Source organism: Trachurus japonicus, chromosome 8 (genome assembly GCF_045865225.1).
Source record: "Trachurus japonicus isolate A0001 chromosome 8, Traja_1.0".
NCBI lineage: Eukaryota > Metazoa > Chordata > Actinopteri > Carangiformes > Carangidae > Trachurus > Trachurus japonicus.
This window is the reverse complement of record NC_140914.1, coordinates 18,503,158-18,747,759: the sequence shown is the minus strand read 5'-3', so window position 1 is coordinate 18,747,759 and position 244,602 is coordinate 18,503,158. Positions and strand designations below refer to the sequence as shown.

The 244,602-nt window shown below is 41.5% G+C and overlaps 15 protein-coding genes across 20 annotated transcripts; 8 read left to right on the top strand and 7 right to left on the bottom strand.

Moving 5' to 3' along the window:
• Positions 1-30,670: 30,670 nt before the first annotated feature.
• Positions 30,671-106,920, bottom strand: LOC146983051 (neuronal-specific septin-3-like). Of its 6 annotated transcripts, XM_085784399.1 has the most exons (12): positions 106,572-106,920; positions 95,723-95,785; positions 75,673-76,434; positions 41,021-41,230; positions 38,482-38,610; positions 38,014-38,095; positions 37,567-37,704; positions 35,770-35,887; positions 35,196-35,291; positions 34,977-35,073; positions 33,798-33,849; positions 30,671-32,202 (listed from the first exon to the last, which is right to left on the bottom strand). In XM_085784399.1, the coding sequence occupies exons 1-12, from the start codon at positions 106,591-106,593 to the stop codon at positions 32,061-32,063; spliced, it is 1,911 nt and encodes a 636-aa protein (XP_085640525.1). In that variant the 5' UTR covers positions 106,594-106,920; the 3' UTR covers positions 30,671-32,060. The 6 variants fall into 6 exon arrangements, with proteins under 6 accessions (XP_085640525.1, XP_085640529.1, XP_085640531.1 ...); XM_085784403.1 differs by lacking the exons at positions 95,723-95,785; positions 106,572-106,920 and adding an exon at positions 91,769-92,172; XM_085784405.1 differs by lacking the exons at positions 95,723-95,785; positions 106,572-106,920 and adding an exon at positions 91,648-91,764.
• LOC146983056 (uncharacterized) lies at positions 53,803-55,341 on the top strand. Its single transcript, XM_085784407.1, has 2 exons — positions 53,803-54,049; positions 54,226-55,341. The coding sequence occupies exon 2, from the start codon at positions 54,227-54,229 to the stop codon at positions 55,118-55,120; it is 894 nt and encodes a 297-aa protein (XP_085640533.1). The 5' UTR covers positions 53,803-54,049; position 54,226; the 3' UTR covers positions 55,121-55,341.
• On the top strand, positions 56,462-59,335 carry LOC146983055 (uncharacterized). Its single transcript, XM_085785536.1, has 3 exons — positions 56,462-56,540; positions 57,247-58,300; positions 59,330-59,335. The coding sequence occupies exons 2-3, from the start codon at positions 57,251-57,253 to the stop codon at positions 59,333-59,335; spliced, it is 1,056 nt and encodes a 351-aa protein (XP_085641662.1). The 5' UTR covers positions 56,462-56,540; positions 57,247-57,250.
• LOC146983053 (uncharacterized) lies at positions 60,101-66,042 on the top strand. Its single transcript, XM_085785535.1, has 3 exons — positions 60,101-60,212; positions 64,261-64,981; positions 66,031-66,042. The coding sequence occupies exons 2-3, from the start codon at positions 64,265-64,267 to the stop codon at positions 66,040-66,042; spliced, it is 729 nt and encodes a 242-aa protein (XP_085641661.1). The 5' UTR covers positions 60,101-60,212; positions 64,261-64,264.
• Positions 60,119-62,607, top strand: LOC146983054 (uncharacterized). The gene is made up of 2 exons (XM_085784408.1): positions 60,119-60,212; positions 60,775-62,607. The coding sequence occupies exon 2, from the start codon at positions 60,779-60,781 to the stop codon at positions 61,655-61,657; it is 879 nt and encodes a 292-aa protein (XP_085640534.1). The 5' UTR covers positions 60,119-60,212; positions 60,775-60,778; the 3' UTR covers positions 61,658-62,607.
• Positions 66,813-70,285, top strand: LOC146983052 (uncharacterized). Its single transcript, XM_085784406.1, has 2 exons — positions 66,813-67,070; positions 68,344-70,285. The coding sequence occupies exon 2, from the start codon at positions 68,345-68,347 to the stop codon at positions 69,839-69,841; it is 1,497 nt and encodes a 498-aa protein (XP_085640532.1). The 5' UTR covers positions 66,813-67,070; position 68,344; the 3' UTR covers positions 69,842-70,285.
• Positions 106,921-114,175: 7,255 nt separating the features above from the next.
• Positions 114,176-116,461, bottom strand: LOC146983050 (uncharacterized). Its single transcript, XM_085784398.1, has 4 exons — positions 116,365-116,461; positions 115,886-116,221; positions 115,269-115,408; positions 114,176-114,797 (listed from the first exon to the last, which is right to left on the bottom strand). Exons 1-4 carry the CDS (start codon positions 116,426-116,428, stop codon positions 114,714-114,716), a joined length of 624 nt encoding a protein of 207 aa, XP_085640524.1. The 5' UTR covers positions 116,429-116,461; the 3' UTR covers positions 114,176-114,713.
• A 4,910-nt stretch (positions 116,462-121,371) lies between these two features.
• Positions 121,372-132,277, bottom strand: LOC146983049 (uncharacterized). The gene is made up of 5 exons (XM_085784397.1): positions 132,082-132,277; positions 129,376-129,518; positions 125,730-125,878; positions 123,701-123,728; positions 121,372-121,948 (listed from the first exon to the last, which is right to left on the bottom strand). The coding sequence occupies exons 1-5, from the start codon at positions 132,135-132,137 to the stop codon at positions 121,803-121,805; spliced, it is 522 nt and encodes a 173-aa protein (XP_085640523.1). The 5' UTR covers positions 132,138-132,277; the 3' UTR covers positions 121,372-121,802.
• Positions 132,278-132,981: 704 nt separating this feature from the next.
• Positions 132,982-138,625, bottom strand: LOC146983048 (small ubiquitin-related modifier 2-like). Its single transcript, XM_085784375.1, has 4 exons — positions 138,561-138,625; positions 137,244-137,375; positions 134,548-134,619; positions 132,982-133,741 (listed from the first exon to the last, which is right to left on the bottom strand). The coding sequence occupies exons 1-4, from the start codon at positions 138,579-138,581 to the stop codon at positions 133,679-133,681; spliced, it is 288 nt and encodes a 95-aa protein (XP_085640501.1). The 5' UTR covers positions 138,582-138,625; the 3' UTR covers positions 132,982-133,678.
• A 797-nt stretch (positions 138,626-139,422) lies between these two features.
• Positions 139,423-147,805, top strand: nup85 (nucleoporin 85). The gene is made up of 19 exons (XM_085784372.1): positions 139,423-139,578; positions 140,046-140,136; positions 140,245-140,401; positions 140,506-140,576; positions 140,697-140,740; positions 141,085-141,154; positions 141,289-141,410; positions 141,622-141,756; positions 142,706-142,828; positions 142,976-143,107; positions 143,234-143,340; positions 143,615-143,698; positions 143,804-143,869; positions 144,020-144,171; positions 144,272-144,389; positions 145,692-145,792; positions 146,326-146,477; positions 147,237-147,338; positions 147,596-147,805. Exons 1-19 carry the CDS (start codon positions 139,546-139,548, stop codon positions 147,692-147,694), a joined length of 1,959 nt encoding a protein of 652 aa, XP_085640498.1. The 5' UTR covers positions 139,423-139,545; the 3' UTR covers positions 147,695-147,805.
• A 52-nt stretch (positions 147,806-147,857) lies between these two features.
• On the bottom strand, positions 147,858-158,280 carry LOC146983046 (ADP-ribosylation factor-binding protein GGA3-like). The gene is made up of 17 exons (XM_085784370.1): positions 158,196-158,280; positions 155,529-155,613; positions 155,360-155,435; positions 155,180-155,278; positions 154,953-155,076; positions 154,760-154,863; positions 154,496-154,576; positions 154,177-154,314; positions 153,301-153,382; positions 153,083-153,208; positions 152,750-152,998; positions 151,673-151,755; positions 151,449-151,588; positions 150,889-151,178; positions 150,150-150,319; positions 149,413-149,523; positions 147,858-149,299 (listed from the first exon to the last, which is right to left on the bottom strand). The coding sequence occupies exons 1-17, from the start codon at positions 158,248-158,250 to the stop codon at positions 149,189-149,191; spliced, it is 2,124 nt and encodes a 707-aa protein (XP_085640496.1). The 5' UTR covers positions 158,251-158,280; the 3' UTR covers positions 147,858-149,188.
• A 209-nt stretch (positions 158,281-158,489) lies between these two features.
• On the top strand, positions 158,490-162,111 carry mrps7 (mitochondrial ribosomal protein S7). Its single transcript, XM_085784373.1, has 5 exons — positions 158,490-158,544; positions 159,634-159,825; positions 159,924-159,987; positions 160,083-160,250; positions 161,634-162,111. The coding sequence occupies exons 1-5, from the start codon at positions 158,501-158,503 to the stop codon at positions 161,853-161,855; spliced, it is 690 nt and encodes a 229-aa protein (XP_085640499.1). The 5' UTR covers positions 158,490-158,500; the 3' UTR covers positions 161,856-162,111.
• On the bottom strand, positions 162,112-167,358 carry LOC146983044 (MIF4G domain-containing protein B-like). The gene is made up of 6 exons (XM_085784374.1): positions 167,224-167,358; positions 166,423-166,534; positions 166,228-166,337; positions 165,722-165,877; positions 164,890-164,982; positions 162,112-163,986 (listed from the first exon to the last, which is right to left on the bottom strand). Exons 2-6 carry the CDS (start codon positions 166,499-166,501, stop codon positions 163,759-163,761), a joined length of 666 nt encoding a protein of 221 aa, XP_085640500.1. The 5' UTR covers positions 166,502-166,534; positions 167,224-167,358; the 3' UTR covers positions 162,112-163,758.
• Positions 167,359-168,022: 664 nt separating this feature from the next.
• slc25a19 (solute carrier family 25 member 19) lies at positions 168,023-173,375 on the top strand. Its single transcript, XM_085784369.1, has 7 exons — positions 168,023-168,168; positions 169,066-169,226; positions 170,057-170,212; positions 170,322-170,492; positions 171,760-171,940; positions 172,921-173,051; positions 173,145-173,375. The coding sequence occupies exons 2-7, from the start codon at positions 169,095-169,097 to the stop codon at positions 173,358-173,360; spliced, it is 987 nt and encodes a 328-aa protein (XP_085640495.1). The 5' UTR covers positions 168,023-168,168; positions 169,066-169,094; the 3' UTR covers positions 173,361-173,375.
• A 3,870-nt stretch (positions 173,376-177,245) lies between these two features.
• pitpnc1a (phosphatidylinositol transfer protein cytoplasmic 1a) lies at positions 177,246-226,396 on the bottom strand. The gene is made up of 10 exons (XM_085784396.1): positions 226,267-226,396; positions 223,485-223,608; positions 194,465-194,613; positions 189,593-189,681; positions 187,715-187,722; positions 184,173-184,244; positions 181,869-181,964; positions 179,902-180,057; positions 179,313-179,376; positions 177,246-177,874 (listed from the first exon to the last, which is right to left on the bottom strand). Exons 2-10 carry the CDS (start codon positions 223,530-223,532, stop codon positions 177,564-177,566), a joined length of 993 nt encoding a protein of 330 aa, XP_085640522.1. The 5' UTR covers positions 223,533-223,608; positions 226,267-226,396; the 3' UTR covers positions 177,246-177,563.
• Between the last annotated feature and the right edge of the window lie 18,206 nt (positions 226,397-244,602).

Genomic DNA, 244,602 nt, shown 5'->3' with positions numbered 1-244,602 from the left:
TATTAAAAAGGTCTTTAAAGTCTCAGATTGTACTTGTTGAATCAGTAGAAAACACCTCCACACGCTGCTTGACTGAAAAAAATTACACGTTGTACATTAATAATACTAATACTGGTATGGAGTCACAGCGCTAGGGAGGACTTTTCCTTTTTTAATGCTACATTTAGTCGACTTTTAATTGTAATGAAACTATTTTTACATCATCATATTGAGGTTAAAGAAAGGGATCCTTCAGCTCATTTCCTTCCCTTTTCTTATATTTTTATTCACTTTCTTTTCTTCTCTTTTCATGTCACCCCGTGCTACTGACACAGCTTAAAGGCCTCTGTAACATCATTCAGACCATTCATTCCCATAAACCACTTTCCCCTTTTACGGTCATGGTTGGCTGGTTTCTATCCTAAACACCTTTGACATGTCAACAGAGCGTCACAGGGCTTAGGCACAATTTAGAGTCTCTATCTGAACTGTACTACATCTTTGTGATGTGAGGAGGAGCTGAGAAGATGGGCCATGCTGTGTTCGGTGGCACCTGGGAGTTTTCACATCTTCTACATTTACATTAGTATATTTGCCTATTATTGTTGCTATTGGTCACATTTTCTCCATTTTGGTTTCCTGACAAAACAGTTTGCGATTTGACACGAGAACAAACTCCACTTGGTTTGTTTCTGCCACCTGCGCGACAGACATGCTAATCCCTCTAAAGCCTCAAGGTAAATTGTAATTTCATGGCGCTGGTGGGTTGAAGTACAAAAATAAAACTGACTTGACAGTTTTGCAGACAAGAAAAGTAATTGAGAGCAATGAGATTTTTTTCCAAATTTATGTGTAAGATAAGCAGCGTGCTACTGGTTTTTTAATAATCTTTATTACAGTTGTCACATTTAAGATAGATGACACCTACTGTGATAAACACTTGCACACCAGTGGTTTTGCAACAGTTTCTAATGAATTTCAGTTGTAATACAAATAAAAAAAATTTGACCACAGACTTCCACATCCACGTGTGTAAAACTTGATCTGATGCATCAACAACATCAGTTACATTTTCAACACAGGCGATACTCATGAGAAATCCCCTCAGTGAAAACCTTATCTCCACAAGCGAATCAAGGAGAAACAGATATGATTTGAGTGCCCATCAGGCCGATATGTCACCACCCAATGAGCCTCATCCGCAGCTGAAATAAATACCCTCGTCTGTATCATCACGAGCCATTGAGGTCCACTCTAAATGAGACTTCAGTGGCATCTGATGAAGGAAATGAATCCTGAAACATCAAATGGTCACCGCCCACAAGAAATCTGATTACAAAACAACGCAATTACGGAACCATCTGTACCGTGTGTGGCGGGCATATGGATTACAGTGTCAACCACATCTGGATAGTCATGGATGGAGATATGCATCACACTGAGGGTGGCAAAACACAATTATTCAGTCTACAAGATGATGGAGTGCAAGTGGAGAAGAGTGTGGAGAGGAGAGGAGGGGAGACACTAATCACGCACCATGGTGATGAATCTTCTGTGTGCCATGGCAGTAGATATAAATAATCTATTGCCCGAGTCCTTCTCAACCTTTATGTGTTTTGTGCGTGTGTATCCTACATGTGTGATATTTCTACAGTGTAACTCTGAGCATATTTTTCACCAGCTGCCACAAGTCATATCACAAAAGCTTATTATATTCATTCTATTACAAAATCTCTTCAGTGACTGTGAGCTGTAATTAGATTATTTTATTTTATTTATTTTTTTGCCTGTCTGTAAATTCAACTTTGTGTGTGATTCAATATACTTTATATTATATTGATGTTGTCTCCGTGCAAAATGCTGTCGCTGATGCTGCCAGTAGTGAAAACAAATTTTGCTGGCCCTGGTTGTGTGCTCATTAAAGCAAAGTATGTCACTGTGTTTAAGTGAGTTAATATGTGGAGTAGTGCAATTTTGGCTGAACAGGTAGATTTAGGTCAACTAGATCCGAGAAAGATGATGATTATCATTAATGTGGAGCTCTCAGTGGCAGGAGTGCACAGTGCTAGACTGTTGCAGCATGGGAAATGATGGTAAGTAAAGTTCAAATTAAAAGTGCTACTGTGACCACTGCATTTTGTCGTATCCTTTCATCCTGCACATATTACTGTAAATAGAGACCTGAGGGGTAGGGAGGAAGGGGTCGCCATGGAGCTTTTTGTGTAGCGCTTTTTTTCTCTTTGTTGTGTAATAAAGGAAATATAAAAAAGGATCACTACAAGAGAAAGCTGACTACCAGTATGTGCAAGTTTATATACAATAGTCCACTCAAAGGTGAATTTATACAGGTTTACTGTACCAGGTTAACTGAAAGAAAGCAAAAAACTGTCAGTGTGTTTGCTGTTATTGCTCCCATCCTTTTTTCCATTTCATATAGCTTCATAAATGCTATGGTGGATAGTTTAATATGTCCCATAACCTCTTCTGTAACCTTCTGATATTGTTTCAGTACATTAAAGCTGTAGCGATGCTATAATGCTAGAGATGTGTCTGTGTGTTTGACTCACACATGATGGAGTACCGGCCCCTGGTATGTCAGTGAGTGAGGATATTAAGGTCCGTTAGATATACTTATATTTAGGCGTGTTCATGTTGGACTGTCAATCATAGCTGATTGATAGTTCAGAAGAAAAAAAAAGAAGAAAGCATAAAAAAACTTCTCTAAACCTTTGTTTCCTGCTCCTTATAATGTAATAATCAGCTGAGTCACATAAAACATCCAAAATGAGTATGTGCAGGACAGTGTGTGGGATCCAGACAAGAAACTCTGACCATGCTGTCTCCACCGTGAACGTGAGCCGCATTGATTAGTGCGCCAAGCCAGTCGATGAGTATCTGAGAAATTCAATTATGACCGTGGCCAGCTGACCTGTCTGGCTGAGGGTAAAGTTCAAAGGTCAAATTGTTACCGTACCAACCAAGCCCTGTGGGAAATGCAGGGGGTCAATCAAAGTGTCATTTCAGACCAAGGAGGAGGAAGGTCTAGTGGAGCTCCCGGGAGCAGAGAGACATTTGTGTTGATTCAGTTAAAGGTCGGAAACACAATTCAGCCACACACACACACACACACACACAGGTACACACACTGTTTTAATAGGCTCATGCTTGTTGAAAACTCTTTATGTGTATTTGCACAATACACACACATTACACACACGCACATTTCACTGTCTAAATAAAAATGATATGCTAAATATTACAAGTGGTAAAAGATTAAATCATTATGTTTTTTTTATAGATAACCATTTACAAAACAGGATGAGTTTATGAAATAAGATTCACTGTTATAAAACAACCCATATCTCCTATACTCCCACGCATATTACAGCAAAATACTGCTTGAATATTACATGCATCAATTAAAATGGTTCAATAATTAGTCATTTAATATATTAGATAGTTGTGATAACATTTACATTAAGTTCATTTTGCTATCAATTAAAAATGAGTTTGTTTATATTGTGTCCGTGAAGGTTCTCAGTCATCCAGGTCATCTTATTCTTGTGGAGTTTTAGTAAAAAGCAACTGGACTTCTTCTCTTGTTTGAAGACGTTTCACCCCTCATCCAAGAGGCTTCTTCAGTTCTGAGACTAATGCAAGAAACCCAGGTATTTAAACCCAGAGTGGGTTTGGTTTCAGGTCAGGTTTGTCTGGTTTGTTGCATTGTTGAAATTTTACCTCAACAAAGGATGTGAACACTTACTCCAGAAATAACTGTATGACAAGGAGAGCTCGCTTATGTGATGTGACTGATGCTCCTTTAACAATAGTCCTGAGATCCAAACAAGTGTTTATTTGTATACGGATGAAAGTTACATCTATAGCATATGTAGCATATTTAGTACCAGCCACCCCAACCCCCACTCCCTGTTTGCATGCACTGATGCATTATTCCTGCATTACAGCGGTCAGCTGAAAACCACTGGAGGCTGCATGATTTCAAGATGAATCTTGTGTTTGACGTGCAGAGAGACAGCAGGTGACAGTATAATCGCCCGGAGCATGTCCATTAGAGCGGGTAAATGATGACACTGCTTGTGCCGGTGTCAGCGTTCTGCAAACTGGAGGGAGGGAGTCTATGGGGGCCATCAGCATGGATCTGATGTGATGCAGGACCAGTTTGTCAAAGATCTGTTCTCTGCAGGGAGCAATTTCAATGTTAAGCACCTGTATTTGTGCTTGACTTGACATCCCATCTTGTCTCCCTAAAGTTTCTAAAAAAGAATCATGTTCAACTCAGTCATTTTTGTCCTTGTCGAGCTGACAAAACATCTTCCGTGGGTTTATCACTTTTTATATTTTTACACTGTTTTTCTTTTATAGGCTACTAACTTCACTTCCATACCCTGGCACAGCAGATTTTGCTCCCCGTCGTCCAGGGAAGGTGCACGAGGGAACAAACTGCAACTGAATTCTTGAAAGTTATTTTTCTCAGTAAGAAAATCTTAGATCTTAGTGTTAGGGAAGGGGAGTGAAGCTGCGATGATCCATGACTCTGAAAAACAGAACGTTGCAAGTGTGAAAAAAATTCAGACAGGCACGACAAATTGGGCCATTGTCAGTCTGAAGGTCTCTCTTTCAGCGTTGGCTGTTATTTTAAGCTTCTGTCACTAATGTTTGCTTTCCAAATAGACTGCGCAATTAGTCTGAGTGATACATCATCATACTTCATTTCATATATTGTGCGGTAATAGAGAGAGAGATATGTGATGGTGCTTTGCAACTAATCAGACGTGTGCTGTGTGGGTGGGCATTAGCCCCCTATTCAGCAGACTGTGTTACGTTTGCTGCGCGACACTCTGCACTAATCAGATTTATGGCATGCATAAACATAATTGTGTGTCTTTATGGTTTCAAATGATTCAACTGAACAATTAAGCTCCAACTAACATTAATCTACCTCCTCAATACATTTTCTACCCTCTTTACCTCTTTTTTACTCTCTAATTCTCTGTGTCCTCTCCTCAGATCTTTTGTCATTCTCTGCCTGTGTGGGGCGTCTGTCTACCCGTCCTCTTATCATCAGAACAACATCTTCTTGAACACACTCAGTTAAGCACAAATGTGGAGCACAGCATCTCTCCCACAGAGAGGAGACAGAGGGAGGAAGAGATGGCGCAGTGACATAATATGAAAAGCTTGTCTGTTCGTCATCCTTCAGAGTCAGTGCGTCCCATCACCGACTGCACCTGCCAAGGTCTCTGCAGTTTTGGGGGGTGGGGGTGGAGAGCAGCAGCGGGCATGCTACGGTGCTAAAAGCGCTGCACCACCAACAGCCATGATTGTTTCTATTTTCATTTGAGATGAGATTAAAGTCCTTGGGGGCAGAGATATCAATCTGTTGGAACATAATGAGTCTTTTCTAGTGAGCAAATAGACACTTGGGCCGACAATGGCCATGGTCGATATTTATCTGCCACTCACAATTATATTCACAGAAAGCAGGAAAGGAGCAGAGTGACAGAGACAGAGAAAGAGAGAGAGCTTCTAGGGAAGATTAGTCTTTCACTAGAAACAAAGGATGTGTTTGTGTAAAACCATCATATCAGCAACTAATTTCAATTAACAACAACATCATCAAAATCTCTGTAAGCGCTCTGTAAACTGAATACAGTGGAGGAAACAATGATATATATCTCTATATCTCCAGCTGGTGCTTTGGGTGGAATAATACTAGTAGTGCACACAGGCGTGCACACATACATGCATGCACACACCCCATCGTCTCCCCACAGCATCCATGTGTCAGGGTGATGAATGTCTCCTTCCTGTGAGTGACCCACAAGGTCAGCGGTAGTGGGGCAAATGCAGCTTAGCTGCCTCATTTCCCCCAGCAGCTACAGCAAGGTAACAGCTCAGGCATAATTCACCATCCCTTGGCCACAGCTCTAATCGCAAATGTAATCAAACTGGCTGGGGTGCTACAGGCTCCGCAGCGCCGGGCTGGAGTACAACAGGGTGGCATGAGGACGAGGAGGGCTTCAGTGTTTTGGAGTTAAAGCATGAAGTCTGTTTACACAAGCGTCTGATACAACACATTCTCTTTAATTTGCATTAATTTGCCCTGGGACATCTCACATACATAAACACACATTCCTACACAACGGCTTTGCACTTGATTACAGTGCATCATGGCACTGAGCATTGCACTTACATTAATGTCAAGTCTACCATCAGTCTATGTGACAGACCACACACTAGCAGGCTGCATAAGAAAACATGCTGTACATACACCATGGCATGCCTGGCTACACTCACCCAGTCACACACAGAGAGAGAGAGAGAGAGAGAGAGAGAGAGAGCTATAAAATAAAAATGCAACAGAAATAAACTGAATGAGGAATCAAGCGGTCACAACCTATGGGAGCACACTGTGGTATTATAAAGCAAAACTCCATATGCCTCGTGCCAAAAAACACATTTGTTCCATTCTCCCACATATGCCACCTCTGCCTTGGGATGTGCCTGTAAATTATACATAAGTATGTCATTACGCACAGAAGCCAATGACAGTGGCCTAATGAATATGGGCAGCGTCGCAGTCAGCGGCATCCCCTCACTGGAGAGATCCTATCTAGGCCACAGCATCAATCTTCCTGTCAGCACTACAGCACAACCACTATCTATGCCCCACCATCATAAACAGATATATTATTCATGAATTAGCATTATTGTCCACTTAATTATTCAGCAGGTCTTAATTATCTGGCAGATAATCTATTCCAGGTCGTGGGAAATTAGATAAGGAACAACAACGTTGTTTCGAGAGGTTTCGCCGTCTTGGTGAGAGTGTGGAGTGTTTTCTGCTCAAGTGGTTATGAATTTATGAGCGGTTATGAGTGCATGGTTGAGGTGTTTTGACAGAATCATATCTATTATTGGCAAAAATGTCAAGAAAGGAGGGATAAAGTCCACGAGACAAAGAACTAAACAAACTTCAGATAAGTTTCAGATTAATGTGACAAGAAGAGGTGAGTTTTACAAGGATGATGAATTACAATGAGCACCCCAAGGACGGTGTACAAAGTGGTAATGAGAACATTAATATCAGAAATCTCCTGTCAATTAAGGTAAAGACTGCCCCTAAGGCAAAAACACAACAAATGTAATAATACAATGACCATTGCATTTTGCATCCCCAGTCCAGCAGACACCAGGGTTTTTCTGCCAAAAAAAAAAAAAAAAGCTCAAAGAAAATGTGTTTTTTGTGTTTTTTGTTTAATCCCAAACCTCTTAATATCTCTCTGAGTCTCTGCTGCTGTAGTACTCCAGCTCTGGCTACGTTCTCTCTCCTGTCACCTCATCTCCCCTTCCTGCAACTATCTACCTTACCCTCTCTATCATGTCCTCCTTGTTTTCTAGTCCGAGCACATACACACCACCCAGGGCAATGAATCATTCATAGCAGCACATAATGCCCTCAGCCCTCTCCCCAGAGAAGGAGAGAGAGAGAGACAGACAGTGAGACTAACAGAGGCAGATAGAGAAAGACGAGGGACGTGATCGAGAAGCAAGACATGAAATGGGTTAATATGCAAGACAATGCTGTGTGAAATAGATGAAATAGATGGGAAGCATTTTATTGGGAAAGTGGTTAAGATAGCTGAAAATTTAATAAGGTCCAATTTGCTGATATGGACAATTTTTCATATGGCACATAAGAATGACGTGATTTTATTCGATTCATAATGCTGCAAGTCAAAGCGCTTTTCTTTCTTTGTTGAACAATGTGTCTGTTGGTGTAGAAATTGTATGAATATAGATATAGTTTTGCAAGACAACATTATTTTAACACTGAAGTGGAGCTTTTAGTTAAAGCCGAGACAATATGTAACATCTTCATCAACACCAAGTCTTTGATGGGTGCATTTGCATTTGATGTTATATAGTGCTGTAATCTTTTCATTTAGTAATTGATATTAATAATAATCTTTATTATGGACTCCAAAAAGTGGTCCACTCTAATCATCTATTAAAGGTTGGTATTGTTGACATACAGTATGAACAGTTCTCCTGCCATGATACTCATGAAATCTGCTGAATTGGCAACAAATTAAATGAAAGATGAAACGATTTAGTCCAAATAACACTGTAACATTACAACACTGGGTCTGGATCCACTGAGAGACCACAGAAATCCGCCCTGGCATGCTGCAGCCCTGTGTGTACACTATAGCATCTGCTAAGTGCAGTCTAATGATATCTATTCCTCTAACTCTGGTCAGCAGGCCTCTAAATCACACAGCTATAATACACTTATCGTCCCCTGAGACTGCCCCATGTGGTGCAGCACGGGGAGCGAAACAACATGCGCACAAAGACCCACACACACAGGGGTCTCGATTCCTTTTGTGAGATTTGTCCTGGTGTCAGTGATATGATCATGAGGGGAGAGCGGGAGCTGGGGTGCTAAGAGGTGAAAGCATGTTAAAATATCATTTTTCCTTTACTGTATTGGCTCTGTATGGATTTTCCCTTCACTCTGCATTAAACTCCCTCTGTGCTCCTTTCCTTCCCCATGTTCTCCACCTTTTCCTCTCTTATCTGAGTCAAAAGAGTAAAAATAAAAACTGCCTGTTTGGCTTGCTCGGTTCAGTCCAGCTCATTTCCCCCGAGTGAGATTAATCAGAGAAATCAGCTGCTGCAGTGTTTGGTTGAAATGAAAAGATGAACACTCTTGTGCCGTGATGGGACGCTGTTAAAAAACCACTGAAGATCCATTAAGAGCGCGCAAAATGCTCCGAACTGGCATAATTAAAAGAAGGTCTTAAGATATGCTCTGGCAGCGGCCCAGCAGTTCATACAGCTCTCACAGCCCTGAAGACTTCGCTCACGTGCATGTGAGACAATGGACGATTGAGCTGTTTGTCATACAAGCCACTATATCTGCCAAATAAGGATGAGAAGAACCTCAGCAGACTGGTTCTTTTGAACACGGCATGTAACCAAACCATTTCATCTGGAGGGAAACCATGAAGCAGCTTGTATGACAGGCAAGGTCAGACGAGCGCTGGAAAGTACCAGAGAGTTTCAAGGAAAAAGCAAATATTTTCCTTATTAGCGACGTTCATGACAATGACGAGTTGTTGTTGTCTGTCTGTGCACGCAAAGATGAGCACGTAAGTACTTGTCTGTTTTTGCTGTGTGTTCACCACAGAGAAGTGGGTGTATAAGATTCAGTGATGACAGCCTGTGTATGTAACGCACAGCAATCACACATTTAAACTTGTAATTAATTCTTTCACGGTCCCTTTATATGTCAAAAAGCCCACATCATTGATTAAACAACTTGTTTTTTTTTGCAGCTTGTGACACAGACTAAAAGCTCACACACACAGAGAGGCGTCTTGGTGTATTGCATCCTGCTGTGAGAATGACAGAAAAGTGAACGCCAGCCTGACAAATGCAGCCATTACGCCACAAAAGGCCACAACATGACGAGCCGTGCATATACAAGAAAAGAAACAAGTGCTGTTAAGTCCTCCACTCTCTGCAACCTACAAAAGCTTATTTTTCCATCTCAAGGACCTTGAGTGTTTTCCTTTTAATGCATCCACTCACCAAGGCCTCACCCCTTCCTCTCCTGCCTTCAGCTCTCTCACATACAAATGCCTTTGATGTCTTCGTTGGCAGCCTCTCTCTCTCTCTCTCTGTCCTCTGTAGGTGTCTATGTGTCTGTTGGTCCCACTGTTATCTTGACAAGCTCTCCAGCTCCTAATTGCTGCACTATAAGTGAAAGCTTCTGGGACCGGCCCTCTAAACTCTCACCCTGTTTTCGCTCTTTTCAGTGGAGGTGGGAAAGAGGGAGCAGAATAGAGGGGAAGACAGTGACAGAAAGAGAGAGATAAAAAAAAAGAGGCAATGAGGAGAAGGATTGAGAGAGACAGTAACAAGAATCTGGGAGGCAAATAACAAAAATATGAAGGGACTGAAACGAAATGACAGCTTGATAGTGTTGATGCACACACATACAAATCTTATATAAAGTGAAATACCCGATATATCGTGCTCTTATATTAATTCTTTCCATTTGAGACTCAGAGAAAACTCAAATTTCACTTCATTATGCTATGAACAGAGAAGTCATTATCACCTGGAGGATCCACAAACATTTTCTGCAGATCTTCTGTAGCCTATACTGTATATCGAATGAAAACGGAAGAGGATAATAATCATCAAGACAAATCTCCGCAATGTGAACGCGTAGATTAGAGGGGTGCACCTCGTGGAATTCCTCATTTATGGAGTTAAGGGTATTTGTCAGATTAGCACTTCTACTGAAGAGGATATAAAAAAGAAATAATTGAATTAACCCCCCACCGAGGTGGATGCATCCAGGTGTGACAGCTACTGTTAAATAAAATATGCATTTTCTCCACAAAACATCTCACTAGCTCATAATTAGGAGCCTAAATAGAATTAGGTATTATTAGAGTGACTATTTGCCTTATTAAATGGGCAGTAAGAAAATCCCCTGAGCTTTCATGTCAGCTTTTAGGAGCAAGCAGCTGGCTAGACGCCTCGGCCCCAGGGGCGCAGCTAACTCACTCAGTTCAGGCCCCCACCGCCGGTTGCCATAGAAATAACGGGGGGGAAGGATGCATGGAACCCGCAAAATGGAAAATGTCAATTACTGTAGATATGTAGATGTAAGCAGGGAGCGTGGGGTATCCAGGTGGGGAGGGGGAGGCGGGGCGGAGCAGATGCTGCCGTGTCCACCTTCATTTAAAGATCATTCCTCTCCACGTGGCAGACGTCCGTCTGTCATTGAATTCACATCTGTCCTTCTCTTCTCTCTCTCTCTCTCTCAGTGGTGATCAGGTGCTGAGTGTAAATGTGAGAGGTGTCACAGAGCTGGGGGAGGGAGGGGGGTTTGTGGGGCAGCACTGAGGACTTAACTCCCCCCTATAATCCACGTATTGATCCCTCCATACTCGGCCCGAGCCACGATCGATACAGGCAATAAAACCAAACCAGGCAGCCTCTCTAGGGAACTGTGACAGACCCTGAGGCGAGGCCTGCGTGCATGTACACATACATCTCCCTGTGTGTCAGCAGCAGCACACTGTGTGACATGATAGTGCATACAGTGTGTGTATGTGTGTATGTGTGTGTGTCTGTGTGTCGTAACACAAATCAGTCAACTGGACAGACCTTGGTAGCTGTCATGGCTGCTTTCCTCTCGGGGCACTCAGAACATTCAACATGACAAAACAGTCGGTGTGCTGCATAAACGATCAGACAGCTACTGAGGCTCCAACCAGAGAGTTGTGGTGCAGCATATGCTACCAGCACTCATGCTTACACACACACACACACACACACACACACACACACACACACACACACACACACACACACACACACACACACACACACACTGTGCATGAATGTGTGCAGCTGTGTATACACCAAACATCATATCAATTCATTATATGTATTTGCATCTGTGTGTGTGTGTGTTTGTGTGTTTGTGTAAGCACACATGCTGACACACTGCCACCTGCAGGTGAGTAATACACTGACCACTGATAACATCTACAGTATCATCCCTCTGATAATGCGTCACAAATCTGGCATTTTATATTCCACATTCAACCTGTACTCCCAGAAAGTGTTAACACTCTAATACAATAATATTAGACGGAGACATGCAGGTATTAAGTGGACAAGCAAACACACAGGGGTCATGTGCATTCACCCACAAACAATAAATAGATGAAGTCATGCATGAAGCAATATAAAAAAAAAACCCCTAGTAAACATAACATCCCCTCGGTGTACATTAGGCTTATTTGCATTCACATAAACACACACACACACAAACGTTTCACATTGCTCTGAACGCAAAGAGCCAATTTTCCTAACCCCGAATAAAAACCTGAATTAACTATGAGATTACAACGGGGAGGATGTTTATAATTTACTATACATCACAGGGTCTGTTATTGTTGCCACCCCCATCGCCTCGGTAATCATCATTATTTTTTATTGTGGGCTGTTAGTGTGGCATCATTAGCATACTGTATTGCAGCGGGTAAAGCGAGGCTGGGAGCTGAGGTGGATTGCATTGCTCACAATATCGTCCTCGTGGGCTAAAACTATTCTTACGCAGGCAACACAATTACACTATTTTGCATCTTTTAATATCTGTTGGAAATTACACTGTTCCAGCTTCAATCACATTCATGAGGTGTGTGAGGTGCTTTGGCAGGGTAGCTTATATTTATGGAAATCAGCCCATGAAAATTACATGTGATTAGACATCTCCCTGAGCATAGTTAATATTCTTCGCTGCAAATATTATGCATCATTTGCATGTGGAACCCCCATACAGTGGGTTTTTATCTGAGGATATTTTTTTTTTGCAATGAACAAACTCAGAGGGAGGAAAAAGACTGAAGCTGATCCATGTAAACAGAGAATTAAATTTTGACCTGATGATGGGATCCTGGCAGTCCACAGTGATCCTTAGGAGAAGCAGCTGCAACAGAGAGAGGGAGAGAAAAGCATATACGACATATACAAACAAATGTGGACAAAACCGAGTTAAAATTCAGATAGATGCAGGCGGACAGTTTGAGACACAGAGAAGCTGGAATATCAAAGAGTAGCGTGTAGAGCGTTGAGCCGGGCAGACGAACCAAGCCCGCGATAACTTGACAAATCCCAGAGCGTGTGCTCTTGAGAGGATTGTGCTTCATTAACAGATAAAGAGTGGAGGAGACGGAGAGGAAGAAAGAGAGAGGGGCGAGGGGGAGACGGGTTCGCTCTTTGTTCCTCAGTCTTTACTCATTTCACTGTTATCTGCTTCAGGGGAGCTTCATTTGATGACATGACCTTTAAGTTGCAAGAACATGAATTGACAATGAGCACAAGTTTCCGACGGTAGGCAGATTTGTGCTTCATCTCCCACTAGGAAAGACGCCCTCCTGTCACATCCCGCCACCTACAGTGGCAGGGATAAATCAAGGTGCATGAAGGAGCGTGCACGTGTGTGTATGTGTGAAGGAGGAGGAAAGAGACTTTAAATGGCTGTATTTAAGCTACTGTAAACACACAGTCAGCTGCTAACAGGCAAAGTCAAACAAACATCTCTTTTAAGTAATGAAATACATTTGATGATGTTCGTTTAACATTTCTGAAAATACAATTGTTGTCATATCTGTCTCTAAATATAAAGCTACTGTACCACAGTTTAGCAGAGGCTAAAAGTAATATTTGGATGCCGGCAACAACCTGTGTCATCTCTGTCTTGTTCAGGAGAAAATGTAAGGTGTAAAAAACAATTCACTCTTTAGCCAAGAAATAGCCCTGCACATAAAGCACTGCATCAATCTTCTCAGCTAACTCTACTCACGTAGGTGCGCACGAGTCGTTGCCCCGTCAGTCCCAGACTCCATTGGGAGTCCCTGCAGAGGTCAGAGGTCAGAGGTCAGGGCCTCAGACAGACCAGCCCAGACACAAACCCTGACATTATAACCTGCAAATGAGCTGATCAATAGTCTTCTCCTGGTCAGGCTGGAGAGTGGGGGTGGACTGTGATAAAAAATTGACGTTCAGCCATCAGCTTAGATTAAAGCATGAGACATAAGAGGAGTAGGTGGCTCTGCTTTCTTTACTTCATTAGCTTTCATTGCTGTTTTGTTGACTATACTTGAACAACACCTGGATATGTTTTATAGTAGCAAAGAAATAAAATATACACAGATCACACTAGCCTGAGGTGTTGCTGACAGTGTGCGTGAAATTGTGGCACATGGGGAAAATCTTAGATATTATTGCACTTGCTCAACACACTGCAACTTAAGAAAACACATCCAAAGAGACTTACTTACTAATTAATATGCAGATTTACTATAAATAACAAGTGCATCCATTTCAGCTTCATCACTTTGTTCTATTTAAATTTATTTTTTTGTCTTAATTTTAATAGTTACAGAGATATGGATACTTATTGTTTTTTTTGTTTTTTTAATGTCTGTCAGTTAGTCCTTGTTACAAACTGATCTGTCTGCACAACATTTAATGCTTACTGTAGCTGTGCTACTTTGTTACTGTTTTATGTGCTAATTGTTAAATATTAGCATGCTACTAAACATAGGCTGTAATGATGGTGAACCCTGTCTGCTAAATGTCATAATGTCTCTGTGCAGCCTGGTTGTAGATCATATTGACATTTCACAACAGCAGAGAACTGAAGGTCTGTTCATTGACTGGGATAATTTACTTCCAGAGGTGACGTCTTTTGTCTTCAGGGTGTGAGGAGTTGCCCCTGAGGCCGTCTTGTATCTGCCACCATCAACAAATCCTATTTACTAAGCATATGTTTCACCACTCAGCCTCCAATCAGTCCTGCCATGATCCTGTGTGAGCTCTACCTAACCCCTGATGCACCGAGGCCCGGCGGACGCTGAGTTAATTGGAATTTCCTTTGGCACAGCCGTTGTGGTGACTGCTGCTTGCTAAATAGAGACGTTTCCCCGGTAACCCACATCAAACACTATAGTTTAACTCAGGAGTTTCTGAGAGATTTCTGTTGGCTGATGGCGTTAGCTGGGTGAAATGTCACATGTGGGATGTCAGCTTCTCCGGTGAGCTCTGAAATGTCTGGAAAACACCTAACAGTCGCAGCTCTGACACGTGACATCGCCTGACGAAGGAGTTGTGGTCACAGCTCTGCTCTGCTCTGCTCTGCTCTGCTCTGTCTGTATGTACCCACAGTGAGTTATTCTCCATCTCCCACTCTCTCTCATTCTCTCTCTGATCAAACATTAACTCCACAGGGAGTGATAGACACACACTGAGCCCACCTGTTCTCCTCAACACACACTCACAGCAGCATATGTGTGTGTCCTTCTGAGCATTTTGATCCCACACAAACACACATAAACACACACACAAGTGTAAACAAAAGCACAAAAGGGAGGAGAGTCCATTGTCCAATTAAAAAGGATAAATTAACAATCGCTGTCCACTGACATCTAGGTGGGAGTGAATCCATGTCCGGCTGAATGCAGACAGCACGGACCGAGGATGGAGAGAGGATTACAGCTGATTGGTCTATTCTTCTGTCTACAGCGGTGCGGCCAGACGGTCTGCTGGGCCGGCTGAGATGAGCTCTTCACCATTCCTATCTCGTAGCTGCAGCCCTGCAGGCTCATCCATCTCCATTTCCAGCTCGCTGTCGTTGTTTCTCCAGCACCAGCTCGGCCTTAATCAATTTAATTACCAACCGCAGAATAGGCCCCAGACCTATCTACCTGTCCGCTAAGCCTCCCAGACTCTCTCCAAGCCTTTGCTGTCAACACGCCGCTGCCGCCTGGTTTACAGTGATAAATAGAGGAAATGTGGTCAATAACAGTAAGATTTATTTTAAACTGTAGCAATAATCATCTGGGTTTTTACTTTTAGAAATATCGGCACATTTTTGCAAAGGAAATTACAGCAATACAAAATTACCTAAAAATCAATCAAATCGTTTTACTAAATTATGATACATTGTTCTGTGCTGATAATAGCTTTTCCTGTTGATACATTGGTTTATTAGCATTACGTCATTCTTAATCCCAACCTTAATTTGCCATCCATAAAAATTTCTTAAAATATGATAATTAATGAGTTATTATTATATTATTTTATTCTAGTATTTAGTATATCATTTGTTAGCTTGCAGTTTAAGTGCTTCTTGCATACACAAAATCTGCTGTAAAGAGTCAATATATACCGTGTATAGGTTTTCTGCACAAGTTTTTTTTAAATCAAACGTTTGAAATCAAAATAAACTATTACTCCAGTGAGTATTTTATGAAACAATTGACAAGTATTAACATGAATTTACGCCACACAGTTCTTGTTAAATACTCAGTGAGAGAATGTAAATGAAGTTGCACGTTCACTCCTACAACCTACTCATCGTCACAAAGGAATCGAATCACATTCCTACCAGGCCTCTTCAATATAAAGCGTGACCAAGCGAAGAGAGAAAATTAGTCTGTGATTTCTCTCCCTCTCTGACAATGGCATGCTAATTAAAATCCTGGCATTTCATATTCATGACTAATTAGCTAAACGAGATGGCAGCTCCAAAGTGGGCTGCACTTAATTAAGCCAGAGAATTTGAGTTACACCTTGGTGTGGAGGGGTAGGGGTGTGGGTGTTCATCTTGTCCGTGTTTATGTACATGCGTGTGTGCGTGTGCGTGTGTGTGTCTATGTACAGTATGTGCAAGCATGTAGGCGATATTCATCTTGCCGGGTGCCCTGGCATTTTCCAGGAAGCTGACCCCCGTCTCAGTGGAGGCAGAGGGTAAAGGTCATTTAACGCTGCCTGGATACAGTGCACACCATCCATAGTGTTTCTCCACTCGATCTGCAGCTCTATTTTATGTCTGTGTAATTATCAAGATGTGTTTTTTTTTTTTAACACAACAGCTTGGGTGATGTGGGAAACTTTTAACCCTATGAGCCCTTAGAGAAAAATTAAAACACAAATTTTGGTATCTGAGGATAGTGTTGGCAGCTAAAACCTGGGTTTTTAAGTGATTACTGATTTAAAGCTGTGCCTGTTATTCTTGCCTGTATCATAATATTGTAGATAATAGATGGTTAATGAGTGTATATTTATACACTATTGGTGATGCTGTAAATGACTAAATACACTATTCTCTATGCAAAACTGAAACCCAAATACAGTAGAAACCAAAACAGAAAGAAAACAAATACTGAGGGAGAATTAGCTGATGTAAACATCCGATTTGTAAATGATTCACTAATCAAATATCTGTGCTGCCAATTTGTCTGGGAAATCTTTGTTGTCAGACGTTACTGTGATTGATCCAGGACTGACTTGTGAAAAGGAGCGACACAGATGTTTGTGCCATTAGACATCAACATTGCTGAGGTGAAGACAAAGACAGTGAGTCAGGAAAAAGAAACAAGATGTGCACGTTTGCTTTTTGGTTGAGAGTTAGATATGAAGCTCGATACTACTCTCATATCCAAGGCTGGAAGTGACTTGTTAAGAATACAAATTACTCAATACTGAAAGACGCTGAATTACAGTAATGCAAGAGAGAAATATGGACCGATTAACTAAAGCTACTTAGTAGTAGAAGTTCAAACAATATAGAAAACATAGAAAATGAAATTCAAAACAGTACAGTACAAAGATTAGTCACAAGCCACTCAGTTGAATTCACAAGTGCCTCGTTAAAATATAAACCAAAAAACTGAAACAGCTTTTCATGGGAAAGTGCAACAAATGTCAGCTTTAGTTTTGTAATTGCTTACCCATTGTTACCGTGGTGACTCAGGCTAAAATTCGGGAGGTTTAACCATGATGACGTTGTAGCTGTGTAACCACAGAGCCAACGCCTGCACTCGGCTGTTGCACATGCTCTACACCAGCCTTTCTCAAAGTGGGTGCCGCGGCACCCTGGGGTGCCGTCTGACTGCGTCAGGGGTGCCGTGAAAAAAACTTCTGACATTTCATAGAATACATTCTTTTTACATATAGGCCTATGCAAAGGGGCCGTGTCCACCGGACGCCCTTTTAACCCGCCCTCGGCGGAAAAAAAAGCTCTCGGGTCGGGGCTTCTCTTTTTTTGTCGCGGCGCTCAGAGCGCTCAGAGTTGAAATAATCAACTTTTGGAACAGCGCCGCACTTATCAAGCGGCTCGGACGTGAGGCGGCTCGTTTCAGCAGCGTTCAGAGAGAGAGAGGGAAAGGGAGGGAGAGAGAGAGAGAGACCGCTCCGTGGACACAGCCGTTGGTCACGGGCGCTCAGAGCAGTAGGGGCCGTGTCCACCGGACACAGGACGCTATGAAAAAAATGCGTCGTACAGACAGGCACACATCACGAGTCACCCCCCCTCCTCTCTCCAGTGGATCTGTGTCCGCTCTGTTCCGACTCCGGTGCGTTTGATGTATAAAAACACTCTGCAGTGACACGGTAGAAACTCTCTGATTGAGAGAGTCAGAACGGAGCGGAGACGCCGGTGGATTCATTTGAGCGCGTGACTGCGCGCTGCGCGCATGTAGACCTTTCTCTCTTCCTCTCACATTGCGGATTACGTGCGTGTGCGTGTGTGTGCATATGTAGGCTACAGAGGCACCTATACACCCTGCATTTACAGTTTGTATTATGCTCTGTTAAATAATACTGTCTCATCTAAATAAACAGGACATTTACATTTAGGCTATGCAGTGTTATTTTGAATTACATTTTACACAGGGGTGCCCTGAGATTTTATTCACTTTTGAAAGGTGCCCTGACTGAAAAAAGTTTGAGAAACGCTGCTCTACACAACAGAGGTCAAGTGTTTGGTGTGGATGGCCTGACAAGCGCAACTGGAGGGTGGGGTTTCAATCACAGTAGCCTAGAGAAAATGTGTTTCTAGTTTTAGAAGTTGACTAAATGTCCAAAGAAACTAACTACTCACTGATGTAGCTGAGCTTCCAGCAAGCTGCTGCAGCACTTAGCACTGGTTTAATGACATGTAGGTTCATGACTCCTTGACAGTGCTCATATGTTGTGCTAATTACTGTATGAAGCTGCAGTGGACCTGTGAGTTACTGTAGCTTAGCTTAGCAAAGAGACAGAAGAGAAAGAGAGGTCTCTAATTAACTGGTTACAGCTACTATGCATCATCTGAGTATCAACAACAATTTGCCATTTTCCGCTGGTTATGTAAATTCCCTCGTTGCAACAAACAGCCGTGCACATAACGTCGTATTCTCATTTGCCTCTTTGTTTCTGTAGTTTCTTGAAGTTGATGTTTGAGCAGTTGCTTTAAACTTAGTTGTGAGGCCGCTACCTACTGTACTGACCTCAACATGGGGTAATTAAAGTAAACACAAAGTGGCTCTGTCAGTCTGTCTCCTCTAAGTCTTGTGTGCCGGTGTGAGTGTATTAATTTGGCGTATTAGGGTTTATATGTGTGTATCCCTGCGGCAGAGTCCAGCACGGCCATTAAATCTGAAAAGAGAGCTTCTGTTTTGTCAGCTCCTCAGCAGATTAAACATCTCCCTCAGGCCTCAGTGTGTTCCCCGTGCAGCACAGCTTAGACACACTGCTCAACCACCAGCTCCCATTTAGTCATAGTGCATCATCCAGGTTAACACTCACTCACATACACACTGTGGCGAGATCCACAGCTTTATTTACTGCACTGTTCAGCCGACAGAGAGTCTCAACACTGGATCAAATGTGATTTCCAAAACAAGCTTTTATCAACTTACATTGACTCATTTTGAGAGCGTGACAAAAGCTCTCCTTTGTGTGATCTTTGTAAGAAGCAGAGCTCTAAAGAAGCGAAGCGAGAAAAAGAGAAAAGTGAATAGAGGAGAAGAAGAGAAGGGACAGGTACGTATAACTTTTCTGTCTTTCTCTTGATTCGAGTAATCTCCGCAAGAAAATCCTCTTTCATTCTTTACAAGATTCCCAAATCCTTGGTAAATCCACAGCAAGACATTAGCGCACTGCAAACCCCTCTCTGCCTTTAAAGAGATTTGTATCCTTCAAAGATCTCGGGGCCTGACTGCTTTCACACTCTACAGCTGAACAGATGCTGAACCGCACAGTAAAACAAACCAGCCTATAAATTAATATCTGAGCTACAATGAAATAACTAAGGTACGAAGAACCATGGGGTGATTTTTTATGGGATGATTGACAGTATCAGTGTAGAAAAGAAATAGAAAAAAAACTTATAAGGAGTTTCCACCACTTATATCCGTACTCTTGAATGTGGCCACATTTGCATTTTTACATAAACATTATGGTGTATAAGGAAAGAGCAAAGTGCATGATGTTATTGTGTGAAGTATCTAATTTAAAAGAAAAATATGCTTCATTTATATGCTTATTATAACAAACTTATATGGCATATCAATGTAAAAGTATATAAAATGTAATGCTTTGTATATGTTTTTTCCCCATAAGATTCTGATATATCGTCTAATTAAATGAAATGTCACCAGAGAAGTATAACAAATAAGTATACATTCATTTATATAGGACTTTTTCTTTCTTTCTTTCTTTCTTTCTTTCTTTCTTTCTTTCTTTCTTTCTTTTTTATTTTAATTTGACAGGTTTGGTCAGAAATATATAAATCTCATATTAAAGTTGTCCCAATCTGTTGAGCTGGATGTCAGTGTTTCCTGGATGGAAAAACTTCGCACAGATCTATTTTCTTATGATAAATGTTTGAAAATTTGCAAGTTTTGAGCGTTATTTGCAATAACAAAAAGAGACTTGGAAGTCAAATAAACTCACACATAGAGTTTTCATTTGTACCCACTTGAATTAACTGATTACTGGAAATGCACTGAACATATGAATTGTCTCTGCCTGGTGATCTTTTTGACACTGACAACTCCTCAGTACAACATTTTGCACGTGGGTGTTGTATTTAAAGAAGAAACAAAAGATCTAAGTAGTGAGCATCATGCTGTTAGCCATAGGGGCATAGGATGTAGATTAAAGGACACTGAGAATCACAGTATCTGCATCAACTCCAACAGTCTTTACAGTATAATGCAACCTCCTCTGTAGTGTCTTTGAACCCAGGCATCCTACTTAATGACTGAAACCTTCCAGGGGTCCTCTGTAATGAATGGAAGCTGAGTGGGAGAGCGCCAAGGAGTCAAAATTATAAAACCACATACTTCCTTCATAAAGCTGTCTTATTTGGATCTTTACGGGGATTACAGGGACAGTGTTTCCCCTTCTCCCTGTTTTTTATGTCATTAGCGTGGCAGTAAAAAGACTTTTTGAGAAGCGAAAAGAGAAAACGGGATTTTCAACTGTGGAGTAAGTGATGGGTGTTTTCGTCGTCTCAATGACGGAAAAACTCTGAAAAATATATATATTTAGGTGCCTGTGGAAAATGCTAATCTGATTTCACGTGGAGAAATACTCTATGATGTTATTACAGCACAAAATTGTACTAGTTGTGTGGCGGTATGAATGTATACGCCTATACAGTACATGTGCCTCTGTGTGTGTGTGTGTGTGTGGTTGAATTTGAATGAAAGGAATTATCCATCAAATGGCTCCCGAGGGTGGCGGGCTCCAATCCACTTGTTTCTGCAGTGTGTAGATTAGCAGCAGGTTAATGGATAGGCTGCCAATGTGGTGCGCGCACACACACACACACACACACACCAAATTTCACAGACTGTTTTGCTATAAGACAATCAAGGTCCAATAAAGGATGTTTTCATACAAAGGCACACCTTCAACATCCTGAAGGAAGCAAACAAACACGACGATGACAACAGTGAAATCAGTGGCTGAAGATAAAATATGAAAAAGAGGAGAGAGAGAGCGAGAGAGCGAGAGCTGAAGTCACAGAGTCTTGTCAAATGCATGGCGCTTAATCTCCAGAGGGCTCCATGCAGGTGGGATGAGCATGTGTGCGTGTGTGTGTGTGTGTAGATAGATTCACCCACTTCATGTGCATTACAAACTGAACAGGACATTTTATTTCATCACATCACAGCACAGATTTAAATTCAGGATCTGATTACACCATCTCCCTCTTTCAGTCCTCATCAAAGAGCCGCTCCGTCTCGTTACCAGTCACACAGAGGAGGGAGGAGGATTATACCATGTGTGATTTTAATGGACGGCACAAACAGCTTGTTCCATTGCTGTAGTTTGTATTTTCTTTCAGCCATGTGTTGTGTAGCTCTATATAAGATAGGAAACTTGCAGCTTCTACGGTGGCCCAGATAAGTCAATGTACTGCAACTTAAGAAAATACCTGCAAATACACAGGGGACGCAAACAAGGGATTGACCTGGTTTAAGGCTAATGCTAAGTTAACGTATTTGCAATAATATCTGAATCACGTGATGTTGACATTATAAAAAAACAAACAAACTCACCTTATGTTCAAACACCACCAATAGCTACTGTAGCCATCTTCAAAACTTAACAAGTCAAGAAATATTGAATAAAAGTGTTTCCCACAGTCCAACACTTTCTTGTGTCCCTTGAAACATTTACAGTTATCTTGTGTTGTGAGTTTCTGTGTTTTTGTCTCTGCATGATTTTTATAAGCATGTTTTTTATAAATTAGAGCCGTTTGAGCCTGCAGGGCAGTTTTTACAACATTCTTGATTAAAAAGAGTTTGTTTCAGACATTAAGGTGTCTAAGGTGCAAAAACAAACTGCGCTGAGCTGCTTTTATAAAGACTACTTATACAATTAATTTTGTGATTTTTTTTCTTTTATCGTGATTCTGATTGTTTTTTAAATTGGAGTGTTTGTGGTGTTTCTGCCAAATGTGCAGGCACAGCCTTGTTGAGGCTACTGCCTGCAGAATATTCTGTGTCTAAATATATCGCTCTTGATTTCAGTTATGGATCAATAACTCTCAAAAACTCTGCACCATCCTCTCACAGAGGAATGCAGTCAACACAAACACACAAATTGTTGTCATCTGCAGTGGGTGGAAACGGCTCAAACCTCACAGGCTCAGATGGAAACTAACAAAAGATAAATAAATAAAATCCCATGTCATACAGCAGGTCTACCAATATTGAGTTTGGAGACAAGAGACAGCAACAAAGTGGAGACTGAGGTGCTGTGCAGAGGGAGTGGAGGTGGAGGATCAGTGGAGCAGCGCTGAGTGAATTTACAGAGGGAACATCGCTCCTCTAATAAAGAACGAGTCTCTCCCTCCACCTCTCACTGCAGGCTTAGAGAAGCCGACTTTATTGGTTCATATCTGACTGACTGACTGACTGCTGCAGCCACAGGGGGAATCTTGATGTGTGTGTGTACGCGTTTCTACGTATGTGAAACAGGTGATCAGCACTCACATGATATTAAACCGTCACAATATCAAACTTTTCACACAAAGAGGAGAGAAAACCAGAGGCAGGTTGACGGGAGAGGGAGCAGATGTGCACACGACAGTAAAGGAGTTCACTGTTTCACCTCGTATCTCACATCTTTGACATAACAAAAAGGTAAAAGCAGCTTAGTTTTAAGGTCCGGGCTTAAAGAACATCTCCCTTAATATCCCAAGTGACATCCTGGTTTACGCTTTTTGTTTAATTAGGCAGGCATCTGAGGCTCTGTGAGGCTTTTATCCTGCCAGTCAACTTGGCTGTTATGACGGCCGACTGATGGGGAAACAAAGGGAAACATATGCACGCAGGCTCCTACCTGCGCCGGCCTGTTTGAGGTGCGCTCGTCCTCAGTGTCTCTGTAGATGCCTGATGGCAGCTCCATAACCTGGATGATAGAAAGATGGACAGATTTTTTTTTGGGTGGGATGGGGTTTTTATTTTGTAAAACACTTTGCGTTGCATTTTTTAGTTGTATAAAAAGTGCTATACTAGACTTAAAGTCTGATTGATTAAAACTTGCCAACAATAAATGCAGGTGCCTCACCGCTCAAAGGCTCACTCTCTATGTCCTCTCCTCCAGGGGTGCTTCTAGACACTCTGGAGGCCCCATGCAGGCAAGAGGCACCCCACCACCACCCACCCCAAGGCCACAAACATTTACCGTTAATTAATTCAAAACCATTGATTATTCAATTTTGCAGTAATGATGCTTCATGTTAATTTGTACCAGAAAGTTCAAGGAGATATACAATATCTTCCTCTTCAGCAAACAAATCAGTAACAGTTTGGACAGGACAAGCTGACCTACCGACAGCAGATTTGATGTTGGTATCAATGTTAGTATTTGACAACAAATGCATTATTCTACTGCTTATGGGAGAAATTAACATTGGCGTTGGCTGCACTCAATTATCGTATGCTCTACAATAACATTGTGCATACTATGTGTGTACATCCACAGCCAGTCTGGGTTTCCTGTCCTGTTCTAACGCCCCTGCTCTCCTCTTCTTTCCTGCTGTGCTTGATTATTCACTTCTTCCGTTTTCTTCCTATCACACTTTCCACTCCTGTTTTCTTCTTTTTACATGCTCATCTTACTATTTCCAATTATCAGCACCAGAGTGGAGGAGGGGTTTGTTCAACTGTACTTGAAGTTTTCCTGTGTGTGTGTGTGTTGCTGTGTACGTATATGTGCGTCCATTCAAGCATCCTCACCTCCCTCGTCTGAAATGCCACTGAAACCAATGTGCAACCATGGGGAAAATTAATTTCTTAATACGTGACCCTCCTCTCCAACCTGCCCGTGCCTCTGTCTCTGCCGCATGTTCATACAAAAAAAACACTTCTCTTCCCTCTTCCATTTATCACCCTCCTTTCCGCTCAGGCTTGAATCCTATCCTTACTCTCCATTACTATTCACCTGCAGTCTCACCTGGCTGCATACAGTACATCAAACTGGCTTTCTTTCCCAGAGAGCCGGCTGCCTTTATTTGCTCTGCCTCTGATAGAATTTCCAGGCTGTCGGGAGACTTGAGCAGGAAAGTCAAACACCAGTCTGCCAAACGTGTCCTTTATACAGGAGCACATTTAGGATTTTCCCCTGGCACATAGACACTGATTGGATCTGTCGGTGTGTGGTAAGTCGTGCATGCAAATGACACACACACACACACACACACACTGGAGGGCTAAACTAAAAGACAAACCAGGCTTTTACTTTCTGAATGAGTCCTTGAAATTCCTCAGCCTCCAGAGCTTCCCTTCTTTAGCTATCACCTCTCTCATTCAAACCAAACATGACATAAATAAAATCACTGTCTTTTCACCGTGAGCCATTCATCACAGTTTTGTAAGATTGATTGCTTAAACTTGAGTACAACTGCAAGTTTGCTTCCAGGGTGATTTTTTTTTTTACTACAATAACAAAGTCAGCCACCTTAAATACATCATGAAGTCAGAGCTGAACAGACTCATGTGTGGCATTTGAAACTTGATGTTTATGTGACAGTTTTGAACGTCTTGTGTACAAGTGCAGGTGAATGCTGGAGGAGGTTGCAGAGACTCAGTGAAAGATTTTTTTTCTTTCCCCATTATTTAGCAGAAACCTTTCACGGACGAGTCGACAATGTGTAACTGAACACATGATAGTATAATGGATATTGTGTTTGTTCAGGCAGAGAGCTACCATTCTGTATAGTGGAGAAAGAAAACAAATGGAAAGGAAAAAAAAGGAAAACATAAAAAAAAAGGGCAGGACACAAGCGGCTATCGATCTGGAAGAGCACTGACACAATTATGGTTAGTATTGAGCTTCTCACTTCATTACAGAGGCTTTATCTTCCTCTGTTAACAGAGTATCTCTACCTCCATCAGTCTTTTTAGCTGATAACCCTTTCCTCCATTCCCTCACTCCTTTCTTCTTGTACTGCATCCATTATTCTGTCTCTCTCCTGATTGGTTCTCCCCTCACATTTACTTTCACTCTTTTGTTCCATTCATCCCAAACATATTCCCATCCATCAGCTCTGTTGTTGTCCTTGTCAGTGTGTCATTAACAAGCAGTGAGCAGATCTAACCCAGGTTTCCTCCACTTTCACCTATCTTCGCCTCTATCTCAGTAGTAAAAGTTGTAGAAATCGTCCTCTCTGTCCTCAGCCTGAATAAACTTCTGAAGATCACCAAGTCACTCAGCAATGTCCTTGGGGCAAGTAATTGAAACCCTGATGGCTGTTCCATCAGGGTATGGGTGTGACGTATGAATGTGAGTGAATGGGTGAATATGACTAGAAAAGTGCTAAGTAAGTACAAGTCCATTAACATAAAAACATAAAACTAACACAAACTATGCATCCTCTCTATCTCCTCTCCTCTTACACATTTTTGAACTGTCATTATCTGTTGTACTTTGTAGTCCTGCCTTCCACTGGCCTGCTCTCCCTCTGCTCTTGTTAACTGACCGATTCCTTTTCCATGTTTTTCCATATTCCATGTTGTAAACCATTTTCTTGTCTGCACACAACATCTATTGCACGTCTGCCCGTCCTGGGTGAGGGAATCCCTCCTCTGTTGCTCACTCTGAGGTTTCTCCTGCTTTTTCCCTGTTAAGAGTTTTCTTTGGAGTCTTTCCTCAGTCGATGTGAGGGTCTAAGGGCAGAAGATGTTGTTATGATGCTGTGAAAAGCCCCTTGAGACAAACTGTGTGTAAAAATGGGCTATAGATATAAACTTGCCTTGCATTAAAACTAAAAAAAGGTGACACAAGTAAACAATGGGAACCCAACAAGTTTAGCAACGACAGCAAAAGAGGACGATCCTCACTAGATGTCAGGAGTTAGACCCTGGGGGCCCGAGGGTGGGGGGTGGGGGTTCTACTTTAGCTGACCACCTTCCCATGTTGGTCAGGACCAACCATCAAGATCCACGACAGTAGCATTGGTGTGACACAGTATTAATATGTCATTGTGACAGTTACTCCTCTGCAAATTGCTTTCAATTAAAACACAATTAGCTCCGGTCCTCTCGGTGTAGTTTAGTGAGTTGACCAGGACACTATGAGCATCAATTAGCTGCTTGAAATGGGTCAGCTCTGTTAACCTGTTAACCTGGTTTAAAGTGTCCGCCAATAAGTCAAAGCCAGAAGACGAGATGAAAACCCACAAGAAGTCCACAAAGCCTCCACGTCCCGCACAGACTAACATCATCACCTTTACAACGCATAAGCATGCACAGTGACAGATAAAGACACACACAGTAACCGCAGTCACAACGGCGTCTTCGCATTCATGTCCATTACAGCACTGATCGCTGACACACATCTGCGACTACTTTAATTACTCACAGTAATTAGCCAGAGGCAGGAGCTACCAACGAGGATGTTCTCTCTCTCTCTCTCTGTCTCTCTCTCTCTGTCTCACGCCTCTCCTTCTCTGTCTGGATCATTCGCTCTCTGTGTCTCAAATGCTTTCCAGCAGTGTGTATGTCAACCAGCTCACCACTGTTGCATATTTACTGTAGAGCCGCACACTCCATCACGTTCTTATATTACCAGGGAGCGGTGTGGTTTACGACAGCTTGACGAGTTTGTTCCCATGATAAAATGACAGTTTCATCCTCGTATCCAACACATTTTAAAAATCCCTCCCCGAAAAACCCCCTCTGCCACGATTTCTTTGTTTTTCAAAAAACCACCTTCAGACTGTTTGGGAAATGTTTTGTCTTTCAAAGCCGCATTGCCTCAGCGTGAGCAAAACGCGCTTCTTCCTCGTCTGTTCAGTCAGCTAATTGAATTTGCAGCTGACTTTTAATTAACAGCGGGTCTGATTTGCATAAAGTCAGATCATTTGCATGTGGTCGGCAGCCCCTCCCCCCCCTTTCCCCCAGCTACATGTCTGAGTGCCTGGCACGGAGCCGAGAGCAAGGGGTGGAAAACTGACATTGGAGAGACTGGGATACGCAAGGAGGGAGAAAGGATTGGGCGGAGGAGGAGAAGGTGAGGTGTCTGCCAACAAAGGAGAGGAGAAACAGCAGATGGAGGAAGGAGGAGACAAATGGGGGCAAACAACAACTCGTGCCACGAGGTAAACGAGGAAGACATGAACACACGCAGCACGCACAACATGATCACCCACGCAGTGTCACACTGATGATGATAATACATACATTTTGTTTCAAAGACACATTTTGTTTCAAAGACACCTTACAGTAAAGAGATAAAATGCAAGTTGAACACAAAATAGAATAGAATAAATAAAAATAGTTAAACGGAGTAGCTTTGTTAATGGAGGAGGGACGTGGGATTTGGAAACAGGAAGAGGATCAGTCTTGTACGGATGTCTTGTGGAAGTGAATTCCTGAGCACGAATACACAAGTATCTCCACAGATTTTGCAATCAAGTTGGCTAATTACAAAATCAAAAAGGGGGAAAGCGGCGCAGTGCATGCTAAATAGTTATACTTGTCTTACAAACAGGTGTTAATTGGTGGCACGTCGGCTCTATGCAGATGAGCCTGGTGGAGTTGATAACAAGATGAAGCGATGAGGTGAAATTCATCGCGTTACCAACAACGATTTGCTACAGAGGGACTTAAATGTGGAGCACATGCACGGATATATAAAGTTATAGTTAAAGATTCTACATTAGATGACAACTCACTTTGAGGCAACCACCTTCCTTCAATCGCACCGATACCGCACTGTAACCACCTCTTGCATATTCATGCGGCGACAGGATGAGCATTCGTCAAAATGCCTCCTGTCCACGAGCTCGCTGCGCTCTGATAGGCCCCATCCATCACTCTGTGCCAAAGAGCATGCCCGTATCTATTAATGGCCATCCCATAATGCCTAGTGGATTGGTGTCTCAGTTTACAGTGCACACACTCATGGCAAAGTTGTTAAGACGCATTAAAACAGATGGCGCAGTGCAAACTTGGAGCGTGTGCACGGGTTTATGTGTCACGACATCATCAGCACATCACACACTTAGAGAACAGAACTACAGCTCTACATGCACACAGACACAGGTTCTCCTTCCTTCCCTCTCTCTCTCTCTCTCTCTGTCGCCAGACTTCATTAGTATCCAGAAAGAGCACAACTCATTACTGAATGTCATTAAGGCGGGCGGTGAAGTGCTGGGTGGCTGCCAACAGGACGACTGCTGGGTGGTGGTGCGCACGGAGTGGACGAGCAACGGCCAGCTCGAGTAGAGATGCAGCTGCTTCTCTCTCCACTGCTCCCGGGGGAGAAGAAGGGAGCTGGAGAGAGGGACTGTGAGGGAGCATGTGTGTGTGTGTGTGTGTTTGGGGGGGGTCTCAAGTCTTAAGAGTTGAGGCGACGGGTGCGCTAAAGGGTCATGGCCACGGGTGTTACAGGCGTGTGCCTTCTGAATACTGTGGAAGATTGGGCACGGCAGGCGCCATTTTGAGGAGCGATGCGACGAGACGCCATTTTGAGGAGCTCTGCATGGAGATAACGGAGAATTATTAAGAAAACTGAACCAAGCCCTCTCACGTTACACAAAAATCTGAGCCGTGGTCAAAGTTTTGACACTTGGAAAGCTGATTGATGACTCACGAGGTCACATGACACCATCAGCTTTACTGTGAGAATGTGACCTCAGATCATCAGTATTCTTCAACATGCACAAACCAGCATTTAGCTTTTATCGCCCACTTTGTTGTTTCACAGACAGTCGGTAGTTTGTGTTTCCACTATGAAACACAGACTGAATTTAAAGGGGAACTATGAAAGTCTAGTCGCTCTTCAGCTGTTTTGCTAACCCTCCTCAACCCTCCATGTGCATTTGTTTTCAGCCAAGAGAAAGTAATCAGTGGAGTGGTGGATAACATTATTTATCATATACAATGTGAATATCTGTGTAGTCTTATCTGTCATAAACAAGAGATTAGGGGTTACGGGGCGCGTTTGTGTTGCGGTGCCGCCAAGACGAGAGCTGGGACACCGGGGCGCTGATCGTGCCGGTAGGTTGGCTGAGAGACACGACATGGAAGGCAGAGCCTCCATTCTCCCTCGTAACAAGTTACAGGTCATTGTGATAACCATCACAATTACTCTGAAGATGTTTATTTAAAGCAGAAGTAAGCGATCCGGTTGTTTTGGCTAACTTCTTGTCAGCCGATGGAGTTAGCAGCCCCCGCCCTCGTCATGGATCTATTGGTCCTCGTCCCTACGTCACCACATTCACGCGCATCCCTTGGCTGCACACACAGAGAGGACCGCCCCTTTATGCCGTTCTCTCTCCTCATTGGATAAAGGTTGTAGGATACAAGGAAGTATACAAGAAGTTTTCTCCTCGGCTTACAGCAGAGCAGAGTGACTGACAGACCCGTATTTCGGACCAAACACTCTATGTAAGTGATTGTGTTAATATAAGTCTTAAATAGTTATATCTTCCGACAGCAAACATTCCGCTTACTTCTGCTTTAAGGTGAAAATGTTACAAAGTTCCTCTTTAACAAAGACATTTAAAACACAAAAACTATCTTTCTGTTTTAGCCTTTAGGTCAACAGGCAGAAACATTTCATCTTGTTGCTACGCACAAGTCCAGTGACTGTTTTGAGATTTTTAATCTGTGTACTATCACTGATTCCACATTGTTCACCTTTACTGGCAGATTGCTGTCAAAAGTGATTAGATGTGTTTTGTTATAGAAAGATTTGATCAACTAAAATGTAAATGTCCAATGAACTAAGAAAAAACATTTGCAGCTTTAGATTTCTTTAAAATCCCCATTTGACTCTGTCACATATGACGTACTTTGAACCACAGGAGGAAAATGAAGTGGTAGGTATCTGCCCACATACCTCTGGACGTTGATGTCTGCCTCTCACTGATCCGAGGCCCTGACTGGAGCTCAGGACTCGTCCTCTCTCGCTTCTCTTACTGAGGAAGAAAACATGCACTCGTGCATTCAAGTGATTAGTGCTAATCAGCCATTCACCGACCTAGCAGGCAGCCATATTGATTTAGGAGGCTAATCAAGGAAAAGCTTAATGACACGGCAATTAAAGTGCTTCACTATGTGAATTACACCTGTGATTAAAAGCTATGGGGATCCAGTGTAGTATAAATGCTCTCAAGCGCATTTACAGCCAGAACATACAAGCTGATAAATTTAAGCTGTTGTTGTTTCTCTGCAGACTCGATCTGTGAAATGTGCTGATGAAGAAAAAAACGTTCACACACTAGTTTTAGAGGAAAATGTTCAACATTACAGAAAAAGGAATTAAGATAGATCAAAGAAAATTAATATTTACAACTTTAATCTTTATTTCTTTAAAATAAGATAAAGGAAATTTAGTTATTATCAATAATACAAGTACAAAAAATGTATCAGAACACAGAGGAATATACAGGACAGAGCATGACAGTGACAACTTAGGAAATTATATATGGTTCAAACAGACAAAGACCTGGGTATATTATGGAAAATAGGAAAAAAAAAAGTGGGTCAGTCATTGGAAGAATAGATTTTTTCCCCGGATAAACAAGGGAAAAGGACAGAAAAATGTCCACGGTAAATGTGGTTAAATTGGCACCAGCAAACCTGTTCTCTTTCCAGTTTCAGCCAACACGCGAGCAAACCTTCTCCAATAAATAAGGCACTGTGACGGGCCCAAAAGCAGGGTAAGTATGTGAGTGCTTATATGAATAATCTGAATAAGTGGACCACATCTGATGGTATATGTTCACATTTTATCTCGTGCATAAATACTTATTCATCTTAAATCACTCTTCAGATATTTCTATTAATAAACAATGACATTTATTACTGGGAATTTAAAAAGATGCCAAGGCCCTGACATCCATCTTTAACATGACATAGAACAAACAGTTAAAGCAAAACACAGCTTGTGACAAAAAAGATAAACTCAAACATACAATGTGCTATTTGATAACCTTTTTTTTTGTTTGTGTTTGGTTAGCTACTACCGGGCGACGGCAGCTGAATGATTGTATGTGGGTCGCATGTTGTCAAAGAGCTGCCCGGCTCCTCTCCAACATGCCGTCACTGACAGACGATGTCGTGATCAAGTGCAATAATGAATATCATAATTTGGCACACGCGTCGCTACAGTACAGCGGTGTGCAAAAAGACAGAAACTGCACTTCTGTTACGGCATGAATCCTTAAAATAAACTGCTAAAAAATATCAAATCTTGGAGAAAAGTAAAAGTGAATCAAGATTAACATGATACTGTTTAAGGCAGTTCTGACTGAAACAAGTTGGTATCAGCTTGTTCTGTTTGGCCGTTGCAGAAACTTTGGCACCACGAGTTAAAAAAACCACCAAGGTTAACTGTAAGATCTGGAAGCAGGTAAAAAAAAAAAAAAATCAAGCTGCAGCACATTACGAAGAAGCAAACGTCTCTTCACTCTCTTTGTCAGCATTAGTGAGAGGATAGTGTTTGTTTGATAACAAGGCCAAAAAACTGACATGAACTGTCCGTCAAGCCGCCAAAAAATATTGAAAACAGAGTCTCTGGCAGGCTTTTTAAGTTTCTATCCCACCTGTGAGATGGTGGGGGGCTGGAGTGGAGCGCTGGAGTGGTGGGAAGGTTGTCAATGAAGGTCAAAGTCTCATAGCAAATGAATGACGCCCAGCTGAGGTCAACCGCGACAGGGCAGGTGGCGTCTACATCTCGTGGGCGGCAAGATGATGTTCTGGGATACCGTTGGCATGAGCCACCACTGTGTTGTTCTCATTGAGGCGCCTCACGCGGTACATTTCATAGTGGATGCTGCTGGTGATGTCCTTAATGTTCTGCATATGGGTCCTGTAAGAATCACACACACACAAAGCTGCATAAGGAACCAATACAAGTGTGAGAAACTTTCAGTTTTTACAATAATATTTAATCCGTCCCTTCACTCAAAAATGCGGTTGTTATTGTTTCTTCAGTTGGACGTTTGAGCTTCACCGTGAGGAATGATGTATGAGCAGAGCTTGACATGGGAAGGCTGTTTTCACCTTTGTCTGTTTAAGGAGGAACTCTTTAAATCATGTTGAGGACCAGAGGTATGAGCTGCAGGATTATGCAACTTACACAAGTGTGATGTGGAAAGCTGGAAACTACCAGAGCTTTCAGATTCACTGAGGATGAACTTTACAGTGAGGTAGGAAAGGTCTTGTGTCCTGCAGTGATTTCTGAGGTCATAATGTGACATTATGTCATAAACCATGTCTATAGGGCATCTTTACACAGACGGACACCGCAACAGGCAGCTGTTTAAGGGTCATGCACACTAATAAAACAATTATTAGGAATAATTTGTTAATGCAAATAATGGGTTTGCCCTGTTTACATGCCTTTTTCTGAAAAACCCTTGTTTACATGATTCTCTTAGTTATCAGAAATGTTTCCTCGAGGTCTTCTGTTGTTTTCAACTCCAGTGGTGGAAGAAAAACGTGAAAAGCATTCATACGTCGCGTGGGAGAGAGTTGTGTTGACGATGTTCTGTGATACTGAATGGCTCGACAACTTCAGGATGTTGCGGCGATCATTAGTAAGGCTGTGTGAAGTAATGAGGGTGGTCGTGAGCCCGTTGCCCCAGAGGAGAGGACAGTGTGTGTTCCCCAGTGCCTCTACGAATGCGAGAGGCTGTAGCATTGTACACGGAGCCACACTCTGTCACGATGTAGCTGTATAGTACATGCACTGGAAAACGGATTATTGTCCAAAAACCTACATTGGTCAAACTGTTTTCTCATAAACCGATAACTGTCTTAATCCGATAACAGTTATCCGTTTATGCTGTTTACATGACCACTTAAAGCAGAAGTAAGTGGTCCGGTCGTTTTCGCTAATGCTGCGTTCCAGGCAGGCTTTTGAAATCGTAAATTACAGCTTCAAGTCACAACTTACGACTTTGTAGCGTTTCAGGCAACCCACTCGTGTTTTTCCGACCTGTTTTACCGGTGAAAGTCACTATAACGGCCACTCATAACTTCCGACCAGTGAACTCGTACCAGATCGAACTGGTACCACTTCACGGTCGGAAAAATACGAGTTTCCTTGAACGCACCATAACAGTCCTCGTCCCTACGTCGCCACATTCACGGCGTTCCTTGGCTGCACACACAGCCCTGCATGCCGTTCTCTCTCCTCATTGGATAAAAACTGTAGGATACGATAAATGTTTTCTCCTCGGCTCAGAGCAGAGCAGAGGGACTGACAGACCCGTGTTTCAGTCCAAACACTCTATGTAAGTGATTGCTGTCGGAAGATATAACTATTTAAGACTTATATTAACACAAATATATCACTTACTTCTGCTTTAAATGATCTGAAAACTACAGTTTTCCAATTATAATCAGTTTGTTAGCGTGCATGTAAACGCACTCACTGATATGCAGAGAAATTTCACTCACCTGATGAGGAGATCCCTTAAATAGGCAAACTCACAGTGGGCTATGTTCTCAACTAAAAGGGAGAGATGGAGAGAAAGAATATCACAAGTTACTAGAAATAATCAAAAATGAGTCAGGAACAAGAGGAAAAAAGAGGTTCAACAGGCCAAAAATAACAACATGATGACAGCTGTGAGTTGTGTGTGTGGTTGTTGTTGAGTTTCCTGAACAGTCCACTAGGTGTAGTCAGTGATCTCAGTGTGTCGTCCCCACAGACGCACAGAGGCTGCACGTCGTGTCAACACTCAGATGCCATCGCCTGCTGCATTTTTCTATTACTGCTGACTTCACCCACTTAGAGCCTCTCTGGGGAGATAAGGCTGACTACTCAAAAAATTCCCGCCAGACGTGTGTTTTGTGTGTCTGCACAGCGCACACTGCAGGAAATGAAACTTCCTTTATGAGACACTTGATAAGAGGGGTGGTGCCGCCCGTCTAGAGTGGATAACATAATTAAATATGGAAAGACGAATCCTGCAGTAAAAATGGATGTTAACAAAGCAAAAAACCACTGGCCGACAGATAAACTGAGTGAGCAATTCTTTATGAAGACCAGACAGAAAAGAACAAAGCTGACAAACACATTTTAATCTCGCAGTGCTGATAATGTGCAACTAGTTTGGAAAAAGTCAAAAGGCCCACAATCAAGTTTCTCCTGTACAACATATTTCATTTTCTACATGAGAGTCGTGTGAAACGTGGCTCTGGATACATTAGGGAGCCAAAGAAACAACAGCTGTGTGTGCTGGAGGCCCGAACCAGCCGAAAGGCACATGACACTAGTCTGACCACTGAATGAAGCATTGTTTTATTGACTGTCTGACTTAGTGAGGTCTTCATCAATCTGTCGTCTACTCAACACACCACTTCCTGTTGTGTTCTTCTTACAACCAAGACACCAGAGACGCGAGGTGCATGTTTAACTGAACTTGACTGACAAACTGACCACAAACCAACGACTGTCATCCTCATGCATTTGGCAGTGTTGTGTTATCTTGACACCTCCAGCTGTGATACTGTATGTACGTGCTGACAGAGTCTCTGTCCTGAAACTGTCTCTCAGAACAAATTCAAGCAGAAGAACAAAGCAGAGGAAACGGGGCTGAAATGGGAGGAAAGACGGAGAGAGAGAGCTGTTACCTTCAATAGTTCCCCACTTGGTCTTTCTACCCAGCAGCCTCCTGCCGTTGACCTGGTACTCCTGGTCGCTGCCCACCACAGCAAACGGGATCATCTCCTGCTCCATTGTTAAAGATCAGAACAGACACTGGAGTCAGATATCAGTCCAATTAAGTGTATATAAAAAAATGGGACTGAATGGATTTAGGCTGTGCTGTAGCCAGGCACCGATCTCCTCACCCTAATCTTCTCGTTTATCATCCTGTCCTCTGCATCCTCGTCAAATTCCTTCTGTGGGTACACGTCAATCCCGTTGGCTCGCAGCTCTTCCCTGATCTGGTGAGAGCATGTTCAAACACACACAGAGAAATGAGTCTTTGACCCAACAACAGTTTTAAAAGGATACAAACAAAGACCTTTAATTGCTGGAGTAATTAGACAGCCGTGCTTGATGCAGTCTTAAGAGAAATCAAACACGAATGTGGCCTAAGACGGCACAATGTACAGATTAAGGTGGTATTAACACTAAACTGCCTACTAATCAGCGCCAAAAGTTTGGGCTTAGTCGTTAATCGCAGCCTGTATACAAACAGAGCAGAAAAACCTCAAGAGACTGATGCCCGTTCATTAACAACAAACACACACACACACACACACACACAAAGAAGATGATGATGATGCCAGTAAAACATACAAATCAAAGGCTGGATATACATGTGGATTTAATGGGGTAAAGGGGAGCATTAACACAAAACAGAAACATATTAAGTAACTATAAACTGAAATTAAAAAACAAAGGATAGACATGTGTTACCTTCTTTTTGAAGAAGTCCCTCTCCTCCAGGGTGAGTGTATCCGCCTTGGCAATTACTGGAACGATGTTGACCACTTTACTGAGACGTCTCATGAATTCTACATCAAGAGGCCGCAGACTGGGAGAGATTGAGGGAGCAGACATTAGAGGCAGAAACATGGATGTAATGCACAGCTCTTCCACCAGAGGGCAGATGTCTCCAACAGTTGCCCCAGATGGAAGAACTACTGTAACATGTTCGCAGTTCCAACTGTGACCTAATCATCTGATGAAGTGTGTGAGCAGCTCCTTGGTGAGTGTGAAAAGACTTGTGATCGGTTTGAGGGGCTCAGAACTTCTCTACAGTTTACTGAAAGCATCTGCATGCGGTTAGAGCAGCAGATCCTGGCCTTGCTCGCTACAACACTTCGACAAAGACTGGCCATTGTCAACAGCGAGCCCTGCGCACTCGAAAAGACAAAAGTGCAAAATTGATTGCATGCACCCAGACACCCACACAGACTCTCTGTCTCTCTCGTCCTTCCTGTCTCTGTCCCATTAGGCCTTTTAAAGGCAAACCCTGAGCAGCTGCTGGACACACCATGTGACATCTGCAGTGTTGGATCAACATGAAACGTTGCTGATGGGGCACAGAGACAGGGGGCCATTTTCACACCAGGCCCCCTGACTGAGTAAAGACAGGCCTTGACACAAAAATTAATAAAGGTGCAGCCCTTGAACGGTGCTCTGTGTTCATGTGTGTGTGTGTGTCTGCGCACTTGAACAAGGCTGACGATCCACAGCTGCTTTCAACGTTTTCCCAAGACCTGCTGCTGCACTCGACTAGAGTTACACAAATGTAAAAGCTATAAAACGCACGGTGAATCCATCACTTGACAGACACACAAGACTGTGTGTACCCTCCCCCTTATTTCTTCTGCTAGTACACCCCAACCCCCTGAGCTCCGAACAGTGAGGGGCTGCACCAGCGGAGAGTGAAGAGGGAGGGCAGTTTATGCAGTTCAATCAGAGACAGATGTGTGTGTCTGTAAGAGATCCAGGGAGAGAAACTTGGGACACTTTGCTGCTTCGGGGCCTGGCGAGAGCAGCCCATCTTTCCAGTGTGTTTGTGTGTGTGAGTGTGTTTGTGTGTACTGGTGGTCTGGGATATGTTGAATCTAGCTGAGCAGAGAAGTGCAGGGACGTCCGACGGTCCGTGTGTTCAGTACGAGGGATTAGAAAGCAGAGCGACACAGTGAAAAGCTTCAGATGATAAACTAAGGAAATGTCTATCAATGAATGATCTGTTTGAACATACAAAACACACTGTTGGGCTGAAGATTGAGTTAATATAATTCTGTTTTGCTCGCATGCAAATAAAAGTAAGATCAAGTTAACCCTATTAATTTAGTTCATTGACTGACAGTCTCTGAAAGTTTCATTAAATGAAAAGATGGATACCACCCACAGGGCCTGTACACTAAACATGAGGCTAAATAGAAAGCATTGGTTTCTGTGCAAATGAAACCAACCTTTAACCTTTTGAGTTCCAGTTGTGGCTCTTCTCATGTAACTCTCAGAAAGAACGCAAAGAGGTTTTACAAAGAAGAGCATCTTTTGTTCTTTCACATTCAAGATCAACAGAGGGCAGCACTGACACCCTCTCTGTGTTGTTGTGTTGGGGGCTGACAAATGAGAAGGTGGAATTAACATTCAGGCTGTCTTATCTGTGTGTGTTTGTGTGTTTTCTTCTTTCAACTTAAGTGCACTTGTTTGTGTCTTGTGTCTATATTTAACCATGTTTGTACGTGTCCTTACCAGTGTCCGGTCGGGGGGATGAAGTATATGCAGCAGTGAACTCTGGAGTCTGGGATCCTTTTCTTCCTGTTGATATTGATCTCCTCCTGCAGGTACGCCTCGTACTGGTCATTAATGAACTTCATGATGGGCTGCCAGCTAGACCACAGCAGGGATTGATTGAAGGAATAAGGAAGATGGGAAGAGATGGAGATGAAAGAGGAAAGGCAGTAGCAGCATTTGGGTAGAAAAGGGAGACAAGGGGTGGATGGGTAAGAGGAGGAAGAGGGAGGGGCACAGAGAGCAAGACAAACAGAGAGGAGGGAGATAAAGATATAAAACCACAGAGCAGGAACAGGAAAAGTGGGACAACAGGAAAAGTAAGGAGAAAGGCAGAGGCTTCTGGTTAGACAATTCAAGTCTCACAGTTCATATAGTTCATGCAGTGACAGTGGGACTGTAACTCACCAGTTCTCATTGTTGATTTGGTCTCCAAAGCCTGGTGTGTCAATGACTGTCAGCTTCATTCTCACTCCCTTCTCCTCAATGTCTGCACACAAACAGAAACCCAAGCTTTAAAAATACTTCTACACTTATAAAACAACCAGAGCAGCAGGTGCTGTAGAGACATAATTTGTGATGGATGGAAAAAAGAGAGGTCAACTTTAGAACTGTTTGTTTTGTAAGTTTAAGAACACATTAGAAAAAGAGCACTACAGTAATAGCTGTCTGCAATTAAAGAAAATTATATTTAAAGAAGGGGAAGAGGAAAAGCAGAGTGAAAGAAAAATAAGATAAAGGTTTGGAATGACTAGACGAGCACTGCTGACAGATGATACAGTCTGTGACAGAGGCAGGGTGTATTTTGGCTCACAGACCTACAGCCAAAAAGAGGGGACAGAGAGAGAAGAACTGAGGGGATTGAGAGGGCCATACCATGACTGATCGACTTGATTTCAATCGTTTTGGGGATCTTCTCCTGTGCTGTAGCCAGCACCGACTTACGGCTGACTTTAGACTTGAACAGTGTGTTCATCAGAGTAGACTTTCCTAGGCCACTCTGTCCTGTAAGCAAAAAACAAAGACAAAAACATAAATCTAAACAAGATTCTGTGTTTAAAACTCGTCTATTGTTGGACTGAGGCTGTGACACGCTGCAGGCGTCTGTCTACACACAAACACTGCCTGCAAATCCATCAATATGCATGAGCACAACCCAAACACACCATCAAATAGACAAAATGGATCCAAGGTAAACCGTTCTCATGTGCAATGAGTGACCAGACATTTAGTAAGTCTTCCACTTTGTGATGCAATTCAATGTCCTGTATCAATGCTACCTACAAGACGCCAGGAATTCATTTAAATACTGGGTCACAGATAACATGGTAATGATCATAATAATATCTTTGCTTATGCAGCTCTTTTCTTAACAATTCTTAACTGCTAACCAGTGAAACACAATACTGAACCATAATGCTGCAATGAATAAATGAAAGAGTTAAAAAATATAACATTGAATACAGTAGTAAAAAACAATGATGAACACAAAAATAAAGCCAGGATAAACACATTAAGTACTATGAAATCTAAAAGAATGTATGTTAAACAGGTGATTATACATTATATTTTATTTAGTATCCATAAAAGGAGGTTTACTTTCTCCCTCTAATTATATAATTTGCCATTTGCATATATTTTTAACAAGATGATCACACAAACGGTTGCTGTTGCTCTGCTGGATAAGACAGCCTGGGGGCATCTTTATGATAGGAGCTTGCTGCCTAAATGAACTGTATGAGTATAGGTCAAACGTGTTTTTAAAAAAACCCCAACAGGAACCACAGGTTAATGAAGATGAGCTTGGAGGGGCCTAGTGGCCAACGAAACTTCACAGTTCAGCCTCAGGTTAAGTCAACATTTACATGCAGTCAGCAGTGAGTTCATGCAACCATGGATCTACTGTATGCAAGAGACAACAGCTGCAGATTTTATTGGCTGGAGAGTTAATCATCACATGCCAAATTTGCATTGGGTCTACTATGAAGCCTCTATCAGCCCTCTACTGCATCCATCCACCCTCTCTGTAACAGATGTATTTCCCAAAGTGTCTTGGTCCAACATTCTTTCACCGACTACCATCGCAAGAGTGACATGATGCCAAAATCCCACGCTTGCCTCCTGTACAGTATGTGACCAAAGTGCTGCAGATTTCGTTTAAAACTGTGTCAGGAAAGAAAAACTGTGACAAAATATCTCGAAAACAAAACGGATTGAAAAAAACAATTTGAAAGTCATAATTAGAAGAGAGACTGTGTCAAATTTAATACATATTTTGTGAAGCCACAGCCTTCTAATCAGTTCATTCCTCAGTGAAGAAGTGAAATTTCATTCAAATTAAACTGTGGGCCTGGCTGCTCTGAGACATAATACAAAAGTGACTCCTCCGCCACACAAATATCTAAAACAAAGACGATAACCCAAACACCTCGTTTCAAAAAGCCTAATTCCTTGCTGCACTGCTCTCCTTTCTTTTGGCGATGGAATATAATTTCGCTTGAATGCAAAAACCACATGGAGACTGACTGTGTTCAGTTCTGTTTATCACTGCCTCCACAACTTTGCATGACTCGGTTTCAACCCTGAGGCTGCTTCTTAAATCAAGCAAGCTTTTTTTTTTTTTTTTTTTTAATGGCTGAAACACAGACCAACCGGCGCGACATCACCCAGAGGAGACATACAGTAGGTAGGTGGTGTGAGTTTTACGGCAGCCCGTTAACTGTGTGTGTGTAATTAGCTCCCTTTTCAAAAGGTGTCTGATCACAGTGATGAGGGCCCAATGAGTCCTACTGTGTTTGGCTGCTAATTAAAAAAGATTTGAGGTCTCAGTTTTTTCTACCCAAACTTAATTAGAGAGAAATGGCATCACACCTGAATGATGGGACACGTTATGACAGTTGGCTGCGCTCGTTTTGGGATAAACATGCAAGATAACAGGTGGATACTGCAGGAAAAATGTAGCCTACTCTTGATAACAAGGCTCAGAGAATGAGAAAGTTGAACGATAAAAAAAAAAATCCACTTTACAGAGTACAGTAAATTATTACATCTGCAGCCAAGTAATGTCAGGGCTTGAGTGCATCCCTGAAACATAGGCATATTTTAATAGTCGTCATGGAGACATTCATCCTCACTATTTGAGAAATCCTAGACATTTAGGAGCGGTCGGCATCCACAACACGGCAATCAAGGGCCAAGTCAAGGAATATAATACAGGAATATTTCCGATGCCTGCATGTCTTGTGGTGTCTGTGTGGAGTGAGATATTTTCTCTAAAGTGCTTGTCATGCAAATGTAAAACCCACTTAGAAACTTAGATTTGTGGCAAATAAATTAGTAATCTCCAATAAAGCAATCAAAGTCTTTTCATCAAACGTAACCCAGTTACATTAGTGTGTCTGCACGCTCTACTTACCCACAACCATGATGTTGAGCTCAAATCCCTGCTTCATGGCCTTCCTCCTCATCTGCTCCAAAATGGCATCAATGCCCACATAACTGAAGTCCACCGCGGGGCCGCCGGCCTTTTCCCCGTACAGGCCCCCCACTGCTGGGGGCATCACAGCCTCGGGCACCACTGCCTCAGACATGGCACTGCCGCTGTAGCTGGAGATCACCTCTGACCCTGATTGGACAGAGAAAGAGAAAATGTCAGAGGACAGTTGCTGAGGTTATTACCGTGGAGGGATCAAATGGCGCTGGAGAGTAGTGAGTGACAGATAAATATTTGATAGCAATGCCAAGAATGTGAAAAACAAATACTTTAAGTAAGATGAGGGAGCAGATGAGAGAGTTTGTAGCTGGGTACGGTATTGGAAAACAGTCACGCTACAAGAACTCAAAGAATCCAAGTCTCTGAGTAATCACTACTCAAACAAGGCACCACCTACCTACTGTACTGTAAAATGTCAAGCTAATCAAACACAATCAAGTATGTCATCATGAGCCATGAAAATCACCTTGTACACAAAAAAAACACCTCTCTATGCTTTGGATGTACCTGCTTGAGGAGGACGGGTACTGTTAAATGGATTTACTGTAGTTGGTGTAGCCTGTTTTCTAATCAAACACCGCTGGACTCTCAAGCGGGCGGGATGGCTGGTCTCATGCCAACAGAGACTCTTGGCTCGACAGAAAACTCTAGAAAATATACGCTCTAGTCTGTAGTATTACAGCACTTTGCACTTGGCAGGAGGTTATCCCTGCAGTTTGTTTTGCTAATGATTAGCTTAATGTCCTTCTGTGGAATGCCTGCAGATGTGTGTCCAATCATAAGCTAAATATTCAACTTTTAATATGCTCACTAAGGTCTGTACATTGTACGTACATGTAAAACTGCCGCAACAATGTGTTTAGTCAGTGTATGTGAAGAATTTACAGTGTTTATGTCTCGGTCTGTATGTCCAGTAGTTTGAGTGGCTGCCGCCCCTCACAAGGCCTCCCGTCCCCTCGCTCTACACAGCGCAGTGGTACTGTCCTGTTAATGCGAGTGGAAAAGAGAGAGAGGGCTGATTCTGAAACCCGATACACTCGCCCTGCTAGCCTGGCGTTCACACTCACGCACTCAGTACATGCTTGAGTATGTCGATTTAAATGCAGAGGTCGACATGGCCTCGTATGCGCTCGCTCTTGTCTTTCTTCTACTGTATGTGACCACACAGATGACCTGTACTGTAGGTACACGCCAACGTGAACATACACACACACACACAGGCTGCCAAGAGTTTAACAGCAATTGGATTCCAGCTCTGCCACAAATCTTACCCCGCAACACTTGTCCTGCCACATGGAAAAAAACAAAAGTCCAGACTTAGCCAGTTCCCTTATATCACTAGGGGAACAAATCAACAGGGAACGGCACCGCTGCTAGTGGGAGCTCCACGCACGTCAAACTGGCACTGCATTGATTAATGGATGAGATTCAGGGAAGAAAAACACTCCTGTGGAAATCCAACACTAGTTCATATTCAGCACCGAGTCTTACTTTTATAATGTGCTCCATTGTGTGTGTGTGAGTGTATGTGTCATAGAGACCCACCTATGGAAGCAGCTCTCCTGGCCTCCTTCACCACTTCCCCATCCTGTTCCAGCAGTCAGTCAGCAACTTACTGCCCTCCACCTCTCCTCTGCACCTCCCGCATTCCCATACCTCAGCTAGTGTCTTTTTCTCTCAACCTCACCCTTTCCTCTCCTCCACATACTGACTCTCTCCCGTCATCAATTTCCCCTCTACACTCCATCTCTTTGTTTTCCATTGTCTCTGCTGTTCAACTCCCCGTTACTCCTTTATCTTCCTCCTCCTCCTCTCTACTGCTCTCATCTGGCTTTTATCTTGAACATTACATTGGTCGTCCTTCCTTTTGATTACTTAAATGTCACCTCACACAACCTTTGTTCTTTTTATCCTCTGACTGCTGCTCTTCATGTTAATCTTTCTCTTTCAGTGCTTCCGTGACGTGCTGTAAACAGAGATGTTGGCCCACGGCAAGTGCACATTGACAGGCAGGGCTGCAACAACGCCAGAGCATCAAAACAAACAGACAGTAAGTGACCAAGGTCAATGATGATCAACACTTGATACTAAAATATCATCCAACAGCAGCTACGCCTACAAAATAACTACAATCTATCTTATGAAACTTAAAAATAGACAATTGGCAGACATCTTTTAGAACTGAAAACACTAAAACAATCACCCCGATCAGTAACATAATACATGATGGTTTGCTCCTGAGAGTTTTTGGTCATGAGTCATGACCAAGCCCAAGGGGCTTGAGGATCTGATCCCTACACTCTGGTCAGTAGTTCAGTTTTTCGAAGGCTTTATGTGTCCAAACCATCACAGTATCTGTATTTGATATGAGGTCTTGGCCTTGAACACAAGTCTCATTTCCTTTTTTGAGAACAGGGTACTGAGAACAATGCTGCCCACATCTATGGTATTAACAAGCTGTCTGTTCTCAGTAATAAATAGTAAACACACACTAATCTCCTAGAGTGGCTGGAAAAATACTGAAGCCACCAAAAGACAAAGTGTCGTAGAGTTGTCTCCTGCATCTTAACTAGCTAGTTTCCTAGACAGAAGCAAACAAACTTCAGAGAATCATTGACTGTCATTCATGACTACACACAACGGCACCGCCCATTTGCGCAAGTCAAAGTGGTGTCAAGCACTGTGAACTACTTGGCAAACACACACAAAGTGCTGGGCCACAACTGTGGGAAACCCTGATCCATCCAACAATGAAAATAAATCACTTTCTTTACAGGTAGTAAAGTGTTTCAGTCCTGTGTCATCCATTTCAGTAAACTACAAAGACCACAGTGAAGCAATGTTGACATAAGCACGTCAAGCTGTGAGTGGAGCATACTGTCTCAATTCTGGTGTTTTAAGGCTGAATAAAACCAGACTCTTGGAGCAGCCTATCATTAAACATCTGGATACACAGACCATCTCTCAGACGGGGGTACTCAGTGCCCCCTGTTCATCCATGATGTCCTGCCAAACAGGTGTTTACTGACCAGTTGGAGCACGACCCTGTAATAAGGAATGACATGACGGCTTAACAGCTAATGGACATTAACCTGGCCCAGCCAAACACTGGCCTGACTGAAACAGCACAGGTTAATGCCAGGTTGGATAGGAATGTAATAGCCCACATTCAGCAGGACCAGCAGGTAAACTGAGTATTGTCTGATTGATGCTATCGGGCCAAATGTTGTGGTTTTGTTTACACACTTTTGCCTTGAGGGAAATTAGCCTCTCTCTGCTGCAGGTCAGCAACATCCACCGTGCATCATCGATTTAAGAGTTAACTACAAGTTTTTGCCCTGTACTGTATCTGGTACAGACATGGGATGGCATTGATAATGTGTTTCCTTTGAGTCTGTAAGAAAGTAAAATTAATTTCAGAAATTTGAAAGCAGTGAATGAGTCAGAGGACTTGTTGTGATCCTGTTTTCAATTACAGGCACTAAAGAATACTTTTTTCTTGCTTCAAGCAGAATCAGATTGTTCCGCTTTTTGTACTGTAAATATCCTATCCTATACCACAAAACATTTTGCAAATGAGAGCAGGGGGGGATAAAGGCATAAAGTAAATGAAAAAGAGAAAAGGTAGTCATAAAACAGCGGAGGAAGGCAGGAGTGTGAGATAAAGGGTAGAAGCAAAGGAGGAAGAGGACCACTAAAGAGGGGGAGGCAAAAAAAGATAAGGTCAAAACAAGGAGGACAGAGGAAGGAGTGTAGAATGGAGGACGAGGGAGGAAAAAGAAAAAATACTTTGAGGAGAGTCGAGAGTTTGTGATTGATTCCACTTTTGAGCCTGGGGCATTCCTCTCTAACTACACACAGACCTCCAAACAGGGATGTAAATACAGTTGGAAGCCACTAAACGTGTCCCTGTCTGTTGCATATCTGCTTTAAAAAGGCACCAGAACTGCTCAGAACTATGAGGACCACTGACTGTGTCATCTATGTTTAGTGGAGATGTGGTCAGAACCACTGAGCCGTATCACAGCTGCCCAGGGTGTTGATCTTGACAGCGTGGCCAGCAGGTCAGAGGTCATGTTCCCAGTTTAGGTTGGAAAAGATCCCCCCACCACCCCCACAATCATGACAAACTAGTAGTTTGACCCTCTGTACAAAAAGTGCCTTGAATCACAGGAGAGGAATCCAGAAGAAGTGTGTTTATTATCTAGAAGAGTGACTGATTCAATTCTTACAACTCTGACTCCACAAATTATTTCCCTTCAGACAATTTCTGCAATTTAATGAGTCATGTTTTGTATGTTTTCTTCATTTTTCTTGAATGAGTTCATCAACTATTAATAGGAATGAACTACATTAATTCTTCTTCACAACAACCAACAATAAACAAAAATCATACTACCGTGTCATAATTCTCATAATTAAGTTTGCAAAAAGGTAAATGTGAAAGTTTATATTCAGTAAAACAGTTCGTTCTGAAAAATGAAGTGAACATGTACTGTATTCTTTGTGCAAAAAATGATGTCATCTCAAAGCAGGCCAGGCGTTCACTATGCAACTGTGCAACATACGAGGGGGAGCAGGTATCCACCACCATACGCAGCCCTTCCAAGTGAGGAGGAACTTTATACTCATGTACTCTCAATTCAAGTCATTTGTATGGAGCTTTATGTCAAACACACATTAGTGGACTAATCCACTAAATGGGCCGTTTGCATCTTTGCTCTGGTTTAAAATCTTTTTATGGTCCCTCTTTAAAAACATCTGCTCTTTTTGTCCTTTATTTACATTCCCAGACAGGACAAAGGAGGTTTGCAGTCGAGTCTCGTCTTAACATGACTACATTCGTTTTGATGGTGACCCAGATGCTTCCTCAGAACTGCGTGGGCTGCTGCAAAGCTTATTCACCCTGATAAAAATCAAAAATGGTTCTGGGAGGCCTTTTCAGTGATTCTCCAGCTTTTCTCTCTTTTTTTTTTTTACGGTTGATTTCCCACAAGAGGAAGAGGTGGTACAAACACAACTGAGGAACTTGTGCAGAGAGAATAAAGTGCATGTGGCCATTAAATGACTTTGAACTGGGGTTTCCGAGCAGCCCTCCAGCACAAACTCAATTAGATACCCCAGACCACATGGGTTTTTGCGACAGACCCAGGGGAAAGACATAAACACATACGTACACACGCACACACACACACAAACACTTTTTTCCCACCCTCTGACAGTGAATCCCTTAATAAAAGGGGGAAATTGGAGTGGTGGCAGTGCAAACATGGTCTGTTGTGTTATTAGAGTCAGAGTGTTTGTGCAACAAGGCCCCGTTCCCAGAGTCCTCATCACTGAGCTCTCTGGAGTAATGTGCCCTTTGACCCCAACTCTCTCATTGTGTTACCTGACATCGGACGGTCAGCGTATGTGTGCATCTATCTGTGTATCGCATATGCATATGCTTTCTTCTACTAATTAACAGTGTGTAAGTCATACACGCTGTATGTTCACTACTTGTCACCTCTCCAGAGCTGCAAACTAGCCCTAGTCCGTCTCTGACGTTCTCACTGCAGTCGCGTTAGTTTGACTCTAAAAAGGCCCAAGTAGTATCCGTGTCGGTGCAAGCAGCTACAGCAGCTTCAGCAGCTTCAGCAGCTAGTGTTACTTTGCAGACGGTTGAGAAATGTTTGTAAATTGCAGTAATGACAGTAGAAGCCCACAGGTTTGTCTAGACTGCCAGAGGAATGTGTTCAGCTCCACACTGCAGCGGCGCACAAGAGAGCTGTTGTGTTTCTAGGTTCTTCCACTGTCTCTGACAATGTGCAACTCACAAAAAAAGGTCCTGTACTTTTTGCAAGGTTTAACCAATATTTCATGACGAAAGAGCAAGTACCCTTATGAACTAAATGCAAGGCTTTTTTATTCAATTTCTAGTTGGATATCTAGAGTTAAAGAAAGCAGTTTAACCACAATGCAACATTCTTTACATAAGTGTGCAACTGACTCGGTTTTAAACCTCAAAAAACAATATTGTAGGCCAAAGCAACTGCTAAACATTAACCCTTAAGTGTGTTGACACAACAGCTTAATGAAACAGGAAGTTGCCCATTTTCTGAGGCTCTTGGCTGAGCCGGCTTAATAATGATTTAGCTGGCTATTATCTGTTAGCTGCTCTCTGACAGGAGTTGTTAGAGTCATTAGCCTGGTAGTGGTAGCAGTTCTTTATCTTAGTGAGCAGGTCAGAGTGTATCAGTGAAACGGTTGGCTGACAGCGGGCGTGGGTCCGCAGGGCCAGGAATCTAACCTCTGTCCTCACACATGCCTCACCTCAGGGACACCAACCAGAAGATGTCAAACATATCCATATGCAGGTGAATGCTGACATACAGCAGTTTCAGAAAGAAATACAACCACAATATTCTTATAAAAATGGATGAAACTGACTAGTACAATGGCATCTCATCAGATCAGTATGTTCAACTCACAGACAGCTGTCTTTCAGTGTTAACATGGGAAAGGTTCAAGGTCTCCAAAGCCACTAATAAAACATTTCACTGTATGTGTGAAGCTGCACAAAAACACACATCCATCACTCTATCAACAACACAACCAGCAGGAGTCCTTAGGCTCTTCGACACCATCCACAATCTGTGTGTGTGTGATATAAAGCCTGTCCTCTCCAGGCCTCAGGAGCAGTATTTATGGACTGTGACTGACCCACATACAAAGCCTGAGAGCTCAACAGCAGACAGGACCAGTGAAAGATCTCACTACTAACTATTCTAATTTGCTCTGTCCCCTGAGCGCACTTTGTTTTTAAAATGCAGTTCTTGTTTTTAACCATTTTTCCACATGAAATGCAGGTTACAAATCTTCAGCTTTTATCTACTGTATTCAATAAGTAATATAGTTGCTGTATTTTACAGTAAAAACTATGTTTCTGTTTCAAGACATGTTTTTGGGCATCACCTTCTTCAATAAGGGATTTAGCCCTACACATGAAATAATTGAGGCCTGTTACATTGTTACATCAGAGTATTTCCTGGTTTACATCTGAAATGCATATGACAGATGTATACCCACAGACAGACACACAAACTAGCTGTTTGAGAATGTACAGCATGTCGACTTACAGATATGAAACCTTATCAATTTTACATTTCAGAGCTCCTGCAACATTCATGAAATACTTCGCATTTCAACATCATGATCCTGAATTCCACGACAGACACATAATCTTACAGCAGTGACTTATTGGCTGATTCACAACGACACACACACAGACACACAGAGGCACACAAGATACAGAAGGTAACGATGACCTTTTCAGCATCCCATCAAACACTGGTGAAAGGCCACTGTCTGTTCTCGCTTGGCATTGCACAGGGGGCAACAACAGAGCTCCTTTCAACAGCTCCCTCTGTGTAAAAGTGTCTAGCTTGAGTGTGTGTGTGTGTGTGTGTGTGTCTCTGTGTGTGTGCATGCTGGTGAGGCAAAGCAGAGGCTGGTGACTCTCCCAAAAGGTGAAGGGTGGTTGCTGTTTTCCATCGGGCTGATATTGTCAGAGAGCTATGCCTTGTAACCCCCAGGTCAACCCTGGATAACAAAGCCTGGATGATACAGAGCTCAGGCTCAGCTTTCCATCTGCTGCCACATCGCAACTTAACCAGGAATTCAAACAACCGCCGCTTCTCACCGCTTAAACACAGACTGACTGATCAGAAAAGCAGAGACGAAAAAATAAACATGAAAGAGAAACTGAAGCTGGACAGGGTCAACAAAGCAGCTCAAACAGAACAAAAAACTAGGATACTCTTTGATTTTGGTCAAAATTTGATACCTAACCTTTCCCAATGGAAAGGAATAAAGACTACTTTCCACAGATTACCATTAACTGTGTGGATCCCTTCAGTGTTACTTTCCAAAGCAGACACTAAATTCTAGACACTAGAATCCCTTCTGTACTGTCTGAAGTGTACAAAGCACATCTGTGGAGCCAACTTCTCACTTTGCTGCACACACACACACACACACACACACACACACACACACACACACACACACACACACCTCTGAGTGCTGGTCTGGTAATGACAGAGCACGTCCAGTGTGTGGACAAAATCACGGGGGGGGGGGGGCAAGAACGTGAAGTTAAACAGTGAGGCAGATGAAACATGACGGAACATCCCTCTCTTTCTCTCTCTCTCTCTCTCTGTTGCCTATGTATGTGCGTTACAAAGACATATCGATTACAAAGCCTGTCACACAGCAACGTTAAGGGGATGAAAAGCAGAGGGAATGTAAAACCTTAACAATGGTAATCACGCACAGGCAAGCACACACAAATGGAAAACATACAGATGATAACATAATTCGTCTATACAACACAGCTAAACGGTACCTACACCTGAACTCAAAAGCAGCAGCAACAGGAACAGCCGATGTATATAAAGACAACTGGACTATTTAGGCACTTGTTAACTACAGAGCTCAAGTATGGAAGGCATGCACAGATATCTATCAAGTAGGCAACAGATGATCAAATCTCTTCCTCCTGAAGAGAAAACAAACAAAAAGAGAAAAACTCCCTCTTCTTACAGCCACTCTCTTGCAAGCTCACACATACACACCCACGCAGAGACACTCTCCCAGCATGCAAAACACTCACCGTGTGTATGTGTGTGTGTGTATGAGTCGTCCCCTGACGAAGTGCAGCGCTCCAGTGAGAGGCCAAACTCTGCTGTGGCTCTGGAAGCTCCCCGCCTGCCCCTCCCACCCACGTCTGTCATGTGACTCAGCATGCAAGGCAACAAGACACACCCACTTCCTCCAAATAACCTCCCCTCTTCACCAAAAGAAGGAAAAAAAACCTCACAGCCTCTATGCAAACTAAGTCAACTTTAGCATGGATGGTGTGGGAGTAAGGTACAGTAGACGATGCAGAAGGTATTCGTCAGAGACAGAGTTCAAACAAGAGGAAAACAATTACTTAAAGAGAAGATGGGTGATTAACAGTGATAGAGGCAAAAAAAAAAAGAGACAGGAGTGATGTGTGAACGGAGACCGACTGCAGCCTTTGGGACAGCTGAATGTCCCTCTCCTAAACTCCCAGGATTATTTACAACCCTAATTACCTGGCCTGACCCTCTCATCTCCTCTCCAGGCTCTGCATTCATCACATCCCACTCATTCCTCACACACAGACCTGAGACACTTCACATCAAGCCACTGGGATTCCCTTTGACGTTACATAAGTGGATGCTCTTTTAGTTTGAGACACTAATAAACACTTTGTCAGTCAGGGCTGCACAGTTTTGGGGAAAATATAATATATTGCATAATATCTCCATTTCAAAAGCCAAGATACACTTTTAGAGGGATGTTTTAAATGTTTCGATCTTGCATGGTTTAGAATGAGGACAGACAATGAAAACATTTATTCTTTTCTAAAAGGGAGAATAGTAGTATTGGATAATAGCGTCACAACTAAACTGTTTTGGCAAATGTCAATGACAGTGACACATATCCAATTAACAAAAAAACATTTCTGGCATCCCATAAAAAAAGCTGAAGAAATTTAAACTTAAAAAAGGTGCCTCAGCATTTCTGTTGAATAGTCAAAAGTGCAGCCATCACTTATTTTTAAAACCTGAGAGCAAACCAATTACTTTGGCTGATTACTGTTCTTATGGAGTTTGTATATTTGTGTGATTAAAGAGGAGAGGAAACAGCTGTCTTCAGCCTCACAGGAAGTGTAATTATACACCAGTGCAGGTCTCGAGTGCAACCTCACAGCCACATGGACACACACACACACTAAGGACAGCACCTGCATTCCTTGAGATGAAGAGTCATGTTCCTGAAAAAACACACACAACAGGCCGTGAAAATGGATTTGTTTCATCTCATCACAGACTAAGCTGCCAAGATAAAGTCCTTCTGCGGGTGCACGCTGGCACCTCAGTGCGGAATACCTGCGACACACAATACAGCATTTATACCACGTCCATCCAACCAATCTGATGCACTGTAATGGACCTTCAAAATACTGAACTACCAACAGGTTTATAACACACGAGAGTGAAAAAAACCTAACATACAAACAGATCAAACCCTGGTCTTACCAAATAAGGAGATAATAAACCTTCATTGTGCTCAGTGTTACAATGTGGGAAATGGTACATCTCCCCCTAACCATGGCCCCCTCTCTTTAGACCTTTTAGACCAAGTCTTCTCTTTTCATCCCCACTCTCTCTGAAATCCTGCTTCATCAATAAAACCCCTTGGTTTAAAATGTAGATTAAACTGACAATGTATTAGTGGGATTAGATATAACTATCTTCTCCTGTCTTTAACATTAAGCAAAACACACTTGAAGGTTATAATATCTTAAGATAGCAAAAATGACATTTTCTTCTGAAGGCTGAGCCTGGGAACCTCAACCTTCCTCGACCGCTACCTGGGAACCACCTCAGCCACATCTCTGTGCACTTCCCCAGTGGAGGTAGGTCTTCTTTACAATAGCTCTCCTGTTTATGATGCAGACATGACCATAAAAGGATATTACAACTTCTTCTCCTACCATATATCTTTACAGAGCCAGAGATAAAGCAAGCCACGGTGAAGATAAAATACAATCTCACAGAAACAGAGGTAAATAAGTGCAACATGCCTGCTGCCTCTTTCATTCAATGCAAAACAAAAATCACCTATAAATTCACCAAAGTATCTTCATCTGATTTTGTATCATGACATAGTTGCTCTCCTTTTAAAAACTGACTGTTACAGGGCTGAATAGCTTTGTGCAAACAATTCTTCTCCAACTTGGAACTCCAAACACAAACTTTTCCTCTTGCCCGTTTCCCACATCACCGCCTCTCTGGAGCCACTCTTTTACTCTCTTTATGTTTCACTAATAACTCTCCCTCTCTTTCTTTTTCACACCAAATCCTTGAGTTAACCTTTTCTCCGAGCTCCCCAGAGTGTAAAACTATGTCGCCCCCATAATCACTGACACCCAACAAAACAACGTCACTGCAAGCTTCAGCTCTATGACAACCCTCAAACTATGAAAGCTGACACAGGATTTCACAGATGTTGTTCAGAGGTTAGTTAAGATTTGTAAGAAAGAAAATAAAAATCGAGACTTTCTTTCCTTCCCTTTCGAGGTATCTTTTTTAAAAACGGTGACTCCTGAGTGAACCCAGCCTGCGCACACACTCAGCCAACCGTCATTTGTTCAATCCGACATAACTTGGCGTGCTCCTTCGTTACAGAGTTGCTGCCCTGCTGGGGACCTGGTCTTTTCCAGATAAAAAAGATCTTCATTTTAAAAGGAGATGGGGGGGATGTGGCGACAGAAAACCAATGGCAGCGGCTGATGTTTCCTGGGCCGCGCTGAGCCAAGATGGTGTCATGTATTGGCAGGCGGAGTGTAAGGGCTGCCTGGCTGACCCCTGACAGCGTTCCTTGCAGCTGTCCAAGGTCTTTCATAAGACAGAAACATGATGGATCGTAGCAGCATGAGTCACTGGGTGCATTATATTAAGTGCATTTCTGTGCGCTCTTTTACAGGCAATGTACAGTGGAATGCCTGGTGTTCATGAACATTTAGGAAAATACTGTAATTGCAAAGGGAGGACAGGGACACAAGTTAAATCATTACGCTTGATGAGGGACAAACTTTGGTCGGTCAAATCCTGTTTCAGTGGAAAAAGAAAAAAGAAAAAATGAATCTTCTAAAGTATCAGTGTCAGTTGTAATGCATGTTATATGAAGAGCAGCAGAGCATCATTATACAGCATTACATGTACGCTGATCTTGTGCTGCCCATGTGAAAGATGTGGGTGGTGACCACAGAAAAACTAAAAGTTTCCTTTGTGTGTTTTTTTAACTCCCTACTCCTCTACGTACCTTACCCACTGGGAGCCCCAAAGTCTCCATACAGGATATCAAGATACATTTAAGTGTGTTTGTGTGTGTAGGTGTCAAATGAGTCGGAAATACTTTAATTGGAGGGTTAATTTGGAGGATTTATAGTAAACAGCAGAGTGGGACCTGGTCATTGCTCTGAAGAAGCAGTGATTGCAGCCTCACATCGGCTCCTCCCCCTTGTCCAAATTATGTGTGTGCACAAACACAGAGCTGGACAGCTGATCTGGTGTTTGGTATGTTCCTAATTGTAAACTCCCAACGCCCTTTAAAATGTAGTGCTGCTGCAAAAGCTTTTACAAGAGGCTTGATACCTTCCAGGTGAGTGAAGCCAATGACCTGTGTGACAGCACCTCCTGCTGGTTGTTGGTAGGAGCTGCAGCAGAGCTGGCTCTGACTTTAACTACTCCTTGTTATTGTGCTGCAGTCACATGAGAAGTATAGCTACCAGTTCAACTCACTTTTGATATTTGGTAATCAGCTTAACGATATTACAGTTGCAATTGCCTGCATTAGTAGGACTAGCCTATCAAATGTTTTTGTTTTGTTTTGTTTGTTTGTTTTTTTTGGGGGGGGCTAACATTTGGTGAGGTGGTGAACCTGGCAATAATTCACTTCATTTCCAGGCAGTGAAACCAATTTTATAGTGGAATAGTTTGGTCAATATTTAACAATATTATCTTCTAGTTGCTGTAGACTTTAATCCAAGACAGTAAACCTGCACAGGGCAGTTTCCATGGTTACAGAATAAACCTCATTACCATATCATTCAACTAATAACTGCAAATTCAAACAATCACATTTTATGTTTTCACAGGAAAACGACAGGCATACCCAATCAAAACATTGAGAAAAAGCGCTATTGGTTCCTTGAGCACAGAAGGAAATTTGATCTAAACTGCCGTGTCAAACCTCCCCCTGGGCTGGGCTCGTTTCAGTTTCATTTACTAGGAACAGTAACCTAAGGGGGAGTTACAACTGCTCAGACACAAACACAGATCACATAGCTACTGTACATGACAGCAGAGGAGTGAGGTGAGCGCTCTTATTTGATTGCTAGTTTTTCCATTTACCATGGATTCCATTCAGTGTGACATTTAAGAAGTCTGCCTGGAGTGCAGCTCTAACCAAATGCATTCTTATTTATAAATTTTCCCTCACAGTAAACAAGGTCAAAATGTCAACTAATCATTTATTAAATGTTATTACAGGATGGCGAGGATGTCAGGAAGAGTCTTAAGTTGCTGTGTAGTTCTGTTCCTCACTGTGACCTCTGTGTCAGCTGTGAAAAAGCTCCATTCAATCAACGACCTGAAGAAAATCAACTTTGGCCAGTCGGTGCCCAGACACGGTCTTCTGCTGCTCCACTGGTTTGCCAACATTCTTGATATCGACAACGTCATACGTATGCGATTTAATCCATTCAATAGAGATTATGGCTTGCATCGTTATTATGACAACGAGAGGGTGCTGGACCCACTGCCTCCCGGATACTTGTACTACACTGTTGGCAATCTCAATGAATACAATGCTCATCAACTCCCAGATTATGTCACCGCTCCACCAGCAGACTACGAAGGAACAAACAGCGACCGCATCATATTCAGAGTCAGGGAGCAGAACGCAGTTTTACCAACAATAGACAGAGTGTACCTCACACAGCATTCTGCAAATTACAGGAGTTATGACCCAGCGTATACCTACGAGATCACCACCAACCTTCTGAGAGAAATCAGAGAGTTTTCTGTAGAGGAAGAAAACCATCGGCCACTCTGGGATCTCAGAGATCGCTTCGGAAGGAGCATTGATGATTTCCAATTACAGGACATCAGCAACACATGCGGTCAACTTGCTGTTCTTGGACTGCTGCTGCGCATTGTACTCCAGGCAAAGTACTCCTACAACTACAGACCTCAGCGAGAGGCAAGAAGAAACCCACGACCTGATGTTGCTGTTAAAATCCCAGAAAACGCACAAAACCACAGGGATGCTGACACTTCAGACATCTGTACAAACATTTGTAATTGCATTTGTTGTTTGTTAGGTTTGTTTATTGCTATTATCATTGTTTTAGTCATTGTATATCTCCCACGTATTCAAAGATGACAAGAAATTAGATATACTGTCTGAACCAGAGGGCGATTGTAATGCTTCTCATGGGAGGGTTAATATGAATGAGAATCACACCAATAAGACACCTGGGTGATGATGTAAAGGTAAAGGGTTGCTCTAACATCCTGTTGTGTGCTTTATTCTGCCTCCATATATTTCATTAATTGTGTATTACATTAGTTACACTGTCCACTTTATATTGACATATTGGTTTTTTAGACATTATAAACCAACCATCACTGTCATGGAGGGCTGGGAGTCTTGAGGGTACCAGTTCAGCCCAATCAGCCCGTTTCGAAGCCAAGCACATTCCACTTTGTTCAGTTACAATGATAGAAATTGACTACAAACTAAATTTCATGACTACAAACCAAATTAGAACATTAACTATTCAATTTATTTGTCAGATGTTGTCTAGGGTGGGATTAAGAAATATAGGAAGAAGGGTCCAGTGTACTGGACTAGTGCATATTGTTTCGCAGCTTATTACTGCTGTGCTTCATCAAAGTCCTTAACGTCTCTGGCTTCATTCTGCTGTTTGCTGCTGCCACAGGGAGAGGTAACAAACTACACTAAACATTAGTCTATGTAGTACAAAATCAGAGAGTTAATTTGAACTTCAGTACGTCTCAACAATTTTACTTCACTACTTCGTAAAAACAAAAGCCAGAATGATGAGGTTATTGTTAACTGTTTGTGAATGCAACAAAGCGTGTCAAATCAGCAGCCTCAGCAGAGGGAGCTGCTGATTTGATACACTGCCCTGTAACCATGGCAAGTGTCCCAAAGCAAACACACCTGGAGCATGAACAACAGGTGCATGCACAGAGGACAACTCCTGTGCTGTCTTGCAACACTGTTTTGTCTGCATTTGGCTATTACAATGGAGTTTGTTGTTTCTACATCTTCTCATCACATCTCCACAGGAAGTGGCAGTAGCTTAAATATGATCATCCATTAATTCATTAATTTTAAGAGGAGAACCTGCACTGATAATGTAAATAAAATAAAGGAGTATATTTTTTACATTTTGGTTTTGTATTCTTTCTGTGTCATCTTAATCATGTGTTTAAAACAGTGATTTGTTTGGTCTATGAATAAGAAATCTGTGACTCTGCAGTCACAGTTTCACCCATGCTCCTAAAAACACAAAACTGATTAACAGAATATTTTTTCTTTAGAAAAAGTTATAAATACAGTAATATATACATTTTTTTGCACATTGAGTAAACACCTATAAAAATACTAACAAAGATCAGTACATTTCTTTGATGATTCAGCTGTTTGAAACGTCAGTATCAAATGCCCAATACCTGTTTTCCCGGTTTCATTTGAGGAAACAGTACTGTAGGGAAGTTACAACTGGTATCGCACAAACACAGATCAGATACCTAATGGCAGCGGACTAAAACAGGTGAGTACTTTCATTGTCTCCTTGTTTTTGATTTAGCTCAGTTTCAATTCAACATCAGTGAAGTATTTAAGCCCTGTCTTGTTTGTCTAGTTTCTCTGTTTAGACATAATGCAGTAGGCAGTTTCAGTTAGATGTGATTTAGAGTGGACTGCACTTGACTGTGTACTCTTTCAAACATATGCACAACACACACATTCAGCATCAACAACAACAAATTATGTCCACCACCAAAATCTGTTTCATTGTTAGTACTGCTTGGTATCACCTGAAAAACAGCCTATATTTTATATACTTTTATTTTTCTCCACTCACAATTTAAACTAACCTGAATTGAACACATTGTTAAAACCGACCAAGCTGCATTTTTTCGTCAATGGAATTCCTTCCTGATGCAACAGGCAGACAGCAATTAAATGTAACACTGCAGAAGTTCAAATAAAGAAGTTTATACTAAAGGGACTAACTTTTCAATTGAAGCATTGGTTTTAATTTGGTAAGACTGCACTTGCTGTGACTAAAACCTGTCCTGCCGGTGTTAGCTGGAAGAATAATAACCATAGAATGTTTTCAACAACATGGGAAATGATATTGCTAATCATAAAATATAAAAAGTGATCAATTTGTGAAAACAAAGATTGGATACATAGTTGAGATTGTACAGTATGAATGACTAATTCGACTAACGAGTTATTCCATATTGTTACAGGAGGATGAGGATGGCAGGGAGAGTCTTAAGTTGCTGTGTAGCTCTGTTCCTCACCCTGGCCACTGTGTCAGCTTTCCAACAGCTCAACTCAATCAACGATTTGAAGGAAATCAACTTTGGCCAGACTGTGCCCAAGCACAGTCTCCTGCTGCTCCACTGGTTTGCCAATGCTGTTGATATCGACGGAAACAATGTCATACATTTAACCTTTAATCCAGACAATGAAGATTATGGCTCGCATCATTATGGCAATTTTGACGAGCTGCTGGACCCACTGCCGTACAGACACCGGTACTTCACTGTTGGCAATCTAAATCCAAACACTGCTCAGCAACTCCCAGATTATGTCATCGACCCACCAGCAGACTACGAAGGAACAAACAGTGACCGCATCATATTCAGAGTCAGGGAGCAGGACGCAGATTTACCAACAATAGAAAGAGTGTACCTAACACAGCATTATGGGACGTATGGAACTGCAAATTATAGGAGCTATGATCCATCTTATACCTATGAGATCACGACCAACCTTTTAAGAGAAATCAGAGACTTTTCTGTGGAAGAAAACCAACCACTCTTGGATGTCCGAAATCGCTTTGAAAGTAATGCTTCTGATTTCCAGTTACAGAGCATCAGAAACACATGCGGTCACCTTGCTTGTCTTGGACTGCTGCTGTTCATTGTGATCCAGGAGGGGTGCTGCTCTAACAAAGTCAACTACAGACCACTGCGTAAGCAATCCATGTACAGACCTCAGAGTAACCAAGTCAACTCCACACCTCATAACCAAGTCAAATCCACACCTCATAACCAAGTCAACCCCACACCTCATAACCAAGTCAACCCCACACCTCAGCATAACCAAGTCAACTTCACTCTTCTGCATACACCGGTCAACTCCACACCTCAGCATAACCAAGTCAACTCCACTCTTCTGCATAACCCGGTCAACTCCACTCTTCTGCATAACCAAGTCAACTCCACACCTCAGCATAACCAAGTCAACTACAGACCTCAGCATAATAAAGTCAACCCCACACCTCAGCATAATCCTGTAAACTACAAACCTCAGCATAATCCTGTAAACTGTAGTCATCTGCAAGCAGCGAGCAACACAGACGATTTTGTTTTCTATACTTGTGTTCTCCTTATATTTTTGATTGTTTTTGTGCTTGGGATTTGTACGAAAAGATGACAAGAAGTCAAATATAGCACATTTGTAGTAGATATTGTCTAAAAACTAACTGTGATAGTGGTGCTTTAGGTCAAAAAGGATGAGAATCACATTGTTATGGCTCCTCGACATGGGGTACCAAGAGTTGTTCTATGAGCATTGTCCTGCCTCCATACTGTGTGTTCAATTCACCGTGTGTTATAATGGCTTATTGTGTAATTTAGTTGACTTTATTTTGTTCATATTAAGATAAGTGTAATGTGCTTGTGATAAAAGACTAAACAATCACAACTGTTTGCTGTTGGGGGCTGAGGGTCATCAGGTTTTCAGTTCAGACAGCCAACTTTATCTGAACGCAGTGGCACAGTTTTGGACATATGCTGTGAATAACATTTGAATGGATCATAGTCTATAAAACATTTTTGATCTTTTTTGTTTGACTTTTTTCCCCAAGTGGTAAGGTCTGTTGGGTTGAATTTCATCATCTGGATATTTTGAAATGTTTCTGTTTACAAAACAAGATAACAACTCTGCTCTAGCACAATCATAAAGCTACAGGATTTATTCTTGCATAATATCATGTCTCCATCACATTTGATGTCATACTAGTAGCAGCTCACTGTTGCTTCATCGTGTGTCTGATAAATACGAGATTTTGAAGTCTGATTGATGACTAAAAGAAATGAATTAAATGTGCCATGGCCTACTTACAGTAGGTCAGCCTTCTGATTATGTATTTCCGTAGCTTTAAAACTTTAAAAAGGGACAGGAGTCTATTTTAAATGCGATTTTGTATTCTTTCCGTAACATTTGTGCACTTATTGAACAAACACTGTTTTGTTTGCTCTGTAAATAAATAAAGTCTATAACCTCACACATCTGATTATTTCTTCATATTCTTTCCTCAAGATGTGAGGAAGAATTCAAATACAGAGGGAAACTCTTGTGTTGGTCTTTGTACTGCACAGTTGATTTATTAAACAATGAAGTCACCTCATGAAATTCACAAAACCTTCATTATGTTTTTGATCAATCAAGCACAAACTGGAATAAGGAAAGCTGAAACTCAAATAAAATAGTTACACATACAACCATACTGAAGGCAAAAATGTTATCTCAAGTGACATCTCCTAACTTGTTTAGACAAACCAAACATCCAAACTCACAAAACTTGTTTATAAATGCCAGTCTACTGAGGTAAAAAAAGAAAAAAAAAGAAAATCTGCGTTAACCTCCAGAAAGAAAAACAAAACAGCCTGATTGTCCCAATTTAAAAACACCACGTCATGCTGAGAATCTAGCTGGGACCTTTTGTTGCATATCATCACTATTTCTTGACTTTGCTTTCTGAGACACTTTGCTGTGTGTCCATCAGAGCAAAGTTCACCACATTTATGAGAGTAATATGACAGTATGAAAAAAATAGATTTATGGCATCATAAGTGAATATGAGTTAATAATAAGCCAGCTTCTAGTGCACATTTTACAGTTCCTCACACTTTCACTGTCAAATTTGGATCCACAGTTTCACACTTAACCTGCTCATAAAATATGTGTAAAAAAACAAAAAAAATAAAATAAATAATGCGCATTAACTTGACCTATAAAACACTAAAAAAGAAAGGTACATTTCTTTGATGATTCAGCTGTTTGAAACGTACTTCCTTTAGTATCAAAACGCCCTGCGCTTGTGTCCCCGGTTTCATTTATGCAGAAACGGTTCCATGAGGAAGTTACAACTGCTCATTACACAAACACAGATCAAACACCTAAAAGCAGCTGACTAACACAGGTGAGTAGACTTGTTTGCTAGTTTTTTGATTCACCTCAGCATCCATTCAGCATGATGAGTTGATAAAGTTTTTAAGTCCTGTCTTGTTTGAACTAGTTTCTCTACTTATAATGCAACGCAGTTTGTTCTGTTAGATGATTTGGAGTAGACTGCACTTGACTTGGCCAGTCTTTCTTGTGTCATAAGTGTACTCTCTCACACACGAAGAATACACATTCAACAACATGCACACTTTAAACATTTAACTACAGTTTTTTTGTTAAAGAATTGTGTTATTGCTAATATTGCATGGTATCACTTAAAAATCAACCTTCTTACCTTTATATATACTTTTATTTTTCTACAGTTTGAATACATTTTAAACTAACCTGAATTTAACAAACCATTAACCTGGCCAAGAGTTGAGGCTTACTCATTCAAATTACTACTTCTCTGCTGTAGAAACAAGGGCAATGACAATGTAATGCCACAGAAGTACAAAGAAGGAAAAAGACTAACTTTGCAATTGAAACACTGGTTTTAATTCTTAACTCAACTAACAAGTTATTCCATATTGTTGCAGGAGGATGAGGATGGCAGGAAGAGTCTTAAGTTGCTGTGTAGCTCTGTTCCTCACCCTGACCACTGTGTCGGCTGTGAAAAAGCTCAACTCAATCGACGATTTGAAGGAAATCAGCTTTGGCCAGTCCGTGCCCAGACACAGTCTCCTGCTTCTCCACTGGTTTGCCAATGCTGTTGATATCGACGGAAACAATGTCGTACATTTAACCTTTAATCCAAACAATGAAGATTATGGCTCGCATTATTATGGTAATTTTGAGGAAATGCTGGAACAACTGCCTTATAGACACCAGTACTACACTATTGGAAATCTCAGAAATCAGTACTCTCCCAGGCAACTTCCAGATTATGTCCTCCATCCCAGGCCAGAGCATCGGGAAGGAAACATGGATCGGATCATAATCAGAGTCAGGGAGCAGAACAGAGGAGAGCGACACTGGAGGATAGACAGAGTGTACCTCACACAACATAATGAGGATCCAGAACATCAGGGGGAATATGATCCAGATTATACCTACGAGATCACGACCAACCTTTTAAGGGAAATAAGACAGTTTTCGGTAGAACAAAACCAGCCACTCTGGGATCTCAGAAATCGCTTCAGAAGTAATGCTTCCGAGTCCCAATTACAGGACATTAGAAACACATGGGGTCACCTTGCTGGTGTTGGACTGCTACTGTTTATTGTGATCCAGGATATGTACTACGTAAACCAAATGAACTACAGACCTCATCTTAACACTGGGCGCTACAGTAATCTGCAAGCAGCGAGAAACACAGACTCTGATTTCTTTAACAACATCTGTACTTGTTTTGGTGTTTTACTCGTTTTATTGTTCTTTGTGGTTGGTATTGGGATTTCTTTATCGGGTATGAAAAAATGACATGAAATCAAAGAGAGCATGTCCCTAGACATTGTCTAAAAACTAAGTGTGATGGTGGCGCTTTCAGTCAAAATGAATGAGAATCACATTGTTATAGCTCCTCGATCAGGAGTTGTTCTATCATTATCTTGTATGCTTTGTTCTGCCGCCATATGGTAAATTCATTTTGTATTATAATGGCTTATTTTGTAATTATTGATTGACTTTGTTTTGTATACCGAAATAGATTTAGTGTGACATGCTTGTGATATAAGACCAAACAATCACAACTTTTTTTTCCATTGGGGACTGGGAGTCATCAAGGTTTCAGTTTAGACAGCCAACTTCATCAGACTATAGGACCACAGTGCTGTGTTGGGTACTGTGTTGGCACTATTTTGGACATATGCTAATAACATTTGAATGGATCTTAGTCTATAAAATGTTTTTGATCTTTTATTTGTTTAATTTTAGAATAAGTCTGGGGGGGTTGCATTTCATCATCTGGATATTTCGAAATTTATATTTCTATCTGCAGTTAGGCTATGACATCACAAACTCTGCTCCGGCACAATCATAAACCTTCAGGATATTTTCTTGCATAATGTCTTGTCTCCAGCACATTTGATGTCATAATAGCAAGCAACTCGTTGTTCCATCATCCTGAAATAAGTCTGATGGATAAATAAAACATATGAATTAAATGTGCCATGGTCTACTTATGTCAGCCTTCTGATTATGAATTAGCTTTAAAACTTAAAAATAAAAAAGGGCCTGGAAGTGTGTTTTACATGTGATTTTGTATTCTTTCTGTAACATTGGTGGATTTATTGAACAAACACAGTTTTGTTTGCTCTGTGAATAAATAAAGTCTATGAGTTCACACATCCGATTTCTTTACACTCTTCCTCAAGAAGTCCAATTCAACATGAAGACAAAACAATAGATTTATGGCATTCAAGTATCTGCTAATATTTGACTCTATTTGGCAATTAAACCTGAATCTGCTTCAAATTGACGTGCATCTCTCTCATCAATTGTGTCAAACCTCCTATTAACCACCAGCAGTGCTTGTTTCCCATGTTTGATTTATAAAGACACAGACAGCTACGTGAAGCTACAACAAAAACAGCTTCATTACCCACATCACCCACACAATTTCAATGACTTAATAACAGCACAAGATCTTCTCCAAATGGCTCCTTTTGTAAAGTATGACACATTACTCTGGCATGGACATACAGTGATCCAGGCTGACAGCACCTGTTCTCTGTTGAGGAGAACCTGCACTGATACTGTGATAGTGTTATGTATTATTAAAGACACTGCTTTGTTTGCTCCATGAATATCCCCAAGAAGCTCAGTTCAACGTATAATAATGGTAGTCTACAGCATATTATCATCTACAACCTGTTATTGCTGCTGCTAGAAACAAAGATCAAATACAGGAGAAATTTAAATGTGATAAACCCATATCACGAGTTAATAATAAGCTGCTTCTACTGCAGATCTACAGTTCCTTACATTGCAATCCAAATGACACTTTCATTGTCAAATTGGAACATGCACAGTCAGAGTTTCACCTTAAACCTGTTCATAAAATGTACTACAGTACATATTTTTTTTTCTTTTGAAAGGTAAGGTGATTGAAAAATAAACATATAAAATATTCCGGCACATTATCTTTGATAATTCAGCTGTTTGAAACATACAGTAGCTACTTCCTTTAGTATCAAACGCCCACGTTTGTGTCCCCGGTTTGATTTATGCGGAAACGGTATCATGAGGAAGTTACAACTGCTCTCACAAAAGCACAATTCAGATACCTCACGGACGCTGACTAACACAGGTGGGTACTTTTATCGTCTGCTAGTTTTTGATCCTCCTCAGCTTCCATTCAACATGATGAGTTAATAAAGTGTTTAAGCCCTGTCTTCTTTGAGCAAGTTTCTCTATTTAGATGCAATGCAATTTGTTCAGTTAGATGATTTGGAGTAGACTGCACTTGACTTGGCCAGTCTTGTCATAAGTGTGTGTGTTTTTTATTGTTTATTTTTTTGTGTATTTTTTTGTTTAAGAATTGTGTTATGGTTAATATTGCTTGGTATCACCTGAAAATCAGCCTTTACTTTTATATACTCTAATTTTTCTACAGTTTAAATACATTTAAACTAACCTGAATTTAACAAACCGAACTGTGCACGTTGCATTTTTTGCAAGTCTAGGCACTTCCTTCCTGATGCAGCAGTTTCATTATAAACTCATCTCATATTACTGGCCACTCTGCTGTAGAAACAAAGGCAATAGCAATGTAACGCTGCAGAAGCACAAAGAAGCAAGTTTATACAAAAGGGAGTTAACAACACTGCACTTGAATCACTGATTTTAGTTTTATAAGACTGCACTGCTGTGACTTTTGTAATAACTCTAACCCCTCCTGTCAGTGTTAGGAGAAACAATAACCAAAGAATGTTTTCAACAACATGATAGTCGAAAAGTGGAAAAATAGTGAACCCATGCTATCAGTTATGATCAGTTATGAAAATAATCACTGGACACATGAGCAGATTGAGATACAGTATGAATGACTAACTCAACTAACAAGTTATTCCACATTGTTGCAGGAGGATGAGGATGGCAGGGAGAGTCTTAAGTTGCTGTGTAGCTCTGTTCCTCACCCTGACCACTGTGTCAGCTTTCCAACAGCTCAACTCAATTGACGATTTGAAGAAAATCAGCTTTGGCCAGTCTGTGCCCAAGCACAGTCTTCTGCTGCTCCACTGGTTTGCCAATGCTGTTGATATCGACGGAAACAATGTCATACATTTAACCTTTAATCCAAACAGTGAAGATTATGGCTCGCATCATTATGGTAACTTTCAATGGATATTTGAACGACTGCCGTATGGATACAAGTACTACACTATTGGTAATCTGTATAGAGACCATCCCAGGAAACTTCCCTCCTATGTCCTCCGTCCCAGGCCAGAGTATCGGGAAGGAAACAGGGATCGGATCATAATCAGAGTCAGGGAGCAGAACACAGAAGGGCAACATCGGAGGATAGACAGAGTGTACCTCACACAACATTATGAGGACTCACAACATCAGGGGACATATGACCCATCTCATACCTATGAGATCACGACCAACCTTTTAAGAGAAATCAGACAGTTTTCTGTAGAAGAAAACCAGCCTCTCGGGGATCTCCAAAATCGCTTTGAAAGTAATGCTTCTGATTTCCAGTTAAGGGACATTATAGAAAAATGGGGTCGCCTTGCTCATCTTGGACTGCTACTATTTATTGTGATCCAGGAGTTGTATAGACCTCAGAGAGATCGAGTGGTGAAAAAGAGCTCAAATGGCGGAATCAAAAACCGTATCCTCTTGCTATTGTTGTTATTAGGGTCCGGGCAGCACTTCTTCTTCCACTTCTTCTTCTTCTTCTTCTTCTTCTTCGAAGGAAAACTCACCAAACTTCACAGAAACATCCGACCCCATGCCAGATTCACTCAACTCCAAGGACATGTACCCCCCCCCCTAGGGGGGGCACAATAAGCGTTTAAATCTAAAAACTTTAAAAATTCCTACCAAACCAACGGTAGATGCTACAGTTTTGAAACTTCACCACAATGTAGCCTCAATACTGCTGAAACTTTTGTCCACTTAAACTTATTACAAATTATGAAGTCCATCACTCTGTTTTTTTCAATAACTGTAAAACTTTTAAAATGTATCTCCTCCCACAATTTTTGCTCAATTGACACCAAACATGCTACAGAGCATCTCCAGACCGTCCTCCACAAAACTTGTTTCTCGAGCAGAACTACAGTAATGCAGTCACATATAACATGTAACATTTATTTTTAGAGAGGCATGATCATCTTTACAGTACTTTGAGACTGACTGTATGAGCAGAGCAGAGGAGATGCTGTGTTTTGAATTTGACTGCAGCAACAGTTTTGGCCACATCCCGTATACTGCTCCTTCAATTCATTGTGCATTATAATGGCTGATTTTGTAATTATTAGTTGACTTCATACATAAGGGTTAATCAAATATTTCCTCCACAGCACTGTTTCAGACATATAAATACCATTTGAATAGATTTTGGTCTAAAAAATGTTTTGGATCTTTTGTGTTTGTTTTTTAAAGAGGTGAGGTCTGGGAGGTTGTATTTCATCATGTAGATATTTTGAAATTTGCATTTCATTTAAATATATTTTCACTTCATACTGTTGCTTCATCCTGTGTCTGATAAATGTATGATTGTGTTTTCTTTCTATAACGTTGGTGCAGTTATTGAATGAACACTGTTTTGTTTGCTCTGTAAATAAATAAATACATTCTAAAAGCTGACACATCTGATCATTTCGTCATACTCTTTCCTCAAGAAGCCTAAGTGACCTACTGGAATAAAGAAAATAGATAGATCCAATAGATTACACAACAATAACACTGAAGGCACAGATGTTTTCAGCTAGTTTAAAACCACATTACTGTAACTGACAACACTTTATTGTGCAACCATCAAATAAAGGCAAAGTTCATCACATTTATTGGAGTTACATCAATATGATCTATGACACTCTGCCAATATTTTATTCTACTCTCTGGCAATTAAGGAGGAACTATGCAGGATTTGTAGCTTAACTATGCTACATTTTACCTTAATTATACAGCTTTGGAGTAATTATGGTTTAATAAATAAACTTGTAGTAAGGTTAACTTGTTATGAGGGAGAATGGATACACTTATTGGGTCTCTTGGCTGAAAACCAACTTTACAAGATTGAGCTGCCGCCCCGGTGTCCCACAGCAACGCACAGCAACACAAACGCGCCCCGTAACCCATGATCTCTATCTACCGGTCCATTGATTGATTTCTTGCCCGCTTCGTTGTAAACAAACGCACATGGCCGGGAGGAGGGTTAGCAAAACAGAGGAAAAGCGACCGGACTTGCATAGTTCCTCTTTAAACATCAAATCATATGAGCAAGAGTTGTGACACATACTTGAGGTACAATAAAACAAACTTGAATTAAGAAAAAAAAAAGGCACAGAGAAAACAAGGCAATAAAAGAAGTCACACAACATGGAATTGATTTGTGATAGGTGAATGTGAGCTAATAATAAACCAGGCTCTATTACCTATCCAATGGTGCCTCACGCTGCAGTCCAAAGGGCGAAGTTACTGTCAAACCTGGATCTGCACAGGCATGTTTTCATATTAAACCTGCTTCGAAACATGCTTTTAAATGACTTGCAAAACACATGCCTTTCATCAGCTGTATCAAACTTCCTCTAACCACCAGCAGTGTTTGTTTCCGAGGTTTCACTTATGAGGAAACTGAAACCTACGGGGAGAACGGGGAGCTACAACTGTTCTAACACAGACACACAGATCAGATATCAACAGCAGCAGCATAACACAGGTGAGCACTCTTCTTTGTTTTTGACTGCTAGTTTTTGCATTTATCTTGCTTCCTTTGAATGTAATTAGTGAGGTATTTAACCCCAGTCTGCTTTGTAAAGGTTTCTCTATTTAGAAAGTATATCAAATTTTATTAAAAGACACAATGAAACTGGCAGTTAGTTTGGTTAGATCTGGAGTACATTACTCTGTTTCTGGTTCCTCTCCGAAATCGTTGCTGTGTTTAAGTACTCTCTCTTACACAAGGTGAGGAATACACATTAAAGAGATATTTCAACATTTTGGCAAATTCATTCTAAAATGTAGTTCCAGCGACGCATTTACCTTGAAAACAACTAGCCTACCGCCCAATTCCAATCCGACCCCTCACGGACTCACTGACTTAGAGGCGCGTTCACGGGAAGTTCGTGAGTGTGTGAGGGCTGTTCCATTGTCACATCATCAAGTCAGTGAATGAGCCCTCACTGCCCCAGGGCCTTATCGTAAGTCAGCACCGATGCTGACTTTGGGTAAGCAAATTACCCACAGTTTATAGCGTTGTGAAGTCAAACACATGGGATGCCGTCGGAACGCGAGTGTTAAAAAAGAAAAGAAGTAAATTAACACTACATGTGTTAATTTACTTTTTTTTATTTTTTTTTATTGTCCATTAACAATAAAGAGCTCTGCCGCTCTCTTTATTGTTAATGGACAGGAGCAAAAAAAAGAAAGACAGAAAAAAAGAAGAAATTTACTGTCAGTATTAACGTGTGCAGTTTGTGATTATTGATCAGATCTGATCCAGGAACATTTTGTTTTGAGTCTGTCCCACTCACACATATTTGTGCGTGTTGAAAGTACAGTAAATTATCGGTCCAAGAGCAGAGTCAACAACATTTTGTTGTCAAGGTAATGTGTCGTGAGAGTGGGTAAGTGCTGTTCCATTCATGTTTACTGCATCTGGACCCTCACAGACTCTCACACTCTGTCACTTAGAGCTGACGTCACTTAAGTCAGTGAGGGTTCAGGGCTTGAGTCTTCAGGGGGCGGATTGGAATTGGGCCTACGTCTCGTAATGACCAAAATGTTGAAATATCCCTTTTCCATTTCCAAATTCAGCAACCACAACAACAACAGAAGATACACGTAATCCAACAACATCCACTTTTTGCCTTAAAACATTTACATCTTCATTGGATTTCTTGCCAATTATGTAGCATTAGATCCATGCCTTGTTAGAAACACTTATATGGATTGAGAATGTACAGTACTGATAATATTTAATATTTTTACAGGATGGCAAGGATGTTTGGAAAGCTCTTGAGCTGCTGTGTAGCTCTGTTCCTCACCCTGACCACTGTGTCAGCTTTCCAAAAGCTCAACTCAATCAATGATTTGAAGAAAATCAACTTTGGCCAATCTGTGCCCAAGCACAGTCTTCTGCTGCTCCACTGGTTTGCCAACACAATTGACATCGACAATAACGATGTCATACACTTAACCTTTGATCCAAACGATGGAGACTATGGCTCACACCATTATGGAAACTATGAGAGATTGCTAGACCCACTGCCACAGGGAAACATCAGATACCGCTACTACACTGTTGGAAATCTCAATCAAAACTCGCCCATGCGACTTCCACCTTATGTGATCCATCCCCGAACCCCTGAGTATGAGGGAAGAAACAGGGATCGGATTATATTCAGAGTCAGAGAGCAGAACACAGGAAATTTACCAAGGATAGACAGAGTGTACCTCACACAGCATTTTGAGCCTTATGAAAATCGGGGGACAGTGTATGATCAGGACCATACGTACCAGGTCACTACTAATCTGTTGAGGGAGATCACACAGTTTTCTGTGGGGGAAGACCAACGGTCACTGTCAGACCTCAGAGATCGGTTTGGAAGTCACGCCGACTCCTCACAGTTACGGAACATCAAAATCATCTGGGGAGACCTTGCCTGTCTTGGACTGCTGCTGTTTATTGTGATCCAGGAAAAGAACTTCTTCGGCCAAAACAACAGACCTCAGCGGGCATCAAGAAGAAAAGTGCAGCCTGATTTTGTTGTCAATATCCCAGAAAACAGAGAAGATCACACGTCTGTTGATATTGCAAGGATTTTGGCAAGAATTCAAGTGAATGAGCACAGGGATGAACCACAACTTCAGGTGACAACCAGCGGGAACGGACAAGCGAGGATTGTTTGGAGCAACATTTCTGAGCATCGTCTAAGAAATGGAGTGATGGTAGTACTTTTCAAGAACAATGAGGACCAGGAAGCAAGCAGGACTTATAAGTTCATTGGGCACAGAGAATCAGGCAGTTGGGACACCTCTGTACCCCTGAACGAAGGCCTTCAGGTCCGAATGCATAAGGTGAGAATACGCTGCTACTGCTGGAGAGGGGTGGGAGAGGAGATATGCAGAGGACCTGAGTTTAAGAATCCCGAAGCCATCGATATAGCAGGCTATAATGCAAAACTCCAGCTCTTGGCAAAAGATGGTAAAGCCTGTGCTCGCTTGTATGTTAAGAAGACTTTCAGGAATTGGAGGTCAGAATTTAAAAAGTCTTGGGTCGGGTTCTATGCCTCTGAAAACAAAGCTACAAATCAATATGAATGGTGGCAGTGGCAATGGGCGACTAAATTCGGATTTAGCACTGATGTCCAGAGCTCCCTTTATGATGTCTATGAATATCAATCAGGTATGGCAATTACCCCAGGAGTCCAAGCACGATTCATATTAAGGGATGAGGAAGTTAACGTACGAACCCCAAGCTGGAGGTGACAATCTTAATGTTAAATGTATTCCAGAGATGTATACTGTCAGCTATTACAAATCTGAATTTATCCTTGAATGAGAATTTCTCAGAAAATGAAAAGGAGACGGTGCTGAACCTGTGATCTTGTGTCTGTAAATATTAGCATTTATTTTATTGTTTAATACTACTTAGGGTACAATCAAATGGTAGCATGAAAAAGCATTCATTTTACATGACTATGAAACACTGAGCCTAATAGATTTATTTACAAAACAGCAGCAAATTGTTCATGCATGTCAGTCTACTGCTAGTGACTCACTTCTGTTTCATCCTGTGTCTATAAAGAGTGTAAATGAAACAGGTTAGTGAGGGATATATGGTCTGTTGTGGAAATCCTTAAGTGACAATATATTGCTTTTTTCCTGTAAGGTTAAAATTTGTGTTTTTAATAAACCATATTTTGTATGACGTGTCAGTGTTTATTTTGAGTTGGAAAAGGACCTGGGTGAGTATTTGTTTGTAACAGCATGTGTGCCCCAGGCAAAACACACGCCCACTTTCCAGAGAGATCACATCCAACCCTTGTGACATGCACAAGTCCTTGTTTCTCGCCAAGTCCTAAGCAGACCCATCTAAAAGGGCTTTATGTTTGTGTGGAAGAGATGAGTGCTGTTTAAAAGCGGTGGAACCAGGATAGCACTCAGCAGGCCATCACAAGACCAAACAGATCATAAGATAATGAGTCATCATTAGAAACTGTTGCACATTCAGCTTTAAGGAACACTAATCAAACATTCCCTCCCCGAGGATTACAGAGTCCAGAGCCAAGTGTTAATGACAAACACACACGGCTCTCTGTGGTTTGTAAATAAGAAGCCCAAAAGCTAGTACTTTTAATCAACTGCTCATATACAGTATCATAGAGAGGTGCAGGTCAATGTGCGGTCTAATTCCTGCTACACAACAAGGTCTTTCAAATATTTACATGACTTGTGTTTGTTTTGATGTTGATGAATTTATTCAACAACAACACTGAGGTGAAACTGGTTCAAGTACTGAACCGTACACGGCATCCGCTGTTAATTTGGTTATACTTCCTCCACGTCTAGCCCTGACTCAACTTAAAGGTAACTGGGTCAGTGTGTGTACAAGGAAGTCACAAAAGAGAACTAGAAATTATTTTCTATTAGATTAATCGATCATTCAATTTTTTCCAATTAATATCTAGGCTATACAGTTTTAGAATTACAGTGACGGCCACTAGAAGTTCTTCCAAGGTAACGTCTTCTTGTTTTATCTAAAGTGACATACTTCTTTTAAAAAGCTGGAACCAGACTGTCTGCTATTTGTGCTTAATTTAACAAAAAACCATGAATAATCCATCTCTGTTGATCAGCAACAACTTAATTAATCATTCAGGCTACACGACATGACGCAAGTTCTTCTTTTCCACATTCAACACATAATATGATCACATAATGTTCTAATCCAGACATAATAATGCTTTACTATGATTAATCATTAACTGTAATTTTGGCCTGCCATTTCACAATAAACAACTTCACAGCTCAATTACAGGATGAGTATAAAATTTAGTCAGTCCACAATCTCGCTTGACACGCACACTGCATCATGTCCTTGTCCTCAGCTCTATACTTGAAGTATCTTTCATGATGGAAATTCAACTGGGTTAAATCTCAGAAGTACATGGTGCCATCAAATTCCATTTCACACAAACTAAAACACTAAATTCTTGTTCTCTTGGCATTTATGCAATATTAGCACAATGCATTGTCATAAATACTACAATTAAGCGTTAGAATAAGATTGGTTAACCTCTGCATGGAAATCGCTGTGATATTCCCCCTATGTCAATACAATGATTCCAGCAAAATAACTGAAGGACCTGCACTTTTATAAAAGTCCTAATGTGAGGACACATATTAACTGTCCTATTCAGTTGCAGTAATTTCTCCACCTACGCCCGTGTATGTGTGCTACGCCTTGCCTCATCTTGCTGTGTTTAACTCTGATAATGAAACTCACGGCTAACACGCACCAAAGTTGGCACCAGGAAATAACAGAATACATTATCTCGATTGAGAAAAATCCAAACTCCCTTTAGCCTCACTTGTTTGTGTCACCATTCCTTATTATAGTAAGGTAAGTTTCTGCATTTCGGAATAAGGTTACCAGATATTGAAGTGACTCTAGTGTGTGTACCAGAGGCCAACACAAAATAAATCAAGGCCAAGGCATGGACAGGAAACTCAGAGGAGCTGTGTACAGAATGAATGAACACGAGTGTGTGTGTGTGTGTGCACCACACACGTGCACGCCGGTCTGTAAACATGAGATCATATCCTGTGGAAGCACCACAAGACTGGATACAGCTGCTCATTGTTGCAGCCAACAAATCAACTGAAACAGAGCATGAAATTGCAGCACCTTGTGTGTCATGGCACAAAAACACACAGCTTAATGCACATGAGCACATTCATCAGCAACACAGGCACACAAATACAGAAAAAGGCGAAGAGGCAGGTCAATCTATGGAGGTAAAGTAAACATGTCGCAAAATGTGAGAGCTGTGGGATTGCATTGTGGGAACTCGTAGAGGAAAGTATTCAAACACAACTAAGCTGAAATAATGAAAAGAAACATTTATTTAGTTGTATGATAACCCACGTTCACCAAAACTTCACATACTTGAACTGTTTTACACAGCATATAGCCTACCATACCTTGATGAAGATTTCAAAGATTTGCATTGAGACAAGGTAAAGTGTGCAAGTAAACAGATATTTGTCCTATAAGCTCTCATTTCTTCTACCAAATCTCACATTTTGCAACATGTTTAGCTTTATATAGATTCCCTTCAAATACCAATTAGGCTGCTAAACAATAAACGAATGGGACAGCCAGAGAGACACATTGGAAACATACACTGCCTGTCCCATGAGACACAGTGCAGACACAAGCAGCAGCAGAAGTAAACAACAAAGAATTAAACTGAAAAACATTCCCAGTTTTCCTTTCCAAACAATATAAAATATTTATGCAAAAATAAATACTTAGAAAAGTGAATTTGCTTGAATGTGTGCTGTGTGTACTTGTTGAGGAAATGGAAAGTAAACTGTAGTTTTTTTGGGCATGTCGACAATGCAGTGTGGTCCGTCAGTTCAGCTTCTACTCCCGGACGACTGGAGGTTAAAGTGGGCTTTTCTCATTCTGTTTTCTCCCTGGGGACAGACTTTACAGGAAATCACACTCTCTGTCTCTCACGCCTTGCGTTTTACTTCGTCTTCTTTCTGTGTTACTCTTCCTCCACCTCATATCTGCCTCCTTCTTCTCAAGTTTTTTTTTCCTAGAGCAGCCTCCCTCCCTCCCTCCCTCCACATGCACGGCTGAAGAGGAAGATTGTAATCTGAGCCAAATGTGGCAAACGTTGAGACTTAATCCTCTCACTTTTCCTCCCTTATTTCCTCTCAACGAACACAAAGGCCACAATACAGATATTTTGGTTGTATATGCTTCTGGTTCAGCAGCAGCAGTACATAGAAAACTTTAGGAAAGAAATGTCTTCAGAAAGAGGCAGAGCTAAAATTAAATCCTTAGCTGGTTGCAGTGGAGATTGAGAGACACAAAAAGACTAAACGTACACACACACACACACATATACACACAGCATAAAAAGTGGAAATTGGAGGCTTTCTATTTTTATGTAGAATGGTTTATGACCTCCAGATTTGGAATGTATCACCTCCCAGCCCGCCTACGCCTGGATACTACTCCACCAGTGAGAGCAGCTCATGAGCACAGCTGTCTCCAGATAGCAGTGCTACACACACAAACACACACAAACACACACACACAAGATGAGCTGTTCTATTAGGATTAGAGACAGGGAAGCATACGCCACAAATAACCTGCCAGAAAAGTGTCGATTTTGAAGCCCCTGCATACAATGCAGCACAAATGAACACCATTTTTCCTACAATAACAAGAACCAGTCCTATGCACAACTTGTACTGAAGCCTGCTTATCTATTAAAATGACAGTAAAATGAAGTGAGCCACTGAAAATGAAGTATACTGTATGTGCCGTGACCTATGCTCCACAGCTCACAAAATGAGAACAGGACTAAAAGCTGCTAATGGGAAGCTGCTAACCCTGCTAATGACCCATAGACACTGCAATTCACTACACCACAGTAAAAAGGAAAGGAAACACTAGCAGTTTATGGATTCAGAGAAATTCAAATGCAAGGTTTGTCCTGAGGGTGGTGCTAAAAGAAAGGTCATGGCCTAACTTTAAATATAATATGTCTTCCACTGAGGACAAGGAGTGTCCACAGGGTGGACCAGCGATTAGTCTTTCGAGAGACCTTGTCATGCACTTCAGTGTTGCTCCAGAGCTTTGTTTACCCTGACAATGGATTAAAAAAATACAACAAATCACCTTCTTTCACCATCTTAATTTAGCATCAATCAGATCAGAAGTAATCTCAGCACATCTTTGAACCAGCACACTGGATTGATGGACCAGCAAACCTTGCCATGGAGATAAAAGTAAAATACTTAAATACCCCTGATCGGGGGTTTTTATTGTACGATGATCATAACCTGGTCAAACTGAGAGGTTACACCACCATCAATGACTCATGGTATGTTGCATCTGACCACAGCTATGGGGCATTTCTTGATCTTTTCCTCACTAAACCAATAGTTTTGTGCAAGTTACTAGAAAAACATCTGATATTCTGTGTTTGGCATCATCTCTGTACCACATGTATGATGTTAGTCAGCAGTGGCTGAAAAGTAAATACCACCTACGCACTGTCCAGATCAGGAAAACTTTGCTCTCTTTTAGACTTTTTATGTCACATAAGTTCAATGATCAACTGAGAAAATGATTTATCACAGAAAACATCCGCTGTGTCACAAGTAACTAAACAGTAACCAATTAGATTGAGTTGATTGAAACAATGGAAAGCTCTACAAAATGCATAGCTGCCAATCTCACAATATAAATTCATAGTGAGTTTATCCTGTAGCTCTTCTGACTGCAGTGGTTGATTCAAGTCGAAGTGAGCTGGGCCACTCAGCTGCTTTGCCTGTATGAGCTCCTTTTTAACTGCTGTCCTGGGAGCAGCCCTGCGATTCTCATCATTACCCTCCCTGACCTACATTCAAAGAGCTGCACTGACAGGCTTACAAAAACTTGTGCTTGTGCTCATGGCACTGTTAATTCACAGCTGTTTTTAGGTGGAATAAAAGAGCAAAAATACCGAATCAGTGCAAAACAAAAAGTCAATACATGGTTCCATTTTGTGTCACAGGGAATTACATGTAGGACCTAGTTTGAAAGTGAAACCTCCCATCAACTGGACAAATGTTCTGTATGTAGATGTAAGTAAACTACGGTATTGGAAGTACCTTAAATCTGGGTAGAAATACCTTTAAATGCAAACAGGATCCAGCGTGTTTGATAGATAAACCAAAACTCAACATGATCGCGAGTGTGTCGCAAGATAAGGTTAAAATGAAACAGTGATAAACAGGAAAGGAAAGTGAGCAGCAATGAAGTAAAGCAATGATCAGATGATTTCATCATAGTGTAGTTGCTGCCAAACTGTTGAAAGTTATTAGATTTAGAAAGATGGGCCATGTTGAAATCAGTTACAGCCAAATTACTAAAGACAGTCAAGTGGCACTTCAATTAAAAACAGACGGACTATATGGGAAAATGGTACCGGCTTGATAAGTTCACTTCAACAAACTCTTTCCCCTGAGAATCTACATCATATACACAAAACAGTTAGTAAAACATGCTGTATTTAGTAGCAGCTACTCACTGTCGGTTGGTCGGGCTGTTGGGGCCTCTGTGACAGGCGACTGCACCCTCTCCACCCGGGGCTCGGCCAGGGAAGGCAGGGGGGCACTAGGGGCAGGAGGCGGGTGGTTGTTGTTGTTCTCCATTGCACTGTTAGTCACCACACCATCTGGCTGTCTGAAAACCGGCATCTCTGGCCTCCTGGAAGGCGCCCCCTCTGCTGGGCTGAGGATTGTAGACGGGGGCTCCGCTCTTCTCTGGGGGGGCTCGGGGATCCTAGAAACTGGGGCAGAGGACAGCTGTGCGTCCATCCTCCTGGGAGGGGCAGGGGGCTCATGGGGCCGAGTCATGCTCAGCTCTGCCCGCCTGTTTGTGGAGCTGGAGATGGAATTGGAGGAGCTGTCCAGGGCAGAGCTCCGACTGCTCAGGCTGACTTCAGGTCGTTTGAGGCCAAAGCGGGCGATCCCAGCACTGGGCGAGTTGTCAATTTGCTTGGAGGAGACCTCAATAGAGATTTCTGTGCGGCGGGATGATGCTGTGTCAGGGTTACGACCCCCTGATAACTCCATGCGCCTCATGCCGGTTTTCGGGGAGCGTGGATTGGAGGACTCAGAGGGGGAAGATCTGGAAGAGGAGTAGTCGGAGTTGCGAGAGCTCAGGTCGTAGCTCCGCTGGCTGGATGTGGAGGACGTGGATGAGCGGAGAGGGTTGGTGGTCCGACGGGACAGGGGTGAGGGGTGTGTGGATGTATCCGTGTCCTCCACCTCAAATGACCGCTTCAGCGCTACAAAACAGAACAATTGTGGTTGGTCAAGATACAAAACAATCTCTTGAACTATCCAGACAAACATTATCAACAAAAGGGCCTGAGGCAGAGGTCATAGGCCACTGTCTTTATGGATGAAACAAAACGTGTAACATTTCATACAATCAGTGGTGCAGCAACCCAATCTGAATCAGCACCACAATGTTTACATCTCATAGTTTCTTCAGAGACTTGGTGCAATTACAGTATTTTCTCTTAATAAGGTAATGTTTGTTTGTTCCCTGCTTAGTTTAACAAAAATGACATTAAAAGTGAATTTCTTGCTCGTTCACAATGTGTTGAGTGCAGAAACACACAAACATCTGCAGATGAGAGGCAGACAGAGCCATAAAAGGCAGTAAACACATGCTACAAGGAAGACTCACAACGGACATGCAAACTTGACACAATGGGCATCACACGCAAGCACTTTGAGAACATTTACAAATGAGCCAGTGATATCTCTGCCGATAAGATTATCTTACACACGGTGACAGAGAGTGAACCCGGCCAAAATAAATAAATAAATACGTAAATAAACCGCTGGGGAACAAGATAATCTCACCGGATTTAACACGCTTCACGTAGCCCGATAGCATGGCGTCTGAAATGACTATCCACTCTATGAGAGAGTATTCCTCTGTTTCCACCTGGTAGAGTTTAACTGTAGGCCTACTGTCAGGTAAGACCACACATCTGCCACTGACCGAAGAGGACGGCTCTAGTATATCGTCTGGCTTAATATTTGATGAAAATACACCGTTATTGTTGTGCTACTCCGTCCTCCACTACTCGATGTAGTCCAGTTAGCCGAACCTGGCGCACACCTGTTGACATGACGACGAGCAGTCTGGCCACGCCCCCTGAGCGCGTGGATTCTAAATCTCTGCACGTCAAACACGTCATACAGCAGCTGAATGAAAAACGTGTAGGCCTACTTCTGCTTTGACCACATTTCTGTCCTTAATGTTTGGCTTTGTATGTGGATAGTGCAGTACTGTAAATGTCATACAAAAAAAAAAAGACTCCATTTTAAAATATCTAACTTATATGTTTCCAGACTAACTAGCTCTCGCCATCCATAGCTGAATGCCAATAGTCCACCACCAGGTCCATGTCAAGTGAGCGTGACACCAAGCTCACCTCTGCTCTCAGCCCAGAGACCGGAGCAGCAACAAGTCCTGGAGCAACACGGCACCTGTCCCAGATAAACACCTGAGCCTGTGCAGGCTTCTGGCCTGCGTCAGGGCCGACGAGCCAAGCACCAGCATGGGAGAGGACCTCTCTTCCTGGAACTCTCTGTTTTCACATCCTTAATTTGTTTCAGCGGGTTCTGTGATGGGAGGCAGCTAACGGTCCACAGTGTCCACTGAGTGTAATGTGAAACACTGGTTCAACTGAGCATCTGTATCAGTAAGAACCTTTAACCCTTCCCCTGTAAAACTTACAGATTATTCAGTGCTTTGGGCTATGACATGTGCATGTTCAAAATACTGGCAGCAGCACTTGGCATCTTAAAGGAAGTACGTTTTCAATATCTTGGTTCTCTTTTGTGCTGAGTAAGATGCCAAAAATAAAACTAGACTCACCGGCTGGTTATCTTTGCTCATCATAGAACCAGGAAACCAACTGCTAACTTGGCTTTGCATGATAATAAAAAAATCCTCCTTCCTGCACCTTTAGAGCTCAGCAATTTGCATGTTAAACAAATAAGATGTTGTAATATCCTCCAAGGCTTACCGGATGGTTTGTCATGTCATCCATAAATTCTGTGGAATCACGTTAAACTAAATTCTTGTGTGGTTACCGCATGTGGCAATTTTGGCACTTCTTCATTCCACCATTGAGAAGGACAGTAAAAAAAGAGAGACAAAAATAAAAAATAAAAAAAAACATTGTGACTCAAATTCAGACTCACATATGCATGTAGTGTAGCCTACATCTCCACTGTCACAGATGATTTCAGCTGTCTCTGACAATAAGAACTTTGTGCTGCTAGAATGGAGTAATGTAATTTCATTTGAGGGAAAATCTGCCCTTGAAATTTTCTTGGAAAACAGTGATTTCAGTGTGTTCTGCTCTTATTTAAGAGTAAAACAGAGTCACAATGGAGTTATGTGTAAAATTCATTGGAAACAGGGGCTTGACGTATCTAAGAGTTGAGTGTCAGTACGGACAGGAAATGAAGCATAAATGCCTTCAGTGCACTGCTCATGAATGCGTGATGCTCAGCCTTTAATGGCAAGCCTGAGCAGTGAAAGTAAAGTCATATTCACAGTGCCACAGACCACTTGAAACTCTGTTTGACTGTGATTTTGATATAATGACCTGTTTGCCTAGAATTGTGTTAAATGTGCGGTGACACAAGAGCCCAACACAGCGAAGTCCTCACAGACACGTTGGAGACAGAGGCTCCGTCAGATGTGTTTCAGTCTCTCCGTGTAAGTGTGTGTGTGTTTAAACACAGCTGCCGAGTAAAGCAAACACAGGCAGGTCTGCCCATGGCTGGAGCCAAGGTCTCTGCTTCTGTTAACGTCACTACATGATTTAGATGTGTGTGTATGAATAGATGAGGAGATCACACATTAATATGTGTCCTTTTTTTCCCCCTCTGGCACCGTTTTGCCTCCTGTCATGTCTCAGTGACTGCTTATGTGCCTATATGAATGCATACAACACCATATTTGTGTGTGTTACAGTGTGCGTGTGTATGCATGCACAGGTTTTTCTCAGTGTTTGTGTGTGCCATTTCAAGGACAAAACCATTTGATCCAAGTTTGCTGTACGCTGCTGCTGCTCTGTGGTGATAGCAGTGATCAAAGACCTTCCATCCAAGCTAAGATAATACTAATGAGCTCCAATGTGAACCAAATGTTAACCTTATAGTGCCCCCCTCTCTTCCCTTTTACCTCTCATTTCACCTGGAATTGAAATGAAAACCTGCTTTGAAGATTTCTGAACCGCATTCATCTTGGACTCAGTTCTAAACACGATAGTGTAAACTTGCCTGCAGGCCATACCACCAAATAAGGAAGACATTGCAGCCAAGCATGATGTTTTTCAACTAACACTCAGATGTCAGATATGGGATGAGTCCATGTAGTGTATTAAAACATAGTTAAACTGCCAGAAAATCACATGATGTTGCTGCTCTGTTCTCCAGTGTAGCATGTACTGCGTGAGCACCACATGGACATTCTCTATGCCTCTCTGAGCATGACAGTGGATGAGTCGGATGGGTCAACAACATGTGCTGACTTTTGTCTTCAGCTCTTGAGGGAAACTGTGAATCACTACAGTATATGCGGGGATTGTTTGTCAAACTGCAAATTTAATCAGACTGGCTTCCAAGAGCTACAGGCAACTGTCTCCAAACCGTGATTAAACGTCCCAATCAGGTAAAAGCTGAACTTCCACTAGAGGGATCCTGTAGAGTTTCTGACCTCTAGTGGCACTATCAAGCAGCTGGCTTTAATTAGTGCCACCTGTTTGTCTTGTGTATACACAGGATCAGTGACACTGTATCCTGGATACAGTAAGTAACACTATGCAAAAATAGGCTACAATTTCGTTTGTTTTTCAGAAAACACCTCAGGGCACATGAAATATGCAAATCTGAGTAAGCAGGCAGGTTATAATCTTTAGATTTCCCATGAAGGCAAACCTTGAATTTTGTAAATATTTCTCTATAGTTGCGTTTTCATTGTCATTTTTGAGAACACCATTCCTCTAGGTTAATATTGTCTTCGCTCACACAATGGACCCACATTTAATACAGTTTGACTGTTTATAATTTCTATCATGGCACAGTCAGCTGCCTGAATGCATGCCCACAGCCGTGTCAGAGGTTTATTGTGTCGCAAACTCAATATATTTTATACTGTCAATTGAAAGCACTCAACTGACGAAATACATAGTGGCTGTTATTGTCCAGGAAATGCATTGAATTTGTCACTGACTTCTGTGGTAACCACAAAAACCATGTCCACGAGACAAAAGTTAGTTATGTTGGAATTTGAATTATTTGTGAGTAATAGAGTAAGAAGCATCAACTGTGAGCTGTAAGCTGTTAGCTGCAGGTGAAACGCTGCACACCTTCAACTCTATGTGAGTCAAATTCAACATGTTGAGTGCTAATAACTAAAAATGATTCTGCAGTTTACCACAGTAGCCCAAATAAGATCTGCATGTCAAAATGTGCTTTGGACCAGCTGGCATAAGAGCATCTGGCCCTCAAATAGTCTCAAAGCCCAACTCTCTCTTTCCTGGAGGTGTATGTTACAGTTGTCAAACACACTTTCCATTCCCTGCAGAGACAAAAAACACTTTCTACTCAATGTACAAAAGACAATCTTTCATCACGGCCTAGTTGTTTTTAGCCGTATAGCGTGGAGCCTGTTGATAACTCTGGGGTCTTGCCTGAAGTTGGCATGGGCGCAGGGTTCGCTCCACGTGGAGAAAAACAGCAAGGAGCACCTTTAAAGCTTAACAAAGACCTGCTGTGTCCGCTCTACCTCAGAGTGACCCTTGGTGCTTCTCAGCAGCGCCGATGCTGCTGGCGTCATTAACAGGAAACCTGTGCTAGCTGGTGACCACAGCAGCCTGATAATGTTGATAAGGATGGAGACTCCTGAGCACAGTTATCATCAGCATCTGCCGGAGGATGCTTCCTATTGCTGATACACAAGTCAGTGAGTGTACCTAGAGGCCTTTTGTCTCTAAGCTGAGACTTAATGGTTAAAATCATTTGCACATTAACGCCATACAGCTGTTCTCTGAGAACCCGAAATAGTTCCACCAGTGGTCCTTAATAACACACTTTCAGTGCATTACGTGTTACCGAGCACCAACTGACTTAACAGTCCCTGAAAAAATCCAAAGCCACAGCTAAGTGGCAGTTAGCTTATAATAATAGTATTCGTTTTGAAAAGGCATTTAGGTTCTTACCATGATCCCTCATCAAATTTCTCACCGTCACCATTAAAGAGTTTTGTCCTCCAAAACAAAAGAGACAGTCAGCATGGGAGCAACCTGATTGTAAACCTGAATGACCAAAAGAATAATTTGTGAGAAATGAATACACCAGACAAACCAGTATAAGCTCTGCACTGGGATCAGGAAGCTGCTCTTTATTTTTCATTGCTTTCCATATCTGGTGGTGGAATTTGGCTTTATCTCATAACTGACTGTGAAAACTCTGTTACAGTGAATGGTTGGTGAGTGCCATGCAGCCCGGGCCCCATGCACATCTGTAAAAAGAGGCCAGACTGTGCTCAGATCCACTCCTTCATTGCCTACCCCAACATTTTCACCCACCACAGAAATCTGCTCCTGTGGAATTTCCTCCTCCACTGGACGAGCAAATGCCCTTCACATGCAGCTCAGAGATAGAGAGAGGGAGCTGAGAGAGAGGAGGCTGGTAGCAGTCACAACTCGTTGGTGCTATTACTTCAACAAGAATCATTATAATCCAGGTTTCAAGTCCACCTTTGGGTCATTACACGACTTCTTGCACGCTGTCTGCAGTCACTCATTCATAAACTGTAGATGTTTTTTAACGTGAGAAGGAGACACAGGGGGCTGTTTGCAAGAGAAAAGAGAAAACAGACCTCTTTCAAGGAGAAGTACAGAATGATGCTGTATGAAAGAGCGCGCGTGTGTGTGTGTGTGTGTGTTCGCTCTGCGCAGCGGAAAGGCCCAGTGGCTCGGTCAATGATCTGTGTGTTTACGAGGCAAAGGTCACAGCTGAGGTCATCAGCCTCATGGGCAAGAAAATCCTGTCTTCTGTCTCTCTCAGCCTCTCACAGGCGTCATCAGCTAAAAACATGACAGAGTGAATCACACTCAGTATTCAACAATGGTGACGTGGCAGATACACTCACTCTTTCATATGAAAAACCTGCTGTTCCTGCTGCCATTGACAAATTCTACTCTATAGATTACATGTGGGACGTTGCACAAATTAGTGTCACGGCCAATGATAAAATGATCCATATTTTCTGCATTGCTTTTAACCGAGCTCCAAATACCTAGAGAGTACAGACAATTCAGCCACAGGAAGTTTTCTATAACAAAATATGACAAAATAAGTCTTATATGACACTATGGGTGTTGTATCGTCTCTCATATGTTGTCCAAGAGAACACCATAACCTGACAAATAATATAATTATCTAGTTGTATCACAAAATTAAACCCAAGCACAGTAACTCTTTCTGAACTGTGTGGATAAAGGATAATGCTACTGTAAAAGCTAATGGTGTAGCCTATTTCAAGAGTCAATGATGTGAAAACATAACATCTAAAGTTTGCTAACTGTAGCCACCATAAGCTACAGGTCATACAGGACCGAGTAAGACTGTGGCAGAAAAAAAATGATGGTATAAGGTCTGGTTGCTTCTCAACTTAACTATCTTAATTCTTCTTTTAAATATTAGCTATCACAGTCACCTAATGTACAAATGTACAGTGAAAGATGTAACTTATTTGACTTTGATGCAACATATCAAAAAAAAATAGTGCCTGAATTATCCTGACTGCAGCATACTGTGCCTTTTTAAAACCATGATGTACATAGTTCAAATCGAGTTTATTGATTTTAAATGTGCCATTTTAAAAAAAGGCTCATGACTGAGCTGCTCAGTTACAGTGGGGTGAGTACTTTTCCACCCTTAATTTCTATCTCGTGGTGGGCTGTTGTAGGCTTGGCTGAGCTATACATCATGGTGCATGGTGGTGACACAAAGGTATTACCACACACTCAGCCCAACCAGGGGCAGCACACACCATTGACAATCACAACAGTAGCCCATTATGCTGGTCTCACACATGAGCGAGGGACGTCTAAAGAGCATGACTCTGAGCCACATGGTCGAATCGCACTCCCTCGCCCCCGATGCCTCTCTTTTCTGAACGCCACTTATCTTTCTGCTCTGTTGCACAGTGTAAGCAAGCGGCCTAAAGACTAAAAGACAGGGGGAGAGGAAGAGAGGCAGGCCGAGAGATTCACCATACATACCACAAGCAAACTGGTGTTGACAGAGAAGCAGCTCCGGACAAGTGTGGATGCGTTCCTAATGGCTATGTGTTTGTGAGAGACAGGAGACAGACAGTCAGATAGACAGACATGGTTGAGGGAGGGGGGGGAGAGAGAGAGGTGTCAGTCTGTCAGCCCCTCCATCCCCCCCCCCAACCCTCCTTGCAGCCACCAGCAGGCAGGCCAAGGGGAGAGGGGCCTGAGGATGGACGAGCTGCTGAGAGAGGGAAAAGGGGAAGCACAGCCGGAGGACGAGGACGTGGAGGAGGAGGAAGAGGAGTGGGAGGAGAGGGATGACAGGGGGAATCTGTGGGCCAGGGGGAGAGAGATGAAAAGGAAGAGATGAAGAAGGAACAGAGGAGGAGGGGGGAGGGGGAGGGGGGAGGCAGGCCAGGTGTTCCCCTCACAGCTGTACTGGTCAGTTGCTGTCTCCATGAGAGCTCAGTGTACACAGCACAAGCAGACTCGGATGGACGTGTTACGATGGAGGCTCCTCCAAAAAAATAAAATAAAAGGCTGAATCCGATGGACACAGTTTCTCCTTTTGACACATGCGCCCACATCTTAGACTCACCCATAACAAACACACACCCATGAGTCTCAACAAACAAAAAGTTAAAGAGCCTTAAAAAAGTTACACTCTTCCCCTTCGCAAACACCACAGCTCACCACAGACATCAACATCAACACTCTGTTTTTCCAGATCTCCTCCGCTCCAATCAAACATATGGAAACTATCTACAGTGTCCTCATGGCAGGGTTAAAGAGTGCCTCGCTGCACATAGTGACAAGAGGAAAGAAAAGCAGTGGAGCAGCAGCAGAAAGAGAGAGAGAGAGAGAGACTAACCTTCAAAGTCTGATATGATCCCTTCCAAGTGAGCGTTGACAGTGGAATCAGACATTTTGGGGAGCAAGTGTGTATGTGCGTGTGTGTATAATGCGAGAGAAGAGGGAGCAGGGTTCCCTTTCCCAAGCAAGGAAAAGTCTTCCTGAGGCGCAGTCCCGCTTTTAAACAAATCCCAAATTAGGAGCCCGTGCAGGAGAGAGGAGGGGAGGGAGAGAAAAAAAAAAAAGTTCAACAGCTCACTGATCCAAACCCGCTCCCTATCTCTCCTCTCTTCCTTAAGGCAGCAACTTATTTTTCTCTTCTCCTCCTTCTCAACTTCCAGAGCTTGGAATGAGCGAGCGATGACAACCCCCCACTCCCTCCTCTCTTCTCCCTCTCTCCCTTCCCTTCAGCTCGCTGCAACCCCCCCTTCCCTCCATACCTCCCTCCCCTTCTGCAGCCGTCCTCTCAGACTGGCTCCTTTGAAAGCTCTCATTTTTGACTGGCTTGGTCAAATTATATGCACACTAACATTCAAACACGCTTCCTGTTGGCTTGATCACATGGTTCACACATTCTGGGAATCTGATGAAACGCTCTGTAAAAGTCATTACAAAGACATACTCTCCACTGAATACGCCAACATCAGCATCCTATAAGCGCATATACCTCAGTGTGCACGCTTATAGCCGCATGGACGTGTATACATTCGATCTTATCTCACAGTAGATGGAGTGAAAAGTGGAAATTGATAGAAAAATAAATGCGGCCTGGAAACAGAATCAAACTATGGACTAATATGGTCAGGACGAGCTCACACAGGCAGTTAGTAGATCATCTGACATGCTCAGTCGCTCTGGAGGCAGACATCAATAAATAAGTAGCCTAATGACTTAATGACCATGTGAATGAGACCCTGTGTATGGGGGCGGAGGGGGGAAGGGTTGACAGGGGCGTTGGTCAGCGTGTGTGAGTGTGTGTGTGTGTGTGTGAGAGAGAGAGAGAGAGGTGTGTGTGTGTGTGCGTTTGTGTTTGGGAGGAAGAGGAAAGATGTGCAAGTTGGGGGATGTCTGGATCAATGTGAATGTGTGTATAGCCCAGTGAATTCATGTCACCATGGTAACGTGATTATGCACAGTTGAGCATATTCACAGCAACTTCATTGAAAAATAAAAGTGAAAAGTCACTTTGATTCTCCTCCTGTGTGAAAATTGGAATTAGCCAGTGAGATGTTTCTGTGAGACAAATGAAGTATATTCAGACTGTATCAGCTCCAGGCCAATAGATAACCACTGCAACCGGCCTCTGCACCAAAATGAACCATTTATTAGTGACTAGACAATAAGGACCAGTGTGTGTGTGTGTGTGTGTGTGTGTGTTCTTCTCATAAGGCTCATAACTCTCTTTTCAAACTGCAAAGATATACTGCTTTAAAAATAAAGGGAGCACAGAGAGAGGACACCGCACGAGGCAAAAATCAGAAGACAAATGAAATAAAAATGTGTTTGGATAGATGATAGAACATAGAGAGATATGGAAAATAATTTGTGTTTAAGCTCAGATAAATCATTGAGGCTATAAAGTGACAGAAGAATTCTTCAATAGCTGTTATCCTGAGAGTGATTTATCAGAAAATGTTTGGGACTGAAACCTTGCATGTCTGGCAAACTCACTGCCAAATTTGCTGCTTACATTGGAATCAAAGCTGGCGTTTTCTGTTGATTTAGGCATGTTTACCGATCATAAACACAGATGTGCGCGGGTGCACACACACAGACACACATGCACAAAGCCACATATTTCAAAACAAATATGGGGCTTTACTGTACCAAAACCTGCAGTCTGAGATTAATCTTACACCACATTTCCACGCCAACCAACCATGCAAAGTATGAAACCCCAAATATGTGTGAGAAAACACTTGAATCGTCAACAGCTATTCTGGGTTAACATAAGCACTGTGTGTGGAATTTTTAAAGGCCAGCACAGGTGCCTGGGATGCCATAAGGTAAACATAAACGCTTGACATTATTGTTTGTTACTGTTTGTTAGCTGTAGGGTGAGTGCATATATCAGTGTCCAAACAAAGAGTTGAGCTTTAATAACTCCCTCAAAAGATCTTCCAATTCATCCAGATACACATGCATCTATATTGAAGTATGAACCCTACAATGTCTGACATTGTCAGTTCCTCCAGCAGAGGTCAGCATTGTACCTATAAATAAAGCCTGTTGGCATGAGCAACAGTGATAGTGGTTGTAGTGTCACTAAGGTACAGTAATCTGATCCTGAGACAGATAAAGATGGCGACATGGTGAGAATCCCGCTCTGGACACACCCGCGCCCCAACACAGTGTCCTGCCCAACACATGTGTCAGATTCCACTAGTCCCTGGCATGCACACACACACACACACACACACACACACACACACACACACACAAACACTGTAAATACATGCTCACACATAACTAAATGTAACAAAAAAACAAAACAAAACAACAGTGCACAGCAGATGCATGCAAAAATAAGAACATGCATGTACTGAGGCAAGCAGCACATGCATGCACTCAGCCCAGCACCCATCCATTTCCCTGAAACACACACGCGCACACAAAGAAAAACACACTTCCTTCCACTGCATATCCTTACAAGCCCCAGCAAGCCCAGACAGTGCTAATCCAATCTGCTGTAACAACTGTCACACTGGGAGAAGAAGACTAGGACGTTTTTTCCCTTATCTCTAAAGAGCTTCATTCATATGGTTTGGCTTAAGTAATGACATTCAGTCTATTAGTTATAGGATCTTTTAGTTATGTATAGGGCTATCAGTAAACATAATATTACTGTAATAATTGAAGACGAACAGATGCTCGACTATATACTTCAAAATTAGTTCTGACAATAATGTATAATAGTGGTATAATACTTATATCAAACACCCATCACATGCAGATAATTGATCTGCTGTGGCCCCACATCTCCTTTAAATTAATGTATTGTAATGTATTTGAATAGGCAGCTGCTGGTGTTATGTTGCACTGCAACGTACAGATGAAGAGAGACAGAGACAGCCGCCTGCTGCTTAAAGAAACACAGATCACTACCACACTAATGTGGGACCTTCCCTCCTAAGACCTGAAATATGAGAGAAGCTGAGTGGGAGGAGACGAAGATAACTTCTATAAACAGATGCCAAACCGGCGTGGCAGTTGCTAGGGCAATGCCAGGGCAACGGCGGGTTGCGAATGTCAGCGGTCGACCACCAGAAGCAAAAACTTGTGCATGCACACACGCACACACAATGGCACCATTAGACCCACATGCCCCGACGCCAGCCTGCACCCTCCCCAGCAGGCCAGCCCGCGCCAGCGGACACAGATCCTGAGATCTCTGTAATCTGGGATGCAGCTCCAAGAAATAAAATGTTTCCCCTGTAACCCACTCCGGGCAAAGAGATGCATGGATACACCTGGACTGTGTTATTCGTGGCAACATCTGTAACTCTAACTTACAGTATAATACCTGAGAAAAAGGTGAACATAAATAATAATATTAAGGTTGATTTACCACAAGTCATCAATGTTCTTGAGGATTTAATTCAGTTTTCACTTCCAGATAAGAAGCAGATGTCAGAAAAAAAACAATATAGAAAACTTTATTATGTTATCCACCTCTAGCATAACAAATGCCAAGTTTATGACGTTTTCATGAGGTGAATTACTGAAAGACTGAAAAGATGAAAGACTGAAAAGATGCAATCTTACGAGATAATACAGTATGTCATTTTCAAATAAGTTTAACAACATCACATCTGTTGAAAATTGTGTGTTACAGGAAATGAAACTGTGACAATATGCCAGTTTTGTATCGTCATCGATGATCAGTCTTTCTTTCCAGGTCATGTCAGGTTTAGACTGTCATTGTTATCTAAAGATTATCAGTCCCAGCTACAGAGGAAACCCCAGCTTCCTGCTGAGTTCATCCTAAAACAACAAAAGCCTTGTTGGCTGCAATGCAGACAATTCACCAATGAGTCAGGCTGTATCAAACAAGCCATCTGGAAGAGGTAAAAACGTGTGTGCGTTGTGCACTGGCAAATGTGTGTAATGCTTGCATTGATTGCGTGTGTTCGTGTCTTCACAAGTGTATTTTGGATGTGACTCGCTGGTTACCGCAGCTCTGTTTACATGGCAACCCCCACAATAAGCAGCTCTACCTGCACAGCTCAGGACCTCAGAGAGGAGAGATGGATGGACTAGACGAGAAAGAGAGGGGGGAAGGTGGGGACAGAAAGACTGACAGAAAGTGATGCAAAGTGACACTGGACTCCTGTGGCTCTAATGAAAACAAGGAAGCAGGAAACTTTCTCTCAGCTGCATGTGAGAGGAAAAGAAAGAAACAGAAAGACACAGAAAGAGAGAGCAGCGTTAGCATGACTAATGAAATCAGCGGCACTGGTAGTGTAAACATCATCCGAAAAATGGCCGGCTTTCACTACAGTACAGTAGCCTACTGTGCTTTCAGCTCAATGTGGGAATGAATGGCAAAGTAAAGCACTGCAGTGGTGATGATCTCTGACAGTCCAGTAGGTTGGTAAAAGTTTTCAAACAAAAAAGAAGTGAACATCTGCGCAAGGTGATGAAAATGTGAGTATTGTTACTAACAATTAACACAACCCTCTTGCAAGAGTGTATTATTTGGCAAACTGTAAATATCAAAGAGCTGGTGTTCACAATATTGCAGACACCACACACACACACACAATGCCCCCTCATGTGGCCCCAGAGTGCACATGGTGAAGGAGCTTCCTGCTAAAGTATATGCACAGCTGTAGTGACAACAGCTGCCCTAAACCAAATGTTAAACAGCAGCACCAGGCCAGGCTCTGCTAAATTTAATCAAATACAGCACCTGTTGGAAATATGGCTCCACTGCACACTGTACACACACACACACACACACACACATTCAAGCATACCCTGTCAATTGCTTTAGCTCGGTAGTTTGTTTTGCAGTGAACGCTGCCTGTACGTGTGAGTGAGTGTATCTGCTGTCTGCACACATGCTACTGCCTGCAAGTGTGTGTTCCCTCATGCATGGGGTGGGATGGCTCGGTAAATAGAGAGAGCAGCTGTCCTCCATCAGAGATGACTCTCAATAGGCCTCTCTCTCTCTCTCTCTCTCTCTCTCTCTGTCTCTCTCTTCATCCCGCCTCCACCCTCTGCTCCCTCTCTGCTGGGTAATAACACTGTTTAGTGCGTCAACAAGCCAGCATTGATCGCCATCCTTGTTGTTCCCCCTCGCACATGCATATTGTTCTGCTCAGCCGCACTGCCATAGCAACTCAGCCCACAGCACCAATGGTGTTTCACCAGGAAGGAACACACAAGTGCCATTTCCTTCGACAATATGTCTCTACTTAAATTTGCGTCAAAAGGCGATAACACGAGAAACAACAAATCAACACTTGTTGCCTGGGGTTTCTGTGACTTCACCACCTCACAAGTGAGAGAGGTAAACACCAGAGTATTTTTGAAAGACTAAACTCAGCACCTCCACCTGGTGGGAGAAGCCAATATTACACTTTCAGCTCAAACTCAAAATATCTCTCAGTGAAATTAATGAAAGAAGCTGGTTTTCAATGGAGACCAGCTGAGATAAAGGAGGCCACTCCATAAGTCATGAGTCTGATACAGTATTTCAGCTGGCTGACTGTGGCTGTGTGTCACATAGACATTCAACAAACATCATCAGCTGACCTGGCTGTGACTGGAATGAATGGGACACGTCAGCCCCTTTACAGTCCATTCACAGCCTCTGTGTGGCTGACGGACGGTTTCCGTTGAGAGCATCATCACCGTTGATTCATGTGGGAAGAAAACACAGGAAACAAAGAGAGTCTTGCGAATCAGCATCAACACCAGAGTGGGAGGAACATTAGCGAGAAGTGAATTGAATTGATTTGGCCTCCAGTAAGGTAGAGGAGAGGAGCTCATCTCTCAACATGTGAACGGGTGGGATTCAATACTTAGAGCCATAAAATGTGCACATATACACATGCACACACAAATGCATTACACAGCAAAGTATGAACACACGGTTTTCTCCAGTGAACATTCACACAAAGTATGTCCTGCTGAAGCCATTACAGCTCCCTGGAGGAAGCACCTGGAGACAAGGGGCCACAATAAGAGAGAGAGAGAGAGAGAAGGTGCGACCTCCATCACACATGTACACAAACACACACACTTGTCAGTGATCTCACTTCCATTCATATTTCACACAGTCAAGGTGCTACGAGCTATTATACTGTAGGTCTGCAACACAACAACCACATAGACACTTACTGTACTCACCACCAACATGTCACGTACACACAAACACATGCACACAAACACATGCACATGCTGCAGCCGCTTCACCACTTCCACTCCAAATTGGCTTTTTTTCATGCCAATGAACTTTTTTTTTTTTAACAACACTCACACTAACGCTCATAAAAATACCATTTAGAGGCAGACAGCATTGCCTCACTGATGACTTTAGCATAATGTACGACACACACACAGACAGAGTCACACTCACACAGAGACAAACTCTTATCAGTTCAATAAGCATGCTGTTCACAGCATCCGACAGGGGAAAATAGCATCAGAGGGAGAGTTTGGAAAAAGTGAGGATTTTTATTTTCAGAGTCGGCCTTACTTTGCCAGTGGACTGAGGCAGGGCTTTCTCTGTCCTGTTAGCTAAAGGAGGGACTGACTGATGGCCGAAGCAGGATCAGAGCCACAAGGGACAAGAGTAGTACTGTTCAAACAGAGCTCTTTCCTGTTTTCACACCAAAGAAGAATGGGAGAATGCAGATGGAGAGAAAAAAGAGAGAGAAATGTCTAAGAAATAAGCACTGTTTCTGTGTCACTTCACCGCAACATCAACTAGAAGGTTTCTTTTCCTACAATAGATGCCCTATTTTTATAGCAAACATTAAACATGGGGAAAGACAGGCGGACACAGACAGGAATGGGAAAGAGCACGGTGACTGAGCAACAACCTGTAAAGACAAAAACATTTAACTGGAAACAATGGGGACAGAAGGGGAGTGGAGATGGTGGGCACAAACAGAGACAGAAAAAAAACCCTGCAAACATTACAGGCACAGGACAGATAAAGACAGATAAACCAAAACAGGTCCAACTAAGCTGCTGTACAAACCCTGCAGAGCTCCCAGCTCCCAGCTCCAAACCCCAAAGAAAACATGCAGTCAGCAAACAGGACAGAATGAGAGAGTGGAAAATACCATAGAGGGGAAAATAGAGGCAGGCTCTTACAGAAAAGACACTCGATCACAGTGAAATAGCTGATTGAAGAACCTTAAGCTACACTTGGTTTTTCCATTCAGGAGAGACGCTCGTCCTCATGGGCTGAGAGTTTCCGGAAAGTTTGTCTTACCTGAGAATTTGTCCCCCTCCATATCCAGATCACTCCCTCCACAGCCACATGTAGTGTCTGCACTTTGGCTCCACACTCTCTCTCCCCTCTCTCTCTCTCTCTCTGTCCGTCTCTCTCCCTCTCTCTCTCTCTCTCTCTCTGTCTTTTTTTGGACTTCCCTTTCTCTCGTCCCTTCTCTCCCTCTCCCTCTGTTCCTCTTCCTCCTCTTCTTACTCTCTCTTTCCTTCTGGGCTCTCTGCTCTCCCTCCCTCTCCTCAGTTTGATTCCTTCAGTGTGTCTTGCTAATGAATTCGGAATTACGACATCCCCATGTGCTGATCATATGTTGCGTTCGCCTCGCTTTCTCTTTTACCCCACTTTTCTCTCTCCTACCCTTTTCTTTCTTCAGAGCAGACCAAAAGACTGAAGCAGCATTGTGTCTTGAAAATAGAAACCATTAGCTCCACCATGTGACATGGACGGACTAAAATAACCCGCTGGACTTGCAAACGCCTCTGCCAGCTTACTTACTTTATAATGTTGCCTGAGTGCGTGCACTGTGGCCTTGATTCATTCGATAACAAGTGATACTTGTCGAGCTGGTGTGAAAGACATTCCCTTAGATGCTTCCAGACTTCCTCATGATGAATCAGATACAGCTCAGTCTTTGTGAAACGTGTGAAAGGACGATAGGCTGGTGAAATAATACTGACACGCAAACACAATACAGGACGGAAGCAAGGGAGGAATTTTATCAAAACATACTTCCCCAAAGCGTTTTCAAGGGCCGTCCATTAGTAGCGGAGAGATGACGTTTTTCTGCCTGTGTTACTAGTGAGGAGGGGAATAAAACTGTAGACAGAGAGTGATATAAAACCAGAGTGTGTTATAAAGATTAGTGAAATCCCCGCCTCTGTCTCTCTCTCTCTCTCTCACTATCTAAATTGCGATTGTGTCTAGAGCAGTCTCCGTGTTCAGGAAACTCAGTTGACCTCTGAACTCCGGCACGTCTCTCACACTGCGCCGGGGGGTCAGAGGTCACATGGCAAGCGTCTGAGCTCTGATAGAGAGATCAAACACACTCAGACATGTCAGTCTGGTGTCTTGTGCAACACACACACGGCTACAGTGACCTCGTCTATTGCATGTTGACTTTCGTCCGTTGTATTCATGTTAGTATTGCATGTGTGTCGTGTGTCTGTTCTCATTTTTCACTCATCACTAATTCTTTAATCAAAGACAGATGATTCAATGGGTGATGAAATAATGAAAGTTTGCTCTTTGGCGGCACCAAATGGTCAAAACATGCAACTCTGATGGCCTAAAAGATGGCATACTGACATACTAAGTTCAAGAGCAGACAGTTTAGAAACGTAGCAGTGGGTGCAGGGAAAGATCAACATTCAGCTGTGGAGAAAGTTCAGGTTTAATTAGGTTACAGTCTTAGATAAGTAATTTTAACAATGAAAATAGGGTTCAGCATTTTGTTTTGTTTTGTTTTGCTTTTCAGCTCGATGAAATTAAATGTTGTGAGATGATGTGAAAGAAATTACGACTTGAGTCCTTTAAAGCCGATTGAACAATTATAATAATGATGTTATTTCACAGATAGAGATACACCCCTCACACAGTATACTGTACTAATTATCTGTACCATTCTGTGTGTGTATGCGTCCATGTATGCATATGACCAATAGAGTAGGATCTGCTGACTCTCAGATGGGAATTAACCACACACAAATTAACAATAGACACAGTGTTGGATAGACATGTGTGTGTTTGTGTGTGTATGCATGAGTTGAGGTTACAGTAAAGCATCCTCCCAAACAGCCGCCTGCCGGCTCGTGAATCTGCCCTGTTGGCAGATGTTTTGTATGGGACATCTCTCTCTCTCTCTCTCTCTCTCTCTCTCTCTGTTTCAAAGACACATACACACACACACACACAGACACACACATGCCCTGTGGCGACTGCATCAACGTCAGGGAGGTCTGCTGACAAGCAGGGCCCTATCCTCAGCGCTAAGTGCTTCCCCCTAGACCAGTGTGTGTACGCACTTAAGCATATCCGCATGTGTGTGTTTTAAGTCTGTCTGTATATGAAGGTGTATCTTCACAAGCCTTGCATGTGTGTCACTATGGTTTAAAGATAGTAAAACACAGACGCTCAGGAGCCCACAGGGCCGTGACACTGTACACACCAAATGCTTGACAACTTCTGAAAAAGTTTAACTGATGAATCAACCTGTAAATCGTCATTTGAGAGTGTTCGGGGACAGTGTAACATATGTTGTATGAATAGGGTCTGGTGTGTGCTCTTATAATTTTCTCCAGATGTTTTGGCAAATCCAGGAGATGCTTCACTTCCAGGTTAAATCAAATGAGGTCACTGCACTTCCAACTGCTCGGAAAGATAAACAACCAGAGAGCAGCACTGAACACACTGTGCAAAGCTCAAATGTGAAAACAAAATCTCACAAAGTCACTGATTGCACTCATGTTGCGGTGATGTGTTCACTGTCAGCTGTGGGATGAATACACATACTGGGGGCTGTTTGACAAAAGAGGCCTAAAAGCACTAATTATATTCAAAATGGTGCAAATGTTTCGTTTCACAGCAATCGTGATCTACAAAAAGTCCTATAGTCCTCTTGCTTGCTCGTGCATTCAGTTAAAGGTGTCAAAGTAAACAGGAAAAGAAACCAATCTTAACACACCGCCTCTAATGATGAGTTTGTGCCTTCACACGCAGTCTACATGCCAAAACTGTATATGCATGTGTGTGCGTGTGTCGTCAGTCCCCCTCCTTCCTCGCTACTCTCTTTGTGCTGATGCTGCAGACGGCGTTGGTTCTTCCCACTGGGAGAAGATGCTTCAGTGGTGAGCCACAGCTTCAGCCTGTTTGCCAATGCTGTGTGTTAGTAGCACACACACACACTCACTCTGTCTCACACATGCACAGAAACACGAATGCCCACGTTTCCAATCCAACTTGTTAAAAATGCACATTGAAAAAAAAAAACAGATGGGAAACATCAGAAAAATGTGATTTTAAAAAGTATTGCAAACACTGCAAAAATGTTTTCAGGCTTGGCTGACGTGATACTTATGGAGATGGTTTCCATTGCCACACATGCATTCACTTCTTAAATCAAGATAGTACATAAAAAATGTCCCAAGAGCTATTAATGAATAAATACTGAAATGTTGAATAGAGTGCTGCAGGACTGAGTCTTAAAAAGGGGAAATCAGTTTGCATTTTAGCACATTAGACCCAAAACCCACAGAACCAATATGCATGTTTTGAATGGGCTTTGGGTTAGATGGCTGTTTTATTTCACAATATAAAGTACGTCAGTAAATACCCACGTCATTTCTTCAAGCTTTTGTTAAAAAAGGCTGGTTGCTAATGAGGTTAAATGTTATCAAACTGAACACAAAACCTGCTACTCCTCCCTTTCAGCCTCATATCAGGGTGGCAGAAGAGCCAAAGCTTGTCTTTGTCATTGCATAAGTTAAATCTTGTTAGTACTTCAGGTCATTGTCTTAGCATTGGGACGTGGTTTGAAGATACAAAGTAATTTTCCACTTTCCTTTAATGAATTTTGGGGAACTTTGTACACATTCACAAAGACAACACTGTGTACACAAAGATGAAAATGTCTTCTCCTCATGACTGGTCACTTTGCCATCTCTCTGTCTCTAAAACTGTCTTTATCACTGTCTGTTATCTGCTGTTTACCTGCTATCTAGACAGGAAACAGTACCTGCTATGCCCTCAGTGTTACCTCATCTCCCTGCTGGAGGTCAATGACTCTGACTTATGTAATGCTTTACAGGGATAGTGAGCTGGAAAAGCCAGTGCATGCCCATATTTGGACAGATGAAAGATAAACAGATGAGTGGCTGCACCATGACTGTCATACTAGATGTATACAACGTGCATGTGCTGTAGTATGAGTGGTCAGATACTTACTGGGACTGGTGATTCCAGACCCCTCTCTTTCTGTTCTTCTTACTCGAGCACTGGCTGATCTCGCTGTGAATGGGAACAGGGACAGAAGAACAAAATGAGCAACGTCAGGTTTTCAGTATTTTCAGTGTCAGTGTTCAATAACATGTACCGTCCCAAATTAGAAATGGTTTAAAGGACTATAGGATTAGAACATATAAACATACAAATACAGGCACTGCTACAAAATATGTACAAGCATCAAGTGGAAAACGATTGTTGCTTCACATTCTCCTCAAGGCCAAATAATCTCAAGTTGACATGTGGAAAAACAAAGTCAACCAATGTTTGAAAGATTGCTATTATTGCCTGACCACCAAGAAACCACTGAGAAGTTTTTATTTTTATGACAGTGTGGATGATGTGGAACTAATTCAAGCCAAAATGCATGGAGCAGGACAGAAATAAAACTGCATGGCGAAGCGTACTAACGTGGGCAGCTACAGTTTAAAGGCTTGTGTGTATTTTCAGATGGTCAAATTAACAAGCTTTGCCAGAGGATGACCATCAGATACGCACCTGCTGAGCAACGTTAAGATGATTTTTTTTTAATAACAGGTAATAGAAACACTCCAGAAAAATCCCCATCATTGATCCACTGTGTGTGTGTGTGTGTGTGTGTGTGCGTGTGTTTCAGTTGTGCTGAATCACTAGCCCGGTATGGGGTGGCAGGTGATTCATCTCCATGGGGAAATGGTGTGTAGTAGTGTAAGTATATGATTATGCATGCTAAAGTATAGGCTACAGCAGCATTTCAGGCAATTTTTAAAAGTATGAATTAAGTCTAAAAGTTACGTATGGGAAATACTTCTTAACTTACAGTAACTGCCCTTCTCTTGCTAGCAGCAAACAACTACAATGAGTCAGTGGGTCAGTCTGGAATATCTAACACTTTGATGAAGTCTCTTGTGGACAGTATCACCACAAGATGGCAAATCTCCCTGAGACTGATCAGTGATCACACATTATTTTCTAACCACTTCCTTTGTCCTCCACCGCATCGACCTAGTGAGTGGTGTTCAGATGAACTAAGTTCATCCGGTGAGTCATTTTCCCCCATCCTGTTTTTAAGTTCTTAGAAATACTTCCTACCACAAATCAGTGTGTAACATGACATTCTTTTTCTGCCAATAACGCCAGCAAACAGTGGTTTTCCACCCGTGTTGTCGCTGGTTTCAACATAAAGACAGCTGGTCTGAGGGAGAAGGAGTGCATGTGTTTGACTGGAAGATGTGAGTAAAGCTTCTGTAATCTGTGTGTGTGTGTGTGTGTGTGTGTGTGTGTGTGTGTGTGTGTGTGTGTGTGTGTGTGTGTGTGTGTGTGTGTGTGTGAGCGAGCGAGAGAGACACACTTAGATTATGAGGGAGAGGAAGGCTTTGAAGTCGGGCACATTCCAAGAGAGCACAGAAAATGAAATAAACTACTTTAAGTGATGATGAAATGTGCAACCTTTGCTCTTCTCCTGAAACTCATTCAGTTTTTCAGCAGGTCCACTTCTCTGTCTCTCTCTTTGCTTACGATACAAACAAATCAGTACGGACCTCCGACTATTTCTGCCACTACGTGTGTGTTGCAGGTGGGACCAAACCGATGCTGGACGTTGCTACGCTTTCTTCTTGAATGAGAAAACTATGAGACCAAGTGAAAAAAGCAAGACATGCAGAGACAACATCATATGCCTGAATGCAAAGATTAGCACTCACAAAAATCAATCTTTTGTGAACTTGTTGCTTTATCACCTGTAAAACCTGTCACTCCGATCAACAACTTATTCACCGGCTGTTTCAAGTTTGACTTGATTGACATGCAAATGTACTACACTATTAGTCTTACCAAAAACACAGTTGGGTCAAGCACATATTACACTACTGTATGTTATGTGTTGTAAAATAATGAAATGAGAAATACACTTAAAGTGATTCCTTTAATAATGCAAAACCAGTTTGCACTGACTTTCTTCTGCATCTTGCAGTGAATAAAAATGGCAAGGGAGGCTTGATGTTTTCATGAGTACACTATTGAAGTCATGTTAAGTTGTAGCACCTTGCTGATTTACTAACTGATACTTTAAGTTCATATTCTGCTGGTAAGAATGTCTGAACTCCTTCAAAACAGGCTGAGATCAGATTTCAGCCAAAGACGCAGAAACAACACAGATTAAACTGATCGGACTCGGGCCAGGCTGCGTAGTGGAGGAAGTGTTGCGTCTGTCTACAGTAGCAGCAAGTCGTTTTTACAATAAATACAGAGATAAATATGATGTAAATGTCACGTAAAGTTCAGTTTCCGCTGAAGCGGAGAGGAAGCCTTGACTCATCACATCAATTTACCGACCGGGTATTCAGATTGTCAACAGTAAAACAGCAAGAGTCATACGCTGGTTTTTGCTTTAAACGCAAATTATTCACCTGCCCTAAGCCATGTGAATACACTGCCGGTCTGTTTTGCGGCCGTGTACATAGCTACGTGTGTTTAAGAGCATTAAGTGTATGGAAAATGACAGAGCAAATAAGAGCCAGCCAAGTCTATCAAGCCTTGCGGCCAAAAAGCATGTCTGTACCTATTTACTCCTCTTGGCTCACAATGCAGCTTGAGAGAGGTGAGCTGAACACACACACACGTACACAACCACACACACACACGCCCTTGCAACACAAAGTAGTTCAATCAGACCAAGCAGAGTTTACCATTGCAACAAAGTAACATGCCACAGGAGTCATACCGACACCACAGAGTTGAGTCGATTGGATGATGTTTGGCCTCGGTGTGATATTCAGCAGTAACAGTAGCTGTGTGGTTTAAAGTGACCGCAGAAGCAAATTATGCAGTAACCAATCAGAGTGAGCAAGGTTACAAAGTAAATGAGTGACAACGAGAAAAGTTAAACTGTAAAGGTGCGTGTATGTGTGTGCACGTGCGGAGGCTGTTGCTGTTCTCACCTGCTCAGTCTTGTCTGAAAACCCACACACACACACACACGGAGCACATATCACTGCTTCAACAGGTTTCATGAAAGTCTCCGGCGCTGTGTGATCCCTGTCTGTTTTCCCCTCGGAGCAGATTTGTGATCCTCTTCTGAGCTGAGGTCATATTTGCCTTATGACACTGTTATGTACAACAGAGGTCACGGCACGCACATGATACATGAGGAAGAATGAAAGCAGTGTTTCTTTTAGTGGAAAAATCCCAGTGCTGCAAGTCATATTGTAGACCAGAGTATAGCAGAGTTAATGCATTGCTGACAATGTATTTGCTATAGGCCTCAACTGATTGAGTGTGTGTGTAACGTGACCGGTCAAGTGCACGGCTATGCCTGGACAAACATGTCAACTGATCAGTTAATGGTCTCAGATGACCAGGGTCGGTAAACAGAGGGGAGAGGGTGCAACACTTGAAACACAAGAGCAATTTCACACGCTCGCACATAAATGAAGACATGCAAACAGATACACATCCACGGGTTGAGTGATTTACAAAACATACACAACAATGCACACTCCTCTCTCCCCCAGCGCACAACTACCTGAGATTTTTTTGTGTGTTTGCAGAAGGAGGCCACGCCGTTTGTATTTGAGCAGGAGGGCGGAGGAGGTGAAGGAGCTTTACCTTCCTGCTTCCCCCCCCCTTTCTTTTCCTCCTCTTCTTCTGTTGCTTCCACCCTTCTCTTTCAGGGTGGGTGCTGTTCTGATGAAGACATTAATCTTTTCTGTCACAGGCATTGTTGCAGAGTAGCTTTAATGATGATGCGAGGGGTGTTTTTTATTTATTCACCTAATTAAAAACAACTGCTGTGGTTTAATTCTTCCCACAGCTATAAAGTTATCACTGAATACTGTCCTCTGTGGTTCCCACTTGTTTGACACTGTGAAGTCAGTTTTGATTTTTACAAGGCTTTTATGGGTTTTTTTTTAATATTGTATTTTAACTGTCACAATATCACAATATGTATGTGTCAGACATTTTTAACCATATCACCAAGCCTTACTGGGTGATTTCATCATCAAGAACATTGAGATGTGCAACTGGATTGTATCAATGTCTGTTCAAATCCCTAAATATCTATTGTATCATAAAATGTTAAAAGTTCAAAGTAAAAAAAAAAACTATAATCAAAAGCATGAGGTTTTTCCATTAGATTAAAGACAAACAATCTTGGTGCATTTCCTCGGCCTTTATGTTTATTTTTAATTTACTTCATATGCTGAATATATGACAAAGATATTTGATGTCCTCATATCAAATCCCTGCTCTTTTCCCTCGTAAAATGTCATGAGACAGACTGAAAGGCCAGACAGCCATTTTTATAGACTGTTTTTACAGCTCATAAGGTCTTTACCTGGCGGCATTGTTAATTAGTAAGTACCAGACTAACACACACACACACATCAACACACTCATATACACATTTAGTTGAGGAAAGACACAGGCCCTGACCCTGAGCTGCACTCCTCCCAAATGAATAGCCCTTGTTCTGGAGCCAAAGGTACAAACCGCCAACACCTTTTCCTACCTCTGTACTTTCAACACACATCTATTCCTCACTCACCACGTTCATTGAAAACTGACACCGGTTTGCCAGACACACAGTACTCTTCACAATGCAAACACGAGCCCCAATCATATCATATAAAAGTGTTTTAACAGGACAGGATACCATGGCAGTCTATAAAACAATGCTGCTGTGGCAGATAACGATCAGCCTTCCTCCTTGCGAGGCTGTTAAAACCCATGGAGTCTGTTAAATAGTCCATAGAGCTTTATGGGTTGAAACCTCCCACAGGAAACATGTAGTTACTGTATGTGTCACAGGTGGACAACTGAGCGGCTTTATGTATGTGCATGTTCAGAAATGTGAGAATGATAGGAGGAGACGGATATCAGGTAACAAAAGCTTACGTAAAAGCTTTAACATCTCCATGTTTCCAAGGATGATGTAAGGAAATACAACTAAACAACCACTGTTCTTGATGGTAAAGCTAGTGTTACTGACATAAGTGTGTGGTGTGTGTGTGTATAATTATATTGGTGTGCATGAAAGCACTAGGATAAGTAATGTGGATAAGTAATGTACATTAATTATTATTACCATCATTAGGAATATTGTTACAATCCTGTTTCTAAACTAACATGTATGAAAACTCTGGTCAAATTGAAATCGAAACCAAAGTTTGCCTCATCAGCTGAGTTCAGTCAATGATAGATTACATTGATTCCACTCCATGGTATTTATAATCTCATAAGAAGTGGTTATCTTGAACTCCTCTTTACCCTACGAAGTTTATCTTGCTAATTCAGGAGGACTATCTCCGCTCCACTGAGCCCTTTCAGAAGTTATGAATCACTAACACTTAAACTGATTGCTAGTTGCAATAAAGTATTTACTCATGTCATGACAGGACAAGGTTGCTCCTGCTAAACAGTGCAGTTGTTCTCTCGCATGGGCTGTGTCTGTGGTTTACTGTAAGAATAATAAAGTGTATATCGGCGCATGTGATGCCGGTTCAATGAACCTGAGTTTAAGTAATCCAGGTGTTTGAAATGGTGAAATTAACGTCCACGTCGCTGCACTTTATCTTTCTAATACCCACATCTAGATGTCAGCGCACATGTTCTACCACACATCAGAACATCCCTGAGCCTGCTATTATCTTTTTACAGTCTCTCTCCTGGCCTCAGGCCCGCAACACAGGCAATCTGTTGTATCAGTTGACACCAGCACCCCCCCCCCAGCAGCAGCAGCAGTGGCAGCAGCAGCCTCACAGAGCTGCATTCTTGGCTGCAGATAATAAACACAGAGCACAGAGTGGACACTTCAGAGCAGGCTCCACACGGCTGAGAGGGGAGGACCAGAGACAAGACATAGACTGTCACAGACAAGTCTTCCTGCGACCGGGGGGGAACTCCACATCAGCTACTGTGTGTTTCGATGACACTGTGTCGAGCGCAGTGTTGTGCAATGTGGTCAGGTTGTGGGTAAGTTAAATGCATATAGGCCCTGTGCACAGGGCTCATATGGTTTGAGACCAATAATCTAGCTACATATACCTGTCAACTGAACAACCAAATTGACCTTTTGATGAGCTGATGTCCCCCCGAGCTACTGTTGCAGCACCATTCAAATTTTCCGCTCTTGCACAACATTAAAGTTTACAGTTAAATCAGGTGATTCTTGGTATGAGCTGCAGGATTTCTAGATAGACAAAGGTAATCTTCAAATAAACCACTGACTCAGCTGAAAAGATGGACTGGTAACCGATTTTATCAGCTTTAGTTGGAAACCTAATTAGGCAAACATCAAGTCTGTGGTGAAAATGACTAAGGCCCTTTTCCTGGCTTAGTTGTTTTAAAGCAGAAATCCTGTAAAGAGTTGAGTGGACCCACACACAATTTCATTCATTTCAGTTGGTCGCAGTAACGCACCACAATGTTGTTTGCGTAGTGCAAGAGAGAGAAAGAGCAAGAGCAAGGCAGGAAAGTGTAGGAGTTCAGCGTCATTGGCTGTATTTGTAACACCAGGCCTCCTCGCACATCCTCCGTTCCAAAGACTTCATTTTGTTATCTGAAGCAAACGCAGTGAGGACAGTCTGCACAGATGCAAATGTTAAGCATCAGGCAGACATCCATTTAAAGTGGAACTATGCAAGTCGGTCGCTTTTTTGCTGTTTTGGTCGCTTTTTGTTTCCAGGGAGCTCCCCCTACAGTTTCTGGGTGCATATTTTCACTTTCATAAAAACTCACCGCTAACCCCCACCCAGCCATGTGTATTTCTTTATCCAACAAAGCTGGCAAGAAGGTAATCTGTGGAGCGATGCTTGTTTGTACTTTATTTGTCATTGCCATAATAACACAGTTATAAATAACAACAAGATATCGTTTAGAGGAACTAAATACTGCCGCAGAGCTATCATAGAGAGTGCAGAAAGTGCATGACATTAATGTTCAGAGGAGCCAAGCAGAAGTAAGTGCATTAAGTGCACTTACAGAGGTTACTCCGAAGCTGTTTAATTAAGGTGCAAATCTAGTATAGTTCCTCTTTAAGGATCCACAAGGTCCTTGCGAACATGGACGGATGATGACATCCATGTCATAGACCTACTGACCAAAGCAGACCCTTGATACCAAAGGGTATCGAGGGTCTGCTTTGATCAGTATGACATGGATGTCCATAGAGGGAATCAAAAAGTGGACTAATATTTACAAAAGCTTCCTACCATTACCTGTATCCCAACACGATATCATAGCATGAAATGCCAAGGGCCTCGGAGATACAGTAGCACTGGCCAAATGTTTAACATTTAAAGTGAAATTCCGGCGTAAGTGTAAACCATGGTCAAACACACCGTAACACCGAGTTAGACCCCCCCTCGAGAGATCAATTTGCCCGACCGCTACATTCACGAGATCCACCAACTTCAGCAAATACCGCAATATCGCCACACACGGCGCTGTCCGGATCCACTGTCTGACCGCAACCAAAACGCCACCATTTGCCCAAAATAATGCTCAGAACTGCACCAAATGTCATCAATAGTACACACAGGGTCCCAGCACGTAGTACGAGTTGTCAAACATCTGCTAGCTTTGCCTGTTTTCTTTAGCAAGGAGATGCAACTCAACTCACCTACTTCTCCTCCGGGAGCCGCTCGTTCGTGAGGAAGCCCTGACGAGTCGATCACCGAGTGCACCGGAGTTCCGCAGCTCAATCAACAATTACCTCATGGAAATACAATCAGAGTTTTTTTTTTTTATATCTTGCATATCACTTTATAACTATTATTATCGAGTGCTGGCCACGATATAGGCGCAAATGAGCATTTTTAAGAGCTGCGGAACTCCGGTGCACTCGGTGATCGACTCGTCAGGGCTTCCTCACGAACGAGCGGCTCCCGGAGGAGAAGTAGGTGAGTTGAGTTGCATCTCCTTGCTAAAGAAAACAGGCAAAGCTAGCAGATGTTTGACAACTCGTACTACGTGCTGGGACCCTGTGTGTACTATTGATGACATTTGGTGCAGTTCTGAGCATTATTTTGGGCAAATGGTGGCGTTTTGGTTGCGGTCAGACAGTGGATCCGGACAGCGCCGTGTGTGGCGATATTGCGGTATTTGCTGAAGTTGGTGGATCTCGTGAATGTAGCGGTCGGGCAAATTGATCTCTCGAGGGGGGGTCTAACTCGGTGTTACGGTGTGTTTGACCATGGTTTACACTTACGCCGGAATTTCACTTTAAGCATCTCCGTATAATATTGCTCTTATATTTTTGGTTTTGAACGTATCATACACTTGCAATTAAACTTAATATCGACTTCATGTGACAAAATTGTCAAAATTGAAATCAGTTGCAAAACCAGATTTTTACTAGCTAATGGAGATATACAGGTACAGGACATTTCGTAAATGTTTACAATTTGCCAGTAGATTGGTGCAGCTTCCCTAGACTTTTCTCATTGGCCTCTGATGCTCTTTTTAGTGTTATGCCCTAAACTCAAACCTGTAGCTCCATGACAGCACTAGTTTAGATCAGACCAAGCAGAGCACTGTACTGTACATGCATGTCCACGTGCTCCTGCTCCAATTCCTTATTAGTATCATTATTCACAGGCTTCTAGGAGGCCAAATTGAGGGTTAGACCATCCTCGGCATGCTCTGCAAGATGACAGGGCAAATATGTCTCAACACAGTTTATAGCTTGACTTTCAAGTTGCCATCTAACAATAGCTTTAGGCTCCAAATCAAAGCTTCACTGACTCTCCAGTATAAACAGACTAAAAGCCATAACGCAGCTCAGAGTGAAGCATTTGTCACACAGGTACAAGAAGTGGAATTAGGTGTGTGTGTGTGTGTGTGTGTGTGTGTGTGTGTGTGTGTGTGTGTGTGTGTGTGTGTGTGTGTGTGTGTTGAGTTAGGACATAAAAGCACATACCAGTAGGAGTGTACTTGGAAAATAATGACTCTGTGAGTGTGTGTGTTGGAGTGGGTTGTTATTCATACGGGTTACTCATTGATCCAGATGACTTGAGGGAGTGGTGTGCAAGGCAGGGATCGGCTCCACGAGCAGAGTTCATCTGCGAGGGGTTGCATGAGTGAACACAGGCACACACACACACACACACACACACACACACACACACACACACACACACATATATTCATGTATACAACACCCTGACACACTTTTTCTAAGCATAAGGTCTAAAACTCTAGCTTCAGCTGTGCCAAATGCATAATCAAGCAGTATATGTGTGTGTGTGTATGTGTGTGTGTTGGTGTGCGTATGTGAAAAGGCATTTGCGTACAAAACATACACACATGCTGACACAAAGGGTGACCTTCCTCTCTCAAAGTCACCCCCCCTCCACATCTCTGATGCCTGTCTAAACACCCCTACAAGTTAGAGAGGAGGGCCTTTACACACACACACACACACACACACACACACACACACACACATCAGACTACACACACATGCTTTGTTATTAAGACTATTCCCCGAGTGTAGCCCTGACAAAGAATGTGACAGCTCAACACACGTCGCACGGCAGAGGGAGAACACACACACACAGGAGGAGGAGGAGGAGGAGGAGGAGAGGCAGCATGACCCAACATGCACTTGGCTCCGATAGAAAACGGTCCGACGCTCCATCGCACAAAAGACTCAAGGAAGAGGAGCGGGGAAAGGCGGCATTCCCGGGGATAGGGTTGTGTACACTGGGCTGAGCCTGAGCTTAGGAAGGAGGGAGTGGGGGGGTCGGGGGGACGACGAAGATGGAAGTGATTGTAAGCACCTCTGGAAAAAGTGGTAGGGGGGGGGGGGAGGAGGGAGGAAGGAAGAATGAGAGGGATGCCACATGTAGCCTATAAGGATGTAGCTACACAGTAGTGATGGACTGGGGGTGCAGGTGACCAAGCAACCCTGCTGGTGGTGGTGGTTCATGTAAGCATCCTTCAAACAAACAGCCTCAGGGGGGCAAACATTCCTCTGCTGAAGTCTCTTTGAGCCAGGGGCAAGCGAGTGAAGACTTAACCTGCACAAATCAGTATCATCACAATTCAGTCTTCCATGAGTTGCAGCCAGGCGATCATGCCACATCACCTCCATAGATACAGTTTCGCAATACAACCACAATCAGATCCAGACAGTCCACAGATGAATTGAACGAGCAGGCCTGAGTTGGTTTAGTGCATCATTCATCGGGGCATTAGTGGGGAGGAGTGAAGGAACTGCACCATAAAACTGTCAATCAAACCAGATTAACAAACAATTTGTCTTATAATCAGAGTAAAAAGAGGCTTTAGCAGCAACTTTGAATTCAAGCAAAGCACACAGGTGGGTTTTTTTTCCATATTATTGTCACATGATAAAAACATTACATGTTTTGCCTGAGGACTTCAAGAAAAATGAGTCCAGCCAACTCACTGTCATGATGTCATATGTGTGAAGCTATAGGCTATCATCTTTGGCCTTTGGAGGCAGTGCCTGTAAGAAAATGTTTTATAGCCACACCCACAGATCCATGTGCCAGTGCTTTTGTGAAGCTAAAATGGAAATTCAAAAGTTTTTGAAAAGTTCACACCATCTTTGGAGTTAAATGAAAACACGTAGCAGGCAATTCACTGTTAATCCAGTTAAACATTTACCTGAAGTGGTTCAGTCATTTCGGTTTCTCTGTCACTGGCACATTGTCACATAGGCATCAGCCTTTTCACCAACAAGTTTAACACCGTCATGCACATCGGGTTGCAGCTCCACACTTTCATTTTCATCATATAAAAGACAATAAACACCATTAAGCATTGTCACGCAACGACAGCTTACCTTGGTATGAGGATTTCTTCATGGTTGTGGATGTTTTCCTCCTGTATTTCAATCTGGAAAGAAATTATCGGTTGTTGATCCGCTCCAGTTTCTAAGTTTGATCGTCAGGTGCACGTTTTTTTTTTTTTTTTTCGTAAACTTTCCAAGGGTGTTTCTCTTTGTGCGCTCCTCTCTCTCCTTCTCTGCCACCTCGGCTTTCCAAAGACGCACCTGAGCGCAGGTAAACTCACTCACTTCTCACTGAACTTCCTACACTTGTTTCCCAGTCTTTGCTTCCACTTGGATCCACTTGGGGAGACGATCGTGTTGGGAATGAATACAATCACACCTGCGCTCCTGACGCACGCCCAGTCCAGGAGCGGGAGTGGTTTACTGTTAGTGAGGGGGGCCTCTACACAGTGAAGCTGCTGCTATCTGTAAATCATATTTGCTGTGGATCTGTGGTTAAAAGAAAAGTAGCTATGTTAAGTAAAGTCAACAGTGCACAGGTCTGGTCTGTTGTTTAATTTAAAGGAGACACAAACCAACATGATAAGACACAATAATAGAAAATAACTGTTGGAAATCCCTCTCTTTGTGTGTATAGAGGATAGAGGAACCATATTTTGTGTGTGTGTGTGTGTGTGTGTGTGTGTGTGTGTGTGTAGTGTGGGGGAGTATAAGGAGACAATTTGTTAGCTACAAACCTTGGGTGGGTTGGTGGGTGGTGCCACATGTTGAGTTAGCCCACGTCTCTTTAAGTGTTCAGCTGTGCCCAGGGCCTTTAACCTTTTTGAATTCCACATGTCAAACTGTGGCAACCTGCTTCATGTTATTAAGACCTGAATTCACATCACCAGCCACAGAAAGCCTGAGCTCTGAGCTGCAGAGACCTCTAGTGGCTGCAGACCGGTCTCATTGTCATCATCTCATACTTTATGGTCTGTACTCAGCTGCAGCTCAACACAAGCCTTGACGCAGCAGTGACCTGTATCACTGAGGGCGTGCGCTAATCAATCATTCATTTCGATGTAGAATGATTCCTACTAAATTAAATGACACAGTAAATAGAAAGTCCATTTGAAGCATGTCCAGGTCATTCCCTGGAAGATCATTTGGAAAGCTAACATCAGTAGGCAGAGGCTAAGATTACAATGGAAAAACTGGCAAATACCTACTCTCATTAAAAGCTCAACAGAAACCGCCAACTTTATAAGTGCTTCACTCATTGGGTGCTTACCAGAACAGACTTGACTTCAAACAGGAACATCAGCAGCAGTTCTGTTCTGAAATGTGTTTTTCGGTAGCTTCATTAACTAAGAAAACGGAGTTTCCTGATGTTTCTCACAGAGACTTTACAGAGACACATCAGCACTGACTGAAGTGTGGGTGGACGTGTGAGATGTTTGACCCAGAAAAACAACCACCAACAGCAGATAGCAGTAGTGCCAGGCAGTAGTGTGAGTTTGCATTGTCATCAGACAGGACCCTTGCAGTAACAACTTTAGAGTTAGTGATCCTCTGGTTGGGCTGCTGCATGCAGGCATTTGTAACTTTTCTTGAAAGTTGCAACTAATATGATGCAACTTCACAAAAGTCATAAACTAGAGATGGGATTTATGGCTCTTTGAGGGGAGCCGGATCTTGGTGAGCCGTTCCTTTCAAAGAGCCGTTCAAAAAACTGGCTCATTTGACTGATTTTTTAAATATTTATTAAGTTTAAAGAAGCCAGCCTGGTGGTAACTCATTTTATCTTGGAAATAATGGGGTGAGATTTGGAACAAAATAATACAAAATTAGATATCCCACTAATATCTGAGTTTGCACGCCACTTACGTAGCCAATGGAGCAGCTTCAATTGACTGTTATGAACACACAGAGATGTTAAAAAAAAAAAAAAAGAACGGTTCCCAGCTGTGACTCGGTTCCCATCGTTCATGTTAACAAGCCGTTCAATAGAATCGGTTCGTTCGTGAACGTCACAACACTATCATAAACTGAAGTCTGTGATTCAGAAATGTAGAAATATAACATTAGCTACCCACCACATTGGTCATACTGTACCTGAGTAATGACTGAGCAATGGCAGCATTAACATCTAATTTTAATATTCCTGTCAGCGAGGGCAGTAACACATCTTGGTTATCACAAAACAAATTGATAAATGGGTTTGTCTTTCTGATTCTGAAAGGTAAATGCAGATGTTATACGAGACATCAATGAATACATCTAAGGACAAGAACGAATGCAGATGTTGAACAGATATTTTTTACCAATCATGTAATTTCAAAACCTTTGAGTGCATACTGGCTGGCTGGATAGGTAGCTATTAAAACAGACATTTAGTGAGAAGAAGATGTAGCTGAATAAGAAATTTGAAATGATCAGGTTGTTTGAAAAAGGTCTTTAATTGAAAGTTTGGGTTCCTGCAGTGAAAATAATATGCTCAGTGCTTTTTTCTGTAGCTCTAATGCTTCTAATGTGGGATGCCTTAAATGACAACATCAAGTTACATGAACTAGATAATATGCCATAACTGCCAACTCAGAGGTTAAGTGGCTCTGTGTAGGCTACCACATGTATCGAAAAAGTGCTCTTATCTATATAAGTGTATATCTGCAAGAGGCGGCCACATACTGTAACTTATGTCCCAACTTCCACTTAAGTTATCTACAAAATAAGATTTTTGTTTATGTTTTTATCCAACTAGATTAACTTCTCACAGTTAATGATTTGTAATACTGATGACTGTCCCTGAGAGGCAGCTGCTGATCTAATCAATATCACAGACTTTTTGATTGAGATGATGCCACCAAAACCCAGTCCATATCCATACACATGGATGCAACCTCTGAGATGTCGCCCAAAGGTTTCTTGAGAGCGGTTCGGTCACCATCTTGGCTGTGCCTGGACTTCACTTAACTCCCAGAAAATGCACAAATTATGCTAAAATAAACAAAAATATACACCATGTACAGCTGCCATTAAAACTTTTCATCTCCAGAGGTTGGTGGTGATGATTGCTTATCTGCAAAGGACATCATATTATTCAGATACAAGAAAGCAAGTGATAGAAATAATAACAGAACTTTCCACCACAAGATGCAGCATCTAGGAATAAAGGCTGATTTAAGTGACGGTTGAAAAAATTGAATTATGGCCTTATCCGTCTATAACTGGACAACTAAAGTGTGTGTAAACGCGTTAATCCGACTATGACTGACAGCCCGAGGCCCAACCCGAGCCAAATCTTTTGTATTTCCAGCCCCAACTATTAGTTGAACTATTAGGTGACAGAAAAGTCCACCAGAAAGGGGTCTGCATTAACCCACTGAAACGACAAAAAAACTTACAAACAGCTCCTTTATGTAAGGGGAAAGATTGCTCAGTGAATCATAAATATTAGTGTTTAGTGTTAGATTGGCAGCTTTGGTGTATTAGCCTATATGATAGGTTTTTTTGACAAACAAAAGTTTAGAAGTGATACATGCAGCACAAATGACCTATAAGCTCTAAAAGGCTGACATTTGTGGAGTGGCCTGCATGACCACATCCCATGAAAAAAATGAGTCAGTGTGAAACTTCTCACATTTGCTTATTGGCCAGAAAACATATGGGCCAGGTCCATCTCACTAAATTAAAACTTTTTTTTTTTTTTTTTTTTTAATGATATGACTTCCATGGGAAACAATAATCAGATCATTTGAAACTAGACGCTTTGGCTCCAAAACGTTTTTCACCTCACACCTGCCTACACTTCTGCAGTAAAAGCACCGAGTGAATGTCAAAGTTTCCGCTCTTTACTTGTCACAGAATACAGATTCTGACAAATACTGTAAAAGCTCAAAAACATGTGAAGTGAGTAATAATGCCTCATTTCAAGTTAACGGTTGAACCCCTTGATCAGCAACACCTGCGTGTATGGATCATTAAACTTGATGTGTGGGCCTCTCAGTATAGCTTACATCAAAACAGCACATCTGTGATTGTGGCTTCTGTAGTGTATATACCACACTTCCAACTAAATATGGCATATCCTCTGTTGTTGTAAACACGATTCACTTTACCTATTGACAGTGTGGCGGGTTGTTATCTGTTAGGTTCAGACATACCTTATCATCTGGTGTTTCCTGTCAAGTTATGACAGGTATAGACACTGCTGCAGTTGCACAACGTTTCCTGCATTTGCACTTTGTATCAGTACAAACAAGAGGATTAAATGCAGCAGTTTACTAGATGGAGCCAAGCGACATTGTGGTCTAGACGGTCTTGTCGTCGTGGCCGTATGTTGTTTTTCAAGCAAGAGGGGGTCTTTATTTCCGTTTGCGCGCTAACGCTCACCTCAAAGCACAGTTTCCATTCCTCGCTGGACTACAAGTTCTTCTAAGTCGTCCCCTACACTCATACACATACAGCAACTTGAACACTTGTACCAGAATACTCTGACACTTGCCCCACAAACAAGCGTAAACACACACTTCACACTCCTAGGCCTTGGCTGATCTTTGCTGCCTCGTCAAGGGGAAAAAGTCACAGCTTGTGACCACACAGACTCACCGCAACGCTCAAGTAAACATTCAGCTTTTGCATGGCCTGCATTTCCTTTTCTTTTCTTTTTCTTTTTGCCTTATATTTTAATGTTGACTCATTCGACACCTCTAGGCCCATCCGGTTGGATGCAACTTGTCTTGACTTAAATAGTTTTAACTGTTCCTTGATTTACAGTGTTTGAAGATGCTGTGTTTGCATTAGTGAACACACGCACTAGGCTCAACTTAATAAATTATTGTACTGTTTTTTTAAAAGCTTGTTTCTTCAAATCAGGTTAAAAAAAACTTTGAAAAGATTTGTTTTAAAAGAACTTCAAAAAGATTTTTTTTTTAAAAGAACTTCAAAAACATTTTTCTAAATTCTCCTGAGTTATAGGAAAGAGGCAGCATGCCAGGCTATAGTTGAATTAACCTCAAACCCCTTTATGGTAAGTTGGATGTGACTGAATCTGTGTAGTTAAACAATAAATAGCTCTGTATGACTTAATTGTGCCTGTGGGTAGTTTAACAGGAAGTCAATTTCAAATAGATTTACAGTATAACCTACATGCAACTGACTCATGATGTTCTTGCTCTTTCAGTTCTTCAAATGATCTCAGTGCTGTTATGTTGCTAATCGATCACCAAGCTGGAGATTTACACTCTTCCTCAGAACTGGAAAACATCACTTATACCTAAACCCAACATTTATTTTCTGCTATATAGACAGTGAATGTTTTTACGGTCACACTCAAACTATTACTACTATTACTATTACTACTACTACTTTCCTTTTCACCCAAGCATTTAACCTCCCCTACCCTAGGTTTTTTTTTTTTTTTGTGTGCCTTATGTATTTTACTGTATCTGTAAAGCGTCTTTGGGTCACTGTAAAAGCGCTATACAAAATAAATGAATTATTATTATTATTATTATTTATTTATGCCTTTGATTGATATTAAAGGGATAGTTCAACATTTTGGGAAATTGGCCCATTGCCATAATCCCTATGGTTTTAGGAGTAGGTTCGTTACCTTTTTTTTCCCCAAGTATATTTTTTGGGGCTTTTTCGCCTTTAATGGACAGGAGTGTTGTGAAAGAGACAGGAAATGGGACAGAGTTGTTTTCAAGTCAGTTTTGCATGAATTTACCTCGAAAACGACTCCATCTCGTAACGTTCCGTTATTATCTCATAGCGTGGTGAATGTGCAGGTCACAACTTGTCCACGAGAGTGTTTTGGAGTTGTTGGATTGTGTATTTGATGAGGTTGATGAGGGCTCGTGGCTCTGCTCCGTTGTTCTAAAAATAGCTTGCACCGACAATTAAAGGTAACCAACCTAAAACTATAAGGATTATGACAATGTTGAACTATCCCTTTAAGAATAATATTAAAGCAGAAGTAAGCGATATTTTTGTGTTAATATAAGTCTTAAATAGTTGTATCTTCCGACAGCAATCACTTATATAGAGTGTTTGGTCTGAAACACGGGTCTGTCAGTCACTCTGCTCTGCTGTAAGCCGAGGAGAAAACTTCCTTGTATCCTACAACCTTTATCCAATGAGGAGAGAGAACGGCATAAAGGGGCGGGTCCTCTCTGTGTGTGCAGCCAAGGGATGCGCGTGAATGTGGTGACGTAGGGACGAGGGCGGGGACTGCTAACTCCATCTGCTGACAGGAAGTTAGCCAAAACCACCAGATCACTTACTTCTGCTTTAAGATTAATCACGAGAAAGAAAATCACATTCTTAAGAAGAAGCGTTAGCAATTCATTTCCATGTCTGTATTTTCTTATTCTTTTTTTTTTTTTTAATTTTTATGTATTTTTGGGGGTTGTTGCCTTTAACTGATGGGATAGTTGAGACAGACATGGGGAGGCACAGAGAGGGGGAATGACATGCAGCAAAGGGCTACTGGGGAATTCGAACGGGGGCTGAGTGCAGCAAGGACTACGGGGCTTCTGCTCAACCCTGTGAGCTATACGATGCCCCAAACTGTGTGTATGATTAACCCTTGGACTGTACAGAGTGAACAAAGGGTCATTAATGTAAATGTCCTCCACCCTGGTTTTTCATTTTCATTCTTTCTCTACTACTCTTCTTGTTCTTCTTCTCTTCTTTTCTTCTTTAGCAAACAGCAAAAAATTAGGGTCGGTCTGCCTTTATTTCTTTATTATAAAATTAGAAAAGAACGTCTTATTTTCTTAAAGGGATAGTTCACCCTAGAATGATATTTCGCTCATTATCTACTCACCCTCATGTTGACTAAGGGCTGGAAGAAGTTTCAGAGTCCACCGTCCCTTCTCTGAGTTACAGGGGGTCTTGGCGTAGCAGTGCATGTCCATATAACGGTTGCAAAGGGACACCAGAGCTCTTCGTAAAAAAAACACACACAAAAAAACATCCAAATACCTCCATGATGCTCGTATGTAATGTCCGTCTTGTGCTGAAGCCCCAAATTGCGTAATTGTCCCGAAAAAAATTAAATAAGTCTATATTTTAAGCTTGTTTGTAGCGGAAGCTTCTCGAAGCTCCTCTTCCTGGTCCGTCCAAATCTCGCGTGATTTGCGCCGGCGTCAGTGCGGTTACTGCAAATCACGCGAGATTTGGACGGACCAGGAAGAGGAGCTTCGAGAAGCTTCCGCTACAAACAAGCTTAAAATATAGACTTATTTAATTTTTACGCAATTACGCAATTTGGGGCTTCAGCACAAGACGGACATTACATACGAGCATCATGGAGGTATTTGGATGATTTTTGTGTGTGTTTTTTTACGAAGAGCTCTGGTGTCCCTTTACAACCGTTGCATTGAAATGCACTGCTACGCCAAGACCCCCTGTAACTCAGAGAAGGGACGGTGGACTCTGAAACTTCTTCCAGCCCTTAGTCAACATGAGGGTGAGTAGATAATGAGTGAAATATCATTCTAGGGTGAACTATCCCTTTAACTTCTGTATGACCTTGCATCTCCTTTTCAACTGACTTCACATCATTTTCGTGTTATTTCATCATGGGATGATGGTTAGAAATAAATGGTTTATAACACACTTGAAGATGATTTCTATGTTTCTATGTTTATTGATAAAAAGGCAAATCAGGTTAAGAATTGCTACATCAAATTTATTGTTTTACATAAAGTAAATGCAAGTTTCACTTTTTGCTATTACATTTAATTGTATCTATATACACAGTATATATGACTTTAAAAAGAACCCCACTTTTTATTTATTACGATAAATCATCTGAATGATGGTCTAAAATTTACATGAAATTACAAGAAATTGTTGAAATTAAAGAACACATATTTACATTAAAAACATTTCAACAAACAAAAAATCCATTTCAGTTTTTTTTTGCCATTCAAAGATTATTTTCAAAGTTGTGGAGTTATGTATTTTATACATTGTCTGTGTATAATCTTCTGTGGTGATCTAGCTCTCCCTGTGCTGTTCCTCTTTGCAAATCACACACTGTCTTGTCTTTACTCATTTTCAGTGTCTTAGATTAGACACAAATAGACTTGAAGACACATCAGACCATGTTGAAGCAGTTCAAGTTCCTGCAACGCCTCACATGCATCACTTTGTACCTCAGCGGTGCAGAGTTTCAGGTTACACTCTTGCAGGCTCACATCTTCACGGCCGCCTTCCACGCATGTCCTCATAAACATCATTGGTGGGGACCGTCGATGGTTTCACTGTAGAGCATAACTTCTTGGTCTGGTAACAACAGAAATTGTGGGATTGTGGGATTAACATATGATCTTACAATAAGTTGTGTGATTTTTACACTCTGTATTTAATTACACTCTTGTCAGGTATGTTTTAAAACCAATATCAATATGTGATATGAATATGACAAATAATGTATCAGTCTAGTATCTATAATTCTTTCATTCACAAAGACTGAAATATGACAGTTTCTAGAGGGGTGAATGTAAACAAGTGTTGAATATCTGCTGTACATGGCAATGGTGGGTGTGTCACTTTGTATTTAAAATGTACTTGCACAAATGATGTTGTATTACACTGAAACAGGATTCAGGTTTTGTTTTGAATGAGTGCTGTAGCCTACAAGTGTAACAGGAAAATGTGGTGTTAAGAATAGCTGGAACAACTCACACCTTGTGAGTCAAAGCAACAATCAAATAGTAACAGAAGCACACACTAATTAAATCTCACATGAGGTACCTTGAAAAACATCCATGCGAGGGCGACCACGATGCAGAGCAGCACCGAAACAGCGACCACAACACACACCAGGACCAGATTTAGATGTCGTGTTTCACACCCCTGACCTGGATCATCAGACTCAGCTCTCACCATCTCATCTAGAAATGAAGGAGATAGTTTCATTATAATAACAAACATGTTGTCTGGTTTATGTTTAAAAGCATGATCATAAATGCATGTTATCTAATAGAATAAAAAGAAAAAAAGAAAAAAAAACACATTGTCAAATACATAATATTAATGAAATTTCAGCTCCAGAGGTTGGTGATAGGACATCAGAACAAATGGATTGTGTGCCCATTTTTTAAAGGAAGTCACACAACAGAAGTAAAATACCGCAACGTTGACTAAATAAAAGAGCTTCAAGTGAGTGTGGGAGCAAGTGTTGATTTTTTATGTTGAACTAGACTTTTCGGTGGGCATGGACTGGAATAACTGTGTATGTCACCTTAAATTCACCTACATTCATACCGTCCCGTTGGAATTGAGAAGAAAGTGTGTCCAATTGAATAATGACATGGTTCCTTTGTAAGCTCAATAGTTTTTGTGGCAAAATCAAAATAGATGAGACTCACCCCTCACCACCAGGAGCACAGATCCTTCGCCTTTTACTGGCTTCTTCGCCATGTGCTCCTCCAAGTCCAAGTACATGTACACACACCAGTAGGCCCCCGTGTCAGCAGAGCTCAGGTTTTTGATGAGAAAGTCCATGTTGGGAAATTGTCCATTTAACTGAAGTCTGTGTTTGAATTCCTCTGCAATGTTGTTTTTATCTGATCGATGAGCCTTATAAAAGATCTCAACCTCCTCATTGAGACCCTTCTTCAAAGCCAGGAAACTGACTGTTTTCGTCACCCTGCACTGGATAGTGAGGTCTTCTCCAGGATTTTTCCATATCACTGCACTGCTTTCTACATATAGAAACAGAGACACACACAGCAGCACAGTCATCCAATTTCATCTCAGTTTACTCTTGATAACGTTTTATGAATCCATGCCTTACTTTGAAAACAAAAGTTTCTTTTACGGTACTAATGCATGTAATCGGCCTTACCTGGGCCACACAGGGCTGTGGAGGTGAGACAAAGGAGGGTTAAGAGCTCTATCCAGACAGACATGCTGACAGCGCAAGGTTACTTCGAGTACTAACTGCAGTGGGAAATGTGGGTGTTTTCATCTGCACTATACGTGACACGTGATGTGACCTACAAAATGTAGGTTACAGATACACAGCAAACAGGATATGAGATAAAGTAGAAAGAAATCCATGTAACTTTATGTTTCCAAACTAATTAGTTTAATTCCAAACTTAAGTTCAGTGGTAAAAGGGAGAGATTTTAGTTCAGGGATAAAAAATAAAATAAAATAAAATAAAAATCATTTGTGCATTGATAATAAAAAGAGTATTTTGTGTCAATATTTTCAGCTAAACAGTGACAGTCTGTTCACCGCAGACATGCTGACACTGAGATTAATATGAATTTCACGTGAAAGTCACGTTCTTAAGGAAGTTTTAGCAAGCGGATTCACTTCCATCTCTGTATTTTCTTCTTCTTCTTTTCTAAACCACTTTTTTTAGGGCTTTTTGCTTCTAATTAGGATAGTTGAGAGAGATGGGAAAGTGGGAGGCAGAGGGGGAATGACATGCAGCAAAGGGCCACTGGGGGATTTGAACCAGGGCCGGCTGCACTGTAGCCTCTGTGTATGGGGCACATGCTCAACCCAGTGAGCTGAACAGGGCCTGATATCTATGTTTTAAAATGTTTTCTAACCAAAGAACAATATGTGGGCCTGTTGTAGTGTGTTTGGTGGCTAAAACTAAAACTTGTGTGTTTCAATGTGAGAGCAGGTGTTATAATCAGAACTAAATACACTGATGAGGCCTCACGGTTGGGCATTGGCACTGGTTGATGTGTTTTACTCAGCTTTGCTACAGGCTGAGTGGAGTGCTGCTGTTTTTCAGTGCCCCCTAGTGGCTGGAGAATCAATTTGGGAGTTAACCACAACAACAGATACTTCCATGCTAGGACGAACAGGGTGTCCAGTATAATACAGGAGGTGATATTTACACATGAACACATAATTGGTTTATAACACACTAAAATGTAGTTGGCAGCAGATGAAAGTGTTTATTAATGCATCGTGTCAAATGGAGAGTGACACTAAAGTTAAACAAAGTTGTCATGATGTAAAGTAAGTCTTCACTGGAGCAGTAGTACTCATCGTTTAAAAATCCTGCACCATAATAAAGACTCATTAGGCTGATAAAACAACAATACAGTTAAATATGATGTTATAATGTTCACATAGTGTTTATCACTGTTATACAGGAGGTTAGGGCTTAACTTGACCTGCACAAGCAAAGAACAAAATATTGCAGCTCATATCTCCAAACAAGCTTCTCCATGAAGCAGACCCTGTGACTGGACGCAGCGAGCAGCAGACAGTGTAACTGAAACCAGTTTCCTCATCCTCACCACCTCCTTGAAAACCACTAATATATACACCACCGTGATGGAGGTAAACATTGCAGCCACACTCTCAACAAAAAGGTCCTCATCTGTCACACATCACCCTCCATTTCTGTCTCATTGGCTTCCATTAAAATGTAGAATTGATTTCAAACAAAGCCCGGTCCCTGCAGAGCCTTTATTCAGGCCGATCAGCTGATCAGGGCTTTATTTTCTGTTCCCTGTTGCTGAAAACTCCTCTCTTTGACTAGTTCTGGACCATGGCATGGAGTTGGTATAAAACAAAATATCCAACAGTATTGTGAAAGGACAGGTGGGGAACTGATGACACAGTAAAACCATAGTGGTGTAGTACTGCTGATAAAGCTTTAGTTAGGTAGGCCGACACACCATGACCATACTGAGATGACCTCAACAAAATCCATTAAGTTGTCACCGTCCTGGGAGAATAGTAAACACAACATCAATAACATCAATGCAGGCTTTCACAGTCTTTGGGGATGAGTAATAATAATAAAAGAAAACACACACACCCACCCCCTGCTGTCTCTGCCTCTCCCTCTGGGACGCAGTGAAACAGTCCCAGTGCATCCCAGCGCTCTTTGCTCCATTACTTCCCGTCCTCCAGTCTCATCCGGTTAAGGAGGTACAATGTGAGCTGGAGCAGACGCAGCAAGGAGGGCTTTTTGCTTTCTTTCTTTTTCTTTTTTTTTTAATGCTGCCTTTGTCGCTACGGAAACGGCCCTGTCCAGCTGCCAACCAGTGCTTCCTGTGCAGAGCTCCTAGTGGGTGGATGGGAGGAGGCGTTACGACAGTGAGAATGTCAGATAATGAAGAGGATCTGTCTCTGGTCCCAGAGGAGACAGGAAGAGAGTGAGAAACACAACAGAGGAATATTTAATATAATTTATATTTCTTGTTTTATACAGACAATAGAGCACATATGACTGGTGTTAGGATACTAATCAAGACAGTGTGGTGTGTGGTGTGTGTGTGTGTGTTTCCCTCCATTCTTCCTTTAGCCTGTGCAGGGAAGTTGCTGAGTCAGAGCAGCATGACTGAATCGGTGGGTATTGATTGACTGATTGTTTGCCATGTCTCTCAGAGATGACTCACCTCATTTCCCCTCTCCGTTTCCACACTCCCCCCATATCCTGTTCCTCTTCAGGGATCTCTCTCGGGACACACATGGCCTCATCTGGAGGGCGCTCGGTTTAACGACCCTGTCAATACTCTGAAGTGGCAAATGAGCAAAGGATGCTTAAACATTCAGCACAGACGTCAGTTAAATAAGACGGCATATGGCCGTGGGGGGAGGAAAATGGCAATCTCCCGTCTTTCTAGAAAGATTAGCAGGATCATCGATGAGAGAGTCTGGTTATTAGCAGACTGATTATCTGACCAGGACAAAGGAGTAAACTGCCGTGTTACATTTGCAGCCAAATGAGGCAATCACCCACCCAACATTTAGATCTTAAATGAAGTAGCAATACCACTATGTAGGAATACTAAATAGTGCAGCATTGCAGCATTAAAAAAAGAACAATTACCAGAGAATAACGTAACATTACATTATTCTCTGCCATACTGTTGGATTATTATTATAGCTTTTTAGCAGGTTTGTGACATTTTTATATCATAGCCAGTTGTACTTTTGTGTATCTACACTTGCTACATATATAATGTATAGTGGGGTAAATTTATGAAGTAGCTGCAAAACATTAAAGTGAAGGAGAAGTAGCTCAAATTTGTTGTTAAGTGCAATACTTTAGAAGATAGGCTATAGTTGGTTGTTCAGTGCACACACAGCTAAATCATATGTACAGCAGAGGCAGACTGAGAAAAGGCCCTGAGGTGCAGACTGAGTCTTGAGTCTTAAGGTAATAATAAAAGACACAGAACTTTCCCTTTGGGCACGGCGCTTACAGAAAACAAGCCTTCATTGACTACTCTCCAACATCCTGGCATTTCTCCAGGGCAGGAAGTTCTTTTCCTGATCCTGAGTGACCTCTGCATGCCTTACACGGCAGATGAGGGCTGAAACGCACCGCTGTGCCACAGCACTCTTCTCGGGTTCGGTTGCATAGCAGCTCGAAGTTGCAGCTCAGGAGAAAGAAACATGCAGAGAAAAGCCACTGAAACTATTCTGAAAGATTTTTTGTTTTCTATCAGGACTTTTTGTGGCTGATGTGCGAGCCAGAGTCTATTTTAAAGGTAACGGTTAAACACAAGTTGAGCGCTATGTGAAAACTGAAATGCTCTTGAGCCCTTGAAGATAATGTTCGTCATGGCTTAGCTGCAGAGAAGTGGTCCTGCTGTGATGATCTGCCTCCTAGAGCCCCTCAGCTGCACAATAAGAGGCTTACAAATAGTCATCAAGTCAATACACCAGCGTTCACAGAGAAGCTACGGAGCAAAGACAAGATGACTCAAAGTCCAAGTGATTGCATGGTCATGTATGATTCGATACTCAAGTCAATCTGCTGACAGTGTTATGGTGTGTGTTCACATCTCGTCTGAACAGCTTATTAACTTGACGACTTAGCTGAGGTCTTGAAAACAGCTGCCAAATTATGGCAATCATTTCTATGAGCACCGGGACATCCACATCAACCTGAATGACTTGTGTACTGGCTGTTACTATTAACAGTGACCTCTCAATTTTGCTATTACAGATTTCACTCTGTTAAATAGCCCTTTGCTTAGATGCTTAGAGTGTGTGGAGCTATAACAAAATGCATCAACAAGAAGGGTTTTTTTTTTCTATTGTTGAATGTGTTTAGTGAGTGTGCCTATTGTGGTTCCTATGTGTTTAATGCTTTATTGAGCTGTTTTAAAGATACATTTTAGTTTTTACTCGAGACAGCTTACAGAATCTATCTAGTATCTATCCATCTATGGATCTAAATATCCCTTTTCCAGTTTTTTTTTACTTTTTAAACTGTAAGTCGGACACTTCCAAACACAGTAACTGGTTGTGAGTTATTGTGCTGAATCCTCTTTGTATGTTCCTGATTGTTCTTCAGGAGAAGGTGCTTAGATTAACACAAACATTCCCAAATAAAGCAATCTGCAAAAGTGCTATCAAAGCTAATGTTTCAAAAGTAACATTTCAAACATCTTGCATAGATCACATTTCACCTTTCCAATCTGACTTTTGTTTGAAAAAAAAAAGCCTAACTCTACGTAGAGTGTGAACAAAATGCATCGAGCCCTCTTAAATCAGAAACACTGCAAAGAGAGCCAAATAACCAGCGTATGATGTCATGAAAAAAATAGGGCAGTTTCTCTTTTGACAGAATTGGCGGCAGCTTTCATGATTACTTTGGCTGGGCAGATTTCCAGTCACGGAGCCTGTCTCCGCTCTCAACGGCCGCAGTCTTCAGACTCCATCTCACTGAACATAAATAATGTCCAGCGCAGTGTGGAGCTGTTTATACACATGGAAACAGAAAAGGAGTTTTTTTTTTTTTTTGAGTCTAATCCTTAATGTGCCTCTTATCTACGTCATTCTTTTTTTTCCACTTCAGCTTAATTAAACATGTCTACTACTACTACATAAAAAAAGAAGAAGAATCAGCCCCAGCAAATTCATATCAATCTTTATTGTATTTAGAAATCCACGCATCAAATCTTTTTTATTATTTTTTCCTTTACCATTTACAACAGGGAAGAATGAGAGACAAGCTAAACGTCATGCCTTTCCCAGCAGGCGCGATGCACTACAGGATGGGCTGAAATGGAGGGAGGGGGGAGGAGATACATAAAGTGCTTTTGTCAACAGTTTTCTTCTTTTAATAGAAAAAAGGATCAAAACAAAAGGTTTGAGGGTGGAGTGCGAGGACACGAGGGTCCGTGGACGTGACGGCATGATTGCAATGTGGAGCAGGGAAGAAAGTGACATGACGATGAGGAGGGAGAGAGTGGTGGTGGGGGTGAGGGGGGGGTATTTATCTTTAAAAAATAAAAAAAGCGTTTGAATGAACAAAAACAAAACAAAACAAAACAAAAAAAAGTGGTCTCAACCCAGGATGAGGCTGGACTTGCCGCCAGGTGGGTTTCTTCGGCCACCGGCGGCGGCGTTGGCACCTCCCGACGGGGCAGAGGACTCTGACGTCTCCTGCTGCTCGTGCTCCTCTTGCTCCACCTCCACGCTGTCGGGACACTCTGCAGGTGCAACAGAGGACACAACGTGGTCATGCAGAGCGTTCAGCTGGAGCCGATATTAAATCAATGCAAATGCTGACGGTTCCTGGATAACAGTAGATTTGACTAAGCTCCACGGAGAAACCCTCCCTGTGTTATCTGGTAAAATAAACTGAGCATGCCCCGACAAAGGCTTTCTCAACTGGTTAACTGTGAAACACATGGATATGATGTCATGCCTTCACATCTGTTTAGGTTGTTTTACTACACCCAACACAGACACAACCTCTGAAAAACCAAGGGTATACGAGTACTAACAGTGTTGGTGTTGTTCAGCTATCCATGATATCCATCTATCATTTGTTAATGATTATTTGGGAACAAAAGAATTGGCAATTTAATTAATTTGAATAAGATTACAGGTAGCTTAACCACACCCTGAACAAAAAGTGGAGTGAAGTCAAAAACTGAAGAAGACGCTACTGCATAGTCTGCAAAGCTGTTAGAATAACCTTTGACAATATTTAGTAACTTTTATTTATGAGGGATTTAAAGCTAAAAATCACAAAAATGAACGTTCAAAGGATTCATATGATGGGCAACAGCTGGGGGTAAAAGCCAAAGCTTACCATCTCTCCGAATAACTTAAACTGTGTTCTTAGAAACCAACTGATTAAGAAATGTTGCATTTAAAAAAAGAAGCCTGACATGTTTGATTAAATAAAAACCAATGTTAACTGAGCTGAACTCAATTATGACTTAATATGTAGCGACTGGATTTTTGGCTCTGTGGGCAAATGGGTCTGTAATAGAATCACTGTTCTGAAACAGCAGGTTCTTGTTGTCCATTAATGCCTGATCTGCTGCAGAAGCTGCACAGTGAAGGGGACTTTTTGACTATAAGGGAAATACTTTTTTTTGCCAGTTTTTAAAGCTTTTGTGTGTTTCTTTTAAAGGCAGAATAGACAGTCAACTCCCAAATGTTCCCTGGTTGAAATCAGTGGGAGTGGAGGGGGCTGCTGCAACAACTGCATTAATTACAGGTTTATAAGACTGGTGCCGGGGACATTAAGTCTGCGCAGCCCGATTTAACTCGCATATTTTAGCTCTGTGTGCCTGAGCAAAACAACACACTCCTGTCAACCCCAAACTATCCACTCCTGGCCGGCCCACTCTGTGAGAGATGTTTGCTTTTAAGAGATATGTGATGATGATAAATCACTAAATCGCACCGTTTACAAACTCAAGCTCTCAAAAAGTTTTCCATAATGTAGAGATATTAATACACGTACATAATACACTCACATTCAAAAAGACAAAAGCAAAAACGTGAGCTTTGATTTCTGAATTTCCATACTGATGTGCGGTCAAACCCTCCATTAACCGAGGAGCCAGCCACTCTCTCACAAACACGCACCTGGAGGTTAATAAAAAGCTGAACAGCTGCCTGACTACAGACCATCACGGCATCATGACAGGGAAAAACCACTTCAAAGAGATCATGTGATGTTGACTTAGAAAGGGAGAGCATGTGCACTGTATCTTAAAAAAAAAAAAAAAATGTTTTGGTATGCCAGCAGGACGAGACCAGTCGCCACAATCTGATCTTTCAGAGGCGAGGGAGAGTGGAATTACCTGATCAACATGTTAAGAGCGTACCATGGAGCTATTCACTGAATAATCTAAGTCATGCACTGCTGTTTAGACACAGTGAGAGTGTGACGGGCACTTAAAGGCTTTTTTATAAGCAGTTGAAGAGCTGAGGACACTTACCATCGTTTGCTTGTTCTTGGCCATTCTCCTACAATAAAAGCATGAGACAAGAATATCAGATACCATCACCGAGCAGAAAAAAAACTCCTTCTCCCTGTGTGACCTTCTTATCATAAACCCTATCACCCCTGCTTTCAGACAGCACTGTCCTCTGACAGAGTCTGGATAACGTTTAAAAATTCCCATTACTGGCCAGGGGTCGCGTTAACCGGATATTTTCCGTCATTGACCGTTTTTTTAAAACGGTGACGGAAAAATTTTGAGGCCATCCGTCATTTTGACAGATTGCAATTCACAGCCATGGCCATCTGGCCATGTGCATTTGTTTACAATGAAGCCGGCGGATAATCAATAAATGGAGCGGTGGATAACGATATAAAACATATACAATGTCTCAAAGTCACTATGGTGAGAATTAGATTAAAAAACAAACAAACTCACAGCTGGCTGGTGCGCTCAGTAGAACGCTGTAGTACATACCCCAGGCCTGTGTGGAGCGTGTGTGGCGCTGTAGCGCTGCCACACATAAACACCAACAACAGAGAAGAAGACAGAAAGCTTCCCGCAGTATTCAAACTCCAAACATTACAAGTGGATTAAATATTGACTGGGAGTCGTGTCAGTGCAAATATGACGGTCGATAATGATTTAACGGGCGAGATTCAGCTGCAGTGTCCGAGGGGCCGACAGTAGTCAGCTGTTAAGTTACGTAGCTGTAGCTACACAGGTGTGTCTCGGTACAGGTAGAGCGGTAGGGGCAGGACATCACCGTTTCACACACTCGCCGCGCACAACTCTTCCAAAGGTAACGTTAAGCCTTATTTTAATGTATTCTGCCCGCCGTGGCATTGTTTATAACACGTAAAGCTGAGTGGGTTTTGTCTTGTCTGAATTTGTGCTGCATCTGGCTGTGTGGTCTATAGCTTCAGTTGTTTCAGTGATGCGCAGTGGCTGCGTGCGTGCGTGCGTAAAAGAGAGATGAGAGGAACAGAGAGAGAGAGAGAGAGAGAGAGAGAGAGAGAGAGCTAACGCCGGTGCACTATGCGGTGCCTATGTGAAAACGTGCTCCTTTGGATGTTTTGGTATAACACATGGGTTAGCATGTTGATTGTTGACAGAAAACTGATGTCATCATCAGGTATTTACGTTGTATTTAGATGTTGAGTGGCAGAAAGTGACCCCCGCATTCACTGACTGACCCCACAGTTAGATGTGCTCTGACGCAGACTCTGCTCCGGAGCATTCTCTGTTCAATTTGTTTGGACTTGATATGAATTAAACATGAATTAAAATTGAATGCTATTGAATATGGCATTATTATCATTTAAAAAAATAAATAAAGTGACCGGTAAAAATAGATTATGACGGAATTTTTATGACCCCGTCAGTCAAAATGACCGGCGACGAAAAAGTCTAGCGCAACCTCTGTTACTGGCGGATATGTCACATCTTCTGTTGAATTTTCTCATCTTGAGAGGAAATATAAGTTTAAAATAACTTTATTTAAACAGCACTGTTTTAACAAAGTTACAAAGTGTTTGAAAAAGGGAGAGTTGTACTGTAATTCTTACCCTAAAGACAAAAGAGAAAATAATATACAGAAAGGTGACTCCCAGTGAGTAATGACTACTCAGCCTTGTGACTCTTTAAAGTTGATATTTCTGGAAGGTAAACCACATCTCAGTTTACCTGACGGGTGCTTAACTAATGACCCATATCCTGTTCCACTCTTTCTTTGTACATCATTCAAATTTCAGCCGGTATCTTCAGTGTGTACTGGCTCATTCCCAGAATAAAAATTAAACCTCCACAAGGGATTACAAATGTCAGAGGAGAATATCTATCAAACAACATCCTGGGCCAGTTTCAGATAGACAGATCGTCCTCCATCCCCCCTCCATCCCCCCACTGAATTTTCCACTGAACTGTTGAGATTTATACTTAATCTACGACCATGTGCTTTTCAGCCCGAAACGAGGCTGCGGCTCTGTTGTGGAAACAAGAGTCTGTCAGACTAAATGAGCGGTACCTCTCGTCTCTGGTTCCAGATCATGGCTGCCCCAGAGTTGTGGATGGTGGTCAGTTCAGGCTGGGGGTTCTTGGGGAAGAGAAGGGGCTGCTGGCACCGCCTCAGTGGGGCTGAGGGCTCCCCGCACAGGGTCCCTGTTGGGGTCCCACCTGGGAAAGCTAAAGACGGAAAAAGACAGAAAGAGCATTACTTAAATGTAACAGCAGACACCAGACATTATTTTTGACTAAGGGGTTATACTGAAGCTCGAAGGGAAATAGGAGAGACAAAATGACAAAACATGAGTCAGGTTTCAAAGCAGCAGACTCATGCCACATGGACACTAATCCAATTAGTCACAAAGCTACCCCAGACCTCAATGTTTCTAACCCTCACAAGATTCATTTCCTCAGATTTGACACAACATCAGCTTTATGGGGGGAATTTGGCTGAAAAACCACTGAGAATCAACAGGAAACATCACCAAATCCGCTCAAGCGTCTGCAACAGACCCAGAAACACGGTGGAACACGTCCAGGCAGACGACCTGAATGCCAAAACTCACATGACCCCGTAACGCCTGCATTCTCCTTGAGCAGAAACGGCATTAAAAACCCAGTGTTTGGCACCACGGCGGAGAAGCGGGCTGGGCAAACCCCCCGAGCCACATAAGGTAACAGCCCAGCTCCAGTCCCCAGGGCCAGGGAGGGGGACAGACCGTCTTTGTCATGAAGGGAACAACGACTGCTGAAGAAGCAGAGGAGCTGCCATTGTTGGTAATGAAGTGAAGTGAATCAGCGCTGTTGAGTGCCACTCCGCTGCTGGCTCGGCCGACGTTCCTCAATCTGATCAACTCGCTGGACAGTCAACAACTAACCGCAAACGGAAGAAGATTAAACTGAATTCATGAGCTAGACAGCGATGCATCATGTTATCATCGCTGCAACACATAGCCACCTACTTATGCCCTCCTAGATCTCTCATGTCCATCATATAATTGTATGATATCGCCGTCCTTGCTGGTCAACAAGCCTCGGAGACAGGAACAGCAATCATGCTACTGCTGCTGGCTTCCTCTCTGATTACAGAGTGCTCATCATGTGGCCAGAAGCTGAGGGCTATTGAACAAACCAACAGTTCTGGTATCTTAAAACCCTAAAACCCTGACCAACAACCTGCCAGAGACTCGGCTGAATAACAATATGCCTATGTATCAGCGTAAGCATAATATCAGCACATTTCTGCAGTCAAACTGCCTCCAATTTATAAGCCTTTATAAAAAAATTAATAAAATGAAAAACCCCAAACTGAGCACAAACGTCGACTTTAACTTCTCACACTGAAATACTGTCTTGTAGAGAACAGTTTGTTCACTCAAATAAATATCAGTTCATCCAAATAATTTTTTTTCTCCTTTACTGGTTTAACCATGAGGAGATTTATGTTTTTTTAAATTTATTCTTCAGATGAATTAGATTTAACGGATCAGAGGACAAAAAAATTATACTCGAGGAACTCTACAGCAACTTCTCCGTCCAAGAAATAATGTCCTGGCCATTCTGGATAATCCACAGGCCTCACTGTGAGAAGTTTTCATCGGAGGTACTTTTATAGAAGAAATAGTCTATAAATCATGGTTTATCCTGAGTAAACAGGACTCTGCCTTGACTTTGTCTGAAACTGTCACACAGTTAAACATTTCAAGTGTGCATGACCAAAACCTACCAATAAAAGTTGTGCTTGCCTACCCGTTTTTATTGTTAAGACCAGGACAGACAGTGAGTGATCATAAAACCCCAGCTGTCTGGTAGCCCACTGGTAAGAGAGCCAAACTACATTAAAGCACGTGTCTAGTATGAATCCATAGTGGGACCTTTGTTGCGTGCGCCCCTCTCCCTGTGCTTTTTCTCTCAGCGTAAAGACGTGTTGTCCAAACCTGTGTTAGTGTACACAATGTTGCAAGAGTCCGTTACTATAACAAAGCTAATAGCTCTTCCAACGGGTAAAGCATGAGAGACAGTATTCCCAAACAGACGTGTTTGAAGCATATGAGGGGAATATTTGACTATTTAAAAAATGATCTACACAGAACAGCATGCCAAAGCAAACAATCCTGTTTATCTGAACCAGGAGTTCAAACCGAGGCCAGACAGATGCAACACAATGCTCATAAAACCTGCTATTGTCATAAACCTTGCTCATTCAGGCTGAAACAGATGTCCACATCCAGTTGTATCCGCCATGGGACACAGCGGGGAAAACACTTTTTCATACACTGGTCAATTTTAAGATTTTATAGCGTGTCTTCATTCAGACAAGTGGAAAGAAAACGTCTAAGGGACGCAATTAAGTATTCATGTCACTAGGCTAGATCGAATTTGCCAAAAGTCTGCAGTGTCAGACAACATGCGGCACTGTGAGGTGCAGCAGCAGCTACTGACATGGCAGAAAAATAATCCTCTGTGTGGGTTGTTCACATCATTTATATACACGTTCATATCACAATAACATCTGAGAAAAATGTAAAAAGAAAAAAAAAAGAAACATTTGCCAACACAAGGATTTTAAACCTGGCTTTATCCGGTGCTCAGTTTCCAGTTGTTGTTTTTATTACTCTGTTCACCTGTAGCGTCTTGCCTGAAAGTGGGACAACTGAATTTGACCTAGACCCAAGTGAAACAATGGAAACAGGAAAAGGTTTTACTGTCAGCAGCTGCTGATTGTAGAGCTTGGAGGCTGAAGTAATGAGTTTAGCGTGAATTCGTCATAGTCCGCAAACCCAGAAAATATGATAAACTGTATCTACACTGTTTTCTACAAAGCGTCCAGTGTGAAAATAGCCCTGACCTGAAATGGTATCCTGCTGCTGCGACTTCTGATTTTTCCTCTTTATCAGATCTTTGAGCCCTAAACAAACAACGCCTAGCTGGGAAAAAAAACATTCTTTCCGTAATTACGGTACAAGCAATGAAAATAACGCCCACTGAAGAGTGATCTATGTTTTCCTAAAGCTTCACCTGGATTATTATAACCACACCGACAGGTACAGTAATGTCAGCCTGCACTTGTTTTTGATTCAAGCCTTTGTTGCTCCGTGTTTTGCAGTGACCTTGGCAACTCCGAACCATTTACAGGTCTTATTCTCCCTGCTGCTGCTGCTGCTGCTGCTGCTGCTGCTGCTGCTGCAGCGTTTGCCTTCTCTCCTCCTTGTGCTCTCAAAATAAAACTCCCCTCATGTCTGCAGAAGGCCACACATTTAACCAATTGACACATTTTTAACTGACCTATTTCTTTCCAGTGAGGGCTGATCCTCATCCACATTTAACAAAGCCTAGCTTCAAATTACCCTTATCCAGTGCTCCGGGGCTTTTTGGCCATTACCCTTGTGGGATGTTCTTTCTGACAACCTAAATGGAAAAATACTAAATAACACTCTAGTTTTTATCTTTTCCTAGCTCAAGTTAAAGGAATTAATTCCATGGTGTTTTTTGCTTACTTTGCTAGACTTTCTGCAGACTTTTGCAAGAGAGCTCCCCTGGTCTAAAACTCAAACTACTGTTAATGGTATCTGCTAAATCAAAACCATATTGTTTTCATTCCTCTGGCTCCGATGTTCTGACATGGAAAACGGACTAAGCTAGGTTAGAGCAATATTAGACTGAGTTACTGGGTGGGTTGTTCCTCCGATGAGCATGGGGGTCCTCGGGTTCTGCGAAGATGCTGGAGGCCATCTTGTTCTTGCGCTGGGGGGTCGAGTTCTCATCTGTGCCGAGGGAGAAGCTGGAGTCCCCACCTGGCGGCCGTAGTACCCTGAAGAGCAACAAATGATGGATTTAATAATGTCAGTGGACTGACATCGGGCGGACTGCGCTCCCATCCCCCCACTCTGTAGGCCGACATAAAGTACAAGGCCTTTAGTGTCACACGCCACCGATCAGCTGCACAGTGTAAAAAAGAAAAAAAATCAATACTCAAATAAAACATGAGGATGCCTCAAGCTACTTACAGCTTTCTCCCTACCCCACCCAACCCTTTCATACACACACAGAAAAAACACACAGAGTCTATGCTACCAGCAAGGTCTCCACTGTATAAGCCCCGGCTGTCAGCCTGTCAGACAGACAGTCACAATCTCTGCCCTGCAGCTGACTCCAGTCGCATATAATCACAGAGTTAGCTGGGTAGCTGCTGCCTCTCAGCACAGATTCCTTTGCAGTGACACACGACGAGGGGCTGGTGTGGTGTCAGTTCTTGGGAGCATTGTTGTTCCATTATTCAGTGAGTAAATCCAATTCGATGGCCTTTTTGGGTCAACGTCACACAATAGAGGTGAGAAGTCTGAGGTCCACAGTTAATGTAGGTCACCTAATAGACCGACGGTTCTAGAAGAAAATAAAGAGCCCGCATGCGGAGCAGTGCAGGGTAAACAATGCCCACTTTTCCCCGACATTCCTTCAACCACAAACTGAACAAAAGGAGCAGGATAATGAGAAGGGAAAGCCTTTTTCCTTGCTGTGCTGAAGGACAGTTGGGGTGGACGGTAGAAACTGATGTGTGTGCACAGCCCCTGCTGGACCCCTCCCTCTTTTTTTCCAGCAAACTCTCCTCTCCTCAGAGTCCCTGAAGCCACCAGCTGACACACCGAGCAGCTGTCCAAGGGCCAGGCAGACAGATGGAGTCCAAAAAGCAACTCGGCCCCTCGAAACAGAACTACAAAGAAAGCAGCTAGAGGAGGAATCCACACCACACCGCATGGACTGTGCTGAATTTTCTCAATCAATTCTTGTATACACACTAGTGTCCATCACACTTGGCTGTCACAGTAATGCTTAAACCAGACTTCACCTCCCGGCCAGAGAGGATGAGCTCATGCTTTCCACACGGATTGCGACGGGAGAAAAGCTTTTAGCTGCCTGGCAGCAGACCCCACCCAAGAGTGAAACTGCAAATAATATCAATGAAACGGCATTAAGTTTTGAACCTGAAGGGCGGCTCCAGGCAGGTGGAGCTACAGGACACATAAAAGCTGAGCTCCAGAGCCAAAGATTGCACGTCTGATAAGGCAGGCTTTTTGATGGCCTACTAAGATTTTAGCCTGGTTCTGTTTAAGTTGCTGCTCTACGGATCCCTTTGGTCGGCCAGCAGCAGAAATGACCATCAGCTCATAGAAAGGGGGGGTTAAGAAGCAGAAGCAAAAGAGCTAAGGAAAGATTTACTGTCCAGGCTTAGCTAGCTCAAAGCCCCCACCCAGGCCCCGCATCATCCGAGAAACAGCATGCGACTTCAAAACGCTGATGACTGACCGAGATGTGACATGCTCATGTTAGAAAAGACTGTATAGGTATTAGTACTGCTTCAAAATCTGCTTTATAATCCCTTAAAATCAGCCTCTTTATTCAGGATGTCATGATTTATGGGATTTTTTTTCTCTTTGCATTGTTTTCACTGCAAAGGGTGAGGAATGCATCCAGACGAGACGCATCACTTACTGGAAAGCTCTGACTGACTGCGTGCTTGGAGGATGAGTGGTCTTCATGAGGTGTCCCCCCACCCCCCCCCCCAAAAAAAACCCCATTTAACATGAAGCTTTAACACATATCTATTGAAATCCGCATGATCAAAGTGTCGATAAACGATATAGGCTACTTCCCTTTCTCCGGCCAACAATGAACCACATCAGAGATAATGACATATGCAGACCCGAGACTAGTCTGGGATTCTTCCTGTAATCAATCACATATTTGGACCCTCAGCTCATTATCTGTTTCCTTGGACCCTGAGTGTGTGAAAAAACAAAAAAAAGCTTTATACTCCAGACTTAAAAGAGACTGCAAAAGTCCAGCACCTTTAGAAATCACAGCAGGAGGAGTTGACTGCGACTTGAACTACAAAAAAAGTTATTTTGTAGTCAGCCACAGCCATTTGCGGAGCTAGCGTTAGGCAGCCTCCCCTCCCCTCCCAAGAAATAAAGAGAAAGGATATATCTCCAGCTCTAGTAGGTGTCTCTCTTTTCTTTCTGTAAAGAAAAAAAAAAAGTTTAAAAAAAAAAAGAAAGAAAAAAAGTCGCATACCTAATTACTGTACAGAGCTCAGGCAGGCCAACCAAACTAACTTGATGTGGCTGAAAGCTGTGGCGCATCAGTCACCCAATAAGATTAACTTAATTAGCGAGACTATGTGACAGTTTAGCTAAATCCCGAAAAATCCCTCGCTACTAGTCAGCAGCGGGCTAATGTTAGGTAGCAGGCTGCCTTGAAGCAAAAGCTCAACAGAGGCGTTTTGCTAGCCGAGAGGCTTTGCCCGCATCCCACTTCTTTTGTTCCTCCCGTCAAAGAGGCGTTCAGCTCTCCTTTTTTCTTTCTTTCTTTTTTACCTGGAACTGCTCTTAGCACCAGGCTCCATTCCTTTGAAGGTGGTAGTCGTCGTCATCTTTAAGGAGTTATTTCGATAGCTTTGGCAGTAAAAAACAAAAGAGTCAGTGTGTAGGGGAGAAGAAAAAAAAACTAATAGAAAAAATTCCTCCTCCTTCCCCGCAGAGATGCGACGGGATGTCGACTCCACCCGACACTGAAAAACATAACGCCGACCAGCGCCGTAGGTTCCGCGGTGCCAGCCCACCAGCGTTCGACCGGCGCTGATTGGACGGAACGCCGCAGAACTCGTCTCTGATTGGACAGAACCTCGCAGCTCGGCTCTCTTGTTGGTGGCAGGTCTCGGGCTTCACAGTCAGTGGAGTCCAGAGCCCTCACGCCCCCCCCCCCCCTTTTTTTTTTTCTGTCATCTAGTAGAATCTATCACTTGATTGTGACAATGTGCAAAACGTTTTAAAGAGGGGGTAAATATTGCAATTCACTGACTTCCAACAAGTGGAAATCTTGCACTTGGTTTTTTTTAAAATACTCTTTGGATAACTTGACTGATAGGCTATTTTTTTCTCCCCACAAAGTTTAATTAGGCCTGTTTACAGATGGCATTTACACCCCCTGGATCAATGAATATGAATTGATTTTTCCCCATCACATTTGTTAAGGTTGCCTCTTCTTATCTGATCAGAGCAAATTGTATTCTTCATAGCAAAGAAGCAAGAAGTAACCAAAACAAATACAGACTTTGACAAAGTAAAAACTTGGCAGCAAAATTTCTACCTGACCATGTACTTCTGTTTTAGTTCTTCAAATTCTTCTTCTTCTTCTTTTTTTAGTGGCTGTAGGCTATTTCTGGCCAGAAGGTGGTCAGACAAGTTGCACTGGAGAGGCAGACAAAATAATGAAAGTTTGGAAAAAGACAATAGCTTTATTTTAACAGGCATCTTTATAGACATGACAGATGTTTATTTAACTGACACATCTCTTCAGGCTTCCCAAAATTTGAAGCTTGGACTAGTAAAATGATTAATCAAAACATTTCTCTACACATCAGCTACTATAAAAAAAATGTATAAAATCAAATACTTTTCTGAAGTGGACAGAGATAAAAATGACCATCCAGCCCCATTCCCAAACTGAACATACCGTTAACCAAGTGAAAGCTAGTCCCAAAATAGTACACTTTAAGAACAGATTTACTGGACACTGACCAAGCCAAGCCCAATGACATTTGACCAGTAAAGTCAGCTTTATTAATTCACTCACTCTATCAACAGTCCTGTCTGTCTGCAGCCTTGGAAACAAGCCCTTCGAACTGGGAAGCGAAGTCCTTAACATTTATCACAATACAGTATGAACAAACAAAACCTGAACTCAGGGTGACCTCCATGTGGTTTATGTACAAAAAACAGAGAAGTAACAGGGGCGAGAATGAAAATACTATACAGCAGTTATGTGTGGCAGAGAGGAAAGACAACTTCTTCTGAGTGGAATTCTGTCAAGACAAAAAGGACGAATTGCAAAGAAGCAGCCGCTGTGCATCACAGGCCGGAAGGGTTGTTTGTGTTGAGGAGAGAAGATGGCATTGGTGGCGCATGTGGTTGATTAAATCAGGCCTCCCGTCTGTTGTTGAAACACATCAATTGTATCTTCATCTTCCATTTCCAACTGTTAAGAGAAACAAAAAAAATCTATTTAACCTTGTGTGTCACTGTCAAACTGGATCAGAGAATAAAGTTATGTCAAGACGTTACAGTTATGTGTCCAAAGTGCGACATTATAGTCGACACAAACACAAATTTGTCTTTTGCTTTGGCATAATGGTACAGATGCAGCCAAATTTAACACTACATTAGGCAATGCAAAAAATATTCAAGCGGTGTCTATTTCAACCAGGAACTGCAGTGAGCACACTGTCCTCTTTCTGCAGAGTCATACTCAACACATGGACTAGAACATAAAAACTGAGTGTGGTGTGCTCTGACAGTCTGGGGTGAGTCTTGCTCTCTGTGATAACATGTCTTTAACCTCAGCCTACATTTCCCATCACACACATACTGGTCATTGAGGGGGCGATCTCCTTTAACTGGCTGTTTAATCCTATCAATTACTGTCTGTATCCTACACTTACATGTCTCAGTAAGAGACTGGACAGATCCTGAGTTGGTGTGCACATGATTTCATTTTCAACACATACTTAACATTGCCCACAAGGAAAAAAAAAAGGGAATACCACAAACAGGGCACACTAACAAAAGCATCCCCATGAAAGGGCGCAGAATGCATGAAACATGCATACCTTACTGATTAAAGATGTCACAAGTGCATCACCACGAGTAATGATGCATGTGGAAGTGCTTTAAGTATGTTTACAGGCAACAGGGTGCCTGTTATTAATGTACATTTTAGAAGGAAACTCATCTGTGCTTGCTTAAGTAGCTAAACTCATTGTTTCAAAACTTTAATAAACGTACCTGTGACGGTGTGTCTGTCTCGTTTATGGGCTGTCCATCAAATCTGAACCTGATTTGTCTCATCGACAGTCCCTGCAGAGACAAAGATATAAAAACTTAGCCTACCTGGGAGAATAAGAATGGTTCAGACAATGAAATCATCACTTCAGGCAGTCAACAAAAATGTGGGAAAGGCTCCAAGTTTCAGTGAAGGTTCTCATTTGTCAGTGGCTGCGAGTGCTGTTAGATCAGAGCCGCACTGTACAAGCGGTCTTTCAAAGGCCGATGTAAAATTCTCACACAGAAAAGTAGGGTGGAAATCTGGCAAGTTTACTTATCAAAGATTTTATCACCAAGACTAGAAATTCACTGTGCGAGGTGTGCAAAACACCACTGAGCTTGGTCTTTGCTTTTACTACGGCTAAGCCAAGAAATTTAAATACAGTAGACCATTTTAAAGCATATACTGTGTTGTTAAAAGTACGTCTGCTGCCTTGAAAAATTCAAGTTAAACTGTCTCTTGCAGTGAAACAAAAACGAACAAGTAATGAAAAACATCTGGTTTTTGCTGTTGTTTTAAAAATGAGCTGCATGACATAGATGTCTCTTTTGCTCTGCTGGCAGTCCAAGGAATACACAATATTCGGGTTAGACTTTCAGTCTTCCAGAGAGTTGAGCCCTCATTTGACTTTTAAATAAAGGAGGTATATAAGAGACAGTATTTTCTCGTATATTTTTTCTTAACTTTTGGTCATAGATATTTCAGAATGTAAAAGTCACTATCTAACCTTTGGGCTGTCTGTGTAGCCATGCGATCATAGTTGCAATCAAGATTACAGTGTAATTTTGAAAAGTGAACTGGCGCTCATCCCAGTGTTAACTCATTAGAATTCATACGCATAAGTCATAAGAAGAAGTCAACATTCCTGCATCGCATTAAATCAAGTAGCCTGATGAAGGACATCTTTGCATAACTGCTGATGGAAAAGATGAGATGCGTTTTGTGATTATCATGTGGAATACCAGATGTGCATAAGGTGGTTGGGTTTAGGATGAGAGATGGGTAAAGCCTCAGCTGTGTTCAGCTGTTGAGGTAAGATCTGCATTGCGCTCTTCAATCTTGTAATTCTTTCAGGAACACATGATTGAAAACATGGCCTCGATGAATCACTTTTAAATGACCATCATCAAGCTTTTATTTTAGGATCAAACCCACATGTTTTTGCACGTGATGCATCTGTTGGGCACAATTTCCATATGAGGGACTCAGGTAGTACTGTAACTTGTAAAATTAAGTAGTTATCTGCTGTCAACTGAAGATTCATGTGAAATTAAAACCACAGTTTTTGACCACATATTTTATATGGTAAGTGGTATTTTTAAATTACCCTGATAATCTGACCTGTTTACTTGAGGTTAATATAACATTATACAATTAAATCTCCAATTACCAGTTATTAAGTGCAAACTTGGTGGTGAAAAGGTTGAAAATGTCACTCTAATTCCTTTTCTGTCCTCAAAGATGTCGTTCTTCTGAGTTATCAAGTAATTCCTATAAATATTTCGATTTCAATAAATAATTGTGATAACTCTACACAGCATAGCAACATAACTCTTAAGCCTCACTCCACAATTTAAGGAGACCACGAGAGTAAATGTTGCTGTGTGACAAATATTTAAGCTTACGAGGTCTCTGCTATGCTAAAAATATTCCACTCTGATAGGCCTTTTATATGGAAGGCATTCTGACATAGCATAAAAAAGCTTGGGTATGATTAAGACCTATAATAGTGGAAGGGTTGCATTCAGATGTGCCAGTTCCAGTGATCCAGAAATGTGCGGGCTTCCTCCCTGGCACACTTGAACGTTAAATGGTATTAGTTACACCTGAGCTTTTTTGACAAACCATAAGCATACTGTAAAAAAAGGCCAATTCAAGGATGGCAGGATTTTTGTTACACATTTACGAGAGGGACTTTGTGCGCCCTAACCCAAACGCTTACTCAACATATTGCTTTTAAAATCCGGTAAGTGAGTAGGTGTATTGCGTGAAGTAGATGTGAGTAATAGCGGAGGTGCTACATCTTCTCATCCACTCCAAAAAGATTAAAAGGCTAAAGGAAACAGGTCCTATCTAAACAGTACAGACTCAACGCTACTCCAACTCCATTTAAGGCAAATTCTGTGAATTTCCAACAGTTTTCTAGCCTCAACAAACCACTGCATGCTTCATTTTAGTTTCAGTGATGGGTGATAGATTCACCCTAAGAAATCCCTGATCAACAGATTAATAACATATGAAAATGGGACTGGGAGATACTTAACATCTGCAATAGGCTTTCCTCATTGTCTTTTTTTGACAGTTTCCACAGGGGTCAAAACTAAACCAGATATCACAACAAGCAACTGTGAATATTAAAGCCTTTTTATGTCAGATAATATTAAGCAACAAAAGGCACATCAGGTACACATTACAAAAAGCACGTTACAAAAATAATTACAGTCAAATGGCTATATGTTGTATAATGTGCTATTTGTATTCATATTTGTAAGACCTGTCTTTGGTCAATGCAGCCTTAGTGCACTCTGTAGTAATAGCTCTGCAGCACTCAGTCTGGGAGCAACCAGTTAGAGGAAATTAACCTAACATCATCCTGAATGTACAAACAAAGTGACTCAGTGACGGCTGCTGCATGCTGATGTTGTGCCGTGCCCACCTGTCTCTCGCAGTAGGCCTTCATGAGTTTGATGAGCGGCGTGTGTCTTTTGATCTTGAATTGCACTACAGATCCATCCTGACCTGCTACCTTCAGGTTTATGTGTTCGTTGTTTTCTGTCTTGACTCCTTCCTGAGGGACAGAAGCAGAGAAAAGCACAGTTAACAACACAGCTGTGCAGAGAACGAGAACTAGAATACCGATTCATAAAAAAGAAAGATCTGCAAGCTCTATTTTTAGTCAGTTTTATCAATCAAAAATGCCACATTTATCACAATTTTAAGGATGTAAAGAGATACAGCTCTCTGTTTTAATAAATAGCTAATAAATGAATAACACTTTTATTTGGTACTATATTAACCAACCAGTTTGGGCTATTTTAAGCAGAATAGGCAACAATTATTATTGTTTACGTGTTCATTCTGTGCAACATGTGGTGCTATTGAACTGTAATGGACTAAGGTGTCTGTTATTCCACCAACCTTCATTGATTTACATGAGGTGGACAAAATAGGAGCTATAATTGTCATGATAACACAATCAAGTTCAACAGCACCACAGAATAGTACAAAATGAGCATACTGATGAATTGCACAATTTAAAAACTTAACTTTGATGGATTAGGATTTAATGCAGGATTTTAATTTTAGGCTGTCTATAGTCTCAGAGCTCTACGTGATACTGCACCACCAACAGTCTGATTTATTTGTTGTTGCATGTTGCAAATATTCTTGCACTCACATGATACTATGCATAAATATGAAATAATTAGTCTACTGCATTCAGAGACACACGTGACTGTGTCTATGTAAACCATTCCGAAAATAAAATGTCCAAAAAATGTGTTTTGGGGTACTTTAAAAACTTTCGTGGAGCACATTTTCTCTTTGTTTACATTATGTTTCAGCGTCCAGAAGATCAAACCAGAGCAAACCAGAGCCTGACCAGCAAAATAGAGCATCGAGATAAACACAAAACATATGCATACAGCAGAAATACCACTGCAGAGTGCACAAACACCCGCCAGCCTGCACACAGTAACAAACGCACACGTTGGTACACTGGGCTATGAACTGAGGATGACACCAGCTGGCTGACAGTGTGTGATCAGGCAAAAGGCGACCTGCGCGCCTGTGGATGCGCGTTCACAAACCTTCCGGTCTATCAAAGTAGGGATAGCTAGTAGTTGAATTTCAGCTCTGAACTTTAACAAGGTAAAACAGAAGACGTGGAGGTGTCCGTTTTTTCCTGTGAGCCCAGATGCCACACACCACATGAACTAAAGTGGTATTTTGACACAATATGAAAAACACTCACCTTTGGTTTTTCATCAGCCATGGTCACTCTTTTGGCGCTTCTCTACGCTGCCACACAAAGAATACGAGTACGCGCACGTACTCGTCCCCGTTTAAGTTTTGCGAACAAAACGTGCGCGGCCACGTGTCATTGCGCGTCCATGCTTTGGCCACTGAATGGCTGCAAGCAGTCACGAGGTTGGAAGCGCGGTCTGGTCATGGGCGGGAGAGTCTCCCTGCGCGTTAAAGAGACACGACAAGCAACACATGAACGCGCACAGAGATGTTTTGCTTTTTGTTGTCAGGCATTGAGGGGCAGTTAGCCCATAACATGCACCTGACCATGCAGTCCACTTGCCATTAATGTCACATGGTTCAGGCATCATGGTCATACAACAGATTTACCATACTGGAAAAGTAATATATACACTTTGTTTTCCCCTTTTCTTCCCTTCTCCTTTTTTTCCTTTTTTTCCATAACCCTACAAATCCCGGCAGCCATCTTGTTTTTTTTCTGTCTGATGATGAAGCTGCACCAAAACTACATTGAACGAATTCTCTATGAAATACTCTAAAAAAGAAAGAAAGAAAGTACGTATTCACACTGATTCTTAAAAGTTTCCAGTGAAAAAAATTAGAAGAATTATGTTTAGATGACAAAAAAAAACCTACCCCTCTTCTGTTCTTATCTCTTGTATGAAAACCTTCCTCCCCCAGAGCTTTGAGGTGACTGATTATCGTATCTATTGGGAATATATCCTTTAGTTATCTCAATGTAGGGGAAAAACCATGGGAAAAACCTATAACAACACCGTGAGGCAAAACAGAGGAGCAGGCAGGACGGAGGGCAGCTATATGTGTGACGTCATCCAGCACGCGCCCCGGGGTCCTTCGGCTGAATGAGTTGAGGCGCGTAGTTCCACCTGTAGTTCATGGAGTGAAGTGTTTGTAGCGGTAAAAGTCAAGTCATTTTATACATTTCACTGTGTTGGAAACGTTGTTCACCGATGGAGGAGGTAGACGTCGAGCCCGCGATCACTGTGAGTAACCGCTGATGCTTAGTTTTCCCTTTTCCGGCCACTGACTAGCATTGCTAACCGGCTAACTGCATCGCAACTAATGTAAGTTGCACAAATACAGCCATGTGTCAAAAACACAAATAATAACCTTGAAGTTTCACATATCTCCATGTAGCAGAGGTCACAGAGCATGAAATAATACATAATATAAGGCTTGTTGACTTGTTCATTAAACTATATTTAGTATCAAGTTGCAAATTTGGCTCGATTTAAAACAATATTGAATGAGAAGTTTGTCCAGAAATGATTTCTAAGTCAAACCTCAATTCATACTTCCTGATGTGCCTATATTAAAACATTATACCAAACAAATCTTGTTAGAATTTTAAACAAAGTTGTGATCAGTCATGAGAAAATTTGATATTTCACCTGTTTCAATTAATTATTGCAGTATGAATAATGATAATCTCTCTGTCTTTTAAATGAAGAATATTCCTGCAGCCAGCGATGGGAAGCACTTGGGATTCGCATGGGGTCCTGGTGACATCCTTGTATATGAGACTATTTACAAAGGATCAGGTGTGTGTTAACAATATCACAAGTTTTTCCTAATTTTTCATGTTTCATGTTCTCACCCTCTCTCTGTGTGATTTTCTAACTCCTTTGTGTCCTTACCATTGTTTGCAGGTGGTAAAGGATCTGGCCGCTCCTTCATCCATGAGGTCAGGAAAGATGAGGATATATATTCCCCTATTTTACGTAAGCTCTTCAATGAGTCGCATCACATCTTTGTTGGCCTGCAAACAATTAGAGAGGATCTTCCCAGCAAGAACAAAAAACCACAGTAAGTCCTCTCAACCTACGTATACCATTGGTTGATGGTCAAATGTAACACATGTATAAATCATTGCCAAATGATAATTAACTCGTTTCTGTTTTCCCTCTTAGGTTTGTCAGCATCAGTAAAAACTACAGATCTGTGATACGAGCCTGTATGGAAGAACTTCAGCAAATTGCAGGTCAGAATTTAAAATGTCAAAACTAAATTGACCTAAATTGTGATGTATAACTTTAACATTTAAGTTCTCAATGTGATTTTTAAGGGATTGGGAAAATTTAGCTTTTTGTCTTTTCCACAGTTTCGACGAAAGATGCACAAATGGCCATGCAGTCTGGAAATCAGGTATGCTTTACATTTTGTATAGACAAGGACATTACATTTACTTTTTAAGAATAGATTAATTTACACACCGTTAAGCGAAGAATTAAATTATAATTTAGTAGTACCATGTACTATTATTTTTTGATTAATGGTAGTGTGATGTAATGGGACACAATTGTCCAGTATTCCACTAATTCATGTACTAATTTACTATTTATTTATACACATGTTTTTCACCATATATAAAGGGACAATTAATAAAAAGGTGCTGACCGCACTGAAGAAGAATACATTTTTGCAAGTTTTGCATTGATTTGTCTATAGTGACACCAGTGCCAACCACAGCCTCTGTTGTTTTGTCACAGGTTTCCATACTGTTGGCCATTGAGCTGATCTGGAATCTGTGTGAAGTGCTGTTCATTGACGCTGCCCCTGGTTAGTTTCACCTTCTGTTTATAGCCAATATTTCTTCTTTCTCTTTGGAATACATTTTGTGGCTCGATTTTGAGATCATGAAAGCATCCAAACAAATGAATAAACGTTGTGTATCTGTCTGTCTGTGTTCTCAGCGGGTTCCCTGTTGCTCCACCTCCTGGACTGGGTTCGGTTACACAAGGCTGATGTGGATGAGAAGGCCAGAGAGGTGCTGCAAAGCGAGAGCCCAGCTGAGCACCGCGACTTCTGGGATGTGGTGGGTGCATGTCTTTGAAACTTGTAACACATACAGTACGACTTCTGCGTTTCATTGATTGGAGCAAAGTGAGGTGATGGGTTTGAGCAGAATTGTTCTTTCTCCCAGGATTGTTGGACAAACACATTTCTGTCTTTTGTTTGCGTTTTGTCTGACATGGAGCTTAATGTGAAATCTCAGTTATTACATGTGTCGTGTCTGTGCTTTGCAGGTGGTGAGCTATGTGCTGCAGGGCAGGTTGGAAGAAGCCAGACAGATGCTGATGAAGCAGGCCACCCTACAGCCTGCTGCTAGAAAAATGTACAAGCTGATGGACACTCTGCTCAGCAAAATGCCCTTCTACAATGTAAGATCATTCTTCAATGCTTTATTCTGAGCAGCTTTAGATTGCCTTGGTTTAACAATACAGTGGAAACCGCTTATAGTGATCACGTGGGTCCAGAGTCAATGTGAGCAGTACAAGCGGTTGACTATTATAACCGATTTTTTATTATTTCACTTCATTTTGTTATGCTGAACATCATCTAAATGCCATTTGTATAGTTTTTCAATGAGAAATATTTAACGAAACAGTCAGCTTCAGCATTTACTGAATTTTATTTAATGTTCCAAACATGGTACAGTCGTTTCAAATGCTTTTCGAGAGGCATTGTGCAAGTTTAATTACTGCACAGACATCAATCAAATACTGTACACAATAAAGCACAGTAATGTTTAGCTTACTGTGGTTAAAATGATAAATAGGCAATTGCCTTAACATTGTTGTGCAGTTTAGTAAAAAACAGTAGACCCACTGTATGACAAGCTTCGCTGCAGCATCTCGTTGGCTCGTTTTTGGCCTCGAGGAGACTACGTTTTCCATTAAGAGAAAATGACTTCCTTTTTCCAGCCATGATTTGTGCGCTTGCTGCCCGGTGTTTTACACCCGGTGTCGACTCATTTACGTTAGCTAGCAGCGGAAGCAGACGTCCAGCGAGGAATCATGGGAGTAAGAAATAAAATAAATACACATAGAGTCGTTTTTTACATAGTTTTTGCACATGTTTTCATTCATAAAATGACAAAAAATGAACACTATAAATGGATTTCTTGATTACTATAAACAAATTATTTAAACAGCGTTTGTATAGAAATGATTCCGTCCCAAGCCTTTTGATCCATATAAGCGGTTTCCACTGTACTCTGATTTTAAGGTATCACACATGACCATAAGAGAATTTTCATACAAACATGGCTCATAAACCGACCTGCTTCTGACTTTTACCTCTGAACTTTCTGTGATGTTCATCCCTCAGCCTGGTGGCACCCAGACATTAACAGAGTTTGATGTAAAGTGGAGACACTGGCATGAGGAGGTGGACCGATGCCTACAGGACAACTCGTTTGCCAGCAACCATCACCTGGAGCTCATCTGCAAGGTCAGATTACCTTTTATCCATTGCTGTGGGCACCTTTTATTCAGAAAGTGTCTTCTGGTGCATTTATTTCCATCTCCTTTTTTATTGTGATTTCAGAGATTTTATTTTATTAATTCAAATGAATCTGTTTTTGTTGTTAAATCTCAGATCCTAGTTGGGGATGAAGACACATTGCTTGAGCACAAGGAATTGCTGAGCACCTGGTACCACTTCCTGGTTACTAGACTGCTGTTCTGCCACCCAACAGTCAAACCCACTGAGTTACATTACTATGCACAGGTACGCTACATTAACTACTGCTGCATCACTCAGGATTTATACTATCCAACGCTGCACCCCTGTTATTAACTCTGTATTTTTGTGTGTGTGTGTGTGTGTGTGTGTGTGTACTTGTACGTGCTGCAGTCATGCTTGACCATGTTTCTGGACTCAAGAAGCGTCCCAGAGCCACTGGACAGCATCTTATTGGCTGCCTTTGAGTTTGACATTCATCAGGTCATCAAGGATTGCAGGTAGGACATAGCATTTAGTACGATACCTGTCCCGGACTTTAGCACAAAGTACCACTGATTAAAGTTCATGAATTAAGTTGAGTAAAAAATATTAACATGCATTAACGTGAGGAAATGGTTGCTTCTTTTGTGAGTCTGAGTGTTGTTGTTTTTTTTCAACATTAGAATAATAAGTGAGCAAACTTTTTTATAGAGCTGCTGTACCTGTTTATCTCAGCAGGATACGATGTTAAACACACTATTTTCCTAATTGCTTCACTACGTGTCTTTTCAGCATTGCCCTCAACAACTGGTGGTTTGTGGCCCATTTGACAGACCTCTTGGATCACTGTAAACTCCTGCAGTCTCACAACCTACAGTAAGCACTCAGTTTGACTGCATTTCTATTTGAATACACTTAAATTAGCTTATTACCCGAACACTTCAAATCAATGTTTGCCATGTATGTCCTCTGTGTGTTCAGCTTTGGCTCCAACCTGAGGGAGTTTCTCCTGCTAGAATATGCATCTGGACTGTTCACTCATCACAGGTATGATTATCTACGGCTAGTGTAATCGATTACTGTGTTCTGTTTTTAAAAACGCCAATAAACGACACCAGCAGATTTGAAATGTGGTCCAGCAGCGTCATGTTATTAAAATTTTCTCACATGATGTTTTTGTGTGTGTTTTGTGTTCAGTCTGTGGCAACTGGCCGTGGACTACTTTGACCACTGTCCAGAGTTCGGCCGTAACTACCTGGAGCTGCAGATCGAGCGAGTTCCTCTGGACACTGAGCGCAAAGCCCTTAAAGTACTGAGGATCTGTGAGCAGAGACAGATGTCAGAGCAAGGTACCGCTTTGTTTCTTTGTCTCTCTCTTATTCTCTGTCCAGCTGTGTTTCACAAAGAAAAAAAACAACCTCAGCCTTTAATTTGTTATTATTTATTTAGTGCGGAGTATCTGTAAGATCATGGCTATGCGAGCTCTGAGGAACAACAGACTGGGCTCCGCTTTGTCCTGGAGCATCAGGGCCAAGGATGCTGCATTCGCCACACTCATCTCAGAGAGGTGAGTCCCCTTCACAAAAAACGTATTCTTCTAATTTGTTTCTTAACACTGGGAATAGCTGTGCCCCAACCTTGAGTAGAAGTAAATGACTTGCAATCTAGTTTGACTGTTTTTTACCATGGACTCCTAAGAGCAGGCAGCTTATTCAACCAAAACATCTCTGAAAGCACTTGACTCTGTGACTTCAAACGGGGACATGTTGTTTAAATGTAGAATTAAAGGACAATTCCAGGCGAATTCAACTCGGGGGTGTATTTTCCTAACATTTTAGGTCTAAAAGAAGGAATCTGAAGATTTTCAGTTTAATTGCTCCTGTTTTGCGGTAGTTGCGTCTGTCCCCGCATCGCCACGGCAGCAATGAATGGGAGTGGATGTAAGTTCCGCTGTTTAGGCTGTTTCCAGCCCTCAAAGCCGCATTTTTTTTCCACAGTCAGCGTCAGATGGCGACTCAAACATGCACCGAGAAGTTTATTTACTTCAAGCAAGCCGGCATGTTTGTAAAACTAGATCTAATTCAAAGTCTCCCGGAGTCTCGCGCGAGCCCGAAGTTGCAGTGCTGGTGTATTCAGGCGCAGTAGGAGCTACCGCTTGTGTCATAAACACAGGAATATCAACTCTTTACTTGCTTGAAGTGTACATTTTTTTCCACAGACAGCGTCAGGTGGCTACTCAAACATGCGCCGAGAAGTTTTTTTTACTTGAAGCAAGTAAAGAGTTGATATTCCTGTGTTTATGACACAAACGGTAGCTTTTCCCACTGCATGTGAACACACCGAGCACGGCAACTTCGGGCTCGCGCGAGACTCCGGGAGACTTTGAATTAGATCTAGTTTTACAAACATGTCGGCTTGCTTGAAGTAAATAAACTTCTCGGTGCATGTTTGAGTCGCCATCTGACGCTGTCTGTGGGGAAAAAATGCGGCTTTGAGGGCTGGAAACAGCCTAAGCAGCGGAACTTACATCCACTCCCATTCATTGCTGCCGTGGCGATGCGGGGACAGACGCAGCTACCGCAAAACAGGAGCGATTAAACTGAAAATCTTCAGATTCCTTCTTTTAGACCTAAAATGATATGAAAATACACCCCCCGAGTTGAATTCGCCTGGAATTGTCCTTTAAGATGATTGTCAGATTATTAGGCTGATATCTTGGATATAGGGGAAGCATTTTAATCAACATGTGGGTAAAAGCCGAGCAAACGATTACATGTGGTTGGTTCAAAACAAACAAAGCATTGTAGTCGTTGTTGTGAAATTGCCTCTTTCCACGTGGTATTGACATTTGTGTGTGTGTGTGTGTCAGGTTCCTACAGGATTACTGTGCTAAAGGGACCTTCTCAGATCTGGACCTGATAGACAACTTGGGTCCAGCAATGCTGCTCAGCGACAGGCTCACTTTCCTTGGTATGAACACTGAAACACACAAACATACATACGCGCACATACACACACACACTGTAGCACTGTTAACACTGCTCCATTTGTGACTGAGCCACTGCCGTGGGATTCATACATCAAGTTATAGCACATTCATTAAAGGCAGATTTATATCTTGGACAGATTCCCTTATAGTCAGTTTCAGACGGTCACATGAGACTCAGACACACACACGTGTATAGACACAGAGATATAAATAAAGCTTGACACGATGGCATGTGACTGGAAATATCTTAGTGAAAAGAACCATTTAAAAAACCTAAGTTAATATTTAAGCACAGTTGAGTTAAAGAAATGCTTTTTTCATAGGTGATTTCATATTGTTATCTCTGTTAGGGTGGAGATAGATAAGTGTTTTGTTGCTGGAAAAAGCACACACATGCTCAAACACCACTTTTATACTCTGTGGTTATTACATCTATTGATTACACATCACCATGAGCTCAGAAACTTGTTAACAAGCGCCACTGTTTCAGCCTGAAAACTCTTTTCTTTTCCAGGGAAGTACCGCGAGTTCCACAAGCTGTACGGAGAGAAGCGCTTCAGGGAGGCGGCGAAGCTGCTCCTCTCCCTCATGACGGCGAAGATCGCCCCCCGGAGCTTCTGGATGACTCTGTTGACTGATGCTCTGCCGCTGCTGGAGCAGAAAGAGGTCAGCTGCCACAAAGTGTTCACTGTGCTGCGGATGTGGAAGAAATTGCTTTAAATTCTTCAATGTCAATCACAATATAGATGTACAGTATAACTGAGATCATGAAAACATTACATTGATATTAAAAGTTTTCTGGAGCTATGATAAATCCTTTCAAATACATTTTCACTCTTTGTTTAATATGATTTTATAATTTCTAATTCATTTTCTGTAATTGTTGAATCTTTATACCAAGTTACAGTGTATCCCAGGCCTGACGGACATTGTCCACGTCAAGAATCAAAACTTGGTGTCAGACTGTGATAAAAACACATTTCCAGTCTGATCAGGTTCCAGCTGTAAAACTGATTCTGCCTAGTTATTGGTTTCAAATAAAACTGCATCCAGTTTTAATGTGACGTAAAGCAGCAGCTGATTTACAGCTGATTGTTTGTGTGTTTGTGCACATTCCTGTCAGGCAGTTGTTTCGTAGTGTTGGAGAATTTTGTGCGTTTTTGTTTCTGTCGTGCCACGTGTCCATGACGGGTTAACAGACATGTCCAATCACGATCATGTGTTTTAAATCACAAGGCTACAAGTGTGAGTGAGTCATCACCTTTTTTGTGTTGCGAGCTGTGATCTGTCAGGATGTCGGCGTCACAGTGTCACCTATTGTAACGGTGCAGACGCAGCAGTCCACGCTAATACTGTATATTAGATATAGACACACAGTAAAAGTGTGTGGTAATATTAAAAGACTTTTTTATTTTTTTTTTAAAGGTGATCTTCTCAGCAGACCAAACCCACGAGCTGATGTTCTGTTTAGAGGAGCTCACCTCCTCCCTCAACACCACGGCTCCCAGCACCAACCGGCCCATGCAGGTATGGATCCCCAACATGATGTAAACGATAATGATGCTGTTCGTTGTCAACTTCATTATGATTCTCTTGTTTATCTTTTGAAATTCCTGCCAACTACAGTAGATGCATATATTCATGCTTATTTTACTTACACATCACTTGACTTATAGGGAGGTTAACTCTGTCCTGTGAAGTGTAGCTCTTATTCTACAGCTGTGGTAGGATTTCCTGCCAAACTTAATCCACTCCATGTCTGATTCAAGTGTTTGTGCTTTCAGGAGGAGGACATTGAGCTGACCAAAGTGGAGCTCCTGCGACTCGCTCTGGCCAGGAACTTGGCTATGGCTATCGTCAAAGAGGGAACAGTGGAAACATGAATTGAGACATTGAAAAGAAAGCTCTTCTTTTGCATTTTTGTATTGTATATAAAACTCAAGTAATCAAAATGTGCTCTTTGATAATTAAATTTGATGTACATTGTTTTGAAACCTGATTTTTTTTTCTTGTACATGACAGGCTCAATAGTTAATCAGACATTCATCCATTTAAAGAAATATTTATTTTCTCATGCAGCAAACAAATGGCACATCATACAGTATGTACAGACTTAACTCTCCCAAAAACTACACGACACGTCACGTTCACATGACTTGTCATACAAGAAAACATTACATACTATGTACATTGGACACACACTTCTGTACATCCCATATGACGATAAGCTGAGGCTGCGAGAAGGGACCTAAGAGAGCGTCGGGTGGACTGATGTATAAAAACTTCCTCCAAACACAGTTCCACTCCACATCCCACTGCTGCACACTGTAGAGTTCCTCCGACAAGATACCGAAATTAAATTCAGGTTTTTCAGTTCACATTTCTAGGTTCAGTGATGCACTGAAATACTATAACACAAAATAATAAATATGACGGAAAGATACTCCCAATACTGAGACTGGTAGACAAATAAACATCTTTAAATACAGAACAGAGTTCCAGATACCCACTGCTAAAACAATAAAACTGAAATGCTTACAGTCTGGGCAAACCACTAGCACGTGAAATAAAACCAGTGTTGGATTCAGACGATTAAATATATAATGCTTTTGGTCTTCTCACTTTACCTTTACAGCTTAGTATTCAACATTGTTGGTCCACTCATCTAGCTCAGGGCTACAGCAGCTAATATAATTGGTGAACAGTTTCTTTCACCATGTCAAACATCCTGATGGCTAAAATACCCACTTAATAAATATTTTAATCAGGACACTATCCTGCAGAAATGTGACAGTACTTTTTAATCAACATTTTCTAGTTTAACTCCATCCTAAGAAATCTAGATACCATTTCCGATATCTCTAGATACATTCAAGTATATTTTGGGGTAAGTGTTGATTCAGAGGCAGAAGTTTAAAAATGAATAAATCAAAGCACAGTTGTCTCCAGGCTCTGGTAAGGTTAAGGTTAGTTTCAGTCTGAGGCAGAGCTCTAATGCTTTTATACCAGGGAAAATCCATTAAAATGTGAATCTCAAAACCACTGACCTGTCAACACAACGGCTATCTCCCATACCAGTGTATGTCTTAACTTTGTTAACTATCTGCAGAGAAGCACAAGCTCTGTTTAAGTAAAACTTTTAGCGTCTGTTGTCAACATATCACTGTCAAGAATCACAACGGCCGATGGAAAATGGAAAAACGACTATCAGGAATGTGAAGCTGAACATTATTGTTACCATAAACAATGCAGCTGAATTTCACCGCCTTCCCCTCCTTTCTCTCTCTCTCTGGGTTGCATGTGGACACACACACGGACACACACGCGCCCCTTCATGGAGTCTGTCCCTGCTGAGCGGTAGCAGGCCCGGCGTGCTGCTATAGGTGACCCCATGACTCTGGCGGGGGGAACTGGTCCACTTCTCCGACCTCGTTGCACAGACGGTCGCCTAGTGTGAAAGCCAGCTTGTAGCGCAGGCGCACTTTTTCCTATGAGGAGACACACATACACAGCTCTTAGGAGTAATCGCCACCTCTCCGCAGTTAATCATCGCCCGACCCCTCCACAATCTGAATATGTTCAGTGCTATGACATCACCTACCTTTGCTGGGTTAGCCAGCAGCATGATCTGGGTGATGGAGGCTGGAGGTAGGATGGGGTTGAATGGTGCAAGTTCTGTTCCTGATGGAGGCTGCAGCTTCACCTTCATCGACTGGAGGAGAGTGAAGCAGAGAGACAGAGTTGGAGATTGAAGCCTGAATCACATTTTGACTCATTTAAACTGCTGAACCCTCATAGCAGCCTCATAAAAATGTACTAATGCATTTTTTACACAGACTGACTATTGATTTATGTCTCTTGTTATGTTTTCTGTTAGCAGAGTCAATATAGAGAATATTAATGTTTGCAGAGCTCAATCAATATTTCAGTGTTTGAATTCTCTCAAGACAAGACTTGGAAAGAATGTGAATCTCTTTAATAAGTTAATGTGAGGAGGAGAGAGAGGGGGCCCAACCTGCAACAAGAATCCCTGGTAGTATTTTTTTCCCCTCTATTTAAATAATATTTTGTACATAACAGTACATTTTGTTTTTTATATATACATTTGTACATAGTAAATTCTTTTCTTTATGTTTCCCGTGTGAATAAAATGAAAGTGAATAAAAAGTCTTATGTCTTATGTTAAAGTTTGTATCAGTTCAGACATGATGGTGTAGATACGTAGGTGAAAGGCCCGTATGGAAAGTTGTGTGAAAACTTTTGTGTAAAACATGGATCATACACTGAAAAAAAAAACCTAATAAAACTTTAGCAGGTGAGGGAGGATGTCCTCTCTACCTTGGGCACAGCAGCCTGCAGTACCACATTGTGAACAGGCATGGGCGCTGTGTTGAGCATGGACACCACCATCACCAGCACGTCAGGCCTGTTGGGGGGACAGTCCGAGGCAAAGTTCAGCAGCACGCGGACGCCGTCCTTGTCGTAGGCCGTCACCGGCAGCACTTTACCTGAGCACAGACAGGACGCAGCCACACATGAGCACAGAGATTACACTCACACACGTCTGTCACTTTTTATGTAGAACTGCAAACACTATTTATATAACCTGAGTTTCCATCTGCATGTTATTTTCACTTTATCTTTTACTATTATGTGTATATGCTTGTATTGTGTAATTGTAATTGTGTAAATTATTTTTGCTTTTTGCATCATAGAGTACCTCTGGCAAAGAAAAAGACCTGTATGAATGTATTTTTTATTATGTGATCATTGTTGACTTTTTTCGTTTTTGTCTTATGTAAGTCTGTGTTCTTTTTATGTAAGTGAGACCAAAGATGAATTTCCTGCCTTGGCGGGACAATAAGGTTTTTCTATTTCTATTTCTATTTCTATTTCAGTTCCCTTTCTCTCTTTTCTTTTTTTTTTTTAGGCATCTGGGGGTTTTGCTCCAACACTATTTCCTTGTAAATGCACAGTGACAAATAAATCTTAAACACATGACATTTTCTTTAGATACGGTCCATCAACCAGTCAAATCCATCATCCCTCCAGCTCCCTCTCTCCCCCGTGTCCTTACTCGGTCTGATGGCCTCCAGAGCGACGTGCACATTGCCCAAGGAGATGTCCGCAGCTCTGGCCGGGCTGCCGTGGAGGGGAGGGTGGCAGGGGGACAGAGAGCGGAACAGGGGGCTGCCGGGGGCCGAGCCCAGGCTCTGGACCTTGGCGTGGCACAGGGCAGGAGAGCCAGGCATCGAGCCTTGGAGGAGGGAGGCTGTGGAGGGAGAGCCGTGCGCGGGGACAAGGGCAGGTGCTGCCGCAGTGGTCATCCCAAAGCCGCCTCCTCTGGCCGTCATCTGGCTGGACACACTGAGATTCATTGTTGTGAGTACCGTGCAGGGTTATTATAGTTAACTAAAACTAAAACTAGCAAAAAATAATCTAGTCAACTGAAATGAAAATAAAAATGACAATTTTTCCCCCAAAAAACTCTATAAAAACTACAATGTGCAATGCAAAACTAACTAAAACTAAACTGAATTGCAGATAACATTAGCTTAGTTTTAGTTTTCTTAGAGATGGCTAAAGTTGCAGGAAGAAAACACCACAGCTTAATTTTCAAAGTTCAACAGTAGGTACCTCTTGTGATCTGAAAAGCCCATCATGGCCAGGTCCTGCAGGTTCTGGAGGCTGTGAATGGCGGCGGCCGGCTCCACTGCAGGCGCCACTGGACCTGAGTAAACCACACTGCCAAACATATCAATACCCGACGCTGGAGCCTGCAGGGGAGATGAACATAATTTAGTTCTCTCATTGCACGTTGAGGTTTGGCTAAGGTTGCTCACGACCTATCTCAGACGTACCTGCAGAGAGGTCCACTGGTTGGACACGTCGCTCAGCTTGGGTTTTGATTGGCTGCTCAGGGAGGTAGGAGGGTCATTTAGTCCTAGAGGAAGCATTTGCATCATCACATTAGAGATTTGCAGTGCACTGCACTTCAATGGACTTGGTGAATGGTAAATGGACTTGCACTTATATAGTGCTCTTCTAATCACTTGGACCACTCAAAGGGCTTTACACAGTATTGTCACATTCACCCTTTCACACACACATTCATACAGCTCTGTGCGCAGACAGGCTTGGAGGCTAATCATTCACAGAAGCAAGTGTGGGTTCAGTGTCTTGCCCAAGGACACTTTGACATTATGGAGTGCTGTTTGGTTCAAAACATCCATTTTGACATCCGTATTAAGATGTCACATTTCTACATCTTGAGACGACAGAACATGACGTCTTCACACGTCAGTTTTGTTAAAAGACGTCAAAAATGACGTGTCAGTTTTTAGTGTCATCAGGTGTTTTTTTGTTGTCTTTCAGGATATTGGTTGGTGCATATGAACATCTGTGATGTTGAGGCCATGTTTAGTACGTGTGTTTGCCTTTGTTGTAGTCACGTAGGCTCTCGGTGCATTGGTACATTTGGGCTACTACCTGTCAGCTGTGCTTTGCACAACTATATTTATATTTAGTATTTGGAACAGTTCATTTGTGCAAGTAATTTTGAATGGTGGTGGTATAGTGTCAGCCACAGGAGAGAAGAGGACTCTTTGTTTGGCTCTGTAGGGTTTCCCCCCAGAAACTGGTCTAGTGGTATCACCCAAATTTTAACGCCTGAGGATGTGCAAAATTGACAATAGGCAATTTTTGTCATCTCTAGACAAAACAAACAGGCAGACGACACGTTATTTTCTGTCATCTTAATATCAACAAATATGACGTCTTGATGTGAAAGTGGACGTTTTAACCAAACCATGCTCCAATATATATATATATTACATATTCGAAATAAATGTATGCACCCATGTTGTCATCAATGAACAGAGCCAGGAGCTGAGCGTAATTCCTGAAGCGTTGACGTGCTCACGGTGAGGATACACTACCTAGCGACAGCAGCTCATCGTCAAGGAGCGAGAGAGCGGTGGAGGCCTGGTCGAGCGGGGGGTGACTCGGGCTGCTGCTCTGACTGCCCTGGGAGCCGGCCAGGCGTTTGGGAGGGGGAGGCAGGACGGGGATGGGGGAAGCCGTGGGATTGGCGGAGACCGGGAGCGAGGGCTGGGGGAGAGGGACGGGCGGCTGAGGGGGGCTCGGGGTGTCAAGGCCGGCGAGGTCGATCAGCGTGTCTGTGGTCTCTGGTGAGCGATAAAGAGAGGGTGACCGGTTGCAGCAGTGATGTAAAAACGCATCGACACCTGCGTGAATGTGAAATATCTCACCGCTCTCGTCGTGACCGGCTGTGGATCGAGGCTCTTCGCTGTCGCCGTTGATGGGCTGCCCCTCCACTATCTTCTTGTAGGAGTTGATGACCCTGGAGAGGTCGTCGCTGGCCTGCAGGATGTCGCCTGAGGAGTCACATTCAGGTTAGACATAAACATGTACACGACATAAAGTCACAGAGCTTCCTCAGATGGAGAAAAACACCAAACGGACAAACCTAAAGTGGTGTCATTGTCCTCGGTCTCAGTGGCCATTTTGAAAGCGGCACGCCTCAGCTTGTCACATCGCTCGTACAGTTCCTGAGGACGAATACAAAGGAGGAACAGTTACAGTGGAAGTGCTGTGACACCAGCTTGAATTTCACTGAATACAAACATATAAGATAACTTTACTTAATCCAGTAAAACACGAGATGCCAAGACTATAACATCACCATAAGTAATTGTGGTTTTGCTCCCCTGTAAAGTAAAGGACAGTCTATAGTTTTTATGGTACCGTAAGTTCATTTTAACAGAGGGAGACAGAATATCAACAAAACATCCAGAAATAATGTCATCATATAAAGGCTATACATTCATTTACATTTGATCAAGTGAAATAAGGGCAAAAATCAGCAGGGGATCAAATACTTATCTCCCCTACTATGTACAGAACATTTACTGTAACTATGAAAAGTATAGATCATTTGAATTACATTATTAATTTACTAATCAGTCTGAGGGCAAAGAACTGAGAGAGAGTGGATGTTTCTGTACTTCATATGGCTGGTAACTGTGCAGTGTACAGTCACAAAGCAGCATCCTTCAGTCAGATAAAACATGCAGGAACAGACGTTAACAGATTATTTATCATACCGACTGCCTTTGATTATTATTGCAAAATAACACTCCAATGAAAAGAGATTAAATGAGTCAGTTCCAGTTCAACTTTCTCTGATGACGAGTGTTTGTAGCCTTTCCAACTTAGTTACACTTCCTCTATCTGTTATTCAGCAGGACAACTCATTATTGTTGTAATCTTTTGCTATATTCACAATGATTTATTGCTGTTATGTATTTAAACATCTGAAGTGTGAACTGGGTGGGTTAATTACCTTAATGATCTCCCTGTCTGAGTCAGTGGAGCTGTCTTTGTTGTAGTGGGACAACATCTCAGTCAGCAGCTTGACGTTGATGTTCACCTCCTCCAGCGTGTGTATCCGCTTTGTGACATTCTGCACTCGAGCCTCGTCCTGGCAAAAAAGACCACAACAAACAAGATGCTGTTCAAATCCCACATGAAGAACATAATGCCTTAGCTAAAGTTTAACAGTTTAATAATTTATTCCCATGCATCTCTATAGCAACAAGCAACCCAAAATAAAAAGCGGATTACTGGCACTGTGTCAGCCACACATTCCTGACGTGTCTCACCTCTTTCACCATGTTTTTGATTAGTCTGTTGGCTTCCTGGAGGTCTTCGGGATTTTTACTGCGCAGAAGCTCGGCAAGCAGCTACACACACACACACACACACGAACGCACACACACAGTTATCAGTTAGCTTTTGATGATAATGTCCTGATGAAGCTAATCGCTGGAAATGAAGGCCATTAGGCCAAATGATTTAGAAAGGAGTTATGTGTTGTTCTTAAGCAGTCTGGTTGAATACCAACAGCACAGAGCCGCTCTCCTCACCTTTCCCATGTCCTCGTTATCGAACACTGGATGTTTGGGGCGCGTTGGGGGAGAGGGGATCAGAGTCCTGTCCAGCGGTAACTCTGGATCACGTGTCACGAGGCCTGGGGGAGGAGAATGAGGACCGGATTAATGCGATTGCAGATGGTTTATGAGATCTGTCTGATGAAGGGGAAGAGAAAGAGAGTCACACCCTGTCTCCTCAGCGTCTGGTAGGCTTCACCGATCTTAGGTTCGTTGGGAAACGCGACCGTCCAGCTGTACAGCATCTCTACAATCTTCATCTTCACTTTCTCCGGTGCAGTGTCGCCCATGTACTGGAAACAAGAGGTGGCGGTTAAAAGGCTGGAGCAGCAGCACATTCAATCAGCCTGCTTCTCATGGGCATCAAAAGTCTAACTCTGTGTGGACGTGGCTCACCTTTGGAGACACAACTTTAATCAGCTCATTCAAAAATCTGTATTTTCCGACTTCATTATGAAACCTTCTCCCACAGTTCTTCATACACGCCTCCAACACCTGTGCAGAAAATAAATATTAAACTACTGGTTGAAGAGAAGAGAGAAAGAAAACAGCTTGTTGACTTGCAGCATTTCTTACAGTCAGAGCCTGAAGTGCTTCCCATTCTTGTGGTGAGTGGACTTTGTGGACGAGCAGAGTTACGGCGATCTGAGGGCTGCAAGAAGAATTTCACATGAAAGACGTTTCCCGAGCTGGCTTTCATGGCACTGGCTTTCATCAATGTTTTACGAGTGTTTCACAGACATACCCCTCCAGCTCCTTGTTGACCTGATCACAGAAGCCAATAATGTACTCCCAGTCTTCCTGTCTGTTTGTTGGATGGGTGGCTTTATCTGTTGGATAAACACATTTACACTGACTTAACTAATAATAATAATGCATTTTATTTTGGGGTCATCCCTTTGTTCCCCGCTTACTAAAAAAAGGTGACCGCTTATTCAGAAAAGGCAGGAAACATAGCAGTAGCATTATGGGGTTAGGGGTCAGGGTTTCTGTTCTGTTGTGTGTGTTCAGAGATGTTTAAACATCATATTAATGCTACTGCTATGTTTCCTGCCTTTTTTGGGTGAGCAGGGAACAAAGAACCTTTTTTGCAAGGCAAGGCAAGCCAATTTTATTTGTATAGCCCGTTTTTACAAACAGTTTGTCTCAAAGGGCTTTACATGGCATCATAACAACATCCTCTGCCCTTAGACCCTCACATCGACTGAGGATGTAAGAGAGGAACATAGATTTTGGGGAGCATACTGTAGATACGCTCCCAAACCACAATTAGTAAACAAGATAAAAACGATGCAATTGAATCAGTTAAAGGGAAAAGGCGATCTTAAACAGGTGGGATTTATTTGAGTGAGTAGGTATTCCTTGTTTCTGGTGGTAGTGAGTTCCAGACCAAGGTGGTGAGACGGGCGGAGGGGACAGTCAAGTGGATGGAGGAGGACGATCTGAGGGTACGAGAGGGAGTGGCAACATGGAGAAGATGGGAGAGATATGGTTGTGGATGGCCTTGAATGTCAGCAGAAGGATTTTGAACTCTATACCAGGGCTCCAGACTAACTTTTTGACATTTTTCTTTACTAGGAGCACCTGACTTAAAATCTTAGGAGCGCAAGCATAAAAGTTAGGGGCACACACCATAAATCGAGTTGCAAAGCAAATATTCACATTTCCTTTTCATTCATGATCCTCACACACATTGGTGTGCCACCTGTAATGACAGATACCAGATTCCTTGAGTCGTCTCTTCCACATTTCACGAGTGTTAAAAAATACTAACAGCAAATTTACTGGTTGCACATGCACAAAGAGAAGAAAGATTTACTTGCACTGTCTCAAATTTGAGGGGCAAAATGCCCTAATTTAGGGGCAGTCTGGAGCCCTGTATACAGGACTTGACTGGGAGTGATGTGGTGGATGGAGGCCGTGGTTCTGGTGACGACACGGGCAGCTGAGTTCTGAACTGGTTGAAGCTTATGGAGGCGATTTGAGAGCTAGAACAAAAAGGAGGGAGTTGCAATAGAAGTGACGAGGCTGCGAGCGAGGGTAGCAGTGGTATGGGGGATAAAGGAGGGGCAGAGACGGTTGATGTTGCGTAGGTGGAAGGATGCAGACCGGGTGATGTTATTGATGTGAGATTGGAAAGAAACTGGGGTGTGCATGAGTCTGAATACAAATCAAGTTAAGCGGGAGAGGTATTCAGACCATTTACTGCAGTAGAAGTACCAACACATTGATATAAAAATTAACTTTTCTTACTGTTTTTTCCTATTTTTCAAGTTCTTAAAGTAATCAGTACCAGTGTAACGCCTTAAGAGAGGCTAGGCTATATGTTTGCTGTCAATTAACTGACCAATCCATTCACAGAAAATTCACCTGTAACTGTTTTAAAGACTGAATGATTATTTTTGTCATTATTTACAGAAAAGTTTTGTTGTCAAATGTTTGTTTTTACTGGTCTCTCAATGTGCGGATTTGAAACTTTTCACACATGCCATATAAACAAATCTTTCTGACGGTGACCAGACAAAAGAAGGATTGGGAAATATTTGGGAAATTACGACGGGCTTTTTTACAATCTTTACAGTCATTGTATGTCAATAGATAGAAATAGAAAAAAAGTAATATTCAATAAATTGTGAAAATATTGGCAGACACCGAAAATAACCATTAGTTGCAGCCCTGACTTTCTGCAGGGGTTGTATTTACTCCCAATCTCCTCATTAATCAGTAAAAATATGAAATTTGCTCAAACATTTGTATTCAACTGGCTTTTTAAATAATACTTTAGGTCAGTCAACTGTCAAGTACATGTAGTAAGAAATACATAATTTCCCCTACAGAGTGAAATCATAAAGTCGAGATGGAAACACCCAAAAGTACATGAAAACTGTGCGGTACTTGAGTAAATCTATTGTGTTACTTTCCAGTGACAGCTGAACCAATCCCACTGACAATATGGATCCCTGTGAATCTTGTGATCAACGTGACAATGCAGTAATTGTTGACACCCTTCCTCTTTTGTAATTACTGCTGTGGTGTCCATTGTGTTGTCAGAGAGCAGCTCATTCATCCCCCACCACAGCCCGGTGTGTCCCTCCCTGCTCCGTCCGGACTCAGCATGGAGCCGAGCTGCCCATGAAGAGGGACAGCTTGTCTGCAGAGCTTCTTCATGTCACCAACCACACAACCACTGATAAATCTGTCCCACACAGTGTTTCATTAAAGCTCTCCACCCAGCCTGGTGCTTGGTGCTGCAGCTACAGACGCTGGGCTGACAACCAGCAGCAGCACCAGCAGCAGCCAAACAGCGGTGACAGCCTCTCTACGGACCGACGCGCCGCCCTATCATCCGCGGCGACGTTATCTAGCTAATTTCACATGTTATTTAATTCATAAAATGGGATTAAACACTCACTGAGCCAAGATTCAAGCGACTCCCCTTCCTGGTACGCCATAGCACTTGAAAACATCGCGTGATGTCATCGACGCGTGATGTGCGCGAGAGTCCAAAATGATGCTGGAAATTATTTTACAAAATAATTAACCATACCTCATATTTAAAAAGAACAAAAGTTGTCTTGGTGTATGATTTAAAACTGACAAAATAAAAAAAACTGTCGCTTTTAAAATCTTTATTTATTTATATTTATATTTTAGTGCAGGCAACTTTAGGACGTACTGAGCTGAGCCGGGGTCCTGACTGACACTCACATTGTGAAGATGGCGGCCTCCTTGTCAGGATTATTAAAGCCGTGGACACCGAGGTAAATATGACTTTTACAAAGATTTAAAAGAGATTAACAGTGTGTTTAATATAACTGTGCTGCAGACGCGTTGCTGCTGCCATTTACATTTTAAAACCCTGGAAATGAAACTAAACAATGCGTTGTTTATTAGCTCCTGAGTCCTGGTAATTTTTAATAATGTTTTATCCACCGCAGCCACAGAAAACGTTTTTTTTTTAATAATCGAAACAATAATGTTATACGAGCTTTCAATCAGCCAGGTAATGAATTACTCTGTAATATCTCTTATACAGCGACAGTCCCCCATCACATCAGAGCAACATGTCTGCAGTACGGTCAAGCAATTAATTCATCTGTCATTTATCTTTATTAATCGATAAATTCACTCGTCACTAAAAAGTCAGACAATTGAAACATCTTCAATTGTCCTTTTTTTGCCTGAAGCCCGAAAACGGCCCTGTTTGATATCATGCACTACAAAGACATTAAAATGTGCACATTTTATATGCAAATATTTGATATTTTTGTTTGGGGAAAAAAACATTTGAAACATTGTGACATTAGACTTTTTTTCTTAATGGGTTGATCGATGTATGGTCCAGTCATTGCAGCTTCAATTGTTAAATCCATAAGATGCCATGAAACGGCATGAATTGACCTTCATGTTTCTACAGGCCAAAGAGTCATATTCACAGTTTAGGACAAAACCCAAAGAATGTCAGTTTACAGTCAGGTTAAAAAAAAAAAAAATCCAGAGGATGAGATGACTAGTGAGGATTTAAACAGTTTATCATTTGTGAATCAGTTCACTGACCTAAATAGTTTCAAAACTCATGTCAAAATCAGATTTTAAAAGTTTTGAAAGGATGTCATCGTGCTCTACAGGGGTTCAACAGTTATTTTTATTGTTAATTTATTTGATTGTACTTTAATTTACTAATCATTTTACTGTTTAGTCTGTGAAATATGAGAAACGTGTGAGACTCCTTCAGGTTACTACTTTATTGCAACAGTCCAAACTAAAAGATATTCAGCTGACAAATTGCAAATTAATTTTCTGCCGAGAGACGTTTTCATGCGAGTTCCCCGTGTGTCCTTCGTCTGCAGGGTGTTCCTGGTCAGATGGAGCAGGTACAACCCGTACTACCTCGAGCCGGAGGTCAGCAAGGAGGCGTACAACAGACCAGAGGCCGAGCTGACGGCGGAGGAGAGGGAGCAGCAGCAGCTCAAAGTGCTTCGACCCATCAAGGCAGCAACCAACAGCGTCACCAGCTCTGTTTTCAACGACCCAGACCTCAGGTAAAACAACAACCACCTGAGGTCACTGCAGGAGAGCAGCATCACTGATGGCAGCTGTTCAGTCAAACATGATCATCTCTGTTTGCTTTGCTTTGCAGTAAATTCATCAACATGATGATGAAACATGGAAACAAGATTCTGGCCAGAGAGATCATGACACAAGTAAAACAAAAACACCGTCCAGTCTCTGAAGTGATTTGCTGTTTGTTGGCCCAATAAAGTGGTGCTCTAAATCGCTGCTGCTTCTGTTTTCCCAGACTCTAGAGAATATAAAGAGGAAACAGGTGGAGAAATACCACAAAGCTCCCGACGGGAAGAAGGATGAGATCGAGTGTAACCCCTACACCATCTTTCACCAGGCTCTGGAGAACTGTAAGCCGGTGGTCGGGTTGGCCAGCATACAGAAAGGTGGAAAGTACTACCAGGTCAGTGACGGGTTGTTGTTGGGCACGTTACTTTTAAAAGTAATAGTTATAGTTACTGGTTACTTTCCCCGAAAAGTAACGTAAGACTTAGTAACTCAGTTACTACGTTATAAAAGTAACTAATTGCACACACTGGAACAAACTACCAGCAGAACTGAAATCAGCCCCAACTGTAAGCACCTTTAAATCAGGTTAAAAACATTTCTCTTTTCATGTGCTTATGGCTGAGCTCCTTTTAAGAACTTTAAACTTTATCTATTTTCTTTTCTCTCTCTACTTTTTTAATCTTGCTTTTAACTCTATGTTTAATGTTTACATTTCTTTTCATTAAAAAAAAGTGTTTGTTTTTATGCTGTTCTTTTTAAATGTTGTCTTTATGTAAAGCACATTGAGTTGCCTTGGTATGAAATGCACTATATAAATAAAGATGCCTTGCCTTACTAGGAAAAGTAATTATTGCATTACTTTTCTATAATATGCTCAAATATGTCAAATTACTTGGACTCGCCCCCCTAATCCCCTAACCATAACCATAACCTCCCGTTTATCTGGAACTAACCAACTCACTCAGTATTCCTCCGCACAGACAGGCTCATCGTGGAGTCTGTCTGTGCGGAGGAATACTGAGTGAGTTGGTTAGTTCTGGATAAAACGCTTTTTCCCAACTAGATGATTGACTGAAAAAATATGTGTATTTATTGAACACGTTAACGGGTTAGCATTTTTTTATGACGGGACTTCTTGAGTCAGATAACGGCGAGTAACGGTGCATTTATTATCAGTGTTATAACAGGGTAAACAGTAACTTTTTTGATGACTCGTTATTTAAAGGTGTTCAGAAATGGTCGTTTGTCCTGTTTGTTGCGCCGAGTTGTCACGAGTTGCCGCACGAATTTACCCGAGTAAGGAAAACGAATTTGACTGGTCGTTATCGAGCGGGCGGGATATTCAAAGCCTGGTGCGAGACCGAGCTCTGTGTGTGTGTGTCTCAGACGTTTGAATGACGGATGACAGATCCAATATCAGTGGCTGATGAATCGTGAGCAGGTTGACGTATAATCCGTGCGCCTGCACTATCCAATGCGGAAAAAAAATACTCCACTTTCAACCCGGATTTAATCAAAAATAGAATTTTGCAAAGTTTGGCCTACAACGTCTGATAGATGAGTTATTACCCACAGGACCCACAGTGGGCTCAAATTCAATTTTCTTTTCTGTACAGCTTTAAAAAAGTAGCGCCATTAGTAACACTGTTATTTTATAACACTGTTATTCCCCTTACTGTTGATGGGTCATTGAAGGTTGTTCATCTGAAAAAAGAAAATGGCACCAGAGTGACAACAAACAAGTCTAACATAACTTCATTTCTCCCCTCCCCCCCAGGTGCCCATTCCTCTCACGGACAACCGACAGCGCTTCCTCGCCATGAAGTGGATGATCACAGAGTGCAGGGACAACAAACACAGACGCACGCACATGTATGAGAAACTCTCCCAGGAGGTGATGGCGGCCTACGTCAAAGAGGGCAACGTTATCAAGAAGAAACATGAGCTGCACAAGATGGCGGAGTCCAACAGAGCGTACGCCCACTACCGCTGGTGGTAGAAAGACACTCACAGTTTGACACATGTTGTGCTGGTCATTCAGGATTCGGCAAAACATTGTGTCGCTCAAACTGCAAATGTAAATATTACAACACCGTGGAAATCCTTTCGGTGGAAGGACGCTGTACAAAGAGCTGACGAGGAAGTGAAATGTGTATAGACTGTCACTTTTTACATTGAGACATCGTGTTGTGTATCATAAACGGTCCTGCCCGCTGGAATTGTTCATTGAAACACAATAAACATACTGAACTGAATTTAAGGAAAAACTTCCAGAAATTTATTAGAACAAATAAATTTGCATTAAATGTACAACCCAACCATAAAAAAATGGAACTGAGTGATGTAAAAATGTAGCAACAATGTAAGAAAATACAGAAACATACTGCAGTCAGTAACATGTCATTTTACCCATTGCTAGTTTGAATGCAGTGACGAATACCAAAAATCTATGCATTAACCTTCAAATACTACTAGAAAAAAAAAAAACATTTTGGGACATGAATACAAAATTTCCTAAATCCTGACCACTTTCAACTTTTAAATTCTTGAAATTAAGAATTTCTCAAGGAATTCATCAAGTTCGTCTGATTTGTCTGACTGCTGAGAAAGTAAATTTTATATTAAACTTTAATTATTTACATTTTACAGGTTTACAACGTCATGTCATATTTTAACCGCATGACACTTGTCCCAGGCTTTTGTCCGTCTGATTCCAAGGCACAGCTTTGGTTGTAGACCTTAGAGCTGTCGGTGAAATAAACAATGAACTGAAGTAACAACAGACTCAAACGTAAAAACTTGAGCTCAGCTACATAGTGTCGCCAGTGCTGGTGGAACCTGAATTCAGATGCAAAATACTTTACCTCTAGTTTAATGCTCATGTGACAGGGCGTGTGTTTGGAGTGGGGGAATAACTACTCCCCAAGCACCTTGACTACAAATGAAAGAGTTTAAACTCTGTAAAATCAGCTGTGTTGGATAGGATGGTCCTGTGCATGTTACATTGGCACGATTTGTTCAACGACTCAAACTTGTAAATCCAGAAATCATTTCCAATATCTGACCTATAGAAAAGTTAAAATGTCAAATCAAACCAAAATGTTTTGTCTTGTATTCATAGATTGAGTAAATTGAGGTGTAACAAAAAAAACAAAAGAAAATCCCTGAATTAAGACAATGTTTTGTCTGAGCTTCACATAATGGAGTGGCAAAGAGACAGTAACACAGGAATCCCACAGGAAAAATTGGGCAGAAAATTCCTCTGAACTGCTACTCAAACCTTTTGTAAAACTCAATCCTATGATAAAATATTAAACTAAATATTTAAAATATCTATCTTCAAATGATTAAAAAATTGGTCACACAACAATAAAAGGTAAAGCAAAGACCAGATCAGCCTGCATCTGACTGGAATGTCTTTCTCAACTTCATATATTTGGTAAAAAATAAGTTGAAATGTTTTCTCAAAACAGGAATGCTAGAAAGATTTTAAAAAACAAAAACAAAAAAACATAAAAAATATCTTCAGCTCCTCTAGCTGGAATCAAACCTTGAAACAAAGTGTTCCTGAATGTGGCTAAACCTCGTGAACTGAACTCCAGCTCTCTGAACTATTGCACGTTTCACATCCACGGCACTATTTCTCAGTAATATTATCAAACGCAGGGAACAATCCAGCAAAAACCAAAGTCTTGTTACACTATGAGCCGCTATCTTCACGATCCCCCTGCTGATTACCTGGAACGAAGGGGGGGGCGTCGTCCAATGTGAGAACTGCTGGTTTTTAGATTCTGTCGTGATTAAGCAGAGGTTGTCCAAGGTGCTTGATGGGTTCCTAATGCAGCCATCAGGAAAAAAAAAAAAAAAAGAAGCTGCTCAGCACCATCGTCCTCACCACCGGCCTAATCCGCAATTTCGCTGTAGTAGTACTTGTGGGCGGTGCTGCTGAGCAGCCAGCCTCCGGCCCTGAACTCCAGGATCTCCAGCAGCAGCAGCCGGGCCATGGAGCTGAGCCCCTCCTGCAGCAGGAAGCCGTCCCGCAGCAGGAAGAACAGCTCGTCCATCCTCGGACCGTTCACCTTCTCCAGCTGCTCTCCGATACGGTGCAGCTGCAGCACCAGGCAGTCCACCTGCAGGGGGGAGGGGGAGGGGGAGGACACACACACTCTTGAAATGTGACAACTTAAAATATTCCACACAGTTACAGAAATAACATTTCCTTATTCAATCGAATGACTTGAATTAAAGGTTTAACATACCATATCACACTAATATGCTATAATGTATGTGACTTAGGCTTTTATGTGTGGAGTTTGTATGTTTCCTCTCACTTGTTGGACACTATTATATTGAACTCTTATATGCAAACCTCTATTCACCAAATACATTTTCATTCTGATCTTTTATTTTGGGGTTCTATAAAAAAAAGTTTTCCTTTTTTAATGTAATTTCTCTAACTTCTATGAAAAAGGTTCCACCTGCAAAGCACCAATCAGTGCTCAGGACGCAGACAGGAGAACCAATCAGGTTTTGTGTTCGTACTGCATGAATTCACTAGGGGAGGAAAAATCAACAAATTGTGTTGAACTTTTAAAAATTCAACTCTTGTTTTAATTTGTTTGGTTTGGTTTCAATGAAAAGTGTAAATGATGTTCAATTGAAACCTCCATGACACAAGTTTTGCAGAGGTTTCATGAGGAAGGGATGTTTGTTTGACTTCAGGGATACATACAATGTGTTACTGCATTTCACACTGAATATACATATTTTCTGTTTATTGACATTTCACATGGAACATGTTGGTGAACTATCATAGCACCGGTGCCGTTCTGTTACTATTAGATCATTACTGATGTAACATTGTTGATTATTCAGGTAATGGCAGCAAAGAATAAGCCACAGTACATGAACATCTGTGATACACAAGGCACAAAGCTGTAAAGAAAACAGTCTGTCTATTGGGATGTAGTTAATCATCACCAACTAAACTGTATACAACATAAAATAAAAATAACTACTGTCCTCCTCCTCACCTCCTCCTCGTTCAGGAGAGCATCTGGCTTGGCCAACCGTATCAGACAGCTGTACACAGGATCGACCAGGGCCACCATCGGCATGTTGTTCACCTACATGTCAGGAGGCACACAGATTGTAAACAGCAGCTCAGCACAACTCTCATTGAGGCGACTGGATATGAGCTCTTTTTCACACGAGCAGAGAAGCATCAGCTGTCAACACTGAATGAAATGAACCCAAGGAAACTGACCCGTCTAAATAATACACTGTTGTAATGGATGAAACCTGAGTGTGGGGCCACACCTCCCACACTCATTCCCCACCACTGACATAATATTGGTTTTATATACAGGAAAAGTGCCACTGAATGAACATGTGCACTGTATTACTGGTTGTGAGAAGTTTAAGGAAATCTAAATCTAAAAAGATGAAATCAAGACATTGCAAGGTGACAGTTAAAGCAGAAGTAAGCGATCCGGTGGTTTTGGCTAACTTCCTGTCAGCCGATGGAGTTAGCAGTCCCCGCCCTCGTCCATACGTCACCACATTCACGCGCATCCCTTGGCTGCACACACAGAGAGGACCGCCCCTTTATGCCGTTCTCTCTCCTCATTGGATAAAGGTTGTAGGATACAAGGAAAGTTTTCTCCTCGGCTTACAGCAGAGCAGAGTGACTGACAGACCCGTGTTTCAGACCAAACACTCTATGTAAGTGATTGCTGTCGGAAGATATAACTATTTAAGACTTATATTAACACAAACATTCTGCTTACTTCTGTTTTAACAAGATGAGCAATTTAACAAAACAAAAACAAAACAAAACCCTTCAGTTCTCTCTCTGGCTCTTACTTTGAGGTAGTCAAAGATGTTACAGATGAATGTGACGTAGCACACCCACTCCTGCAGCGAGCGCCTCCTGGTTTCCTCACGGCTGTTGAACTCCTGCTGCAGCCGATTCAACAAGTTTCTCCTGAACACGTTCCCGTTGCTCTGCTTGGCCTCGGCCTGAGCGCCATCGTGATCGAGAGAGAGAGAGAGAGAGAGAGACGGTGGACAAAGCAAGAGTCAGGACAGATGACAGAAGGTAAAGCATGGACAAAAAGCCAGGGAACACAGTGGTGTGGGTAAGTTGGCTCCGAGAGCTTCTTGTTGCTCCAGGGTTAAGCATCGATAATGTAAGAGGATTAAGAATTTGGTCAACAAGAGTCAAGACTCAATCAGATCTTGTTCTAGTTTCTTAAATCCTTCTGCCTCAATCAGTACACACTGCTTTAAACAATCAGCACACACTGCTTTATACAATCAGTACACACACTGCTTTAAACTAACATACACAACACAAACAGATATCCAACCTGAACGATGGTGTAGCAGATCCGTCCTGCCTCTTTGCTGAACACCTGGTCCTTCAAAGACTGATCCACGATGATGCTGGAAACCTTCTCCAGGTTCACTGAGCCTGGATCTATAAGAAACAGAAACTTGTCTGAGGTGTTGTTTATCATCATAACTACACATTGGATACCAGCAACAGCACTAAAGATGCTCACCTTTCAAGGCTGTTTTCAGCAAAACCTGTGTGTCCATGTCAAATGACTGAATCCTGTAGTCGTCAGTGGAGTTTTCCATTTTATGCAGCTGCACCCAAAGGACACCAGAGAGCTGGAAATACCAAACAACACTATTTTACCATTATATTTTACATCAGTGAAACAGTTGACAGGCGTTTTTCAAGCACAGATTAAGGGGTCTGCTTCCCGACCGTGGACACAACATGCATTGCAGACAGAGACCGGGGGACCAGAGGACAATTTGAGGGACAACAATAACCTCAAAATCCTGTACTGTCATCAAACCGGCTGCTCCCCACAGCTCATTCACTGAGGGATAGGAGGGATTACATGAGCAAACTCGGGACAACTAAAAGGTCACTCAACACATCAAAATCAACAGACTTAACCCACAACACAGGAACAAAGTCTGCTTTTAACTGTGACACTTTAATTTAAATAATTACCAATATGTTTGCAATAAACCCAACAAGTACCTTGATGTATAGCGTTAACGTTAGCTTCACGACAACTTGGGTGACATTATTTTGGTTTATGGTCGGGTTAACTGTGCCACGAGTGTCACTGTAACACGGGCGCAGTTGGTTTCTCGTAAGAAATAAACACAGAAATACTGTTAACTAGCAGTTCATTAGCTAAAGTACGTGTTTCGCTGAATCCTGACGTTAATACGAGTTAGCGTCAAGTTTTACACCAATCTCATATATTTTACAACTAGTCATGAATTCAAAGAGACGGGGAAACTGCCTTTAAAAGCGATAAATCAAACCAAAGACTTACATTTCGAGGATACGGTGGCGTTTTTTGGGGGGAATTTTTTTTTTTTTTACATCAATTCTTCACATCTAAGCTGCTGTCTATTCTCCTTCCTCTACTCGTGTGGTTTTGGCCGTTTGGACGCCAACAGGCGCCACACCGCCCCCTCAGGCCGACACGGGAATGACCGCTGTCACGCTTCAAAGACCATGTTCAAAGATCAATGACACAGACTGACCACAGTATTTTGTTACGGTATGTTATTATGTATAAAAAAAAACAAAAAAAAAACGGATTAATGCCAAGGTGGCCTCCTTGACCCTTAAACGGCCATGAAGAAGCTGTTGAAATGTTTCTGTTGCCGTTACGTGTCAAGTCAAGATGAATCCCTGCCGACCCCGCCCGACCCGACATCATCAAAAACAACGTATCTACGCACCTAAATAGGGCTGATTGTGTATGACTCTATCGCAATGTCTCACAACGCCTTTTGGCTTCTTTTAAGTGTGAAAGGTTTATTTTTGGAAGCAGTTGTGCATGGATATATCCGAGGTAATCACAGGTTTACTATCATGTTCAGTGCCGACTAGTGGCCACCGAGTGTAACTACGCAACTTCTGCTTATTTTGAAAGTGTACACCACAACTTTTTTTGTGTACACTATTTCATGAACGAGTTGTTTTAAAGTAATTTTAAGCTTTATGTTGTTAAAAATTATTCGTTAAATGCATCTCACGGCATGCTGTGTTAGGTTAGTACCATTACTGTAGGGTTAGTACACAGACGCTAGGTGGTGACACGGGGATGTATCTTGCACGGATATTTCTTCTTTGACAGTAACCCGGAAGTGTTGTCCCCCGGTACATGGCGTGCGATGGGTGTGTGATCTTGTCCAGGTAATGTTGAACTGTGTTTGTCCAGCTCCGGTCCTGTTATCTCGTTGCATTTATGACACATTTTTACCACAAGGTAAGAAATCATACACCCAAGTTTCTGCCGCAGCGCTGAGCCTCGGCACAAAGCAAATAGCTGCTTTTAACGTAGCTCATGTATCAAGGTCCCAGTGTTAGCGTGTCCTCTACATCCTGTGGCTCCTGCCTCAGCTGGTCTTTATAACATGTTTTCATTAATACTGCATCATAGTCCTGACCATGACAGTTCGTCTATAATTATGTTTTGATAGTGTCGGTGTCAGTACAATATCTAAAACGAAGATATTTCGCACATACTCATAAAAACATGATTGATGATATTATGCCATGCGTATAGTGTCTGGGCTTAAAAAAACTCAACACATTCACATATAATCCTGATCCAGAGATCTGATTTTTATAGTTTATAACATGATCGGTGTTCACTTTACATGTATATGGTCACATATGATACTTTGCTGTTGGTTAAACTACACAGCAGCACACAAATCAGGGCAGAATAGCTTTATAAAAACCTGCTACAGCATTTGAATATGTTCACAACTTATTGCCTTTGTAAAACTTATCCAATAACATGTTTGAAACGGAAACTCTCTGAAAGTTGCCATTGTGCATCATGAATACATGTTGTTTTATTACTCACGACTTTAAAGTAATTTCAATTTTAGCGTGTAATGCCTCATTCTGCTTTTACATTGTTGTGTTTGTACTTTTATCCAAGCAAAAACACAGTAAACCTTTACACCACTGATCTGTAATACTGAAGCTATCAAAAATAAATAGGAATAACATAATGTGTAAACTTATACATATGAAAAGTGTTCTACCATTATAGTCTTTGTCATCTGTACATGTGAATGGTTCAAGGTTTTACCCCTGAGTAAAACCTCATGTAAATGTTACAACATGAATGATGAATTATTTCTGTCTGCAGTGTTAACAGGATCCTGAGGTTGTGGAGTCATGGTGGGCTACGACCCCAGGGCTCAGGACACGGCCCTGTCCCCAGAGGAGGCAGCTCTGGCTGGGTCCGCTGCTGGGATGGTCACCAGAGCGCTCATCAGCCCACTCGACGTCATTAAAATCAGATTTCAGGTAACGATGTAGCTGACCTCGATTTGATTGGTATAAAATGATAATCAAAGTGTTTTTGTTTACTTTTCATATTTACACAACACAACAAACATCTGCTGCCCCCGCGACCCGGACCCGGAAATAGAGGATGAAAATGGATGGATGGATGGAACAAACATCCCATTCTGAAGAAGACAACAGGACTCAAAAAAATACACCACTGTACAACTCTAAACTAAACTAAAGCAGACGAAAACTTACGTTCAAAATTAGAAATAAAAGTCTGCCGGACCTAACAATACCGCTTAGTGTTGCCCTGCAGTGTAAATCTACAGTAAGGTGCTCTAATTTAAGGTGCCATCACCTCTGCTACCCATCGTTTATGGGATGGCGGGCAGTGTTGCCTTTATCCAGTTAAATAAGACCAGTCTCCTGGCCAACAATGAGGACAATGCTATTGCTTTCCTCTGATTAATTGTTAGTTGTGCCACACACCAAAGATGGCTGTCAGAGGACTGGATGACTCTGTATCCTTCTTATAAATGGATGAGAAAGTTTTAACAATTTTGGTCCAGATCTCTTTCAGCCTAGGGCAAGATTTGATTTGTATTAAAATAAAGCAGTGCATCATCATGATAATAATGATACTTCATAGTGTTTAGTGTTATCACATATGGACCAAAGTGAATGAGGAAAAGGGAATATCAGATTGTCAACTTAGTGATAGCTGTGCTCCTAACTCATTAAAAGTAAACATACTGCCACAAAACAGGAGAGATTATAATCACTATTAAAAAAAAGATGTGATTATGTGTTGACAATGTTCATCAATACTTCTCTCCCTCCACCAGCTGCAGATTGAGAAAGTGTCTTCCCAGAGACCGGAGGGGAAGTACCGGGGTTTATTTCAGGCGACTCGCTGCATTCACTCTGAAGAAGGGCTCTCTGCTTTCTGGAAGGGCCACATCCCGGCACAGCTGCTCTCCATCGGCTTCGGGGCCGTCCAGGTATAGAGCCTGTGAATTCACACAATCAAAGAAAGAAATGCATCCAAAGTGTCCCAATGATAAGATCACCGTATTAAGATACCCTCATTTGTGCATGTCTGGTTTGCAGTTTGCCAGTTTTGAGCTTCTGACTGAGTTTGTCCACAAGTCGACACGGTATGACAGCCAGACCTCAGGGGTTCACTTTATATGTGGCGGCTTGGCTGCCTGCTCTGCCACGGTGGCCTGCCAGCCTCTGGACACACTGCGCACTCGCTTTGCAGCTCAGGGTGAACCCAAGGTAGGACACACACTACTGCTGGTGCACTGCAGCAGCTCCTCAGAGAGTTATATAGGATTTTATTACATTAATTGGTCATAGAGGTTGACCAATAGTGGATTAGGCGAGTGTCATAACAATAGTTGACAACCACAAGGTGCTTATTATTATTTATTTGGGTATTATTTACCCACTTAGTTTATTTGTTGCTCTATTCGTGTTACTTTCAGTTTGTCTTTGTATGTATGAATGTGTTTGTATATGTTTTTATATGTATATGACTATATAGAGAGATAAAGATTAGTGATAATATGTTAGAATAAATCTACATATGTATATACTCATATATCAGAGAGATAAAGATTAGTGTTAATATATTAGAATAAATCCAGTTAGATAAACTCATAAATTAATTTATTGTATAGATTATAATGACAAGATAGCTTGATAGATAATTTATGGATAAGGGGTGGGAGTAAATAAGTTTTACTTCTTCCCACTCCTTTTCGGATATGAAAAACAAACAAACAAACAAAAAAATCAAATTATCTTTATTTTCAATTATTTTATTTTATTTTTGTTCATGCGTTGTCTTTGCAAAGTTTTTATTTGTTCTGTCTGTCCATTACTGTATTATGTTTTATTTCTTTTAACATGTCCGAAATAAACTATAACTAACTAACTAATAGTTTGTAGCAGGAAAAAGCAGGTCCCTGATTAACTGGCTGATACCCCACAAAAAAAAAAGCACATGATGAATTAACAGTCCAGACAGCTCGGTCAGTCAGCGTGTGAGTGACCAAACACATTTAATCACCATTACCTCTTGTCCTCAGCCGTCTCAGGTGTCGCCATGGTGTTACCCTAACCCTCTGTGTGGACATGTGAGAGCGGTGAAGGGTGCAATCAGCCACTAACAGAGACAATACTTTGCGGCCATTTAATCAGCCAAACAAATTGGTCTTCATCATTTTCTAAAATTCAATAGAGAGCTGCCTAAGTATCACTTTGATTGCCCATGTTTTGACTGTTATAATCTCTCTTTGTATCTATTGAAAGTTAGTAAGGAAAATGTTGTGTGGTGGAGACGTTACGCACTGATATTTAGGCTTATATTGCCAGAGTTTGGCCCTTAACAGCAAAAATGATACTTAAAAAATGGACATCATCAGTTTTATGCTGCTTTAACTCCATTAGTTGCTGTTATTTACTGACATAAATGTGGTAGTGGCCAGTATGTAAAGCAGCGATCCCCAGTGCCTAAACCCTGTCTCACTTGTCCTCTCAGGTGTACAGGAACATGAGACATGCGGTGTCCACCATGGTCCGCTCGGAGGGACTGCTGACCTTCTACCGCGGCCTGTCTCCAACACTCATGGCTGTTTTTCCTTACGCTGGGTTGCAGTTCTTCTTCTACAATGTCTTCAGGAAGATGCTGGATCCGCCGCCCAGCGCTGGGAAGTCAGGAGGTCAGTGGAGCTCGTTCTTCTGGTGCTGCCCATCAGAGCACATACAGCACAGTCATCTAACCCTGCTAAAACCTTCACCATTTGTCAAACCTTTTCTGAAAAATCAGTCTTGTTTAAACTATTAAAAAAACACCTGGATAATTCTGTTGCCATGTGGAAAAAGATTTTATGGTCAGATGAGACTAAGATTGAACTTTCTGGACCGAAGTGCCATTTTTGGCACAAAAAAAAAAACCAAACACAGCACACCATCCATAACACACCATATACCTACTGTGAAGCATGGTGGTGGGGACATCGTGTTGTGGGGATGTTGCTCTTCAGCAGGGACTGGGCAGTTGGTCAGGATTGAAGGGGAATGGATGCTGCCAGGTACACCCAAAGTCTTGGGGAAAACATGTATTTTCTAGCTAGACAGCAGACAGCATAAGATGGGCAGGTCATTCACCTTCCAACATGACAACGATCCTAAACATACCGCCAAAAGAACAATGCAGTGGCTGAAGGATGGAAATGGAAATGTCCTTGAGTGGCCAAGTCTTAAATCCAATAGAAATGGATGTGGATGGACTTTAAGAGAGAAGTCTGTAGCCACTCACCACAGAATTTGACTGAACAATTCTTAAAGGAAGAATGGGTAAATATTCTCTAATCTAGGCTCTAGAGACATGTCCAAAGAGACTGATGGCTGTAATGAAAGCAATAGGTGGATCTATGCCTTATTAAATAAGGGGACTGATGACTTTTCCAACTTTTCCAATTTTTTATTAATTTTCAGGACTGTCACCATTTGATGTGGTATGGTTAAATTTGTAAAATAAACCTGGAAAAAGATTTTGTAAATGGGTTTTGATTTCAGCCTGTATGACAAATAATGTCGCTATTTCAAAGGGGTATGATGATTTTTTATAGGCACTGTATACTGTATATGTAATAATGACAGTTTGAAGTACTCTAGCTCTCTCTGTGGACTCTGGCAGGAGGCCTGAGAAGCCTGGTCTGTGGCAGTGGAGCTGGGATGATCAGCAAGACGATCACGTACCCCTTCGACCTCTTCAAGAAGAGGCTGCAGGTGGGCGGCTTCGAGACGGCCAGAGTTCACTTTGGACAGGTAAGCTGCTCCGCTCAGCATCTCTCACAGTTATGCAGCATCTGTTTCTGACATCTAATCCGTCTGAACTCATCTCCGGTGTGTGACGTGCAGGTGCGGAGCTACAGAGGCCTGGTGGACTGCATGGTTCAAATAGCCAAAGAAGAGGGCATCCGAGGCTTCTTTAAAGGCCTCTCGCCCAGCCTGGTGAAGGCTGCGCTGTCCACAGGCTTCACTTTCTTCTGGTATGAATTTTTCCTCAATGCCATGAGTGACCTCAAGGAGAGACGGAGAACAAAATACTTAAACAAACATGTGGAGGAAAGATAATGAAGGAAACAAAAAGGAACAACGGCACAATCACGCACATCGGAAATGCACCCATGCTTTGTTTTTAAAAAATCAACCGGGTCGATGCTTCATGGCGGCTTCACTTTGTTTACATGTAAGGATTGGAAAATGTCGGATAACATCATTTTACTTTGCTTTTTTGTGCTGTCATTACATCGTTGTAATAGTACCGTGTTTATTTTAAATGTCCTCAATATTCTGTCCTTGGGTTTTTAAGGTTTATGGATTTGTGCTTTTAAAAGATACAGTCATGTCATTTTAACATTTTGTGCTCATATCAAGTTTGCACATTTTAAGCACTGACTTTTATTTATGAGTAAACTTGGTCCTTGTTGTTGACTTACATTTTCCTAACCGTCTCGCACTAAGCTGGATGGAGGAGTCAGTGTCAAGCTGAATATACTTTGAGGTTGTGTGGTGGGATTGTGTTATGACGTGATGAACATTTAATATTTACTATATTCTACATTATGGTGGACAGGAGTGTGCTCCTGAAAACAGGCCAAAAACACTGCTAACTAAGAGTCTGTGCCGACGTGTCTGTGTTGCTGTAAATTTAATGTCATTATTTTTAAAATAAAAGTTTGAATTTTTTAATATAATAGTTCTCTGTTGTCTATTCTCTTGTTGTGTGTAGTATAAACCTGTGAATGTTGTATCTCCCTGTGCAGTGCAGTCTTTAAAGTTATGAAGGATGTGGGCAGGTGACTTCGACTTCAGTCTGATACTCACCTGTTTTGCAAATGGTGCTTACATAACACACTGGCACAAACTGTGGTGAAGTGTATTGTGACTTTCTTAGAACTGCAAAGCCAAAGTTTAGTTGTGTCTGTTTTTATCGTTTGTTTTTTTTTTTATTGCCAGAGCCATATACAATTTTCCATCTCATGTAAGATGGATGGACAATAAAGTTTTTATGAGTTCTGAGTAGTTTGCCTGCAGTGACCTGGAGGCATCCTAGGGATGCAGTTATATGATAAATTATATTATATTATAATATATATAATATTATATTATTATATAATTATAATAAATTTCACTTTTAGAGCTCTTTAGGCATATGCAATGTTTTCTTTGATGTTTGAATATTGTACATTTCATTATTCTGGAAAAAGTGCAGAAAGACTTATTCTGGCTAGAAACGCAAGATAGATTTTTTTAAAAATCTATTCAGTTTAATTAAATTAAATTATTATTTTTTTATTAAATTTGTTTGTCATTCAGTTTGGCTGCGGCCCACAGGTTTCTGGCCCATCTCACCCCGTGTGAGAGGCCGTGTCAGAGCTCCGAAGCTGACCAATCAGAGCACACTTGGCCCTGATTGGTCAGTTTAAGAACCGGGCAAGTTACTGCCAAACAAACAAACAAACAAACAAACAAACATGCTTTAGGAAGTTTTCTTTGGTTACTGCTACAATGACATTCTTCTGTCTCGTCATTCAGAAAGAGGAAGAAGTCAGACATGTGGGGAGAAATACTGTCAATATAATAAATCACTCATCAATGGACTTAACATGACAATGTACATAACTTGGAATACTTTGATGGAAAACCCTTCAGATCATCTGTGGACCCTCACTGGCTGGAGGAACGGGACAAACAACCAGACTTGATGAGGCTCTGAAAGGTAAGGAGCTGCAACTGCTGGTTTGTGCTGCTGGTAAATGGGAATTAGTTCTACTTTTCTGCTGACATGTTGCTTTGGCCAGGTGGCTAACTGCAGACTGGTTACACCCCGCCTTTCCGACAATAGACTTCCATTCATCGTAATAGCGGGGTTTTCTATTTTTTCTAAAGACCCCGCTATTCCGAAAAGGCTATTGGGGGAAACCCCCAGTGCGCAGTGCGCATTGATCCTTTTTTCCTTTTTGGGGTCAAACGGATCATGTGCATAATTAACTGCAAAACAAGCAAATACTTCATATTAATGGTCTTTTTACTAAACTTAACCAACTCCTTTCTTCATTGCCTAAACCCAACCAAAGCATCTCCCTCAGTCAGCTGTCAGCACGAGCGGCGGCTGCAGCAGCCTCGCGCCCCTGTGAGCTCAAGCCGGGTTCAGCCGCGCTCGAGCGGCGCAGGGGGGGAGAAAAAAAGTGTATTTCTATTACTGCATGGAGATCTCCAACAACGAAGTCGGGGAGAAAGCAAGTGGGACAGATCTGCCCAGTCCCTGAGCAGCGCACGTTTCACAGACAAGCCGCAACACAGAGTGTAAACAACGTCACGCGGTTCAGCACCTTGGACATTGGACAGCTGCGGGGGGGGGGGGGGGGGGGGGGGGGGGGGGGGGGGACTGTGTCGGAACAGCGGTGTTTCGAAGTGGGGGTATTTCGGAACAGCGGGGTGTCGAAATGGAGGGGTGTCGGAATGGAGAGCTGTCCCCCTGCAGACTAGTGCATAGCACTGCAGTGTTAGCCTGGGCCTAATGGTTGGAGCTATCCATGTTGGATGTTGTGTACGGTGACCAGTCAGTTGTGCTTCTTGTTGTGTTTTTACTGACTGCTCTCACAGGGGTTTGTGACTCCTTCCTGATTTTGATCTTCATAGACAACAAGAGCACAGGACACACTCATATTTTGGTATAGAAGGAAGTAAAACATTATGAGTCTCCCAAAAACTGCATAAAATTGTTCATTTATGAAATTAGGGCGTGTCAACTTTTATTGATGCTGTGTATTTTTTCTACAACTTATATTTGCACTTCCTAGTTGTATCATGACTGTAGTAAGACACACAGCTGTTAGGCACCAAAACTGGTCTTTGTATTCTTCAGTATTGTACGTACATGTGTGCAAATGCTTTTTCAGCGTTGTCTCTACATCCCTTTATCATTTAACTGTGACAGTGGAAATTATACAGTTGCATCTGTGTCTAGTTCCACAATGATGATCCTTATGAAACAGATTTGTACGTCTGAAAGAATATATTTCTTTATGTCGTTGGACTATAGGTTTATCCATCAGGCCTTAAGTACTTCAAACTAGTTTTAAGTTATGAGTTTTACTATATGAGTTTTATTATTTTGGAATGCACTCAAATGAATGGTATCATAAAAGACGAAACATACAGAATTTTTGGATACAACAGTATTTCATTTAATCAATTTCACTAAATACAAAACCCATCAACAGTATGATTAAAAAATGAACAAAGCGCAAATGAATAAAGCAGAAAAAGCGCGTAAACCACATGAGCTGTACGTAAAAACTCAGCTAAAACACAACATCAAATATGAGGCAGAGATAACAAAACACTGAATTCACAAATATTTAAAAGCACCGTCTGCAGTCGAAGTCATGCAATTACATAAGTCATTTACAGACACTGTGGCTGACAGAACCCACTATCATAAATAAACACTTAGAGAAGATAGATAGTCATGTTCTTTAACATACACAAGCCATTTAATAGCAGCGGTATCACTGGATATTATATTCTTTATGAAGCACTGGTGTTTTATTGGTTATCTGATGTTCATACTGTACTGTATATACAAGAATACAACAATCACCTTACACCTGACTGTGAAAACCATAATACTCAACTGATACAGTGGCCAAAAACAACCCGTCAGTCTCCTCCGCATATGGATATGTCAAACCACAAGCTCCAGTCAACACAGCCAGAGACTCAGATCTTTAAAGCTAAAGTGGAAACAAAATCTGTACATGTAAAAGTTTTATGTGCAGTGACTGGACCTCAGCATACTTCGTCAACACACTCTGAGCTTGGACGGAAACAAGGTGATGTTAAGCGGGATAAAACATTTTCAGGAATGTATGCTACACCCAGTCGGACTAATTGGACTCCATCCATCCTGTCTGGTGCATGGAGCCGTCTGGCTGTTTTCTTGAGGAGGAGGAGGAGGAGAGGAAAATGAGAAGCCTCCAGCTGCTTTTGTTGGACTCTCAGAGGGACACACTATACCTTTGGACCTGACAGGACTTTTAGCTGTGGTGATCAGACTGCCTGTCGGTACCTTGTATCGGTAGCCTGAGAGCTGTTGGCTTTGCTGTAACACCGGCGGGGTTTGCTGAGGGGGCTGGGGGGCCACCAGGACCGTGAAAAGTCGCCTTCACTTCAGCTGGTTGAGGGGGTTATTGTGGGATGTGCTGGGCAGGCAGGCATCCTCCACTGATCCACAGGTCGAGGGCGTTCACCAGTGGCACAGCTCGGCTCTCATTCTGGCTGCGGACTGGAGTTCCAGGAGAAAAAGCTGGGCAGTTTGAAGATCGAATCCCTGCGGCCCGGGTCCGGCAGGGTCAGGGTCTCTGGAGCCGACTTCTTCCTGGGACGCTCCTTTGGCACCGACAGGAACTCGGGGGCTTCAGTGGAGAGTGGAGTGGACGGGGCGCTGTTGGGGCCGCTGCGGGTGCTGGACGGCAGCGGGGTCTCGGAGATGGAGATGGCAGGGGGGAAGGAGCCGATCTTTAGGTTGGTGGCTTCCTGTGTGGTGCGCTCGTACTCTCTCACTTCCTCCATGGTCATGTCTGTCAGGAACAAGGAGAACTGTTTGGTTTCTGAGACTGAAGTCAGTCCATAATTTAACTCTAAAGAAAGCAGCGACACTTGTAGGTTGATTGTTTAAGAAGTGAAATGTGGCTTAACAATTACACTATTTAGTAGTCCAGTTGTTATTTAAGTTCAGTTCAAGTTCACTTTTATTTATATAGCACAGTTAAAAAAGACCGTGTCTAGTAAGAGCAGGAAATAAGATGATATCACTCAAATAGTTAAAGTGTAGAAATGCAACAGTGTCTAAATCTTTTCTATGGGGTCAGAGCAGGTTGTGCTACGACAAGGATTACCTACCAGGGCCACTTCTATTAATATGTGTGTGTTTGTGAGAGGAAAAAATAAACTTGATCTTCCAAATAAACCATTAGGGCGCCTGTCAGCCTCAAGCAGGTGTTAAGTGGCTGAAACAGTTAACTAAAGTAATAGATAAATGGTAGAATAATTTGAGTTAATGCCATGTATTAATGAGCGAAACAGCCAAATACAGGACTAATGGTTAAACAATGGTAGAAAAGTTTAACTAAAAATGATTTAATCAATGCTCGTGGATGAAAAAGTGTAAACTAAAAGTGATTCAGCGTCTGTTTCTCCAAGTCACAGCAGAGAACAAATGCAAACTTAATCAAAGCATTAATGAAATTATGTAAAAAATAAATAAATAGATAAAAGGTTAAATAACATCCAGTTTCTTATTCAATCAAAGGATTGATGTTTAGTTTTGATTATGTTTTTTTTATTTTATTTTATTCTGAGTTACTTCTTAGCATACAGTATCCTTATGTCCTATTCTCAAAGAGCATTTTAACACGTACAGTGTACAGTATATTGCCCTAGAAACATGGTCTCCTTCGTGATAAATTGCTCAGAACGTGCAGAGTGTCTGATCTGATCTCACATTGATTATTCCGACAACTCTGTTGAAACCCACATTAACCAGGGATTCTTCAAACAGGGAGCTTCATCAGAACAGAGAGATCAGAGAGGGTTCACACTGAGACGTTCAAATCCAATATCTAGCGCAGGGCTGAACGTAATCTGCTGAATAGCTACGTCATGGTTACATTAGTGCATTTGTGATTGCAGCAGCTTGTACAAACCCAGTAGACATATATACGATAGGGTGCCTGCAGCACAGAATCTGAGAAGAAAATGAAATAATAATGGCTCAGAGGTGGAAATGAAATAATCATCAAACAGTTTCCCGTAGAAATGGGCAACTCATCTTCGTGGCTTCAGTGGAAGCACAAGGTAGAAAATAAAATTACACAGCATCATTTAATTTAAAGGTGCAGATTATGGACAGGATGACAACCGCAAAAAGTTAGAAAATATAAATAATCTACAATCTTGGGATGAGTTACAGACCGAACAATGTTTCATGAGTCATCAGCTTCACTAACAGACACTTACCGATCCACTCGTCCACCCAGGCAAAGGCCTGCCTGTGTCCTAACAGCAGGACATCTCGAATCACCTGAGCAGAATTGGGCAAAAGAATAGAGGAAAAGGAAGAACATAAGAGGCAGAAAGTCAGAAGAGGGACAGAGGCAGGTGAGGATGGATACGAGAATGAGTTAACTCTGAAGGCCAGTAGGAGATTTATAACATTTCTAGTCCTAAATGTTTCTATTCACCCCCTGGAGGAATGTGATTAATATGAGTCACTCCTGGTGTTTCCATGTGAATAATAGCTCTGCCTGCGCGTGTGTGCGCGTGTGTCGGTGTGTGTCTTGCCTCGGGCAAGGAGAGGACGGGGACAGTTCACCTCAGGGACAGATGCTTTAGAGGGTTAGGTGAAATGGCTTTGGGAAATAGGAGATATGAGGTATAAACTCTGCAGCCAAGGTAAACAGGAGGAGGTGCAAGGCAATTTGTGGAAAGTGAACAGGGCAGATGTAGTAGCAGGCTGGGCTGGAAATGAAGCCCCTTTGGTACCGACACCCATCCACATTGGGGTTAAAACGTTTGGCTTTTACAAGACCTTCGTTAGATCACTGACCTTGTGTACGAACTGCTCCACACGCGTCTGCAGGCCCCACACCTCAAACTTGACTGTGACCAGTTTGTAGGAGCACATGATGGGGTCCTGAGTGTCGATCCATCCCTCCTGCAGCGTGCCTCGGTTTGTCTTCTTTGATTTAAAGTAGCGCAGGTCCTACAAGAGCAGGTGAAAGTCTTATTAGGGAAACAAAATCGTATGTCGTCAGTTATCGTAAGTTTAGCATGATGACAAAAAAAAAATCATTGTTAAAACGTAAAAGTTTCCTTAATCTCTCTCTCTCTCTCTCTCTCTCTCTCTCTCTCTCTCTCTCTCACATAGCTGCACACACATTAATTTTCTCCTCCCTGCCTGTTGAGTAGGATCACCTGCATCCATTACAGGCCTTGTGTGAGGTACAGCGAGGCAGCACAGTGGGAGCCTCTAATCACAAACTTTACATTCATTAATCACTGCTCCCTATAGACTAATTATGCTGTTGTGCTCCTTTGTCTCAGGGTCGTGTGTCTGACTGTGACAGAGTGTGTGTGCGAGTGATACACAACTCTCTCCATGCCTGCTGGGAAAGCACTTGCAGTGCAGGTGGAGGAGGGCTGGGTGTGTGACATGACGTTTCTTGGCAGACAAAAGAGGGAGAAGATGAGGACTGTCTTGTCTGTTTGTAACACGTGTGTTTATAGACAAGTGTCAGATTAAAAGAAACTTTACTTCAACTTTTTTAATATTTGTTGAACCACTTTAAATTTCCAATATTAATGTTTATATCCACAGTGTAACTGTGTGTGTCAGTCTGGCTGCTGTCATAGCTTAGGGGTCAAGACGTCATCCATGTTACACAACAGAGACACTCTCTCCTCTCTCTCTCGCTCCTTTCCTGCCATATCTCCACTAACACTTACTACTTTTTTGTAGTTAGTGAAAATGAAAAACAACGGACTGTGAAAAAAAATCCCCCCCAAAAATCCATAATTATTTCCTGGTATTTCTTTCGTTTCAAGAAAATTCAATTGCGATGAGGGAGCTGGATGTGGTTGTGTAGATTCTCAGGGGTGTGATTGTGATTACTCGGACTTAATTTGCTTGTGTGAATGTTTGACTCTGATGTGGTCGATGTGCTTTGGTCTTGTTTTGTTGTTTTCTGTAAGTAATGCATTTTAACTTTTAACCGAAGGAGTCAATGGGCTTTGACTCGTGTGTATGAATTTATTCCATTTCTTGAGGACACTGATTACCAAACTGTGACTTTTGTTGTTGTATCTCTGCGATGCGTCCTTATTTGTCTTTTGTTGGAATTAGAAAAAGCCTAATGATGTCCAGCACAAATACACAGTTGGTTTCATTCATGTATGACACTGATCTGTGTTCAGTGCAGCGAGGTGTGAGTGTGGCGACTCTAAACACAAATCAATTTATATTTACATCGGCCATGTGACGTCCACTTTTAGCTCTGGGTGGCATTCAGGTGCTATTTTTAGCTCCGAGTGGATAAAAGCAGAAGACCATAAAGCTCAGTGGGAGGTGTGAGTGTGTGTGTGTGAGTGTGTGTGTGTGTGTGTGTGTGTGTAAGCAGAGGTGTCAATAATAAAAACAGCACTGCAGTGCTGTCATGACCCCTCTTGATTATTAATAGCTCAGCATTTTATGACCATCCCACCCTGATGGGGACACACGCTAATGTCCATTCCCTCCCCCACACATAAACATTAATTCCCCTCCCTCCCATCACTCACAGGAGGCAGATGGATGGCTGGTGGTCAGAAATGAGCTGGCACTGCTGGAGAAAGATAACACACCTTTCTGTTGATCCGCACATAAATTACGCCCCACCCCCACCTCCTTTCATTCTTCTGTACCGCCGACTCTTTACTCTCTCCATGTGTGCATGTATTCATTCGCTCTGTGCTCCTATTCACACACTCACAAACATGAACAGTGTATCCTAAGGTCAGCGCCTCGACCTGGCCCACCTCTGACTCCTTGTAGTAGCGCTCGGCGATCTCATCGTAGGCGATGTCCACCACACACACCTCTGTCTCCTCGTCTCGGGGCTCGCCGCCAAATATCTGAGGGAAAGGCAAACGGTTCAGTGTGTGAGGAGAGGAGGACAGTGGAATCAATAATTGCACTTAACAGGTTGACAAATGCCGTGGGATGACGTGCTGTGATTTCCCCCGTCACCTGGCGAGGCGGTGGAGGGGAAGCTACGCGTTCACTGGAGGCGTTAAGACTCTTTTGAGACCGAAGAGTGAGAGCCATTCATGAATCACACAGGAGGGTTTTGACAGTGATGACACGCAGAAGTCATGATGAGCACCTACCTTCCTTTGGTTTGGCCTCACCCTCGAAACAATAAACTAAACAAACTGTGAGGATGAATGTGACTCACACACAGTCCATCACACATCATGTGCTCTGTGATGTCTTCCTGTGACTCACACAGGATCTGATAATAAGCAATGCCATCTGAATACTATCCGCTCCTTTAGAGTGTTTTCTACAGTTCCTGCGTCAAAGAGAGTTGATCATACTTCCTGAGTATTTCAAACTCTTATACAGGTGTAGCAGAGGGGTGAGAGAGGGCAGTTAGAGAGCGGAAACGGTTATTAAAATAAAGATGAGGGAGAAGATTGTAGAAAAAAGGGAGAAAGACTAGAGGACAAAGGCGTTGGAGGAAAGTGTAAATGTGTGAGAAGGAACAAACGCTCCAACTGAATTCATCTCCAACTTGTTACGATCGGTTTTAAAATGTGAAATCGTGACCATCTGTGAATCTTTTTTGCAACTCCCTGCAGCCGCCACTAAGAGGAGCTGTAGCCTTGTGCCTTCAGCTGCCGTATGGATTGAGGCAGTATTGCATAACCTTCAGACTTGTTTCTATTGCCAATCAAAGTGTTAAGTGGCACTGAAACAGAGGTGGAGAGCAAGCAAAGTGCTACTAACAGTGAAGAAAGGGTCAACAAAACCACCAGTACTCTGTCATGTTGTAAGAAATAACCACTCGTCTTATTTTATACTGTTATGTTCAAATCCCCCTTTTTTTTTTTTTGCTCCTGTTATTGTTATTTGAATTATTAATGTGTGTCTGTGCTGTGTTTATTTTCTTCAGCAGTAATGTTCCAAAACTTTCTCTCCGATTACATCTATTTGCATAAATGCACTGAATAAATTGTTGTTGTGATGTCTGTGACTTCTCACTGTCGACGGGTGTTATGTCACAGAGCCGAAGGAGCTGCTGACGTGTGATTGTGTTTTTCAAAGAGCGGCCATAACTTTCCACGATGATCTCCTTTTTAAGTGACGTTCACATTTCAACTGAGACGCATCTGACTGACTTCAAGTGTAAACAAAAAGGAAAAGACACGTTTGCAGCGAGGCCACACACGACTTGAGTCTGATTAAGCAATATGTTAAAACTGTGGCCTCGTGCTGACGGCTGAAACACAGTCGTGCTGATTGATATTGAGTCCAACATCATAACCTCTAGTGTGATGTAGATTTTATGCGACCTATCTATGATCGCCATATCAGTATTAAGCAACAACAGATTTTAATCATTGTATTTTCTAATGGTTGACTTCATAATTCATTTGTCTCGGCCAACACAAATAGTTCCACAACAGGACAGATGCTTGAGTGTTGCTAAGCGACCCAAATATGAACATCAGGCTTCTTCCTCTTCTGGCGACCGTACTTGATTGCATCCAGATGTTATTTGTGGAGAATATTGTTGGAGAGTTTGTGACGAGAGTCTTTGATTAACAGATAATAGAACACCTGTGTAGTTGAGTCTTGAGTGAGACATGTAGTTAGAAGTCCCAGTGTGAGACGAAGCTTCTCCAATCAAATGATTTGGTTGCAACTAACTGGTATGAACAAAAAATAGTTACGTCAATGGAAGACTTGATCACACCATGTGTTTTAAAACTATCCGTCTCTAGGACTGACTGCTAGTTCACTTCGCATCCTCCACCTGATGGAAAGAGGTGAGGTAATAAAATCTCCTAATTAAAATAACACGATGACACAACTGTGACAAAGGGAATCCTCCTCCATCACCTCCGATTTGGAGGCTTTGATGCGACAAGGTTGGTGAATATGAGGAAGAGGAAAGATGGGGCAATCAACTGACAGATTATAGGTGTGCAACGGGGGATTTGACAAAAGCAAACCTGAAATCTGTTGAGAAGCCATGCTGAGATCCCCTCTTTTCTTTTCAGAGCTACTCGCACAAAACACACTCTCAACCACATGACACTCTGAGCTCCACTCACATTATTGTTGCTTCCTTTGTTGTCCTCGTATTTGGTCTCTATGTGGATGGAAAACTTGGGCAGGAAGGAGCACTGCAGGAGAAGACGAGATGGTGAGAAATTGATGTGGGCAGTGATGATTTATAACAGATAACAGATGATGATTTGCAAAGCTAAAGGTTTCTATCAAGTGATACACAGGGAGGAGATGTGATATTGTGTCTCCATGTCTGTGCTTTACCCAAACAAGATGAGCAACAGTGACTATTCTTTCCCTGTGTGGATTTACACAAACAGACACACACACACACACACCAACATCGCCTTTGGTCACGATGACTGCTGTTCATCGTTCTTAAACACAGCAGTTTGATTAGATTAAAGTTTTAGACTCATAATTATTATGCAGCCAAGGAGTGGAGTGCTTGTAACATGAGCTGCTTGTGTGTTTGTGTGTGTGTTGCTGTGTGTGTAGCACAGCAGGAAAGAGACAACACGTAAGATCAATTTTGCCCTCCAGCACTGGAAAAAAAAGAGCTATAGGGCGTGATGCTGGGAGCTCATGCTGAATACATAGGTGTGTGTGTGAGTGTGCGTGCATTCTTGGTGTAATTACTGTACACGCACACTACACAGTGCAGTAAGTCAGTGCTACCTATGGCCTTTTGAGAGACAATGAATGTGTTTGTGTTTGTGTGGCTTCTAAAAGCAAAGAAAAGGCACATAAAGCGTCATCTTGGAAGCAATACTGTCACCCTCAGAGGACTGACGGAGCCATTATTTGTCACTATCGCTGACTCTGTGTTCTTCATTTCTCTATCATCCCTTATCACCCAGGAATCTCCATCAGCATAATCCCCCACAGCACATTGTGTTTTTATGCATTGATGCAGTCATGCCTCATGTGTTGTGTTTATGTAGAGGTTAGTTTCCAAAGATATGTCTTTTTTAATGTATCATTATATTTAATCCAATATCATTAATATAATTATGTTAATAAGTTAACAAATGAGACCCCCACATCTTAGACACTCCTAATTCAAAACGAGCTGAAGAGTCCACTTTAAGCAGAGTTAAATTCTAACATTAAAATGCTAACATGCTCACAATGACAGATCTGACATGCTGATGTTTAGCAGGCATTGTGTCTCTGATGCTCACTGACCAAGTGCTAGTATGTTAACGTCGGCTGATTAGCTCAACACCTCTGATCTGATGGTGGTGCCAGATAAAACTTTACCAAAGTGATTAACCTACTTATTTCAATTCATCCTGATAGGGACGCGCAACAAATGTATCAGCAATTCATACAATAGTCATCATTAAAAGTAGATCAACAATGTCAAAAGGCTTCATCCTCAAAATGCCTGTATTAAACTCATTTAGTTGTGGTTAAGAAGAAGTTCAGTTTGGGACAGAGTGGTAGCGTTAATGACTGACTGTTATGTCTATGGATGGATTGACCGACTACCATCTTGAGAACATTTAACATTTGCAACCTGAGTATGACATGACTTTGTGACTATTACATTTTAAACAACAAAGTCACTGGCACTCCTACTCATTATCTTCATCTTCTGCACCCACCCACCTCGGGCTAATGATAACAAAGTATTCCCCAGCTGAATCAGTCCCATGAGGCAGCGTGACTACAACACAAGCCCCATCAACACATACTATTTATACTTGTTTAACTTACAAGTACACCACTGTCTTGTTAGAGACTCTTACCAACATTGTGGTGATTGTTCACTTGAGAATACTTGCAGCATATTTTTCCCGAGGAAAGGACACTCGCTCTCTGCAGAACTCTATATATAAAATTCTTGAGGTTGTTAAGTCAGAAAAAGTTACAATTCACTTCCGCATCAGCTGGCATAACCTTCCTCAGACATCCAGATGTTTCCCGCATCTGTGCAGTCTCAGGGGAAAGGATCAGCTCCCTGCTGATTTTAAATGTGCTTCATTGATGTTTCCTTGCTGCCTTAGACGTTAGGTGGACAGACAATGTCCACAATGTCCCAGAGCAAATCATTAGTGCTTTTCACAGCGACAGTCAATTAAACCAGTTATACAGCTGAGAGCTGTGAGGTTTGTTAATGTCTTCAATGGGAAATTTCCTTGATTAGTTGATATTGACATGTGGGTCAGTGCAGCAGGGGTGGAGGTGTTGTACCACACACAGTGCTAACAACTTGGTTTTAGATTTCAACTTTAATCTTTGGTCATGAGCTCTGGGATGGTAAATAACAAATCTAATTTCAAATATGGATGCAATATGTGATTATTTCTTAAATTATCAGTTCATTAATTGATTTCTTGTTTGGTGTGTAAAGCAGCAAAAAATAGTGAAAGGAAACATAGTTTCTCGAGTAGTTTTCCATAATTAAACACACTGATGTGAAATTACATGTGTTTAATTCGTGGGATGGTTGTAGGGAAATGTCAATGCAGGTAAAATGCTAAAACCTTCTCAGACAAGATTTTGTTTCTGTTTGGATTAGACTTAATTTGCTGTGAGCGCAATCTGATGTATGAAGGTCAAAATAACAAGCAGAATGTCAAACACATGCAAATCTCTGTTTCTCTCACACATGCTTGTTTTAGTATATTTTTGGGGACCCATTATTGGCATAATTAATTCTCAAACCACTTACTCTAACTTAAAGCGTCACAGCTGAATATCTGACCTTAACTCTTGGTTAACTCCTACTGAGCCTAACCCTCCAATTCAAACCACATCTTAACCATTAAATATACATTTAATCATTCCATTTCATTTATTGGATCTCCATTAGCATAGCTATTCTTCCTGGAGTCCAAACATTAAGTCATCACGGAAAGTCCATCACGGAAAAAACAAAACAAAAACACAACAGCTAATACAGTGACAACACATAGATACAATCATAGACGCAGACATACGTATAACACAAGACATGATACATCACTTGTAAAATACAATTAAGAATGCAAGGGGCAAACAATATAACAAAACATACAATCATGTGAACTTCAGCATTTTGGTTATAGTATAAGTATGGTGGGCTTTTGGACTGCACGTATATAATAAAACAAGCCAACCAACACACACACACAACTAGGAAACTTATTAAATTATATTTTCACTTTGTGTTACTCATGAGAATTCTGCTTTACAAGATAAACATGCGCTGTATTGTGTGTGTCTGCTATATCACAATGTGGGTACCTGAAGAGAGATCATTTTTCGGCAGACATACTGATGGTAATATTTATTCAGTGTGCTGCATGTGTCTTCATTCTCAAAACATGTATGAACTCAATGTATCAGTATTCACAGCATCTACAGCAGGGCATGTGTATCTGGCTGTTCCAGTGACCATGAATACCTACTGTTTTATCAGAAGGGGCACTTTACACACATTTATTTTCCAGTGCCAGCAGCATTAAGGAATTGTAGGTTCAACTTTAACCTTCCATGCTGATTTACATTTCAGCTGTTGGATCAAAGTGATTTTTTCGTGTGTGATTTTGTGTGTGCATGTGCGTGGGTGTAGAGTAGACGCATTTAAAATACTCACTGTGTACTCTGACCATTTTCCCAGCAGAGGCCATCAGTATAACAGACAGAAATGGAGGGGGGGAAGGGGGCAGATAGGAGGGGACATAGGAATGAAACGGTACAGAGATAAGAAGAGAATAGAGGAGAAAAAAATAATTTAGTTCAAAATGGAAAAAGGACCACCAAACCTCAACAATGGAACCTCAGCCCACCATGAGAGGAGCCTATTTTGTTATGACATAGTCCAATGTGACACAATGACATATCTTGTATGTGTATAGTCCCACTGAATGCATAATCAGCCCCATATTTGTTGACATAGTAGGAGCTGCATGTTCCTTTGTTTGCCTTGTTTTGCTTGTTGCAGCCACGACAGTGATCCCTGTGAGTGTTTAGTGACATTTAAAGCAGCTCATCCTCTTGAAAAAGTGTTCTACACTTTTAAGAGTTGTTTGACAGGATGAAATGATATTAAATATTTTAGTAATATTTCATTTAAATGGCTGTCTGGCCCACTCTCAAACAATGACACCACCATGGCATCACTATGTGTCTGATGTGCTGAGGTGTGCTGTGCCATAGGACATACTGTATGTATCATAGGACATAATAGCTGGCCTTTGAAAAGCTGCTGATAACAAGTGCAGTCATATTTTATATAATGCACCACATAAACTCTTCCATGCAAGATTGGTGTTGCACAACACAAGTGGCATGCTAAAATGCAAATAAGACAATGTTATTTTTGTATGCAGGCTTCGCTGCTGCTGTACCCACTACTATTTGACGCACTGTAAATACAAGTGCCACTTTCTGAATGGAGCGACAGCAGCAGCGAAGTACTGATGCAGATTGTTGAGAAAAAGGTCAAAACGCGTTCCATTGCCAGACACAAACTACAACTTCTATCTTTCAGTTAAACCTGCCTGTCTTCTCTCTCTCTATATATCTCTCTCTCTCTCCACATAACTCCCACCATCCCTCCTGACCTCTACCTCTCCTCCTTCCCTTCTGCTCATGGTGGATTGTGTTGGACAGAATATTGCTTCCCCGGCCTTTTGCCCTCACAGTGATCCCATATAATGGCTGCCAGCAGGTGAACAGAGCCACAGAGCTGCAGGAAATGGGGGTTTGTGTATGTGTGTGTGTGTGTGTGTATATAGTGTGTGTAGTTCTTGTACAAATCAGCAGAAAACCATGTTATTATACAGAGACTATTATTAGAGACAGTGGCTTTCCTCTAAACCAGTGCTATTTTTTTTATGATATACTGTGCTGTAGACAGCTTTGTGTAACGGCGCCATTGACTGAATGTGTATTTAGACGGCACCGTCCTCAGAAACTTCAGACCCATCTCCAATCTACCATTTCTTAGTAAAGTACCCCAAAAAGTGGTCGTTAATCAACTTAACGCCTTTCTGAATAGTAATAACGTAATAGAAAAATTCCAATCAGGCTTTCGGACAAATCACAGCACAGAAACTGCACTGGTAAAAATAGTAAATGATCTGAGACTCGCAGCTGACCCGACCATTGACCATATCTTAATCCAACGATTTACAAACTGGGTCGGACTATCAGACACAGCCTTGAACTGGTTCTACACATACATCATGGGAAGGAATAAATACAATCTGTCCTGCGGTGTTCCTCAAGGAAGATGCCTTGCCCCTCTACTGTTCTCACTATACTGTATATGCTCCGATTATTGCTTATTTTACATTTATTTATTTTTATTTCCTTTCTTCTCTCTCTTTTTTATTGTCTCTAAATGTAAAGCACTTTGAGTTACATGGCCATACGACAAGCGCTATACAAATAAAAGTTATTATAAGAATTATTTTTTATTATTAGTAGTAGTACATTCAAGCACAGAGATGTGTAATAAAAGCATTACCTGTTATAGTGTATGGGTAATAGTTCCAAGCCTTCTCTGTGACATAGAAAATTTTAGGGACGACTGCTCTGGCCCAACTGGGAAGCTTGCTGAAATACAGAAAAGAGGATTGGATAGATTAGTAAACAAAAGTACAAAAAAAAAGAGTTTGTGTGTGGTACAGTCAAAGTTTCTTCACTTTTTTCCCCGGGCCTATCACCCAGAATAAGCTATGATAAGCATCCAGCTGTTTGCAGCCATAATGAGGGCCATACAAGGCAGTGATGGCGGCCCCTGGGGGAGGTGATTACACTGATTACACCATGTACTTTGAAGTGGAGACTCACCGGGGTTGCACAGTGGTAGATCTAACGAAGGACACGGAGGGCAGAAACTACAGAGGAGCAGCTATTACTGAGCATAAACGGATTCTAAATGGTGATATATGCAGCCAAGCCACCAAACGCCATATTGAGTGTCCAATTAAAAGGGGAAATGATAACTGAGATAGGGGAACAAGTACGGTACTACTAAACAAGTTCAGTGGTGGGGGTGGCTGACTAGATGCGTCATGCACTAGTCTGTTTTTAAATGTTTCATAATGAAATAGCATCATTGCAATAAAGGCTTTTTAGTTTTTGCCAGGGGAGTGCCTTGGATTTTTTTCCTTTTCTTTTTGAAAACTTTTGAAAACACTCGATTAACAGTGGGAGAAAAAGTGAGTGCAGTCTCATCAGAGTCTTCTCAAAAATGGTTCACTTCAGCCCAAAATCACACTTGGCCCAGATTTCCACTGACTGAATATCAGTCAGTGAAGCGAGGCAAATAGAACCGTAAGTGTGGGCACAAAGCCATCATTAAGCTGTAGCAAATTTCACTTTCAGAGCAATTAACTTTTAAACCAGCCACTGATTGTTTTAACTCTCCGCCCTCCTCCTTCTGCTGTGTTGAGAAGTGGTCATTAAATGCGGAGAATATGCAGGTTTGTAACTGAGAGTCTGGACAGGGACTGTGACACTGGGACATGAATTAGACGGTTCCCCCTCGGTGGCCCTGCAGTGGCCTGTCACACAGCCAGGAGGGAGTGTCCAGACGCAGAAGAACGGTAACACTGACTTAACCTAAAACTACACACTGACACACACACACGCATGAATGCACAGGCTGCAGCTTTAACATGGTAACAGGTGGTTTGTGGGTGGAGAGACGCAGGCGTGGCGTCCGACAGTGACTGCTCAAATTAGCCATTACTTGCTGTGACCTCGTCTCCCTCTGCCCACACACACAGTAACACTCAATGTGAGCACTAAACCGTCCTCTCCTCCGAATTTGCCAATGACACTTCACATTTCCCAAAGGCCCACTTACTTGTCACTTCTGACCACAAAACCTCACCCTCCCTGCCTCTCACTCTGACTCTCCTCTTATTGTTTCCGTCTCATTGCCTTCCTATTGGGAAAAATTGGCCCAGCTGTCTTTTAGTATTTTATTTTACTTATTATTAATGTTTCGCAATAAAAGAGGACATGGAAATAAAATAAGAAATTAGCTTAGTGAAATTAGCTCCAAAATGTGAAAATAACATAACGTAACAATAAAAAAGTTGCAGCAAATAGCCATGGTTGTGATTGCTTATTAAGGTAGGGTCCAATGTTGCTTTGCACCTCTATAATGTAAGCACATTATTTGACAAAATAATTTTGGAGACTATTTTAGGTAAATGAATCAACTAATTAATCCTTTCCTAACAGTATGCATTACTTTGATCTCTTGTGTTTCTAAGTTGGCTACCAAAGAAGACAAAGCCTCCACCTTCGTTGCATCTTTTGTCCTGCTGTTCACTGTAAGCAAAGTCTAATGAAACTATGTTCATATTGAACTAACTTGTTTTCCCAGTTGTGTAATGAATGTAGTCCTGAGGTCTAAGTTGTTCTACTAACAATGGGCCTCATTCACGAACCGTTCTTAAGAACAAATTTGTTCTTAAGTCCTACTTACGAAGTTTTTACGAAGATTGTGGCATTCATGAATGTTTTCTTATCCAGAATTTGTTCTTAACTAAGAACAAAATCTACGAACAGTCAGGAGTATACTTACGCACTTTTAAGTGCTGAGACTTCTGCAAAAATAACTGATTATAGCGTTTTCTTCTGTTCTGCAGTTGTATGATATTATATGATTTGAATAAGAATTATTTTCTTATCTTTTATGATGTTTTTAATAATCATATACTATATTAATAATAATAACTGACAAATCATTGCAGTCTCTTAAAAAACATTATAGACACTTAATTCATATCAGTTTTTTTTCCTCTTTTTTTGGGGGGGGGGGTAAATGTGTTGTTTGTCGTTGTTGTGCGCAACATACAGCTGCCGATATGATTTTTTTTCCTAATTGCGGGCTGCAACAGTGCACTTACTGTAAGTGTTCACACTACACACAACTGTTTTTTTTTTCATATGTGATAATATGATGATATTTATGATGGCACACGTGAGAGTGTGGTCTCTCTGATAACAACCCGAAGAGCTGCATCCACTGCTGACGCTACTAAATATAACTAAATATAAATATAAAAGTATAAACTAAATATAAGCTTTTTGTTTGTTTCTGTGTTTCATTCCTGCCGCAGTAGCGCCACTTCACTACTTTAGTTCTTTTTACGTTTGGAGTCTGGTGCTCCCTCCCAGATTTTCATTTGAACATCAACTTTCTTTCTCACTTCACCTTCTCTGCTCAGTGCCTGTGGGTGCTGTGTGCACACGGCCCTGCAGTCTCATGCCCTTTTACGGCCATTGATGGGGCTGTTACCTATGCTAATCATATGTTAATTAGACTCACCTGGCACACGCCCTCAATTTACGAGGAGATGGCATAAGAACACAGCTGCGAACAATTCTGAGGCTTACGAACGCGTTGATGAATCTGACGTAGGGTTTTCTTAAGGAACCTCTTAAGAACAACTTAAGAAAGAATCTAAGAAGATTCTTAAGAAGATATTGGTGAATGAGGCCCAATGCCTTTTAAGCCTGAATTGTCAAACCTTTCTTCACCACGGTCCTGCCTAAATGCCCCACCTTGGTCCAGTTGTCCATTTTGGCAAGACACTGATTTTATATAAGCTCACACGTCTCTGCCTGCAGCTGACCCTGTGCTCTGATCTCTCTATGGAAATCAATAGTTTCAAATTACATTACTTTGACAGGAGTTGGCGATATTGATGGATTTGTGTCCCTGCCAACTCTTGGTGTGTATTTATTGGACTTATTGGATCGGGTGACTATAAGCCTAAGGTATACGACTTTCCGAGTGCTAACTGATTTATTACTGTAGAAGTACCATGCAATGATTAATGCACCAAAAATGTGAAAAGATGAAAAATATTATGGCCTGGAAAGGGAGAACTAGCAAAACGTTTGAGGTGTGCATGATGATGGAAATTGCAGATGTTTACAGCACTTTCTTTATAAAGTCTGTGTTAAATTAACTAGATGGACCAGTATAGTCATATGCAATGTGCTACACCTGTTCAGCCAAAAAGTTCACTTTTATTATGCCTGCAATACATTTTTTAAGCAATGTATCCCTTAATTAGCTTGTAGGTTACATTTTAAAACCCATGTTTCAAATGTCTCGAAGCCAGCCATCCCCAAATTCAAGAATGCAATGTGAAAATCTGAAACCCGTTTTGGTTTAACATCATTAAATAACGCAACATCAAGCATTCATTGTGGCTAGCCACATCAAGTGGCTGAACTAGCATGCTACAAGAAGGAAAAATGTCAAAAGAAGGCTGCACAGCCATTGGATGTCAGGAAGTGAGCACATCAATACACAGAGACCAGTGACTCCCGACAAAAGCATGAAAGAGTAAACGTAAACTCTATTGAGGTGGTGTTTTGGTTTTATCGATATAGATATCTATGTAGATATTCTTTTGGACATCAAAACTTGAAATAAAACTGGAAACTTGTAAGGAGAAAAAAAGGCTGTTTTGATATTCTTTTCTAAATCATCTTTTCTCTTTGTCTACATCTCATCCTTTGCAATCGTTAGAGATTTAATAAGCGAAATCAATAGGGCGCTGAGCCAGGCCTTCATCTGGATTCACCTCAGTGCTGCATTTAATGAAAAGTCCAAGTCCATGATGTTTTGTGCAAATACTATGCACAATTATGTTTTCACTCCGATGCTGCCCCCCGACAAAAAGGTTTTACGTGTGATGAGGCGTACCATTTAGAGCAAATTAACAAATGAGGGTGTGGAGAACATACTTCAGACTGCACCGTGCACCTAATTCAATTGTGATCTACATAACAGAAAATCGAATACTCAATTTCACGCTTATCAAGTTTAACACAGCACATGGCCAGCTATGAGCTGGAAAATAAGCTTGAAAAGAAATGAAGAGACGCCTAACTAAATTTCCCCCCTGCTCATTCCTGAAACACAACAGCAACACTTAATACAGCAAAGGATTATAACATTTTGATATGATTGTGATATTAATGTGTTATGCTCATCATTACATATGCATTATGTGACTATTCATACTCTAATATTTGTTTTAACTAGACAGTATACAGATATTGACATAAACATATCGTTAGACATCTAACCAGTTAATCGATGTGTCATCATGTACAACTGCTGCAAGGATGAGTGGCGGTAATGCAGTGAAAAATGTCACATGATCTTTTTTGGTCAAATCTCTCCTGACAGCTTTATCAGTAGCAGCCTAATGAGCGTAGACTTGCGATAGGACGCTGAGGATCTTTAGTGACAGTTAATAGAATAGAATAATAGATAAAGAAACTAAGTGGCCTTGATGTTTCTATGGTGGTTTAATTAAGTTGAAAATAGGACACATGGCAAAAGGGAGGCACTCACTTGTTGAGGTAGATTCGTTTCTCGGTGAATTGTCCTGATCCGTGCTCGGGGTCCTCATACGGCTCATTCTGGACCACCTCCACACCCTCCCCACGTTCACTCTGCTCATGACTGTGTTTACTGATCATATACAGCTGGCCAATCCGGTACTGAAAGACAGGTAGGAGACAAACAAACAAGCCTGATATTAGATTGACTGATTTTATTAGATCAAGTGAGTTTAAGGTAGGAGGAAGAGGTCATCCCGACCTATTAACATCATTACAGCAAGAAATTGGCCTAAGGGGGCTGTTTTGATGAGGCAGCTTTGAATAAAAAAATCTGTTCTTGCTTGAAGTCCAGGAGTTGACTCAGCAGTATAATTTTATAGCTGCTGTAAGAATACGTGCAAAGGGGAAAATACCAGGATTACTGCTCTCACCATATGGTCATGACACCTGGGGATAGTCGCCATAACGAAAGATAGCTTGGGGATTAGGAGCTTTCAGGAGCATAGCGACAAAGGTCTCGTATCGGGTCAGGACCAAGCAGCACAACATAGTAGCAGGCAGCAGTAGCCAGCGAGGTGGACCTATCCCACGGCCTCTTGTGACACACCAGGCAGTACCCGCAGTCTTTCACTCATCACCCGATGACCCACTTGGTCCAATGACAATGCCCTTCTTGGTCGCCTTGACAGACTGGACTTGGCCGTCACATGGCAACTATTTTCCATACATTCGGAAAACGACGAGCGATGGAGTGAGACTCTCCAGGACGGAGATTTCCATTTGCTTGTAGGCCTATTTCCAGGCTGTGGAAATCGATACCCCCCCTCCACACACACTCACACACACAGATCCAACCAAGGACAGCTATGTTAAGCTAGTGGAAAAAAGACAAGGACTGCCTGCGATGTTGACTTGTGACTCCACATTCAGACACAAAAAGTAAGGAATGGAGAGAAGAGCAATGTGATAGTGTGGTGGAAAAAAGCCACCCAAGTGTGTACCAGTAAACAAGCTCAGGTTGTAACTTATATGACAAAGTTAGATTATTCCGTCTGCTGACCATGAGAGAGACGCAAAGGGCTGCGACAGAGTATTCCCAGCTGGAATGTGGACGGTGGTGCGTTTCTGACCCAACAGCTGTTGGAGTCCGGCACTATTTTTCTGTTGCAATGACTTGGTCGCAGACCAGACATAACAGAGGAGGAACCTGTGCTTAGTTGCACACAAACACACAATTGAGCTTAGACGACTAGTAATACAATCGACCAATTCAACAAAATGTAGAAAGACACTTTATGTTCTCTGAATGTGAAATTTTGCTCAAATTTTGTAATTTTTCATTTTCTTTTGGACTGGTGGTTGAGCAAAAAAGTAACTGCCATATTTCTGATAATTTATAAACCAAATCATTATTACTCTTGTACATGATGTTATGATTATTTTTGTTATATTTTTGTTTCTTTATTGGAGTAATTATTGATGCTCTTCTATTTTTACGACCCAATTTGCTGCTGCAATATTGCAAATTTTCCCCGTCTTAGGACTAATAAAGGAATATCTTATCTTAATCAACGATCTATAATGAAAATAATCATCTCATGAAAATAATTCTCATCTCTTTTACATCCAAGTGAACTACACATGGGCATATAAAGCCCTCTATGGCAGTGTATTAGACCTGGCATTGACATGCATCTCGTGTTATCCAATCACAAGTGGACAGCTCTAAGTACATCCGTTTACACCTGGCATTAAAATGTGTCTCCATGTGTCTCAAGTGAGCACTTGTGATTAGATCTCATTTCCACACTCTATCCACAACACAAATAAACACTATTATTTCCTAAGGGAAGTGGTCTCAGGTATTTGGAACCCATATGATTGCAGGGACAAAATGTTTCTTTTTTTTTAGCAAGTCTGACAATAAGATACAGGTCCATTGTCAATGTTTGGAGTGTGTGTTTGTGTGTTTGTGTGTGTGTGAGAGAGAGAAAGTGAGAGTGAGACTGCACAGCTCCACAATGAAATGTCAGGTCTTTACTGGGCCAAAGTTAGCAGCTCACCGGTGACCACAAAGAGCCTTTAGCAGCTAAAGAGGTAGATATTTCCCTCGACAGCTGATGGAAAACGTAGCTAAATGGAGAGTGAATGCCGATCTTCCACGCGTCGGGTGACATGAATGCTAATTTTGCTCCATGTTCATAGTTTGCTCACATCGGTTTGCCAAATCAACTTTGTAAGTCAGTGATGTGTACAGTTTGATGCGCTGTCGCCAAGTGACCAAACAAATCAATTAAATTAGAAAAAACTGCTACAGGTCAACAGGTGGGTCACACACTGGGTTGAATAAGAGTAAATTACTATCACATGTGAAAAACCACAATATCACAGTATTGTATTTAATATGTATGAGAAGAACACTATTGGAAAGTATTGCATGCCAAACATCGATATAGTATAAACACCACTGACAGAGAGAGACAGAAGCCACAAGCTGAAGCTAACCACCAGGGACAACATCAGCTTTTGACTCAACTGATGACACTTGTATACTATCCCTTGTTATTCATTACAGCATCACAGTGAATTTGATGTATACTGTCATTTTAGTGAGAGACGTGGAGAGTGGGGGGAGTCCATGACATTCAGACGGCTTAAAGACAGAGGAGGCTGTCGTACAAAAAAATCGGTAATTACATTTCCAGAGATTCCTGTTTGAGCAGAAAGTACAAAACAGACAATGAGATGAGAGACAGTCAAACAGGACACATAAATCTCTCTGCTGGATGAAAAGCATCACGGCAGAGTGCCACTTGAAGGGACCTCTGAGCGCCGCTCTGATCACACTGATGGCGAGCAACAGCGTATGAGCATTAAGCACCATCGTTCCTGTTTCTCTCTCTGCTCATTCAGGGATCAGATATATTGTGTAAACACGCCGGGGCCATTGTGCTTCCTTTTCTCCCCTCCCCTGTATTCAGCCCATGTCTGCTGTCTACCTGAGAGCTGTGGTTAATGAATGAGCAGCTGTTTTCATTGTTGTCTTTAGAAATCTCATTCTAACGACTAGGAGGGAGAAGTGACCCTTGATGCGGGTTAGAGTGGCCATGAATAATCTCTTATTGTATTCTGCCTTAGAGACAGTAGAGCTATCAGGCAGGTTTATGGCCGACAGCAAAGAGAAAGGTGTCGTTTCCTTTTCCTCTTCTACATTTCCCTTCCACCTGTTATTCCCAGTCACTTCATTTTCTAAATTCGCTTCTGTCTTATTTCGTTTTTTCCTCACTCGACTGCACTTTCCTGCTCATTCAACTGTCTCCTTTGTGAACTCATCACTTTCTGCCTTAAAACTTTGCTGTTATCTCATCATGCCGTATTTATTGAAAGCCACAAACAGTCCAGTCACTGGACAAGTAACGGCAGTGTATCATTACATGGTGGTGCTACTCTTAGTGCCAGTTATTATTGCACTTTAAAAGAGCGACACTGGCAGGGTGAGCTGAACCAAGAAAAATAGACTAAAAGTATACCTTTAATTTTGACCTCCTTTTCTTACAATTTCTCTATGAAACTGCATCATTTTCATTTCACAGACTTCAGTGTTCTGCAGCAAATGCATATAAGATGTGTTTCCATCACAGGAACTGTCCTAGGAACCTTTAGAAAAGGTGCATTTTGACCACAGGAGCCAGGGTTTTAATGTTTGTTCCAGGGGAACTGATCAACCAAAAAGTCTTTCTGGTACAAAAAGGGTGGGGTTTGTAGTGCTAGAACTCACTGTATGTATTGTTCACCTGCCATGTTTAACAGTACAAGCCCACAGCTGCAAACCAAGTGTTTTGTTTTGATTTGGTTCAAGATGGAGAAGAAAGCAGATGACAGATGGACCAAAGAACAAGTCCAGGGCATTTGTGTTGCAATAAAGCAGCACAACTTGGATCTCCATACTAATAGGATAACAATAGCGTCACACACATGGTGATGTTGGGCTGTCTGTCATTTTTATGGCATCATTGCTGTTGTACAGCCTTCATATTGAGCTGGAAATAAAAGTTCCAGATACTTTTTTCTTCTTTTCTTCTCTCAGCTATAAACAGCTGGAATAAATCTAGCAAAGGGTGGGAAACAAAAAATATGCTAAATGCACCATCAAAAGGTTGTTTTAACACTTGGGGTTTCTTTTTTGGACAAAGTAAAGCAGGAAGTCTTAATTAGTGAGCTTTAGAGGTGCTTGCAGACAGATATTGATCATTTGGACAGAGGCAGGATTTCTGTTCTCTCCTGTTTCCAGTCTTTTTGCTAAGAGATTAGACTTTATAAATCCTACAGGGAAGCTAACTAAACCTTGGATAAACTCTACCTCCTACTTTGTTCTAACTGCTGTATGTGCAATATTACACTTATGGCTATGGTCGATGTTGAGAAAGATTGATCATTATTATTAACATCATTTAGATGGTGGTTATGGCCCAATAGTATGATCTCAGTGTTTCCCATAGACCATTGTGTGGCGCAGTGCCACAGAGTCAAGACAAAGCGCCACAAATTAATTTTTTTTTTTTTTTTTTGGTGCGCTACCCTCCTTCCAACCCCCTTGACTCCCCTGCTCCTCGTCCAGACCCCCTTCCGCATTTGGAACTACGAGTAGTTTGTAAGGCCCTGAGCAATTCAGCCATAGACATACTGTATACACAAAATCCACTGGCAAAGGATGAAAGAAAGCGCAAGTCTGCCACTGAAAAAGCAGAGACGAAGAGGAGTTGTGACAAAACTAAAGTAAACATCGTGTCATAGTTTGACCGATGGAGAAAGGTGGCAGCAACATCATGGTTAGTTTACATTTAGTTCCCTACAAATGAGTCAAAATACATCCTGATGAATGTAAATTGTGAAAAAAAATGTAGATCTATACATGTATTTGAGTCACTGTGAATATTTAAGATGAACCGTGACGACCGCATTGAGCCTGTTCTGTGACTCAACTCTCTTCTGGCTCTCGGTTCTAACACAACAGCAGGTGGTGGAGAGCTGTGGTCATTGTGCGACAGCCAAGAAGTGTGTTAGTGCACATGTACAATAAGAATCCTGACATAACGCACATATACACACAAACACACACACACTCGCACATATGAGACAATACCAGAATAAGATGTAATTAAAATTCAACCAGACAGAGTAATTACTGCCTTGAGTGATAAGTATTCATGCATAATTGACTGTGTTCCCATTGTGATAAATAGCCCCTGTTTTTGAAGTCCATTTTAGTGTCTGTGTGTGTGTGGGTGTGTGTTTGTGTGTGTGTGTGACACAGATCTTTATCTGCATGCAGACATATAAACAGGCAACAGACGATCTTTATCTAACCCAGTGCTCACACAAAGATAATCCATGAAGTTTCACCTTATTATCAAAATAATTGGCTCAGTTCATGCAGCAGTCATTGCATACTCATTTGTATGTGAAATAGTCAATTCCTTTACAATATACTGATTTACACTGAGTATAATTAGTACCTGGTGTTCAGTGTATGATGTGCAAAAAACAAATGGCTCAGAGTCAGAGTTCTGCTCAACAAAATACTGTCATTTATCATGTCTTTGTGGAATCCATTTGTATTGTTTTATCTCATCTGCCCATATGGTGGATGAATTATATGAACATCAGACACCGCACATGGGTATAAACACCCTGCCTGTCCCCGCAGATGAGACACAAACAGTGGCCAAAAGGAACTGTCCAAAATGTGAATATGAAACATATTTATTTATTCTGGCAAAGGCTAATCCTAATTTTTCCAACCATATGGTAATGAAAATATTCCAAAACCTGTACCAGAGATATGTGTTTGGAGTGAGTAACACTGCAGCAGCTAATGATTTAAAAAAAAACAAAAAAAAAAACATCAGTCAACTACATTTGGTTGATGATCACATATGGACGTGCAGCCGGTGCACAGCACACATGTCGATACATTCAGCTGCAACAAACAAAAACCTTTCAGCAGATGAGGCGTTCAAGCGCTTGCTGTAACACTCTGCCCTCAGGCTGTGTGAGAGGGATACGTCCATTCTCAAAGACTTGATGAAACGAACCGGCACCCTGGGAAAAGGGGAATTGTTAAATATCATACATCAGATCAGTAAGAACGGCATGAAAACATATCATCAGGCGGCCTGGCGCAGAGCTGCACAAACTCATACGCTGCCGTGAATTATATTTTGCTGCAGGGCAAAGCATGTCGCAGTGGGGTGGAGGTCCCACAGAGGACGTCTGTCATTAAAAAACATGTAATTGTGAAGAATCTACAGAGAGTGTAATTCGGCTGAGGTTGTGTTGGACATTACTGTGACGATGCTGCTCGTGTTCAACTTACAGAGGGAAGTTGAAGAGCAGACTGGAGCCTGAAAAAGAGACAAACCTATCTGCTGTATACATCAGGTCGATCTTTGAATGTGTGTCCTAAGAAAAGATTGCTTTGGGCAACATGCAGAAAATGTCAAGATAAAAAAAGATAATTTAATTCTTGCACAGGAAGCTAGTAATAAAAGGAAAAAAAGTAAAATCAGTAAAATCAAATCACAACCGGTTTAAATTAGAGAAAACTGTATTGAAGTATTTTAATGGACCAGACATAACAATTGATGGCTCAGCACAGCAAAACGAAACCTGAAAAAGGAGACTCAGGAGCTTTGTCAGGTATCAATTAAACATTAGGTTACTAAAATGAGATTTAGAACTGGTAACAGCCCAACAGCTGGAGTTAACTCAATGTGCAGCTAAACAACAGAGATATAAAGGGAGGCCTGCTGACAAATCTCTATATAAATGCTGAGGTGTTACAGAAAATACATGTGACACCACTGACATCTCACACACTCACACATTGAATGGGGGAGGATCATATACAGTATATAAAAAAAGCATTTCTTGTCTAAATATGAGCAACTCCTTCCTTCCAACCAAATGGCAATACTTTCAAATACCATAACTCTAACATGGCTGCTTCGTTTTATAACAAATATTTCAGCCCCACTCTCTAAACTTCAAGTATTAAAGAGCAGAACAAACTCTGCTGTCCCAGCAGAAATGTTGGCATGCTACTGAGGGAGAGTGCACGCAGCATGACTCACTGTATTTGCTCCATCTGTGCCAATTCAGCAAAATATGAAGGTGAACGTGAACTCTTCTGTAATTCTATGATAAATCTACATGTCATATTAATGACAGAGACAATGTAGGATGATGCCATGGCAGCCAGCTAGGGAGAAGCAATGTGTTGTGGCAGCTAAACAATAATTTGTGCAAACACAAATGGACGATTGGCTTTTCTAATCCTATGGCCTGCACTACTCAGTCATTCAGTCCAACAGTCAAGAGAGATCGAGAGTGACAGGTCTGAGAGCAGGATAAGTCTGTGTCAGTGCCTTTTCCTCTGTAGGAGTGGGGGGTTCAGATTCCACCCAAGAGGCTCAGAGTATTGCTTTTACATTTTGAATTGTGGCTGGCTGCCACCTCAGGTCAGCTTCAACTAAAGAGGAAATGTAAGTCTGGTCGCTTTTCCGCTGTTTTGCTAACCCTCCTCCTGGCCATGTACATTTGTTTACAATGTAAAATATATATACGCTAAAATATATATGATCATTTACTGTATTTGTGTAGTTTAATCTGTCAACAACAAGAGATAACCAGTCACGGGGCATGTTGGTGTCACGGTACCGCCGGTACTATAGCTGGGACACCGGGGCAGTAGCGCTGATCTCTCAAAGTTGGTTTTCAGCCAAGAGATGCCATAAGTGACGCATACAGGGAAGGCAGAGAGCCAATATTCTCCCTTGTAACAAGTTACAAGTCATTTATTAAACCATCATAATTACTCCAAAGCTGTTTAATTAAGGTAGAAATGTAGCGATAAAAATCCTACATAGTTCCTCTTAAGGTAGACTCTCTATAGAGAGAGAAATCTGTTGAAAGAATTCATCATGCAGCAGGTGATAGAAAAAAAAAACATCATAGGAGGCCTTTTGTACAGATGAAGCTAACTGTGCCTTTATCAATGTAGTTTCGCTCCAAAGGGAAAAAAAACAAACATTATGTACAAAGTAGAACGTAGACTGCGCTGTATTTATTGTGCCTTCCTTCCTCTATGTGACTGTACTATACTGTCTGATTTCCTCTTGTGTAGGATTAAAAATGAACATTGCTGAATGCTGAATGTTGTTTATTTTATTTTATTCTTATTCTTATTTCCAATTCTTGCAGCACTATGCACTTTAATGCACTGTGTAGACTGTTTGCATTCTTACTTGCGCAGAGCATTATGTATTATGTATGCTATTATTTTTATTATTATTATCAACAGCAATTTATTATTAGTAGTATGTTTCTATTACTCGTACTGTTTTTAATGTATTACTGCACTATGGTGTGCCTGGTGACATGTTGATGTCTTGGATGCTGTCTTTTTTGTCTTGTGTCTGTAATGCTTGCTGCAAATCCAATTTCCCTCGGGATATGAATAAAACTGAACTGAACTGAACTGCAAGTAAAATTCAATTTTATTTGTGAGAGTTTAAAAAAAAAGTCTAATGAATGGATGGAGGTGGAGCTAACAAAAGGCCTGATACATACACACAGAGAGGTATTCTTGAAGCCACCTCCCTGGAAGGAGCATGTTACATAAACTTGGGACATGTGAAGGGGTGTAACTTATTAATACCAATCGCAGGCGGTGGGAGAAAGCACTCTCCTGTCGTGCCTCCCTCTCTACCCGTTCTGCTGCTCTCTCCCTCTCCCACCCGTCTTCTCATCCTGCATCTCTGCAGTGTCTGAGGTCACTGAACCAAAGATTACGTAACATCAAGATCACTCACTATGGATCACTCCACTGTGCATCATCGTTACTCCCCGCCTGGCCACACACTGGGCGGCTAGGCGGAGTGATGGGTTTATATACATGTCTGTATAACAGGAGGGGAAAAGAGTGAGGAGAGAGCAAAGGAATGGGTTGAGTTAGAGATGCTGGATTGAAATAAGAGCAGAAAGAAGGTAGCGCTTCTGATGAGGGATGTTGACAGACCAGACCTTACTGCTCCTATTCCTCTCCTCATTACAGTGCCTCTCCTCTAACCTTTTTCTCATCCACTTTGCATTGCAAAGTTCCGTTCTTTTAAGTTTTTTTTTCCCCCCATTTGCCTCTTGTCCTCTTGAGCCAGCTTAGAGACCATTATTATACAACAAAGCAAAAGCAATGCCTGCTATTACTGTACCAGAACACAATTACACCTTTGAATGAAGGGTATTTCATCAAACATTAGACCTTTTCCCAGGATGGCAGTGACATAATGATCATTATGCCACAAGAATCCTGCACAGTAAGTCCATTAGTTTTGCTCTGACATTCTTCTTATTATTACTAAATTACCACCATGTATGTTTGTATGTGATTTAAATAATGGCATTGGCATGTGATTGACATTTGGTGGCTTTTAGTGAAATGTTTTGGTTAGATTTTCATAAACATTTGGAGCCAATATCAGTGGTGTACCAATATTCAAGTGAGCTGCAGTACAGTAAGTTTTAAATACCAATCGCCAACCGAAGTTTCTCACATGGAGGCTACGAAACCCAGGAGCACCAACCTGATGAGACACATTGGTCACATTTTGGCTAAACAGCAGCTCACTGCTTCTCCCCTGCCTCTGTGTTTGTGCGTGTGCTTTGTATGTGCATGTGATGATAACACTGCTCTGTGTACTTGCCCATGTGTATCCTCTCAGACTCTGCTGGCAGTGTAAAAGGAATCATTTAGCGGGTTTACCCCAGCAGGAAAAGCGACTATCATCTTGGCACTTGGCGCTTGATGTTTAACGGCTGGCACCCTGTGATGCTGCCTCACTTATTTACTAAGACCCTGAAGTACAGGGAGTCTTGTACTGAGTAGAGCAGGGCCTGGGAGATGTGATAGATTTCTGTGTGATGTGGGGAGAGAGTGAACTAGTAATAAGCTGTGGAGCACTACAAACTAATATAATAGTAATAAAATACATAGCATTAGACAAACGGTGGTCGAACCAGTGTGACATACCTAATCCATTTTTCCCATCTTTTCAAAAACTGACCCCGCTGTAGTCTTATGGTAACAGTAATTCTCTCCATCTTAAAAATGTCATAAATAAAGTCAAACCACTCGTCACAAAACGACTTCAAGAGAAAGACAGCAGTCGAAGAGAGAAACTGGTTCACAGCTTTGAAATTTCTGTTCAAATGCAGATGCTGTGTTGAATGTTTTTACTCATAGGCAGTAGAAGTAGAGAGCACACACACAAAAAACATTTTAGACGGTTGGATTGGTGATTGATGTGTATTATGGTAATAATGTAATGGCAGATTTTTGATTGATGTAATTTGTTCAACAAACATAAAAGACATGTGGGGGCACACACACAGAGATATACACTCATGCTGCGTCTGTTGACTGCATCAGAAAGGATCTACTCTACTATTATACCATATCCACTTTATGTGCCTCTCTCACATTCTTTTTCAAAGAGCTGCTGGGCCTTGTGTAACAACCAGGTGAATTTTCTCTATAGCCAGTTGCTTGATAAACAAGTCTCCTTTTTTTGTTACATAAGCCTTTTGTCCCCTCTGTTACAGTCTGGAGTGTTTCAGTACAACTTGAATTTCAGGTTGCTTGGGGAAAACCACCTCATTTATTATGCATAGAGTAAGCACAGTGTACTTCTTACAGCCCTGCTGAGATAGAAGGGGATGGAGGAGGAAGAGGTGAGCACGGAAAGCAGAGCAAGAGAGGGAGAATGAGGCAGAAAATGAATGACCACAAGTGTTGTCTTGGTTTGGTCTTGCATACAATATCTGCCTCTACATCTGCCCCTTACTACCTCAATTTTCCCTGCCGTATCGGAGCCAGATGTGCGCTAGGAAGGCTGTGCTGCTAATGAGAAAGGGTAAGGTGAAGGCTCAACACAGATGAAGAAGCATTTGTCTTAATTAAGTCTGTTACAGACCTAAGAAGTTGACGTGATGATAATTAAGGTGAAGCTTCACAAGCCTTTTTTCTACACTGCATATAAATATAAATATAGACAGCAGCTATAGGAAGATGTCAGGAAATGACTTGAGCCTATTTATGCTATAGTGTGATTCTATGGCAGAAATAAAAAGTGGTTGTTGTGGAGCTGATATATTTGCAGGATTTTCTGTTCTTGGGGAAAAAACAAGGTGAAACATGAGCTGAGAAAGTATAATTGGAGTTGTGAATTGTGAGATACTGGAATTGCTGGTGTTTTCCTACAGAACATGTAGCCACCAAAAGGTAGATTGAACCACACCAGGCTTACAGCAGGAATGTAAAGCAGTGACAATGTAAATCAGTGGACTCAAAGGTCAAAGGTTACTTTATTTGTACCCTCAGGTAAATTTTGTTTGCAGTGAATCACATGACATTAATAGACAAACAAACAGTGCATGCGACAGGACATACACGCAGTGACAACAGTGCTCGGGGGTAAGAGATTAAAACAAATCAAATAAGACCAAATAAAACTCAATAAAACCAAATAAAAACCAATAGCTCTCAAGGTTTCTTCCCCATGTTAATGTGACTGATGGCTGATGGAATAAAACTATTGCTAAAAAATACTGTCAGCCCAAATAATCAATTATTAGGAAAAAAAAAAGTTCTTCCCCAAATGCTTTATTGTGTGACAGTGTTGAAGGGTTAACTAAACGTATATTACTAGTAGTTACATTATTAAAACTATACTTTACTTTACTATTCATAATTTAAGATAAGGTAATACCAACAGTATTTGAATTAATCAATATTTAAAAAGTCATCAATACAATACAACTCTGTTTTGTGTGATTGTATCTGCAATTTGTTATTGTTTCTCCTTTATCCTTCCAATTTATCCACACTTCAAATGCAATCTTGCAGGTGTAATCAGGAAAATCAATCAATCAATAAAGTCAACCTGATCATTAGCTGTTTTTCCTGAGTATACGCCAAGATTCACACAGCAGAGAGGTCGATTTAATCATGCTAAATGCTGCTGCTAGATCCTGTCACTCGATTACTAAAGTCCGTGTTAGCTACATGTGTTTCTCTAAATACTGCGGTTTACTAACCTTTGAATTTCATGCACAAGGTAGAAAGCACCACACCAGCCAAGGCATCAGCCCACGGTGACTGTGTTGAGACACCCAGAATTGAGACTGTCAACCTAAATTGTTCAGAGACCACATTCAGACCATTATGGATGGTTTGTGCCAATACTGTTTTTATTCAGCTTCTAAGCTGTTCAGGCTCGTTCCACTCAGAATTTCCCCGATGAGCACCTGTTTTGATTTGTTCCATAGTTTAAACTCTTTACAGATTTAAACCTTTTACTATGAGACGACATATGGGATTCAATTTTCACACTTGTTCATTAAACCCAATCTCTTATTGCAATTTAAAGTTGTGTATCAGGTCCAAAGCCAAACTTTCTCATATATCCAGTGTAAATCTGCGACAAATGTAAAAGAGATGAAGCCTCACTTATTCACATGTTCTGTACTTGTCCTAAACTCGGAAATAACTGGATGTTTTTCACACCCTATCCCTAGTTCTCAATTTTGAATTTGAAAAGAATCCCCCTTATTGCCCTTGCAATAAGGGGGATTCAATGCAACAGTATGCATTTGACTCAGTACATTGATTATTAGTTACCTTTGGTCTTAATTGTAGCTTGCTTGGCTGGTTTCCATCTCTGCACAATTCAGTGAGCTTGATACTACTGCTTCACATTGGTAAGCAGAGTTTGTGAGTTACTAGGAAAACATAAACCAATTCATTAAAATCTGTTGATAGACAATGATGATATCTTTTTTGTTTGTTTTACTTCAACAGTTGAGATACAGCCATACTTACAGTACTTTGTGCACAGATGCAAACTGCTCTTGCAAAGACAACAATTTGAAAGTATATATTCCTTAGTCTCTGCTGTGTTAATGTGCTACAGCAACAGCCCAAGAAATATCTTTATGATACAAAGAGACTTGCCAAGCTTGGCTGTGTTGGATGCAACCTTCATCATTCCTAACAAAATAGTGCACAAGAGGGAAGTCCATTAACTCCGAATGTCAGAACGATAACACTTGGATAACAAGCAAACACATACTGTATCAAAGGTACTGAGGTCAATTATATTATTAAGACACTTACAATTTTGATCAAGAGTGAGACTATTTATATATTCATTAATAACAATGTGAAGTGAAGGCAGCTCTAGTCTGTATATCTAAAAAGATGAAAGATGAAAGAATAATTATGATAAATAATTCAGATTATTTCAGGCCTGGTCTTGTAGCCCTTTTCATTTAAGTGCAGGGCACATCACACAATATGGAGCTGCTAATTGGGCCTCAGACACTGCAGTCCGATCGATGGTAATGACAGACGAAGGGTGCTCACTGAGGATCATGGACACTGAAACACTTCCCTTCACAGCTGGAGGCAGGGGGCTGTACAGGAGGCACCCAGGGGAAAACACTGCAAAGTATGGGTGCAGGTAAAGAGAGGTGAGCTGAAGCAAGGGTTAGGGTTAAGATTGTGTTTGCATGAGCTATGGGGCTCACAGTGTGCTCATACACTGTGCACACACCTGCAGGATGTTCAGACACAACCAGTTTCAAGTAAATCTTCATCAGCAGCACTCTCTATTTAATCAGGTCCAAATTGGACACTTGATGAATTGGAGCTCTGATGAGAAAGGGGGAGAAGGGAGGGGGGGAGACAGGCTCTACATTATATAACTGTTGAATTTGAAATTAGTGTACGAGTGACAGGAAAATTTGTGTGATAACACTGCCCAGGGTACGAAATTAAGAAAATATTTTGGGGGCAATTTTGGCCCCCACAGTCCAAAAAGTGGGGGCATTTTCAAAATACTTGGGGGCCATTTCATATATATATATAACAAACTATAAGCTATATAAACGCCTATCATAGTCTATAAACGATATAAATAATGGGTTATATAAAGTTATGGTTGGTCAATATTAGATATTAGATATTACCAGTAATATGAGAATATCACTGGTAGGTAGGGCTGGGCGATGTGGGGGGGCTGTTGTGAACTCAACAGTCGTTCTGGGGTGAGCAGCCAGGGCCGTTGTATAGGGGAGAAAGGTGATGATAATTCTAGTGGCCCATGCAGCGCCCAGTAGGGCCCACAAAAAACCCCAGTAGTCTAATCTTTGTATAACTGAATTATTCTGCATAAGACCCTGACTAATACTCATAGTAATGCTGCATTAGCATCAAAACAAAGTAGGCTAAATAAAAAAATGATAATACATACGTAGTCTAAGCAAAAAAGTGGAAACGTGAGGGGGCAGGGGCCCACTTTAGTATTCTTTCAGGGGGCCCAGAATTCCTAGTAACGGCCCTGTGAGCAGCAGAGCGGCCACACCGTGACCACGGTCCACTCCAACTGCCTGGTGTCCCCATTGCGCACCATGCGTCTTTTCAGTCACTCGTCCGAGTTCTCCTTACTTTTTCTTTTGAGACAACATTCATTCTCTCTCTTTCTTTTATTTTTTATTTTACCGGCGGTGTCAGCTGATGTGCCCGTCTGCAGCAACCCAAACAAATACACGTGTTGACTGGCTCTATTCCAGCCACATGATTGGTTCGGTACGGCGCAACTCTCAATATCATTGGCTATTTGTATTGTTTGCCAAAACATGGATGAATGAAACCTATCGACCATGTCTCATATTTCTATTGAGGAAAAGTTATTTCACAATTTCTACCATTTTATCACCCAGCCCTAAGTGGGCTATTGTCCCCCTCCTACCTGGGAAACAGGAGGGAGACACAGCTCTAACTACACAACACCGACAAGGACTGAGAGCCGCATGTTGCAGTGACCTTATAAGATTTTTTTTTTTTTTAAACCCTGCAAATAATAAGCCGACGAAAAGGTGCAACTTGCCACTTAACTTTTTGTCGATGTAGGCTATTATTTGCTGGGGCTTTCGGGGGATTCACTGTGGGCCACCGCCAGTCTGATCAGGTCCATCGCAGCACAGCAGCTGCAGCACTGCCCCGCTGTCACATGACTCTCACGTATCAGCGCAATCTCGTTTACATCAGGAGAATAATGAGGCGCGACGGTAAATTAATGAAAATAAATTTATGATAATGTATAGATATAAATATATTTGTTTTGAAAATTTGGGGGCAATTTTGGCCCCAGGATCATGATTTTTGGGGGCATTCTTGGTAAAATTTGGGGCCAAATGGCCCATGGTCCCCGCTAATTTCCGACGCTGACACTGCCCAATATTGTGATTGTGATATGATTTGTCCACATGTATGAATGTGCTGTGTGAATGGGTGAATGGGACTAGTAGTGTATAGTGTTTTGATAAGTTGTAGAGACTGGAAGAGCGCTTTATAAATGCCAGTCCATTTACCATTTGTGATAAATGAACAAATATTGAACTGTGCATACCGTACACAGGTTTGGTGAAAGAAGGACAGAGACAAAGGTCACTATCGGTCATCCCCTCTGCCCTCCTTGCTCTGCTGCAGGTGAGAGGGCTGCTGCTGACTCAGCCTGTGGTTATGTTTACAAAATGTTTGTAGCAAATGAGGCTGTAGTTTACACAGAAGGTTTGTGTTTTAGCTTGGTAATGCTGTGGACGGAGAAGTGGTATAAACTAAAGGATGCCTTTTTACATGCAAAGGTTGTGATGACACTCACAGAGCTGCCACCATAGTGTGTGTGTGTGTGTGTGTGTGTGTGTGTGTGTGTGTGTGTGTGTGTGAGAGAGAGACAGTGGTCATCTTCCATGCACATGCTCAGCCATCACAAGCCATCTTTCTCATTTTAGTGCACTTCAATTAAAAAGAGGTTGTGCATTTACAGCACATGACTTTCTAAGCTGGAGATATCAAGTGTCTCTAATCCTCCTTATCTTAGTTAACTGCAAAAAGCTTGACTGTAAAGAGAATGAAAGAAACATGCGAGTCACTAATATTTACAGTGCTTATGCTTATGACACAACAGCTGCAGGGCACACACACACACACACACACACACACACACACACACACACACACACTCAGGCTCATTCATTTAATTTGTACAGGCAGTCAGTCAATGCTCTTACTGTAAGAGCAGCGTGTGTTTGTCTAAAACGTGGGAGTCCACTGTACTTGTGGAGTCCAACAGCTTTTGGGGGACCAAACTGCAGGACTCCACAATTAATTGTAAAACAGCTGTTTGAAGGTTTTGACTTGGTTTAAGTCAAGGTTAGAATTAGGTTAAGGCTACTGGCATTCAGTAGTGGTGGTCTGCATCTTGAAGGCGACATCTTTACACATATGGGCATCCTTGGCCTTTTGAACGGTCTCAGCAAGATGCTGCAGGTGAAATCAGCCTGGCCTTTGCCTTCGATAGGCAGGAAAACCTGCCTTTCCAACAAACGCCTCAGAGTCATGGATCTATAACACATCCATGCTCATCCAGAGTCCCTCTGCTGTTTTGTTCTCTGACCTGGAAAGGAACAATGCGGAAGCCGCGGTAGGTTTGAATATTGGGTTTTAATTTAATTATAAAGCGAATTTTAAAATGTAAATGATGATTTTGGAAACTCCAAAATTATAATGTTAATTAAACAAGAGGAAATGACTGGTGGATTGGCGTTAGCAATGGCTAAGAAGAAGGATTACAGTACATGACCATCTAAACAAGAAAATGACAACGTGGATTTATTTCTGTTTACATCACGTTATGGCCGGGGGGGCTGGCAGCGGAAGAAGACTACGTTTAGGTAAGAAACAGAAAGTAGTAGCTAATAAAAGCAAGTCTTATTTACGCTAGACAACTTGTATTAAATCATAAAGCAACTCTGGCATTTCGGGTTCACAGGTTTTTTAGGGTTCGGTTCCGACATATCTCAGTGCCGCTCAGGTTCGGAACTCATATTTACAATAATAGCCCGGGTCCAGTCGGCTCCGGGTACAATTTTCTCGGGTCCATTTGGGTTCGGGTCCGTCAAATTGGACCCGTGAAGACCTTTAGTCCGGAGCCCATTAATGAACATTGAAAAAACCATAGACTATTGAACAAAAATGAATATAAACATCCACATGCTGCAGCTGGGAGTGTAGATGGTATGAAATGAACTGATCATAGGTGACCTGATATCGGAGGTAAACATTGATTACGACTGGAAATGCCCTTTAAGTTTGGTAGCACTGGCGGCTCATAGGGCTGTATGTGGATTGGATTCATTCATTAAAAAAAAAAGATTTTTTTACGTAAAGCTTGCTCCAACAAAGATTTTTCACCTCCTCTCTACAGTATCTGTGTTTGCTTCTCTCTGCCGAGTGTTGCCTCTTTGTCGCAGGAACCATTTTCGAAAAGGTCTCATTTATTTGTTCGTGGAGATAAACAGAGCTATTGCTTTTTGTCTTTTCTTCTTGTTTGCTGTGGGTTCAGTAGAAAAAGATGGTAGATAGTGATACTCACTAACATTTCCAAGCACTCACTGAGACCACTTTGATATAACAAGTAGATGCTTGATCATTTCATTTAAACAGTTCGACACACTTTATATGTGTATTCTCTATGCAGCTGATGATACAGAAAAAAACCTCAGATCAGTAGTGACTGAAGAGGAATCTTGTCCTTGTGTGATTGCATGTTTCAAAGGTCGTGTTCAGATCGACTTCAGCTCTACATGGAAAAAATGCAGCCTCCTCATTAATTTAAATGGCTATCCATCAGCACTGCTGGGGTGTTACAGCTGAGAGCTGTGGCAGAAAATGCAGGATTGTTTCCACATAAAAGTCTGATCCAGGTTCAGCCTTTTGCTGCAATGACACACAATGCGATCAGAAAAGACAAAGCATTTCCTAACTATTTCTGGTAGATTACTGTTATTTTATTGTTAAGTTATATGTTTTAATGGTTTATCAGGACAACAAGAGATAAAAATGCTGGAATAACTTCCCACATTTGTGAAATCCTGTCTTTGAGTATTATAAACTATTAGTCCAAGTGTTTTGTTGTTTGTTAAGTGGGTCTGTCACTGGTTCATATTTCAGTCTTGAGTAATACATCAAGCAGCACACCCTGACCAGCATGGACCCTTGCTGTGTCAGTGCGAATGCCTGATAAAAGCTTTCAGCACGTATTTTGTCACCACTCTGTGACATTCATTAACACTGTTCTCACTTATTTTTCTCACTCGGAGGATGCGCTCCTGCTGCTACTTTATCATTCAATGAGAGTCAGTTGTGTAAATCACTGATGTACTGATGGACGATATAAACAGTATAGAGGGCAAACCAGGATGAATCTGTGATTTTTATGATACCATGTGACTGGTTGAGCAGTTCTAAAGTAGCAGTGAATAGCAGCGAATAGCAGCAGCACTCCTCTGCTACTAGATTATGAGCGATGGCACTACTGTATGTAACACCAAGTTATCTTCGAATTGTATAAGGTCATTGACAAGTGCATCATATAACCTCCCAGACCCTCTTGTCCTGTAAAGCTAACTGGCATGTGAGGAACAAGCAGACTCCACGAAAGGCAGTGCACAGTAAAAACTGGAATCAGATCCAGAATGGGGCCAGTACCTACTATTGCTAGTGTGAAAATAAAGTAAAGTGAGTAAGAAACACACACATGCCAGCACTAAAGTCATGGTAGACACACATATAACACAGACCATCTGTTGTGTTGAAGGCTCTATTACCATATTGACATGCTAAACTTTCTAGCTACATAGTCGCGGTCCCGTGTTCAACAGCTGTTCCCCAGAATTTTTAAAACACATTAAAAATCATTACAAATGTCAGAGTACTGTAATTAAAACGCATAAATGTGAGATGACAAATTAGCACAATCTCTTGCTCTGGTGTTAATTTGGAAAACTAAATGGCTCTGTCTGTGGTCATTTGGTTTCAAATCTACACGCGCACATACGCACATAATTCGACACATGTTCTTACACACAATACGCACATGCAGAGGGGCCACTTCATCATCAAAGAGATTTCTAATCAGCTGTGAGCTGCTGATGTTCCTATGGCAACCAAGGACACTCGTACCTGTGACTCTACCAAGTATCTGCGCATACACCCACATACTACATACGGACATTCATGGTTGTGTGTGTGGACAAGAACAGAGCCATTTTGCCAGTGGCTGTGCTTAAAGCTATCGAGCCTCGTGTGAGAAGGTTAATGGCACATGCAAAGAGAAGTGGAAGTTATAAATGTTAATCGTGTCATGATCAGGGTGGCAGCTCATTGGGCTTATACCAGTGTGGTACAGAGCGAGCATCTAGTTACCCGATGAAAGCGAAGCGATACAAAGGGTCAGGTGGTAATTATGCGGCTGGCTCGCTGACTGGCGGGTTGAATCTCTTCTGCGATGGGAAACGTTTTGATTTGTGGTACGTGCCTGTTTGTTCCCCACCCCCAGCAGAATGAGCATGCTGCAATACTTAGTCTTGTGCATCTGTGCGAATATACAGGATGGTAGAAGAGTAATGTGCAAATGCAGACCTGACAGTCCAAACATAATTCTGTACTTGACATTTTTGTTTTTGCAAACTATAAAACTTCCAAAGCTGGGATTATGCATCCCCAGGCTGCACATAAGCAAACACACACGGGTGTCATTCAGACATGTTTGTGTGTGTTTTTTATTTAGACCAGGGGTTAATAATGTATGATATATGATATTGTAAATGTGTCCAGTAGGAAGCAGTGTCACATTTATCAAACCACAATGTAGTGAGATCAAAAGAACCAAAACCAGAACCAATTTCACCGCAGTGACGGTTTAATGTCTGTGAAACTAAAATGAAAGAATTTGGATTTATCAACATAAATGGATGGAACAAGGACAAGATGGGCAATGAAACCTCCCCAAGAGAGAAAGATTGAATACTGCTTATGAGACTGAATCAATTATTAAGATGGATGTTTTCTTGAAGTTAGAAGTTGTATTTTTAGCTCTGTAAATTTAGCAACCTCCCCGTGAACGTGAATCAGGGTCATTTCGCAAGAGGCGAAATGACACTTCACTTATCATCCAGCATCGAGTCTGATTATACATATATTCATCATTTGCCATTTGAGTGCAAAATGTGTCCTTATACGTTGTGATCACATTATGGTGTGGCATGCCCAGCTGCTCCCCTTCCCATGCTGCATCTCTCCTAACACCTGTCCCATAACTCTGCTGACACATTCACAGTGTGTCAGCAGAGCTTCTATTCTCAGTGACCATTGTGTCACCTTGTTTAGACAGGATGTTGACCGTAAGTAAGGTTTAGTGCCACAGGAAGAAGAGGAGGTGGGTCATAGTTTCCTGTTCTGATCAGGTGAATGATCTTCGCTTCCCATTTACAGCAACTGCGGCCTACTCTGTTGAACACAAACATTTCAGCAATTTTCGCACCACTACTGCCAAAGTGAGTCTGACAAGTTCAATTCATCCACAGCACAATATAACAAAAAACTACAAGTGGGTGATCATAAGTGTTAATTTAATTTAATGCTGAAAAGATGTGTAACCACCGTGTGGCCATGCTTGAATGTCATGTGATTTTTTTTAAATTCAATCCAAATAAGTAGTAAATCAGTTTTTCAACTCATGGAAGGATTGGTTTTATTTAGAGAGTGCAGTAGACCCCTGAGTGTCACTTCAAATTAAACTGAAAGCATTTTAAGACATTACTGTAAATCAGTCCTTAGCATCTCCAGCATATCTGGCTCAAAAACGAAGAAAGCCTCACTGGATCTGCATACGTAAGCTATATTTAGAAATCATATATTCTCATTTCTTAAGATTTGTTTATATTCCTAACTGAGGTAAATGACTTTCCAAGAAAGACATCCTGGGCTCTAGTTTCCCGGCGCGGCCTAAAGTGGCGCAGGGTGCTGAACCATGCGCAGTGAATCAGCACGTAAATTTATATCTATATCGGTTCCGTCACATCTAAAGTCAGACCAAAGGCGGTTGGCTCGCGTAATGGAAGCTCGACCTGACTGAATTAACACAAAACGTGATGCAAACTAACGCATCTCAGCCAACAACAAACAGCCTCGGCATCAGATAGTGAGTTTATACTGTATTCAGCATGTCTAATCTCAGAAAATTCAAAAGAAAACAGAAGAAGAGAGACGCTCGGCAATGCGTCCTTTACGCACAGCTGCTTCTGATTTCATCCGATATTTGTTTAGGTTGTGATCTGTGCAAACTACTCATCTTTGTTACACAGGGTTTAAATATAGGTCACTAAATGTGAGCACTGGCGCTTGCGCACCTGTGCTGCACTTCACTTGCGCCTGGTCTGCTAAACTCTCTCTTCGGACAGCTCTCATTGTATTTCAAGCTTTGGAATTTTTCATCAAGTGAGGAAAATATCTAAGGTACATTACACAACACAGAGCTCTTAAAGAAATGGTTTGACCTTTGGGAAACCAACAACACAAATTAGCACTAAGACTGGAAAGAGGGGGAATTGGCTCAAAACATTGGAAAGCAGGCCAAGGTCTGGAACGGGAGGTCAAGGAAACATCACAGAGAAACATTAGAGAACATCAGTAGATGAACTGACAACGACGAATGGAAAGACAGACAATTAAAGGGAGGCAAGGTATTTTGGAAATACATCACAGTTGTGCAGACAATCACAACAGAGGGAAAATTAGACAGGAAGTGAAACGTAAGAAATTTCTAATAAAACAGGAATTAATATAATCTGAATATAGGTCACTGCTCAGGTACAGATCTGATCAGAGTTTATTTAACTTTCGTCACTTTGCCTGCAACAATCTGCAGGCGAGTCATTCCACTACATAACTGCAATACATCAATGGGAGCTGCTATTTCCTGGAATCGAAAGCAAATGCGCGCAGGCTCTTATAAATGTGTGCGTGCGTGGTGTGTATATGTGTGCAAAGGGCTATTTAAAAACGTGTCACCGCTTTCTCTAACCCCAAACCACCTCTGTTTGAAGCTCAGTACTGCAGTGTATGGAGTTTCAAACAAATAGCCAGAGGCAGCAGCAACAGGGCGAAACAGATGTCAGCCTTTGGCACGACACAGGCTGAGTTGAGGATGTGATGAGAGATTTTGAGTTCATTTTCAGGTGAACACATCACTGATTCATTGACATCAGATGGAAGAGGGTTGTGTTTCATTACAAAATAAAATCCAATCTCCTTGGTGATCTGTCCTGTATGTAACAGATATTCATTTGCTTTAAATCAAATGTTTCAACATAGAGTCATAGTCCTCCATGTCGCTCTCTGAAGGATAGGGAGGTGGATGCATGGATGGATGGGCATCATGTTGTTTTTGATGAGTTTCCAAGCAGCTCCACATAAAAAGATAAAAAAGCAGAAGATAAAAAGGAATAAATAAATAATACACTGCTTTGGTGCAAATATGCCTCTTCAGTGCTGGATAATTAGTCAAGGTTATTAAACTGCCAGTTGTGTCTTTGTTTGGGTTTCTATTCTGTTCTCTTTACTTCTGCCATTATCACGCTGTTAATCACCGTGTTTGACTTTTACTCTTCTTGTCTCACCTGCCTTTGTGCCTGTCCTTATCAAATATGTACCCTAAATTAATAAACATGCACTATGTCCCACAGACTTAATAAAGGCTTTCTTTGCATGCAACTAGCCTTAATCATGTTTTAATGCTTTGCTTGTATCATGGAGACAAAAGCACTGACTCTTTCTTCCCCCTCAAGGACTCCTTCATTTCTCACCTGTCAATTTGTCGCCCCTGTTCCCACAACCTCCAGTCACCAGACCAACTGGTCCGGTGCTGCTCTTAATTTAGTCCTCAGCTCTCTACTACAAGCAGAAAACTGTTGACCTTCCTTGTTTACTAGATCATTAATGTTGCTACGTAGCCATGCTTGCTTGTTTGTTTGTTCCAGTATGCCAACCTTGCCACACATTCTCGGTAAATTGTTTTGACAAGCAGAACTTATTTCAGTTTGCCCCATATACATGTGAAACTGAGGCTTTGATCATACTATAATGTGAAAGCTCTCAGGTTGGGACCCGTGTGTGCATTACTCAGTAGTTACTTTGTAGATAGTACTCCTGTATGTAGCCCCTCATGGGCAGATGAAAGAGAATCACTTTGGCCTATACCTTGTGTCATGGAAGTAATGCATGTGTGTCTATGCCCTGCCTATGGTAAAACATAACATACAATATAGAAAAAGGTAGTAGTAGTAGTAGTAGTAGTAGTAGTAGTTGCAGCCCTAATGCCTCTTGAACTGTTTTCTCTGTCGCCTATCATGCATCATGCATTATAAGAGCATTATATTCATGCAGAATCCATTAACAACCAAAGTCTGAAAAAGCTCAGAAGAGTAAAAAGACTGCAGCTTAAAATGTAAAGAGAGAGAAGGAAAGAGGAGACACACGTTCATCTTTTAGTACAGTAGCATGCAAAAGTTTGGGCACCACTCGTCAAAATTTCTGTTAAAGTGAAGTGGAAGATTAAATGATCTCCAAAAGGCATAAAGATAAACATGAAACACTATTTTGTAATATTTCAAGCAATATCAGTGAATAATTTTTGTTTTCTACAATTTTAGAGTGAAAGAGGGAAACAAAGCAGCACCCTGCAAAAGAATAGGAACCCCGGGAGACTTGAGCTCTCAAATAACTTTGCCCTATAAGATATTTACTATTTACACGCTGTGATAGTTGCTAAAGGGGGGGCTACTAGGTACCAACTATACAGATTGGCCATAACATATTTTACATCTCATCCCGTCAAAATGACAGAAAAGGAAAAGATGAAATGTAAAAGATGAAAATAAATAATAATAAATCACCTTCCACTTGCTTAACTGTTCACATCAACAGAGATTTTGACCAGGGGTGCCCAAACTTTTGCATACGGCACCAACTATGCATACAATTCTCACTCTGTTGTAAAACGTCTCTATGGAACCACTGCTTCACTAATCCAGTGCATCAAAATCTGATGAATTACATCGCATTAATTGTCTGAAATTGTCCATCGCTCCCCAAAAGATCTTGGCCCTTGCAACCTCAATTAAATGGACTGTTGAATGTAATGCTAGTGTTGCACGACCCCGGCATCATACAGCAAGACTCTGAAAGAAACATTCTCAGCTGGAGAAGCACAGAAAATCAGCTTTCATAGAGTAGCCGTAGTCTGAGACAAAGTGTGAGTGCAACCTTGAGAATAGCACCAGGGTTTCAATTATCCTCACAGTGGGGACTCATTCAGTACTGTCCTATGAGCCAGCAGGCTGGCAGCTGGATAACCATAGAAGTCAGGAAAATGGAAGCAATTAAAGTAATGGTATACAGATAAATAACCAGATAGACTGTCTGCAGGTAGAGAAATGACTGATCATTATCAGCAACAACCACTGGTGAATCGTAACAAAGTCATAGAATCAGCTGTTTGAATGCAATGCACACAATGTGTTTAGACCATTGAACCCAGTTCAACAGGGAAATCGACTAAAACAACCTGTGATTGGAGAACGTAACCTAAAGTAAGTCCAATGGGAATCAGCAAAGTAGTGCAGCAATTTTTTTCATGTTCTTCCACAACATGCAGACGAAGCATCAGGCGTGTTCTTCAGAAATCTGGAGAGAGCATCAGCTCTAGTGGCTCTGACTGAATGTGTAATTAAGCTCCATTCTAATTTAGACCACTGCCATTATTATTAAAAGATGATGGGGAAACAGACACTTCTCCAGAACAAAGATAGTGTTAGTGACCCCTGAACACAGGCTCCAGAGCTCATTAGTCAAAAGCTGGTCAAGCGAAGCGGTCGGAGTTATTCAACATACTGTTCAGGTGCAAGAAAGAAAGACGTTCTTCATTCTTTAACCACTGAATTGTAAATTAATTGCAGAATAATCTGCATGGTAATTGATGAGTCTGTGTTAGCTCCGCTCATTGTCATCTGAAAGTGAATGTCAGGGTCAAGCTTTTATAACTGTGTCTACTCTATTCAAATCTACAGTATAGCTGTGCATACTGAAAATCTTAGACAGCAACATAAATTGCATAGTATTTGTGCTTCTGGGAAAACTAGTTTGCAGTATATTAGCTGAGGCATACTGGGAAAAAAATGATGTAGAATAAAAACAAGAAAACCGAATGCAATAAAGGAGAACCTTGACAGCAGACACATTCGACTGATTTAGTAGACATTCACCTTATTAAATTCTTGATAGACAGAGTGCTACCATTCTCATGTGTTTTTTCAAAATGAAATGGTGTATTTTGTATATTAAATTACCACGTCACAGTGTGTCCGTACAGTCCGCTTTGATACAACTGCTTCACAGAACTAGCTGTCTCCAAAACAATTATAGTGGGCAGCAGAACAAAATCACGCTGACTCAGACAGTTACCAAAAGTGATCAATCACTTTCTCAACGCACTATACATTCTCTCGCTCTCTTTCGCTCCCTCCCTCCCTCCCTCCCTCCCTCTCTCTCTCCCCCTCTCCCACACTCCCACACTCCTGGATCATCGTTTGACGTCTGGCAGATTATCCGAGTGAGCATGTTTCTCTCCATCTGGTGTGTGTGAGCCCGGTCACTGTCTGGCTGAGCTAGGCAACAGAGGAACAGGCTTCTTCTCAGTAGTCAGAGCACAGAGCCTCCGCTCTGGGGACGTAAACAAGTTCTTGGGTCTGGGCCTAGATGTGCTGTGGGGCATGGCGGTATGCAGGAACACAAACAAACACATGGAGCCCCCCAGAGACTGATCTTACACCAACTGGTTGATGTCACCTTCATCACTACAGGTGCCCATGTCTCTTGCTGCAGTACGACTATGACTTTAGAAGAATCCAGAGACCAACATGAGTGAAAAGTGAATGGCTTCTGCCTCCTTCTGTGACTATAGGGTGCTCTTTTTATGTTCAATTTCTTAATTTGTCAGTCTAAACTTACTATAAGGAAATCCGACATAGTTGGGAGAAACATGTCACAATGAATTCTACTTTCTGGCAGACATTTGTTTCCCTCCTGTGGCTTCAAGATAACTGACATGATCACAAAGGATGTCAGCACTTGCTGAAAGAGGCTGTGTACACGTCCAGTGCTCACTCCGTGACAGATACATCTTCTGGCCTCTCTCCACTTGCTAAAGAGACTGAAAAGTTTTCTAATAGGTGACAGGTTTGTCAATGTGCAGACTCATGAGAACACTCAGCTTGGTCATAATTAACTTAAAGCACAACCCTTTTTTTGACAGGCCCAAATTAGGCCTTCATTTTAACTGTGACAGTGTACACTTAGCAGTGAATGGTCCTGCTAAGCAGTGTCTCTCTGGAGGACTTACCTGTTTGCACGCACATACTAATGGAGCATTTTCTAATTTGTGTTTATGAATGAAACACTGATGACTTAAAAACAAAGAAGCCACAACTAGTAAAAGAAACCTCAACACTAACAATCATTTCAATCATCACATCACATCAATTCATAATGGACCTTGCAAAATTGTCAAAATCACATTTTCTCATCTGTGTTATATATTTATGAAATTTAATAATGTGAATGTAACAGCATAATGTTGCATATTTTTCCAAGATGAACATCCTGCACACATCACTGAATATTTGTTGAATTAAGAAACAAGTTCCACAGATATACTTCAGATCAATATTTTATGTACTTGTCAGCTTACTAATTACATGAATGCAATTCATCAGCACAGCCTCTCCAATCTTTTTTTTAATCTACGGTGCTTAGATTTTATCGCCATTTGAAGATGACAGTCTCATTAGAGATCTGTTTTTGAATGTTGACAATAAAATTCTTTAGCTGTCTCATTCTGCAAAAAAGCCTTCCACTTCACTAACACACTCGCAGGTATCTGAAGAGGAGCCTTGTCCCCTGTATGTTGTATACTGAATGCTATTCAAGGTGATTCTCATTTGTTATGCCTATGATGGAAAAAAGCTATGTCAAAAATTATAACCAGAAGACCAGAGAACTAAACACATCATTATTCATCTTCAACCCAAGGAAAAATACAGTACACTGACTTTGAGTAGAAGATAGTGTGTTCTTTCATCCATCACATTGTCACAGAAGCACTAAAGTACAATATGTATTTTCACCTTGACAACAGCACCAGTGAGAGTGGGTGTTTTGATTCAGGAAAGAGTAGTAAATTGTTTTACTTTCTTTATACTGGAAATCATTAAGAGGAGTTATCCACTCATTTTTACTGTTTTGTCAACTCCAGTTGTGTCAAGAGTTGATGTCTTTAAATGTTGCTTCTACACACAGAACAATCACTGTGTGATGTATTTGTCTTTGTGTCTGTGGGCAATTACTAGCATGCCGTGAAAATGAATAGATTACAAATGATCATTTGTCAATGACAGATCAATAGATTGGCCTGGGCACCATTATCATCACAACAACAGATGTGATAGCCTTTAGCTGGCCACAGAGGACAGCAGTGTCTTCCATCACCACTGGAGCAAAGCAGAAATAGAGGATCCAATCAGTTCTAGGACAAGATGTGACAAAGCAGCATCCTCGTAATTATAAACATGAAACTCACAGAAACAACTTCAGGGTCCTGAGCAGGATGATCAAACAAAATAAGAACCGTTACACTTCAACAGAAGCTGCTCTAGTCAGCTCTTTGATCATAAGTATGGATGACTCCACCTTCATCCAGTCCCAAACCTAAGAACAATTACATGACCTTTGCTTGGCTGCAACGAAGGACTGTATCTTTGCAAACAGCACAGCTGATAGCCTAATGGTACAATTTAATCATATCAATGGTGTACTACTATGGCAACACACTTAGTCCAAAGTGCACCGACTCCCTGTAAGAGGTATCTAAAGTCGCATCATGAACTGGGTTAAATGGTGTGTAAAATCTTTATGACACAGTTAAACTCCATAAAACACTTGAGCTGGAACATCTGTTGTTTAGGTTCAGGTAACACTGGAATGAAGACTGTCTGCCTTTACAGCAGGAGGACATCTGAAGCTCCAGCTACAAAATGTGTTCCATCCTATAAAGGCATCAGATATAGAAACAGGGCAGGACCACGCAAGAATCAAATAAATTCAAGGAAAACTGAGCAGAGCGCTGAATGTTCAAGAAGTACCTTATTTGCATCCTAAAATGTCGAAACACTGCAGCTGACTTGATCCTAAAGCTGTGTGACCTCGGGGGAACTTAGCAGCCAGAAGATACTCCTCTCCCTCATTCTGTCTGTCACCCTACTCATCTTCAGCTACAAATACAGTGGTGAATGTTTGTCTTACAAAATAAAAGCTGATCTGAAATGTGCATTAAAATGTTAATTTACTAATTTACTGTAACTCCAAAACAGAGTGGTGTAGAGTGCAGACAGCAGTTGTATGAAGATCATTTCCAAAGAACAAGGGGTGAAAAGGTAACAGCACTTGTGTTCAATTAATGTGAGACTGTGAAATGCTAAAAATGTAGGAGTTTTTAAGAGCCGTGAACTGAGGAAGAAAGTAATGTGTATGTGGTGCTTGTTTTTTGTTTTGTTTTTTTTACACATGTTACTCTTAACCACTCACAATCCGGACACTCAAGGTAAAACGCATGCACTCTTTGTCCTTCATTACCTGCAGCAGGCTAGACTCACACAGCTCGCTCTGCTGCTCACACTCTACTCAAGAGTCTTTGACATACATTAAAACTGTTTGCTAATAAAGAGACAACAGCAGCTCCACCGCGTGGTAGATGCATGGACGCACCTCGTGTCTACGTAACGTCTCCTTTAGTGCACAATGACAAGCGCATCTTTGACAACTTTTTTCAAAAATCGGTGCCACAGCAAAAACTAAAGCAAATAAAATGTGCTGACTAACAACTCCGTAGCTGTCAGTAAATTTGAGGAGTACACAATCAGCTTCAAAACATGACAAAAACCTGGAAAACTTCACCTACCTCCTCCACGGTGAGAGGCATGCAGATGCGGTACTCCTTCATCAACATAGTCCCCGCACAACGACGACTGCAACACAGAGAAAAGGATGGAGGTCGTCGTCGGTCTTCAGTCTTGGGTGCGATCCTGCGAATCAGTCATTTAAATTAAAAGAAAATCTTGTCAAGTGAAGCGAAGCCGCTGAGAATCACACAGATTGGCTCAAATCCTTCATCACTTCTGCATCAGCAACACCTCCTGCAGCAGCTCCGCTATGCCTACGTGAGACTCTACACACGCCAAGTCCAAAGTAAGCTACAAGAGGGACTCCCCGCGGAACAACAAAACAAAACAAAACAAAACAACCCTCCGCTTTTCAAAAACTACTCCAACAGTCGGAGTATTTGCCTCTGGGTGTAGAAAGTGTAAAGAAATGAAACCAAACTCCAAAACAAGTCGGTTTCTACAACAATAACCGCGTCTTGGAGAGCAGCTCCTTGTAGCTGTCCGCGTTCCGGACAAGGACTGAACCTAATTTCGTCGTTATCGTGGCTCGTCAGACAATAAACACTGTCCCCACTCCGACTGTGTTCACTTGACAGCAGTCCTCCCCCTCAAACCTATCAGCGCGTCTCCTGCGCCTCGGAGTTTCCCTGACTGCGCTGTTGGGGGATGCACAGCCGTGTGTGTGTGTGTGTGTGTGTGTGTGTGTGTGTGTGTGTGTTCTCCTTTTATGTCTCAACTGTCCATTGCATTGCCTGGCATATTATTAAAACAAGATGTAAACATTTAGGAAGTGCAGGAGAAAATATCAACATCAGGATAAGGACATATTTTGACTTATACTTGTCTGAATGAGGTTAAAGTTGCAGTGTTGAACAGCCACTCCTCAACACTCATGTGTTGTATTGTTTTGATTTTTGTTGATAGTAATGAAACCTCGTAGGATTCATAAGTTGTAGTTTAGCATTTATTGACCAAACTGACCTGCATCAGATGCTAAAGTAAAGAAAGTAAAATTGCACTGCTTTGGCAGTAACATGTAGTATGAGCAGAACACAAAACATCTCTTCTCAAAAATACAGATAGGTATAGGCTCCTGATACCAGTATAGGTATTGTAGTTTTTTGATTTTTGTAGCAGAGCTCAATTGATTTTGTAAGAGGTACCAACTGACACCTCCCTTTCGAATTTTCTGAGCATCCCTAAAATCCTAGCTGTGGACCCCTGAGAGGGTTCAACAGTCCTCGGAATGTCATTAGTTGACCTCTAAAGCCTCTTGGGATTCCTCTGAAATTCCCTCTGAAATTTCCTCCTCCTACTTTGTTACACGCACGAGCAAAATGACCAACACTACATGTGTGTGTGTGTGTGTGTGTGTGTGTGTGTGTGTGTGTGTGTGTGTGTGTGTGTGTGTGTGTGTGTGTGTGTGTGTGTGTAGAGGAGCGACTGCCTCAGATGCACGAAAGAAAAGGCAGCACAGCGCAGGAAATAAAAGCAGTTCACCGTCGTCTAAAGACCATCCCCATAGTCCAACACGCAAATAGCTAACGAGCTCCTGTACTGTATAAGAACTATGTGCTGAATAATAGCAGTAACATGTCACCTCCCATTTGACGGAATCATTGATTTGTTTCAACACTGTCATTTTAACTTAATATTCAATAGGATCTTATTTTTTAAAACATGACCGGAAGTCCAGCATGTGTATGTTTTTTCCCCCTGACCGTAGGCTACAGACAACCCCCAACTGCACAGGCAGCAGTACAGGCTACTAACTGATTTAGTGTCTCGAGGATTTCTAAACAGAAAAAAAAGGCGACCAACGTGTAGCTAAACAGAAAGGTTAACCGACTTTACCCTGTGGGATATCGTAGCATCTATGTCACAAAACCTCGGTGAAAGTGAGCTGATGAAAACAACACTGTGCAGCAATGCGTAAATGTTTCATAATTAGGCATCTGAAGCGTTTTTCTATTCCCCTCTGTTAATATATTATAATTTAAATAGAACCCCCTCTAGTTGGCTCATGGGAAACTACAAATACGATTGTGTAAAACTAGCTATATTTTATAAAATATAGGGGTCTATACTGTATAACACATGGCATATGAGGTATTTTGCCATATTGTGCTCGTAGCGCCGGAGCCCGGACCTGAGACTGACCACAGCTGGAGATCTGACCTTGGTGCTGAATGGGAGCTGACCATGGTCCTGAAATTTAGTCGGGATAAAAGTTCCTCCTTTTTGAATAATAGAAAAAAAGTTCAACAAAATTTAAGTTAATGGTTTGTTTTACATATTCCGTATCAATTAACGTTAGTGATTTGGACTTGTTGCCAGGTTGTGGATGCTGAGTCAAGGTTTTCATTTCTAATAAATCAGTTGTTTTATTTAAAAGTTGTAAGAAAGTTACTGTCTTAACTGTAAATAATTAACGTAAGAGAGAGTGATGGACAGTCTGCAATAGGTCTAACGTTACCTAAACCTAAAAAAAAAGAGAGAGAGAGAGAGAGAAATAAAAAACTAAAAAAGTTGTATTATTATTTTTAACTGTGGTTCCTCAACAAATAATTCATAAACACTGACAAAGCTGGATGCAGCTTATGGACCTTTTAAAAAAGACCTATTTTATTGCACACTGGATTTGTTAACAAATCCGTAATCTGTAAGATACTAAATTAGCTAAATTAAGCTACAAGCTAACATTAACTGACATGCATTTTACACAGTTTTTACTCCTTTTGGGTTTTTCAACTCTCAAAGCTTGTAATACCAAACACACTACTCCCGATTCTATCTTACCTGAACGTGTACAGCAGGCTATTTCTATTCAATCTTCACTTTATCTTCATTTTGTTGTTGTTTCGTTAATTCTTTCAGTAGACACAACTACGGTACTTTCCGTTGGTAACTGCGTTACCTAGCAACCAGCACTGTTGAAACTGCGTCCTGTCCTCTATCCTGTCAAACGTTGTTACCATGGATCTAATCCAGGGTGGGTTGTCTGTAACTTTTAACTAAAATTCATCAGTCTAATGTTGTAGATATCATAAGGCACCCATCGACTCTTCTGTTCGTTCTTGTTTTACAGGAAATGCAGAGGTCATTGTGTTTCTGAAGGACCTGCAGTTTATGACTGAGCAACATAGGCCTATTTATGGCGCTATTAGTAGGCTACAATCATGCATTTGTAAACTGAGCATAAAATATGACATGCAGTATTGGTTTCAGACGGTAGATGTCACCAGAAGCCTTCATTTAAATCGTAAACCTGTTCAAATTGTGTTTAATTTGTTTTACTGTAAGAAGATTAGCCTATAGCCTATCCAGGGTGAATCTCTAGTTTTTCCGAATCAGAATAGCCTACTTTATTGATCCCAAGGGAAAATTTCTTTTTGTTACAATAATTTGAGCCATCTTCAGTATCAGAAATGAATACTCTACCCATTTTTAATTTGCACATATGACGGCTTTCTATTGACTACACAGTGGAGAAATATGGGGCTCAAATAGGCTACATTTTGCCATGCAGTCATACTGTATAATTAATTAGGCCTAGTTAAAAACAAAATATCTGTGTTTTCAGTGTAGCCTAATTTATATTAGCCAAAAGTAATTTAAAAATCTATAGCCTATTTTTGCACATCATCTTGCTTTTGTACAATGTTACTATACATGCAAAGTATTAACAAATGATGAGATATGAATCAGATTAATACCTGTTTCATTAAAATAGGCAACTTCATCCTTATGAAATAATTTATTTGAAAGCTTTTCTCTCTAATGACCATACAAGGAGATTGATTTTCATTGTAGTTTGAAAGGTTGCCTGTTCCTCCTTCCAGCTTATGAAAATTGAATTTAAAATGATTAAAGTTGCCATTCATTAAATTAGTGTAAATCATACTAGTGAACTGACCTTTTCCTCTGTGGTGTGAAGGAAGGAAACAGAAGTTACGGTGTCTCAACTGAAGAGGGTGCAGTGCACCTGCGTTTTGTATCTGAAATACATTTACACTGCTGTATAATGAGCATACACATCCAAGCATACAGTACAAACTCAAAAGTGACATGTGATATTTGAAGTGAAAGTTAGTGATTATGTGACAATGCACTGTCATTTGTTGGCTCATGAATGTTTATACAATCTTTTCTTCACATTATGTCAGCTCTGAATAACCCTCACCTCTAGCAGAATTGGAAAGTTCTGGGATATTTGGGCAATTCTCTTGTCATGCACAACATGTTTAAGAGATTTGCAGTGACATTACAGTCATACACTGGTCCAAAACGTTTAGCTTGTGCTTCTTTAAGTAACACATGGTAGACTTTGATTGATTGATTGAGCTTTCATATCCCCAAGGGGCAATTCAGAGTTTGGTTTTATAAATCAAGCTTCTTGTTAGTCTCATTTTCTTGACTGACTAGTCATTAAAAAACTCTGGATTATCCAGATGTTGCTTTGCAGGCCTGAGTTGGTGGTGTTTGTGATAAGGTCGTCATGTAGACCTATAGTTTGTTCATCAACACTGTACAGTTAAGCAGTGCACAACAGTGTCAGCTATGATCTTTTGCAGTCATATGGGGTTTACTTTGCCCTTCTGTCCAAAAGACATGCAGTTTTATCTGAAATCTTTCTGGATTTTTCACTTTCACAGCTCCAACTGACCCTCCTTTGAAGGCCCAATAAATTCATGAAATCCTCGGTGCATTACAAGTAAGGGAAGGGTCTGCAGAGTTGGAAGATTTGCACATGTTAAGATTAGTATAATAAAAAAAGTGTATTAACATTTGAATTAAGATCCATGTCATTTGCCGAGGGATGTCCAGACATTTATGTACAACTAAAATATCGGTATCATCACAAATACTTGTGTTGTAGACCAAAGTAATACTCTTTCATGACAGATAGACAAACACACACAAACACACATGCACACGCTGTTAAAGTTACAGTTCAAAATCTCCTCTATGTAGGCTACTGTTTTCCAGCTGAATTCATTATCACACACATGCACACGTGCATGCTGACAAGAAACCAGTCAGTGATTTTCAGGTCTGACTTGCTGCAAGTCAACTGCAGGAATCATCTGTAATTGGATTTCAAAGTAACATAATATGACATTATGCTAAGGTTTTTGCAGTGTCAATCTGATGACATCTGCTTGAGTTAGGCAGACACACACATCTGCTCACACAGACACACAAACACACATACAGCCAAATCTGTTTATTCTAGCCGGTACCAGTGTCGACAGAAGAGGAGAAACTGTTGCTAAGGAACCTGGCTTCCTCGCCTCTCGCCGCTCAACATCATTAGCTGGCCTTTACTGTCACTTTTCTAACCTCTTAGTCCAGTCAGTCCACTGTTACTGTGGAGGAAGCAGCTTGTTTCTCAGCCTGTTCAGTGGTGGGGGTCATGGCTGGAGCCAAAATTAATAAGTAGTTTACTGGAGTCATTGGTCTGGCAGAGAAAAGACTGGTGGTAGATGAGTGTCAGAGGCCAGTTTAATGACTGCATTACATCCAAGTGAATGGGCAGGGAGACGAGAGGATGTCTTTTACACTTCCTTTGTGTGAATTTCTTGCTGCTCCAGTGGAGCATGATTTAATCCATGTAAAGTCCAAGTATTGAGAATTGGATTGTTCAGTGCGGACACCAAGGATTTTTGTTTTAATTAACTCAAAAATGTGACACCATTGATCCTCCTGTTACTTGGCATTAAGTTTGTGTGTGGGTGTTTTGGTATGATACAGTTAAAGGTCCAAAGACACATTTGTTTGATCAGCTTCACACCAAACTAATGTGGGCTGTTGTAGAAAAATGAGTGTGGAGCTTGACTGTGTTGTAACTGGATGGAGGCTGTGATTAGCATGACTCTCATAACTGTAGGTATTGTGTACTGAAGATAAGAATGATAATTTTGAGTATCACTAAAAATGATAAATAGGCTATCCACAGACGCTTGGTATCTATAAACTCCATCACATCTGATCAAACCATACACATTTCTGATAACGTCAAGTTATTAAGTGTTAAATCTTTAATAAGTGATCCGGTAGAGTGTTTGTTTTAGTGTTTAAGCCTCAGCTATAAATTAATACTTTAGTACTTTATGTTATATAAACATTCATATGAGTTGAATCCATACAGAGACAAAGTTTGCTTATTTTCTGTCACAATCTCCACACATCTCTTAGTGCATGTTCCCAATTGTGACGGGCATGTATGATGTGTATGCAATCATACAGTTTGGATCTCTCTTCTGCTGACAAAACACAATCTATCGTGTTTGCCATGTCATTTATGAGTCAGGCGTTTGGCACCGTTAATGCCTGAGTCTGTGCAGAGCAGTGAACGGAGGCCAGTTCATTAGTGAGAGGAGCAGAGTAATGATGAAGTGGCTGGAGAGTGTGAGGTGATTATGTCATACAGTATCATTTGGACATGGCGGAGGGTGCTGTTCTCAGCTGTGTGTGTTTTCGCCACAGGGATTCACACATAGGGATGAGTGCCGCTAATCAGCATATGATATGTTCACGGACACACAAATCCCACGCTGTATGTCGAGTCGACTGATACTCTCTCACACGCACGCTACCACAAACTTGTGTACACCTCTTCCAAAGCGCACTCTCTCTCTAAGGCTGTCAAAAGCACACAGTGAGGTGGCAATCGAGATTTGAGAGATGACATTAACAGTGACACTGACAGCAATTTGAAGACAGAACACCTTTGAGGGATTTTATGAGTTGAGGTGACAAAGTTTATCTGCAGATAAATTGCTGTCTCTGTCTCTGATGCAGCACCGGGGCTGTCAAAACAGCACTTTCCGCAATAGCACCTGTTCCTTTCCTCCCTCAGGCTTGATGTTGTCAGAAATCTAAAGGGACTCTGATTGGTATTTGAAAGTAGTCACATTCTAATTAATATAGAGATTAAGGGATGTCTAATCAAAAGCACAAGAAGCAGATTTGTGTGATGACTGCAGCAGGATAATTCCCTGTTTTTCCTGTGCAGCTGATTATAAAATCAAGGCATTTTATGAATTATTATACAATCAACTGCACTTGAAATTTAAGTGTTTTCTGGCAGGTGGCTGTGTTGATTTACCATAAAGGCTATAGATAAGGAGCGTTTATTATCAATGAGAAAAGAGAAGAAAAAGAACATGACCAATGAGAGTGCGGCATCAATAGCATTACTTTTTACCACTGGCACTGTGGCTCATTTACAAGTTGAAGACGAGGAGATTTAACTAACACATTGCTCACAAATGTCCCTCTTCTGTCGCCACATCTGCACTCATCCTTATCAATCATGCAGATGCAACCTTTTAGAGCTGTGATTGATGCTTCCATGTCAAGACTGTTTCCATGGATACACAGGGATCCAATCCATTTCTCAGCTTTTCCTATCACTGGTTTAAAAACCCAAACATTAGGCAGTGGGGGGCTCTTACAGACCAGCAAATGTACCAATCCCACAAACGAGGTACCATAATGTGTCTTTATCCGGGTTATTTCAGACTTCCCATTTCCCCATCTAGTGGGTCAGACAGCCATCTAGGTGTCATGCACATTTCATTTAGAGCTGAAGATTGTCTCCTGCATTATGTATAATGAAATCTCAACTTATTGCCAGTGGAGAGATAACACTGAGAGAGATGTGGCATCTTTTTTCATCTCTGAGCTCAGCTTGCATTTCTCCAGGAAGATTAAACGACAAGCGCTCAATATCACAGCTATCAGGGTGTGATGTTTGAACGGAGATGAGTGCTGTGAAATGTGTATGGATGTGCCTGTGTGTTTGTCTCCTGTGCACGTGTGTGTTCGCGTGTGCGTGAGCGTGAGCGCATGGTATATGTGCGTGTGACTCTTGTGTGCTAGAATTTCTACAGACGTGATGTTTCTGCCTCGTCACAGTGGCCACAGTGAATTTTAGGCCTGCTGATCATGCCCTGCTCACAGCCAAGCTGCTGCCTCCATGTCACTATGGAGACACTGCTGTTGCTATACATCAGCCAATCGCTGCAGAGGAGATGTTAAAAAGTTGTGGCGCTCAGGGTGCCAGTCTGTCACTTTATACCTCTGCCTTTTCCTCCCCATGATGGGAAGGACATTGTAGAGTAGTGTATAGAAATAGAGAAGCAGAATAGAAATGGGAAAAGTGAATTTAGTGTTTATTATGATGAAGCAGTTTTCACCGTAAATTGATGTAGAAAACTTGTTTTGTCACTGATGGAACTGTATGAAAAAAGTGCAGCGTGTCACAATCTGTTGAATAAACAATGACTGACTTGACACATTTAGTTCAGTTAGAAGTTAAAATTCACCTAGAAGTTTGATGAAAGCTTATGCTGTCTTTGTCTTTGTCTTTTGTCTCAGCCCTGTTTTCAGATCCAGCTCCATGCATGCGCTCTGAAATCAGTCAGAATGGGCACGGCTATTGAAGCAATCAAATAGCCGTAAGGAATACGAAGACGTCCTGACATGAGATGAAGAGAGTGAGGTGAGTGGAATCTTTATGGACCTTCAAAGTGCCTTTTATATCAGTTTGTCTGTCCATAGCCTATGACTTTGTGGTTTCACTTTGACCTTCTGCAGAACAGTCAAAAATACAAAAATGCCCCAAAACAGACATTTTCTGAAAATGAATGTTCACTACACATCTCTCAGCCAGTGTGCTGTCGCTCCTTGCTAACTCTCCTAACCAGTAGCACACTGCTGCCTGTAATCCACTGACTATGCATGACTTCCTCGCACAACTCCCCACATCAAATAATCAGACCTATCACCTTAAGTGACAGCTTTTTAAATAGCACTGACAACACTGACAATGACGAACAATGGCAACACAACAGGAAGCAGCTGAAAGGAATGAGAAAGAAAGAGAAGAGGAAGAGAAAGGAGATGAGAGATGAGGGGTGAGAAGAGTTCAAACAAGTCAGGTTAGAGAGAGAAAGAGAAGGGAAAGGTGAGTTAATGATCCTTTAGATAGAGGCTAATGAGATCATATGAGGTGCTCTAAGGTGCTGTCTAGACTGTGATGAAAGTTAGACACACACGCACGCACGCACGCACACACACACACACACACACACACACACACACACACACACACACACACACCTCCCTTCAGCCCTCCTCCCCCTTCTCACCTGTGGAGTGGGAACAAAGACACACGGTGAATTGATGAGCTCCTTCCTCCAGTATTACTGTTGTTAACAGCTTGACTGTAGCTGCTCAGGCTTGGGCACAGCCTGTTACTGCTTCTTGTTAGAGAACTCAGGGGGCTACATCTATAAGACTAATGTTTTACTTTTAAAACACATGTCTTTTGCTACATTTACCCCTGGCGTCCACACTACTCCGGGGTATTCGTGCCTCTTAAATGGAGACTTTTGAAAACATTGCAGGGGCTGTTTCTGTCTGACCGCTTCCTGATTGGTTCTTATCCAGCTCAAGTACCAGAGGTGAAAGCAACACAGATAGAGAATTACAAGTACTATTGACCTAGTTGTCTTTGCTGGCAGTTAAATTCTGCTTTAATGCTACAACTGCCTTTGTTGTTCCTCAGTTGTAGTATTTTCTGCAAATGGTCAAATGCACAGATCTTCTTCCTGTCTATACCAACTTGCACCAGTAAATGTTACTGTAATAGTCCTGCCTATATATATACATATACTGTATGTGTGTTTTTTGTGTTAGTTCGTAAATTGTGCATGGAAATCATGCAGACAATGCAAGAGATTGTTTTCATGTCAGTGAGGACATTTTAAAGTGTAGACCTCAGAAAACCATTTTTTCATTGTCATTGCGACAAAATAAACATGAAAATTGTGTGCTTTTCTGACCCTTTTTCACCTTTATTTTTAGTCCCTGATCTGTGAATATGTGAGTCGAATGTTTCATGATGATTTCATAATGTAAAAAATCACGTTTTGCACTGAACCACAATTGCCTCTTTAACTGTAACTAATGTGCAATTAAACCCCCAAAATGATCAAATATTTGGATGTCAAATACAAGTAACAGATTTTCAAATGAGGATCTTTATATATATATATTTCCATGATGTGCACTATTGATCTTTCCCCTGCTCTCCAAATTGCCTCCAAAATTACATTTGCTCATGACTTGAGGTGGCAGAGAGACAGTGATGGTGGTGGTGGGATGCACTGCAGCCATCCATTCATTGTAAATGCTTTGTTGTCTGTGATGGTGCTCCTGCATCTGCGAGGGACGCCACTGATTGGATGAAAATTAGCCACTCGTCTTGTGTTTTGCGCTGCCTCTTCTATGCCACTCACTCACCCATTAAAACACAGATATTCAGGTTATCATACATGCCTGTCACATTTGGGAACATGTGCTAAGAGATGTGTGGAAGACACACATACACACACACACACATGGATAGCCAGACAGAGGAAAATGTGACTGTCACTGTCTGTGACATGTGTCTGTTTCTGCATGGATGTGCTATCATTTGACTAATTCCATCCACTGTGGATAATGACACACACCAGTGTTTTTCCCCCACATCTTCATGCATCAGCCTACAGCTGACGAGAAAATTTCCACCGGTTATAAAGCATAGCAGAACAGAAAAGGTCTAATTTGTCACAGAACGCCAGCTTGCCCCCTCTCGGTGTAGGACATGACACAATCCTTTAATTTGATTATGTAGATGGTAATGAGAGTGGATGACAGATCACGGAGCAAAGAAATTCAACAGATGTGTGTTCATATTGGAGCTACACATGTTTGCCTGTATCTGCATTTGGCTTTTTTGGTGCACTTTGTCGTGTCATTTCATGCGAATTGTGAAAGCAGTGTGTGACGTCACGTTAGGTTTGTGTGGTGCACAGCACTGCGGTTAAGGTCCCAGAGATATTGTCCTGAAAGCATGCAAAAGTTAGTGTGAGGATTGTCTAAAATTCAACTGTCAACAATATTTTACAAAAACCAATACAAATAATTTTAAATATGTCACCCAAAGCTCACTCAGTATACAGTACACAGTATATAAAGCTCCACAATTTTAAATCTATCGCCTATGTGTTAAGGTTTCAAACATCATTGAAATCGTTTTATCCTGGAAATGTAATGTACTCGGCAATAGTAGAGAAAACTCAACTTGTGCTTTACAGTACTTAGACGAATCAGATGTTATACTTGGCCTTGGTCCTTGTGATTGATAAATGACTATGTATTAGACTATGTATTATTATTACAGTAATGCATCAATGCAGAAGTAGCCTTAAATGTAATAGGTTAATATCTATGTAGGCTGTTCTTACTACTTTTATTATGGTGCAGTGGTTCCCATTTAAATGTTGAGCCCTTTCCAAAGTTCCATAAGATGAATCTGTGAGTAGATTAAAAATCTAATTTCTTGAATATTTTTTAATGTTTTGGAAATTTTCTCTCAATTCTCAAACTGGAAACCTTTCCAATTGTGTTTCCTTAGCTTGTCGCCTTTTCTTTGAATGTAAAATATCACATTTTAAATGTAAGTTGTGACTAAAGATATCAGATAAGTAGAACTTAAGCATAAAATGGAAATACTCGTGTAAAAGTGTCCAAAAATAAGTACAGTACTTTAGTAAATGTACTTTCTATTGCTCTAGGCTATATTTATATCTTGACTCATTGTATCATTCAGCTTGGTACCAGTTGTATGAATGTCATAATTCGGTAAACAGAAAGGCCATTTTATTGCCACGGTTTATTATCAGTCAGTGCTGATAGCTGTGACGCACAAACTCAATGCAAATTAAAAGAAAGTAAAAATAGAACTGGTGCCAAAACAAGATTGATCATAGGTGGGTGGACAGCCTAGTGGGCTGAAGCAACATGATGGGATAGTGAGACAGCATTAATCCCATTCACATTTTCTATTAGTCATCGTGCTTCTTAAACTTAAGTCAACCCTGAAACAGCTATGCTTGTTAAGGAGGAAACGTCCTTTGGCCACTGTTTCCGTAGCGCAGTGCTGCTGGAGGAGTCTGTGGGACGGCTGATGGGTGTTGTGGGAGCATGTCAAGCTGAATCAGTTAGGAGCGGTAAGAGACTGGCAGTGTCAGCTCCAGTAATACGCAGCTCTGATCAGCTGAGGGCACAGAGGAGATACTGTGCTGTGTTTTTTACCCTTTAGTCTAGGAGAACACCTGTTCAAGAGGGAGAAATGTCTCTCCTACTCTCTCCTTCTGTTCATTGGCTCAAATGCAAATGGATGATGCAAATTGTTCAGAAAGTTCAGCAGCAACTTGAACACTTGAGACATCCTCTTGAGGGAAACCAGGAGTCATTTAGCTGCCACGAAAGGCCTTTGTGCCCTTTTCTCCCTGAAACAAAACAGCATGATCTTTCCCTCCTTCTCTCTCTCTGTCTTTCTCCCTCTGACTCTGTCTCTCACTCACTCACTCCTGCTGTCTCCATGGTGACTATGAAGCTCATACCAAGGAGCAAGTATATACTGTATAATGAGAAAAAATTAAAATTAAGATTGAGAAAACTTTGGCTGTACTTATGTGCTCTCCTCCCACGTTGCCTATGAATGAGTCACAGGCCTGCATGATGGAGATGAGAGCTTTTACCAAGCAAGTGAGAAAATGGTTGTTCTGCCAGAGTCATTCAAAGGTACAATTAGCTCACGAGCATTTTCTGTTATCTAAACTGAACAAATGGTAAGAATGCAGTGTGCAGTCTGTTTTGGTTTGGTTATGTCTCGTATATATATATATATCTTTTAACCCTTATCATGAAATTCAGATGCCAGAATGACATGTAAGCTGAGCCTCTATTGACCAAAATAAATGCAGATGCAGTTAGCAGGGAAACTTTCTGTGAAAAGTTCTGACTGCATTGTGCACGAGGCCTCAGATACAGATTCCTGTTCTCCCGCTGCCACACCGGCCTTTGCTCCAAGTTCCTACCTTTGCACTTCAAGAGAATATGAAATATAAGCTAAACAACCACATAGGTTTGTTTGTTTGTTTAACATCTAATAGATCAGTGTTTCCTGAAATACCACACCTACAGTATAGCTCTTTACGTGATGTACCTGGGTTGTCATGGTTACTATAATAAACACAGTAACTAAACCGATGTAGCCTAACTTAAATAACGATCGTGGCTTCATTAGGTTTACTTCTCTTTTGTTTCCTCATGGAAACGTTTAGGTATTACTCACTTTATGAACTATCTTCTTATGGTTTTTTCCCCCTCCAGCATCATCCGTCATTAGACAAGTTAGATAATAGAGGTGACGTAAGTGGTGACTTCCAAACACAAAAGATGAGCCGACTGAGACAGACAGGAAAGAAAGAAAGAAAGAAAGAAAGAAAGAAAGAAAGAAAGAAAGAAAGAAAGAAAGAAAGAAAGAAAGAAAGAAAGAAAGAAAGAACAAGTAGGCTATAGCAAGGAAGTTGCTGTTTCCCAACAAACACATTGTTGTCTGTGTGATTATCAGGTGCTGCCATTGTCTGCTAAAGCACTATTCATTTTTTTTCTCTTCCTGTCTCTGCTCTTCTCTTACGTAACAGAAAAAAAACATAATGGCGGTACTCAAATGTATTTTTCCACCAGGGCTGGACTGAATTACGCCTCCATGCTCATCATTTTTAACAATTATTTCCTCTGTGTGCATGTGAGCGTGTGTGTGTGTGTGTGTGTGTGTGCTATTGCCTGACCTTTTCTTCCACCTCTCTTCCATATTGATTGTGAAAACAGACTTGGATTAATAATTCACAAAAACCGTGGAAGTTTTGACTACTCCTGTTGCCCATGGTAGCAAGACCCTATGTGTATGTGCCTATGCTATGTGCATGTGTGTGCGTGTATCATTTGCTTGCATTTGTGTGCTCTAGGAAGCATCAATGTGACACTGCAAGTGCTCTTGTCTTTGAAATGTATATTTAACTTCATCTCAATGAACTCTGTGGCTGCTGATATCACGACTCTGTTGCTGTTTGTCCAGCTTCCCTCTGAATATTGTGAGTGGAACTGTATGATATAATATATGAGCGAGCTTTGTTATTGTCGCCCTTAAATTATCAATACAAACCAACCCTCACATCTCATTAGATCAGTAATCATGTGCTATCAAAGGAATAGCTAGATATTTTGTGTGTTTGCGTCCGTGCTGAGTTATATGAAAGGTTTGACCCCATGGCCTGGTTGATGGACAACCGTCAGACAGTAAGGCTACATTCACACTACAGGTTGTTTTTAAAGTGCATCTCTTTAGCCTCACAACTACACTCCAAAAAATGACATAGACAGTCACTTCCCTGGTTCTAAACTGAGTGAGAGAATTTCCTTTTAACGTCACACAATCTCTCACCATTTAACTACCTTGGTTAAAGAAACACTTAATTATCAATTCAACTATTAATTCATCTTCATCTAAGTATTGTCCTTGATATTATCTCAATATATGAGGTCACAGTTAGAGTCAGGATTTCCTGTGCGTCTGCATGAGACATCAATCAAATCATTTTTGATAAAGCTGTCTACAGGTGGTTCAGTGTAGATATAAAGTACACAGAGGTGAGATTTCTGTAGATTTGAACAGGCATGTAACAACAATGACATCAAATTACTGGAAGTAATTTCAAAACAGGCAAATGCCTGTCATCAGAGTCAGTGACTATGGTGAATTTACATAGTAGAAGTGTGGCAGAAGTTAGTTAGAGTCATATTCACCTGTGTGATTGGAAAAAAAAAAACCTAAGGTGATTGAATTTCCTGTCATGGCAGACTTGGTGCTCAGTTTAGACCTGAAATCAGACATGAAAGCTGTTAAATTAACTTCTTAATTCACCTTGAACCTAGACAGGAATAAGCTACTACAATATCCGAATGGAGTAGAAAATAGGACTGCACAATTTAAATCTAATCAATTTGCAATATGGCAAAGTGCAATATCCACATTGCAGGAGCTGCTGTGTTTTTGGTAGTGGTGGTAGTGGAAGACAAGGTACAGCAACAAAAACCACATCATCATCACTGTCCATCAATTAAAATATTATAATTGTGATTAATCACATAATAGTTCATCTCATTTAGTTGCAGATTAACAAACCCATCTGGCAGGGCATTGTATCTGAACATTGACATTCACAAGTTGTTGTTTTTCGTTATCCACCCGAGTGGTTTAGCTTGTGACTGGGAGCTGTTTAATTTAAGGCAACTAATTCAAACTTTAGGTTGGGACAAATGCCAATATAAGAAAACAGGCAGTAATCATGCTTCCTAAAAAATGTTGTTACAAGGAATTTGCATTATTCTGTCTGACAGCTCTATTTTTATTTCATTTTAATGTATATTTTTCAGTAAAAAATGTCAATGTTTTATTTCGTTAAAGTTGTGTGTTGTTGTCTGCATTACGTTTGTTATAATACTATGTTGTTGTTGTTGTTCTGACACTGTACTGTTTTTATGTTTTGGGACTCCGGATGGAAACTAGCACTAGCTGCTACAATCCGGCACATTTACATGTTTTTATATGTCCATTAATGTGCTTTGTCCCACCCAAATAAACCAATAAATAAAATTAAATAAATTAAAACAAAAAGCGAAAACTATCATTCCAATTGAAATTGTAAATGCAATTTCTGGTAAAGTAACTGCAATATGAGGCTTTTGATGGACCTAAAAGCAATATTAATAGAAACTGTAAATTGCTTATTTCTTAATTTATTGACTTCACTCTTCCTATTTATTATTTCAAGTAGTGAACAGCTGTGATTCACTCTAGTAGTCTCGACTCAGAGTCCGACGACATCTGATCCGTGCATCCATTCAGCTCCTCTTCCTCCAGTCTGCCCCTCGGCCCGAGTACAGTATATGCAGCATATAGTGTGTGGAGATGAAACAGTGGTAGCATGTTGCACTCTTGCTCTGGGTTGGATTGGCTTATTACAGGTCTATCTCCTCTCAACAGTCGCCACCGATCCAAGTCATTAGACAGCAGAATGCCTGCTTGAGAGAGCACTGGAGCAGAAAGATAGAGGGGGAGGGACGGGACAGGAGAGAAGGGGAGAGTGAGCAGATAAAAGAAGGTGGGGATGAACCAATGGCTCACTGTCACTGCTGGCAGAGGGAAACAGCAGAGGGGGGAGAGGAAACTGAGGAAAAGAAGAAGAAGAGGAAAGAAGAGTAGATTGAAGTTGACATAGCAGAGGGGGAAAAGAAAGAAAACACATTGATTAATGGAGGGAACACAGAAGAATTGGGCATAATCTGAAAGAAAGGGGCACAAAGAGATAGAAATAAAGAAAATAGAGACAAAAGTCGGAAAACAAAGATGAGAGAGAAAAGGAAAATAAAGATACAAAAAGTCTGCTTGAATAGAAAGTGAAGTGCTTCCAGCCAACTTGAGTGTTGTTGTCACCGTCTCCCTGAGGTGAAGAGAGCATTGTACATGAGCTATCTTGGCAAACACTCCTTTTTGGCCACAAAGGGAAGAACTAATAGAAATAGAAAATAAGGACACTCTCTGATCAGTTAGATATATGCAGCAACAATATTTATAACGGCCACGTACTGTATGAGATAGGCCTACTAAAGGAGGGTACATAAGGGGCTAAATTATACCCAAAACCCACCCTTGCAGTGTCAGGCATTTATGCTCCTCCAAGTATAAAAAAATAGCCAACTGGTGATTATATATTTATATATGTTCATGTCATATGGTCCTGATGGACAGACATCCTAGGATTTACAAGCCTGGACAATTCTGGACAGGCAGCTGTGCAGAAACAATATATGACACTTATGTTATGTGACATATAAAACATAGCCTACATAAAAACACTCACATTCTTCATCACCAAGTTGACTTTTCTAGAATCTTTTCTGATATTTTCAGATTTCTCAAACTTGGATGTTGACGTGCAATAACCAGCATACACAAAGAAGTATAGAAACCTGTAACAAACTGGATTTGGCATATAAATAATTGTGAGAGCTGTCGTGGTGAGACCTCCACAGATGGTCATTACTTAATTTTAACAACCTTTTTATATTTTAATTAAATGGTAAGAGCTTTGTCCCATTATCAGAAGCAGAAATACTGTATTAATCCCCAGTGGGAAATTGCTGTGACAGTGCACCATCTCAGATATACGAATATAATAAAAATGTATATTCAAATATGAATGTACCCTGTCACTAACACATACACATAGTTAACACTTACATGCCTTGAGGTTTTAAGGCTTTTGGTCATAACCGTGTTACTATCAGCAATTTTACTGTGCTGAAACCCAATGCTTAAATGTAATAATGTTTTTTGATTTAAAGTGTAATTCCAAGGCTTTCTGTTGGCACTGGTTGCTATGATTTTATTTTCACTGGAAGAAATCTAACCCTGTGATTTCCAACATTTTTTCCAGCTCAGACATGCACTCTCTGAGGAAAACAGCTGAACTGCTGTGTGGAGCGAATGGGAACAGTTTTGACAGCACTCAGTCAGAGGTCAGGAGAGGGACTGACAGCTTTACATTGAGAGCAGTGACACAAAGGACTGAACAACTCCTCCAAACATTGGCCTTCCTCCTCAACAAAGTGACACAAAGGTGAGCCAAACCATCGGCCTGTCTCTGACTAGTGGCCACAAGTGGGTCCATTAGTGTTTCTAATGAGATTTACATTCACAGTTACTTCTTCTTTTACCACTGGAACCTACACTTCTTTTATAAATGATACTACAAGTAATAAATAATAAGACAAACCAAAGTAATATTACATAACTTGTTGAGCAGTGATTTAAAATGAGGTTCACACATCCTTACATTATAATTGCTATTATTAGATGTGATTTGATTTTTTTCCATAATGTGCAAATCTCACTTTGTTTCACCCTGCAGATATCATGATGCACAATCTATTGTCATCTAATCTAAAACATCATTTAAAATAACCTGATGCAGCCTGTTCTCACTGCAATAAAATATGTATTTATATTATTATTTTTATTTCAAAGTTAAATTAAACTAAATCAAGATAAAAACCGTAAAAACCCAGTGATATTTCTCCTTACCTGTTGCATTTCAATTAAATTCAGGGTGGTGATGTAAAAATGTTTTTTTTAAAACAATACTCAATGCAATTCATTATGAAATATCGTAATCCACTGGGTCTGTCCTAAAGCCTCTGTGAATAAGGAATTAGATGAGTGTGACTGTGGTTGGTGGAGAGGTGGGCTTACACAAGTGGGTTATATACAAGTGGTTTCTTCCACAAACCAATTACATGCAATGAAAGCAATCTAACAAGCATTTCCTTGACCTTTTCCACAAGCAAAACAATTACAGAGGTAATAGCAGAGAGGGTCATCATTGTTGCTGGGTTTTTGATTTCTTTCTTTATTTTTGGCTCCTGTGTTCAAATTATTTACAGAGCCTACTTTGGTGCCTGTTTAAATCACAGCTTCCCAGGTTAGTGTGCCCAGTCAACATCTACAAGTCAAGCATTAATAAGGTAAGGTAAGGTAAGGTAAAGGTACTTTATTAGTCACATATACAGCTAGTACAGTGAAATTCTTTCTCTGCATTTAACCCATCCCTGAGGAGCAGGAGAGAGAGATAGTCACCTCAAATACACATTTATTTTTCCTATTATGTTGTATTAATTAATTAATTTGCTATTTTCTTCCAGCTTTATACTATGAAAAAATACACAGCGCACAAAATAGGTGATCCACTGGTGCAACATTTGTGTGTGTCATTCAAATTAGCTTTTTTCCCCAGTTTTTTTTCCCATGCAAAAGCAGGTGAGTAATCTGCTGTATCCAAAACCATGAGGGGATTCCAGGGATCAAAACGTAGGCGACTTAAAGCACATATGGCTGTGTTTTAGTGTATCCTCTGCCCATGCTGCTCTCAGTGCTCTAAGGTAAAGGTCTCATGAATGATTTAGGGAGCTTTGTGTATCTATTACATCCACTCCTGAGAAGCCCTGACCTTCTGTGTGTAAGGTCTCTGGAGCATTTCCAATAGATTTGTCTCTCAATTCAGCCATATTTTCTAGTTGAGAGGCTCGTGGACTCTAGCCACTCTGAATGTGTGACTCTGAATGACAGAAGAGCTGGGAAAAGAGAAGACCTGAAATGCTATTTTTATTTCCGGAACAAATGCATCCACTGACTCTCTCTATCCATTGATAAACAATAGGAAGGACAGACCTATTTCTATGTGCGTGAACAGGATTTCCACAGCAAGCAGAGGGAACCTATAACATAATAATGCATCAATACATATTAACACACGACTGATGGTGCATGGGGAATACAAAAACATACCAACTTTCATCACTGACTTTTTTCACGGCCCATTTTTATTTTAATTCTTTTGAAAAAAAGACAATCGTTGGCATATATTTATTCAGAGCATTTACAAAACTACAACAAGTAAAATACAAATCAGGTGTGTTGTGTACAAGAGATAACTAAAGTCTTTTTTCACAAAACTGTGGACATTCTGTGTATGAAACTCATGCAGCTTTATTGTCATATTGTATTAAACAATGTTTTCAGCAGGATTCACACAATCACTGCAAATTATATAAAATAGTCAATAAAATGAAAAAGGCAAGTTTTTCCTTTTTCTAAAATATAAACTTGTACAATGATCAAGCAACTTGTTTGATTGCAGTAAGAAAAATGGAAATGTTCCTCTCAGTTGAACCTCAGAGCCAAATGTAATCACTTCTTCTTGCTGTGTTCCCCTGTGAAATGGCGTCATTTAAGGAACTTTAATTTCAGTGCACCTGCACCAGCTGAATGACTTCAGGGCAAGAGGAACTGGCTGAAAAATAATGTGGCAGATTAACAATATACAACCTTGGTGGAAAATCTACACAGGAAATAAAAATGACTGCTGTCAGGTGAAATCTGTTGTAATTAGGCTTTTGGATTGGATTGGATTTCATTATCGAAAAGGTCATCTATGGTTTGAACATGGCGATGATTAAAAAGCCTTAAAACAAGGTCTGTTGGTCTCAGTGAGGTTTTCACCTGACAGCAACAATATAGTTGCCTACAGAACAGAAAAATCTCCAAGCTATTTTACAGTCATAGGCAATAAGTTAATGGAAAAAGTCCTCTGTGTCATACTTATCCTACATATTTTAACTTTAGGCATACATGGCCCCAAAACAACAACAAAAAAGTATAATATTATAATAAATAAAATATAAATAAATTCAGGCTGCAGCAAATGAAAAATATAAGTGACACAAACATCTTTATCTCTAATATTTTCTATGTGGACTTTTATGATGTATATGATATTTAAAATACATAAATATATGCTCATAAAAGTAGTTTTACATTCTCTTGATTATGTTTTGTTAAAATTGAACAGTTTCTTCCTGATTTCTCTCCATGTTGAAAATTCACCAACCACAACAAGTAGAAACATTTGTGACTGTAACAGTGATTTACATTGAACAACCAGAAAACTACAGCTCCCATGAAATAAAACTGCAAGTCTGAGAACCTCATCAAAAGTTTCTACAGTGTTTCCTAATGTGTGAACTAACTTGTTCCCTCTTCTAATTAGCTAGGATGGTTAGGACACAAATGTCTGGGGTATATGGGAAATGTTGTTCATCACTAAGTGCCACGAAAAAACATAAATATTTCACACTGCCTATACAATTATTTTTGAATGGTTTCTAGAAATGTGCCAATACTTATCTCAAACACACCAAGGGAACAACACGACATACAAGGGATAAAAGGATGGATGAATCCCTATTTCTCACCAGGTTAATTGGTGGTGTTTGTGAGTGTTGAAGATCAAAGAACATTTTGCAACAATCAAAGCCCAACCCTCAGCTTTAGCAAATACTGTGGACAATATTAGAACCCCTGGAGTCACCAGAGGTCTTGAACATTGACCTGAAATCAATAACTGATGTCAACAAGGGAGAATCAGGCATGTGGTCTCTCTGGCACATATTGATTGTAGAAAGTCCTTGGAGACTGCAGTAACAGTCCGTTGTACACTTCAGTTTGAACAGAGGCTCCGATCTGGTCTTTTATTCCAATGTTAATTTTTAAGTCCTAAGATTTGATCATGTTTTGTCTTTTTGTTGTCTTGCTGGATTTCTTGTTTGTTT

Coding starts and splice junctions, on each gene's coding strand:
- LOC146983056 (XM_085784407.1), top strand. CDS start 54,227: ATGGCGAGGATGTCAGGAAGAGTCTTAAGTTGCTGTGTAGTTCTGTTC.
- LOC146983055 (XM_085785536.1), top strand. CDS start 57,251: ATGAGGATGGCAGGGAGAGTCTTAAGTTGCTGTGTAGCTCTGTTCCTC.
- LOC146983054 (XM_085784408.1), top strand. CDS start 60,779: ATGAGGATGGCAGGAAGAGTCTTAAGTTGCTGTGTAGCTCTGTTCCTC.
- LOC146983053 (XM_085785535.1), top strand. CDS start 64,265: ATGAGGATGGCAGGGAGAGTCTTAAGTTGCTGTGTAGCTCTGTTCCTC.
- LOC146983052 (XM_085784406.1), top strand. CDS start 68,345: ATGGCAAGGATGTTTGGAAAGCTCTTGAGCTGCTGTGTAGCTCTGTTC.
- LOC146983051 (XM_085784399.1), bottom strand. CDS start 106,593: ATGAAGAAATCCTCATACCAAG. Junction 38,096..38,481: donor AATCAAGTCGATCAGTCATG/GTATGGCCCTCT, acceptor GTTTGTGTGCAG/ACATTGAGGAGAAGGGAGTG. Junction 32,203..33,797: donor TTAAGGGATCTCCTCATCAG/GTGAGTGAAATT, acceptor TGATTCTTACAG/GACCCATATGCAGAACATTA.
- LOC146983050 (XM_085784398.1), bottom strand. CDS start 116,428: ATGTCTGTCTGGATAGAGCTCTTAACCCTCCTTTGTCTCACCTCCACA. Junction 116,222..116,364: donor CACAGCCCTGTGTGGCCCAG/GTAAGGCCGATT, acceptor TTCTATATGTAG/AAAGCAGTGCAGTGATATGG. Junction 114,798..115,268: donor TCGCATGGATGTTTTTCAAG/GTACCTCATGTG, acceptor TGTTGTTACCAG/ACCAAGAAGTTATGCTCTAC.
- LOC146983049 (XM_085784397.1), bottom strand. CDS start 132,137: ATGACGACGACTACCACCTTCAAAGGAATGGAGCCTGGTGCTAAGAGC. Junction 123,729..125,729: donor TCTGGAACCAGAGACGAGAG/GTACCGCTCATT, acceptor CTTTTATTGTAG/GAGAATGGCCAAGAACAAGC. Junction 121,949..123,700: donor CCAAGAACAAGCAAACGATG/GTAAGTGTCCTC, acceptor TTGCACCTGCAG/AGTGTCCCGACAGCGTGGAG.
- LOC146983048 (XM_085784375.1), bottom strand. CDS start 138,581: ATGGCTGATGAAAAACCAAAG. Junction 137,376..138,560: donor TGGCTGATGAAAAACCAAAG/GTGAGTGTTTTT, acceptor TCTGTCCCTCAG/GAAGGAGTCAAGACAGAAAA. Junction 133,742..134,547: donor AGACAGACACACCGTCACAG/GTACGTTTATTA, acceptor TTCTCTTAACAG/TTGGAAATGGAAGATGAAGA.
- nup85 (XM_085784372.1), top strand. CDS start 139,546: ATGGAGGAGGTAGACGTCGAGCCCGCGATCACT. Junction 139,579..140,045: donor ACGTCGAGCCCGCGATCACT/GTGAGTAACCGC, acceptor TTTTAAATGAAG/AATATTCCTGCAGCCAGCGA. Junction 143,341..143,614: donor CAGGTCATCAAGGATTGCAG/GTAGGACATAGC, acceptor GTGTCTTTTCAG/CATTGCCCTCAACAACTGGT.
- LOC146983046 (XM_085784370.1), bottom strand. CDS start 158,250: ATGTTTTCAAGTGCTATGGCGTACCAGGAAGGGGAGTCGCTTGAATCT. Junction 155,614..158,195: donor GTCGCTTGAATCTTGGCTCA/GTGAGTGTTTAA, acceptor TTTATCCAACAG/ATAAAGCCACCCATCCAACA. Junction 154,577..154,759: donor ATAACGAGGACATGGGAAAG/GTGAGGAGAGCG, acceptor GTGTGTGTGTAG/CTGCTTGCCGAGCTTCTGCG.
- mrps7 (XM_085784373.1), top strand. CDS start 158,501: ATGGCGGCCTCCTTGTCAGGATTATTAAAGCCGTGGACACCGAG. Junction 159,826..159,923: donor TTCAACGACCCAGACCTCAG/GTAAAACAACAA, acceptor TTTGCTTTGCAG/TAAATTCATCAACATGATGA. Junction 159,988..160,082: donor CCAGAGAGATCATGACACAA/GTAAAACAAAAA, acceptor CTGTTTTCCCAG/ACTCTAGAGAATATAAAGAG.
- LOC146983044 (XM_085784374.1), bottom strand. CDS start 166,501: ATGGAAAACTCCACTGACGACTACAGGATTCAGTCATTTGACATGGAC. Junction 166,338..166,422: donor GCTGAAAACAGCCTTGAAAG/GTGAGCATCTTT, acceptor TGTTTCTTATAG/ATCCAGGCTCAGTGAACCTG. Junction 164,983..165,721: donor ACATCTTTGACTACCTCAAA/GTAAGAGCCAGA, acceptor CCTGACATGTAG/GTGAACAACATGCCGATGGT.
- slc25a19 (XM_085784369.1), top strand. CDS start 169,095: ATGGTGGGCTACGACCCCAGGGCTCAGGACACGGCCCTGTCCCCAGAG. Junction 170,493..171,759: donor CAGCTCAGGGTGAACCCAAG/GTAGGACACACA, acceptor TTGTCCTCTCAG/GTGTACAGGAACATGAGACA. Junction 173,052..173,144: donor CCAGAGTTCACTTTGGACAG/GTAAGCTGCTCC, acceptor TGTGACGTGCAG/GTGCGGAGCTACAGAGGCCT.
- pitpnc1a (XM_085784396.1), bottom strand. CDS start 223,532: ATGTTGATGAAGGAGTACCGCATCTGCATGCCTCTCACCGTGGAGGAG. Junction 181,965..184,172: donor ACAAAGGAAGCAACAATAAT/GTGAGTGGAGCT, acceptor CCTTTCCCTCAG/ATATTTGGCGGCGAGCCCCG. Junction 180,058..181,868: donor GCTACTACAAGGAGTCAGAG/GTGGGCCAGGTC, acceptor CTGCTCTTGTAG/GACCTGCGCTACTTTAAATC.